The following is a 283298-nucleotide window of genomic DNA, read 5'->3' as shown; positions in this document are numbered from 1 at the left end:
CATGGTCTCTGTGTGTATATAATGTCTTCTGCAGTTTCCACGATATGCTATGCATCCGATGAAGTGAGCTGTAGCTCACGAAAGCTCATGCTCAAATAAACTGGTTAGTCTCTAAGGTGCCACAAGTACTCCTTTTCTTGTCACTAGGTTGCCTCCCTCATTCAGTAAGGGGCCCACACTTTCCTTGACTTTCTTCTTGTTGCTGACATACCTGAAGAAACCCTTCTTGTTACTCTTAACATCTCTTGCTAGCTGCAACTCCAGGTGTGATTTGGCCTTCCTGATTTCACTCCTGCATGCCTGAGCAATATTTTTATATTCTTCCCTGGTCATTTGTCCAATCTTCCACTTCTTGTAAGCTTCTTTTTTGTATTTAAGATCAGCAAGGATTTCACTGTTAAGCCAAGCTGGTCGCCTGCCATATTTACTATTCTTTCTACACATCGGGATGGTTTGTCCCTGTAACCTCAATAAGGATTCTTTAAAATACAGCCAGTTCTCCTGGACTCCTTTCCCCCTCATGTTATTCTCCCAAGGGATCCTGCCCATCAGTTCCCTGAGGGAGTCAAAGTCTGCTTTCTACTGACTGCTATTCCTACCTACATGTCTCCAGCTTTCACCCAGATCACACCATACAATCCATCGTCTACAGCCAAGCTCTACGATACAACCGCATTTGCTCCAACCCCTCAGACAGAGACAAACACCTACAAGATCTCTATCAAGCATTCTTACAACTACAATACCCACCTGCTGTAGTGAAGAAACAAATTGACAGAGCCAGAAGAGTACCCAGAAGTCGCCTACTACAGGACAGGCCCAACAAAGAAAATAACAGAACGCCACTAGCCATCACCTTCAGCCCCCAACTAAAACCTCTCCAACGCATCATCAAGGATCTACAACCTATCCTGAAGGATGACCCATCACTCTCACAAATCTTGGGAGACAGGCCAGTCCTTGCCTACAGACAGCCCCCCAGCCTGAAGCAAATACTCACCAGCAACCACACCCCACACAACAGAACCACTAACCCAGGAACCTATCCTTGCAACAAAGCCCGTTGCCAACTGTGCCCACATATCTATTCAGGGGACACCATCATAGGGCCTAATCACATCAGCCACACTATCAGAGGCTCGTTCACCTGCACATCTACCAATGTGATATATGCCATCATGTGCCAGCAATGCCCCTCTGCCATGTACATTGGTCAAACTGGACAGTCTCTATGTAAAAGAATAAATGGACACAAATCAGATGTCAAGAATTATAACATTCATAAACCAGTTGGAGAACACTTCAATCTCTCTGGTCACTCGATTACAGACCTAAAGGTCGCAATATTACAACAAAAAGGCTTCAAAAACAGACTCCAACGAGAGACTGCTGAATTGGAATTAATTTGCAAACTGGATACAATTAACTTAGGCTTGAATAGAGACTGGGAGTGGATGGGTCATTACACAAAGTAAAACTATTTCCCCATGTTTATTTCCCACCCCCCACCCCCCACTGTTCCTCAGACGTTCCTTTTAACTGCTGGAAATGGCCCACCTTGATTATCACTACAAAAGGTTTTCTTCCCTCCCCCTGCCCCCGCTCTCCTGCTGGTAATAGCTCAGTGTAAGGATCACTCTCCTTACAGTGTGTATGATAACACCCATTTTTTCATGTTCTGTGTGTATATAAATCTCCTCACTGTATTTTCCACTGCATGCATCCGATGAAGTGAGCTGTAGCTCACAAAAGCTTATGCTCAAATAAATTGGTTAGTCTCTAAGGTGCCACTAGTACTCCTTTTCTTTTTGCTAACACAGTTGTGAGGCCCGGGTTTCCAATGCAGTGTGGATGCTCAAGCCGTGTCTGCAGGTGGGGGTCACACTAAGCCAGGCTTACTGTGCCATTTAAACACACCCATATTTATAGGGCTGCTGCTTGGTCCTCTGTGCATAATTTCACTCACCATTACACCATCACAACTGCTTCAAGATCTGATGCACGCTTCCAAAAAGAATCCTGCTGTCACTATTCAAGTAGACTGAGCCCAACCTCCCAGCTGTACTGCTTGCAGGGCTGGATTAACCTTTTGTGGGCCCGTCACCAAATATATTTGTGGGCACCCATGGGGGTAATGGAGCATGGCGCGGGGAGATTGGTCCCTGGAGCGAAGGGCTAGCCAGGGGCATGGTATGGCAGGGGAGGCCCCGCTTCGCCCAGCCCAGTGCAAGGGCACTATTTTTTGCCAGATGCACAATCTCCTGCCCGGCCCTGTGCTGCCAGCATGCCCCTTCCTGTTGGGGGTAGGCCTATGCCGCGCCACACAGCCGCCCAGCTCAACACCCCCCGACTCCCTATGGCCAGAGTCCCCCTGAACTTGCTATGCCCAGCACCCCCCCAAGACCCTCCCACAAATGCACAGCGCCCTGCAGAACACCACCCCTGACCACAGCCCCACCACAATTGCCCAGCACCCCCCACAGAGCCCCCACTCCCGAGTGCCCCAACACACACAGATCTTCCCCGCCCCCTCACAGCCCAGCACCCCCGCCCCCCCCGGGGACTCACTTCCCGACTCCCTGCCTCCTGGCTGCACACACTGGCCCTGCTGGGAGGCAACTGTGTCTGGTGCAATCAGCCAGGCCAGGGCCTGCCTCGGCCGGGCTGCCTCAGGACCCACTTGCCTAGAGGGGCCCAGCCAAGCCCCCCCTCCACTGTCCCCTTCCCCGCTCTGACTGCCAAGACTGGCCAGGCTTCTGCACCAGTCCCAGGCAGCTCAGCTCTGGGGAGACAGACAGGGCATTGGGGGTGCACTGGGGTCCAGCCAGGGGGCAGAGAGGAGTCCTTCGCTCGCCAGCGGGCAGTCCAAGAGGAGCAAGTGATTGCGTGAGGGGGGAGGGTGGGGGAGTCAGCTGGTCTCAGGCCACAGTGCAAGCAGAGTGGGCTGGGGTCCCTTCTGACCATGGGCCTGGCGCCACTGGCGCCATTGTAAACCCGGCTCTGAGTACAGACAGCAGCACTGTCCTTATATTTCCTTGGGAAGAACGCTGAGGAGCACAGGGTGCATGTGCTGCCCCAATGAGTACTACTGCAGAAAATTCTCCAACTCCGGCATGCTGGGTGCATGTACCCCTGACTGGAATACATGTATGCAACCACATCTTGAAGAACAGCTACAATATGCATAAATAACCATTTTTTATCCTGCATCTCATTTGGAAAAGTAATTGAGTAAATGCTGTCACTAAACTGGACCTGACTTAGATCAGTTTTCCTTGTGAATACAAATCCTGAATGGGCAGAAAGAGGCGATAGTAGGTCATTTCTTGTACCCAGATGTCTCTTGGAAATACTGCATGGTGCTACTACAATAGATTTTCAGAGCTGAATGGCATGGGCCTGTCACGAGGAGAGGGACAGATCCGAGGGAGGTGCCTACTCCATTTCACCCCCATTTGAGGAGGGTACGTTGCGAGGGTACACAGAACTGCAAGTCACCTCGTTACCCCCTGCCCCTAGTGTAAGGGAGTCTTGCCTGTGGCAGCTGGATGTAAGCTTCCTAACATGGAACACCACCGGTCTTTCAGCCACTCAAGCACGTCCTCCAGGTTATGCCAGTCCTCTCTTCATTTTGCCGGATTACAAGAGGTACACCTACCCTAGTCCCCAAATCCATAGGTGCAGGAATTAGGGATCCGGGGGGTGCTGCAGCACCCTCAGGTTTTATGTGGGGTCCCAGCTGCTGGCTGCACATGCGGAGTCCTGGCTGCTGACCACGCATGCAGGGTCCCGCATCATGGCTGCTGGCCCCGAGCCTGGGAGTCCCGTCTGCCGGCCCCGCTCCAGGCCGTGCACACAGGGTCCCAGCCGCTGGTGTAATGTAGTAAACTGCTCCATGTAGGAATGTGCTACTGGTAGCAGTTACTAATACATATTAGATTGTAAGAAACTGCTATTGAATAAAACTGCTGCCCGATGCAGCAAATGCCTACAGATAGCAGTTTCTTGCATTATAGAATGTGTGAAATTGCTACATGTAGAAATGTGCTATCTGTAGCAGTTATTGACATAAATAGCTTGCAAGAAACAGCTTTTGTAAAAAAATGCTACTTGATTCTTACATACTTGAAAACTGTTACCATGTTTCAATCTTCCCTCATAGGTCATGTTTCTTAAAAAAAAAATTCTCTCTTCTCTGAACTTTCTCCAATTTGTCCACATCTTTCCTGAAATGTGGCGCCAAGAACTGGACACAATACTCCAGTTGAGGCCTAATCAGTGTGGACTAGAGCAGAAGAATTACTTCTTGTGTCTTGCTCACAACACTCCTGCTAATACATCCCAGAAGGATGTTCTGTTTTTTTGCAGCAGCCTTACACTGTTCACTCATATTTGGCTTGTGGTCCACTATGACCCCTAGATTCCTTTCCATGGTACTCCTTCCAAAGAATTTATTCCCCATTTTATATGTGTGCAGCTGATTGTTTCTTCCTAAATGGAGTACTTTGCATTTCTCCTTTTTGAATTGCATTCTATTTACTTCAGACTATTTTGCCAGTTTGTCCAGATCATTTTGAATGTTCATCCTATCCTCCCAAGCACTTGCAACCCCTCCCAGTTTGTTATCATTCACAAACTTTATAAGAGTACTCTCTATGCCATTATCTCAATCATTGATTAAGATTTTGAATATCCAGAAACATATCCAGAAGTGATCCCTGCAGAACCCCACTCGTTATGCCCTTCCAGCCTGACTGAATCACTGATAACTACTCTGTCGGAACTGTTTCCCAACCAGTTTTGCACCCATCTAATTTTAGCTCCATCTAGGTTGCATTTCCATAGTTTGTTTATGAGAAGGTCATGGGAGACAGTATCAAAAGCCTTACTAAAGGCAAAATAGACCATGTCAATCACTTCCCCCCATCCACAACGCTTGTTACATTGTTAAAGAAAGCTATCAGATTGGTTTTACATGTGAGACTGCTTGAATTAGCTACATCAGATGGGTTTAAGAGTAACAGCCGTGTTAGTCTGATGGCCTTTTTTAGCAAAGTAGGACCTGTCGAGGCTGCAGGTAGTATGATCCTACAGATAGCATTTTCACACACACATATGTGTAAGAAACTGCAATCTGTAGGGGTGTGCTACATGCAACCTGCTATGTATGTGATGAAACTAATTCCTACAGATAGCAGTTTCTCACACCATAGATATGTGAGACTGCTATCTGTAGCAATTTGCAACCTGCAGCGGAGAGATAGTGAATTCTTACCATTAGCAGTTCCTGAGAGCTGTGAAGGGCCATACCTGTGGATGCTCAGGTAAACAGTGTCTCATGGCCAGCTAGCGGCTTTCCCTTATAAGCCACAACAAATAGTTTGAAAACCCCTGGCCTAGCACAGTAAACAAACCTATCCTGCTATTTTCATTAGGAGCAAAAGAAATTAATGCTGAATACTGCAGCTGACAGAATGTGACGTAAACAAGATCACACAGATCTCTCTCTTGTTAGAAGAGCTTTCTGCTAAACTCTGCACATGCCCAGGCCAATCACACTCCCTACCTTCATCTGGCTTCTCTCATTCAGCACAAAACGAAATACACACAAGATGACATTTGGAAAGATGAGTTTCAGTTGATGAACCTGCTAGATAATAGCTGCTGCTGCTGGAAATATAGTGGGGGAATATACCAGAGAGATTAAACTGATCAGGCCTTTTGAGAATTTACCAGGGAAATCCAGAAATTGTATAATTCGGGATTCTGAAGAAAAGTACAGGGAACTGAGAGCCATGATTTCCACTGACTTGCTGTGTAACCTTTGGCAAGTTACATCACTTGTGTGCCTCCAGTTTGTCCTCTCAGCTTTCCCCTGCCCTGTTAACTCAAGAGTAAATCGGCCAGCTACAATTCTGATTTCAGCAGCAGATCTTTTCAGCCCTCTGGATCTATCACCAGGTGTTAGATAGAAGTTGGTGTGCCTCCCACCTCTCTTGTGTGGTGTAGTGGACAAAAGAGATAGAGAAATGATTTTTACAAACAAACATTCCATTCCTACATGGAAACTATTGACATGCTTGGTAAATGGAAAGTGTGTCAACAAATTCTTTAAAAACAACTGTGTGGTAAGCAATATCTTTGAGAAACCATTCTCTGTCTTCATCATCCTCCATAACCATGTCATCAAAATCACCTGGATGACTGCTTGAAATTCCTGACGCTACACACTCCTCCTCTTCCATGTGTGTGACCTCCACTTGGCTGTTGTGAGGCTTGTGAGATACAGTGCCTCCCATTTCTCCTACCTCTGAGGTTTTCACAGTGTCATCCACAGCAGTTTCCTTCTTCCATGTTTCTCTGTGATATGTTTTCTTCACCTAATTTTTAGGCTCTTTAAATACTTTTAGTTGGGAGATACTGTACAATGTTGCTAAACCTTTCCCTAACTTGTTTTCTAATTTAACTCTTTTGCCCTCTACAGTGGCAATTGTGTATGGTCCCATGTAGGTAGGTTGTAGCTGCCCTCCCTTTCTTGTTTTTCTTCTTGCATTCAGTAACATGACAGTGTCTCCAACCTTGAATGTTATTTCCCCATGTTTACGAGTCTTAGTTTTGGCATACTGTATTTGTTGCTTTTCTTGTGCTTTTGAAATATTACTAATAGCTAGTTTAGTTTCAGCATCATGTCTAACTTCAGTTTTCATGATGTACTCTTTGTAGTATTCTTCATTGAATTCTTCAAAATCTGTTGGCTTTGGAAACAAATGGAGAAGGAGTTGTGTTTGTAAAATGAACAATCACAGAATAACATATGCACCTGAAAGCTGAAGGACACTTACTGTGTAGTTGTCTGAGACTCAGTCTGGGAATCTTGCCTCAAAGCCATAAAGTAGTCAATAGGGTGACAATTTGGTTGTCGTGTTTGGTTTTGTTAGCAAAGAAAATACGTCACCAAGAAATTCATCCCAATTAGTCGCACTGTCAGCAACCAACTTGCGCAATGCTCTGTAAAAAATGGTGATGGATTATTTGGGGGAGAAGGGGAAAGGACTATCTTTTCTGAGAGAAATTGTAGGCAAATCGAAAAGGCATAAAGAGGCCATCCTAGTGCTGTGGGATAATAAAAGAGAAGTTGAGTTTCAATGTACTAAAAATTTGAAGCCATTTGTAGCTTCTGTCATAGTGCAGTCTCCTTTTTATTAATACTGTAATTTTCCCTGCCCTAAAATTACCTTTTGATGGATTTTTTTGTGTTTTCAGCTAGTCCATTGGTTTGTGGCTGGTATGGGCTGGTGAAGCTATGTTGTATTCCCAGTTTTTTGCACTTCTCTAGGTTAAGCTGAAAGGAAAAAACGTATGCCATAAACTTTCCTTTGGACAGGTTTGGTGTGTAACCCTAACCCTAACCCTTTCCCCTGATACCTTACAAGGCATGCTTTATATGTAAGATCATGATTATATGAAAATGAGGAATATGGGGTACACTCCCACAAGGTATAGAATGTCACACATTCATTTTCTGATATAGCTGTAAAACTACTCTTAAAAGTTTTCTAAATAAATCACTGTTTAAAAATGTATAGAAATGAAACTTATATCTAACTCTGAGTTGTGAAGAATATGTATTAAGGCTATAACAACCAACAAGAATGCACTTTTATCTAGAAAACCATGATTAAATCGAGTCTTCCTGATTAGTGATTTAAATTATGATTTAAATCAAATCCACCATGGTTTAGGGCCAGTGTCACAACTTTATGTACATGTTTATTACTCAAGAAATCTTAAGTGACACTTCCGCTGTATGACAAGATGCTTAGTCGCCATCATCAAAATACCCATTAGACAAACACTTGATACCAAACACATTATTGAAGTAGAGAGAACCAACCCCACATTCCTATATTTTCAGGACTGTTTAAAAAACATTTTGCAAGTGGAATTTCATGGCTATTGCATGAAAAACCCTTAATGAAAGTCTGAACACTTAAAAATAAATCTTTATTAGTCCCTTTCCACTGCATAGAAGGAATGCACACAAAACATTGAGAGTAGAGAAAAGCATTATAAATAGTATGTGAAATACTTAATTCCTTTGGAAAGCAAGCTCATAGGCAGAAAATCTACCATTGTGCTTTATACAGACTTCCACTTCTGTCACTGTTACACACACATAAGGAGCAAAGACGTATCACCACAAAACTTACACTCAAAACTGTAAAAAGAAAAGGAGTACTTGTGGCACCTTAGAGACTAACCAATTTATTTGAGCATAAGCTTTCGTGAGCTACAGCTCACTTCATCGGATGCATACACACTCAAAACTGTGGTACTCACATATCACTTCATTGCTCTCATTTAATTTTAGAGACATTTTCTTTAGCCTTTGTCTTCACTGTTAAAACTTAACTTGTGTTGTTTTCATTAGTTTTATTAGCAGTGAGAAAAAGTCCTATATCTGCATAATGGGGACACAAGATATATTATACACACCTGGATTATTCTTCAGTGGTTGATAATGTTAGATCCTTCTGGTTCTCAGTATGCTGAGCTGAGCTGAAGTGTCTGTCTTCGCATCATCCAGATTGCTGGGACAATCACTTCTCACTGTTTAGTCTTTGTACCTCACGTGTTTCTGGTTGTTCTTGTAGGCTGTCATTGTCCACTTTTTCTTTCTTCCCCACACTTTCCGGGAGGCTCTTTTGCTGTGACCTGGATTAAACAGCACCCACTGTGTAGAGGTATCTGATCTTAGTTAACTAGTCTCCGTTGTATAGCACTATCATTCAGAGGTTTCTATTGCACACAATTCCTGGGATAATCTTTATGTGTTTGTGCATTCCTTCAATAAGCCACTAACATTGTCTGGCCTCATCCAACAGAGCACATTTAAAATACAGAGACATGGTCAATACTTCTAGCCTCAGATACAAACGTTATATACATACAGATTGGATAAACACAGTCAATAGTCTTAAATTTTGCAATGATACCCCACATCAGCCGTCTTGCATAAAGTATATATTAGCTATGTCATATCGATATCATAAGCATATTTTCATGAAGAATATAGAGTATAATGTCACACCCCACATGTATGTTTGATGATCTGCAAATAGTAAAGGAGCATGTACCTTTGGGTTGAAATGCTCATGACAATAGTGCAGAGCCATGCAAGGTCCATGATTCTGTGTGAGATGGCAGATAGTGAGGAGGGCCAGGCAGGTTTGTGGGTTTAGAAAAAAAGGTGTAAACATTACATATACATTTATGTATGGGATACATATAAAATTAGTGGCTGGTTAACAATGCATTATAGGAAGTTGAATCCCATGGCCACAACCACCCCTGTAGGACCTGTTTGGTACCCAGCATACACTGCCAAACCAAAGCTTCCCAAAATACAGTGGGTGGACAGTGGGATATCTATTCACGGTGCACCTCACTCTGAATCTATACAAGTGCTTCTGGTGAGTATCCTGACTGCTGAAGCAAGGAGTCCAGGAGGCATGCACACAAGTGACATAGTAACCGTAGTGACTCTATGCTGACATAACTTGGGTTAACCCACACTTAAAGTATAGATATGGCCTTAGGTATAGGAAATGTTTGGGAGAGGAAACAGGAACAGTATGAGGGTAGACTAAGATTGTTTCAGGTGTTTAGGCTCAAGGCATTGGAACTGGCCTTACTGCACCCTACAGGCTCAGGAACAGAGAGGCACACAAAAAAAAAAGACATTTATTTATTAAAATCTCTTGACTAAAGGGTGTATAACTCATGATTTTAGAATTCTTGTGGTTGTAAAGGTATCTTGGGGTTGTAGATGTGTGTTCATTATATTTTGAAAGGCAAAACTATGAATGGGTTGAAAAAAGAATTAGATCAGTCTCTCAGGATAAGTACATTGGCTATTAGCCAAGATAATCAGGGATGCAGGCCCATGCTCTGCGTGTCCCTAAACTGTCCTTTGATTGCCAGCTGCTGGGAGTGGACAATGGGATGGTTCATTGAGTCATTGCCTGGTCTGATCATTCCCTTAGAAGCACCTGGCATTGGCCGCTGTCACAAGACAGGATACTAGATTAGGCTGACTATTGGTCTGACCCAAGATGGCAGTTCTAATTTTCTGCAAAAATTACAATAGATTTTTTCCCAGGGAGAAAGACGTTATAGGAGATAGTATACTGCTTTTATTGAATATTTGAGAATCAAGTTGTACCCAATGGCATGCAGAAAAACACTAAGGGCTAGACTGAGAGGCAAAAATAACAGTTGCAAAAGACTCAAAACAAAGTTTTGACACTAGGCCAGAAATTCAGTCAGAGTGGAAGTCAGATGATCCAACAGAATAAACATCTGCTCTAAAAATAAGAAGAAAAAATTAGAATTAAAGATTCAGAGAATTCAGGGAATCCCAGCAGCAGATAAGACAACTTAGGAAACTGGTATGAGACTCTATGTTTCTGAGGATTCTTTGTTTCTGAGGGGATATATGTAAAATGTTTCACTGAATTAAGTCTCAGGGATTATCTACACTGGCAAGTTAAAGCGCTCTAACTTGCTGGCTCAGGGGTGTGAAAAATCACACACACCCCCAGCGCAGCAAGTTTGAGCTCTTTAAAGTGCTAGTGTAGATGGGCTCGGCTCCCAGTGCTTGGAGCTAATCCCCTGATCAAAGTGGATTACCAGAAACACTGGCACCAGTGGCAGCGCTTTGAACTTTGTAGTGTAGACCAGTGGTTCTCAAAGCCAGTCCGCCGCTTGTTCAGGGAAAGCCCCTGGCGGGCCAGACTGGTTTGTTTACCTGCCGCTTCCGCAGGTTCAGCCAATCGCGGCTCCCACTGGCCGCGGTTCTCCGCTCCAGGCCAAAGGGGGCTGCAAGAAGCGGCATGGGCCAAGGGACGTGCTGGCTGCCCTTCCCGCAGCCCCCATTGGCCTGGAGAGGCGAACCACAGCCAGTGGGAGTCACGATCGGCCAAACCTGCAGACACGGCAGGTAAACAAACCGGTCCAGCCCTCCAGGGGCTTTCCCTGAACAAGTGGCAGACTGACTTTGAGAACCACTGGTGTAGACATAGCCTCAGTAGGTTAGATCAGACAAAGAGGAGCTGCATTGACTAGGCATTGGGATGCCTGTGCCTTTAAGAACCCAGCCCTGGGAAACCGACGCTGAGAGGTGCTGTCTGTGAGAAGGGAAATAAAAAAGCCCCTTTTCCCCCGACCATTTCTGCAAACACTGGTGTCTCAGTCCCACTGGGGTAACTGTTACCCCCTGTGCCCCTGCCTGTACCAGGTTTTGCCCTCTGTCACCCTCTGCCAGTGCTTCACCCGAGCTTAACTCCTGTTTCTCCCCGCCGAGCCCTGATTTTGCCCTTTAGCCCCTCTCCTAATGCTGCCTCCAGCTGCTTGACCCCCCTGACCAGTCAATTTCTGCCCGGAGCTGAGTGTGGTGAGCAGCTGGGAAGAGCAAGGGGGACCCTGGGCAGCAGGCCCAGTGCCGGAAGACGCCCCCAGCCAAGATGCCTTGCAGGCCAGACTCTGAGGGGGATCGTAACCCTGATGGGGCAGGGGCGACGCTGGAAGAAGAGTCCTCCACCTAGAGCATGAGAGCGTGTGGCCACCACCAGAGCAAATGTCCGACCCACAGCATCCCTGCAGCACAGCCAGGGCCTGAGAAGGAGGCCTGGGACTTGTGAGGAACAGACTGTGAACATCCTTTACATTCCAGAGATGCTGGTTGTGATGTCCCCGTGCCACAGAGCGGGGTTATGTGTTTTCCTTTAACCTTTCCCACTTTCTCCTTATTTTTTTTAATTGATTGCTGTTTAATAAATGGTATTTGCTTTGAACTGTATGTAATGATCAGTGGGTCAGGGAAGCATCCAGTGCAGAGAGAGCACCCCGAAGTGGAGACACCCTAGCCCCTGCCCTAAGTGACCACAACAAGGCTGGGGGTCGAACCCCCCAGGAATCCTGGGTCCAGCCTTCTTTGTGTTACGAGGACTCCGCCACACAGGAGAGTGGAAGGGGAGCCCTTGAGGTCAGGCAGGCCTCTGTGTAAAGGAAGTGGGAGCGAGGACTCAGATGGGGGGGCGGGGTTGAGCATTGGCCCGCTAAACCCAGGGTTGTGAGTTCAATCCTTGAGGGGGCCATTTAGGGATCTGGGGCAAAAATTGGGGATTGGTCCTGCTTTGAGCAGGGAGTTGGATTATATGACCTCCTGAGGTCCCGTCAAACCCTGATATTCTATGATCCTTTCACTAGCCCACTTCACCAGGGTAGTGTATAAGCCAGGAAAGTTCCCCACAATAGCAGGACCATTCCCCTGCTTACACATAGTTTTCTCAAGAATGGAAATTCCCAGAGTAATTGAAGAGCTATGTAAGGCTTCAGGCATTAAGCAATGTTTCCACATAACTGGGCACCCTGAGTCCTTTGGACAAGTTGAACGAACCAATCGCACACTAAAGGAAGCTTTGAAAAAATAAGTAAAAAGCTCAGGGAGGGATTGGGATGAAAAACTACCAATCATTTTAATGGCTCTAAGAGACTCTAAGATGATACATGGGTACACTCCTTTTGAAGTGGAAGAGTAAACTGAGGCACACCGCCTCGTGGCATTGGTGGCTAAATGCCAAGACACCTACACTTTAACAGATATTGCTATCTGCATTCTGTTAGTAATACTAGACCTCAACATGTTTTCAGGCACCCGGGGACCAGGAATCCCAAACCCTGCTAGAACACTTGTGAATGACATCATAGGCTTTAAAGGTACTGGGAGGATGTGTAACCAGAGAAAACAGGGATTTTACAAGTATTGCCTCTGCCATGGACGGTTTCCAAGTCTCTGGCAGTAAGTTCAGGAGGAGGGTGTGATGTTATTGACATGAACTGTGAACGTATAGATCATTGTTGCAACCAAAGTCCCAAATCTTGTACAAAGGAGGTCAAGTAAGGTGTCTATGGAAAGGTCCTAATTTGCTGGTTATGATTATGCTGTCTGTATGTGTATATCATTTTTGTATTTGAGATACAAGTACATAGCCAATATTCATAACTTCAATGTGTTTGATTCTAAGTTGCATCAGTGAAGCATTTGGTCAGCTTCTTGAGAAAGGACTATTCTGAGTAAGTGTCCACTCAAGAAACACTTAACTGACAATGGACTTTGGGAGATGTCAATCCACATCTGAGCTTTCCTGGGAATGTTCAAAATAACATGTAAACAATGCAAAAAGTGGAATCATGTGACTTGACAAGGTAGCTACAAACTCCATCTTGTTGCTGTGATTTTGTACAGAAGAACAAAGGGTTTTCCACCCACAAGAGAGAGAATATAAAAGGCCCTGGAAATCCCTCCATTTTGTCTTCAGCTGGCTCAAGAGATGGTGTGTCCACCCCAAAGAGATGCCTGAAAGAAACTGGAACAAAGGACTGAGATCTGAGGGATCTGGGACCATTACTCCTTGTTCCTCTCCTCTTTAAAACTGTTTGTTGTTGTTGGCCCAATTCCATTCTGTACAATCTGGGCTCACGGAATCCCTCCAAAATGGCAATGTGCCCATAGAATTTAAACCAAATTGTTGGCATGAGCTGGTCACAATGTGTGCACTTTAATGGAACTACCCAGTCTGTGGGACCTTGCTGAATCAGGTCATGTCCAGCTAAAGTCCAGTTCTACGGTTCTCAGTTCACGAGGAATCATGTGATATTCTTGCTTGCTGGAGTGATCAGAGACAGCTGCAGTTCAACTCTGGGTAATGGAGGTATCTGAGTTCTAATGGCAATGATGACATGGATCATAGAATCATAGAACAAGGTCAGCTCCCAGACTACTGCACTGGGCAGCACAGCATGGGGAGGAGGTGACCAGCCCTCTGTGGAGAAAGAAGTGGTTCGAGACTATTTAGAAAAGCTGGACGAGCACAAGTCCATGGGGCCGGATGCATTGCATCCAAGAGTGCTAAAGGAGTTGACGGATGTGATTGCAGAGCCATTGGCCATTATCTTTGAAAACTCATGGCGATCGGGGGAAGTAACGGACGACTGGAAAAAGGCTAATGTAGTGCCCATCTTTAAAAAAGGAAAGAAGGAGGATCCTGGGAACTACAGGCCAGTCAGCCTCACCTCAGTCCCTGGAAAAATCATGGAGCAGGTCCTTAAGGAATCAATTCTGAAGCACTTAGAGGAGAGGAAAGTGATCATGAACAGTCAGCATGGATTCACCAAGGGCAAGTCATGCCTGACTAATCTAATTGCCTTCTATGATGAGATAACTGGCTCTGTGGATGAGGGGAAAGTGGTGGACATGTTGTTCCTTGACTTTAGCAAAGCTTTTGACACCGTCTCCCACAGTACTCTTGTCAGCAAGTTAAAGAAGTATGGGCTGGATGAACGGACTATAAGGTGGATAGAAAGTTGGCTAGATTGTCAGGCTCAACGGGTAGTGATCAATGGCTCCATGTCTAGTTGGCAGCCGGTATCCAGTGGAGTGCCCCAAGGGTTGGTCCTCAGGCCGGTTTTGTTCAATATCTTCATAAATGATCTGGAGGATGGTGTGGATTGCACCCTCAGCAAGTTTGCAGATGACACTAAACTGGGAGGAGAGGTAGATACCCTAGAGAGTAGGGATAGAATACAGAGGGCCCTAGACAAATTAGAGGATTGGGCCAAAAGAAATCTGATGAGGTTCAACAAGGACAAGTGCAGAGTCCTGCACTTAGGACAGAAGAATCCCATCCACCGCTACAGACTAGGGACCAAATAGCTCGGCAGCGGTTCGGCAGAAAAGGACCTAGGGGTTACAGTGGACGAGAAGCTGAATATGAGTCAACAGTGTGCCGTTGTTGCCAAGAAGGCCAATGGCATTTTGGGATGTATATGCAGGGGCATTGCCAGCAGATCGAGGGACGTGATCGTTCCCCTCTATTTGACATTGGTGAGGCCTCATCTGGAGTATTGTGTCCAGTTTTGGGCCCCACACTACAAGAAGGATGTGGAAAAATTGGAAAGAGTCCAGCGGAGGGCAACAAAAATGATTAGGAGACTGGAACACATGACTTATGAGGAGAGGCTGAGGGATCTGGGATTGTTTAGTCTGCAGAAGAGAAGAATGAGCGGGGATTTGATAGCTGCTTTCAACTACCTTAAAGGTGTCCCAAAGAGGATGGCTCTAGACTGTTCTCAGTGGGAGCAGATGACAGAACAAGGAGTAATGGTCTCAAGTTGCAGTGGGGGAGGTTTAGGTTGGATATTAGGAAAAACTTTTTCACTAGGAGGGTGGTGAAACACTGGAATGCATTACCTAGGGAGGTGGTGGAATCTCCTTCCTTTGAAGTTTTTAAGGTCAGGCTTGACAAAGCCCTGGCTGGGATGATTTATTTGGGGATTGGTCCTGCTTTGAGCAGGGGGTTGGACTAGATGACCTCCTGAGGTCCCTTCCAACCCTGATATTCTATGATTCTATGATTCTATGAAAAGGCAGTGCAAGACACACCTGAACCCTCCGGACAAGGATGACAGGATTAAGGAAACTCCCCTAGCCTCATTTGCATTGAAGATGGGACAGGGAGGCATCCCAGTTAGCATACAGAATGGAGAACAGAGATTCCAAGGCAAGAACCACACTGAACTCTGGGACCAGAAAAGCAGGGAAGCACTGCATGATGGGGAATCTCTGCTCCAGATGTTTATGAACCCATGCCTGCACACACCCAGCTCAGTAGTTATCAGACCAATTCTAGTAATAAATCCTTTATTCGTATCCACAATACTGAAGATGCCTATTTGCATTGTGAGTTCCCTCGAAGGAACACCGCCCACAACCAGGAATGAGCATTTCCTGTTGTCTAGCCTGAACAAAACAACTTTGGTACATTCCCTTGAGTCATCAGTTTACCCATAAACAAATCTAGTGTTCTCCCTTGAATCATTGTTCTTTTCCTACCAAAACCCTTACCCATGCTCAAGTAAGTGTTCTGATGCCTGGATCCAAAATCTGTATCAGTTCCATTCGGACTTCATCTTCTCCTGACTGATCATTCTGGGGGCTCTGCCTGTCTCCAGAATTCCGGACCCTCAGCTTACCACCACCACCTGGGAACCCCGATCGATTCAAGCTTCACACTGAGTGGTGAGAACCCAGCTCTCTCTCTCTCTGTATAGCCTTCTATATTATAACTGTTTTGTTTGTTTGGCTCCCCTTATACAGTTATTTATACAATAACTGTATAAATAACTTTCATTGTTAAGCTGGTTGCTTCTATCTCTCTCTCTCTCTCCCCCTTGTGGGTGTTTTTTGGCTTCCCCATTCTCTCTGCAGCAACGCTCCTACCGAAGCTAAAGATCCCTGTAGCACCCAAAAATCCTGTGGGGTTTGCTCATCAAGTGGGTTACTACCAGAACAATTGTAACGTGAAAGTGGGGATAGGGACATGCTGAACCTTGGACATATGAGGGTGGAAGCTTGGAAGTGCTGTTCGACCCAGCCTGCTGAGACCAGGGGCATATAACAAGTCAGCTTGGGAGTGCTGATTAACCCAGTCCTCTCAGACGCTCGCTGTTAATGTGTGTGTGTGTGTGTGTGTATGTGTGTGTTTGCCTGATTCTGGGGCTGGAAGAACCCAGCCCTAGGGAACCTAGGTCCTGCAGAATAGCTCCATTGGGAGGTACCTTACAGAAGGGAGAAGTAGAGCTCCGTATGAGAACACAAGTGACACAAGCAGCACATTGATAGAATTACAGAACAATCCCCCCACAGAAAAGTAACCCTAATAAATCAGCATACTCCAAAGTAACAGGCAACTCAGGTAACACTATAGTCTAATTATTAGAGCATGGAATTGTTATCCATAGCGATTCCATGGAACAGTTTGGTTCATTTAAGATTTTTACTTCATTTGACTCTATGTTTTCTTTCACTTATAGTGCCACTCCCCCACCAGCACGACCCGTTCTGTCCTGTATATTTATATTTTTTACCCTGTTATTACTGTGTCCTGTTTATTATCCTCATTCCACCAAGTTTATGTGATGCCTATTATATCAATATCCTCATTTAATATAAGGCACTCAAGTTCACCAATCATATTATTTAGACTTCTAGCATTGGTATATAAGCACTTAAAAAATTGTCACTTTTTAGCTGTCTGCCATTATGTGATGTAATTGAATGGGACTCTTTTTTATTTGATTTTTTCTCATCAGATACTTCCCTTCTGATTTTTGAACCTTTAGGGTACACGCAGGTCATATTTTTAAGCTTGAAGGGTAGAAATTGACTCTCTTTAAATGAAACTTGAGATTTAAAATGACAGGGTCTAAATTGGCTGTTACTACTCAAAAAAGAAATCTTGGAATCATTGTGGATAGTACTCTGAAAACATCCACTCAAGGTGCAGCAGCAGTCAACAAACCTAACAATGTTGGGAATCATTTAAGAAAGGTAATGATAATAAGACAGAAAATATCATATGGCCTCTATATAAATCCATGGTATGCCCACATCTTGAAAACATCGTGTGCAGATGTGGTTGCCCCATCTCATAAAAGATACATTGGAATTGAAAAAGGTTCAGAAAAGGGCAAAAAAAAAAAAAAAAGATTAGGGGTATGGAACAGCTTCCGTATGAGGAGAGATTAATAAGACAGGGACTTTTCAGCCTGGAAAAGAGATGACTAAGGGGGGATATGATAGAGGTCTATAAAATCATGACTGGTGTGGAGAAAGTAAATAAGGAAGAGTTATTTACTCCTTCTCACAACACAAGAACTAGGGGTCACCAAATGAAATTAATAGGCAGGAGGTTTAAAACTAATAAAAGGAAGTATTTTTTCACACAGCACACAGTCAGTCTGCAGAACACCTTGTCAGAGGATGTTGTGAAGGCCAAGACTATAACAAGGTTCAGATAAGAACTAGATAAATTCTTGGAGATAGATCCATCAATGACTGTTAGCCCAGGATGGGGAGGGATGGTGTCTCTAGCCTCTGTTTTCCAGAAGCTGGGAATGGGTGACAATGGATGGATCACTTGATGATTACCTGTTCTGTTCATTCCCTCTGGGGCACCTAGCATTGGCCATTGTTGGAAGACAGGATACTGGCCTAGATGAACCTTGGTTTGACCCAGTATGGCTGTTCTTATGTTCTAACTCAATCATAGAATCATAGAATATCAGGGTTGGAAGGGACCTCAGGAGGTCATCTAGTCCAACCCCCTGCTCAAAGCAGGACCAATCCCCAACTAAATCATCCCAGCCAGGGCTTTGTCAAGCCTGACCTTAAAAATATCTAAGGAAGGAGATTCCACCACCTCCCTAGGTAACGCATTCCAGTGTTTCACCACCCTCCTAGTGAAAAATTTTTTCCTAATCATGTGACTCCAGGAGCAGGGGCTCTAAGAAAAACATCAAATATAATGTTACTCCTGATAAAACTGTGAGAGTTAGCAGCACTAGATGATCATCCATGAGACTACCCCTGTGTGACGTTGCACTCCATATGATTTTATGAAAATATGCTAATGAGTGTGAATATAATAAGGAGTACTTGTGGCACCTTAGAGACTAACAAATTTATTTGGGCATAAACTTTCATGGGCTAAAATCCACTTCATCAGATGCATGCAGTGGAAAATACAGTAGGAAGATTATATAGAGAGAGAGAACATGAAAAGATGGGGGTTGCCATACCAACTCTAATGAGACTAATAAATTAAGGTGGCCTATTATCAGCAGGAGAAAAAAAAATTTTGTAGTGATAATCAGGATGGCCCATTTCAAACAGCTGACAAGAAGGTGTGAGTAACAGTAGGGGAAAAATTAGCATGGGGAAATAGTTTTTAGTTTGTGTAATGACCCATCCACTGCCAGTCTTTATTCAAGCCTAAACTGCAGAACTGGAATTAATTTGCAAACTGGACACCATTAAATTAGGCAAAATTTTAAGCAATAATCTGCCACCCCAAAAGGGGTAGAAACATGTTCTTTTTGTCTTTCAGAAAATCGGGAAAAGCTGATACCAGCTGAAGAGCAACCCAGAATACGATGAATCTACTGTCACAATAGAAATTGTGTTTTGTATTCTATGTTTTGCCTTGTGTTGTTTCTCTTGTTGCTAGCACTGTTATGTATTAAATACTGCAGGGAAACATCCTCAGGTAGCAGACACCATTTTAGGAGGAACTGGTTTTGGAGCAGGGATTATAAATACTGTAGACCTGGAGGTAATTAAAAATAAATTAATCTCTCTGTCCCATCTACAGGACAGCCTAATACAGAAACAAATGGAAGTAAAAAAAAAAACCATACTGCTCTAGCTATGGGATGTACTGAAATGCAGATACTTGCTTTGTCCACCTTGGAACACAAAATGTTTTGGGTAATATCACTGTTTGATACTTATCAGTACGAATGGATGCAGTATGTTTCTAGCATAGTAAGGCCAGACCTCTTAATTGGGGAAATTGTTGTTAAAATCACATACCAACAGGCTCTGGAAACAAACATATGAAAAGTTAGCCCACTCCCCATATTGCACATGGGATCCTTCTGGCTACCCCGGACCTCGAGCCAGAGGGCTGGGAAGGGAGGGAAGCTATTGAACACCAGATGTTGTACCTCAGAAGTGGGTGTACTTGTCCTTGCCTGTTGCTCCAGAGCCCTGTAGTAAAGACATTTCACTAGGCTCGTGTATCTGGGATGAATTGAATAATAAGATCAAAGTACGGTATAATAGGCTTTGTGTATGTGTTAATTCTTGGGAAGAAGTGTTTTGGGAGAATAGAAGTGTTAGCAACCCACCAGTAGACAAATGTAAATGTAATGTAAGTACTGTGTTTACCAATAATCACATTTACTATTTGCCACAACCAAAAATGTCTCAGCTTACTGTGAGCACTGTCTGACAGGGTCGGGTCAGATGGCTATAGGAGAGTAATTTTTTTTTTTTGAAGCAGAAAAGAATTTTATTTGTGTAACACTTACAAAGAAATCACCAAAAAGGATCAAGCAAAACTATGCAACAAAACAAAAGCAAATGCAGGGTATAACACAGCAGCCTTCAGGAGGGAGAAGTGTTCAGGCTAGCCTGGGCCCAGAGCCGGGGTTCTTCCTCGACACTTGTGGTCTTCAACCCTCCTGAGTTACCTGGTGGCCTAGAGTGGGCGGGCTTCCTCGACACTCATGGTCTTTCACCCCCTCGAGTTACCTAGTGCCACGCCCAGTGTCACCGAGTATTCCTCTCCTGAGAGTGCCCGACAAGATGGGCACGCCTGCGGGGTGGGCGGTTTGGGGTGGGGGTGGGGATTACACCCACTTGTGATAGGACCCATCCTAGGTGACAGTGATGACGGTATCCACAGCGGCAACGGCTGGGGCTGGTGTCTCTCGCTCTTCCCCTCAATCAAAGGGTCAGATGGAGGGAACCGGATGGGCTCACCGAGCAGTGAACCTCGGACAGCGCCCACTGCTCCTCAAAGGCGTCAAGGGAGTCGGTGGATGCCGCCCAGAGGAACTCTGCCCGGATACGTGAATGTACTGAGGATCGGAAAACGGCCCTACAGTCGCAGGACGCTTCATTGGCCAGCCTCCCCTCTCTGGTTTTATAAATGGCTGTTTTAGCTAGGGCTAGGAGGAGGTTAACCAGGAGATCCCGCGACTTTGTGGGGCCACGGATGGGGAGTGTGTAGATAAAAAGGTGAGGGGAAAAGTGTAGCCAAAAGCGTAATAAAATATTCGTGAGGAGCCGGAAAAGGGGCTGCAGCCTGGCACACTCTAAATATACATGTGCCACGGTTTCCCTCACGTTGCAAACAGGGCAAGTATCCGGAATGGGGGTGAACCGCGTCAAAAACACGCCTGTGCTCACAGCTCCGTGAAGGAGCCGCCAACTAATGTCTCCGACGGGCCTCGGGACCAAGGTGGAATACTGGCTGGCCCACCGGGGCTGCTCACCCTCCAAAGGTGGCAGGAGATCCCGCCACTTTGTATCGGGGTGGGACACCAGGGTGTGGGCGTGAAAGGTGTGAAGCGTGAGTGTATATAGATGTTTCCTTGGCGCGGTTTGGAAGCTGACAGGCTGCAGTTCGTGCAGCCGGCTCGCAGTGAAAGGGTGAGGGGTTTAGAATCATAGAATCATAGAATAACAGAGTTGGAAGGGACCTCTGGAGGCCATCTAGTCCAACCCCCTGCCCAGAGCAGGACCAATCCCAACTAAATCATTCCAGCCAGGGCTTTGTCAAGCCTGACCTTAAAAACTTCTAAGGAAGGGGATTCCACCACCTCCCTAGGTAACGCATTCCAGTGTTTTACCACCCTCCTAGTGAAAAAGTTTTTCCTAATATCCAACCTAAACCTCCCCCACTGCAACTTGAGACCATTACTCCTTGTTCTGTCATCTGCTATCATTGAGAATAGTGTAGATCCATCTCTTTGGATCCACCCTTCAGGTAGTTAAAAGCAGCTATCAAACCCCCCCTCATTCCTCTCTTCCGTAGACTAAACAATCCCAGTTCCCTCAGCCTCTCCTGATAACTCATGTGTTCTAGTCCCCTAATCATTTTTGTTGCCCTTCGCTGGACTCTCTCCAATTTCTCCACATCCTTCTTGTAATGTGGGGCCCAAAACTGGACACAGTACTCCAGATGAGGCCTCACCAATGTCGAATAGAGGGGAACGATCACGTCCCTCGATCTGCTCGCTATGCCCCTACTTATACACCCCAAAATGCCATTGGCCTTCTTGGCAACAAGGGCACACTGTTGACTCATATCCAGCTTCTTGTCCACTGTCACCCCTAGGTCCTTCTCTGCAGAACTGCTGCCTAGCCATTCGGTCCCTAGTTTGTAGCGGTGCATCGGATTCTTCCGTCCTAAGTGCAGGACTCTGCACTTGTCCTTGTTGAACCTCATCAGATTTCTTTTGGACCAATCCTCCAATTTGTCTAGGTCCCTCTGTATCCTATCCCTACCCTCCAGCGTATCTACCACTCCTCCCAGTTTAGTGTCATCCGCAAACTTGCTGAGGGTGCAATCCACACCATCCTCCAGATCATTAATAAAGATATTGAACAAAACCGGCCCCAGGACTGACCCTTGGGGCACTCCGCTAGATACCGGCTGCCAACTAGACATGGAGCCATTGATCACTACCCGTTGAGTCCGACAATCTAGCCAACTTTCTACCCACCTTGTAGTGCATCCATCCAGCCCATACCTCTTTAACTTGCTGACAAGAATACTGTGGGAGACCGTGTCAAAAGCTTTGCTAAAGTTGAGGAATAACACGTCCACTGCTTTCCCTTCATCCACAGAACCAGTTATCTCATCATAGAAGGCAATTAGATTAGTCAGGCATGACTTGCCCTTGGTGAATCCATGCTGACTGTTCCTGATCACTTTCCTCTCCTCTAAGTGCTTCAGAATTGATTCCTTGAGGACCTGCTCCATGATTTTTCCGGGGACTGAGGTGAGGCTGACCGGCCTGTAGTTCCCAGGATCATCCTTCTTCCCTTTTTTAAAGATGGGCACTACATTAGCCTTTTTCCAGTCGTCTGGGACTTCCCCCGATCACCATGAGTTTTCAAAGATAATGGCCAAAGGCTCTGCAGTCACATCCGCCAACTCCTTTAGCACTCTTGGATGGAACACATCCGGCCCCATGGACTTATGCACGTCCAGTTTTTCTAAATAGTCCCGAACCACTTCTTCCTTCACAGAAGGCTGGCCACCTCCTCCCCATGCTGTGCTGCCCAGTGCAGTAGTCTGGGAGCTGACCTTGTTCGTGAAGACAGAGGCAAAAAAAGCATTGAGTACATTCGCTTTTTCCACATCTTCTGTCACTAGGATGCCTCTCTCATTTAGTAAGGGACCCACACTTTCCTTGGCTTTCTTCTTATTGCCAACATACCTGAAGAAACCCTTCTTGTTACTCTTAACATCCCTCGCTAGCTGCAACTCCAGGTGTGATTTAGCCTTCCTGATTCCATTCCTACATGCCCGAGCAATATTTATATACTCATCCCTGGTCATTTGTCCAATCTTCCACTTCTTGTAAGCTTCTTTTTTGTGTTTAAGATCAGCAAGGATTTCACTGTTAAGCCAAGCTGGTCGCCTGCCATATTTACTATTCTTTCTACACATCGGGATGGTTTGTCCCTGTAACCTCAATAAGGATTCTTTAAAATACAGCCAGCTCTCCTGGACTCCTTTCCCCCTCATGTTATTCTCCCAGGGGATCTTGCCCATCAGTTCCCTGAGGGAGTCAAAGTCTGCTTTTCTGAAGTCCAGGGTCCATATTCTGCTGCTTTCCTTTCTTCCTTGTGTCAGGATCCTGAACTCGACCATCTCATGGTCACTGCCTCCCAGGTTCCCATCCACTTTAGCTTTCCCTACTAATGCTTCCCGATTTGTGAGCAGCAGGTCAAGAAGAGCTCTGCCCCTCGTTAGTTCCTCCAGCACTTGCACCAGGAAATTGTCCCCTACATTTTCCAAAAACTTCCTGGATTGTCTGTGCACGGCTGTATTGCTCTCCCAGCAGATATCAGGGTGATTGAAGTCTTCCATGAGAACCAGGGTGTGCGATCTAATAACTTCTGCAAGTTGCCGGAAGAAAGCCTCGTCCACCTCATCCCCCTGGTCCAGTGGTCTATAGTAGACTCTCACCATGACATCACCCTTGTTGCTCACACTTCTAAACTTAATCCAGAGACTCTCAGGTTTTTCTGCAGTTTCATACTGGAGCTCTGAGCAGTCATACTGCTCCCTTACATACAGTGCAACTCCCCCACCTTTTCTGGCCTCCCTGTCCTTCCTGAACAGTTTATACCCATCCATGACCGTACTCCAGTCATGCGAGTTATCCCACCAAGTCTCCGTTTTTCCAATCACATCATACTTCCCTAACTTTGCCACGACCTCCAGTTCTCCCTGCTTGTTGCCCAGGCTTTGTGCATTTGTATATAGGCACTTGAGATAACCTGCTGATCGCCCCTTGTTCTCAGTATGAGGCAGGAGCACTCCCCTCTCACATGCTCCTGCTTGTGCTTCCTCCCGGTATCCCGCTTCCCCACTTACCTCAGGGCTTTGGTCTCCTTCCCCCGGTGAACCTAGTTTAAAGCCCTCCTCACTAGGTTAGCCAGCCTGCTCGCGAAGATGCTTTTCTCTCTCTTCGTTAAGTGGAGCCCGTCTCTGCCTAGCACTCCTCCTTCTTGGAACACCATCCCATGGTCGAAGAATCCAAAGCCTTCTCTCCGACACCACCTGCGTAGCCATTCATTGACTTCCACGATTCGACGATCCCTACCCCGGCCTTTTCCTTCCACAGGGAGGATGGATGAGAACACCACTTGCGCCTCATACTCCTTTATCCTCCTTCCCAGAGCCACGTAGTCTGCAGTGATCCGCTCAAGGTCATTCTTGGCAGTATCATTCGTGCCCACGTGGAAAAGCAGGAAGGGGTAGCGGTCTGAGGGCTTGATGAGTCTCGGCAGTCTCTCCGTCACATCGTGAATCTTAGCCCCTGGCAAGCAGCAGACTTCTCGGTTTTCCCGGTCGGGGCGGCAGATAGATGACTCAGTCCCCCTGAGGAGAGAGTCCCCGACCACCACCACCCGCCTCCTTCTCTTGGGAGTGGTGGTCGTGGAACCCCCAACCTCAGGACAGTGCATCTCATGCCTTTCAACTGGTGGAGTCTCCTTCTGCTCCCTTCCCCCAGACGTAACATCTGGGCCACTCCCCGCAATGGTACCTGCGGAGAGAACATGAAAACGGTTACTTACCTGTATCCGCGTTGCTGGTACATGGACGTTCCCCCTTCTTCTTCTGGAGGTCACATGTTGTCAGATTTCTTCACCGTCCTCCTGTCCCCGATGTGCAGCCTGCTCTGAATCTTCAGAACCTTGTGCCTGTAGAAGCATATCCTGACGTCTGTCCAGGAAATCTTCAGTTTCTCTTATGCAACGCAGGGTCGATACCTGTTGCTCCAGACCTTGAACCTTCTCTTCCAATATGGAGACCAGCTTGCACTTTGTACACACAAAGTCACTTCTGTCCTCTGGAAGAAAGACAAACATCGCTCATCCAGTGCAGGTCACAGCAGTTGAACACTCCCCATCCATATTACCTTCCTACTGTGAGCTTCCTCAGGAGATGCAGTAATTACTCAGAGAAGTCGTTAGGGTGTAAGCTTCAGTGGGCTCACTCCAGGCGAACTCCCAGGCAAACTCCTGCTGTTTGCTGCTCTGCTGTCCCCCGCTGCTCAGCTGGTTCCCCGCCGCTCAGCTGGTTTGCGGAGCGCCAGCTTTTTTAAACAGCCAGGCTCACCTGAAACAAAACACTCCCAACTCCCGCCCGTTTCAGTCAACCAATCAAGCACTCGCTCAATCTTTCAAGCTGCCCTCACTACAAACACTCCGATCCTCTCACCAAACACACACTCAGATACCCAGATACTCACCAACACAGATCCCAGGCAAACTCCTGCTGTTTGCTTCTCTGCTGTACCCTGCTGGTTCAGCTGGTTCCCCGCCGCTCGCTCAGCTGGTTCCCCTGGTTTGTTGGGATCTACGGGGTAGGGGCCCAATTGAAAGATCCGGCGGGCCTGGGGTAGAGGGTGGGCTGGGTGCGCCTCGCACAGGGCTCGGTTGAGATAAGCCCGAGCAGCGGGCGTCAAGGAGGCCTTCACCTCCTGAAGTACGCACTGGGGGGTACGAGGTCTGGAGAGCCCCATGCGCCGAGCGAGCGTCAGGGGATCCAGCCAGTCTCCCCGGTCGTAGTCCAGGAGCTTTCCGACTCTCGTGACTTCCGCCAGGACCAAACTCCGGTGCACCGAGAGGGACTCCGCCTCCTGCAGACGAAGCTGGGGGTTGTGTAACAGAGGCTCCGCGAGGAGATCTGCTCCCACGGTGGCCGCCACGGACCTGGTCGTTGAAAACAGTTTCCAGGTCCGGAGGAGGTCCTGGTAGAAGACCGGCAGCCCGGAGAGGTCTCGCGGAAAACCTCTTGGACAAAGATAAAAGAGCTGCTGGTCGTATCGGAGCCCTTGGAAGCAGCGCAGGAAGGCATGCGCCAGTATGCTCCACGTCGAACTCCCTGCACTATACAGGAGCCTCTGCAGGGCCTGGAGGTGGAAGACACGGACCTGAGTGTGCAGACACTTCAGGCCCTGCCCTCCTTCCTTCAGGGGGAGATGAAGAACCCCAACATCGCTCGTCTGCACAAAAGAGGGAGGACAGTGGCTAGGTCTGGGCCAAGGATGTCCCAGAACGCGCGGTAGAACTCCACGGTCAGCCCGTCCATGCCCGGAGATTTATTGGTGGGCATGCGTCGGAGGGCTTCCGAGAACTCGGTCAGGGTGAGAGGCAGCTCTAGTCGGTCTCAGGCGGGGGCGGGGTGCCAAATGGGTCGGACTGGACAGGGGGAGAAAACAGGAGTTGGGGTCAGGTAGTAGGGACAAACTGTGGGGTGGGCAGTCTGGGGGGGGGAACATGGACCCACGCACGTTTGTCCAAAGAGTCTCGTTTGGTCGGCTGTTGTATCTGGTCTGGATGATGAAATTCAGAGCAAGCAGCTGAATCCAGAGGCAGATGGCAAGTTGCCAGCAGGGATGGACGGCAGGGGGGCCGTGACGGTTGTAGTAGTGTTGGGGGGGCACCGATGGATCGGGGGGCAGCTCCGTGCCACACCCCGTGTGCCCCTACAAACGCAGTTAAGACACAGTCAAACTCCCACCACACGAGAGTACGGTTCAAAAGTTACTCAGTCTTACGGCCCCCTCCACGATGATTTGTAGCTTCCCTGGGCGATTTCTCTATCGGCTGTCTTCTCTCCCGGGCTTTGTGGAGCATTCAAAAAATGCCAAGCAGATAAGAAGAAAAAAATAACTTGTCGGTTAATTACGGGTCCACAAACAAACAGCAAAACGGTTGGGTCTGGGGGGGTCCACTCCCCTCCTCCGGGGAGCGGATCGGCAGTCCTCCCCCCTCCTCCGGGGTTTTCAGCTGAAGCAATAGCGGAGTCCGAGGGCAGGCATGGGGGGGCTGGCAGGAAGCTGGAAGCCGACCAGCACTCGAACAGCAGCAGAAAAACAGCAAAAAAAAGCAAAACGAAGAAAAAGCATCTGGCCCAGTTGCGGGGGGAAATAAAGTGAGGGCAAAAAGTAAGAAAATCCCAGGCTACGGGACTTTAGGAGAGAATTTTTTTTTTTTGAAGCAGAAAAGAATTTTATTTGTGTAACACTTACAAAGAATCACCAAAGAGGATAAAGTAAAACTATGCAACAAAACAAGAGCAAACAGAAGGTATAACACAGTAGCCTTCAGGAGGGAGAAGTGTTCAGGCTAGCCTGGGCCCAGACCTGGGGGGCTTCCTCGACACTTGTGGTCTTCCACCCTCCTGAGCTACCTGGTGGCCTAGAGCGGGGGGACTTCTTCGACACTCGTGGTCTTCCACCCCCTTGAGTTAACTAGTGCCACACCCAGTGTCACCGATTATTCCTCTCCTGAGAGTGCCCGACAAGATGGGCATGGCTGCGGGTGGGCAGTTTGGGGGGGGGGATTACACCCACGTGTTATAGGACCCCTCCTAGGTGACAATGATGATGGTATCCACAGAGACAACGGCTGGGGCTGGGGTCTCTCGTTCTTCCCCTCAATCAAAGGGTCAGACGGAGGGAACCGGATGGGGTCACCGAGCAGAGAACCTCGGACAGTGCCCACTGCTCCTCGAAGGTGTCAAGGGAGTCGGTGGACGCCGCCCAGAGGAACTCTGCCTGGATATGTGAATGTACTGAGGATCGGAAAACGGCCCTAAATCGCAGGACGCTTCATTAGCCAACCTCCCCTCTCTGGTTTTATAAATGGTTGTTTTAGCTAGGGCTAGGAGGAGGTTAACCAGGAGATCTCGCGATTTTGTGGGGCCACGGATGGGGAGTGTGTAGATAAAAAGGTGAGGGGAAAAGTGTAGCCAAAAGCGTAATAAAATATTCATGAGGAGCTGGAAAAGGGGCTGCAATCTGGCACACTCTAAATATACGTGTGCCAGGGTTTCCCTCATGTTGCGAAAAGGGCAAGTATCCGGGATGGGGGTGAACCGTGTAAAAAACACACCCGTGCTCACAGCTCCATGAAGGAGCCGCCAACTAATGTCTCCAATGGGCCTCGGGACCAAGGTGGAATACAGGCTGGCCCACCGAGGTTGCTCACCCTCCAAAGGTGGCAGGAGGTCCCGCCACTTTGTATCGGGGCGGGACACCAGGGTGTGGGCGTGAAGGGTGTGAAGCGTGAGTGTGTATAAATATTTCCATGGCACGATTTGGAAGCTGACCGGCTGCAGTTCATGCAGCCGGCTTGCAGTGAAAGGGTGAGGGGTTTGTTGGGATCTACGGGGTAGGGGCCCAATTGAAAGGTCCGGTGGGCCTCGGGTAGAGGGTGGGCGGGGTGCGCCCTCATGCAGGGCTCGATTGAGATAAGCCCGAGCAGTGGGCGTCAAGGCAGCCTTCACCTCCTGAAGTACGCACCGGGGGGTACGAGGTCTGGAGAGCCCCATGCGCCGCACGAGCGTCAGGGGATCCAGCCAGTCTCCCCGGTCATAGTCCAGGAGGTCTCTGACTCTCGTGACTTCCGCCAGGACCAAACTCTGGCGCATCGAGCGGGACTCCGCCACCTGCACACGGAGCTGGGGGTTGTGCAGCAGGGGCTCCGTGAGGAGATCTGCTCCCACGGTGGCCACCACGGACCTGGTCGTTGAGAACAGTTTCCAGGTCCGGAGGAGGTCCTGGTAGAAGATCGGCAGCCTGGAGAGGTCTCGCGGAAAACCTCTCGGACAGAGATAAAAGAGCTGCCAGTCGTATCGGAGCCCTTGGAAGCGGCGCAGAAAGGCGCGCGCCAATATGCTCCACGTCGAACTACCTGCACTATACAGGAGTCTCTGCAGGGCCTGGAGACGGAAGACACGGACCTGAGTGTGCAGACACTTCAGGCCCTGCCCTCCTTCTTTCAGGAGTAGATGAAGAACCCCAACAGGGGCCCAGTGCATTCCTGACCAAAAGAACTCTAGAATCAATCTCCGGAGGTTGGTCAGGAAACCCGGGGCCGGGGCCAGGGTGTTGAGCCGGTACCAGAGTGTGGACAGGACTAGTTGGTTAAGCACCAGTGCTTTCCCTCGGAGGGAGAGACAGCGGAGTAGTCTCGTCCATTTCCGGAGCCGCTCTATCACCCCGCCCTCTAAATTTTGCCAGTTCTCCGGCAGGGAAGGGCGCGTGGCAGAAAGGTAAACAACTAGGTAGAGCAGTGGACCCGCACTCCACCGGATGGTCTGAAGCGCTGGTGGGAGGGAGCTCACCTGCCGCCAGTCCCCCACCGCCAAGCCAGAGCTCTTGACCCAGTTGACTCGGGCGGAGGAGGCTGCTGAATAGATGGCCTGGCAAGCCTCCACCAGCGCCAAGTCGCCCGGGTCCTGGACCACGAGAAGTACATCATCGGCGTACGCTAACAGGACCAGCCGCAGCTCCAGCTCCCGCAACACCAACCCTGTCAACCTCCTGCGGAGGAGACAGAGGAAAGGCTCGATCGCCGGAGCGTACAGCTGGCCCGAGAGGGGGCACCCCTGCCGCACTCCTCCCCCGAAGCTGACCGGCTCGGTCAAGGTCCAGTTGAGCCTAACCAAACACTCCACGGAGGCGTACAGCACCCGGAGAAAACTCACAAACTGAGGTCCGAATCCAAACGCCTGCAGAGTGCTCAGGAGGTACCCATGGTCTACTCTATCGAACGCCTTCTCCTGATCGAGAGACAGGAAGGCGAACGACAGACCGTCTCTACGCCCAAGTTCCAAAAGGTCTCGGACTAGAAATAGGTTGTCAAAAATGCTGCGACCCGGGACAGCATAGGTCTGGTCTGGGTGGATCACGTCCGCCATCACAGACCCTAGCCGCAGTGAGATTGCTTTCGCTACGATTTTGTAGTCCGTGTTAAGGAGTGAGACGGGACGCCAGTTTCGTAAATCGCGGAGGTCCCCCTTCTTCGGCAACAAGGCGAGCACTGCTCGCCTGCACGAAAGAGGGAGGACCCCGCCCTGTAAAGACTCAGCCCAGACAGTGGCTAGGTCTGGGCCAAGGATGTCCCAGAACGCGTGGTAGAACTCCACGATCAGCCCGTCCATGCCCGGAGATTTATTGGTGGGCATGCGACGGAGGGCTTCCGAGAACTCGGCCAGGGTGAGAGGCAGCTCTAGTCGGTCTCGGTCGCCCACGCTGTCCGTGGGGAGTTCCTCCCAGAGCACCCTGCAAGCGCCAGGATCGGTCGGATCCGGGGAGAAAAGGCTTGTGTAGAAGTCATGGGCCCTCCCACACATCTCCGCCGGATCCGTGAGGGGAGCGCTGTCTTCTGCTAGAAGGCAGGTGACGTGTTTCTTGGCCCCCCTCGTTTTCTCCAGGGCGTAGAAGAAACGGGAGCCGTGATCCATCTCCCGAAGGAGGTGGATGCGGGATCAAACAAAGGCACCTCGGGCCCGATGGTCCTCGAGGGCCCGGAGCTCCTCCCGCTTCTCCCGGCACGCTCCGCAGAGGAACGGGTCCTCAGGGCTGGCAGCCAGACGCCTCTCCATCTCTAAGACCTCCCGTTGCAACTGCTCTATCGCTGCATTTCTCCGTCGGCTGGTGCCCCGAGTGTAGTCACGGCAGAAGAGCTTGGCGCGCACCTTCCCTAGATCCCACCATCGTCGCGCCAAGGGAAAGGCACGCCGCTGCTCTCGCCAGGCCAGCCAAAACTCCCGGAAGGACGTCACGAAGCCCTCATCCTCCAACAGGCTGTTGTTAAAGTGCCAATAGGCTGGCCCCGGGCTCTCTGCACGGAGGGAGGCTGTTATGGTGGCTAGATGATGGTCGGAAAATGGGGCCGGCTGAATGTTGGAGGAGTGGGCTTGTGAAAGATGGAAACGGGATAAATAAATACGGTCCAAACGAGAGTGGTGTGACCGATGGGCTTCCACCCGAACAAAGGTGAACGTGGAAGTGTCATCTGGGCGGTGGTCGCGCCAGACGTCTACTAGGGAGTGATATTCAACTATTGCTCGGAGAATGTTCGCAGCGGCAGGGCTCAGTTCGGCCCCTGAGGAGTCCCGTTCCTCGAGCGTGGTGTTAAAGTCTCCTCCCAGGACTAGGCACTCGTGAGAATCTATGGTGCCGAGGAAGTCGGACACCCGCTGATAGAATTGCGGCCACTTCGGGCTCATTGTTGGGGCATAGATGTTAACAAAGTTGACCACGAGCCCCTCCATACGGACTCGGAGATGCAGCAGGTGGCCCGGCAAGGCCTCAATGACTCCTAGCACCTCGGGCCGTAGGTTGGGGGAGAACAGGGTCGCCACTTCAGCTTGCCACATCGTGAAGTGTCTAAAGTAGACCCCGTCTTCCCACTCCAGCCGCCAGCTGTCCTCGGCGGTCGGATCCATATGGGTCTCCTGCAGGAAAACCACAGAGTACCCCCCTTCCCGAAGGTAAGAGAGCACCTGGGACCTGCGGAGAGCCATCCTGCAGCCCCTGGTGTTCAAAGTTGCGATAATGAGAGGCGTCATGCGGAGGGCTGGGGGGGGTGGAGGTTCTTTGTTGGCGGGGGAGTTTGCGGCCCTCGGCGGGTCACGCAACAATCCGTGACCCATCCCGTAAGTGAGTAAATCATCACAGAAGCCGTGGGCCCTCCCGTAGGCCGCGGCACCGTGCCTTCCTTTCCCTCTACCCTCCTTTATAAGGGCCCTTGTGGCCTGGAGGATTTGATCAAAGTCCCCCCATAGCTGGAGAGCCAGCTGTACCCTGTTGCGGTTGCCACGGATGTCTTCTAAAAACTTCCGCAATGCATTTCGCAGCTCATGGGGGGGTGGGGTTGCGATTTCCGGGTTGTTCTCTGGTGGGGCTCTTGATGCAGCCTCGTGGTCTGCTGAGGCGGGCAGGCAGGGTGCGGACCACTGACGGGGCGTCTGACAGGCTAAAGTTATTAGGTCCATCTCACACCTTGGGGTAGAAGGGGATGGCGGAGGGAAAATTGCAGCTCCTAATGGCTCGTGGCAGGAAAATGCAAAGGCTGCTCCCTGGGGGGAATCCGCAAAAAACGGAAAAGAAATAACTCCAGGGGTGGCAATAGCATTGCAGGAGGAGGTGGATGGGGCAGGGACGGGGTGGGGGCGGGGGCAGAGGCAAGGCTCTGGGCTTCGGGAGGCAAGCAGCTGAAAGGTGGTGCCTCCTGAGCAGATTCGAGGGTTGAGGGGTGCGGGAGGGGGCTCCCAGTGATGCTAGGCGCAGGCTCTGTGGTGGATTTGGCGGCCATGGCATCAGGTGGTGGACCACCTTCTGTAGGGTGTCCACCTGGGAAGGCGGTTAGGGGGAGGGAGCATGGGGAAAGGGGGACTGGGGTGAGGTTGCCCAGATCGAGGCCAGCCGGCAGTAGATCATCCTCTCCCTGGGTGACCGGGGTCAAGCCTAGGGCCTCAATCTCCTCATACATGGAGGAGAGGTCGTCTTCTGCTACCCCGGGGGCCCCTCCTGACGGTCGCTTTGGGGTTCGCGGGGGGTTCGGGTGGTATCCGGGTAGAAGGGGCTTCCTCAGGGGTCTCGGAGGGGAGGGTCTCCCGTGGAGGGGAGATCCTACCTCCCAATGCTATTCTGTCTTCCCCTCCCGACGCCGGCGGATGGATCTGACTCGTGGGCATAGCGGAAGGCTCAGTATCAGTGCCTCCCTTCCTGGTCTTCCGGGGGGCCTCCACATTGGATGGGTGCAGCGGAGCTCGAGCCTTCCGCTTGCCTCGCTTCCCCTGGACTAGGGTCCAGCCCTCCATAGCGCCGTCTGGGGGTTGTTTAGCAGGGGTCGTGTCGGGGGGCAGAGGCGATGGTTCAGGTGTTCGGGGGGGTAACGGTGAGGCAGCATGAGGGGTGGGGGGTTCTCCTTGGGGCGGGCCCTCTCCTATACCCAGTAATAGCTTTGCTGCACCCTCCTCCATAGGCTCTGCTGGATTGTTGATAGCAAGGGTGGGACTCCCTTGCTCGTCTGGGCGTTGTAGGGGAGGTCTCTCTTGGGCCCGGATGGGAGCAGCGGTGGATCGAGCAGGAGGAGAGGTGGTTTCAGGTGATGGGCGGCCAGGGGTGTCGGCAACGACGGAGCCGACGTCCTGCCGGGTCTCGGGGGTCTCGGGTGCCCCTCCCCCCCGGGCCAAAGGGCAGTCTCTTCGGTCATGCCCCGCTGAGCGGCAGAGGTAGCATCGGGCTTCTCCCGTGGAGTAAAAGACCCAATAGCGGGCTCCCTGGTAGGGGACTAGGAAGGACCCCTCGAGCGCCTCTCCGTCACGCGCCGGCGGTGGCGGTAGAAGCTGCACTTGCCGGCGGAACGAGAGGACGTGACGGAGGGTGGGGTCCTTGCAGCCCAACGAGAGAGGGCTGATGACAGAAATAAGTTTCCCCAGAGTGGAGAGAGCGGGTAACAGGGTGGCATTGGGTAGAAAGGGAGGGACGGAGGTGAGGACTAGGCGAACGCCCAGGTCCTCTAGCGGCTTCAGGGGGACAAACACCCCCCCCACCGCCAGGCCCTTCTCCACCGCCTCCTGGGCGGCAGCCTCCGATGCTAAGAAAAAGATGACCTTCCCGTACATTTTGGAGGCCACCACGATAGCTGTGGGTCCTACCACCCTCGCCAACACCTGCACATATGTCTCCACGTGGGGCGAGGCGGCGACCAGGAGGCAACGGACGCCGTGCCTCCTGGTCATGGTGGGAAAGGGGCCCCGGCCGCTATTGATGGTAGTGGAGGCGGTGGGTGGGTGAGATGACGAGGTGGCAGGCGGGGGGAGGCTGCCACCGCCCGGGCATAAGCCCTGGGGGCTGGGGGAGGGACGCTCGCAGAGCTGGTGGAGGGACCAGCGGGGAGGGACGCCAAGGTCGATGACGAGGCCACAGCGGTAGGGGCAGCCCCTGCCATGGAGGGCCTGGTGGTTTTAGCAGGGCCTTTTCCTTTCTTCACACCCTGGCCTTTCCGGCTAACTGGGGGGGGGGGTTCCTAGAATCTGGGGGGGGGGCAGTGGACATTGCAGCGGCAGTAGTCGCCCCGGTGTCTCCTACTGCCGATGCCCCAGTGGGGGCGGTGGTAGGTGTTTTGACAGCAGTGGTGGCGGGGAGGGCTTGGGGGTTGGGTAGGGGGGTAGGTGGGGGAGGGGCAACTGAGGTTGTTAGAGGGACCTCACCCCTCTCATTCCCCGCCATTGTGAGCAGGGAGAGACGGGGAGACACCAGAAGGAGGAGAGGGGAGGGGGATGCAGATTAACCACTCCTCCCTGCTGAGCTGCAGGCGGGGGGGGGGGGTGCCAAATGGGTAGGACTGGACGGGGGAGGAAAACAGGAATTGGGGTCCGGTAATAGGGGCAAACTGTGGGGTAAACAGTCCGGGGCAGGGGGGAGTGGACCCACGCACGTTTGTCCAAAGAGTCTCGTTTGGTCGGCTGTTGTGTCTGGTCCGAAACAGCAAAATTCAAAGCAAACAGCTGAATCCAAAGGCAGATGGCAAGTTGCCAGCAGGGACGGACGGCGGGGGGCCATGACGGTTGTAATTGTGTTGGCGGGGGGACTGATGGATCAGGGGGCAGCTCTGTGCCACATCCCCTGTGCCCCCACAAACGCAATTAAAACACAGTCAAACTCCCCCCACACGAGAGTACAATTCAAAAGTTACTCAGTCTTATGGCCCCCTCCACGATGGTTCGTAGCTTCCCTGGGTGATTTTTTCTGTCGGCTATCTTCTCTTCCGGCTTTGTAATGAGGCTTTCAGCAGGCCAAGAATGTTGCAGAGATAAGAAGAATCTTCCTAGCTCGGTACGGGTTTAGAAACAACAGCAAAACGGCTGGGTCTGGGGGCTTCCACTCCCCTCCTCCGGGTAGCGGGTGGGCAGTCCTCCCCCCCTCCTCCGGGGGTTTCAGCTAGAGCAAAAGCGGCGTCCGAGAGCAGGCGTGGGGGGGGGGGGGGGCTGGCAGCAAGCTGGCAACCGACCAGAACTCGAACGGCAGCAAAAAAACAGCAAAAACAAAACAAAACAAAACAAAAGCATCTGGCCCGGTCGGGGGTGGGGGGAACTGAAGCAGGGTCAAAAAGTAAGAAAAATCCAGGCCAGGGGGCTTTAGGAAAAAATAGAAAGCGAATAGAGTAGCAGCAAGCGAAGGAGGTCCCTTTTCCCTGGGTAAGGGAGCAGGGAAGGTTTTTTTTTTGAAACAGAAAGGAATTTTATTGTGACAGTTACAAGAATTACCAAAGAAATAAACCAAAGTATGCAACAAAACAACGCAAACAGAAGGTATAACACAGCAGCTTTCAGGAGGGAGAAGTGTTCAGGCTAGCCTGGGCCCAGAGCGGGGGGGCTTCCTCGACACTCGTGGTCTTCCACCCTCCTGAGTTACCTGGTGGCCTAGAGCGGGGGGGCTTCCTCGACACTCGTGGTCTTCCACCCCCTCGAGTTACCTAGTGCCGCGCCCAGTGTCACCGATTATCCCCCCCCGAGAGTGCCCGGCAAGATGGGCACGGCTGCGGGGTGGGCGGTTTGAGGGTGGGGGGGGTAGACACCCACGTATTATAGGACCCCTCCTAGATGACAGTGACGATGGTATCCACAGCCGCAACGGCTGGGGCTGGTGTCTCTCGCTCTTCCCCTCAATCAAAGGATTAGACGGAGGAAACCGGATGGCGTCACCGAGCAGAGAATCCCGGACAGCGCCCACCGCTCTTCGAAGGTGTCAAGAGAGTCGGTGGACGCCGCCCAGAGGAACTCCGCCCGGATACGTGAATGTACTGAGGATTGGAAAAAGGCCCTACAATCGCAGGACGTTTCATGGGCCAACCTCCTCTCTCTGGTTTTATAAATTGCTGTTTTTGCCAAAGCTAGGAGGAGGTTATCCAGGAGATCCTGCGATTTTGTGGGGCCATGGATGGGGAGTGAATAGATAAAGAGGTGGGGAGAAAAATGAAGCCAGAAGCGCAATAGAATATTTGTGAGGAGCCGAAAAAGGGGCTGCAATCTGGCACACTCTAAATAGACATGCGCCAGGGTTTCCCTCACATTACAAAAAGGGCAAGTATCCGGGATGGAAGTAAACCGTGTCAAAAACACGCCCGTGCTCACAGCTCCGTGAAGGAGCCGCCAACTGATGTCCCCGACGGGCCTCGGGACCAAGGTGGAGTACAGGCTGGCCCACCGAGGTTGCTCACCCTCCAAAGGTGGCAGGAGGTCCCACCACTTTGTGTCGGGGCGGGACACCAGGGTGTGGGCGTGAAGGGTGTGAAGCGTGAGTGTATACAAATATTTCCGTGATGCAAGTTGAAAACTGACCGGCTGCAGTTCATGCAGCCGGCTCGCAGTGAAGGGAGGAGGAGTTTGTCGGAATCGGCAGGGTAAGGGCCCAATGGAAAGGTCCGGCGGGCCTGGGGTAGAGGATGGGCGGGGTGTGCCCTCGCGCAAGGCTCGGTTGACATAAGCCCGAGCAGCGGGGGTCAAGGCGGCCTTCACCTCCTGAAGTACGCGCCGGGGAGTACGGGGGCTGGAGAGCCCCATGCGCCGAGCGAGCGTCAGGGGGTCCAGCCAGTCTCTCCGGTCGTAGTCCAGGAGGTCTCCGACCCTCGTGACTTCCGCCAGGACCAACCTCTGGCGCACCGAGTGGGACTCCGCCACCTGCACATGGAGTTGGGGGTTGTGTATCAGGGGCTCCGTGAGGAGATCTGTTCCCACGGTGGCTGCCACAGACCTGGTCGTTAGAAACAGTTTCCAGGTCCGGAGGAGGTCCTGGTAGAAGACCGGCAGCCCGGAGAGGTCTCGCGGAAAACCTCTCGGACAAAGGTAAAAGAGCTGCCGGTCGTATCGGAGCCCTTGGAAGCAGTGCAGGAAGGCGTGCGCCAATATGCTCCACATCGAACTACCTGCACTGTAAAGGAGCCTCTGCAGGGCCTGGAGGCGGAAAACGCGGACCTGAGTGTACAGACACTTCAGGCCCTGTCCTCCTTCCTTCAGGGGTAAATGAAGAACTCCAACAGGGACCCAGTGCATTCCTGACCAAAAGAACTCTAGAATCAATCTCCGGAGGTGGGTCAGGAAACCTGGGGCCGGGGCCAGGGTGTTGAGCCGGTACCAGAGCGTGGACAGGACTAGTTGGTTAAGCACCAGTGCTCTCCCTCGGAGGGAGAGACATCGGAGTAGCCTCGTCCATTTCCGGATCCGCTCTATCACCCCGCCCTCTAAATTTTGCCAGTTCTCCGGCGGGGAAGGGTGCGTGGCGGAAAGGTAAACGCCGAGATAGAGCAGAGGACCCGCGCTCCATCGGATGGTCTGAAGCGCGGGTGGGAGGGAGCTTGCCTGCCGCCAGTCCCCCACCGCCTAGCCAGAGCTCTTGACCCAGTTGACTCGGGCGGAGGAGGTTGCCGAATAGATGGCCTGGCACGCCTCCACTCGTGCCAGGTCGCCCGGGTCCTGGACCACGAGAAGTACGTCATCGGCGTACGCCGACAGGACCAGCCGCAGCTCCGGCTCCTGCAGCACCAACCCCGTCAACCTCCTGCGGAGGAGACAGAGGAAAGGCTCGATCGCAAGAGCGTACAGCTGGCCCAAGAGGGGGCACCCCTGTCGCACTCCTCGCCCGAAGCTGACCGGTTCGGTCAGGGTCCAGTTGAGCCTAACCAAACACTCCGCGGAGGCATACAGCACCCGGAGAAAACTCACAAACTGAGGTCCAAATCCAAACGCCTGCAGAGTGCTCAGGAGGTACCCATGGTCTACTCTATCGAACGCCTTCTCCTGATCAAGAGACAGGAGGGCGAACGACAGACCATCTCTCCGCCCGAGTTCCAAAAGGTCTCGGACTAGAAATAGGTTGTCAAAAATGCAGCGACCTGGGACAGTATAGGTCTGGTCTGGGTGGATCACGTCCGCCATCACGGACCCTAGCCGCAGCGAGATTGCTTTCGCCACGATTTTGTAATCCGTGCTAAGGAGTGAGACGGGACGCCAGTTTCGTAAATCGCGGAGGTCCCCCTTCTTCGGCAGCAAGGCGAGCACCGCTCGCCTGCACGACAGAGGGAGGACCCCGCCCTGCAAAGACTCAGCCCAGACAGTGACTAGGTCTGCGCCGAGGATGTCCCAGAACGCGCGGTAAAACTCCACGGTCAGCCCGTCCATGCCCGGAGATTTATTGGTGGGCATGCGGCGGAGGGATTCCGAGAACTCGGCCAGGGTGAGAGGCAGCTCTAGCAGGTCTCGGTCGCCCATGCTGACCGTGGGGAGTTCCTCCCAGAGCACCCCGCAAGCGCCAGGATCGGTCGGATCCGAGGAGAAAAGGCTTGTGTAGAAGTCGCGGGCCCTCCCACACATCTCCTCCGGATCCGTGAGGGGGGTGCCGTCTTCCGCTAGAAGGCAGGTGACGTGTTTCTTGGCCCCCCTCGTTTTCTCCAGGGCATAGAAGAAGCGGGAGCTGCAGTCCATCTCCCGAAGGAGGTGGATGCGGGACCGGACTAAGGCACCTCGGGCCCGGTGGTCCTCGAGGGCCCGAAGCTCCTCCTGCTTCTCCCGGCACGCTCCGCAGAGGGACGGGTCTTCGGGGTTGGCGGCCAGGCGCCTCTCCATCTCTAAGACCTCCGGTTCCAACTGCTCTATCACCGCATTTCTCCGTCGGCTGGTGCCCCGAGTGTAGTCGCGGCAGAAGAGCTTGGCGCGTACCTTCCCTAGATCCCACCATCGCCGCACCGAGGGAAAGGCACGCCACTGCTCTCGCCAGGCCAGCCAAAACTACCGGAAGGACGTCACAAAGCTCTCGTCCTCCAACAGGCTATTGTTAAAGTGCCAATAAGCCGGCCCTGGTCTCTCTGCACGGAGGGAAACCGTTATGGTAACTAAATGATGGTCGGAAAAAGGGGCCGGCCGAATGGTGGAGGAGTGAGCCTGTGAAAGATGGAAACGGGATAAATAAATACGGTCCAAACGAGAGTGGTGTGACCGATGGGCCTCCACTCGGACAAAAGTGAACGTGGAGGTGTCATCTGGGTGATGGTCACGCCAGACGTCCACTAGGGAGTGATATTCAACTATTCCCCGGAGGATGTGCGCTGCGGTTGGGCTCGGCTCGGCCCCTGAGTGGTCCTGTTCCTCGAGGGTGGTGTTAAAGTCCCCTCCCAGGACCAGGCACTCGTGCGAATCTAGGGTGCCGAGAAAGTCGGACACCCGCTGGTAAAATTGTGGCCGCTTTGGGCTCATTTGCGGGGCATAGATATTAACAAGGTTGACCACGAGCCCCTCCATACGGACTCGAAGGTGCAACAGGTGGCCCGGCACGACCTCAGTGACCCCTAGCACCTCGGGCCGTAGGTTGGGGGAGAACAGGGTCACCACTCCAGCTTGCCAAGTCGCGAAGTGGCTAAAGTAGACCCCGTCCCCCCACTCCAGCCGCCAGCTGTCCTCGACGGTCGGGTCCGTATGGGTCTCCTGCAGGAAAACTACAGAATACCCCCCTTCCCGAAGGTAAGAGAGCACCTGGGACCTGCGGAGAGCCATCCTACAGCCCCTGGTATTTAAGGTTGCAATAATGAAAGGCATCATGCGGAGGGCTGGGGGGGTTGGGGTTTCTCACTGGCGGGCGTGTTCGTGGCCCCCGGCAGGTTGCGCAGCAACCCGTGACCCATCCCGTAGATGAGTAGATCTCTTCGGAAACCGCGGGCCCGCTCGTAGGCCGCAGCGCCACGCCTGCCGTGCCCTCTGCCCTCCTTTATAAGGGCCCTTGTGGCCTGAAAAATTTGATCAAAGTCCCCCCAGAGCCGAAGAGCTAGCTGTACCCTATTGCGGGCACCACGGGTGTGTTCTAAGAACTTCCGTAGTGCATGCCGCAGCTCATGGGGGGGTGGGGTTACGGTTCCCGGGGTATTCCCCGGTGGGGCTCTTAATACAGCCTCGTGCTCCGCTAAGGTGGGTAGGCAGGGTGCGGACCACCGACGGGGCGTCTGACAGGCTGGGGTTATTAAATCCATTTCATGCCTTGGGGTGGAAGGGGATGGCGGGGGAAAGATTGCAACTCCTAATGGGTCGCGACTGGGAAGTGCAAAGACTGCTCCCTGGGGGGAATCTGCAAAAGGCGGGAAAAAAACGACCCCAGGGGCAGCAATAGCATTGCAGGAGGGGGGAAACTGGGCGGGGGCAGGGGAGGGGGCAGGGGCAGAGGTAAGGCTCTGGGATTCAGGAGGCAAGCAGCTAAAAGAAGGTGCCTCCTGAGCAGAGTTGAGGGTTAAGGGGTAAGGGAAGGGGCTCCCAGTAATGCTAGGCGCTGGCTCCGTGGTGGTCTTGGCGGCCATGGCATCAGGTGGTGGACCACCTTCTGCAGGGTGCTCGCCCGGGAAGGCAATCAGGGGGAGGGAGCATGGGGAAAAAGGGGCTGGGGTGAGATTGCCCGGCTCGAGGCCAGCCGGGAGTAGATCATCCTCTCCCTGGGTGACCGGGGTCAAATCTAGGGCCTCAATCTCCGCGTACACGGAGGAGAGGCCAACGCCCGCTACCCCGGGGGCCTCTCCTCTAGGGCCCGCCTCAGCGGTCACCTCGGGGTTCGCGGGGGGTTCGGATGGCATCCGGGCAGAAGGGGCATCCTCAGGGGTCTCGGAGGGGAGGGTCTCCCGTGGAGGGGGGGTTCTGCCCTCCAAAGCCAGTCTGTCTTCCCCTCCCGACACCAGCGGATGGATCTCACTCGTGGTCGCAGCGGAGGGCTCGATATCAGTGCCTCCCTTCCTGGTCTTCCGGGGGGCTTCCGCGTCGGATGAATGCAACGGAGCTCGAGCCTTCCGCTTGCCTCGTTTCCCCTGGACTAGGTTCCAGCCCTCCATAGCGTCGTCTGGGGGCTGGTTAGCAGGGGTCGTGTCGGGGGGCGGAGGCAATGGTTCAGGGGTTCGGGGGGGTAGCGGTGAGGCAGCATGAGGAGGGGGGGTTCTCCTTGGGGCGGGCCCTCTCCTATTCCCAATAACATCTTTGTTGCACCCTCCTCCATAGGCTCTGCCGAAGTGGAAATAGCAAGGGTGGGACTCCCTTGCTCACCCGGGCGTTGTAGGGAAGGAGTCTCCTGGGCCCGGACGGGAGCAGCAATGAAGTGAGTAGGAGGAGGATTGGTTTCAGGTGCCGAGCAGCCAGGGGCGTTGGCAACAACGGGGCCGATGTCCTGCCGGGTCTCGGGGGTCTCGGGTGCCCCTCCCCCCCGGGCCAAAGGGCAGTCTCTGCGGACATGCCCCGCTGAGTGGCAGAGGTAGCACCGGGCCTCTCCAGTGGAGTAAAAGACCCGATAGCGGGCTCCCTCGTAGGGGACTAGGAAGGACCCCTCAAGCGCCTCCCCGTCACGCACCCCCGCTGGCAGTAGAAGCTGCATTTGCCGGCGGAACGAAAGGACGTGACGGAGGGTGGGGTCCTTGCAGCCCAACGGGAGAGGGCTGATGACAGAGGTAAGTTTCCCCAGGGTGGAGAGAGCGGGTAACAGGGCAGCATTGGGTAAAAAGGGAGGAACGGAGGTGAGGACGAGGCGAACGTCCAGATCTTCTAGCGGCTCTAGGGGGACGAACACCTCCCCCACCGCCAGGCCCCTCTCCACCGCCTCCTGGGCGGCAGCCTCCATAGCTAAGAAAAAAACGACCTTCCCATACATCTTGGAGGCCGCCACAATAGCCGTGGGTCCTACCACCTTCGCCAACACCTGCACGTATGTCTCCACGTGGGGCGAGGCGGGCACCAGGAGGCAACGGACACCGTGCTTCCTGGTCAAGGTGGGGAAAGGGCCCCGGCTGCTGGTGATGGTAGCGGAGGCAGTGGGTGGGCGAGATGACGAGGCGGCAGGCAAGGGGGAGCCTGCCACCGCCCGGGCATACGTCCTGGGGCCCGGGGGAGGGGCACTCGCAGAGCTGGTGGAGGGAACTGCAGGGAGGGGCGCCGCGGTCGATGACGAGGCCACGGCTGTGGGGGCAGCCCCTGCCATGGAGGGCCCAGATGTTTTAGCGGGGCCCTTTCCTTTCTGCCCACCCTGGCCTTTGCGGCCAGCTGGCGGGGGGTTCTTAGAACCTGAGGGGGCAGTGGGCGCAGCAGCGGCAGTAATCACTCTGGTGCCTCCTGCTGCCGGTGCCCCAGCGGGGGTGGTGGCAAGTATTTTTACAATCGTGGGGGGGGGGGGGCGAGATTGGGGGTTGGGCGGGGGGGGTGGGGGAGAAAACGCTAAATTTGTTAAAGGGGCCTCGCCTCTCTCATTCCCCGCCATTGTGAGCAGGGAGAGACGGGGAGACACCGGAAGGAGAAAGGGGGGAGGGGGAAGCGAATTAACCGCTCCTCCCTACTAGGCTGCAGGCGGGGGGAAGGGGGGGAAATACCAAATGGGGTGGACAAGGAGGAGGGGGGGGAAATCCAATAATAGGGGCAGGCTGTAAAATAAGCAGTCCGGGGGGGGTATGTAAACCCACGCACGTTTGTCCAAAGAGTCTCGTTTGGTTGGCTGTTATGTCTGGTCCGAAAGGCAAAGTCCAAAGCAAACAGCTGGATCTGAAGGCAGATGGCAGATAGCCAGCAGGGACGAAGCGGCGGGGGCCGTGGCAGTTGTAGTAATGGTGGGGGGGGGGTGAGGGGGGCACCGATGGATCAGGGGGCAGCTTGTTGCCACACCCCCTGTGCCGCCACAAACGCAAGTAAAACACAGTCAGACTCCCCCCACGAGAGTAAAATTCGAAAAATTACTCAGTCTTATGGCTCCCTTCACGATGATTTGTAGCTTCTTAAATTATTTCTCCTGTCTTCTGGAGTCCTTCTTCTCCGGCCGTGTTGGCTGTGTTCCAAGGCTTCCGGCATGCGAAGAATGTTGTAGAGATAGTCCGAGCTGCCAGCAAAGCGGCTGGGTCTGGGGGCTTCCACTCCCCCCTCTGGATAGCAGAATCAGCAATCTTCCCCCCCTCCTCCGGGGGTCTCAGCTAAAACAAATAGCTGCGCCCGAAAGCAGGCGAGGGGGGCGAGTGGTGCTGGTTGCAAGATGGCAGCCTGTCAGCACTCAGAAAAGTACAAAAAAAGCAAAACCAACAAAAAAATCAAACCAAATCAAAAAGCGTCCGGCCCGTTCGGGGGGGTAAACTAAGGCAGGGTCCAAAAGTAAGAAAAATCCAGGCCAGGGGGCTTTAGGAAAGAATAGAAAGCAGATAGCTGAGGAGCAAGCTAGGGACGGTCCCGTCCTCCAACAGGGAAGGTTTTTTTTTTGGTTTTTTTTTGTTTTTTTAACAGAAAAAAAAAATTTTATTGTGACAATTACAAGAATTACCAAAGAACCAAATCAAAGTATACAACAAAACAACGCAAACAGAAGGTATAACACAGCAGCTTTCAGGAGGGAGAAGTGTTCAGGCTAGCCTGGGCCCAGAGCGGGGGGGCTTCCTCGACACTCGTGGTCTTCCACCCCCTCGAGTTACCTAGTGCCGCGCCCGGTATCACCGATTATCCCCCCACGAGAGTGCCCGGCAAGATGGGCACGGCTGCGGGGTGGGTGGTTTGGGGGTGGGGGGGGTCACCCACGTATTATAGGACCCCTCCTAGATGACAGTGACGATGGTGTCCACAGCGGCAATGGTTGGGGCTGGTGTCTCTCGCTCTTCCCCTCAATCAAAGGTCAGACGGAGGGAACCGGACGGGGTCACCGAGCAGAGAGCCCCGGACAGCGCCCGCCGCTCTTCGAAGGTGTCAAGGGAGTCAGTGGACGCCGCCCAGAGAAACTCCGCTCGGATACGTGAATGTACTGAGGATCGGAAAAAGGCCCTACAATCGCAGGACGTTTCATGGGCCAACCTCTTCTCTCTGGTTTTGTAAATGGCTGTTTTAGCCAAGGCTAGGAGGAGGTTAACCAGGAGATCCCGCGATTTTGTGGGGCCACGGATGGGGAGAGTATAGATAAAGAGGTGGGGAGAAAAATGAAGCCAGAAGCGCAATAGAAGATTTGTGAGGAGCCGAAAAAGGGGCTGCAATCTGGCACACTCTAAATAGACATGCGCCAGGGTTTCCCTCACATTACAAAAAGGACAAGTATCCGGGATGGAAGTAAACCGTGTCAAAAACACGCCCGTGCTCACAGCTCCGTGAAGGAGCCGCCAACTGATGTCCCCGACGGGCCTCGGGACCAGGGTGGAGTACAGGCTGGCCCACCGAGGTTGCTCACCCTCCAAAGGTAGCAGGAGGTCCCGCCACTTTGTGTCGGGACGGGGCACCAGGGTGTGGGCGTGAAGGGTGTGAAGCGTGAGTGTATACAAATATTTCCGTGATGCAAGTTGAAAACTGACCGGCTGCAGTTCATGCAGCCGGCTCGCTGTGAAAGGGTGAGGGGTTTGTCGGGATCGGCAGGGTAGGGGCCCAATGGAAAGGTCCGGTGGGCCTGGGGTAGAGGATGGGCGGGGTGCGCCCTCGCACAAGGCGCGGTTAACATAAGCCCGAGCAGCGGGGGTCAAGGCAGCCCTCACCTCCTGAAGTACGCGCCGGGAAGTACGGGGGCTGGAGAGCCCCATGCGCCGAGCGAGCGTCAGGGGATCCAGCCAGTCTCTCCGGTCGTAGTCCAGGAGGTCTCCGACCCTCGTGACTTCCGCCAGGACCAGCCTCTGGCGCACCGAGCGGGACTCCGCCACCTGCACACAGAGTTGGGGGTTGTGTAGCAGGGGCTCCGTGAGGAGATCTGCTCCCACGGTGGCCGCCACGGACCTGGTCGTGAGAAACAGTTTCCAGGTCCGGAGGAGGTCCTGGTAGAAGACCGGCAGCTCGGAGAGGTCTCGCGGAAAACCTCTCGGACAAAGATAAAAGAGCTGCCGGTCGTTTCGGAGCCCGTGGAAGCGGCGCAGGAAGGCGTGCGCCAATACGCTCCACGTCAAACTACCTGCACTGTAAAGGAGCCTCTGCAGGGCCTGGAGGCGGAAAACGTGGACCTGAGTGTACAGACATTTCAGGCCCTGCCCTCCTTCCTTCAGGGGTAAATGAAGAACTCCGACAGGGGCCCAGTGCATTCCTGACCAAAAGAACTCTAGAATCAATCTCCGGAGGTGGGACAGGAAACCCGGGGCCGGGGCCAGGGTGTTGAGCCGGTACCAGAGCGTGGACAGGACTAGTTGGTTAAGCACCAGTGCTCTCCCTCGGAGGGAGAGACATCGGAGTAGCCTCGTCCATTTCCGGATCCGCTCTATCAACCCGCCCTCTAAATTTTGCCAGTTCTCCGGCGGGGAAGGGTGCGTGGCGGAAAGGTAAACGCCGAGATAGAGCAGAGGACCCTCGCTCCACCGGATGGTCTGAAGCGCGGGTGGGAGGGAGCTTGCCTGCCGCCAGTCCCCTACTGCCAAGCCAGAGCTCTTGACCCAGTTGACTCGGGCGGAGGAGGCTGCCGAATAGATGGCCTGGCATGCCTCCACTCGCGCCAGGTCGCCCGGGTCCTGGACCACGAGAAGCACGTCATCGGCGTACGCCAACAGGACCAGCCGCAGCTCCGGCTCCCGCAGCACCAACCCCGTCAACATCCTGCGGAGGAGACAGAGGAAAGGCTCGATCGCAAGAGCGTACAGCTGGCCTGAGAGGGGGCACCCCTGTCGCACTCCTCCCCCGAAGCTGACGTGTTCGGTCAGGGTCCAGTTGAGCCTAACCAAACACTCTGCGGAGGCATACAGCACCCGGAGAAAACTCACAAACTGAGGTCCGAATCCAAACGCCTGCAGAGTGCTCAGGAGGTACCCGTGGTCTACTCTATCAAACGCCTTCTCCTGATCAAGAGACAGGAGGGCGAACGACAGACCATCTCTCCGCCCGAGTTCCAAAAGGTCTCGGACTAGAAATAGGTTGTCAAAAATGCAGCGACCTGGGACAGTATAGGTCTGGTCTGGGTGGATCACGTCCGCCATCACGGACCCTAGCCGCAGCGAAACTGCTTTCGCTATGATTTTGTAATCTGTGCTAAGGAGTGAGACGGGACGCCAGTTTCGTAAGTCGCGGAGGTCCCCCTTCTTCGGCAGCAAGGCGAGCACCGCTCGCCTGCACGACAGAGGGAGGACCCCGCCCTGCAAAGACTCAGCCCAGACAGTGACTAGGTCTGCGCCGAGGATGTCCCAGAACGCGCGGTAAAACTCCACGGTCAGCCCGTCCATGCCCGGAGATTTATTGGTGGGCATGCGGCGGAGGGCTTCCGAGAACTCGGCCAGGGTGAGAGGCAGCTCCAGCCGGTCTCGGTCGCCTACGCTGACCGTGGGGAGTTCCTCCCAGAGCACCTCGCAAGCATCAGGATCGGTCGGATCCGGGGAGAAAAGGCTTGTGTAGAAGTCGCGGGCCCTACCACGCATCTCCTCCGGATCCGTGAGGGGGGTGCCGTCTTCCGCTAGAAGGCAGGTGACGTGTTTCTTGGCCCCCCTCGTTTTCTCCAGGGCATAGAAGAAGCGGGAGTCGCGGTCCATCTCCCGAAGGAGGCGGATGCGGGACCGGACGAAGGCACCTCGGGCCCGGTGGTCCTCGAGGGCCCAAAGCTCCTCCTGCTTCTCCCGGCACGCTCCGCAGAGGGACGGATCCTTGGGGTCGGCGGCCAGGCGCCTCTCCAGCTCCAAGACCTCCCGTTCCAACTGCTCTATCGCCGCATTTCTCCGTCGGCTGGTGCCCCGAGTGTAGTCGCGGCAGAAGAGCTTGGCACGTACCTTCCCTAGATCCCACCAGCGCCGCACCGAGGGAAAGGCACGCCACTGCTCTCGCCAGGCCAGCCAAAACTCCCGGAAGGACGTCACAAAGCTCTTGTCCTCCAACAGGCTATTATTAAAGTGCCAATAGGCCGGCCCCGGTCTCTCTGCACAGAGGGAGACCGTTATAGTAACTAAATGATGGTCGGAAAAAGGGGCCGGCCGAATGGTGGAGGAGTGAGCCTGTGAAAGATGGAAACGGGATAAATAAATACGGTCCAAACGAGAGTGGTGTGACCGATGGGCCTCCACCCGGACAAAAGTGAACCTGGAGGTGTCATCTGGGTGATGGTCACGCCAGACATCCACTAGGGAGTGATACTCAACTATTCCCCGGAGGATGTTCGCAGCAGTTGGGCTCGGCTCGGCCCCTGAGCGGTCCTGTTCCTCGAGGGTGGTGTTGAAGTCCCCTCCCAGGACCAGGCACTCGTGCGAATCTAGGGTGCCGAGAAAGTCGGACACCCGCTGGTAAAATTGTGGCCGCTTTGGGCTCATTTGCGGGGCATAGATATTAACAAGGTTGACCACGAGCCCCTCCATACGGACTCGAAGGTGCAACAGGTGGCCTGGCACGACCTCAGTGACCCCTAGCACCTCGGGCCGTAGGGTGGGGGAGAACAGGGTCGCCACTCCAGCTTGCCAAGTCGCGAAGTGGCTAAAGTAGACCCCGTCCCCCCACTCCAGCCGCCACCTGTCCTCAAAGGTCGGGTCCGTATGGGTCTCCTGCAGGAAAACTACAGAATACCCCCCTTCCCGAAGGTAAGAGAGCACCTGGGACCTGCGGAGAGCCATCCTACAGCCCCTGGTATTCAAGGTTGCAATAATAAAGGGCATCATGCGGAGGGCTGGGGGGGTGGGGGTTTCTCAGTGGCGGGGGTGTTCGTGGCCCTCGGCGGGTTGCGCAGCAACCCGTGACCCATCTCGTAGATGAGTAGATCGCTTTGGAAGCTGCGGGCCCGCTCGTAGGCCGCAGCACCGCGCCTGCCGTGCCCTCTGCCCTCCTTTATAAGGGCCCTTGTGGCCTGAAAAACTTGTTCAAAGTCCCCCCAGAGCCGAAGAGCTAGCTGTACTTTATTGCGGGCACCACGGGTGTGTTCTAAGAACTTCCGTAGTGCATGCCGCAGCTCATGGGGGGATGGGGTTATGGTTCCCGGGGTACTCCCCGGTGGGATTCTTAATACAGCCTCGAGGTCCGCTAAGGCGGGTAGGCAGGGTGCAGACCACTGACGGGGCGTCTGACAGGCTGGGGTTATTAAATCCATTTCATGCCTTGGGGTGGAAGGAGATGGCGGGGGAAAAATTGCAACTCCTAATGGGTCGCAACTAAAAAGTGCAGAGACTGCTCCCTGGGGGGAATCTGCGATCCCAGGGGTGGCAGGAGCATCGCAGGAGGGGGTAAACTGGGTGGGGGCAGGGGAGGGGGCAGGGGCAGAGGTAAGGCTCTGAGATTCAGGAGGCAAGCAGCTAAAGGAAGGTGCCTCCTGAGCAGAGTCTAGGGGTAAGGGGTAAGGGAGGGGGCTCCCAATAATGCTAGGCGTTAACTCCACGGTGGTCTTGGCCGCCGTGGCATCAGGTGGTGGACCACCTTCTGCAGGGTGCTCGCCCGGGAAGGCAAGCAGGGGGAGGGAGCATGGGGAAAAAGGGGCTGGGGTGAAATTGCCCATCCCGAGGCCAGCTGGGAGTAGATCATCCTCTCCCTGGGTGACCGGGGTCAAATCTAGGGCCTCAATCTCCGCGTACATGGAGGAGAGGCCAACGCCTGCTACCCCGGGGGCCTCCCCTCTAGGGCCCGCCTCAGCAATCGCCTCGGGGTTCGCGGGGGGTTCGGATGGTATCCGGGCAGAAGGGGCGTCTTCAGGGGTCTCGGAGGGGAAGGTCTCCCGTGGACGGGGAGTGCTACCCTCCAAAGCCGGTCTGTCTTCCCCTCCCGACACCAGCGGATGGACCTCACTAAAGTCGTAGCGGAGGGCTCGATGTCAGTGCCTCCCTTCCTGGTCTTCCGGGGGGCTTCCGCGTCGGATGGATGCAGTGGAGCTCAAGCCTTCCGCTTGCTCCGTTTCCCCTGGACTAGGTTCCAGCCCTCCATAGCGTCGTCTGGGGGCTGGTTAGCAGGGGTCGTGTCGGGGGGCGGAGGCGATGGTTCAGCGGTTCGGGGGGGCAGCGGTGAGGCAGCCTAAGAGGGGGGGGTTCTCCTTGGGGTGGGCCCTCTCCTATGCCCGATAATATCTTTGTTGCACCCTCCTCCATAGGCTCTGCTGAAGTGGTAATAGCAAGGGTGGGACTCCCTTGCTCGCCCGGGTATAGTAGGGAAGAAGTCTCCTGGGCCCAGGCGGGAGCAGCGATGGATTGAGTAGGAGGAGGGTTGGTTTCAGGTGCTGGGCAGCCAGGGGCGTCGGCAACAACGGGGCCGATATCCTGCCGGGTCTCGGGGGTCTCGGGTGCCCCTCCCCCCCGGGCCAAAGGGCAGTCTCTTCGGACATGCCCCGCTGAGCGGCAGAGGTAGCACCGGGCCTCTCCGGTGGAGTAGAAGACCCGATAGCGGGCTCCCTGGTAGGGGACTAGGAAGGACCCTTCAAGCGCCTCCCCGTCACGCGCCCCCGCCGGCGGTAGAAGCTGCACTTGCCGGCGGAAAGAAAGGACGTGACGGAGGGTGGGGTCCTTGCAGCCCAACGGGAGAGGGCTGATGACAGAGGTAAGTTTTCCTGGGGCGGAGAGAGCGGGTAACAGGGCAGCATTGGGTAAAAAGGGAGGAACGGAGGTGAGGACAAGGCGAACGCCCAGGTCTTCTAGAGGCTCTAGGGGGACGAACACCCCCACCACCACCAGGCCCCTCTCCACCGCCTCCTGGGTGGCAGCCTCCATAGCTAAGAAAAAAACGACCTTCCCATACATCTTGGAGGCCGCCACAATAGCGTGGGTCCTACCACCTTCGCCAACGCCTGCACGTATGTCTCCACGTGGGGTGAGGTGGGCACCAGGAGGCAACGGACACCGTGCCTCCTGGTCAAGGCGGAAAAAGGGCCCCGGCTGCTGGTGATGGTAGCGGAGGCAGTGGGTGGGCGAGATGACGAGGCGGCAGGCAAGGGGGAACCTGCCACCGCCCGGGCATATGTCCTGGGGCCCGGGGGAGGGGCACTCGCAGAGCTGGTGGAGGGAACTGCGGGGAGGGGCGTCGCGGTCGATGACGAGGCTACGGCTGTGGGGGCAGCCCCTGCCATGGAGGGCCCAGATGTTTTAGCGGGGCCCTTTCCTTTTGGCCCGCCCTGGTTTTTGCGGCCAGCTGGCAGGGGGTGCTTAAAACCTGAGGGGGCAGGGGGCATAGCAGCAGCAGTAAGCACTCCGGTACTTCCTGCTGCCAGTGCCCCAGCGGGGGCGGTGGCAAGTATTTTGACAATCGTGGTGGTGGGGGGGAGGTTGGGGGTTGGGCGGGGGTGGGTGGGGGAGAAACAACTAAATTTGCTAAAGGGGCCTCGCCCCTCCCATTCCCTGCCATCGTGAGCAGGGAGAGACGGGGAGACACCGGAAGGAGAAGGGGGGAGAGGGGGAGGCGAATTAACCACTCCTCCCTACTAAACTACAGGCGGGGGAAAAGGGGGAAAAATACCAAATGGGGTGGACAAGGGGGGGGGGGGAAATTCAGTAATAGGTGCAGGCTGTAAAATAAGCAGTCCGGGAGGGGGGTGGGGTGTAAACCCACGCACGTTTGTCCAAAGAGTCTCGTTTGGTCAGCTGTTATGTCCGGTCCGAAAGGCAAAGTCCAAAGCAAACAGCTGGATCCGAAGGCAGATGGCAGATTGCCAGCAGGGAAGAAGCAGCGGGGGCCGTGACAGTTGTAGTAGTGGTGGGGAGGGGGGGGGAGAGGGGCACCGATGGATCAGGGGGCAGCTTGTTGCCACACCCCCTGTGCCGCCACAAACGCGATTAAAACACAGTCAAACTCCCCCCCACGAGAGTAGAATTCGAAAAATTAGTCAGTCGTACGGCCCCCTTCACGGTGATTTATAGCTTCGTAAATTATTTCTCCTGTATTCTGAAATCCTTCTTCTCCAGCCATGTTGGCTGTGTTCCAAGGCTTCCGGCATGCGAAGAATGTTGTAGAAATAGTCCGAGCTGCCAGCAAAGCGGCTGGGTCTGGGGGCTTCCACTCTCCGCTCCGGATAGCAAAATCAGCAATTTTCCCCCCCTCCTCCGGGGGTCTCAGCTAAAGCAAATAGCTGCGCCCGAAAGCAGGCGAGGGGGGCGAGTGGTGCCGGCTGTAAGATGGCAGCCTGTCAGCACTCAAACAAGAGCAAGAAGCGGCAGAAAATCAAACCAAAACAAAAGAAAAAAAAAACACAAAAAGCATCCGGCCCGTTCGGGGGGAACTATGCAAGGTCCAAAAGTAGGAAAATCCAGGCCAGGGGACTTTAGGAAAGAATAGAAAGCAAATAGCTAAGGAGCTAGCTAGGGACGGTCCGTCCTCCAACAGGGAAGGTTTTTTTTTTTTTTTTTTTTTGGAAACAGAAAAAAAATTTTATTGTGACAATTACAAGAATCACCAAAGAACCAAATCAAAGTATGCAACAAAACAACGCAAACAGAAGGTATAACACAGCAGCTTTCAGGAGGGAGAAGTGTTCAGGCTAGCCTGGGCCCAGAGCGGGGGGACTTCCTCGACACTCGTGGTCTTCCACCCCCTCGAGTTACCCAGTGCCGCGCCCGGTATCACCGATTATCCCCCCCCGAGAGTGCCCGGCAAGATGGGCACGGCTGCGGGGTGGGTGATTTGGGGGTGGGGGGGGGACACCCACGTATTATAGGACCCCTCCTAGATGACAGTGACGATGGTGTCCACAGCGGCAATGGCTGGGGCTGGTGTCTCTCGCTCTTCCCCTCAATCAAAGGTCAGACGGAGGGAACCGGACGGGGTCACCGAGCAGAGAGCCCCGGACAGCGCCCGCCGCTCTTCGAAGGTGTCAAGGGAGTCAGTGGACGCCGCCCAGAGAAACTCCGCTCGGATACGTGAATGTACTGAGGATCGGAAAAAGGCCCTACAATCGCAGGACGTTTCATGGGCCAACCTCTTCTCTCTGGTTTTGTAAATGGCTGTTTTAGCCAAGGCTAGGAGGAGGTTAACCAGGAGATCCCGCGATTTTGTGGGGCCACGGATGGGGAGAGTATAGATAAAGAGGTGGGGAGAAAAATGAAGCCAGAAGCGCAATAGAAGATTTGTGAGGAGCCGAAAAAGGGGCTGCAATCTGGCACACTCTAAATAGACATGCGCCAGGGTTTCCCTCACATTACAAAAAGGACAAGTATCCGGGATGGAAGTAAACCGTGTCAAAAACACGCCCGTGCTCACAGCTCCGTGAAGGAGCCGCCAACTGATGTCCCCGACGGGCCTCGGGACCAGGGTGGAGTACAGGCTGGCCCACCGAGGTTGCTCACCCTCCAAAGGTAGCAGGAGGTCCCGCCACTTTGTGTCGGGACGGGGCACCAGGGTGTGGGCGTGAAGGGTGTGAAGCGTGAGTGTATACAAATATTTCCGTGATGCAAGTTGAAAACTGACCGGCTGCAGTTCATGCAGCCGGCTCGCTGTGAAAGGGTGAGGGGCTTGTCGGGATCGGCAGGGTAGGGGCCCAATGGAAAGGTCCGGTGGGCCCGGGGTAGAGGATGGGCGGGGTGCGCCCTCGCACAAGGCGCGGTTAACATAAGCCCGAGCAGCGGGGGTCAAGGCAGCCCTCACCTCCTGAAGTACGCGCCGGGGAGTACGGGGGCTGGAGAGCCCCATGCGCCGAGCGAGCATCAGGGGATCCAGCCAGTCTCTCCGGTCGTAGTCCAGGAGGTCTCCGACCCTCGTGACTTCCGCCAGGACCAGCCTCTGGCGCACTGAGCGGGACTCCGCCACCTGCACACAGAGTTGGGGGTTGTGTAGCAGGGGCTCCGTGAGGAGATCTGCTCCCACGGTGGCTGCCACGGACCTGGTCGTGAGAAACAGTTTCCAGGTCCGGAGGAGGTCCTGGTAGAAGACCGGCAGCTCGGAGAGGTCTCGCGGAAAACCTCTCGGACAAAGATAAAAGAGCTGCCGGTCGTATCGGAGCCCGTGGAAGCGGCACAGAAAGGCGCGCGCCAATATGCTCCACGTCGAACTACCTGCACTGTAAAGGAGCCTCTGCAGGGCCTGGAGGCGGAAAACGCGGACCTGAGTGTACAGACATTTCAGGCCCTGCCCTCCTTCCTTCAGGGGTAAATGAAGAACTCCGACAGGGGCCCAGTGCATTCCTGACCAAAAGAACTCTAGAATCAATCTCCGGAGGTGGGACAGGAAACCCGGGGCCGGGGCCAGGGTGTTGAGCCGGTACCAGAGCGTGGACAGGACTAGTTGGTTAAGCACCAGTGCTCTCCCTCGGAGGGAGAGACATCGGAGTAGCCTCGTCCATTTCCGGATCCGCTCTATCACCCCGCCCTCTAAATTTTGCCAGTTCTCCGGCGGGGAAGGGTGCGTGGCGGAAAGGTAAACGCCGAGATAGAGCAGAGGACCCTCGCTCCACCGGATGGTCTGAGGCGCGGGTGGGAGGGAGCTTGCCTGCCGCCAGTCCCCTACCGCCAAGCCAGAGCTCTTGACCCAGTTGACTCGGGCGGAGGAGGCTGCCGAATAGATGGCCTGGCATGCCTCCACTCGCGCCAGGTCGCCCGGGTCCTGGACCACGAGAAGCACGTCATCGGCATACGCCGACAGGACCAGCCGCAGCTCCGGCTCCCGCAGCACCAACCCCGTCAACCTCCTGCGGAGGAGACAGAGGAAAGGCTCGATCGCCAGAGCGTACTCCTGTTCGGTCAGGGTCCAGTTGAGCCTAACCAAACACTCCGCGGAGGCGTACAGCACCCGGAGAAAACTCACAAACTGAGGTCCGAATCCAAACGCCCGCAGGGTGCTCAGGAGGTACCCGTGGTCTACTCTATCAAACGCCTTCTCCTGATCGAGAGACAGGAGGGCGAACGACAGACCGTCTCTCCGCCCGAGTTCTAAAAGGTCTCGGACTAGAAAGAGGTTGTCAAAAATGCTGCGACCCGGGACAGTATAGGTCTGGTCTGGGTGGATCACGTCCGCCATCACGGACCCTAGCCGCAGCGAAATTGCTTTCGCTACGATTTTGTAATCCGTGCTAAGGAGTGAGAGGGGACGCCAGTTTCGTAAATCGCGGAGGTCCCCCTTCTTTGGCAGCAAGGCGAGCACCGCTCGCCTGCACGACAGAGGGAGGACCCCGCCCTGCAAAGACTCAGCCCAGACGGTGACTAGGTCTGGGCCGAGAGTGTCCCAGAACATGCGGTAAAACTCCACGGTCAGCCCGTCCATGCCCGGAGATTTATTGGTGGGCATGCGGCGGAGGGCTTCCGAGAACTCGGCCAGGGTGAGAGGCAGCTCCAGCCGGTCTCGGTCGCCTACGCTGACCGTGGGGAGTTCCTCCCAGAGCACCTCGCAAGCATCAGGATCAGTCGGATCCGGGGAGAAAAGGCTTGTGTAGAAGTCGCGGGCCCTCCCACACATCTCCTCCGGATCCGTGAGGGGGGTGCCGTCTTCCGCTAGAAGGCAGGTGACGTGTTTCTTGGCCCCCCTCGTTTTCTCCAGGGCATAGAAGAAGCGGGAGCCGCGGTCCATCTCCCGAAGGAGGCGGATGCGGGACCGGACGAAGGCACCTCGGGCCCGGTAGTCCTCGAGGGCCCGAAGCTCCTCCCGCTTCTCCCGGCACACTCCGCAGAGGGACGGATCCTTGGGGTCGGCGGCCAGGCGCCTCTCCAGCTCCAAGACCTCCCGTTCCAACTGCTCTATCGCCGCATTTCTCCGCCGGCTGGTGCCCCGAGTGTAGTCGCGGCAGAAGAGCTTGGCGCGTACCTTCCCTAAATCCCACCAGCGCCGCACCGAGGGAAAGGCACGCCACTGCTCTCGCCAGACCAGCCAAAACTCCCGGAAGGACGTCACAAAGTTCTCGTCCTCCAACAGGCTATTATTAAAGTGCCAATAGGCCGGCCCCGGTCTCTCTGCCCGGAGGGAGACCGTTATAGTAACTAAATGATGGTCGGAAAAAGGGGCCGGCCGAATGGTGGAGGAGTGAGCCTGTGAAAGGTGGAAACGGGATAAATAAATACGGTCCAACCAAGAGTGGTGTGACCGATGGGCCTCCACCCGGACAAAAGTGAACCTGGAGGTGTCATCTGGGTGATGGTCACGCCAGACATCCACTAGGGAGTGATACTCAACTATTCCCCGGAGGATGTTCGCAGCAGTTGGGCTCGGCTCGGCCCCTGAGCGGTCCTGTTCCTCGAGGGTGGTGTTAAAGTCCCCTCCCAGGACCAGGCACTCGTGCGAATCTAGGGTGCCGAGAAAGTCGGACACCCGCTGGTAAAATTGTGGCCGCTTTGGGCTCATTTGCGGGGCATAGATATTAACAAGGTTGACCACGAGCCCCTCCATACGGACTCGAAGGTGCAACAGGTGGCCCGGCACGACCTCAGTGACCCCTAGCACCTCGGGCTGTAGGGTGGGGGAGAACAGGGTCACCACTCCAGCTTGCCAAGTCGCGAAGTGGCTAAAGTAGACCCCGTCCACCCACTCCAGCCGCCACCTGTCCTCAAAGGTCGGGTCCGTATGGGTCTCCTGCAGGAAAACTACAGAATACCCCCCTTCCCGAAGGTAAGAGAGCACCTGGGACCTGCGGAGAGCCATCCTACAGCCCCTGGTATTCAAGGTTGCAATAATAAAGGGCATCATGCGGAGGGCTGGGGGGGTGGGGGTTTCTCAGTGGCGGGAGTGTTTGTGGCCCTCGGCGGGTTGCGCAGCAACCCGTGACCCATCTCATAGATGAGTAGATCGCTTTGGAAGCTGCGGGCCCGCTCGTAGGCCGCAGCACCGCGCCTGCCGTGCCCTCTGCCCTCCTTTATAAGGGCCCTTGTGGCCTGAAAAACTTGTTCAAAGTCCCCCCTAGCTGAAGAGCTAGCTGTACTTTATTGCGGGCACCACGGGTGTGTTCTAAGAACTTCCGTAGTGCATGCCGCAGCTCATGGGGGGATGGGGTTACGGTTCCCGGGGTACTCCCCGGTGGGATTCTTAATACAGCCTCGAGGTCCGCTAAGGCGGGTAGGCAAGGTGCGGACCACCGACGGGGCGTCTGACAGGCTGGGGTTGTTAAATCCATTTCATGCCTTGGGGTGGAAGGGGATGGCGGGGGAAAAATTGCAGCTCCTAATGGGTCGCAACTAAAAAGTGCAGAAACTGCTCCCTGGGGGGAATCTGCAACCCCAGGGGTGGCAGGAGCATTGCAGGAGGGGGTAAACTGGGTGGGGGCAGGGGAGGGGGCAGGGGCAGAGGTAAGGCTCTGAGATTCAGGAGGCAAGCAGCTAAAGGAAGGTGCCTCCTGAGCAGAGTCGAGGGTTAAGGGGTAAGGGAGGGGGCTCCCAGTAATGCTAGGCATTGACTCCGTGGTGGTCTTGGCGGCCGTGGCATCAGGTGGTAGACCACCTTCTGCATGGTGCTCGCCCGGGAAGGCAAGCAGGGGGAGGGAGCCTGGGGAAAAAGGGGCTGGGGTGAAATTGCCCATCCCGAGGCCAGCTGGGAGTAGATCATCCTCTCCCTGGGTGACTGGGGTCAAATCTAGGGCCTCAATCTCCGCGTACACGGAGGAGAGGCCAACGCCTGCTACCCCGGGGGCCTCTCCTCTAGGGCCCGCTTCAGCAGTCGCCTCGGGATTCGCGGGGGGTTCGGATGGTATCCGGGCAGAAGGGGCGTCCTCAGGGGCCTCGGAGGGGAGGGTCCCCCGTGGAGGGGGGGTCCTGCCCTCCAAAGCCAGTCTGTCTTCCCCTCCCGACACCAGCGGAGGGATCTCACTCGCGGTCGCAGCGGAGGGCTCGATGTCAGTGCCTCCCTTCCTGGTCTTCCGGGGGGCTTCCGCGTCGGATGGATGCAGCGGAGCTCGAGCCTTCCGCTTGCTCCGTTTCCCCTGGACTAGGTTCCAGCCCTCCATAGCGTCGTCAGGGGGCTGGTTAGCAGGGGTCATGTCGGGGGGCGGAGGCGATAATTCAGGGGTTCGGGGGGGCAACGGTGAGGCAGCCTAAGAGGGGGGGGTTCTCCTTGGGGTGGGCCCTCTCCTGTGCCTGATAATATCTTTGTCGCACCCTCCTCCATAAGTTCTGCTGAAATGGAAATGGCAAGGGTGGGACTCCCTTGCTCGCCCGGGCGTAGTAGGGAAGAAGTCTCCGGGGCCCGGGCGGGAGCAGCGATGGATTGAGTAGGAGGAGGGTTGGTTTCAGGTGCTGGGCAGCCAGGGGTGTCGGCAACAACGGGGCCGATATCCTGCCGGGTCTCGGGGGTCTCGGGTGCCCCTCCCCTCCGGGCCAAAGGGCAGTCTCTGCGGACATGCCCGGCCGAGCGGCAGAGGTAGTACCGGGCCTCTCCGGTGGAGTAAAAGACCCGATAGCGGGCTCCCTGGTAGGGGACTAGGAAGGACCCCTCGAGCGCCTCCCCGTCACGCACCCCCGCTGGCGGTAGAAGCCGCACTTGCCGGCGGAAAGAAAGGACGTGACGGAGGGTGGGGTCCTTGCAGCCCAACGGGAGAGGGCTGATGACAGAGGTAAGTTTCCCCAGGGCGGAGAGAGCGGGTAACAGGGCAGCATTGGGTAAAAAGGGAGGAACGGAGGTGAGGACGAGGCGAACGCCCAGGTCTTCTAGCGGCTCTAGGGAGACGAACACCCCCCCCACCACCAGGCCCCTCTCCACCGCCTCTTGGGCGGCAGCCTCCGTAGCTAAGAAAAAAACGACCTTCCCATACATCTTGGAGGCCGCCACAATAGCCGTTGGTCCCACCACCTTCGCCAACGCCTGCACGTATGTCTCCACATGGGGTGAGGTGGGCACCAGGAGGCAACGGACACCGTGCCTCCTGGTCAAGGCGGAAAAAGGGCCCCGGCTGCTGGTGATGGTAGCGGAGGCAGTGGGTGGGCGAGATGACGAGGCGGCAGGCAAGGGGGAACCTGCCACCGCCCGGGCATATGTCCTGGGGCCCGGGGGAGGGGCACTCGCAGAGCTGGTGGAGGGAACCGCGGGGAGGGGCGTCGCGGTCGATGACGAGGCTACGGCTGTGGGGGCAGCCCCTGCCATGGAGGGCCCAGATGTTTTAGCGGGGCCCTTTCCTTTCGGCCCGCCCTGGTTTTTGCGGCCAGCTGGCAGGGGGTGCTTAGAACCTAAGGGGGCAGGGGGCATAGCAGCAGCAGTAAGCACTCCGGTACTTCCTGCTGCCGGTGCCCCAGCGGGGGCGGTGGCAAGTATTTTGACAATCGTGGTGGTGGGGGGGAGGTTGGGGGTTGGGCAGGGGTGAGGTGGGGGAGAAACAACTAAATTTGCCAAAGGGGCCTCGCCCCTCCCATTCCCTGCCATCGTGAGCAGGGAGAGACGGGGAGACAACCGGAAGGAGAAGTGGGGGGAGGGGGAGGCGAATTAACCACTCCTCCCTACTAGACTACAGGCGGGGGAAAAGGGGAAAAAAAAAAACCAAATGGGGTGGACAAGGAGGGGGGGGGGAAATTCAGTAATAGGGACAGGCTATAGAATAAGCAGTCAGGAAGGGGGGGGGGTGTAAACCCACGCACGTTTGTCCAAAGAGTCTCGTTTGGTCAGCTGTTATGTCCGGTCCGAAAGGCAAAGTCCAAAGCAAACAGCTGGATCCGAAGGCAGATGGCAGATTGCCAGCAGGGAAGAAGCAGCGGGGGCCGTGACAGTTGTAGTAGTGGTGGTGGGGGGTGAGGGGGCACCGATGGATCAGGGGGCAGCTTGTTGCCACACCCCCTGTGCCGCCACAAGCGCGATTAAACACAGTCAAGCTCCCCCCCACGAGAGTAGAATTCGAAAAATTAGTCAGTCGTACGGCCCCCTTCACGGTGATTGATAGCTTCGTAAATTATTTCTCCTGTCTTCTGAAATCCTTCTTCTCCGGCCATGTTGGCTGTGTTCCAAGGCTTCCGGCATGCGAAGAATGTTGTAGAAATAGTCCGAGCTGCCAGCAAAGCGGCTGGGTCTGGGGGCTTCCACTCTCCCCTCCGGATAGCAAAATCAGCAATTTCCCCCCCCTCCTCCGGGGGTCTCAGCTAAAGCAAATAGCTGCGCCCGAAAGCAGGCGAGGGGGGCGAGTGGTGCCGGCTGTAAGATGGCAGCCTGTCAGCACTCAAACAAGAGCAAGAAGCGGCAGAAAATCAAACCAAAACAAAAGAAAAAAAAAACACAAAAAGCATCCGGCCCGTTCGGGGGGAACTATGCAAGGTCCAAAAGTAGGAAAATCCAGGCCAGGGGACTTTAGGAAAGAATAGAAAGCAAATAGCTAAGGAGCTAGCTAGGGACGGTCCGTCCTCCAACAGGGAAGGTTCCAGAACAATCAGGAACCTTCTGGAGACAATTAAGACAGGCTGATTAGAACACCTGCAGCCAATCAAGAAGCTGCTAGAATCAATTAAGGCAGGATAAACAAGGCACCTGGGTTTTAAAAAGGAGCTCATTTCAGTTTGTTTTGTGTGTGTGAGGAGCTGGGAGCAAGAGGCACTAGGAGCTGAGAGTGAGAACGCGTACTGTTGGAGGACTGAGGTGTACAAGCATTATCAGAAACCAGGAGGAAGGTCCTATGGTGAGGATAAAGAAGGTGTTGGGAGGAGGCCATGGGGAAGTAGCCCAGGGAGTTGTAGCTGTTGCACAGCTGTTCCAAGAGGCACTCTAGACAACTGCATTCCACAGGGCCCTGGGCTGGAACCCGGAGTAGAGAGCGGGCCCGGGTTCCCTCCAAATCTTCCCAACTCCTGGTCAGACACAGGAGGAGTCGACCTGGACTGTGAATTCAGAAAAACGGCCAAGCTGAGGGCTGCCGTGAAGCTCCAAGGTGAGCAAATCTGCCAATGAGCACAAGACCCATCAAGGTAGAGCAGGAACTTTGTCACAACTGATTGAGCTGAGTTCTCTATCAATCTTGGCATTGAATGGCAGAAAGTTACCAATCACCTGTTAAAAGGTAAAAAGGTAACACACAAAAAAGGTAGAACAAACAAAAAGGCAATGTGGGAAACCGAACCATTCATGTTATACGTGCAAACGGGGTCATGTTAAAAATTGCCACTGCAGAAAGACAAATAACAGCTTACCATTGGTGTGACATATTTTCTGGATGGTCTCCCATAACTACTGGCATACTATCTATAATGTTACACTCCCTAATTGTTTTGGTTTTAAATTGTATTTGTTTAATTGGGATGTTTGGAATGTGCTGTTGAATAAAATGAATGTATGTAAAGCTAGAGCCACAGGCCCAAATCACCTCCCAGTATTTTCTATTACGCGGACTAAATAAGAAGCGACACGGGTGATTAATAATCTTAGTGTCAAAAGGGGGATAAGTAGGAGCAGGATTTTATATTTGTACTATAAGAATTAATGTACGATTTGCTCATCCTGCCAGCCACCCTTTTTGAATAGCAGAAAGGAATGACCCTCTGGGACATTGGTAGAAAAGCATCTGACAGACTGCCAGTGTCTGTACTGATGTTAAGGCAGGAACAGACCAGAAATCCTTATGACTGATTATGGTCACCCTTTTGTTTTAGGATAAGTTATAATGTCTACTATCTTTTCCTATATGTATTATAAATTAGGCACTCTAGTTAAATATACATTTCTTTGTTTTAAGGTTTAGTAAGTAAGAGACAGGGTCTTGTATTGTGTCTGTGGTAAGGAGATTAGAGGAATGTTGAAGGCCTGGACCACAATGTGAACTGTTTTGGTTACAAGATTTAGTAAGGTTTAATTTACAATGCCTTTCTTCCTCAACATAAAAACTGCTGTATACCTTTGAAGGTCTCTGTAAAAGACTGTTTGTGTGAATGAGGAATGCATGCATCAGGAAAAGATAAGGTGTGAAGGCCATTGTTATAGCCAGATGGTCAAGGAAGAAGGAGTGAAGAGACTTAACGACACCAGCGAACCATCAACGCTCATCCATAATTAAGGAAGGGCAGATTGACGACCCCGAGGTGGAGGCTGCCACCTCTAAAGACAAGACAATTGATTAAATTGACACCAGGACAGGATGACCCTCTTGGAGGTGTTTTGGAATGTTAACATCAAAAGAAAACACCAATTAAGGAGTAACCAGTCACAAACTGACACAGCAAAATCCATAGACTTCATCAGAGGAAAAAGACTATAAGAACAGGGTGCTTGGCCATGGGACTTTGGGTTTATCTTGCCACAACTCCAGGAGTATCGGATTGCGACCAACAGAGCCCGGCTCCCCTCTGCAACCAATCTGGCTGGCCACTAGATTGATCCAGACTCTGGACTGGTAACTATAAATATCAGCTGGCAGGACTGTGTGCATGGTGTGTGTGTGTGTGTGTCTGAAAAGCATATGCTAACTGCTGTATTCTCAATAAATGCGGCATATTGCCTTTTTCCCTGAAAAAGATCCGTGTGTGCTTCTTATAAGCATAACATTGGAGCAGGCTGGCGTGTCTGGCTCAACAAGGCAGGGTTCTGGAGGCCCAAACTGGCAGAGAAAATGGGCTCAGAGGTAGTCTCAGCACATCAGGTGACAGTCCCAAGGGGGTTTCTGTGATCGAACCCGTCACACTCTGCATCTGAACAAAGCCCCAGTGAGGTGAATGGGGCCCAGGTGGATTCAGGGGACCATCCATATGGAATCACTTGGAGGATCAGGTCTTAATCACTCTATGCCTCAGTTCCCTTACTGTAAAATGGGGATAAATAATTTGTCCTTTCTCCTGCTTTTTGTCCTGTCTATTTGGGAATAGATTGTACATTTACAATCTGCCCTGAGGAAGAGGCAGGAGCAGAACAAATAAAAGAGTAAATTGTGACTATGACAGTTATAATTTTCTCCCTGGCTCCCCTCTTACTGCAGGGGTGAAATAATATGCCACTGGTCTATGCAACTATATCCTGTCCTGCTCCTCTGAATAGGAAAGACAGAGTCTTGTGTGATGGCAAGCAGCTTAGTCAGCACACTGGGACTGAACAAGGAAGTTCCAAAACTAAAAGCATGAGCTATTATAGCTAAAGCTGAAGAGCCACAGCTGTGTGGTTGAGGCTGTGACAGACTCATATCCTCTGTGAGTTGGGCACAGAGGAAGACCTGTAACACTCACCAGTAGATTACACTTCTCTTAGGTTGTAAGTTGTTTGGGGGCAGGGACTGTTTCTTACTATATGTTGGTTCAGTGGTTAGCACACTTGGGCCTTGATCCTAGTTGAGGACTCTTCAGGCACTACAATAGCTTATTTATTATGACTTATGAGATTAATTTAGAAAGTCAATCTCAGCAATCTGTATGTTGCTGAGCCCAGGTGCCAGACTGTGGAAGAGTGCCACTAGGACCCAGAGTGTGGAAAATTGTGTCTGCTGCTGGTGCATATGTATTCTCTCTGCTCTAGATGCACAGAGATGGTGGAGTGCTGTGCTGGAGGAACGAGGGCACAAGAGACATAACAGGCAGGCAGGAGAAAAGGTGAGAGGGAATAACAGAAAGCAGCAGGAGCTGCAGGGAGAAAGAGGAGGAGGAGCCTCTTATATATCTCTCTAGTATCCCCAGGAGCCTGGACTGATTAACACCAGCTTCTCAGGGAGCTTCCTGTTTCCTGCTGCTTCCCTTGAGGAGAACAGGCAGTCAACTGAAGCAGTAGGAGCCAGTTAGGCCCTTAAGACGCTGATATCTTCCCTCACTCAGGCCCTGCTACCAGCCTTCTTATTTTTCCCCTTCAATTGAGTGTTGAGAGCCACTATAGCGGGCATAGAACAGCAGTCATGAGTGAAAGAAGAAAACGCCCCTCTGGGGCAGCATTCAGAAAAAGAAAGAAAGCAAAGGAAGCTTTTCTAACTAAGCAAGAAGGAGCTCTCCTGAGATACATAGACACAAATGTTCACGGTGAGCCTTCCGGCCCCACTGAGGATGTGAGTGGTGAGGAGATGCCTGATCTTCCATAGTCAGAGTGCAGGTGACCTAGCAGCTACTGCAGCATCCATATCTCTACCTCAAATGGATGTAACCATGCACATTCCTGAACAAAAGCGTAGATCAGAGAAGAGTGTGGTGGAGGTGCAAGAAACAGCTGCTGTTGAGTTTAGTTCCTTAATTCTAGATGATCCAGGACTGTGGACCCACTTGAGCAGTAGCCTGAGGGACTTCCTTGAACTGCATGGGCCACAGCAAGTTCCCCAAAAACAATGAAAATAGAAGTTTCTATCCAACACATTACTGGTGTGAAATCCCCAATGATGACAAAGTGGAGAGGCCATGGCTTATGTACTCAAAAACCCAGAATGCTGCATACTGTTTTTGTTGCAAATTCTTCCAGTCTAATGTTCCAGCCACATTGGGTTCTACAGGAGAAATCTGTCTAGAAATCTGGCATGCCATGAGAAGGCAGCAAATCACCAGAGAGCATTCCATAGGTGGAAAGAGCTTGAGATGAGACTAAGGTTAAAGGCCACCATAGATGATCAGCATCAAGAGAAGATTGCATCAGAGTCTTTTTACTGGCAAAATGTTCTGAAACAGCTCATTGCCACTGTGAGAATGCTTGCTACCCAAAACCTAGTACTCCGTGGCACTTCAGATCAGCTGTATGTGCCTGTCATAAATATAAAGGGAAGGGTAACCACCTTTCTGTATACAGTGCTATAAAATCCCTCCTGGCCAGAGGCAAAGTCCCTTTACCTGTAAAGTGTTAAGAAGTTCAGGTAACCTGGCTGGCACCTGACCCAAAATGACCAATGAGGGGACAAGATACTTTCAAATCTGGAGGCAGGAAAAAGGCTTTTGTCTATCTGTGTGATACCTTTGCCAGGAACAGATCAAGGATGCAAGCCCTCCAGCTCCTGTAAAGTTAGTAAGTAATCTAGCTAGAAAATGCGTTAGGTTTTCTTTGTTTTGGCTTGTGAAATTCGCTGTGCTGGAGGAAATGTGTATTCCTGGTTTTGTGTCTTTTTGTAACTTAAGGTTTTGCCTAGAGGGATTCTCTATGTTTTGAATCTGACTGCCTGTAAGATTATCTTCCATTCTGATCTTACAGAGTTGTTCTCTTACTGTTTTTTTTTTGTTCTTCTAATAAAGTTCTGTTTTTTAAGAATCTGATTGGGTTTTTTGGGTCTTAAAAATCCAAGGCTGGTTTGTGCTCATCTTGTTTATTCTCAAGCCTCCCCAGGAAAGGGGGTGTAAGGGCTTGGGGGGATATTTTGGGGAAATAGGAACTCCAAGTGGTCCTTTCCCTGATTGTTTGTTAAATCACTTGGTGGTGGCAGCATTTACCTAATCCAAGGGCAAAGACTTTGTGCCTTGGGGAAGTTTTAACCTAAGCTGGTAAAAATAAACTTAGGGGGTCTTTCATGCAGGTCCCCACATCTGTACCCTAGAGTTCAGAGGGAACCCTGACAGTGCCAAACAATGGAAACTTCCTTAAAATTGTGGGGTTGATGGCTGAGTTTGATGCTGTACTCCGGTCACCACCCAAGAAATGTGTACACACCACTACCTTGAAAAATAATTCAAAATGAGATCATACAGTTACTGGCAACAAAAGTCAAACAGAAGATTGTGGCAGATCTGAAGTCAGCAAGATATTACTCTGTTATTCTGGACTGCACACCTGATATCAGCCATACGGAACAAATAACTTTAATGGTGCTTTTTGTAACAACAACAGAACCTAGTGAAAATGTCCCTGCAATGGTGACTCTCTGAGAGCATTTTCTAGAATTTATTGACATTGATGGTACTACAGGAGCTGGTATGACAGATGTGCTTTTTAAAAAGCTGGAAGATACAGGAATTGCGATAGCTGACATGAGAGGTCAGGACTACGATAATGGTGCCAACATGAGAGGGCACAAGAGACAGAGGAGTGCAGACACGGATCCCTGGAGCTTTTTTTGTCCCATGCAATTCTCATTCATTGAACTTGCTGGTCAGTGATGCAGCATCAGCTTCCAGTGAGACTGCTGAATTTTTTAATGTAATTCAAAGTCTGTATCTATTTTTCTCTGCATCAACTCATCGATGGCAAATTTTGAAGCAACATCTAGGAACATCCTCTCTGACACTGAAACCACTGAGTGCCACATGATGGGAAAGTCGAGTGGAGGCGATAAAGCCTATCAAACATCAAATTGGGAAGACAGATGATGCCATAGTTGCCATTATGGAGGATAATGCTATGACAGGAACTGTTCATGGGAGAACAGTGGCAGAGGGAAATGGAATCACCAGAAACATACATAACTGCAAATTTCTGTGTGGCTTAGTGTTGTGGCATGACATACTGTTTGAAATAAATGTTGTAAGCAAGAGACTCCAAGGTGTTGACCCTTGATATATCTGGAGCAATGGAACAACTGTATAAAAGCAAAGTCATACCTACAGTCTTACCAGTCAGATGAGGGATTTCAAAACATTCTGAAGCGTGCACAGAAGTTGGCAGAGGAACTTCACACTGAAGCTATTTTCCCACCCATTCAAGAATATAAGAGTCACTGAAGAAGAAGACATTTTGATTACGAGGCACGGGATAATCCCATAAGAGACCCCAAACAACAACTCTAAATTGAATTCTTTAACCAGATGCTAGATTGTGCAATACAGTCAGTTGAAGAACGTTTCATGCAGCTCAGGGAACACAGCAGTATATTTGGGATGTTGTATGATATTCCAAAACTCCTCACTATACCTGAAGAAGACCTACACCAGCAATGCAGGGCACTAGAGGCAGTGTTGACATATGATAACATGCACGATATTGATGCGAGTGATTTAGGTGATGAACTGAAAGCCCTTCCAAGATACATTTCAGCAGGATCAACTCCAAAGGCTGTTCTGGAATATATGTGCACAAATAAGATGACCACCCTCTTTCCAAATGTTTTTGTTGCTCTGCACATACTTCTAACACTTCCTGTAACAGTTGCCAGTGGAGAACGCAGCTTCTCCAAGCTGAAGTTAATAAAACACATCTACTCTCCACAATGACACAGGAGAGGCTGGTCGGCCTTGCAATCATCTCAATAGTGCATGAGCTGGCCCAGACTGTGGACCTTCAGGAAGCAGTTCAAATCTTTGCAACCAAGGCATGGAAAGCACCACTTTGATTATTCAAACAGATAAAAATGCCAGTGTTTGCTATGCAGACAAGAAAAGTTACATTTGCTGTTCAGGCGTTTGAAAGTTAAGTGTTACTTAAAATTTTTGAACAAGGCCTTTTAAGTTGTTAGTTCTCCTTTATTGGGGTAGGTAGCAGCACAGGACCATGAGAGGAGTAGAATAGGAAGAAGACAGAAATGAGAGCTTTCAAAGTTTTGGCCCAAGTGACGGGGCATGGGGGTGTCATTTGAGCTCCCCGCCTCAGGTGCTAAAATGTTGTGGGCCGGCCCTGGATACTGGGAGGTCAGAAACAGGAGACAAATTGGAGATCAGAACCATGAGTTGAGAACCAGATTCAGGCCAGGTCAGGATACCAGAGGGTCAGAGGAGGAGACAAACTGAAGGTTGGGAACCACAAGTCACATGCCAGGAGTCAAGCCAGGTCAGGATTCCAGGAATTTAAGCCAGGGAAGCAGGAGCAGGTAGTGGGAATGGGTAGCAAGGAGTGGAATCAAGCCCATTGTTAAGACCGCTTCCTGTTCCTGCTTCTGGCTAAAGTAGGGCCAGAGGGCCAATCAGCCGCTCTGGGACTCTGCCAATCAGACCTCAGGGGTGGGCCTCACACTGAGGCTGGGCTTAGTGGGTCCCAGGTAAACTATTGTCAGCAACCTGCCAGGTGGAGGATTAGTGTTTGGCTGCTCCCATAGACCTTGTGGGCCAGGGCTCAAGACCAGTGGGTCATGACATCACCCCCTCCCCTAGGGCTGCCCTCTGGATGACATGACTCCAGGTTTCTTGGGGTGGCTCCGACAAAAGCCTTGAACGAGGGTGGGAGTGTGGACATTGTCAGCTGGCTCCCAAGTGCATCTCTCTAAGGGATCGAGGGAGCTGGAGCTTGAAGATGACCAGGTTGATTTGCTGAATCAGGTACAGGCCAAGGAACTGACAATATAGTTTCCAAGAGGGTCTCTCTGCATAGAGGTGCTCTGTTGAAAGCCATACCTTCTGTCCTATAGAGTTGTCCACATTCATCTGTGTGCCTTTTGTAGTACTCCTTCGCCTTTTCAAGGCATCCCTTCCCATCCTCTTGGATATAATAGATGTGTTGTACTAGGGCGAAGACAGATGGGTTGGAGGAAGATGTGGATAGTAGTGGGTGAAATCACAGGTGGTAACCACAGTTGATAAAGAAGAGGCTGTGGTCTGTGGAGGTGTGATCCACATTATTGTACAAGAACTCTGCATAGGTTAACAGTGAAGACCAGTCATCCTGATGATGGCTGATGTAGCATTACTGTTTGAGAATCTGGTTGATTCTTTCCATTTGAACATTCAATTGTGGATGACAGGCAGAGGTCAGGTGTTAATGAACCCCTAATAATGTAACCCCCTAGTGACTGCTAGGCCGCACTACCCCACTTGCGAGGGACGAGTTATATGAATTCTGACCGTTAGGGCACACTACCCCGACAAAGGGATGATTGCGTGGAGGGAGGCCATTAGGCCGCATTGGGATGTCCACAGAGATGCGAGCATGTGAACTTGGGAGTGGTGAGGTTCCGACACCCCATCCCACCCCTGCCACAAAGGGGCGGGGCAGTGCCAGGCCTGCCACAACTGCTGGAGAATGTGGGCATCAATCAGGGCCTAAAATAAGGACCCAGACACCCAAGATGGAGCTACAGAAGCTCCTGAAATGGCTGCTGGACAATGAACAGCAGCAGGCGGTGCAACAGCAGCAGCAGCAAGCACAGTTGCTCCAACAGCTAGCAGTGCAACAGCAACTGCAGGTGGTGCAGCAGCAAGAGCAGCAGCAGCAGCTGATTCGGGAGCTGACTGCCCAACAACAAGCCAACCAGGAGTGACTATTCCAGCAGATGGCAACGTTGCTAGGACACGCACCAAGTCCTCCCCCAGGCGCGGCCCAGGGCGGGGCCTCAGATGGCCTCGAGGACTACCAGTGCGCCTAACCAAGGTGGGGCCTGGGGACGACCCCCGACGCCTTTCTCGTGACTTTTGAGAGGGTTGCAATCTCCATCCAATGGCTCACCGCACATTGGGCCACTATCTTAGCCCCTTACTTAACTGGCCCAGCTCAATCAGCATATCACAACCTCGATCCACAGGAGGCGCTGGAGTACTCTAAGGTCAAGGCAGCCATCTTGGACCAAATGGGCATCAACCCCGAGACTTATTGCCAGTCACTCTGCCAAAAGCGGAACCTGCCAGGGGCCAGACCACAAGCCATGGTGCAGCGAATCCGCAACCTCTGTTGGAGGTGGATAGAACCAGAACACTGGACGAGTGTTCAAGTAGCCGAGACTGTGGCCCTAGGTCAGTTCCTCCAGACCCTTCCTACTGTGGGGAAGGCGTGGGTGCAGCGACACCGCCCAAAGACCCTCACTGAAGCGACCTCCATAATGGAGGATTACCTGGCAGTGGAGGGAGACGAGAAGGCCAGCTCCAAATTGGGGAACTCGGGTGAACAGAACCCAACCCCGGCACAGGGGGGGCAAAAGGTGGTGGGGGGAGCTCGTGTTTGTATGCCCAGCCATCGGGGACCCCACCAACCCTCAGTGCAAGGGACCCAACAGGGATGAACCTCGTGCAGAGTCAAGATGACCCGTCGGGAAGACAGAGCACCCCCCAAAACACCCCACCCAGAGAAGGAAAGTGAAACCGGTGTTACGAGTGCAGACAGATAGGGCATTTCTGGAGGGAGTGCCCATACATGGATTATAATTATGGGCAGGTTTGGGCTGCCAGTCAACGTGCCCGGAAGTGGGAGCCTGGTAAGATCGTTGTACCAGTTAGAGTGGATAGGACGCCTACCATGCGTTTGGTGGACTCAGGTTGTAGCCAGACAGTCATCCGGGCGGGGCTGGTAGAACCTACCAGCCCCACCGGGGCCCCCATACGCCTGCAGTGTATTCATGGGGATGTGAAGCCCTACTCCACTGTCTGGGTGCAGCTCGAGGCTGCTCAACAAGGAGGGCGGTGCCTATTTGGGTCGCCCCAAAGTTAGCTTACCCAGTGATTCTGGGACATGCTTGGCTGGGCTTTGCTGACCTCCTGTAAGGGTGGGGTACCTGGCCTGTGAGGAAAAGGGGTGTGCGGGCCGAAAGGCCTGGATTACTGGGCCAACCAGCATCAGCCGACCCCCTAGAGGGGCCCTTGGAGAATCCCAAGATAGCCGAAGGAGGCCGAGCCCCTGCTGAGGCCCCGACAAGGGAAGGCCAGGGAGGGCTGGATATCAATGCTGATTTCCTTGAAGAACAAAGGGGGGACACTACCCTCAGCCGGGCCTGGGAGCAGGCAACGGGCTCCCCTGGGGAGGAAGACCCACCCCTATACCGGCAGCAAGGCACCCCCTTTGAGATCCATAACAACTTACTCTATCGGGTGGTCCAGGAACCACAAATGAAAGAAGACCTGCGCCAACTATTGGTCCCGCAACGGTTCCAGTGGAACTTACTCCACTTGGCTCACTCAGTACCTTGGGCCGGGCACCTGGGGAGGGAGAAAACACTGCAACGGGTGACCCAGAGGTTCTTCTGGCCGGGTATCCAACAAGAGCTGCGGGATTACTGCGCCTCTTGCCCTGAGTGCCAGAAGGCCAGCCCGAAAGGGGTACCGAAAGCCCCCCTTGTGCCCTTGCTGGTATTTGGAACGCCCTTCGAGTGGATTGGCCTGGACTTGGTGGGACCCTTGGGAAAGAGCAGCTCGGGCTACAAGTACAACCTTGTTGTGGTCGACTATGCAACGTGGTACCCAGAGGCGGTACCGTTACGGACTGCCACAGCCCCGGTCATCGCCAATGAGCTCCTGCAGATCTTTGCCCATGTTGGTCTGCCACGGGAGATACTGACGGACCAAGGGACTAACGTAACTTCTAGGTTGATGGCGGAGCTATGTCATCTGTCAAATATCTATGCCCTTAAGACCTCAGTCTACCACCCTTAGATGGATGGGTTGGTAGAGAGATTTAACGGCACCCTGAAAGCCATGCTGAGAAAGTTTGTGGAAGACGACCCTCGGCAATGGGATAAGCTGCTCCCAGAGCTCCTCTTCACTATATGAGAGGTGCCACAGGCTTCCACAGGGTTCTCCCCCTTCAAACTCCTCTATGGGAGGAAACCCTGGGGAATTCTGGATCTCCTGAAAGAAACATGGGAAGAACAGGGGACCTGGGTCAGAGGATCCATTCAAAATATCCTCCACCTATGGGAGTGGCTCCGAGAGTTGGGAGCCTTGGCATGAGAGAACTTGGTGAAGGCCCAACATAGTCAAGAGGCTCAGTACAATAAAGGGGCGAAGATGAGAAGTTTTGAGCCTGGGGACCACGTCCTCTTGTTGCTACCTTCCTCCGAATCTAAGCTGTTAGCAAAATGGCAAGGCCCCTTCGAGGTGATCAGGTGAATAGGGCCTGTCGACTATGAAGTTCGGATGTCAGGGTGAAGGAAAGACACTCAGGTCTACCATGTGAACCTCATCAAGGCCTGGAGAGACCGGGCAGGCCTGATGATCGCCCCATACCCTCCAGAACCTGAGTTGGGGCCATTGGCAGGTGAACCGGTGGAACCAGGGGCAGCAGCCATAGGCCAGGAGCTTGACGCAGTACAGCAGGAACAGGTACAATTGATATCAGCCTTCCCCACTGTCTTATCAGCCCAGCCAGGGAAGACCACATTGACCAGCCATAATATCACCACCATCCCTGGCCACAAAGTGAGGGAGGACCACCACCCACTCCCCAAGAGGATGTGGGAGACCGTGCAGAAAGAGCTCGAGATGATGTTGGCCTTGGGAGTGGTCGAAGAGTCAAGAAGCAAATGGCGGAGCCCAACAGTACTAGTCCCCAAGCTGGATGGGACAGTCAGGTTCTGTATTGATTTCAGTAAGGTGAATGTGATCTCTCGTTTTGATTCCTATCCCATGCCCTGGGTGAATGAGCTGCTGGAGTGACTAGGCAAGGCAGAATTCATCTCCACCCTAGACCTGACCAAGAGATATTGGCAGATCCCTTTGGCACCCACCTCCGGAGAAAAGACAGCTTTTCCAACACCATTCAGCCTCTACCAATTCACAATGATGCCTTTTGGGTTACATGGGGCCGAGGCAACCTTCCAGCGGCTCATGAATCAAGTGCTGAGCCCCCACAGTTCGTACGCTGCGGCATACATCGATGGCACTGTAAATGACAGTGTCAACTGGGAGGAACGTCTCCAGCACCTCGCCAATGTGCTAGGAGCTCTGGGCCAGGCAGGCCTTACCACAAACCCAGCCAAATGTCACTTGGTCCAACGAGAAGTGACCTATCTGGCCTATACAGTGGGCCAGGGGAAACTCCGCCCTTTGATAGATAAGGTGGAAGCCTTGAAGAACTACCCTACACCCATGACAAAAAGACAAGTACGGCACTTCTTAGGGCTGGCTGGATGCTATCGACAATTTGTACCTAACTTTGCCATGCTCGCCGCCCCCCTGACAGACCTGATGAGATGCTCCCAGCCACGAAAGGTCCAGTGGTCAGAAGACTGTGAGAAGGCCTTCTGCGCCCTATGGGAATGGTTGACCCAGGAGCCAATACTGATACAGCCCAACTTCACAAAGCCCTTTAACCTCCAGACCAATGCCTCAGAGGTAGGGCTGGGAGCCCTGCTGTCACAAGAGGTCGGGGAAGAAGGGCACGCCGTCTTGTACCTAAGATGCAAGCTGTTCCCCCGAGAAACCTGGTATTCCACCAGAGAGCGGGAGGCCCTTTCGGTTAAATGGGTGGTCGACGCACTGAGGTACTACCTATTAGGGAACGCCTTCTCCTTGGTGACTGACCATGCACCCCTCAGATGGATTAATATCATGAAGGAAATGAATACACGAATCATGCGGTGGTTCCTGCCCTTCAGCCTTATTCCTTCCATGTGTTACACCTGTCGGGGAAGGCCCATGGGAATGCGGACTTCTTTTCCCAAGTCGGGGAAGAGGAAGTGGTCAATGGTCAGCTGGTCCTGGAGGCTATTTTAAGGGGGAAGGTGTGTGACAGGGCTGAGCGGCCCCGCACTGGTACCGCAGGTGTTAACCTTCCTTCCTAGCAGAGGAAGCCATGCCCCTGAGGCTCTGCTGGGCATACTCCAACTGGAGAACAGGTATAAAAGCCTGCAGAGCTACTCAGTTGGGGCTGACCACTGGAGGGGAAGGAGGCACGCCGCCAGCTCCTGAGGAGGGACAGCCTATGCTCCAGGATCCAGAGGCCAGCCAAGCACCCTCCCTGATGCCCAGACGGAGTACGTCACAGGAGGGGAACAGACCAGAGGACCCCCCAAATGGGAGAACCCAGAGGTTATGGTAGGAAGTGACCCAGGGGAACTTTAGAGGAAAATGGTGTTAGAGCCGCACAGAGGCTTGGCGTGTTTCGGGCGGATCCCCGCCGAGCCGGTGGCAAGGGGAACTTGCCACTACCAGGGCCCTGGGTTGGGACCCAGTGGAGAGGGCGAGCCCAGGTCCCCCTACAATCCCTTCACACCACAGGACTCATACGGACTCCAGCCGCTAGGCCGCACTACCCAGCCTGTGAGGGAGGAGTTATATGGACTCTGGGCATTGGGCTGCACTGCTCCAACGCTGGGAGCAATTTATATGGACTCTGGCCGTTAGGGCACACTACCCTGACCAAGGGGTGATTGTGTGGAGGGAGGCTATTAGGCCTCATCAGGCTGCCCACAGAGAGGCAAGCATGTGAACTTGGGAGTGGCGAGATTCCAACATCCCATCCCAGCCCTGCCACAAAGGGGCGGGGCAGTGCCAGGCATGCCACATAGTTCCACCACAAAGTTCAAGGAAATGGCATCCCAGGTGTCCAGAGGTTGGAGAAGACCACAGGGTTTCTGACATGGGATGTTGGTGCAGGCATACACCTGGCAGGAAGCTACAAAAGTCTCTATCATGGGGCACCTTTGGGACCACCAGAAGAAACAGATGGAGTTGTGGCACCGTTGAAGAACCGCCATTCTCCCAGATCCTGGGGGAATATAGATGCTGCCCTTTATGAATGTGATCTCTTCCCAAGTGTTATGCAGTTCTCATTTGAGAATGGCCATCTCATTGGGCAGAATTCCAGAGGCAGAGGAGATGAGTGTGAGCAGATCCTGGCAGTGAGTCGCATTAAAGAAATTTGCAAAAAAGAAAAGGAGTACTTGTGGCACCTTAGAGACTAACCAATTTATTTGAGCATAAGCTTTCGTGAGCTACAGCTAACTTCATCGGATGCATTCAGTGGAGAATACAGTGAGGAGATTTATATACACATAGAACATGAAAACATGGGTGTTTATCATGCACACTGTAAGGAGAGTGATCACTTAAGATGAGCTATTACCAGCAGGAGAGTGGCGGGGGGAGGGAGGGAGAAAACCTTTTGTAGTGATAATCAAGGTGGGCCATTTCCAGCAGTTAACAAGAACGTCTGAGGAACAGTGGGGCGGGGGCGAATAAACAAGGGGAAATAGTTTTACTTTGTGTAATGAATCAACCATTCCCAGTCTCTATTCAAGCCTAAGTTAATTGTATCCAATTTGCAAATTAATTCCAATTCAGCAGTCTCTCGTTGGAGTCTGTTTCTGAAGTCTTTTTGTTGAAGAATAGCCACTTTTAGGTCAGAAATTGAATAACCAGAGAGATTGAAGTGTTCTCCAACTGGTTTATGAATGTTATAATTCTTGACATCTGATTTGTGTCCATTTATTCTTTTACGTAGAGATAAAGAAATTATGGGACTTGAGAATGTGGGCTGGTTCCAGACTGGGGCCTCATGGGTCAGAGCCACATATCTGGGATAATGCATCAGCCTTGCCATTTCTGGTTCCAGGGCAGTAGGTCAAGGTAAAGTTGAACTGGGAGAAGAATATGGCCCACCGGAGCTGTCACCTATTTAGGGCCTTGGCCCTGTGCAGGTACTCCAGGTTCTTATGGTTAGTAAATATTTAGACCAGATAGCGAGCCCCTTCCAAGTACTGTCACCACTCTTTGAAGGTGGTCTTAATTGCCAGGAACTCCTTGTTTGGGATCTCACAGTTTTGTTGAGCAGGAGTAAACTTCTTTGAGTAGTAAGTAGTGGGGTGCAGCATCTGCTCAGGTCCATGCCTTTGGGAGAGGACTGCCCTGATCACCATACTAGAGGCATTGGCTTCTACAACGAAAGCTTATATCGTGTCTGGATGAGCCAGCGCTGGAGCAGTAGTGAAAGCAAGCTTCAACTGCTCAAATGAATGCTAGGCCTCAAGCAATAAATGGAACTGCGTGTTTTTCAGAGTAGAGCAGTGAGGGGCTTGTCTTGTCTTGAAAAATTCAACATGAACCTCCATGAGAAGTTTGCGAAGCCTAAAAAATGTTGTAGGTCACGCACATTGTGTGGTGCTGCCCAGTCATGGACAGCCTGAACCTTGTGCAGATCCATCTTGATTCCTTCTGGGGACAGGATAAAACACAGGAACTCAGTAGAGGTCTGATCGAAAGCGCATTTCCTAAGTTTAGCATAGAGACTGTGTTGTCGTAGTGTCTCCAGGGCTGTGCAGATGTGAGCGGTGTGTGGGTCCAGATCATCTGAGAAGATCAGTGTATACCACTACAAAGTATACCACCACAAACTGGTCCAGTGGTCTTGTAGCATATTGGTAATGAAGTACTGGAATGTCACTGGGGCATCAGTCAGTCCGAACGCATAACTAAATATTCAGTATGGCCACAGCGGATGCAAAAGGCAATCTTCCATTCATCCCCCTCTCAGATGAGATTGTAAGCTCCCAGGAGATCCAGTTTTGTGAATACGTGGGCAGCCCCCATGTGGCCCAACAACTCAGGGATCAGAGGTAGCAGGTGATGGTTCTGGTTTGTTGTATGATTTAGTGCTCGATAACCAACACAGAGGCAGAAGCTGCCATCCATCTTTTTTACTAAAAGGACCAGGATGCCAGCTGGTGAAGTAAACTTGTGGATGAACACTCAGGCCAGGTTCTCTTTGAGATATTGTCACAATGTCACCATTTCAGGCTCTGATGTTGCATATATCTGCCCAAATGGTACCTTCACCCCTGGCTGAAGTTCTACGGGGCAGCTGTAGTCCTGACGTCGGGGGAGGTTTTCTGCATTCTTCTTCTCAAAGACATCATTACAAAAATGATTAGGGGTCTGGAACACATGACTTGTGAGGAGAGGCTGAGGAAACTGGGATTGTTTAGTCTACAGAAGAGAAGAATGAGGGGGGATGATAGCTGCTTTTAACTACCTGAAAGATGGATCCAAAGAGGATGGATCTAGACTATTCTCAGTGATAGCAAATGACAGGACAAGGAGTAATGGTCTCAAGTTGCAGTGGGGGAGATTTAGGTTGGATATTAGGAAAAGCTTTTTCACTAGGAGGGTGGGGAAGCACTGGAATGTGTTACCTAGGGAGGTGGTGGAATCCCCTTCCTTAGAAGTTTTTAAGGTCAGGCTTGAGAAAGCCCTGGCTGGGATGATTTAGTTGGGGATTGGTCCTGCTTTGGGCAGGGGGTTGGACTAGATGACCTCCAGAGGTCCCTTCCAACCCTGATATTCTATAATTCTATGATCAGTGTAGTCATGGTATGTGAGGGAAGGAGTGTTCCATAGTTCCCCCAGTTAATGTTTCAATGCAGGGAACTACATCTACCTGAGCCTTCTTGGAGTTAGGTGCAACTTTTCTTGATCCCTGGCCATGCTGTTGGCAGAATTCTGAGGGGAAAGTGACTTGCTCTTGCCAATGCATGAGGGGTCATGAAGTGTCAGCCAGGAGATGCCAAGGATTAGGGGAAAATGCAGGGAATGGATCATGCTGAATTGCATTATTTCTCCGTGTCCCTGAATAATCAACTCCAGAGGTACAGTCTCCTCCACAACTGGACCTAAAGACAGCTGGAACTATCAGTACCTTCAGTCACGTCAGGCATGGCTTTGCATAGCAGGGATATCTGTAGGACCTGAGCAGTAGCTGCATTTGTGAAATTGTCCACTGCTCCTGAATCGATGAGAATCTGTTGGAGGAGCATGCATTGCATAGCTGGATAGGTACCTGCAAATGAGAAGCCCCTAAATGGGGCTCAGGGTGCAGCTCAGTGAGGACTAGGGAATGGGGATATTCTCTTCTCTCAAGGGCCTGGGCTGGCTTGTTTCCCCAAGCTCTGCGGCATTTGTACTGGGCAGGCCAAGATAGCGTGGCCATGTTCGCCGCAGTAGAGGCACAGGTGACGTTGACAGTACCATTCCTGTTCTTTGGGTGTCAGTTGCTGACGAGCCAAATCAGCTTGCATAGATTCAGCAGGCGATAAAGAAGCTGAGGTCACAGTATGAAAGTAGGGAGGCCGCAAAAAACTTCTTTTCTCCTCCCTTTGTTCTTGTAGCCAATTATCAATGCAGATGGTAAAGCTCTCAATGCTATCTAGGCCCATAGATGTCTCTACATCGGCCAGTTCATCACTGATTGCTTCCCGCAAGCCCCACCAGAACTTGTACACCCGCACTGCTTCATTCTACTCTGTACCCACCGTGAGGTGGCGGAAATGTGCTGCATAGGAGGCCACTGTGCTTTGCCTCGTCCAGAGTTCTCTGGGCACGGCCTCAGCTGTTTGAGCTCAGCGAGGGTCATCGAAGAGGGTGACATGGATTGAAGAAAGGCATCCCAGTTTGACAGCACCAGACTACGGCCTTCCAGCAGTCAGGGCCAGTCTAACACTTCTCCTTTTAGCAGGCTGATTACTGAGGCCACCTTGGCCAAGTCAGAAGCATAGATTTGGGGATGCATCAGAAACAGAAGGCAGCACTGGTTCACAAAACCCTGTCTGTAATCACCAGCAATTCCCATTGACCCATTGGGTCAAGGGTATTGCAGGCCCCTGTTTGGGGCAAAGTGCTACACACTGTGTTCACAGCACAGTATTCTCAGTGCTGAGCTGCCTTGCTTTACAGCTGCTGGTTGTCCACGGTCAGCTGCTCAATTTGGCCTGCAATGCTTGATTATCTTCCTGGAGACGGAGGGCCCATTGGGTCAGTCCAGTGCTTCTGGTGGCTGTGTTGGTGCTGCTAGGTCCATCCTTCTTGCACAGGGTTCAGTCCTGCAGACTTTTTGTGGTCCAAACAAGCTGTCACAGCCAGGTTGTGGGTGGCCAGACCTGGCGGCCAGAGTCTGATGTCTTGACACAGGAGTCAAGAGTAAGCTGGGTCTGGATACTGGGAGATCAGAAGCAGGAGAAAAACTGTCAGAACCATGAGTTGAAAACCAAAGTCAGGTCGGGTCAGGATACCAGGGGGTCAGAGGCGGGAGACAAACTGGAGGTCAGGAACTACAAGTCAGATGCCAGGAGATCAAGCTGAGGGAGGCAAGGGCCACATAGTCCAGAGCAGGGTGTAGCCTAGTTGTTCAAATAGCTTCCTGGTCCTGCTGCTGGCTTAAGTAGGGCCCGTGGGCCAATCAGCCACTCTGGGACTTTGCCAATCAGACCTCAGAGGTGTGCCTCATACCGAGGCTGGGCTTCATGGGTCTCAGGTAAGCTGTTGTTAGTAGGCTGCTAGGTGGAGAGTTGGCACATGGCTGCACCACTGACCCTTATAGATCCAGGGTTGAGACCTGTAGGTCATGACCAGGGGTCCTACAAATCCATTTGCCACAGAAAAATATGCAATTTGCATTTTTACAGAGAATCTTTAGTTTTTACATTTTGTGAAAAAATGAAAACATATTAACTATTAACTAAATTTTACTGAAAGTACCAGTGTCACTTATTCAATGTGTGCAAACTCCCCCTCTTGTGGTGGATTTTTGAATGTGCTTTTAATTTACATAGCTAAACATACTCCAACAAACTGCTTCCGGCATATAGAGGTTATTCAATGGTGTATAGGGGTTCGTGTTTTAATGCATCTCAAATTTCACTTCAGCCCTCAGACGTGAGTAATTAAAGTTAGGAAAAGATGCCAAAAACTTTAAAACTCATCCTAAAGACCATGTCACTGAGTTTGGCAAGGACAAATTTCATGCTGATGGTAATGTGCTATTCTGTACTGTATGCAGCAAGGCTGCAGATTACTTTCCAAGGCAAACAATTGTAAAACACATGAAAAGCACTAAACATAAACTGAATGAAAAGAAATGAAAACAAGAGGCTGAAACAGTAGGGCCATTGAAAACACTAAAGAAACAATGCACTGTTACTGGATCATCCAGTGTTTTTGTGCATTTAAAAAACAATTTTCTGAAATATAGAATATAGACATAGAAGTATTTGGTATTTATAAGAAATACAAATTGCAACTTGTCATAAATATAAAGGGAAGGGTAATCACCTTTCTGTATACAGTGCTATAAAATCCCTTCTGGCCAGAGGCAACATCCTGTTATCTGAAAAGGGTTAAGAAGCTCAACTAACCTGGCTGGCACCTGACCCAAAGAACCAATAAGGGGACAAGATACTTTCAAATCTTCGGGGGGGGAAGGCTTTTTTTTGTGCTCTTTGTTTATGTGGATGTTCTCTCTTGGGACTGAGAGAGGCCAGACAGAAATCCATCTTCTCCAACCCATCCTAATCCAAGTCTCCAGTATTGAAACCAGTATAGGTAAGCCAGGCAAGGCAGATTAGTTTGTCTTTTGTTTTATGTGAATTTTCCCTGAGTTAAGAGGGAGGTTTATTCCTGTTTTCTGTAACTTTAAGGTTTTGCCCAGAGGGGGATCCTCTGTGTTTTGAATCTGAATACCCTGTAAAGTATTTCCCATCCTGATTTTACAGTGATGATTTTTACCTTTCTTTTTTTTTAATAAAATCCTTCTTTTAAGAACCTGACTGATTTTTCCATTGTTCCAAGATCCAGGGGTTTGGGTCTTTGATGATTTTGTAACAAATTGGTTAGGATATTACTCTCAAGCCTCCCCAGGAAAGGGGGTGTGTGGGGCTTGAGGGGATATTTTGGGGGAAGACGTCTCCAAGTGGTCTCTTTGCCTGTTCTTTGTTTAAAATGCTTGGTGGTGGCAGCATACTGTCCAAGGACAAGGCAAAGTTTGTACCTTGGGGAAGTTTTAAACTTAAGCTGGTAAGAATAAGCTTAGGGGTCTTTCATGCAGGTCCCCACATCTGTACCCTAGAGTTCAGAGTGGGGAAGGAACCCTGACACAACTCTATTAATTTTATTTTTTAATGATTGATGGCACTGGTAGGCTTTGAACTTGCTTACAAATTGAAAATATATCAATAAATCATTCTGTTCAACTGATACCTATATATATATCTGGCAAGGGAAACTAAAGCTGGCATATATATCTGGCAAGGGAAACTAAAGTTCAGCATTTCCTTTTAATTGTGCAAAAGTGCAGATTTTTGTTTTTTATCAAAGAATTTGGGGGGTTTTTTATCATGGAAAACTAGGATCCATGGTCATGACACATACTGACCCAGCTCACTACACTCACATCAGCTGGACTCCTTCAGCCCTGTGCCAACACACCTCCTCATTTATGCCCCTGATTCATTTGCTGCCTTCCACACGACTGTACCCTGCTCCTGCAAGCAAGGAACTCATCTCCCTGAAGTCTTCATTCTCTAGTATACAAACATTTTTATTGCTGTTACTTCCCATGACTCACATGCAGTGCCTGGAGGAAAGGACAATTGTGTTACAGTGGAATGGTTTTCCTGGATGTGTTTCAGACGGGTTGGGAGGGTGTGCAGTTTGTGGCAGGGCCAGTGAGAGAAATTACAGACAGAGTTTCTGTTCCAAGACACTGATAATTTTTTGTTTGAGGGACAGATCCACACACACACACACACCAAATACATGTACCTCATCTCTGAGAAATGAACCCTCCAATTTTCTGATTAATGTCCTTCCAACACTTATTAATAGCTTTTGTGAAGTGTTGGGGTGCATTGGCAGAGCTGTGATGTGCAGGACGGTTGGGGTGCAGGGGGGTTGAGGTGCACTGATAGAGGATGAAAGGTGGCTGGAGTGCACTGGCAGAGCTGGGGGGGGTGCAGTGGAGTTGGGATGCAAGAAGGTTGGGGTGCAGAGTGGTTTTGATGAACTGACAACTGGGAGAGCAGGGGGATTGGGGTGCATTGGCAAAGCTGTGATGTGCAGGCAGTTTGGAGTGCAGGGATGTTGGGGTGCAGGGTGGTTGGGGTGCACGGGCAGAGCTGGGAAGTTGGGGTCTGTAATGAGGTGTCCTACCCAGTTAAATCTAATGTAAAGGGACTGTTGGGGATTGGTCCTGCTTTGCACCTGGGGTTGGACTAGATGATCTCCTGAGGGCCCTTCCAACCCTAATATTCTATGATTCTATGTTGTCCCCTTACTAAAACTCAGTGGGCTTTTTCAATTGGCTAGCTCCCAGTATCAAAAGGAAGGGAAAGGGTCAATAGGAAATCAAGACCCTGAGACTGACAGTCCCCAGGAACAATGGGGAGAGGCCAGTGCTCCAGGTCAGCCTGATTGACAGGGCAGGCAGGCTAATCAGGGAGTCAGGAGGCTAGGGGCGTCCTGTCCTCCATGTGAGCTGGAATTGCCTGGGTCAGACAAAGTGGGGCCCAGCTAAGGAGAGAGCAGGAGCTCAAGTTGAGTTGGGGAACAGAGATGCGCCAGCCAAAGGGGCCAGAAAAGCAGCCCAGGAAGCAGGTCAGTGCTGGGAGCAGAGTCATAGGAGTGGCCCAGAGAGCAGATCTGCGCTGGGAGAAGAGCTGCAGCAACCAGAGCCAGAGGGGCCAGAGAAGAAGCCCAGGGAGCTGGAGGCAGAGCAGCAGCAGTGCTGGCGCAGAGTGGAGCTGAAGCAATCTGGAGCCAGGTGTGGTGAGTAGCTTGGGAGAGCCAGGCGGACCCTGGACCAAGGGCCCAGCATAGGGAGACGACCCTGTAACGATGCTGGCTTTGGTGAGACCCAACTGAGAGTGTCAATTCAGGACAAATTGCTCAGAGCAGGGCAGTTAGAGCCCAAGGCTGGGGTTCCTTTGCACACCAAGGCAAACCAAACCAGCCAAACAGAGAGGACTTTGGTTTTACCCCACTGGCTAACCACAAATCACGCAAGCATTTCCCTTAGACACTCCAGTTTCCCAGTATCACCACCAGTGCCACTCGTTATGGGGATGAATGGTTATGAAAACCAATACCCCAATAAAAGAAAAAAGGTTCTCTCGACCAAACCCCAGACCCAGGTCAATATACAAGTTAGATTTTACCCACAAATCATGCCGTTGCCAACCCTTTAGAATCTAAAATCTAAAGGTTTATTCATAAAAGGAAAAAAGATATATATGAGAACAAGAATTGGTTAAATGGAATCAATTACATACAGTCATGGCAAAGTTCTTGGTTCAGGCTTGTAGCAGTGATGGAATAAACTGCAGGTTCAAATCAAGTCTCTGGAGAACATCCACAGCTGGGATGGGTCATTCAGTCCATTGTTCAGAGCTTCAGTTTGTAGTGAAGTCCCTCCAGAGGTATGAAGCAGGATTGAAGACAAGATGGAGGAGCTGCAGCAGCTTTTTATAGTCTCTTGTCATGTGGCCTTTCTTTCTTTGTCCCAAAGACAATCATTCCAGCACATGGCAAGAAAAAAACCGTAGCGTTCTGTCCATAGGCATGTTCCTGCATACCTTGCTGAGTCACAAGGTGTATCTGCCTTCTCTCAATGGGTCAGTTGTATAGCTGATGGTCCTTAATGGGCCATCAAGCAGGCTAGGCAGTGCTGATGCCAAACTATCTGGGGTGTCACCCAGAAGCATAGCACAAGTTTGAAATACAGACAGTATAGTGCCAATACTTAAAACTTTAAATACAAAAATGATACATGCATACAGATAGCATAATCCTAACCAGCAAACCATAACCTTGTCTTAGGTACCTTATTTGACCCCCTTTATACAAAATTTGGAGCCACTACAGGACCTTGGTTGCACCAGTGATCTATATGGTCCCAGTTCATGTCAATAACGGCACAGCCCCTAAGCCATGAGGCCTTGCAGGCCAGACTTGCAGGGGGATTGTAACCCCTATGGGGCGGGGGCGATGCTGGGAAGAAGGGTCCTGCCACCTAGAGCCTGAGGGCATGTGGCCTCCGCCAGAGCAAGTGTCCAACCCGCAGCATCCCTGCAGCACAGCCAGGGCCTGAGAAGGAGGCCTGGGACTTGTGAGGAACAGACTGAACTTCCCTTACATTCCAGAGATGCTGGTTGTGACATCCCTGTGTCACAGGGTGGGGTGAAGGGTTTTCCTTTAACCTTTCCCATTTTTCCTTGTTTTTTTAATTTGATTGCTGTTTAATAAATTGTATTTGCTTTGAACTGTATGTAATGATCAGTGGGTCAGGGAAGCATCCAGTGCAGAGAGAGCACACCGGAGTGGGGACACTCTAGCCCCTGTCCTAAGTGACCACAACAAGGTTGAGGGTCAAGCCCCCCAGGAATCCTGGGTCCAGCCTTGTTGGGGTTATGAGGACTCTGCCATACAGGAGAGTGGAAGGGGAGCCTTTGAGGTGAGGCAGGCCTCTGAGTAAAGGGAGTGGGAGCGAGGACTCAGATCCTTTCACTAGCCCATTCCACCGGGGTAGTGTATAAGCCAGGAAAGTTCCCCACAATAGTGGGACCACTCCCCCGCTTACACTAAGGGGGGCCAGGAGACCCCTTTCCAGCGATGTTACTGTGAGCACAGGATCAGAAACCAGAAGAGAAGAGGTGGTCCTGGGTATTAGCAGTGGGATGGGAAGATCCCAGGACACCGTCAATTTAAGGGCCCACAATCAGGAGCTCTGTAATGTAGGGTGGAGCAGGACTCCCCACTGCCATGTCCAAGTGGGAGAAGCTCTCAGAAGGAGGGTAGTATATCCACTGCCATCTGTCTCAGAACAGGGTATTCATGGATAGAGGAAGAAAGCCAGAAGGCTAGGGTTCTGCAGGAGCAAAGTCTCTGTGGAGGACAGGATCAGGGAGATGGGTATGAACTGCAGTTGTTATGATGGACCACAAGGATGGACCAACCATCCACAGAGGCAGGGCCTTGCAGAAACACCTCTGGCTACAAGGGGGCACCTGGTGAATGGCAACTCCGCTATAGGATGCACTAGCAGAGCTGGGGCTACAGGGTGGTTGGGGTGCAGGGGGAGTGGGGTGCACTGGCAGAGCTGGGGGGATGCAGTTCTTCACCTCTCCTTCCATCCACCTACAGTTATCCCCCTACACCTGCTCTCTCCCTCCTAATGCCCCTCCTCATAGAATCATAGAATATCAGGGTTGGAAGGGACCTCAGGAGATCATCTAGTCCAACCGCTCAAAGCGGGACCAATCCCTAATTTTTGCCCTGGATCCCTAAATGGCCCCCTCAAGGATTGAACTTACAACCCTGGGTTTAGCAGGCCAATGCTCAAACCACTGAGCTATTCCTCCACCCCCAGGAACCTTCCCTCCAAAGCAAAATTGGCACCCATGACTCACAAATTGCAGCACCTCTAGCCACTCAGTTCAAAACTCCTTTTGTGTTAGGTTGGGGTTGTGATTAACTTATCCTTAGGCCTGGGCTACACTAGGGGAGGGTTCGAACTAAGATACGCTATTTGCATAGCTGAAGTCGAAGTATCTTAGTTCGAGTTACCTGGCCGTCCTCATGGCGGCGAGTCGACCACGGCAGCTCCCCCGTCGACTCCACTTACTCCTCCTGCCGAGGTGGAGTACAGGCATCGATTCGGGGATCGATTTCTCTTCTAGACGAGATGAGATAAATCGATCCCCGACAGATCCCCAGAGTTCCTCAGGGATCGGTTTTGGGACCAATCTTATTTAATCTTTTTATTACTGACCTGGGCACAAAAAGTGGGAGTGTGCTAATAAAGTTTGCAGATGATACAAAGCTGGGAGGTATTGCTAATTTAGAGAAGGATAGGGATACCCTACAGGAGGCTCTGGATGACCTTGTAAACTGGAGTAATAGGAATAGGATGAAATTTAATAGTGAGAAGTGTAAGGTCATGCATTTAGGGATTAATAACAAGAATTTTAGTTATAAGCTAGGGACGCATCAACTAGAAGTAACGGAGGAGGAAAAGGACCTTGGAGTATTGGTTGATCATAGGATGACTATGAGCTGCCAATGTGATATGGCTGTGAAAAAAGCTAATGTCGTCTTGGGATGCATCAGGAGAGGTATTTCCAGTAGGGATAAGGAGGTCTTAGTACCGTTATATAAGGCACTGGTGAGACCTCACCTGGAGTACTGTGTGCAGTTCTGGTCTCCCATGTTTAAGAAGGATGAATTCAAACTGGAACAGGTACAGAGAAGGGCTACTAGGATGATCCGAGGAATGGAAAACTTGTCTTATGAAAGGAGACTCAGGGAGCTTGGCTTGTTTAGCCTAACTAAAAGAAGGTTGAGGGGAGATATGATTGCTCTCTATAAATATATCAGAGGGATAAATACCAGAGAGGGAGAGGAATTATTTAAACTCAGTACCAATGTGGACACAAGAACAAATGGATATAAACTGGCCACTAGGAAATTTAGATTAGAAATTAGACGAAGGTTTCTAACCATCAGAGGAGTGAAGTTTTGGAATAGCCTTCCGAGGGAAGTAGTGGGGGCAAAAGATCTATCTTGCTTTAAGATTAAACTCGATAAGTTTATGGAGGAGATGGTATGATGGGATAACATGGCTTTGGTAATTAAATATTCATGGTAAATAGGCCCAATGGCCTGTGATGGGTTTTAGATGGGGTAAGATCCAAGTTACCCGGGAAAGAATTTTCTGTAGTATCTGGCTGATGAATCTTGCCCATATGCTCAGGGTTTAGCTGATCGCCATATTTGGGGTCGGGAAGGAATTTTCCTCCAGGGCAGATTGGAAGGCCCTGGAGGTTTTTCGCCTTCCTCTGTAGCATGGGGCACGGATCACTTGCTGGAGGATTCTCTGCTCCTTGAGGTCTTTAAACTACAATTTGAGGACTTCAATAGCACAGATATAGGTGTGAGGTTTTTTTGTGGGAGTGGTGGGTGAAATTCTGTGGCCTGCGTTGTGCAGGAGGTCAGACTAGATGATCATAATGGTCCCTTCTGACCTAAATATCTATGAATCTATGAATCTATGAATCTACAGATCCCCAAGATGGCGGGTAGTGAAGACGTACCCTGAGTTATGTAAATTGAAGGGTGAGTTCACAGTCATCAAAAGGTCTGTGATTCATCCAGTCATTAGTACCTCTCAGTAGAAGGCAACAGAAAGAAACTGTTTTTCTGGGAGGCCTGTAATAACTAAGGAACCCCATGGTCAAATGACCCCCAAATTTTATCCCTATAAGGCACACTATATTTCAAAGCAACCCGACTAACTGGATTTTAGTGCACTTACGATTATTGAGTGAGTGTAAAGTATATAAAATGGTGGAAATCGTAACCCTCTTGTTCGGTGGCTTTCAACCCATGGTCTAAGATTGACAAAGGGGTCTGCACCTCTGTGACAAGTTGTCACCCCTGGGGTGCAAGTCTGGGAGCTGTAGGAATCGCTGGGGCCCTCTAACCACTCAGCTGGGTTGGCCCTGTTCACACTGTTTGGGGACACAACCAGCCTAACCCAGGCTCTGTTATCACCCAACATGACAGTAGGTGGCGCCAACACACCCAAACTGAGCTACCTGAGAGAGCTGCTTCACCCAAGCCAAATACATACAGCAGACAGCAACCAATTTCCCAGCTTTCCAGACTCTCACCCCACCTGGAGTATACACCCAAAATTATACCACCTTGTACTGCACAGGGAACTGCTCCGCATAAGCTCATAAAATTTGCCCCCTCCCTCAACGTGAAGAGGAATATACAACAGCCTTTCCCCTGAGTTATGATTCCCATACACTTCACTCCAACTCACTGGTTTAGATAAAGCAAAAACAAGTCTATTAACTAGAAAAGATAGATTTTTTTAAGTGATTATAAGGGATCGCAAACAGATCAAAGCAGGTTACCTAGCAAATAAACAAAAAACGCAAACTAAGCTTAATATACACTAAATAAATAGGGTGAGAATCTGCTATTCATATCCAAAGAGATGATACAAGCAGGTGGAAGTTTCTTAAGGGGCTTAGAATCCCCAGGCATTTCATTCACAGGCTAGAAATCCCTTTAGCCTGGGGTCCAGCACTTCCCCCACTTCAGTCTTTGTTTCTCAGGTCTTTTCAGGATCCTTCTTGTGTGGGGAGTGAAGAACCCCAGATGATGTCACTCTCTGCCTTAATAGCTTTTGCATATGGCAGGAACCCTTTGTTTCAAAGCTTGGTTCCCAGACCAGTCTGTGGAAAGATACTGACATCCAAAGATGGAGTTCAGCATCATGTGTAGGGCCCTACCAAATTCATGGTCCATTTTGGTCAATTTCACGGTCATAGGATTTTTAAAATAGTAAATTTCATGATATCAGCTATTTAAATCTGAAATTTCATGGTGTTGTAATTGTAGGGGTCCTTGTTAGGCGTGCTAGTGCCGATGTAGGATTCAGGCATGTACTTTCTCCTGAGATAGTATTTTGAGTTTGATTTTTTTGATACACATACATTCTTACTAATATGTGTAAACAAAGGACAAAAACACTGTGTATGTAGCCTCTGCCTAGTCAGATGGGTTTGTTAGTATAATGGGAACAGATAAGAAGAATTAAAGTGTTACTGGGCATGGTGGGAGTATAATATATGAGCACACACTTGAAGACTGCCTCTACTCCTATCTCAAGGCAAGGTCAAGCAACCAGTCGGAAGGGACAAGAGGAGATTGGGATGAAGGTAAAACACTATAAGGCCAGAGAAATGCCTACCCCGACCATAGCACAACCTCACTCCTTACCCCTCCCATGAGGTACAAAAGAGATGGGACAAAGACCCCAGACCCACAACCCCCCAAAACAGAACACGTTCATAAGTTGTAAGAGGTGGGACTGTGGATGTGCATTGCAGGTATAATTATGCCTGCTGAAGAGGGTGAGGCGGAACACTGGAAAACAAGGCTCTGCAGTGTCACAGTTATGGTATACATGCTTGCTGGAAACTAATACCAATAAACATTGCATTGCCTGCACTTTGGATTTCTGGTCTTCTGCTTTCTGTCTGCATGACAAAAACCATGGGAGAGGGTAAAGGGAAAGCCCTCTGTCAAGGCTGATTCCCCACTCTGGCACTTTGAGTGCAGAAGGTGGGGACCCGCAAGGATTCTAAAAATTAATACTGGCCACTCCAGGCTTGTATTAAACTCCCAAGGTTACAGCTTTTCTCTGACCTGGATGGGTAGATGCTGCCACCACCCAAGTGCAAAAACCCCTTTGAGAACTCAGGAAGGTGCGCTTGGGAATTCCTTCCTGTGGAGTACCCTCAAGCCCCTTCACAAAGGGAAATCAGCTGTTGCCATCAGCTAATTGAACAACATATGCATAAACCTGTTAGGGACACAAAAATCCAATCCTGTTCTTTAAAAAGGTAAATTTTATTAAAAACAAAAAGAAAGAAAATACATCTGGAACTTAGGCTTTTTGCTAGGTTTTAAAAAAAACCCCAACAATTACAAGGATTAAGCATCAAGATAGCTTCTTGAGGTCCAGCTTAAAGGTTACAAGCAAAACAAAAGCACCTGGGGTTAGCACAGAGGAGTTCACAAACCATAAAGAAATAAAAGAGATAAACCTAATGGCGTCTTCCTAGACATTTCCTGATCTATTTACAAATCTGAGGTTTCAAATGGGTAGTTTCTAGGTATGATCTGGTGATTTTTCATACCTGACCCAAAGATTTTTACAGCATAGTTCCAGCCCTGTCTCTGCTCACTGGGAGAACGACACAGACAGACAAAGGGGAAGTTTTTTTCCCAATTTTAAAAAGTTCTAGCCTTCCCATTGGCCCTTTTGGTCAGGTACCCACTCCCTTCCTTTTACCTATGCAAGAAGACTTTTTAACCCTTTACAGGTAAAGCAAGTAGAGAACAACTACCAAGAGGGATTTATAGCTAACTGGATGGCTGGGTGTCCATAAATGGGAGCTACCCCCACCCTTTCATTTATAACACCCTCTAACAGTCCTGATCCAAAAAGGAGTTGTGTGTGTGTGTGTGGGGGGGGGGGGGTTGCAAGGTTATTGTAGGGGGCGTTGTGGTACTGCTACCCTTACTTCTGCGCTGCTGCTGGCAGCAGCACTAGGCTGCTGGAGAGCGGCGGCTGCTGCTGGGACCCCAGCTCCAAAGACAGAGCTGCCACTAGCAGCAGCGCAGAAGTAAGGATGGCATTGTATGGTGTATTGCCACCCTTACTTCTGCGCTGCTGTCTGCAGAGCTGGGGCCTCAGTCAGCAGCCACTACTCTCTGGCCAGTCATCTATCTGCTGCCCCGACCGGGAAAACCGAGAAGTCTGCTGCTTGTCAGGACCTAGGATTCACGATGTGACAGAGAGACTGCTGAGACTCATCAAGCCCTCAGATCGCTACCCATTCCTACTTCTCCACGTGGGCACCAATGATACTGCCAAGAATGACCATGAGTGGATCACTGCAGACTACGTGGCTCTGGGAAGAAGGATAAAGGAGTTTCAGGCACAAGTGCTGTTCTTGTCCGTCCTCCCTGTGGAAGGAAAAGGACTGGGTAGAGACCATCGAATCGTGGAAGTCAACGAAAGGCTACACAGGTGGTGTCGGAGAGAAGGCTTTGGATTCTTTGACCACGGGTGGTGTTCCAAGAAGGAGGAGTGCTAGGCAGAGATGGGCTCCACCTAACGAAGAGAGGGAAGAGCATCTTCGCAAGCAGGCTGGCTAACCTAGTGAGGACGGCTTTAAATTAGGTTCACCGGGGGAAGGAGACCAAAGCCCTGAGGTAAGTGGGGAAGTGGGATACCGGGAGGAAGCACGAGCAGGAGAGCGCAAGAGGGGAGGGCTCCTGCCTCATACTGAGAACGAGGGACGATCAGCGAGTTATCTCAAGTCCCTATACACAAATACAAGAAGCCTGGGAAACAAGCAGGGAGAACTGGAAGTCCTGGCACAGTCAAAGAATTATGATGTAATTGGAAGAACAGACTTGGTGGGATAACTCACATGACTGGAGTACTGTCATGGATGGATATAAACTGTTCAGGAAGGACAGGCAGGGCAGAAAAGGTGGGGGAGTTGCATTGTATGTAAGAGAGCAGTATGACTGCTCAGAGCTCCGGTATGAAACTGCAGAAAATCCTGAGAGTCTCTGGATTAAGTTTAGAAGTGTGAGCAACAAGGGTGATGTCTTGCTGGGAGTCTGCTAGAGACCACCAGGCCAGGGGGATGAGGTGGACGAGGCCTTCTTCTGGCAACTAACGGAAGTTACTAGATGGCAGGCCCTGGTTCTCATGGGAGACTTCAATCACCCTGATATCTGCTGGGAGAGCAATACAGTGGTGCACAGACAATCCAAGAAGTTTTGGAAAGTGTAGGGGACAATTTCCTGGTGCAAGTGCTGGAAGAATCAATGAGGGACAGAGCTCTTCTTGACCTGCTGCTCACAAACCAGGAAGAATTAGTAGGGGAAGCAAAAGTGGATGGGAACCTGGGAGGCAGATACAGGTAAGTAACTGTTTTCATGTTCTCTCCACAGGTAATAATGCAGAGAGTGGACCAGATGATACGTCTGAGGGAAGGGAGCAGAAGGAGACTCTGCCGATTGGAAGGCATGAGAAGCACTGTCCTAGGGTTGGGGGTTCCATGACCACTGCTCCCAAGAGAAGGAGGCGGGTGGTGGTGGTTGGGGACTCTCTCCTCAGGGGGACTTAGTCATCTGCCTGCCACCCCGACCGGGAAAACCAAGAAGTCTGCTGCTTGCCAGGAGCTAAGATTCAAGATGTGACGGAGAGACTGCCAAGACTCATCAAGCCCTCGGATCGCTACCCCTTCCTGCTTCTCCACGTGGGCACCAATGATACTGCCAAGAATGACCTTGAGCAGACCACTGCAGATTACGTGGCTCTGGGAAGAAGGATAAAGGAGTTTGAGGCGCAAGTGGTGTTCTTGTCCATCCTCCCCATGGAAGGAAAAGGCCTGGGTAGAAACCGTCGAATCGTGGAAGTCAACGAATGTCTATGCAGGTGGTGTTGGAGAGAAGGCTTTGGATTCTTTGACCATGGGATGGTGTTCCAAGAAGGAGGAGTGCTAGGCAGAGACGGGCTCCACCTAACGAAGAGAGGGAAGAGCATCTTCGCAAGCAGGCTGGCTAACCTAGTGAGGAGGGCTTTAAACTAGGTTCACCAGGGGAAGGAGACCAAAACCCTGAGGTAAGTGGGGAAGTGGGATACCGGGAGGAAGCACGAGCAAGAGCGCGTGAGAGGGGAGGGCTCCTGCCTTATACTGAGAAAGAGGGACGATCAGCAGGTTATCTCAAGTGCCTATACACAAATGCACGAAGCCTGGGAAACAAGCAGGGAGAACTGGAAGTCCTGGCACAGTCAAGGAATTTTAATGTGATTGGAATAACAGAGACTTGGTGGGATAACTCACATGACTGGAGTACTGTCATGGATGGATATAAGCTGTTCAGGAAGGACAGGCAGGGCAGAAAAGGTGGGGGAGTTGCACTGTATGTAAGAGATCAGTATGACTGCTCAGAGTTCAAGTATGAAACTGCAGAAAAACCTGAGATTCTCTGGATTAAGTTTAGAAGTGTGAGCAACAAGGGTGATGTCATGGTGGGAGTCTACTATAGACCACCGGATGAGGGGGATGAGGTGGACGAGGCTTTCTTCCGGCAACTTGCAGAAGTTACTAGATCGCACACCCTGGTTCTCATGGGAGACTTCAATCACCCTGATATCTGCTGGGAGAGCAATACAGCAGTGCACAGACAATCCAGGAAGTTTTTGGAAAATGTAGGGGACAATTTCCTGGTGCAAGTGCTGGAGGAACCAACGAGGGGCAGAGCTCTTCTTGACCTGCTGCTCACAAACTGGGAAGAATTAGTAGGGGAAGCAAAAGTGGATGGGAACCTGGGAGGCAGTGACCATGAGATGGTCAAGTTCAGGATCCTGACACAAGGAAGAAAGGAAAGCAGCAGAATACGGACCCTGGACTTCAGAAAAGCAAACTTTGACTCCCTCAGGGAACTGATGGGCAAGATCCCCTGGGAGAATAACATGAGGGGGAAAGGAGTCCAGGAGAGCTGACTGTATTTTAAAGAATCCTTATTGAGGTTACAGGGACAAACCATCCCGATGTGTAGAAAGAATAGTAAATATGGCAGGCGACCAGCTTGGCTTAACAGTGAAATCCTTGCTGATCTTAAATACAAAAAAGAAGCTTACAAGAAGTGGAAGATTGGACAAATGACCAGGGAGGAGTATAAAAATATTACTCGGGCATGCAGGAGTGATATCAGGAAGGCCAAATCACACCTGGAGTTGCAGCTAGCAAGAGATGTTAAGAGTAACAAGAAGGGTTTCTTCAGGTATGTTAGCAACAAGAAGAAAGTCAAGGAAAGTGTGGGCCCCTTACTGAATGAGGGAGGCAACCTAGTGACAGAGGATGTGGAAAAAGCTAATGTACTCAATGCTTTTTTTGCCTCTGTCTTCACGAACAAGGTCAACTCCCAGACTACTGCACTGGGCAGCACAGCATGGGGAGGAAGTGACCAGCCCTCTGTGGAGAAAGAAGTGGTTCTGGACTATTTAGAAAAGCTGGATGAGCACAAGTCCATGGGGCCGGATACGTTGCATCCGAGAGTGCTAAAGGAGTTGGCGGATGTGATTGCAGAGCCATTGGCCATTATCTTTGAAAACTCATGGCGATCGGGGGAAGTAACGGACGACTGGAAAAAGGCTAATGTAGTGCCCATCTTTAAAAAAGGAAAGAAGGAGGATCCTGGGAACTACAGGCCGGTCAGCCTCACCTCAGTGCCTGGAAAAATCATGGAGCAGGTCCTCAAGGAATCAATTCTGAAGCACTTAGAGGAGAGGAAAGTGATCAGGAACAGTCAGCATGGATTCACCAAGGGCAAGTCATGCCTGACTAATCTAATTGCCTTCTATGATGAGATAACTGGTTCTGTGGATGAAGGGAAAGCAGTGGACGTGTTGTTCCTTAACTTTAGCAAAGCTTTTGACACGGTCTCCCACAGTATTCTTGCCAGCAAGTTAAAGAAGTATGGGCTGGATGAATGGACTATAAGTTGGATAGAAAGCTGGCTAGATCATCGGGCTCAACGGGTGCTAGATCATCAATGGCTCCATGTCTAGTTGGCAGCTGGTATCAAGCAGAGTGCCCCAAGGGTCAGTCCTGGGGCCGGTTTTGTTCAATATCTTCATTAATGATCTGGAGGATGGCATGGACTGCACTCTCAGCAAGTTTGCAGATGACACTAAACTGGGAGGAGTAGTAGATACGCTGGAGGGTAGGGATAGGACACAGAGGGCCCTAGACAAATTAGAGGATTGGGCCAAAAGAAATCTGAGGAGGTTCAATAAGGACAAGTGCAGAGTCCTGCACTTAGGATGGAAGAATCCCATGCACTCCTACAGACTAGGGACCGAATGGCTCTGCAGCAGTTCTTCAGAAAAGGACCTAGGGGTTACAGTGGACGAGAAGCTGGATATGAGTCAACAGTGTGCCCTTGTTGCCGAGAAGGCTAACAGCATTTTGGGGTGTATAAGTAGGGGCATTGCCAGCAGATCGAGGAACGTGATCGTTCCCCTCTATTCGACATTGGTAAGGCCTCATCTGGAGTACTGTGTTCAGTTTTGGGCCCCACACTTCAAGAAGGATGTGGAAAAATTGGAAAGCATCCAGTGGAGGGCAACAAAAATGATTAGGGGGCTGGAGCACATGACTTATGAGGAGAGGCTGAGGGAACTGGGATTATTTAGTCTGCAGAAGAGAAGAATGAGGGGGGATTTGATAGCTGCTTTCAACTACCTGAAAGAGGGTTCCAAAGAGGATGGATCTAGACTGTTCTCAGTGGTGGCAGGTGACAGAACAAGAAGTAATGATCTCAAGTTGCAGTGGGGGAGGTTTAGGTTGTATATTAGGAAAAACTTTTTCACTAGAAGGGTGGTGAAGCACTGGAATGCGTTACCTAGGTAGGTGGTAGAATCTCCTTCCTTTGAGGTTTTTAAGGTCAGGCTTGACAAAGCCTGGCTGGGATGATTTAGCTGGGGATTGGTCCTGCTTTGGGCAGGGGGTTGGACTAGATGACCTCCTGAGGTCCCTTCCATCCCTGATATTCTGTGATTCACCCAGCTCTGAAGGCAGCAGTGCAGAAGTAAGGGTGGCATGGTATGGTATTGCCACCATTACTTCTGTGCTGCTGTTGGGAGGGGTGCTGCCTTTAGAGCAGGGCTCCTGGCCAAAAGCTGCCACTCTCCAGCCACCGAGCTGTGAAGGCAGCGCAGAAGTAAGGGTGGCAATACCATGACCCCCCCCCTAAAATAACCTTTTGGCGCTACTGCACCTCCCTTTTGGGTCAGGACCACCAATTTGAGAAACGCTGGTCTTCCCCTGTGAAATCTGGTCTTTTGTGTGCTTTTACCCTGTACTATACATATTTCTCATGGGAAGACCAGATTTCATGGTCTGTGACACTTTTTTCATGGACATGAATTTGGTAGGGCCCTAATCATGTGGTCTGATCATGCATCCCTGTAGAATCAGCAGCCATTACTCGGAGGCTGTCTGTAACCTTCTCAGGAAGGCTCTGCAGGTGGGAGATAAGCTCCTATGGCCTATTGTTTTTTCCTAATGGCCCATTGCCCTGTATAGGTCCTTTCCCACCAACTATCTAGACTGAAAGCATCTTGTTTAGTGAGCTTTACCCAGGGGTAACTACATTTGAAATACAGATACATTGTCAATATTCATATCTTCAGATACAAAAATGATACATGCATACTGTGACATTCTATACCTTGGGGGAGCACCTTATACCCCCCTTATTCCTCATTTATATATAATTGTGATATTGCATATAAAGCAGGCCAGGTGAGGTATCAGAGGAAGGGTTATGATCTGCTGAAAGTCATTTTTCTATCTAAATATGTATATCATTAATGCATATGAAATTATGAGAATGTGTTGTATCAGTGGTGGGCAACATGCAGCCCGTCAGGGTAATCCATTGGTGGGCCATCAGTTTGTTTACATTTGCACAGCTATCCGCAGCTCCCTGTGGTCACAGTTCACCGTTCCCGGCCAAAGGGAGCCGCAGGAAGCGGCAGCAGCTCCCTCCCACATTCACTCCTCAGAACCTCTGGCCCGCCGGCGGGCCCCATGAATCAGTGCCTCCCGCCCACTGAGAACAGCTGTTTTCCAGCGTACAGGAGACTGGAAGGGGGGGGGAGGAGCGAGGATGCAGCATGCTCGGGGGAGGGGGCAGAACTGGGTGTGAAGAGGTGGGCCGGGGGTGGAGCAGGGAGCAGGAAGAGGCGGGGGTGGGACCTTGGGGGAAGGAGTGGCGTGGGAGCGGGACCTGGGACAGAGCCGGGGGTCGAACACCCCCTGGCGCTTTGGAAAGTTGGCACCTGTGACAAGGGAGGTCACCAACACCCGGGTGGGTTCTGCAGAACAGAAATCACCAGCCATTGTTCAACAAGGGAGTTATAATGCGATGACTCATCTGCATAAGGCCACACCAGGGGAATTGCTCAGCGTTGCCTGGGGAATCAGCAATGCCCACCAGACATGCCTGGACTTGTGTTCTCCAAGCACATGGGACTGAGGGTATAAAACAGAACACAGGGGCCATGCTTGGCCTTTCTCCTGCCCCACTTCCCTATGCTGCAAGCAACAAAGACACTCAGAAGACTGAAGACTCCAACAGAGGAGACTGGCCCAGGTTTTAGGGACAAACCTGTATATTAAAGACTATAATATCCAGGGGTGAGAGAAATTGCTTAATCTAGATGTTGCCCAGTCTAATAGGGTGGAGGGATTAGACTGCGTGTTTTTATTTTATTTTGGTAACTAACTCTCACTTTTTGCCTATCACTTATAATCACTTAAAATCTATCTTTTGTAGTCAGTAAACTTCTTTTACTGTTTATCTTTACCTGTGAGTTTTCCTGAAGTGTTTGGTAAGGGTGTGCTTGCTCAGGTTTACAAAGGCTGGTGTATATCCACTTTCCGTTGATGAAGTGGTGAACCAATTAATAAATTTGCACTGCTTTGGGCACTGCAAGACAGTATATTCCTGACGTACAAGGTGAGGAGCTGGGGGGACTTGGCTGATGCCTATCTCTGTGTGACTCATGAGTTGCTCTGGGAGCACTCATGCAATCTAGTTAGGTGTGGGGGTCCACATGCTGTTGTGCTGAGTGATTACAGGGCCTAGAGAGGTTTGCTGCTTGTCACTAGCAAAGCATTGTGAGAGACAGCCCAGGCTGGAGAGTTAAGGGGGCTTGGCAGTCCCACAGTCCCAGGCTGCACCTCAGGGATCCTGTCACACATACAAATGGGATAATCATAGTCAGCAAATCATAGCTTTTCCAATGACACCTTGCATGACTTATCTTGCATAAAATACATTATAATTATGTCAGAATCATATGAGAATATCACTGCAAAGAGTATTGGGTGCAGTGTCACAGTTGGGAATGGAAACCCTCTAGTTCAGTGGTTTTCGACCTGTGGTCTAAGATTTCTAAGGGTCTGCATCTCGATTTGAAATTTTTTAGGGGGCCACAAATGGAAAAGGTTGAAAACCACTGATGTTGCTGTTTTTTTGGAATAGGCGCATCCATAGTGTAAAAAAAAAAAAGATACATGTTCTTCTTGTTCTCAGTTTGGGTCTGTGACGCATGACCGGAAAGGGTTAAATATCCTGCAGGATGAATGACTCAAATTCAACCCTTAAAGACATATGGGGAGGTAATGTTTGTGGTTTTGTGTATTTACATATATATGGGTAGTGGTCAACAATGTAATCAACAGTGCCTGTCTATGCTGTATTACGATAATTCAGAGATCAAAAGAACATTTTGATTTAAATGAATTGTAAACACGGGATATCACTGTATTCATCTCTCTTTGAAATGTACAGCAAACCATCTGTGAAAGATGGAGGAACAGGCAATTGCCTTATGATAATTCGTATAGCTAAGTACCGGTGATGGACATCCTTCAAAGTCGCCCTAATTACCTATTGTAAGTCAAGCGATTCTGACCTGTCAAAGAAGGCGTGAATTGTATAAAAGATGTTTGGGTCCCAATCCTTTTTATCTCCGATCTGCTTGAGGTTTCATGCTGGGGAAGCCTAAGCCATCAGGACTGAGATCCCAGTTCCGACTGGACCACCCTGAAGAGAAACATTGGATGATAACCTATGGACTATTTCTGAAAGAACTCTTTGCAGCTACAAAGCTCACCATCTCTGCTATGAATCTGAATCTCAAGACTGACTCATGTCTGTATGCATATTGATCTTCTAACCATACTCTCTCTTTTCTTTTTTAATAAATTTTAGTTTAGTTAATAAGAATGGGGTGTAAGCGTGTATTTGGGTAAGATCTGGAATATTCATTAACCTGGGAGGTCATGTGTCTGATCCTTTGGGATTGGGAGAACCTTTTCTTTTATAAGATGAAATAAGATTTTCAGAAATCATCATATTTGACGTGGGTACCTGGATGGAGGCCTGAGACTGGGTTACTTTAAGGGAACTGTGTTGTTGGCTTCTGGGCTACCAGTGAGGTAATAAAGAAGTTGATTTGTGCTGCCTGGGTAAATCTAAGTATTGGAATATCCACCAGCTTTGGGGATTGTCTGTTTGCAGTTCACCCTAATTGAGTGACCTCAGCTGGCCCCCACTGGATCCCAGTCACAGGGTCCCTCAAAGATTAAGCAGATGCCATGAACTACCTGTGATAAAGCTCAACAGATTGAGACCATTGTGCATCACGTCAATAACTTGATCTCCAACTCTGCCAAAAAAAAAAAAAAAAGCCCAAAAAACCTAGAACCTTTTTTTTTTAAATGGCTCTCTTTCCGTGCCCTTCTATCTCTGGAACCCCTGGCCAAAATGACTCCACATTTGGATTACTAATCCTACTCTTCACCCTCCCGAGGCACACCAAATTTAAAAGAAAATGAACTGAACATGTCAATTTTAGAGGACTTAAAAAGGTCCACTTTAAACAAATGTCATGGCACAACCTTACCTACAGGGGTGCTCCTACACCACTGTAATACTGATGTGCACATCAGTTTCCATCATCTTTATTATTTATGAGATAAATCTACATATGGATAATTGCCCATGAGAGATTTTAAGCACTGGGGTGTTTTTTAAAGAGAGATACAAACACCACGCATCTGAAAAATCAACATAATATTAATTAAGCATGAGGGATGACATAAATTTGTATACAATAACCTTTTCAACTTTTCAAAAAACTTGGCTATTTGTGAGTTAAGTCTACATAGATCTAGCTACCCATGAGGTGTTTTAAAACCACTACATCTGCAAAATGGTGAGGGGTTAAAAAAAGAATCACAAATTTGCAAAAGTCTGTCTGCCTGCTCATATATGGAAAACTCTTCTGGGCGTCATTATATCCTGTCTCACTTATTGCAACCTTCTCCTGCTAGATTCCTTGAAACACAGATCACTATCCTTTAGTCCACACAAAACGCAGATACTACAATCATCTCCCTGACTCATCATGCTGACCACATTACCTTGCCTCTTACACTGTTTCAAGACCAAGATTCTTGTCCTTGCCTTCAAGGGCCCGCACACCTTTGTCCCTCCCAATTTACTCACTATTGTCTCTTATTGCATGGCCCCTTGCCCTCCAGTCCCCAGTGATGCCATTGTCTGCCTGTTTATCCACTTCCTGCAGAAGGTCCCTTCCTTCTGCCATGCTGCCCCAGGTATGTGGAACATCCTCTGTAAACTGACCTACAAGGTCATTGCTCCTTCCTTCTCCAGACTCACCCCAGACGCAGCACAAACCGGCTGACTGAGAGACAACATAACAAAAGAAAAAATATTTGAACAGGAAACTCGGCTCCAAGAAATTTGCTGTGACCCTGATCTCCCTGGGGGACCATTTTGTATTGTGTCTTACAATGTGAGTCTATTTACATACAGAGCCATCAGCTAAATAAAATTTGCAAAATCTACAAGAAAGAAGCCTACAGGAAAAAAACACCAGTTTGCGGGGAAGGAATCCTGTTTAAGAGTACAGACAATGGATTGTTGAAATATAGCTGGGTGTATAGGGGTGTACCTGGTAGCCTTCACCTAGGAGACAAGCTGCCTGTGTGCTTGTCTTGTGAATGGAGGATCACAGCTGATCTGGCTGTTAAACACTGGGAGAAAGTCTTTGGGTGAACTCTAAACTTCATTAGACCAGGAAAGTTTCTTGTTAGTTAAGTCTAGACTCTAGAAGGCGTATTATGATTTTGTTTTGGATGTACCCAATTGTTTCTGGTATTTCTACCTATTTGCTGTTATTTCAATCTCTGTTCTTCATTAAATAAATTTTTCTTATTTTCATTATAAACAAATTAAGTGCTGTTAGTTGAGCAGAGCAGTGATCCTGAGGTGAAACTGGTAAGCTGGGGTGTACAGTTCCTTTGGGAGCAGCGGATCTGTGAATTCTGTGAGTGTCCAGTGGATCAAGGGCTGGGCACTCCAGGGGGACACTCAGAGGGCTCAAGAATTGGAGCGTTCCAATTGGTTACCTGCAGAAGGACAGCAGAGCCTGTGCAGGCTAAGGGAGGAGTGCTTGTGTTGCCCATAGTTGGTGGAGGCAGAGAGATGACCCCTAGCAGACATGGATTAGGCTTCCTCAGACTAAAAGCAGGTGGTAGCAAGGTGCCTCACACCCCTGGGAATCCCCAGGAAGCATCACAGCCCTGGGAGACTCACACCCTCCCCCGGATGGACCCATCCCACGTAGGGAACTGTGTAATTACAGTGCTGGGGCCCCTCTCTTTTCCCACAAACCCTCATTACCACTGTATGTCTAATTTTGTCTGCCATCCCTTGGGGGCAGGGATCGTCTCTTTCCTATCTGCTCTGGGAGCCACCGCGCACAGAAAATATATATGAACAATGATGATGATGACAGTGATGAAGGTGCACCATACGAGTTACATACATGGGAAAAAATGCACGTTTAGCTATGCATGAGGAAATCATGTTACAAATGTGCAGACATATAATTTGCATAAAATGAATTATGCATGAGAATATTTACATGATATTAATTACGTGCAAGGTCTCTTTCATACAGTTAATTATATGTAAGTGGGGGAATGGTCCACCTATTGTGGGGAACTTTCCTGGCTTATACACTACCCCGGTGAAGTGCAGGTTAACTCACTCGAGTTTGAAAGTCATCTGATTTTTTCAGATCCTTGGAGACATGGCTAGCAAAAGGATCTAAGTCCTTGCTCCCACTTCCTTTACCCTGTGTGGCGGAGTCCTCGTAACCCCAACAAGGCTGGTTCCAGGATTCCTTTGGGGGCTCGACCCCCAACCTTGTTGTAGTCACTTAGGGGCCAAGATGTCCCCACTCCACGGTGCTCTCTCTGCACTGGACACTTCCCTGACCCCCTGATCATTACATACAGTTCAAAGCAAATACAATTTATTAAACAGCAATCAATTTAAAAAAATAAGGAAAAAATGGGAAAGTATAAAGGAAAACACACAACCCTGCACTGTGACACGGGGACATCACAACCAGTGTCTCTGGAATGTAAGGGAAGTTCACAGTCTGTTCCTCACAAATCCCAGGCCTCCTTCTCAGGCCCTGGCTGTGCTGCAGGGATGCTGCCGGTCGGACACTTGCTCTGGCAGTGGCCACACGCTCTCAGGCTCTAAGTGGCAGGACCTTTTTTCCCAGCGTCACCCTGCCCCGTTGAGGTTACGATCCCCCTCCAAGTCTGGCCTGCATGGTGTCTTGGCTGGGGGCAACTCCCTGCGCTGGGCCCGCTGCCCTGTGTCCCCCTCGCTCTCCCCAGCTGCTCACTGCACCTGGCTCCGGACTGCTCCAGCCCCCCCAGCTCCAGCTCTCTGTCTCAGCTCCACTCTGCCTCCAGCTCCCTGGGCTGCTTCTCTGGCCCCGCTGGCGCTGGTTGCTGCAGCGCTTCTCCCAGCGCAGGTCTGCTCTCTGGGCTGCTTCTATAACTCTGCTCCCAGCACTGACCTATTTCCTGGGCTGCTTTTCTGATCCCTCTGGATCTGACACAGCTCTGCTCCCCAGCTCAGTTTGAGCTCCTGCTCTCTCCTTAGCTCAGCTCTACTCTGTCTGACCCAGGCAGTTCCAGCTCACATAGAGGAGAGAACCCTCTGCCCCCCCCCCCCCCCCGACTCCCTGATTAGCCTGTGAATCCTGTCAATCGGGCTGACCTGGAGCACTGGCCTCTCCCCATTGTTCCGGGGCCTGTCAGTCTCAGGGTCCTGATTTCCCATCGACCCTTTAACATCCCCACAACAGTCGCCTTATATCTGCATAAGAGAAAGACACAACTGCAGCGATGCAGTTCAGAGCACAGCAGAGGCAAGTCATCTCTGAACACAATATTTGCATATTCAAAAGTAATATTAGCATAAGATGAATTATTAATTGAGGATATAAAAACAGAAGAGCCGAATATTGCATATTTAAATTAATTTGCATATAACTCATTACTTGTGGCGTGGTGACAATAGGACACGCTCCAAAAATGCAGGTGAAAGGCTAAATGAGGCGGACTGTGCGCTAGGTTTATTAGCATATGATAAATATGCAAAAGATTCGACCACGCCCACGCTAACGTTATTTTAAGTTTGGAGGTGCGGCCGTTATAACCCTCTTCCACCGTCCGTCTAGTGCCCGATAGTAACCTCCGCCCCACACCCTCGACTGGCTCTCTCCTGTCCCCGCTATGACCAATAGGGAGCCGGATCCCAACCCGTGCTCAGGGCCCCGCCCCATCTTGCCCAATCAGAGGCTGACTCCCGGAAGAGGCTCATCCAATCGTTGGTTGACAAGGACGTTCGTCGCTCCTCCCTCAGGTGCGGTAACCTTTGCCTCAGTTAGCTCTCCGTCCTGCCCCGCTGCTGCACATTGGCCAATTGGAGGCGGTGTGGAGAGCGTAGCGGGATCGGCGCAGCCAATGGCTATCGAGTGGGTGTGTCCTAGGTGAGGGGGCCGCGCCGGCGGCTGCTGCAGCTGCTGGGTTCGGGGAGCGGCAGTGGGTCAGGCCGGGCGGCCCGGGGAGAACATGGCGGTGGCGGGGTCCGGTCTGGGCCTGGCCCAGGCAGCGGAGGCGCTGGGCTCCTCCGAGCAAGCGCTGCGCCTCATCGTCTCCATCTTCCTGGGTAAGGGCGGGGGTCGGGTGGGGGTCGGGCGCAGGGCAGCCGGTAACCGACTGACGGGGGTGAAAGGTCTCCCTCGCGCCCGGCGCGTGGGCGTGGAGGCGGCTGCGCTGCCCATCCCCTGTGTGCGCCCCGGCTGCAGCGTGGGACCCCAGCCTGAGCTGCCGGCCAGACCCCAGCGTGTCTCGTGTGGCCGCGTGTGCGTGGACGCTGCCTTCTGCACTGGGGACAGTGTAGAGTCCTGGGTGCACAGACAGTTAAGGTCATGGGCACATCCTCTAGGGTGGCTAAGCAGACACATCATAGGCTGGGCAGAAAGGACACATCATAGGCTGGGCAGAAATGCCACGTGCATGTTCAGTGTCAGAGAGAAGCCCCCAAGGAAACATAGACATCCAAGGGGGCTGAGGTGGTCGCGAATCCCACTGGTGTTTTATGCTGGGATAGAGCAACAAGAAAGAGTCCTTCCTCGTGTGGTTCTCAGACAATCCCACCGGAGACATTGCTTTGACCTGGACCCTTAGTCCTGGAAAGATAGTGACAAACTGGAGGGTGCTCCAAGTGATGCTCTGAGGTGCTAGAAGAGTCCCACTCTGGTTCAAAGAGTTTGGTTTACCTGGGTTGTCAAAGCTGTGATAAGAGTTTGGTGTAATAAGCTTACAAATAGTTGAAGGGCCTAAACCTCTAGTAAGCAAAGACATTTTTTTCTATGATAAATGGGGATGTAACTGAAAGGAATGAAATCAAGGTAATGAAAATTAGTGTTGGGTGTCCTCACTCTGTGGTGTAAGAGGCTGTGGACCTGGGAATACCATTCCGAAATTGGAAAGCCAATGTGTACATACAAAGATAAGACAGCATTGCTTGCTTGACTGAGCAGAGGATGTAAAACTCAGGACTCGTGTTCCATTCTCTGCCCTGTCCCTGTGTTGTGTAACCTTGAGCAGGTCCCTTACCCACTGTGCTGCAGTTTTCCCAGCTGTCAAACAAGGATAAATACATCTACACTTTGAGGGATTTTGAAGCTTAAGTACCTTGGTACTCTGTGTAAGTGATAAATATCACATGCACCTCTGATTCCATATGGAACTGTCTTACATCTGGACAGGCACATGACGCACACATGAATCTATGCCAGACATCTCTACAGAGAAGCATTCCTACCCAACTGGCTGTTTAGGTAGCTCCCTGCTAAGGTGTAGGCACCCTGTTAGCAGGACTTCATTTTAAATGGCATATCGCTCCAGTAACTACCAGGCGGGTGAGGGAACACTGCATGTTTATTGGTTAACAGCTAGGGCACTGCACCCATGCCTCACCTGGGATAGAAACTATGTGGCAGAATTACATCATAACTAAGATCAATGTACACCTCAGAGAATATACCCAGTGGTTCTCAACCTGTTTATCATTGTGGTCCACAACCTGGGCCGAAGGTTGAGAACCACAGCGTCCCCACCCCAAACACTCCCCACAGACCCCTATGGCCAGTGCCTCTACCCCAAAGAACCCTCTACAGAGTGGGGCCAGGAACAGAGCCTGGGGTGGGTGGTAGGGACCCTGGACCTTGCTGTGTGGGGCTGGACAGCAGCCCCGACCTGCTGAATCCCACTGCGGGGAGCCAGATGGCAGGGCAGCTGGGTGGCAGCCGGGTGGCAGCCCAGACACCAACCCCGCAGGGCTGGCTGGCAGCCCCAGATCACAGACCCTGCAGGACCAGGTGGCAGCCCCAGACTCCCGCAGTGTGGGGCCAGGTAGCAGCCCAAGCCCCGAGCCTGGATCCCACCACACCAGGCAGCCGGGAACCTGGACCCTGCCGCGTGACCCAGCGGCCTTTAGCACACAGCTAATTGGGCTGCAGATTGAGAACCACTGGAATAGCCTCTGTCAAAATATAGTATATTAAAAAGGTCTTTTTATGTAATCTGGTCTAGGACACTACATATACGGTGATTTAGGCTCCCAAGCGGTTGTATGGAGCCAAGAAGTGTTTTCACAGAGAAAAGACATTAACTTGAAGTTTCTCTGCAAACATAAGTTTCATGAATCTCCGTTGTAGGTGTCCTGAGAGCTCTGATTTTGTGAACTTGGAACTGTTGAGTAGTAGGGTCTGTTTAAGCAGTGTGTCCCTTCACCATCTCTTCCAACCTGAGTGGCTACCACTGCTAAACAAAGTTGCACTGGCTTAACTAAAGATGTGATTTTTCGGTTGATTTAGTTAAGCAAGTGCAAAAGGCTTTGTGGATACTATTCTTTTGGTTTAGTTCAGTGGTTCTCAAACTTTTGTACTGGTGACCCCTTTCACATAGTTAGCCTTTGAGTGCGACCCCCCCCCTTATAAATTAAAAACACTTTTTAATATATTTAACACCATTATAAATACTGGAGGCAAAGCGGGGTTTGGGGTGGAGAACAGCTCGCGACCCCCCCATGTAATAACCTCATGACCCTGTGAGGAGTCCTGACCCCCAGTTTGAGAACCCCTGGTTTAGTTTGTCTATTAGGAATCAATTTAAGCTAAACTGAAACAAGCCACACTTAAGCCGAAGGAAGAATTCGCAGAGGGAGAGTATCCATATGGGGACGATATATCTATATTGGTTTAACCAAAGGTATTGTTTTAATCCAGTATAACCTTCTCATGTAGAGTTCCTTGAAACTGCTGAAGTTAGCAAGCAGGAAACCAACAGGCTAGAAATCTAGTGGCCTTTGTTGCCTTGTTGATCTTTTCCACGTGTGAAAATTAGTGTTTACTGCATATAGTTTTTTATTCATGGTTAGAAGTGGTATGTTAGTGGAAGAACTGTAGCCAATTTTGATCTGGAGGCCTGGCCTACGCTACAAAGTTAGGTCGACGTAAACTGCCTTGCGTCGACTTAATTATGCATGTGTCTACACTTAAATTTGTCTCCTACTGACATAAGCACCCTGTTATGCTGACAAAGTAACACTGACTTCCTGAGTGGTATCGAGCCAAGGTCAATATAGCACAAGCATAGATGCTTCATGACTGATGTCAACCCTAACAGTCCTTTAGCAGCTATCCCACAACGTCTGACATTACTTCACTGCCCAGGTGTCACATAGAGCAGAAGGTCCCGCAAATTTGTGTTTTCCTGATTGTCTGGCTTGATGAGCACACCTCTCCATTGTTGTGTGCAGCTGCCCAGCTGACCATGTTGGCTGCACACTCCAGATATGCTCTGGCTTGGCATAGACAGGAGATATTAGATGACCTGGGCCTACGGGGAGAAGAGGCTGTACAAGCACAGCTATGGACTAGCTGTAGAAATGTTAACATCGATGAGGGGATTGTTCAGGGGATGATGTAGAAGATGGGGACCAGCAGCAGTGCCATGTGAAAACGAAGGAGCTGTGGCAGGTGTATCAGAAGGCCAGGGTGGCCAACAGTCAGTACAGTGTGAAGCTGCAGACCTGCTACTTATACAAAGAGCTACATGGGATACTTGGCAAAGGCACCACTACTCCACACGCTAACATCGATACTTCCAAGGAGCCTGACCCAGAGGACGTGGGCCTGAACAGCGAGGAGAAGGGAGAAGAGGAGGACGGAGGAACTGCAACTGGGGAGTCCAACTGTGCCATGAACCGGGACCTGTTTGAGACTCCACTGCAGTCCACTCAGTCCTGGCAGCCAAGCACAGACGAGTCCAGTGCAGGGGAAGGAACTTCAGGTAAGTGTGTCAATTTATTTCTCATTACAGTGATGGCACCCTCAACTTAACAGGATGCAGCTATCAACTATGCATTAATTTATCCAAACTAGAAGAGGTACTGGTACAACAAAGAGAGAGAGTGTTGTGATCTGCCTTTCATTGCTCTGTAGAGTTAGGCAAGGGGGGCCATGTGAGGCAGTTTATGTACACTGGGAAGTCCCTTGAATCCTTCTGAGAGATCTGGATGAATCTTTCACTGAGGTACTCTGCAATCTTCTCCCAAAGGTTTTTAGGGATGGCAGCCTTATTTCTTCCTCTGAGGTAGGAAACTTTCTCCACACCACTCAGCGATAACTTTGGCAGGCACTATTGCAGTACACCTACTAGTACGGGCCTGGGTTGCTTTGGAATGCCAGGAGCAACTGGGCTCTCTGTCTGCCTTTGTTACCTTCAGGAGTGAGATATCAGTGAAAATCACCACTGCTTGTGGAAAATGGTGCCAGTATTCCATACCATTTCCCTGTATTTATGGTTTCATGCAACCAAGCAATTCTCTTATTTCCCTCATGCATGGTGCTCATACTCACCATGGCTGGTGCTGTGAATGGCACCAGTGATCAAGAACTCAAAAACATAAGTGTCCATAAGCTTGTCTTGTTTAACACTTTAGAGGTGCAAAGGAAGAGGAGAATCTGAATCTAATTTTCACTTTCTGCTGTAACTATGTTGACTGTGACAATACTGTCTACAGTACTCCTCTGTGTTTTCTCTGCAGCCCTTGCAGCCTTGAAGTTTCCCCCACCACACCCGGGGAACACCTGAGCCAGATAAGAGAAAGAAGAGGACTCAGGATGACATGTTCAGTGAGATCTTGCATGCCAGTGCTGCATCAGACCATGAGCACATGGCTTGGAGGGTCAACATTGCAGACAGCCAGGAGAAGGAAAGAGTGGAAAGGACAGGGGCCTGGGAATTCCAGCAGTAAAAGGAGAGTGAAATGCACCAGGACATAATGGGGCTTCTCAGGCAGCAATCACAGATACTGCAACTCTGATGGACTTACAGGTTCAACAGTCCCGGGCTCACTTTCCTCTGCAACCCACTGAGAACTCTATTATGGGACCTCTCTGCCTTGCCCCCAACAGTCCTTATGACATCAGGGGCTGCTGCATTACCCGTTACCACTCCACCCTGGGGTACGTTAAAGACAATCACAGCTTCACATACGCTGACCTGTAAAAGCCACAGTTGGTCTGTGTAGCTGAAATTGACATGAATGTTCTTTTCCCTTCATAAGTTCAGTTCTTGTTAATTTATTTTGTTTTATTAAGTTTTTAATGCATTTATTCTAAAATTGCACTTTTTGCGGGGGGGGGAGGTTGTACTGATTTGGTAACAGAATAAAATTCTATTATTTAGAACATAAATTATCTGTATCAGTTCACAACATAGGTTGCTGAGTGCCTAGCACTTCTGAAAGCAACCAATTATATGTTACTGTACAGTGTCACACAACTCTTAGGATCGGTCACAGACAAAATTAATAGGTGCATTGATAGTATTAGAATTATACATGTACACCAAGCACCACACAGTCCTTAATGGGCCACAAAACAGCAGAGCCTGGTAAAACACAGTACACCACAGTGTATCACTGTTGATCACTCTTGAAGTGGTCTTTCAAAGCCTCCCTGAGCTGTGTAGCTCCATGTGGTGCTCTTTTAATAGCCCTTGTCTGGCTGTTTAAACTCACTAGGTAACTGCTTCACCTCCGCCCTTTTACCCTAGTGGAAATTTTTCTCCCTTTACTGCACAGACATGCAGGACACAGCAGGCAACTATAACTAAGGTTAAGATTTTGTCACTGTTATTTTTAGTAAAAGGGACAAGTCACAGACAATAACAAAAATTCACAGAAGCTTGTGACCTGTCCCTGACTTTTACTAAAAATAACTGACAAAATGGGGAGGAAGGAGGGTCCAGCACCCACTGCTGCTGGGCTCTAGGGCCCCCACCACCACCTGTGGCAGCAGGGGGCTATGCGGGGGGGGGGAGGGGGGACCTCCAGCTCTGCTACCCCAGGGCTGAAGTGGAAAATGTCACAGGGGGTCGGTCTCTGGAAGTCACAGTTTCCATAACCTCATGACAACAACTAGTGACCAAGGGCTGCCAACACCCTCTGCAGGAAGCCAGCTGGCTGTGACCAGCTGGAGAACAAAGAGTTAAGGGTGGGTAGCCAAGTGACCTATTTTCCCCCAGGAAACAGAACAAAGGACAGAGGAGGGGCCAGGTGTTGGTAGTATGGACTGTTGGAAGGAGGACTCTGGATTCTGGACTGGGACTCGATAGGTCAGAGAGAGCTCTGGACAGAGTCAGATGGACTTTGCTGTAACTTTTCTGTTCTCTGTGCTAACCAAAAACTTTCTATGCTGTGTTCCAGACATCTAATAAGCCCTTCTGTTTTTACAGCATTGGCTGAGAGTCATTCCAGTCTAAGGAAGTTGGGGGTGCATTGCTCCCTTTGGGTGTGCAAGCCTTCCCCTGGGTGTCCAAATCAAGTGGCCTCTCTGAGGGTAGCTCACGGAGTAAGCAGCGGTGCTGAAGGCTCCAGGGTTCAATCCCATGAGGCAGTGAAGCTAATGGGCTTACCCCAATGAGAGTGAGAGACCCTAAGGTGGTGAACACTCTGAAGGGGTCCTCCCAGGGACTGTTCCAGAGCACCAGACCTGTGGATCCATGACAGCCAGTGTACAGCTTCATGATGAGCCAGGGCAGCAAGGGGTAGGCTGGGATTCCCAGGATTACTATTGGCATTTCAACATTCCCAATGGCAATCTGCTGGTCAAGAAAGAAACTCCCTTCTTGTAGCTTTCTGAAAAGTCTTGTGTTTTTTAAAGATACAAGCGTCATGCACCTTCCCTGACCAGCCCACACTAATGTCAGTGAAGCGTCTCCAGTGATCCATGAACACTTGCATAAACAAAAAAGAGCAGCCCTTTCTGTTGATGTATTCTGTGGCCATGTGGTCTGGTGCAAAAATAGGGATGTGTCCCACTGCACTTTGGGAACCCCATTGCAGCAGATTGATCCACTATGTCCTGCATGTTGCCAAGAGTCACAATCCTACTTAGGAGATGATTAATGGCCCTGCACGTTTGCATGATAATGGCCTCTGCGGTGGATTTTCCCACTTCTGATTGATACTCAGCTGACTGGTTGTAATCTGCCGTTGCAAGTTTCCACAGTGTGATCGCTACTCGTTTCTCCAGTGTCAGTGCAGCTCTCATTTTGGTGTCTCTGTGCTACAGGGCTGGGCGAACTTGGTGCACAAATCCATGAATGTGGCCTTGCGCATCCAAAAGTTCTGCAGCTGCTGCTTGTCATCCGAAGCCTGCATTACGATGCGATCCCACCAGTCAGTGCTCATTTCTCAGGCCCAGAAGTGGCACTCCACGATCTGCAGCTGCTCTGTGAACACCACCACCAACCTTTAATTGTTTTTCTACACATCCCGCAGCATTCTGTCCTCTAAGAATTCATCATGTTCCCCATTGATTCAGTTCTTCTTGCAGCTCTGCAAATACTAAAGGATCATGTGTGCTGTGCTTGCAACACTCATGACAGTAGTACAGAGCTGTGCAGGATCCATGTTTCTGTCTCAGATGGTGAATAGCGAGGAGAGCTGCATGGATTTGTGTGATTTTGAAAAATAGCCATGAAGATTGTGGGATAAAGATAACATTGTGGGATGTAGACAGTTAAACACTTGAAAGTTCATAGAATATCAGGGTTGGAAGGGACCTCAGGAGGTCGTCCAGTCCAACCCCCTGCTCAAAGCAGGACCAATCCCCACTAAATCAAAGGTTGACACTCCTGTGCATCTCATTTCTGCCATACTGTGCGTTGCCAAAACTTCCCAAAGGACTGTGCACTGGCTGGTGGTGGGTTGCACAGTGGGATACCTACCCATAGTGCACCCAACTGTGTGTTGTTACACGCGTTCCTGGTGCGTATGCGTACTGCTGACGCTAGCCAAGTATACACGCACACAGGTTTGTGTCAACCAATGTTTGTAGTGTAGGCATGGCCTGAATCTCCCAAGGCTCCACTGAGTCACTTGGGTACCATTACAAGCACTGCCTTGGCAGGTGAAGCAAAGTCTATTGGCTTCAAGCTGAGCTTATGAGTTGGCCTAATGCCTATTGCTGACTAATGTGCACGATACCTATTCTGCTTTGAAGGGGGAGCAGGTAGAGTCATAGATTTATTTTTTTTTAACATTAGATTGGACCACTGTGATCCTCTAGTCTGACCTGCATAACTCAGGCCATATGGCATCATCCAGTAATTCTTGCACCTAATTTGTGGTGGAACTAGAGCAAATCTTTTAGAAACACACTTAATCTTGATTTACTGATGTCAAGTGATGGAGAATCCACCACGTTCCTGTTAATGTGTTCTGCTTAATTATGTGCACTGTCCAAAAAAAAAGGCACTATTTTGATTTAATTTGTCTAGTTTCAGCTTCTAGCCATTGGATCTGACTATACCTTTGTGTGCTAGTTTGAGAGTCTTTTAGTATCTGATACCTTCTGCTTGTGAACAAGATCAGGTTGCCTTTTTAAGCTTCTTTTTGATAAGCTAAAGAGACAGAGTTCCTAAGCCTCTTACTATAAGGCATGTGCTTCAGACCACACATCATTCTAGTGGCTCTTCTCTGAAGCCTCTCAAACTTTTTCATTGCCTTTCTTGAAATGTGGACACCAGAACTGATGCAGTATTCCAGTAGTGGTTTCACCACTGCCCTATACAGAGGTAATACCATTTCCCTCCTCCTCTTTGATATTCCTCTGTTCATACATCCATGAATTACATTATCCCTTTTAGCCACACTGTTACACTAGGAACTCTTGTTTAGTTGTTTATCTGTTGTGAGCTGAAGTCCTTTTCAGATTCACATCTCTTCCTGGTTACAGTCTCCCCCCAGCCTACATTCTGATGATCTGGATGCATGATCTTGAATCTTGATGCATCTGACCTTATTAAAACACATGTTTAAATGTGCTCAGTTTACCAAGCAATTCAGATTGTTCTGTGCTGTTCACATTATTTACCACTGCATCAAGTCTTTGTCATCTTCAAACTTATCAGCAATGATTGTTGATAAAAATATTGAATAGCTTAGACCCAGTCCCTGCAGAACCCTCTAAGAAATGCTTGTATTCAGTGATGATTTCCCATATTTTGAGATCTAGTATGTACCATAACTCTATACAAAGTCAATAACTTCTAATATTGTCCCATTTTTCTGTATTCCCATCTGTCTGTCCTCCTGTTGTCTTTTTGTCTTATACTTGGATTGTAAACTCTTTGGGTAGGAACTGTGTTTTTGACAGCCCCCAGCACAGTGGGGTCCTGCTCCATAACTAGGGCTTCTAAAGGTGCTACAATACTACAAATAATACTTAATATGTCAGTTATTACATGCTTAGCTGATAAAGTTCTTACCAAAAATAATTTGATTGAAAAGACCTGTGTTCCCTTAAACCATGTTGATTGGCATTATTTATATTTCTATCCGTGTAATTCTTTGAGTCTTCTTTTCACCATTCCATTGTTTTCCTAGTCACTGTTCGACTAACCAGCCTACAGTTAACCTGGTCACCTTGTGGTACGTTTATAAATATTTGCACAACATTAGCTTTCTTCCAGTCCTCTGAAACTTCCCCAATACTCCAGGTTTTATTAAAAACTGATATCAGTGGGCCAGAGAGCTCTTCAACTCTTATTTCTTCTATTTTATTAATTCTTGACTGATGTTCCATGTGTTAGTTGTTCACCAACCACACCTGTGAACCCTGGAGGGCTGCCTTATGCTGTATTGAGGCAATTCTCAGGGGATGTCATGCTCTGGCACTAAAGTGCCTGGAGAGGTTCCTCTGAGTTCTCAGGCTTGCACTGGTGAGTCAAGATCTGGTAGCCTCGCTCTCTGGGCCTGGGGATATCAGGATTTAGCTACCGTGTTCCAAGTTTTTGGGACAGGTGCTATTAAACTGCCCTTCTGGAGCTCTTCATCTTCATGGTCCTGTCCTCTGAAACCTGTGGGCAAAAAGACTTGCTCCTACATTGAGTGCTATCTCAGGTGATGTCTACACTACGAAATTAGGTCGAATTTATAGAAGTCGATTTTTTAGAAATCGATTTTATACAGTCGATTGTGTATGTCCCCACTTAAGACCATTAAGTCGGCGAAGTGCGTCCACAGTACCGAGCCTAGCATCAACTTCCGGAGCGTTGCACTGTGGGTAGCTATCCCACAGTTGCCACAGTCTCCGCTGCCCATTGGAATTCTGGGTTGAGATCCCAATGCCTGATGGGGCAAAAAATATTGTTGTGGATGGTTCTGGGTACATGTCGTCAGGTCTCCTTTCCCTCCGTGAAAGCAACAGCAGACAATCATTTTGCGCCTTTTTTCCTGGGTTACCCGTGCAGATGCCATACCACGGCAAGCATGGAGGCCGCTCAACTCACCGTCACCATACGTCTCCTGGGTGCTGGCAGACGCGGGACTGCATTGCTACACAGCAGCAGCTCATTGCCTTGTGGAAGCAGATGGTGCATTATGACTGGTAGCCGCCCTTGTCGTCTCCTGGGTGCTCTTGGCCAGCCTCGGTGAGGTCTGTCGGGGCGCCTGGGCAGACATGGGTGCTCCTGGCAGACCTCGGTGAGTTCTGTCAGAGGCGCCTGGACATAAATGGGGGTGACTCAGGTCATTCTCTTCTTTAAATTTTGTCTAATGGAGATTCAGTCCTGCCTGGAATATTGGCAGAGGGATAGCTCAGTGGTCTGAGCATTGGCCTGCTTAAACCGAGGGTTGTGAGTTCAGTCCTTGAGGGGGCCATTCTGCCTCAGGCTGCTCTCCCAGCCAGCAGCACTGCGAACACCCAGGAGATGACGGTGAGCAGTCGTACTGCACTATCTGCTGCCAGCCTACCCCTTGCTTCCCTCTACCTCTGTGAAAGCAATGGCCGACAATCGTTTCGGGCATTTTTCTGTGCAGGCGCCATATTGCTGTCAGCATCGTCATCCACCCATCGCTTCCGCTGCCACTCTGCTCTCCTGCAAACGCCATACCACAGCAAGCATGGAGCCCGCTCAGATAACCGCGGCAGTTATGACTGTTCTAAACACCATGCGCATTATCCAGCAGTATATGCAGAACCAGAACCTGCAAAAGCAGGCAAGTAGACGATGGCAGCGTGGTGAGGAGAGTGATGAGGACATGGACACAGACTTCTCTTAAAGTACGTGCCCTGGCAATGTGGACATCATGGTGGTAATGGGGCAGGTTCATGTCATGGAACGCCGATTCTGGGCTCAGGAAACAAGCACAGACTGGTGGGACCGCATAGTGTTGCAGGTCTGGTACGATTCCCAATGGCTACAAAACTTTCGTATGCGTAAGGGCACTTTCATGGAACTTTGTGACTTGTTTTCCCCTGCCAGAATATCAAGATGAGAGCAGCCCTCACAATTCACAAGCGAGTGGTGATAGCCCTGTGGAAGCTTGCAATGCCAGACAGCTACTGGTCAGTCGGGAATCAATTTGGAGTGGGCAAATCTACTGTGGGGGCTGCTGTGATCCAAGTAGCCAACGCAATCACTGAGCTGCTGCTACCAAGGGTGTGACTCTGGGAAATGTGCAGGTCATAGGGAATCCCACTGCAGCAAAGCCATCCACTAACTGTGGTGGGGCAATAGACAGAACACTTATCTCTATCTTGGCACTGGAGCACCAAGGCAGCGAGTACATAAACCAAAAGGGGTACTTTTCAGTGGTGCTGCAAGCACTGGTGGATCACAAGGGACGTTTCACCAACATTAATGTGGGATGGCCAGGAAAGGTACACGATGCTCACATCTTCAGGAACTCTGGTCTGTATGAACAGCTGCAGTAAGGGACTTACTTTCCAGACCAGAAAATAACCGTTGGGGATGTTGAAATGCCTATAGTTATCCTTGGGGACCCAGCCTACCCTTAATGCCATGGCTCATGAAGCCATCACAGGCAGCCTGGACAGTAGTCAGGAGCTGTTCAACTATAGGCTGAGCAAGTGCAGAATGGTGGTAGAATGTGCATTTAGACGTTTAAAAGCGCGCTGGCAGAGTTTACTGGCTCAGTTGGACCTCAGCGAAACCAATATTCCCATTGTTATTACTGCTTGCTGTGCGCTCCACAGTATCTGTGAGAGTAAGGGGGAGACGTTTATGGTGGGGTGGGAGGTTGAGGCAAATTGCCTGGCCGCTGATTACGTGCAGCCAGACACCAGGGTGGTTAGAAGAGTACAGGAGGGTGCGGTACACATCAGAGAAGCTTTGAAAACCAGTTTCATGACTGGCCAGGCTACAGTGTGAAAGTTCTGTTTGTTTCTCCTTGATGAAAACCCCCGCCCCTTGGTTCACTCTACTTCCCTGTAAGCTAAGCACCCTCCCCTCCCCCCTTTGATCACCGCTTGCAGAGGCAATAAAGTCATTGTTGCTTCAAATTCATGCATTCTTTATTAATTCATCACACAAATAGGGGGATAACTGGCAAGGAGTGGGGGAGGAGGGAAGGACAAGGCCACACTGCACTTTAAAACTTATTGAATGCCAGCTTTCTGTTGCTTGGGCAGGCCTCTGGGGTGGAGTGGTTGGGTGCCCGGAGGCTCCCCCACCGCGTTCTTGGCCGTCTGGGTGAAGAGGCTGTGGAACTTGGGGAGGAGGGCGGTTGGTTACACAGGGGCTGTAGCGGCCTTTCCTGCACCTCAACCATATGCCGGAGCATATCAGTTTGATTGTCCAGTAGCTTCAGCACTGACTCCTGCCTTCTGTCAGCAAGCTGACGCCACCTATCATCTTCAACCTGCCACTTATTATCTTCAAGCCGCCACCTGTCTTCGCATTCATATTGTGCTTTCCTGGACTCTAACATTGTCTGCCTCCATGCATTCTGCTGGGCTCTTTCAGTGTGGGAGGACTGCATGAGCTCAGAGAACATTTCATCGCGAGTGCGGTTTTTTTCTCCTTCTAATCTTCGCTAGCCTCTGGGAAGGAGATGATAGTGTGAGCGTTGAAACATTTGCAGCTGCGGGAGGAAAAAAAGAGAGTAGTAGTTAAGACACATTTTAGAGAACAATGGGTAGACTCTTTCAGGATGAACCTTGCTGTTAACATTACATAGCACATGTGCATTTGGTACAAGGTCGCATTTTGCCTCTTATATTGAGGGTCTGCTGGTTTGGTGTGAGAGATCACACATGCAGGGCCGGCGGGCAACAGAATTCGGCTTGCAGGCAGCCGTGGTAAGCCACAGTCTTTTGGCTTCTTTAACCTTCATAACGTGGGAATGGTTTCAAACAGCAGCGCCCTCATTTCCCATACCAAACAGCCGTTGGGTTGGCCATTTAAAATGGGTTGGCAATTTAAAAGGAGGGGCTGCGGTGTTCGGGTTAACATGCAGCACAAATCCAACTAACCCCCCACCCCCCAATTCTCTGGGATGATCGCTTCACCCCTCGCCCCACCGCGTGGCTAACAGCGGAGAAGATTTCTGTTCAGCCACAGGCAAACAGCCCAGCAGGAACAGCAACCTCTGAATGTCCCCTTAATAAAATTCCCCTATTTCAACCAGGTGACCATGAATGATATCACTCTCCTGAGGATAACACAGAGAGATCAAGAATGGATGTTGTTTGAATGCCAGCAAACACCAGGACCACACGCTGCCATGCTTTCTTATGAAATGATTCCAGACTACGTGCTACTGGCCTGCCGTGGTAAAGTGTCCTACCATGGAGGACGCAATAAGGCTGCCCTACCCAGAAACCTTTTGCAAAGGCTTTGGGCGTACCTCCAGGCCAGCTTCATTGAGATGTCCCTGGAGGATTTCTGCTCCATCCCCAGACACGTTAACAGACTTTTCCAGTAGCTGTACTGGCCGCGAATGCTTCCCAAGTCTTCAGAGCAAATTAATCATTAAACATGCTTGCTTTTAAACCGTGTATTATATTTACAAAGGTACACTCACCAGAGGTGCCTTCTCCACCTTCAACGTCTGGGAGCTCAGGTTGGGAGGGTACTATCTCCAGGGTGATAAACAGTTCCTGGCTGTCGGGGAGAACGGTTTCTCTGTTTGCCTGGTGTGCGCTATCTTCAACCTCCCCCTTCTCATCATCTTCCTCGTCCCCAAAATCCTCATCCCTGTTGCGTGAGACTCCCTTGCAGGAGTCCACGTACAGATGTGGGGTAGTTGTAGGGGCACCCCCTAGAATTGCATGCAGCTCATCATAGAAGTGGCATGTCTGGGGCTCTGACCCCGAGCGGGCGTTTGCCTCTTGGGTTTTTTGGTAGGCTTGCCTGAGCTCCTTAAGTTTCACGTGGTACTGCTGCGGGTCCCTGTTATAGCCTCTGTCCTTCATGAGCTTGGAGATTTTTTCAAATATTTTGGCATTTCGTCTTTTGGAACAGAATTCTGATAGCACGGATTCGTCTCCCCATACAGCGATCAGTTCCAGTACCTCCCGTTTGGTCCATGCTGGAGCTCTTTTGCAGTTCTGGGACTCCGTGGTCACCTCTGCTGATGAGATCTGCACGATCACCTGTGCTGATCAGTTTGCCACGCTGGCCAAACAGGAAATGAAATTCAAAAGTTCGCGGGGCTTTTCCTGTCTGTCTGACCAGTGCATCCGAGTTGAGAGTGCTGTCCAGAGTGGTCACAATGGAGCACTGTGGGATAGCTCCCGGAGGCTAATACCATCGAATTGCATCCACATTAACCCAAATTCGACCCGGCGATGTTGATTTCAGCGCTAAGTCCCTCGTCGGACAGGAGTACAGAAATTGATTTTAAGAGCCCATTAAGTCGACAAAAACGGCTTTGTTTTGTGGATGGGTGCAGGGTTAAATCAATCTAACGGTGCTAAATTCGACCTAAACTCGTAGTGTAGACCAGGGCTGAGAGACGGCCTCAGTGACAGTCTTCTCCCTCAGTATCAAGGAAAAATAAGGTGAGCCATGATGCTCCTGACTCTTCGCACCACTATCACCATGGGTTTGTCCTGATTCCAGGGCTCCAGGTGTTGAGATGGACAACATCTAATGTCCTCCACTTGGATGTCTTAATGTTGATGGCCTCCAGATCTTATGGTACCAGGGTTCTAGTGTTCCTATTATCTGATGTGCTGGAAACTTAATGCCATATGTATATATCTGGACTGTTCCCACAGTGTTGGGTGGCCAGATGTCTGGGCCTCAGTAGGCCAGATCATGGTGTTGGCATCCCCAAAAGTCTCTTTTTTTTTTTTCTGACACTGGCATCAGCCATGAGTTGAAATGCCTCAATATCGAATTTGTCTGTGCATTCTTTTACGGTATGTCTACACTTAAAATGCTACAGCAGAACAGCTGTGCCACTGTAGAGCTTTAGTGTAGACACTACCTATGCCATTGGGAGAGGTTCTACAGTCAGTGTAGGTAATTAATCTCCTCAAGAGGCAGAGAAGAATTCTTCTATCAACCTAGCACTATCTCTACATGGGGACTTAGGTTGGCTTTTCTGTGCCGCACAGGGTGTATGGATTTTTCACACTCCTGACTGATGTAGTTAAACCAACCTAATTTTCTAGACCAGGCCTTTATCTGGCATTTTCCACTTCTTCCTTGGCACCATCTAGAGAAGCTTCCCCTGCTGCTTCTTTCAGTATTTTCTCTGGTTTTGGTAGAGGTGATTTTGGGAACAGATTACTCCTTTGCCTAAGACAGAGGTGTCAAGTGATCAACCTTCTTGATGTAATTTTGGAGCTGGTATGATATGTTCAGATTCTGCAGAAACTAAACTTTGCTTGCTGAAAGGGAGCAAGCTTCTAGCCATTGTGACTTAGGGAAAAAAACCTTTCCATGAATATAAATGGAGAGTGTTTCAGGCTGTCAGTCATTTCAGGAAGACAATAAATGTCTCCTATCCCTTCAAGCCTGATGATGATGATTCATTTTAACTGCTGATCATTTTAGTGGATAGAGTGGGGTGTAGGAATTGTAAGATGCTGTAGGGAAGAAAGAGACTTCGGGCTTTTCTATGTGGAAAGTGGAATTGAAATAGTTATCAGTTATTTCATTATGAATCGGTGAGTGGGTAGTCTTATTTTGGAATGAGTTTCTGCGCAGACTTATACCAAAATAACCAAAAAGTATGAATTGCAACAGATTTAATTATTTCAGTTCCAATCTCAGTGTACACAAGCCCAAAGATGAGGGAGAGAAGTAGAGAAAGAAGAATGGGGAAGGAAGAACAACAAAGGACAGAAATAGCAGTCGTCATAAAGGGGAGCATAGTTTCCCTGTGAGAGGTGCAGAATACAACAATAAGATACTGAATATATTGTAGAGTCACTGGTCACAGCTTTGTAACTGTGGTTGTGTTGTGTTTTGCACTTGCACCAAGAATTCAGCCTCTTATGTATGAAGGACACGTATAACTTCCCCCAAAATTATGAGATTTACAACTGGAATACAGAATGAATTTTCTGAGCATTTAGATCCTAATTACAACATTTATTTATAAGTTTTAATCAAAATAAGAAAGTTAGCGCTCATTTTAGAAGCTGGCGCCCCACTTCTTTTATCCTGAATAATCTTAATAATGGAACAACAGATTCTTCAACCTCCCCATATAGTTAAAGCTCATGCATAGACTGTTGGAGAAATTGGGTTGTATTAGGTTGTAAGGTATTGACAATTTTATATTATTATTATTATGATAGCCTATAGACAGGGCCAAGTCAACAGCTTAAGTCATTCTCAACTCGGGCCAATATGACATTGGAAGTAATTTGACTCCTAAGTAGAGAGAAGATGAGACTGTAGTAAGCAGCAGCATTAGGGTAATGTAATCATGCATACGGATGTTCCTTGCCCACTTCCTGACCAATAGAACTGAGTGTCTTCGGAGAGAAGCAAGTAGCTGTGACTCTTATCAGTGTCAGCATGATCAAATACGTTGCTGAGCCTCAGGAAATGCATTCATACTGGAGAGCCCTATTTCAAGTAGTTGTTTGCCCCTGGACCTTGCTGGTGGTTCCTCATGATGGTTCCTCATTTTCTGTGTTGGACTCTGGCAAGGATGTTTATTCTTCTGGCTACCACGAATTTGTAAACTTGTCAGCCCAATAATTATAGGTGAAGCGAATTGTGATAGCAATTATTAGGGTTGCCTGACACTTCCCAATATAAGATTTTGTTTTCAATTGGTTATAACTTTGTCTGAAATTTCCCATTGGGTGTCTTCCTAAGGCTGAATTTTTTGGGGGAAAGTTTCCACCAAAATGGTTCAGCCGTTTCTGAGAGTGATTTGTTGTTTTTTTTTGGTTTGGGGTTTTTTTTTCAATCCTTGAGACATTTTCCTTGAACAGCTCTAGTGCCCCTATGCTTTGGAGCAGGGGTTGAAATTTGTGTCCAGAGGCAGAGAGATGCCTTTTGCTGTTCCTGGGGAAATCTGCCCAAATTTGGCCAACTTTATAAGCCTTCGAAAAACCAGTTTTAATATGTTCAGTAGAGCCCTGCAGAGCTTAACAGCTAAAACCTCCAAAGATTCCATCCCCTCACAGCTCCTCTGTACATTTTGTATGGGACCCTGAGAACAAATCAGGGTTGCGTAGTCAAGGTGGCTGTTGTCTATAGGACCCCTGTCTCGTTTGGTGCAGAAGTTGGAAGGTGAATAAAGTTGGGGATTGCAGGAAGAGAAAGGATGGTCTCATAATTAACACAGTTGAATGCTGCCCTGGACAATTGGATTCATTCCTGTCTCTACCATAGAATTCCTGTGTGATACTGGGGAAATCAGTTAAACCAAACTTTTCACAGATGGTCACTAATTGTGTATTCCTCACTTTCTGAGGTCTGATTTACAGAGGTGTTGAGCACTCACAGCTGCAGCTGAAGTCAGTGGGAGCTGCACTTGAATACATAAAGTGCTATATAATGCTAGTTACTCTGAGAAAAGTTCCGTGCATCTCACATTGAGCACCTAAAATTAGAGGGAACTTCTTGCCATTAATCTCTGCCCCTCAGTTTCCCTTTTGTACAATGAGGATAATATCATATTGCCTCCCAGGGTGTTGTGAAGATAAATTAACATTTGTGAAGCACTTGTATGCTGTAGTGATGCGTGCTGCAGAAAAGTCTATGCGGAAATGAATAATTTTGTCTTCAGAACAGGGTTTGAATAGTGTGTAGTAAATAAGTCTTAGAACCACACATTGTTTTCTCCTCATTGAACAAAGTATTGAATAACTGCCTATTCAGTGAGCACCATTAATCCTCTGCACTAAATGAGGTAGGGATCCTGTGGAAATAATAGAAAAGGAGTACTTCTGGCACCTTAGAGACTAACAAATTTATTTGAGTATAAGCTTTCGTGAGCTACAGCTCATGCTCAAATAAATTTGTTAGTCTCTAAGGTGCCACAAGTCCTCCTTTTCTTTTCGCGGTTACAGATTAACATGGCTGCTACTCTGAAACCTGTGGAAATAATAGTGATTATGTAATTAAAGATTGTATCATAATGCATGTACACAAGGGGGCTGAATTAAGATTGCACAGGCAACCTTAATTCTTGGGCCACCGGGTAGGGGGAATACAGAGCCCAGGAGCGCACACACCCACTAATGGGCCCTAGAGGTTTATGGCTTGGACTTGTATAAACCTGTCTTCTTGTCTGCACTCAGTTATATTCCTGTCTCTTTCCTCACCCAGGATACCCTTTTGCCTTGTTCCAGCGCTATTTCCTCTTCCAGAAGGAGGTCTACCTCATTCACCTGTATAACACCCTAACAGGGCTCTCAATTGCCTACTTCAACTTCGGTAAGAGGGATATGGGGAGAAATGGGCTGCTTGGCTCAGAGCTTGCTGCGGTTTGAGAACCTGTGGTTAGGAGCTGCTGTGTAGTTCAATTCCCAGTCCATCTCTCTCTACAGGGACGCAGTTCACTCACTCCCTGCTGTGTGTCCTGATCCAGTTCCTCATACTGAGGCTTATGGGCCGCACGATAACTGCTGTCTTGACCACCTTCTGCTTTCAAATAGTAAGTGCCTCCTTCTTCTCTGTGTTCACCTAGAGTGGGGAGCCTGCTGCTGCTACCCAATTCTTTACTTCCCAGTAGTGAGCATGAGAGGGGATAGAACAAGTTTTGCTGCAGTAGTCAGCCTGAGTAATCCATACTATGGTCTCTTTCAGACATACCTTATGGCTGGTTATTACTTCACCGCCACAGAGCATTATGACATTAAGTGGACCATGCCACACTGTGTCTTGACTCTCAAGCTGATTGGTGAGTGATGCCACCTATTCCCTTCCCTTACGCACACTGTGTATATGCTTTCCACCACTCCTGCCCCAAAGATGAGGAGGTGTTTAAATCCTTAGGGGTTCAACCCTATCCTTCCAAAGATGGTCTCAGCGTAATTCTGTTCTCTCTCTATCTCTAGGCTTGGCCATCGATTATTACGATGGAGGGAAGGATTTGGTGAGTGAAGCCCCATCTCTCTCTTCCACTTCTGGAGGCCAGAAGAGTCAAGTTCTGGGGAGAGAGTCAAAGAGCTAAATCCCCAGCTCAGCAAAGCCATGGCTGGGAGGGTGCATCTGCATGTGTATAAGGGACATGAACTCCAGAGTGGAAAGGGATTGTCTGGGATAATAGTAATCACAGCTGGGGCTAGCCATTTCAGCTCTGGGATCCATGACAGGATCTTATTCTCTCCGAAATCTCATAAAATCCATTCCTCAGGGCTTCTAGTTCCCCATGTCCTGAACAATGGGGCCCTTCCTTTGTGGAAATACTCCCCAGTCTTACAGACATCTCAACACTGGGTCATACTTCCTGTGCTCCTTTCCCTTGGTTCAGTCTCATCCCTGTTCTCCCCTCTTCAGTCCCACAGGGTGCCTACCCATGTAGATGACCTGCCCATCCCCCTTATTCCTTGCTTAGGGTGTTGTGACAGGACCCTAGCAACTAGGGAGCAGTCACCCTACCCAAAGTAGGGTGTGAGAAAGCCTGCTTCCTTATGGAGGAAGAGAGACTAGAATCTCTGCTGTTGTCTCCTAATCCCCATTCTAACATATCCCTTGCATGTCTACTGTTTGGGGCTTTGCCCTGTCCCCACCACCCAGACAAATCACCACTGATAATAAGAGAGCATGGTTCAGTTGAGACTTCCAAGGTGAAGTTCAAGCAACAAAACTATTGAGTAGTGTAATGGGCTTGTGCCCCAGGAATGTATCCTTCTGCTGGGAAGTGTGGATCCCAGCACTGGAGCTTTGTATGAGTTGGGGTGTGTGCATGCCACTGCAAACTAGAGGAGACTAGGAATGCAGCTCCTAGTGCACTTGGCATGCTGGAGGGGGTGGGTGCAGTTCCCCCTGTTGAGGGATCAGCTGGGAGCGTGGGTCCCCATGATTGGGCCTTCAATGTAGATACTGTTGCTGTTGTGGGGTAGCAGGCTTGTATCCACAGGAATCAATGAACTGGTGAGTCCTTTGAGCAAAGCAGTTGATAACTCAAACCAGAGGGAAGATGGATTGCGGGAGTTAAATCCACAATTAGTCTAGGGCAATATTAATGTCGCTCCCTTTGATACAGGAGTCCCTGAACCCTGAGCAGAAGCGGTTTGCAGTCCATGGAGTTCCTACCTTACTGGAGGTCTCGGGTTTCTCCTATTTCTATGGTGCCTTCATGGTGGGGCCCCAGTTCTCCATGACAGACTATCAGAAACTGGCAAGGGGCGAGATGACTGATGTTCCAGGCCAAAGACCCAACAGGTAACCAGAGCCACGCTGGCCCCCTCCCTCATGAGAGCCCCAAGCACCCTTTACCAAGATATTCACGCCAGTCCCTGCATTACATTGCCATCTAGCACCACACTGGAGCTCAGGGGTCAATACTGACTCTCAGGGGGAAGCAGCCTACAAACTTGCCACATCACAGCACCCTCCTTAGTACTGCTCTTGGGTATTGTTGTTTTGTTCTGACTCTGGAAAACTCAATGCAGACCCAGCCCAAGTCTTGTGGGGGTCTTGATCCCAGTTCCCAGTGGGGGTGGCCACTGCAGTGGATCCTCCTTCAGCCCCATCTGAGCCCTTATCTCCACTTCTATTTTGTTCAATTCGGGAGTCTTGAGTTTCTTTCCAACATTTGACCTCTGATCTCCACTTTCTTTCCCCCCTCCCAGCCTTGTGCCTGCTGTCAAGCGCCTTACCCTAGGCCTCTTCTTTCTGGTAACCTATACCCTAGTGAGCCAATACATCTCTGATGAAGACCTCATCTCTGATGCATACCTGGTAAGTACTAGTCTTAGTAGTAAGAGTTGAGCTTTAGAAGCTAATCTATTCCCGTAGGTGGCACCAGCTACTCAAGACAGGAATTGTAAAACTAAATGAAAGGACTTTTAAGGATTACGTAGTTAAATATCATAGAAGGTTAGTCACTGCAAATGTTAAGCACCCCCACTAATTCAGTAGCATTGCATGCCTGAGGGGTTGCATTTAATGATGAACACGACTACTGAATTATAAATTGAACAAAAAACTTAGTGCAATCCAGTTACCGTTGCTGTTGGAACCATTTATATTTCCTGATCATGTAATGATTAGCCTTTAATCATTACCATAACAAAGTTCCTTGCATATAGTTTCCTAGGATTTTTTATACTTAAAAAAGGTAAAGAAGAAATCATGAATCATTTATTTTCAAGACTTCACAAACTAAGCATTCCCTAATGCCAGCACAACAATGAAGGATCCACTCAGGGTCCTGCTTGTTTGTCAATGTTGTTGCTTAAAAAAATAAAGTAGTGACTTTACTCAGCAGGTCCAGTTCACTCTTCAGGTTAACTCACTTGAGTTTGAAACTGATCTGATTTTTTAAGATCCTTGGAGACATGGCTGATTTCTCCCTAAAGTTCATCAGTTTTTCTACATAACCATGAACAAACAAGGACTTTAAAATTTAGAAATAAAAATATTAACTAGGGCTGTCGATTAATCACAATTAACTCATGTGATTAACTCAATTAATTGCAATTTTAATTGCACTGTTAAACAGAATACCAATTGAAATTTATTAAATATTTTGGATGTTTTTCTACATTTTCATATATATTTTATTTTGTGTTGTAATTAAAATCAACGTGTATATTTATTATAAATATATGCACTGTAAAAACTATAAACAAAAGAAATAGTATTTTTTCAGTTCCTCATACAAGTACTGTAGTGCAACCTCTTTGTCGTGAAAGTGCAACTTACAAATGTAAAATTTTTTTTGGTACATAACTGCACTCAAAAATCAATGTAAAACTTCAGGGCCTACAAGTCCACTCAGACCTACTTCTTGTTCAGCCAATTGCTAAGACAAACAAGTTTGTGTACATTTACAGGAGATAATGCTGCCCTCTTCTTATTTACAATGTCACCAGAAAGTGAGATCAGACATTTGCATGGCACTTTTGTAGCTGGCATTGTAAGGTATTTACGTGTCAGATATGCTAAACATTCGTATGCCCCTTCATGCTTCGGCCACCATTCCAGAGGACATGCTTCCATGCTAGTGATGCTCGTTAAAAAATGTGTTAATTACATTTGTGATTGAACTCCTTGGGGGAGAATTGTATGTCCCCTGCTCTGTTTTACCAGCATTCTGACACATATTTCATGTCATAGTAGTCTCGGATGATGACTCAGCACGTTTTTCATTTAAAGAACATTTTCAGTGCAGATTTGACAAAACACAAAGAAGATACCAATGTGAGGTTTCTAAAGATAGCTACAGCACTCGACCCAAGGTTTAAGAATCAGAAGAACCTTCCAAAATCTGAGAGGCATGAGAGGTGTGGAGCATGCTCTCAGAAGTCTTAAAAGAGCAACACTCTGATGCGGAAACTACAGAACCCAAACCACCAAAAAAGAAAGCTGCTTTGGATTGTTATTGAGCAGAACCTGTCATCAACATGGACACATGTCCCCTGGAATGGCGGTTGAAGAATGAAGGGACATATGAATCTTTAGCGCATTACAACAGTGCCATGAGAACTCCTTGTTCTCACTTTCAGGTGACACTGTAAACAAGAAGCGGGCAGCGTTATCTCCTCCAAAGTTAAAAAACTTGTTTGTCTGAGCTATTGGCTGAACAAGAAGCAGGATTGAGTGGACTTGCAGGCTCTAAAATTTTACATTGTTTTATTTTAGAATGCAGTTATTTTTTTGTACATAATTCTACATTTGTAAGTTCAACTTTCATGATAAAGAGATTGCACTACAGTACTTGTATTAGGTGAATTGAAAAACACTTTATATTTATTTTTATTACAAATATTTGCATGGTAAAAAAAGAAAGTGAGCACGGTACACTTTATATTCTGTGCTATAATTGAAATCAATATATTTTAAAATGTAGAAAACATCCCAAAATATTTAAATAAATGGTATTCTGTTATTGTTTAACAATGCGATTAATTTTTTTCATCGCTTGACAGCCCTAATATTAACCCTAAAATGCTTCTGAAATGGCTATTATGTTACTGCTCCAGCTGGTATTTGGCTGTAAAATAGTTAGATTATAGGAGGTTAACTATTGGTAGCCATATAAAATAGAGTATCTCTCCTTTAAACACTACATCAGACTAGAGAGATGAGACCTCACGTGCTCAGATCTCGTAATGCTGTCTGTGTCTCAGTACTGCTGGCTAGCTTGGTGTTTAGGGTACCTGAGCTCTTGGGTTCTCTGAAGTCATGAATGTGAATCCTTCCACTGGACTGCTTCAGTAGGGGCTTTCCTCCATGATCCAGGAGATGTTGTGCCAGAGCTAATATAACACCTGGACAGTTTTCACCACCATTTCTGTTTTCCTCCTGGGTTCTCTTTGTATCTCTGCAGGAACAGCCTTTCTGGTTCCGCTGCTTTTACATATTGATCTGGGGCAAAGTGACACTCTACAAATATGTCACCTGCTGGCTTGTCACGGTGAGTCCAGAAGGGGGATATGCCCTGAAAAAACCTCCCCTTTTAACTTGAGTAGGACAGATGCATCAGAGCAAGGAACCTTATAGCTGCTCTGCTCAGCCCTCCTTCACAGGGGTTGCTGTGACAAAGAGCTGGTTGGGAATGTTTTGACAAAATAAATTAATCAGAAAATGCTGATTTGGTGAACCCAAAACTCTTTGTGGAATGGGGAAAACTTTGAAATTTCATATTTTTGTAGGATGGGAAAAATCCATCCATCTCCCTGTCTCTCCCCCGCCCCGGCTTCAGTTGCTGGAAGCAAGACATAATAGCCAGACCAGGGAGTTGAAGTATCCTGCTGCTACCCAGTTCTGCCCTTCCTAGCCAGTAGGGAGGCAACTTGTAGCAGCTCATCTCTGCCATTCCCAACAGTAGGCACTGTGCCGTTGTGGGGGAGGAGCCTATAACTGCCCAACTCTGACTTCTCCAGTAGGAGGTGCTGCTTTTCCCTGATATATGTAGCTTCTCACAGGAAGGCGTCTGCATCCTCGTTGGCCTTGGGTACAATGGCCAGGATGAGAATGGGAAACCACGGTGGGACGCTTGTGCCAACATGAAGGTTTGGTTATTCGAGACAACACCCTTCTTCACGGGGACCATTGCTTCCTTCAACATCAACACCAATGCCTGGGTGGCTCGGTGAGCAGGGGGCCTTTCGCAATCAGAGCACCAGTCTCAATCTAGGCCTAGGCCAGAAGTTGGAGGGCTTGCTGGGGCAGAGATGTTGGGAATGGAGTATGAAGCCCTTTGTCTCTAGGGCACTGGTTCCAATGTGGCCCCAAAGCAGTTGTGATTGAAAGTTTTTTCCCATCTCATGACCATTCAGTGGTCCCTTTGAAATGACGTGACTCAGCTCTTGGTTGGACAAGTGCTTAGTCATGCGAAGTATTCACCTACCCCAACACTTGAGTGCTCTCAGCAGGTTGGCCTCTCCCCATTAGCCAGGATCTCTCCAGGGCAGGGCTGAGGCATGTTGACCAGGCAGCAGGAACAGCCCTGCTGCTTATCCCACTGAAGGGACACAGAGGCCTTCAGTCTCTCAGAACACATGTCCCCAGTGTGCAGAGGCAAAGGAGCTAATCAATCAGAACTGCATTGAGTTTCTCTTCTTGGCTCCAGCTACATCTTCAAACGGCTGAAGTTCTTGGGTAACAAGCTGCTGTCACAGGCATTGGCCCTGTTCTTCCTGGCTGTGTGGCATGGGCTGCACTCTGGCTACCTTGTGTGCTTCCAAATGGAGTTCCTTATAGTCATCGTTGAAAGACAGGTACGCTGTGTCTGGTATATTAGCAGGGGGGATGGCTTGTGATAGCCAAGGCCCCATGGGCTCTAAGGATCCAGGAGTCTGTGGCAACTTTGGGAAACTTTCACGCTGGAAGCTTTACCTCAATTAAAATATAAAACTGACCTGTCCCTTACGTATCTGCATTTTACACCATATTGTTTGCTCTTAAGTGGATTGCTGGCACCTGTGTGGACAATCCATAATTCCATCACAGAAGATGTCAGGGAGGAAGCCAGTTTGGCATATGGGTAGGGGGCAACTGATGCTCTGGGCACTTGGGAAACTTGCAAGCACATGATCTGGTTGCATCTGCTAAAACTAAACTATTTCACTGTTGATAGTAGGGCCGTCAAGTGATTAAAAAATAAATTGATCAGTTTTAATTGCAGTTAAACATTAGAATACCATTTATTTAAATTTGGAGGGGGGCTAAATAGAGGGTCAGGGCTGGGGATTCTGGGCTTCAGCCCCCCTTCCCAGAAGCAGCTGCAGGCTGCTCCAGTGCAGCACCCCGTCCAGCACAGTGTTGATGCCTTCCACCCTACCCATAGGTATGTCATTAATGCATTAAAAAAATGTGTTAACTGTGATTTATTATGACAACCCTGGTTTATAGCTAATCTCTTTAGGGTTCACATTAAAACTCTGAACTTTTTTTTAGAGTCATTGTTTGACTGTCTGCAGTCTGACAACACTACATCTTTCAGAGCACAGAGACCAATTTTGTCTGATTACTGAATGCACAGGGCCCTGAATGTAATGCATACAGATGTCAAATTACAGTAGGAATATCATACTGACCACTCTTTCCCTTTTTGTCAGGCTATCAACCTAGTGCGGGACTCTCCTGTTCTGAGTGCTTGGGCCTCTATCACCATCCTGCAGCCTCTCTACTATGTGCTGCAGCAAACCATCCACTGGATGTTCATGGGTTACTCACTGGTGCCATTCTGCCTTTTTGCCTGGGACAAGTGGATCAAGGTACATAAAAGCCTTAAAGGCAGCAAGATTTTGAGGGATGGGAGAGACCAGCATGCAAGCTAATAATTAATCCCCTCTCTCCCCCCACAGGTGTATAGCTCTATTTATTTCTTAGGCCACATGATATTCCTCACCTTACTGCTCGTGTTGCCTTACATCCGCAGAGCACTTGTGCCACGGAAAGAAGCGCTAGAGAAAGCAGAGTAACAGCCAAAAGGTGAGACTTAGGTACAGCTGCAGAGTGGGGCAGGGAAAGATGAGGCCTAGAACAGCAAAGGGGGCAAAGGTGCAGGTCAGGATTGAGGGATAACAGATGTCAATGGAGGCTGTTTTATTCCTAACTTTGCCTGTTGTCTCCTTTCAGTTTGTACCATGCGTGAACTGTCACAGGTGATGGGACTCATCCCCTGCTAAAGCACCACCTTTCAAGTTTTCTGTGTTCAAGTTCAACTGTTCTGTCAATGTGATGAGGGGAAAAGAGAGTACGGGGTCAGAGACCCCCTGGTGAGGAGCACAGAGGGCAATGCCCCTCCACTTTCCACACCCTCTACATGTTGCCTTATCTCTCTGCTGCCCTCTGGTGGACACTCCTTTCTGCTGAATTCAAATGATTGTAAAGCACTAAACACCACCACTATGTGGGGATGGAACCACCTCTGAATTTTCTACTTCTCAGTCATCCCAGATAAAAATTGTTTCCTGTTTTTTTTTCCCCTCCCCACTCCTGCTTCAGCTGCCTTTTCTGGTGAGTGGGAGGGGCGGAACCTCCTCCCCAGGGAACAGTAGGTCCAAGGAATGTTAAATATCTGCTGTGGGAGACCTCTCTGGCTCAGGTTATGGTTGAGTGACAGTTACTCTTGACTGTACGGTCAGCTGCTGCTGAGGAATAGGTTTATGTCAGCAAAGGTCATAATACAGGCATAGACCCTCCAGCATCTCTCCTCACCTGCAGTTAGAAAATTCACAGCACAAAAATGCATCTTTATCAAAAGTAATTTTAATATAAGGAGAAAGAACAGCCCCAGAGGGGTGCCTACTGGCCTCTCACCGTGGGAGCAGCCTGTATGGAAGGAAAGCTCAGCACGGTATGCCTTGAAGTCTACTACCAAGCCTTCAGCCAATGTTGACTCTCAGTGCTCCTTACACACACGAGTAGAAAAATAGCTGCCAATTCTAGAAAGATCAGAGTCCTACTCCACAGGGCCAATTATGGAGGGCTCACACCACCCCCCATGCCTCCTCAAAGGCTGTGGTGATCTTGGCACAGGTCAGGGCAGCAGAGAGGGGATAGTTGCTGATGGAGATCATCTTCTCTGTATAGTTAACATTCAGCTGGGGAGAGAGAAGAATGAGGGGGAAGTAGGAAATCCATGTTACTATCCAGTCAGTTAACACCCCCAACCACTGCACTTCAGTATTTTTCACACTATGTACTGCAATCCACCCAAAACTGATAAGCACCCACCCTTGAAGCAGGGCAGGACAGCTACTAACTCATAACATTTTGCATCCAGAAGAAGTGGGTTAGCATGGCTGTGGCATAAAATCATAAGATTTTAGTGCAATTCTGGGAGAGGAATTGAAAGGGAATACCCCCTTAAGATAAGCAATCATGCAGGTGAGCACAGGCCTTGCATCAACAGCATCCTCTCTGTAGTGCAGGAACACCATGATGTATACTGAAAGGGAAAGAGTCCCCTACTTCCCATGACAGGTTGTCTGCTCCACCAGGCAATTAATGATTGGAGAAGAGGTGTGTCAGCTACCACTACCCTTACCGAGCCATGGGCAAAAGCTCCCACAACAATTGCAACAGGCTCTGCAGTGGGAACCAGTTCACGCACATCCGTCACGTTTGGAACTGAGAAAGAGGTGCCTATCTTCATGCAGCCCACAGGGAGATGATCAGTCACTGGATTCTTGATGACCTGCATGGGCAAACACATTTAGCTTGAGGTTTAAAGGTGAGATCTTGGGATTCCAAACAATTTTTCTGTACAGCAGCAGAGGCTCACTTCTTACCGCATTCTCAGCCCTTACGGAGCACCACAGAGTCATTAAGTTCCCCCTCAACAGTTAGGAATAGAAACTTTTACCTTCAACAGTTTCTGGGGCCCATCAGCTGCACGGACACTGAGTTTATGTAGCAGCTGAACTGGTCGGAGAAAAAGAGAACAAGGAAATTTTCATGTGCCAACTTTAGAGTACCTATTCTTCAGCAAGCTGAGTTGGGAAAAGCCTCAAGTTGTGTGTCTGAACCTCCTAATTTCCAATGCCTTTAACAATGTAGAACCTTCCCTTGGGGCAGCACCCCTCAGGCTCAGACCTGGACTCCTTTCTCTCATCCCATTCTCCCAAACAATCTATGGCTGCAGTTTACATCCCCAGACTTGCAGAAGGTTAATTTGCTTCACCACAGCAAACAGAGCCAGGGTTGGTTGGTTCGTTTGTTTTTTATTGCCTTCCTCTGCAGCAGGGTCAACTCACAGTTTTAACTTAGTGTAAATGGTGGATTTTCTGTAACAAACTCTTTAAATCATGATTTGAGGACATCAGTAACTCAGCCAGAGGTTATGGGTCTATCACAGGAATGGGTGGGTGAGGTTCTGTGGCCTGCAACGCACAGGTGGTCAGACTAAATGAGCATGGTCTCTTTTGGCCTTAAAGTCTGAGTCTATATGGCTCTTTGAATCTTTCCTCAAAATTTTCAGCCCTGAATATTTATGGCTTCCTTCTATCCTGTGTGGTGACAGGTTTCAGAGTGGTAGCCGTGTTAGTCTGTGTCAGCAAAAAGAATGAGGAATACTTGTGACACCTTAGAGACTAAAATTTGAGCATAAGCTTCCATGGACTAAAACCCACTTCACTGAATGCATGCAGTGGAAAATACAGTAGGAAGATATAGCTATCTATCTACACATACACACACAGAGAACATGAAAAAATGGGTGTTGCCATACCCACTATAACAAGAGTGATCAGTTAAGGTGAGCTATCATCAGCGGGGGGTGGGGGGGGAAACCCTTTTGTAGTGATAATCAGGATGGCCCATTTCCAACAACTGACAAAAAGGTGTGAGTAACAATGGGGGGAAAAATAAGCATGGGGAAATAGTTTTACTTAGTGTAATGACCCATCCACTCCCAGTCTTTATTCAAGCCTAATTTAATGGGGTCCAGTTTGCAAATTGATTCCAATTCAGCAGTTTCTCATGGGAGTCTGTTTTTGAAGTTTTTTTTGTTGCAGTATTGCCACTTTTAGGTCTGAGAGTGACCAGGGAGATTAAAGTGTTCTCAGACTGGTTTTTGAATGTTATAATTCTTGATGTCTGATTTGTGTTCATTTATTCTTTTACGTAGAGACTGTCCGGTCTGGCCAATGTACATGGCAGAGGGGCATTGCTGGCACATATCACATTAGTAGATGTGCAAGTGAACGAGCCTCTGATAGTGTGGCTGATGTGATTAGGTCCTATGATGGTGTCCCCTGAATAGATGTGTGGACAGAGTTGGCAACCTGCTTTGTTGCAAGGATAGGTTCTTGGGTTAGTGTTTTTGGTCTGTGGTTGCTGCTGAGTATTTGCTTCAGGTTGCGGGGGCTGTCTGTAAGCAAGGACTGGCCTGTCTCCCAAGATCTGAGAGAGTGAGGGATCATCCTTCAGGATAGGTTGTAGATCCTTGATGATGTGCATCCTGATTATCACTACCAAAAGGTTTTTTTCCCCCCTCCTGCTAATAGCTCACCTGAACTGATCACTCGTTATAGTGGGTATGGCAACACCCATTTTTTCATGTTGCGTGTGTGTGTGTGTACATATATATTCCTACTTTATTTTCCACTGCATGCATCCGACGAAGTGGGTTTTAGCCCACGAAAGCATATGCTCAAATAAATTTGTTAGTCTCTAAAGTGCCACAAGTACTCGTTCTTTTTTCTATCCTGTGCTCGCTCATATCTGAAGGCCCCTCCCCCAGCTTAAGGGGAGAAGCTACTGAACCCAGGGCTCAAGCAAGTGGAGGAGGGGGAAGGAAATAAAGAAACAGACAGGCTAGCAGGTCAAAGTGTCATAAGCAGGGAGCCAGAAGGGGATGAAGCAGTTTGAACCTCTTACCCATTAGACCGCAGAATCGATCAAAGGTTCTGGGAATCCTGGTCTGGGGATTGACTTCAATGAGAACATTCTTCTGGGTGTGGATGTAAACCTGCAGCAGGCCAGCCCGGTTCAGGGGACTGTCCATGAGCATCAGGAGGCTCTTAAGTAAGAAAGCACACAATGGGGGAAGTACATGACGCCACAGAATTTGATGCTAAAAAGAAGGCTCAACTCTCAGACATCAGGGTCTGGGCACAGTGAGCAGGAAGAGACTATTCTGCTGAAGAAGTGGTAAGAAAAGATTCAAAAAGGTGCACTAGCTCTGCTGCAGCAGAATTTTAAAAGATGGCTGTTTACGTGGGTAATGTGATTAATAAACTTAAAAAAATATTTGGAAGGGCCAATCCTGCTTTAAAGAACAAGCTGACTTCTCGTTATGGGGAGACCAGAGAAAACGTTCCCTTTTGGGTGGCTTTTGCATAAGCGCCTCTTGCAGGGGCTAGTGCCTGGCATAGCGACCTGGCCCTTCCTAGGACCTGCACAACGGGGGTCGTACCTGGTGTGTGATGTCGGGCCTCACTTCCCCTGGGTCCCGGCCGCTTCGCAGCAGCAGCGATTTGTGCTTGTCGCAGTTCAGCAGCTCGTACGTCTTCCCAACCTGCAGCCAAAGGGGCGAGAAGAGAGTGAGGACAAGGTGGGTCACGGCGAGTCCCGCTGGACCCAGCCCAGTCGCGTTCCCCGGCACCTTCACGGTCTCCAGACTCGCTCCCTCGAGAAGTACTAGAAGCCGCCGCCGCTGCCCCCAGGCCTGCTTCGCCTCCCGGGCCGGGTCAGTCTCTGCTGCCGCGTCCCCTACTGGTCTTCGGAGCTGCCGCTTGGGCACCGCCATCTTAGAACCAGAAGCGACGTCACACCTGCAGCTCGTGCTCTTCTAAGCTGGGACCTCGCACTTCCCCCAGCTGCGGCGCAGACGGAGCCTAGAAATTGGCCCATATTCCCAGCACTTCCGGTGTGCGACAGGCTGCTTCCGGTAAGAGAACCGAAACATGGACGTCACGTGCCCTGTGTCCGGATATTTACCCTCACTGTATCTCGCTTCCCGGCAGGCTGGCCCGTTACTGGGATGTGGCCATTATCCAAAGTGGTGCCCGATGATCGAAATTATGAAGCCGTGGTGTAAAGTAACTTCTTCCCCGCAGCGAGGCTGGTTTCCGTCTGCCATTTTTGAAGCGGGCACGGCATCTGCCCGGTTGGTGTTTTTTAAGCTCAGGGCGCCATGTTGGAAAAGGGGTGAGCCTCTTCCGGTTACCGGTTCCTGCCGGAGGGGTTAGAACAGAACACTTCCGGTGCCCTTTCTCCCTCCTCCTGTAGCGGCAACGTGGGGGCAGGTGAGGACTGGTTTCGGGGGCGCGGGCTGAGCTCCCAGCCGTAGGGGAGTCCGCGTCGGGGCCCACAGAAGGGAAGGGACGGGGCGGGGCGGGGGAGCGAGACTGACTGACTGACTTACTTACTTACGCGGCTGCCTATTTGTCTGTCCGTCCCACAGCGCCCGACCGGACTCCCCATGGCCCAGAACCTGAAGGACTTAGCGGGGCGCCTCCCCGCCGGGCCGCGCGGGATGGGCACCGCCCTCAAGCTGCTGCTGGGAGCCGGCGCCGTCGCCTACGGGGTGCGCGAGTCGGTCTTCACCGGTGAGTCCGACTGGACCCGTGCTCCACCCCCCCGCCCCCTCCGGCCCAACCCGTGCTCCACCCCGCACCCGCTCGGCCTGGCCTGACCCGCGCTCCACTCTCTTCTCCCCGCTCTACTCCCCCTCCCGGCCCTGCCTGACTGCTGTCTGCTCTCCCCGCAGTGGAAGGAGGCCAGAGGGCAATATTCTTCAACCGCATTGGTGGGATCCAGCCAGACACGATCCTGGCCGAGGGGTTGCACTTCAGGTAAGGGTCAGAGGTGCTTGAGGGGTGCTCCTGGGGTTTCATCCACATCCCTAGATTACCTTTGAACCAACTTCCTCTTGATTGTGATCACCTGCAGGTATCACACCAAGACTTTAACTGCTACCCCCAGTAAATTCCTTTTTGAAAAAGTAGCCTTAATCTCAGGAGCATAAACATTTCTGTAGTTCCTAAATCTTAACTTAAAATCTGCTAACTATTCTAAAGATCTTGCTGTACCTCTGAAAGGACCTGTGCTGCCGACAGAGCTTTGCTGGGTACCATCTTCAGCCACATGGCAGCAGCAAAGTTGGGAACTTGTAGCAATGAGGTGGCAACATCACAGCTAAATTGAGATCCTCTAAATAACTGTATCAAGTGTGACACACCCACTTTCTGGATTTAATAAATAGGGAGAGACTACAAAAAATCCACTTGTTAGAAATTTAATGTCATCATCAAAACAGGAAAAAGTTAAAGTTTTTAGCAGGAAACAGCTGAGGTAATAGCTTAACTGCTCCATTAGTACTGATCTACCTGTGGTACTTCTGGGGGTGTAGTCCCCATTACTGTAGAACTTAAGCTCCTCATATCACCATCTTAGATGTATTTGTCCTCACCATGCCCCTGTGAGGCAGGGTGATGCTACTATCCCTGCTTTATAGTCTGGGAACTGAGGCAAGGCCAAAGTCATGCAGGAAGGCTGTGGTAGAGAAGGGGTTTGTGGTCTTCCAGGTCCTAAGCTAGTGCCCTAAATATGGTTTCATCCTTCTCCAGTATTATTAAGTCCTTGGATTCACTGTTTCCCCTCCCTCCCATTGCACACACATACACTCTCCATCCCAATCTCCTTTCCCTCCTTTGTGACACCTCTGTTGTTTGTATAACATGATTTTTCTCCTTGGCTTTTCAGAATCCCCTGGTTTCAGTATCCAATAATTTATGATATTCGAGCTCGACCCCGAAAAATTTCCTCCCCAACGGGCTCCAAAGGTGAGACCATCTACTTGACCAGGACAGAGGAAGGGACACAGTTCTTTGTCCATGGTTTCTGTATTAGCCCAGTGCTAGAATACTAGGGGGCATGTGGAGCCTAAGCAGAGGAGTTGAATAGTGGAGTTGGAGCTGCAAGCCAGGAGTAAGACTTTAGCAGAAAGAGGGGAGCCTAGGACTGGAGTAGTGGTGTAGGGCCTGCAGATTTAGGGGTATTGGCGAAGCTGGTGGGAGCCAGGCTAGGCTTTGGGGATGTAGTCAATCTGATTCCGTCTCTTAGATCTGCAGATGGTGAACATCTCTCTGCGTGTCCTTTCACGCCCCAATGCTGCAGAGCTGCCCAAAATGTACCAGCGTCTGGGTCTGGACTATGAGGAGCGGGTCCTTCCTTCCATCGTCAACGAGGTGCTCAAAAGTGTTGTGGCCAAGTTCAATGCTTCACAACTCATCACTCAACGAGCTCAGGTCTGTTTATTATCAGAGGTGCCTGTCTGAGTGATCTCTTCTCTTCTCCTCCCCCCCCCCCCCCCAACCCAGATGCACAGAATGGACAAGGGACAGAGGCTAGTGTGGAAGGATTAGCCTTCTGACACCAGGGTCAGAGTCACTTTCCTGCCAGGTTCAATGATGGCAGATACCACGAGACACCTCAACTGGCTTCTGGTTAGCGAGGAGAAGCCTGTGGTCCTGGTACATGTTGGGACCAGACACACAGGAAAATGTAGGAAAGGGATTCTGGAGGTCAAGTGTAGACTCCTAAGGAAGGAACCGTAAGGTCAATCTATACAAGTCAGACAGACTGGACTGAAGAGATGGCAGAGCACTGCTGTATCTACAAGATTCTATAGAATCCAGCGAGATAAAAATTCTCATTGGCCAGGATCACACCATTGAATCTCCAGGGGTACAAATCCCAAGATGTAAGAATGTGTTACCGGCCTCCAGATCAAAAAGAGAAAATTGAGTGCACAATGTGGAGAGACATCAGAGGCAGGAAAACTTAATGAAGATAATGGGGGATTTCAACTGCCCACACACAGCCTGGTCCAACAGCACAACCAAGTTTAGAGAAGCAATTGATTGACATTTTAAGAGAGAGCTGTTCCAAGAAGCAAGTTCTAGACAGCACAAGAGAAAAAAGAACACTTTCCTTTTAGTCTTAAGAAACTGATAGTTAAGTCAAGAAGTGACAGTAGCAGAGCCACTAAGGAATAGTGACTACAGTATAATAAGGCTCAACATCCATGGGGCAGTTAGGGTATCAAAAAATTCGACTAAACTTTAGAAAGGGAGATTTCAGTAAAATGAGTAGGTTAGTCAAAAGGCCCTTTTAGAAGTTAAACGATAAAAGTAAGAGGTAAAATCCAAAGATGTAGAATTGATGCTACTTATAAAAACAATAATTGAAGCAACATGGGTGCGTTGAACTAAAAGGGATCCAGAGAGCCAAGGAGTGAACCAATATAACTGAATAAGATTCAGTATGTTATTCAAGCCAAACAGCAATCTTTCAAAAGGTGGGACTTATGAAGCCAATAAACAGGAGCATAAATTATAGGAGACAATGTATAGGAGGGAAATTAGAAGGGCCAAAATAGAGTTTGAAGGGCAAATAGCGAAAGAAATAAAACAAATGAGATTCTTTCAACATATGAGAAGCAAGAAGCCTGAGAGAATTGGCGAGTCCCCTGCCTTATCAGAGGTACAGTTAAGGATTTGGTTGAGAAGTTGCATGTTTTCTTTGCATCAGTCTTCAGCACTAAGAATGTTGGAGGGATTCCTACCATAATCTGTTCTTTTCTGGTAGTGAATATGAGGTCTGTTCCAAATTGATAATTTAAAAGGCAAAATCACCAGGCCCAGCTGGTTACAGAAGGAATTTCAGGATGAAGTGGCGCAGCTGCTAACAAAATAGTTACACTCTCATTACCAGCCTCTGCTCCAGAGAATTGAAGGATAGAAAATGGTGTACTTATATTTTAAAAAGGCTCTAGGAGTGATCTGAGGGATTACTATGAAGTTAATCGTATATCTGTTCCTGGCACACAGGTTGAAATGATTATAAACAACAAAACACCTAGAATTTCATGATCTGATAATGTCTAACCTGCGCAGATTCTGCAAAGGAAAATCATGTCTCATACATCTCAGAATTACTTGCACATGTAAGAGAAATAGTGGATAAAGAAGAAAGGGTTGCCATTTCTTTAGACTTCCAAAAAGCCTTTGACTAGGTCCTACACAAGAGCTTACTAAAGAAGCTCAGTCATTGTGGGGGTGAGAGACAACATATAGCTGTAGATCAAAAATTGGTTACAAGACAGAAAGTAAAGAGTAGGAATAAATGGTTAGTTTGCATCCTGATTAGAGGTTAACAGCTGGGAATTCAAGGGACTGTACTAGATCCCATGCTGTTTAATATGTGTTCATGATCTGTAAGGGACCTGGGTGAGCAGTGAGGAAACAAAATCTGCAGATAAGAGTTATTTGGGTTAGTCTGGACCAGAGGCGACTGGGAGGAACTTCAGAGATACCCAAACATGCTAAGGGAATGGGTCACATGATGACAAATGAAATCCAGTGTCAATGAATGCAAAGTAATGCATGAGGGAGGGAAAAAGCTGAACCTCTGTGCTATACAGGATTCAAAATTAACTGTATCAGCTCAGGAGAGAGACCTGGGCAACACAGACAGCTCAGTGACAGTCTCTGTGGTTAAAAAAGGAAAACAAAATATGAGGAGGCGTATGGAATGGGATTGTGAATAATACAGGGAATATTATAATGCCTTTATATAAATTACTGGTGCAGCCTTCTGTGGATACTGTGTGCAGTATTGGTCACTCCATCTCCAGTGGATATTGCGGGACTGGAGTGGGTTCAGAGAAGAGTGATGAGAATGATCAAGGGCCTGGAAAAACGAAGAGACTAGACAGATTGGAATTGTTTCATTAGAAAGGAGACATAAGAGGGGACATAAGTCTACACAATAATGACCCCTGTAGAGAAGGGAGATCAGGAACTTCTTTTCTCCCTGTCTCAGAACACAAGAACACGAGGACTCTGAATGACATTGAAAGTGACTAACTGAGGAAATCATTGCCACAGAATGTCACTGAGGCCAAGAACTTAGCAGGATTGAAAGAGAGTGGATATTCATATAGGTATCAGGACTATCCAGAGTTAGTTAATGCTTCAGAGTTTAAGCCAATCTCTGACTATTAGAGACCAGGCTGAAACCTAATATGGTCACATTTTCCCACATCTGCTGGCTGCAGGGTTTCTTGTACTTTTCCCTGAAGCAGCTGGCCCTGGCCACTGTCAGAGACAGGGTACTGGACTAGATGGATCGTGGGTCTTGGTCTGGCAATTCTTAGGTTCCTATGCAAGGGTCCTGTTCTGCTCAAGAATCCTCTTCTTATCGCTCAGGATACTGGGAACTAGGGGCCCTAGGAAGTGGATTGAAGGGGAGGGGGGCAATGATGCTCTGGAGGGAATGGTAACTGGGAAGAGATCTGTGGGTTACTGTCCTTCTGCCCCTCCTACCCACTCTTTCATTTCAGGTCTCTCTGCTAATCCGACGGGAACTGACAGAGCGAGCCAAGGATTTCAGCCTCATCTTGGATGATGTGGCCATCACAGAGCTAAGTTTCAGCCGCGAGTACACAGCGGCTGTTGAGGCTAAGCAAGTGGGTGAGTTGGTTCTGTTCTCAAGCCTCAGCACAGTGTTAGGGGATGAGTGCTGCAGGAGCGGCCCTTCTGTTTTGGAATCCTCAGCCCATCTGCCTCTGTGACAGGTGAACTCTGGAATCCTACTGGGACAGTTAGCCACAGGCAGTTCCATTCCTTTCCTTTTTGTATAAGGAAATTCAGTGCCGAAAGTTTTGTCTAAAATGGCACTAATGTCACATGGATATAATCACAGTCAGGTCTTGCAAAAGTCTGGCTCCTTTGGCCAGCATCCAGAACCTGTGTATTTGACGGGCAGCATTTGAAAGTGCTTGGTCATGGAAGCTGGACTAGAAGATTCTCCATTCCTGCAGCAGGCTTTAGTTCCTATTGCTTCAGGGAGATACGCTCAGTTCCTGACTATTAGTGTTTGTAGCTGTATTGTGGTTGTGCCTAAGGGCCCCAGCCTCCCTGTGCTAGGTACTGCCAACACATAAATTGTGTCAAAAAATGGACAATCTAAGTAAATGACTAGCTGGGCAAGGGCAGTTATGGTGATACCATAACTGCAGGCTGTGAGAAGTACGAGCCCCAGGGAATAGACTGTAGGAAGGATCCTGCCATGGGATTTGGAAGGACGGAACCTGGTTCTAATGTCTCTGGTTTTGGCCTTTTCCCCTCCCTAGCCCAGCAAGAGGCCCAGCGAGCCCAGTTCCTGGTGGAGAAGGCCAAGCAGGAACAGAAGCAGAAGATTGTCCAGGCAGAGGGGGAAGCCACGGCTGCCAAGATGATATCCTTTTCATGCCATGTGGGTGTGATTGGGGAGGCGTGCTGGAGCACAGGGATTCTGGGAGTCTGTCTCAGCCCACAATACACATACTGGAAGCCATGTGATGGATTGAAGGCAGATGTGACTTGCCTTCTATCATTTGTCCCCCTTCCCTGGGCAGAGCATGGGGGCTGTCTGCATTGGCCTGTGATCTTGGTGATAGGCTGGAGCCTCCATTCCCAACTGACCCTTACTTAATCTACATCAAACTTCCAGCTACGGCCCCTCAGTCCCATTGCCTTTGGCTTGGGGAGGCTTGTGGTGTCCCATGAGGTCAAAGGTCAAGGTGATTCAGTGAGCATTGTTTCAGAGAATCTGGTGACACTCAGGAGGGGAAAGTTGGGTGGGGGTCTGTTAGCAGATTCCCCCCTTAACTTACTGTCATCCTCACATTGGTGAAGCCTTGAGCAAGAACCCAGGCTATATCAAGCTGCGCAAGATCCGAGCTGCCCAAAACATCTCCAAGACAGTGAGTTGGGGGCCTAGGGTTGTCTCATGCCCCTTCACTAACTTGTTTGCACTCCCCCCACCCATCCCAGAGGCCATGTGATGAGTCTAAGGCGAATGTGACCTGCTTCCTCCTGACCTTGCCCCTTTGCACCCCCACCATTCTGGTCAGGGTGGGGGTTGTCTGTACTGATCTGTGATCTTGGTGTGGGGGGAAGCTCCTACCCCCCAACCGTAAAGGCAGATCTATATCAAACTTCAGCACCCCATACCCAACCACAGCCACCCAGAGGCCCCAGTACCCTGTGGTTTGGGAAAGGGGGCACATGCCTGCTTGGGGGTCAAAGGTCAATGTGATGGGAAGTTGAAATGAGCACTAGTTCTCAAAATCTGATGGCACTGGATGTGGGACATGGCTTTGTTCTTATTCATACTTGTACTACTTGAACAAGATATGCTATTATACCAATATAGAACTCCATGTAGACACTCGTAATTTGGTTGTAAGCCTGGCTTATATTGGTTCACTGAACCCAGTTCTGTGTTGATTTATGGTAAATCAACATAAATCAGACTAAGAAATGTCCACACATGACTTTGCACCAGTTTTAACTAAATCTGTGTTTAAACTGAGTTTAAAGTTTAACTGGTGCTGCCTCAATTAGCAGGTGTAGAAATGTAGGGCTGGAAGGGACCTCGAGAGGTCATCTAGTTCAGACCCCTGTACTCAGGCAGGGCCAAGTAAACCTAGAGCATCCCTGATAGGTGTTTCCTAACCTGATGGGGATTCCCCAGCCTCTCTTGGAAGCCCCTTAACACAGTGGTTCTCAAACTTTTGAACTGGTGACCCCTTTTACATAGCAAACCTCTGTGTGCGACCCCCGCCCCCCTTTTAAATTAAAAACACTTCTTTACATATTTAACACCATTATAAATGTCAGAGGCAAAGTGGGGTTTGGGTTGGAGGCTGACTGCTCGCAACTCACCCATGTAATAACCCGAGACCCCTTCCAAGGACTTAGGCTACACTCAAAAGCACAGAGTCTGTCCCACCCAAAAATGTGTGTGCAAGGGGGCAGTTGAGTGGAGGGGTCTCATTCACTCCACCCCTTTGTGAACTCGCTCCCACGCCAGCCACCCTGCCCTCACTTGGTCTCTCTTCCAGATTGCGGCGTCGCAGAACCGTGTGTATCTCACAGCTGATAACTTACAGTTGAACCTACAGGATGAAGGCTTCACCAGGTAAAGGGGGGGAGGGAGGGGAGTGTCACAGAGGCTCCAAATAGCTCCAGAAGATGGATTCCTCCCTCAAACTCACTCCCTCTCTATGTGAATGTTAAAGGTGTTCTGAGCCCCAGAGTTACCCCTCTGGAGCTCTGTCCCTCTGAATCACATTTCTCTTGAGTGGGGTGAGTCCACGGATAGCATGGGAGGGCCTTGCTTATATTTCTAAAGCTCGGGATTCAAATCAAGTTAAATCTAATAGTTTTTCTCTTTTCTCTTTTGTGGCTGCCTCTCCTGATATGCAGAGGAAGGTAAGGCACAGGTCACTTTGTGTGAGCCCTTTTCCATCACATGGGAGGCAGGGCTGCTGGGTATCCCAGAGTTTCAGGCAGCCAGGGAGGTGTGCCATATGGAAGAGGATGGTCCAGTGGTTTGAGCACTAGCCTGAGACTTGGGTTCAATTCTCTGCCCTGCCACAGACTTCCTGTGTGCCCTAGGGCAAGTCAGTGGGAGTTTGGTGCTTAAAGGCCTATGAGGATGTAGGTCTTGGTTTCTGTCTGCTCCCCAGCTGTAAAATGGGGCTTATAGCACTGCCGTAGCTCTCAGGAGTGTGGTGAGGACAAATGCATCACACTGTGAGGTGCTCCAATACTGGGATAATGGGAATGAGATAATGCCATGGATGGATGAGAGAGGTTGGAGGCCAGATGGGTGGTGAATCAGTATTTTTAGCAGCATGGTCAGTGCAGGCCAAGATGGGATCAGGGTGGGTTCCTGAAAGTGGAGGAGACACACGTGGTGTGGAGATCCCAGACTGAGGAGGGGTGGGATCATGGAAGGAGGCAGTTGGTATGGGAATTGCATGCTGTGGGTGTGTTTGGCTGCTATGGTTTTTGGTGGGGGAGGAGAGGAGGAGTGTATTTCTCTGTACAGGATCCCTTTCTCCATAGGCTTTCTCCAAGCAGGTTGGAACTCCCTCCATGCTCTCAAAGACTTATGGTGTTTAGGGTGATCTCCTGTCCCTGGGCCCAGAGTCTGTTCCCCAGCTGAATCCCACGTGTGACACAGGGGAAGGCCAGCCAGGCTTCGGTAGCTAAGTTAATGGGTTAAAGCAGGTGGCCTGGTAGTCAGGACTCCTGGGTTCTGTTTCAGCTGTGACCTTGAGTCATTTCTTCCCTCTGCCTTTATTTCTGCCACTGCAAAATGGGTTGAATTTTTACCTCTCCCAGGGGGCTCATCGAGCTTTGAGAGACATGCTAGTGAAGCCAGGGCTGGAGGCCAACTCTTCTCCAAATGTCAGGCTGGATCAACTGTTAAACTCTAGCCCCTGCATGTGTGCCTCCCAGACTGTAATGTCTCATTCCTCTATCCCCACAGTGACAGCCTCCTGACCAAACCAGGGAAGAAATGAAACTGTTAGAACCATTCACACCAACTGACAGAGCAAGATGTGTGAGTGACCTTGACGATCTTCCCTCACCCAAGATTCCCGCTCTGCCTGGGCCCTCTGCTGGTGCCTGTTAATTTTCACTGATTGTTCTCTCTCACTTACTTTGAAATTCCTAATGCAGTGGCCAAGCTGGTACCCAATCCCCAGTGTTGGGAGCCATCTATGCCATTGGGCTTCACCAGTTGGCTAGTTTAATTCCTGCTTCATTTGGGTGCTATTAAATCCCATTTGGTGGTTTTAAACTCAGGCAGGGGTGGGCAGTATGAGCCCTTGGGGACCTGTTATTCACACCCAGCCTCTACTAGTGCTTGGATTTTAATAGGACTAGAATCGTAACTGCTGTGTCTGCCAAGCCTGTGAGGCCTTTGTTTTGGTACCAGCACCTAGCTTTCACTTCAATGAATCTCTTGTTAATTTCTCTTCCAGCCCTCCCTTCCCCATGGGAAAACTCCTGAATGAAGGTTTCATGGGGCTCCTGCCATTTTTGGCTCTCAGATCACATAATTTTATCTGCTCAGTGATTCTTTCAAAAGTTTGTAAAAGTAAAAAAAAGAACAAAAACTTTTGTCCCAGGTGTGTTTAGTAGTGGAGAATGAGTTCTGTGTTTGTTTTGGTTTAGAAGAGGGGCTTGGGTATGGCAGTGACCAGAACCAAGATGGTAGGGGGACAGGGTGTGAAACCCTCATTGAGTTTGGGGGGAGTGTTGGAGCTGATGCATGAAGCCCTCCTGCCAGCACACTTGGGCAGGGTCACTCTTGTATCCCAGCCTGATACACTCTGGAGCTGAGCTCACAGCAAGACCTACATGGTTCGTCATCTCCCTTCCTCAGCACCCTCTTATCTCAATTTCACACCTGCTTCATCTCTACATGTGTTCTCCATTATTTGACTTGTACAGAGCCAGTTCCACTTCCTTTTTGTTATGCATGAGCCAAGAGGATGAAAAAAGCCCCACAAGAGCAAGACCGCTGCTTTGAGCACTTCCTGCAGAGCATGCTGCTTGGGAGGCTGTATAAACAGCTGTATTTAATTCAGCTGTCTCCCGGCCTTTCTTGCTCAGCTACAAACTGGATTTAGGATGGTGAGAGCCCCCTTGGTCCCTCTGCTCCTCTCAAACCGCAGGGGCTCCAGTTGTGATCCCCACATGGGGCTCAAAGCTTGGGCTATCAGCAACAGGGGAGAGGACTCCAGCTGTGAACACCCCTTCACCCCCATGGGCGGACAGCCAGAGCAGGAACTGAAATGTGAAATAACAGCAGCCATGAAATTGTCAAGAATATTGATTTTGCTGCTGGTAGATTCCCTACTGTGAAACAGCCCTGCAGGGGCTCACAGCTGTGAACTCAGCCCCCAGCTGACAGCTCAAGCTGTTGGGGAGTGTGTGTGGGGGGGGCCCAGCTGTGAGCCAGCACCTACCTAACAGCTGGGCAGGGGCCAGATATGAGCCCCCTGCCTACAGCAGAGGCTGTCAGTCCCAGGGCTGCCAGGCTCTAGCTGTCCCACAAGGTCCCCCCTTCAGTGCTCCTGGTGAGGACGCATACTGCCAGGAGAAGAGGCAAGCATGGACATGGAGCACTGCTTTATTCATATCAGCTTAACTTTAGTTGACTTAATGTTGTAGTGTAGACCCTGAGACAGGTGGGTTTAGGACAAAGTGCTGAGAGAGACAGGGAGGAGAAACAGACACAGCCTTTTGAGTTTTGCTTTCCCTTTTTCCCCATTCTGTTCATTTTCATACACTGTGCTCCTCAGTGAAGGTCTAAGCACCTGACACTGTCATTCACTTTTGTCAGCCAGCCCCTTCTGTGCCTTGGCAGGGCCAGGTTAACAGACCCACTCATTTGGTTTTTTAAATAGCTTTTCATCTAGTTCACAAATGAAAACACACTTGGGAAGCCTGGCACTGCATCCTGCACTGATCAGCAGAGACCATACAACAAGGACCTAACCTTGTGTTATTGAGCAGACCCTGCTCTTTTCCCCCAAGAGTTGGGCTGTGAATCAGGGCCCAAAGCACATTCCAGCTCTGGTCATTCCATTCTCTCATCCCAAACATTTTGCTTGCAGCTATAATTCTTTGAACAATCATTTAGGACAAGAAGTGACAGTGTTGCTGTGCAGCCGCTGAACAGCTACTGTCTCTGAACCAAGAGGTGGCTGCATTTCAGTGCTGGGCAAACCAACCCTATACAAGCCCTACCCAACCACCAGTGTGAATACCAGGCTTAATTAGCTAATTTCAGAAACTCAGATGAAAAAAGAAGTTATTCTGAATGAATAACAGCATGTTTTTCAGCAGTTAGGACCTCAGCCACTGACTACATAGGGTAAAATCCACAGTTATTGACCATATCTCAACTCACAGAACTGTCTGCTTCAGACAGAGACAGGGAATGGGATAGAGAGCCTTTTACCTCTAGGGCACCGGATCTTAGGTGGGCCAGCTAAGAGGCACTGGCTGGCTCAGGGTGGGTTTGGAATATCATATGGGCGCCTTTCACCGCTCAAGCATTGGTTCCAATCCATTCCCAGGTCAATGGACTACCTGGTGTGACAGGGTACTGGCACACTGGCAATTCTCCCTAAGGCAATGACACTTGGGCATATGAAAAGAACCTGCTAACAGGTTCATGCACTAGACCCAAGCAGAAGCAAGGAAACCAACTGTTCCACTCCCTGCGCTAAGTCTGCGGCTCAAAAACAAATAAAAATAGTATTTTAAAAAACAAAACCCAATTTTTGGTGAAAACTTTGAAAACACGAGAGAATAAAAGAATAACACAAAAATCCTGGTTTAATTACAAAGGAAAGCAAAACCAACATGTCAAATCCATGAATATTTACAGCACCACAAGGAGGCGAGTGGACCCGCAAGGCTGAGGAGATGGTGGCACAGGCGGTGGGCATGGAGATAATTTTTCCTTGGATCAAGGGAGAGTTGAAAGGGCCAGCATCAAACAACAGCTGACTTAGCAGGAGCAGCTAGTCTTATGCTGGTATTGAGGTTAACCCCTGTGGGGGCCTGTCTCCCATAAGAGGAGCTTGCGAAGGACAAACAGAGCTGGAGATAGCCTGAACCGTTAGGGGCCAGAGAAAATTAAAGAGGATATTATTTATCTGACAGTTAAAAAGTATCTTAAAGCAGCAGGCTGGAAAGCAGAACAGATCGGACGTGCCTACTGGACTGAGTGTTCAGGGACAGCAAGGTGATCCCAGTCACTTTGACCTAGGACAAGGTGTCTTCTGTAGCTGAGGGGAGCTGGAAAGAGAGAGAAAACAGCAGATGAAAAGTACTGCCAGAGCGCAGGTCTACACTACAAAGTTGTTGGCATATCTATGTTGGTCCGGGGGTGTGGCAAAACCCCCACCTAGATGTGAGATGCTGACAAAAGAGGGCTTCTGTTGACACAGCAAATGTCCTTCAGTGGGATGGTGCTACTCCCTGACAGAAACACTCCTTCTACGCTGTGTCAATTAGGGGGCTCTGCCAGTACAGCTATCCTGGCAAAACACGCGCATAAAGAAGGCCATAGAGTCAGATGGGTCTGCACATGAAGATCTTATTGGGGCACCCAGAGAAAAGACCCCCACTCGCCAGGAATATGATCCCAGCCCAGACCCCAGTCGCACCTGTAGTGGGAGATTATTTTTTCTTAAGCGAGCCCTTCAGTTTCTCCTTCTCAGACGAGCGCTGCTTCCGCACTCTCTCCTCTTTCTTTCCTCTGGTGTTCTCTAAGTTTTCATAGACTGTTGGTTCCTCCTTCTGCCTGTGACAGTGAGAATGTTGGAGAGGTGAGCAGGGCATGGAGAGCCAGGAGGGCAACGACAGAATGGTGGGGAGGCCGGGTGATGGTGGGGGCAGTAGGGAAGGGCACAGCTAATGCCCAGGAGGGTGGGGACTCCTGATTTGCCACAGCTCTTACTTAGAGGACTTTCGGGAGGCCTTGGCATGTTGGTTCTTCAGCGCAGGTGGGTACGCAATGTTCCCATATTCAGACTCTTTGGATCTCCCCTTCTGAGACTGCATGAGAAAACGAGACAAGAGAGGACTGGAGAATGGGACAGAGCACAGCACTGGGGTGTGGGGTAATGGGGCACGGCAGGGGACAAAGGACAGCTGCCTCATGGCCCTTTATGCCAAGCTAGGACATGAGGAAATGGGGCATGATCAGGCTGTTACAGACAGCACCTCCGGCAGCACAGCATCTCCTGGGACTGAGTGCATGGCATCCCCACTCTCACCTGCATAACATCCAGCTTCTTCTTGGTGGTCTCTATGAACTGGCAGATGGCCATGTAGATGAATTTATACTGGGCCTCAGTCTGCACCATTCCTGAGCGCTGAGCCCTTACCATCTGGATGGTCTTCTGGATGTCTATGTCGCAATCCAGCCCTGGAGATGGTGCATTGGGGGACAGGGTGCAAAGAGGCAGTTATGGGCTGGAGGCTGCTGCAATGAGTTCCTCACCATACACCTATCCCCAGCCTGCGAGGTCACCAGACAAAATCCTAGAGGAACCTAGTCCCAGCAGGTTCCCCCTCCCCAGGGTGGAAGGAGACACTGGTACCTTCAGCCCTCAGTTCTCTCGAGCTACTCCCCCTCCCTTGCCTGCCTGCCTCTAAGTCTACCAAGTGGGAGTGCCAATCCCTGGGCAACACTAGTGCTCCACTGACTGGGCAGTTATATCCACAAATGAGAGCACCAGAGATCCAACTACTATCCGGGGACAGACAGACAGCAGGCATTGCCAGACTTCCACCAATGGGTCAGTTACAATCCCCAGTGACAGCCCTCTGCACCCCTGTCCCAAGGGTGGGATCTGTGTCAAAGGGGTGTACTCACCTTCCCCTGCCATTAAGGCCCTGGGATATTCAGGGAACCACTTTCTCACACTCACATGCCTGATATTTCCTAGCTAGTGAAGTGGCCTTTAGGACCCAGCTGGCAGAGAAGACTGGCCATGGGGCAGAGCCCTGCAGGTAAAGCATGGGCATGGGAATAGCTTACCCTTGGTGGAGATTGTCTCCACTATCATATCGATGACGATGATAGTTCCGGTGCGGCCAATCCCAGCACTGCACAGAAGGGCACAAGCTGAAGTCAGGAGATGGCATTACCATACGTACACATTCCTCCAGCAACTTACAGCCACTGGCAGCAACTCCAAGGGTTTCCCAGGCTGTCCTGCACCCACTGCTACAATACAGCCACCTCTGGGGTGTGGCGTGGCATTGTTTAGCAGCAGCACACAAACACTGCTCAAGAGATTAGGACAGGAAAGGAGAATGGGATCTCCAGCCTGATATTGGGGTGGATTTGAGCAGATCACTGCTGACTACGTGGCTCTGGGAAGAAGGATAAAGGAGTTTGAGGCACAAGTGGTGTTCTCATCCATCCTCCCTGTGGATGGAAAAGGCCCGAGTAGAGACCATCAAATCGTGGAAGTCAACAAATGGCTATGCAGGTGGTGTCGGAGAGAAGGCTTTGGATTCTTTGACCATGGGATCGTGTTCCAAGAAGGAGGAGTGCTAGGCAGAGACAGGCTCCAACTAACAAAGAGAGGGAAGAGCATCTTCGCAAGCAGGCTGGCTAACCTAGTGAGGAGGGTTTTAAATTAGGTTCACCGGGGGAAGGAGACCAAAGCCCTGAGCTAAGTGGAGAAGTGGGATACCGGGAGGAAGCACGAGCAGGAGAGCGCAAGAGTGGAGGGCTCCTGCCTCATACTGAGAAAGCAGGAAGATCAGCAAGTTACCTTAAGTGCCTATACACAAATGCAAGAAGCCTGGGAAACAAGCAGGGAGAACTGGAAGTCCTGGCACAGTCAAGGAATTATGATGTGATTGGAATAATAGAGACTTGGTGGGATAACTCACATGACTGGAGTACTGTCATGGATGGATATAAACTGTTCAGGAAGGAGAGGCAGGGCAGAAAAGGTGGGAGAGTTGCATTGTATGTAAGGGAGCAGTATGACTGCTCAGAGCTCCGGTATGAAACTGCAGAAAAACCTGAGTGTCTCTGGATTAAGTTTAGAAGTGTGAGCAACAAGGGTGATGTTGTGGTGGGAGTCTGCTATAGACCACCGGACCAGGGGGATGAGGTGGACGAGGCTTTCGTCCGACAACTAACAGAAGTTACTAGATCACAGGCCCTGGTTCTCATGGGGGACTTCAATCACCCTGATATCTGCTGGGAGAGCAATACAGCAGTGCACAGACAATCCAGGAAGTTTTTGGAAAGTGTAGGGGACAATTTCCTGGTGCAAGAGCTGGAGGAACCAACTGGGGACAGAGCTCTTCTTGACCTGCTGCACACAAACAGGGAAGAATCAGTAGGGGAAGCGAAAGTGGATGGGAACCTGGGAGGCAGTGACCATGAGATGATTGAGTTCAGGATCCTGACACAAGGAAGAAAGGAGAGCAGCAGAATACAAACCCTGGACTTCAGAAAAGCAGATGTTGACTCCCTCAGGAACTGATGGGCAGGATCTCCTGGGAGAATAACAGGGGGAAAGGAGAGTTGGCTGCATTTTAAAGAATCCTTATTGAGGTTGCAGGAACAAAACATCCCGATGTGTAGAAAGAATAGTAAATATGGCAGGCGACCAGCTTGGCTTAACAGTTACTGATCTTAAAAACAAAGAAGAAGCTTACAAGAAGTGGAAGATTGAACAAATGACCAGGGAGGAGTATAAAAATATTGCTCAGGCATGCAGGAGTGAAATCAGGAAGGCCAAATCACACTTGGAGTTGCAGCTAGCAAGGGATGTTCAGAGTAACAAGAAGGGTTTCTACAGGTATGTTAGCAACACGAAGGCGGTGAAGGAAAGTGTGGGCCCCCTACTGAATGGGGCGGTAACCTAGTGATAGGCATGTGGAAAAAGCTAATGTACTCAATGCATTTTTTGCCTCTGTCTTCCCAAACAAGGCCAGCTCCCAGACTACTGCACTAGGCAACACAGCATGGGGAGGAGGTGACCAACCCTCTGTGGAGAAAGAAGTGGTTCAGGATTATTTAGAAAAGCTGGACGAGCACAAGTCCATGGGGCCGGATGTGCTGCATCCAAGAGTACTAAAAGAGTTGGCGGATGTGATTGCAGAGCCATTGGCCATTATCTTTGAAAACTCATGGCGATCGGGGAAGGTCCCGAATGACTGGAAAAAGGCTAATGTAGTGCCCATCTTTAAAAAAGAGAAGAAGGAGGATCCTGGGAACTACAGGCCAGTCAGCCTCACCTCAGTCCCTGGAAAAATCATGGAGCAGGTCCTCAAGAAATCAATTCTGATGCACTTAGAGGAGAGGAAAGTGATCAGCAACAGTCAGCATGGATTCATCAACGGCAAGTCATGCCTGACTAACCTAATTGCCTTCTATGATGAGATAACTGGCTCTGTGGATGAGGGGAAAGCAATGGACGTTTTATTCCTTAACTTTAGCAAAGCTTTTGATACGGCCAGCAAGTTAAAGAAGTATGGGCTGGATGAATGGACTCTAAGGTAGATAGAAAGCTGGCTAGATTGTCGGGCTCAACAGGTACTGATCAATGGCTCCATGTCTAGTTGGCAGCCAGTATCAAGCGGAGTGCCCCAAGGGTCGGTCCTGGGGCCGGTTTTGTTCAGTATCTTCATTAATGATCTGGAGGATGGCAATGATTGCACCCTCAGCAAGTTTGCAGGTGACACTAAACTGGGAGGAGTGGCAGATACGCTGGAGGGTAAGGATGGGATACAGAGGGACCTAGACAAATTAGAGGATTGGGCCAAAAGAAATCCGATGAGGTTCAACAAGGACAAGTGCAGAGTCCTGCATTTAGGAAGGAAGAATCCCATGCACTGCTACAGACTAGGGACCGAGCGGCTAGGCAGCAGTTCTGCAGATAAGGACCTAGGGGTTACAGTGGACGAGAAGCTGGATATGAGTCAACAGTGTGCCCTTGTTGCCAGGAAGGCTAATGGCATTTTGAGCTATATAAGTAGGAGCATTGCCAGCAGATTGAGGGACGTGATCATTCCCCTCTATTCGGCATTGGTGAGGCCTCATCTGGAGTACTGTGTCCAGTTTTGGGCCCCACACTACAAGAAGGATGTGGAAAAATTGGAAAGGGTCCAGCGGAGGGCAACAAAAATGATTAGGGGGCTGGAGCACATTACTTATGAGGAGAAGCTGAGGGAACTGGGGTTGTTTAGTCTGCAGAAGAGAAGAATGAGGGGGGATTTGATAGCTGCTTTCAACTACCTGAAGGAGGGTTCCAAAGAGGGTGGATCTAGACTGTTCTCAGTGGTGGCAGATGACAGAACAAGGAGTAATGGTCTCAAGTTGCAGTGGGGGAGGTTTAGGTTGGATATTAGGAAAAACTTTTTAACTAGGAGGGTGGTGAAGCACTGGAATGCGTTACCTAGGGAGATGGCGGAATCTCCTTCCTTAGAGGTTTTTAAGGTCAGGCTTGAGAAAGCCCTGGCTGGGATGATTTAGTTGGGGATTGGTCCTGCTTTGAGCAGGGGGTTGGACTAGATGACCTCCTGAGGTCCCTTCCAACCCTGATATTCTATGATTCTAGGGAGGTGGAATGGAAGAGCCAGCACTGGGATTTGCCAGAACAAAGGGATTCACTCGAGAGTCACAGGGAGCAGACACGATCTTTCATGACTGTGAGCAATCAGTGTGTTCGATTTACAGAGGCCACCTCCAGCAGCACCGTGACCCCTGCAGAGTGTGGCGTTTGGGGAGACTGCCCCCTGTAGAGTCACCCAACCCACTCCCTGTAGCACAGCAGCAGGAACATTGAAACAAGCAGGCACTGCCCCACACCCACCTGCAATGCACCACTATGGGCCCAGCCTCAGGGATGCTCTCTTGTTTCTGGTTGATTTGGTCCAGGAAGCTGAGCACCCCTCCAGGCTCACTGGGGACTCCGTGGTCTGGCCAGCTCAGGTACTGGTACTGCCATATCTCTCGCACAGCCTTACACTAGGGGGCAACAAAACGCATACATGGTAGGTTGTGCCCAGTTCCACCCCATCCTCCCCATGTCCCTCAATCCCTTAGGTTCCCATCCTGCATGACAAAGGGACTGAGGGTCTCTGCCCACTAACCTCCAGACTGAGAACAGGCCAACTTAGTTCCCAAACAACAAATGAGAGAGAGAGGGAAACAGTATTTGGTCAATGAAGCCCTCCAGCTGGACTGGAGGGCTGGACTGGAACAGGACCTAGAGGTGAAGGCGCCCATGCTCCACTCCCTGATCCTCGAGCCTGCCAGTCTCCCACATCTCCCAAATCAGGGACCAGACTGGAACCAGGAAGGTAGAAGTTACAGGTCCCATTTCCCTTTGCCTAATGTTACCTGAAATGCCACAGTTACAGATTCCCAACCTTGAAGGCTTAGCCACAGTTAAAGTCCCAGGAACAATTAATGCTCAGAAGCGTGGTACTCACGTTGTCAACTGGTGAGAGAGAGAGCTGTCGGAGTTTGTATTCTAGGGCATCATGTTCTCCAATATTCTCCACAATATAGGGACCATACTCTTTCGTGCTGCCCTCCTCTGGCCAGTAGGGGACGCACTTGTTCTGTGAGGAAACAAGAAGAAAAGGTGAAGAGTAAAACAAGGAGGCTAACAGAGAAGAAAAAACCCTAGGGAGAAAGAAAAAGGTAAAGTGGTGAGTGGCGGGGGGGAGGGAGAGGGAAGGGGGACGGAGAGGTGTGAGACATGGCAGCAGGCCCTCTGAGACACGTACCCTCCCTTTCTCCACCTCCCGGGTGGTCATCACAATGATGCGTGATTTTTCCTGCCACACCATCTGCCAGAAGTCGTTGACAGTGGCATCCAAGCAGCCCTGGCTTGCGATGTATGTCTTGGTGAATTCATCTGGGCTGATCAGCTGGTTCTACAGAGGGGCAAATGGACAAAGGAAGGGCAGGGGTTACAGGAACCAGGAGTCCAGTGCCCCTTTCCCTGCGCCCCCTCCCCAAGACATGGCAGCATTTCTGGAGGCTCACCTTGATGTAGTTGGCATTGATATAATCCGCTCCGGGGATATTTGGGTCCCTGCCTTGTAGGATGACTCGAGAATGATCAACTAGGGAGGCAAGGAAGGGGTTAACACAACAGTGAGGTATTCAGACATTGGTCCCACATGTAGCCCACTCTCTATACTCCAGATCAATCCAATGGGCCCATCAAAGCCTGTTTCCCGACCATCCCTCATACTAGATCAGACCAAGAAGCCCATATAACCCAGTGCCCCCCACTTACCCTCTGAGCCGGATCAACCCAATGAGCCCGTCTATCCAGATGTGCGCGCACACACCCCCACAAGGTCATGCAGAGGAGGCAATGTCTCTCACTAAATCTTTTATGGCCTTAAATACCCAGTCAGGGGCCCCTTGTAGCTCATCCCCACGGGAGGGCAAATAAACCCCAGCCAGGTTGAGGCTTCCTCCGGGGTAACTTTAGGCAGGGCTCTGTGTGGCAAGCCTTCCCGCTCAGGCAAGAACATGCAGCCCCTTGATCTTTTCCTGATGGGAGGGCAGGACTCACAGGGCAAGATGTTCTTATACCGGTTCTTTCCCTTGTTCTCAGGTCTCTGCCCCTCATGCCGATCATACAGGTGCTTGGCCTCCTGTTTCTGCAGGCTCTGAAAGGGGAAGGGTAATCGTTACGGCAGAGCAACCTGCTGTGATTGTGGGGGGAGCACTGAGGGGAATGGGAGCACACAGAGTAAAGATGGTCCATTAGCTAGGGCAGTAGCCTAGGAGACTTGTGAGAGCTGGGTTCACTTCCCTGCTCTGCACAGCCTTCCTGAGTCTCAGTTCCCCAGCCGCAAAATGGGGCTAATACCCTGCCCTAGCTCACAGGGGTATTGGGATGATAAATTAATTGAAGAGTGTGAGACGCTCAGATTCTGTGGTAATAGGGGCCAGGTACAGAGATGACATTACATAGAGATTAATCCATTAATGGAGAATGAGATTGGGAGCAGGGTTTCCCAGAAGGACATGGAGACAGTTACAACACAATCACTTACATCAAACTCCTCCCAGAATCCAGCCTTGGCTGTTTCCTCAGCCAGGCTCTGCTTGTTTAGTTCATGCACTCTGTTCTCAATGTCAGCTGCGTTCACTCTGGTGGCATAATAGGGCTGGGTAAGGAAGAAGGGAAAGGTTTGGTGAGCAAGAGGGATAGAATGGAGCTGGACACATGCTGTAGACAGGGACAGAGGGTGAAGCCCCCAAAACTACTCCTGACACAAGGACCCCGTTTACCTGTTTCAGGTACACATAGGATCCGGACACCTCCTCAATTCCAGTCTTCTTGAAATGCTCCACTAGGTCTGCCAAGCTGTCAAACATCTCAGCACCTCCGACTGTGTATCTCCCATTCTGGAGAGAGTAAAGCTGTGTTATTCACATCCCCTAATGGACCCACTGCTTCCCATGGTGTATCTTACAACCAGTGCCACAGGAGATTGTTACACTGGGACATGAAGCCCTGGGTAGGTCTTGCCCTGTTGAGTTTGAAGCACTGCATCTCATGTGGTATGTGTCACACCCTCCTGGCATGATGGACAACTGAGAGCTTGTTCTGATGACATCAAACTTGTATGTTGGTGAGCTGACCCTAGGTGTCCTGCTGCATGGAAACCCAGAGAAGTCAGCTCTTGTTTAACCCCCCAGCTCTTGTTTAAGGTCAGTTGTTTTGTTTCCCCATAATTCACCTGCATACACTCTCCACTGTCCCAAACCCACCCATGTTAGAATCACAGAAGATTAGGGTTGGAAGAGACCTCAGAAAGTCACCTAGTCCAACCCCCTGCTCAAAGCATCCTCAAAGCAGGATCATGGTATGGAGTCAGAGAAGACCTAGTAAATTTGTGGGTTGATCAGGCTAGGCTTAGGGACCTCAACAAGGTCTCCTCTCCTGCTTGTAGCTCCTCAGCTTCTCATCACAGCTCAGTAGTTTATTTCTGGAACTCCCTATGAAGTTTGAAGAACCCCATAGAGCCAAGGAGACCAGAAACAACTGACCTTTCTTCTCTCCGCTGTCTTCCTCTTTGGCCTCCATGTCACACTTTGTTCCCTGTCCCAGGTGCATAACTGCCTGGTTCAGTCTCCAGATTCTCCTCTCCTTCAATCTCACAGGCCAGCACCTTACGCTGGCCTTTGAGGCTCTGCACATCTCTGCTCCCTCCAATGTAGGAGCTCCCATTGCTACCAAGCTCCCTTCCGGTCTTCCTGCCACTTGTGTCTGCACTAGACTCCTCCCTCATCCTGGATGCAGCAAAATCAACAATCCCCCACAGCCACTGGTCAGACCAGGCAAGGACTAAGGAACCCGACAGTAGGCAGCCCAGCCCTTAGCATGGATTTCATATACATTATTGGATACAAAAACATTCCAGCAGTGTACATATCTTCCTGTTGATAGAATAGATCAAACAGCTGCCACAGATAAATGTTTCCTTTCCTCACTTTGCTTGCTCCCTTCCCTGCACCCTGCCCCATCCCTCTCACCTCACACATGATCTTGACATGGGTGACCTTAAGCCGTGCCCCAGGGGTGCCAGCAGCCCCAGTTGGTGGGGCCTCAGGCCCAGCTTTGAGTTGGTCAGTCAGGACAGACAGGACAAAGTCACCAGGTTTGCTGAGGCTCTCGCGCACCAGGAAAGTCCAAGGGGTGGCCTTGGACTGGAGAAGAGACTCAGCTGCTGGGCCAGATAGATGCCCATGGTACCACCTGGGAGAAAATGGGACAGGGTCAGACAAGAGCAGGGGGCTGCAGGGCCAGAGGGAAGCCAAGTGAGGGACAGGACCTGGGGCACATGGCGATGGGGGAAAGAAGTGGAGGGAACAAGAGTTAGAGGGGAGATGAGTGGAAGGTGCCTGTGGCTGAGCGAAGCCAGGAGGGACAGTACCTGAGGAGCGCCAAGGTGGATGGGGCCTGGGACAGAAGGGACAGGTGAGCCAGGGGCAGGGAGCCCGAGGAAAGCTAAGTGGAAGACAGGTTTAATAACTGTGAGACGCTGTAGGGGGAGAGATGTTAAGAGCTGTATGTTCTGGCCCAGTCCCCTCACAGGGTGAGGCTAACAAAGCAGAGGTCACTACCCAGTGACTAACTGCAGGGCACAGCCGGGGTCAGTATCCAGTGATGTAAGTAGCTACAGTTACAATTCCCCCTTTATTTGGAAAATCAAATGAAACATAATACAAATACCCAACCAGTACAGCCAGTTTAATATCACACACACACAGATGGGATGTCTAAATTGCCTGATCTGGGTAAATAACCTGCACCCCCTGACAAAGGAGAAGGTTATTCTGACTCTGATTGGACATGCGTCATCTCTGAAGCTTGATGGCTTTCAGATCACACAGCCACTTCCTGTTCCCAGAACAGGTCCTTTGGCAGGGATCTCTTTGGCCATTGAGGTAGGTCTGTCTTGTGTTCACTACTCTTGTCATTGTCAGTCACGTGTGTTACTTCTCCCATTGCACAAGCCTTCTCAGTAGCATTCTACGTGTCCACTAGATACAGAGCGCCAATGGAAACTCCTTGGGTTTATCTACATGTCTTCTGTTCCTCCTGTAAGACTGACCCTCAGGAGAGGCTATGACACAACCTCTCGGTGAGTGGTGCAGCTGTTGACAAGGTTTCCAGCCCCTTCCTGTTTGGAATTAACATTCTCTCCCACTTGCAATGGGGTGACTCCAGCATTCTTGTCAATTTTCTTCTATTGCAGTTTCTTGCTCTTTGGTAAGCACTCCAGAGTCACTGGTCTCTGGCTGAAGAAGTCTATTAGCTGGTGGCATTAAGGTTTGTGTCCTGCTGCCCATGGGTCTCTGAACCGGGGACTCTAAGAAAGCCTGTGAGGTGAATTGTGATAAACTCATAAAGCTAAATAGGGATTCCGTGAATCTGCCACGACCCTTTTTAATTTTGATTCTCGAGTTCTTTGCTATTTGTACCAACACTTCTGCTAAATGACTGCATTTGAGTGCACATAAGGGCGTGGCATGCGGTGCGGAACTGATACATTAATGCGGAGAGCAGAAATGAGCCACTCGTGAATTGTGGGCCATTCTCTGCTACTAACACATCTGGAATCCCCTGGTGAGCTCAGTGCTTCATAATGGTTATTCCCTTCTACTCAGCATGGTCTGCAACAGCTCAATCTTCTAAGAAGCTGAGTACTTGCTCACTAATAAGAGGTTCTTATTAGTTCGAAGTAGAGCTAGATCTACCCTAGACCCAGGGTGATCATGTATCTCGTGATGTCAGCCGTCCCTTTGTATTTGGCTTCCTCTATTCACAGAGGTATCTTATTTAAATTTTATTACCTTTGTGGCAGCATTCTTGTGTGGCTGGACAAGGCAACCTCCAACTCTCTTTTGCATTCTTAGTACCCAGCTGGAGGCCATGGATTATGATCAGTATTTCTCACTTCATGCTGTGTTGTATTACGACACAACATCCTCTGTACAGGGTCCCATCATCAGCAATTTCCTCTTGATGCTCCCAGTCAGATTGGAGGTCCCTGGACTGCTCCTCTTGACCATCCAGCTAGAAGGACTTCCTCAGCTGTTGTGAGCTGGGGTTGTTTGTGTTTTCTTATTTAAATTTGTCAAATTTTCTTTCAGAAGCAGTTGGTTTTACTTCAAATCCTCTTCCTGAGGCCACTGTTCCCAGGCATGTTTGACATGACAATAAGCTCCTCATCTCCTCTTTCACATTTAATCAGTGCTGTGGCAATTTCATGCTCCTGTTCTGAAGTCCAGGCTGTGCTTCAGTGGTTGCTGTAATGTGGCTTCCAACTCTTCACAGTCTGTTTCTACCTTGAACAGATTCATGAAACTACTCACAAACCAAAACGATTCCCAACATTTCTTCTTTGTCTGAGCATCGGGCTGTGGTGACTTAGTAAAAGCACACGCTACCGGCTGATCATTTTGCATGTCAGCTTAGGGGCAGAGGGAGCTGTTTGGAGAGCAAGAAATGGCTATGTGATTAGCAAGCCATCGAGGTTCAGTTTGTGATTTACACACCCCCTAGCACTGAAGTAAATGGCTGTGGACCTTGGCTGTCACATAACAGTGATATAAACCCTCTTTCACCCTGACCTTGATCACGTGAATGGGGCCAGGCAATGAAGAAAGCCTCATTATGCCTTACAAGAGCTGGCCTGTCTTCAGATACCTAGGGCAGGCTCCTCCCAGCCTGGGGTTCTGGGGAGGGGGCTGGAGGCAGGCAGCCCTTCCTGCCGGGGCAAGGGGCTCTTTTTGCCCTGTCTCACTGCAGGGCTGGGCCTCTGTTCTCCCCCTCTACAGAGAGGAAATAGTTAACCCCCCTGTGGCCCAGCTCAGGGAAGACACGTGATGGAAAATCTCTCAGGGAGAGAGTGAGAAAAGGAGCTTTCGTAAGAGCTGGGGGGAGAGAAGTTTCCAACCGCAATAGTAAGGGAGGAAGCTGCAGAGCCCCAGCCCAAGCCAACGGCCCTGACTGGAGCAGAGAAAACGCTGAGGGACACACGTGCTGCACCCCACACAAGACCGCAACCCTGCCTCAGGGCGAGGGGCACTGCTGTGGAACAGCTACCCACCGCCAGGGGGCTGAGAGCACAACACAGTGCAAACCACCTGATTTGATTTAGGAACACAGTGCCAAAGACACATGCAAATAGGGGAGGGGAGGGAGACCAAGTGGGGACTGGAATAGCATGGACTGAGAGGTCCATCAGCAGGATGCCCAGCACTGGAATAGCAGTGGGGGTTGCAGGGCAGAACTGAGGGGCAGTGTCAGAGCTGTGTGGGGAGCCCAGCTTGGAATAGCAGGAGGCTGCAGGGCAAGACTGAGGGGCATTGGCAGAGCTGTGTGGGGAGCCCAGGACTGGAATAGCAGGGGGGCTGCAGGGCAAGACTGAGGGGCATTGGGTCATACACTGGACTGAGGCTTCTTCTTGTAACTAGCATCACAATTTTCACTTTTAGCAACAAGATTTAAATAGCAAAACCGATGAGACGCGGAAGTCAAAGTTGCCAAATATAAGCAGGGCCCACATTGAAATTTCACAGACTTGCGTGCAAAGGAGCGGAGAGGTGGGCATTTTATAGTTAGTTAGTTAGTTCTGGAGTTGGGGCTGGGCTATGCTTTCAGTCCCAGACAGTCTGGTACCAAAACTGTGTTTAGGGGGGTGAAGAGGGGCATACCACGGGATTAGCCCCTCAGTCTCCAGGTGTGCAGGGCGAGGCTGTGGAGTTGGGCATTAGCCCCTCAGTAAAAGATTCATAGTTGCTCTGCTTACTCCGTACCTCTCTGTAGTGGGATCGGAGCAATTCAGTGGATACCTCAGGTCTATTACAGTCCCATCTTTATCCTGTAGTGAACCCTGCTGCTGTGTGTAGTACTCCACCAGTTCAGACAGCGTGGCAAACTTCTCCCCTCCATAGAGATCATAATAATCCCCGGTGTTCTGGATACGAATGTGGGTCACCTGATCACCTACCCTGAGGGAAGAGGCAGAGAGGAGTCTGGTGAAGTACAGGATAGGGTCAGGAAAAGGGAAAGGGAAAGTAAAGTCCCTCCCAGGACGGGTTGCAGGGGCAATGGGGCCAGGAAGTAGGGATGGAGGGTGGGTCAGACAATGATGCCCCTCGGGTATCTTTTGGGCAGAGGGCAGGATGAAGGGAGGGAGCGATGGGGCTGGAAAACACAGCCTCTTATATATCCTGGGGATGGTATTGGTAAACAGGGGAAGAGGCAGAGAGCAAAGCATTCACATATCCCTGGGATGGCGACAATGTGGCAGGATGGCGTCTGACTTACCCACCTGACAGAGAGGGAGAAATCTCCCTGATTCTTTCGACTGGGTCTAGCCAAGAAGCTTCCATGAACTCCTCGTCCCTTGAGTAAGGCCTCAGCTTGCAGTCCACTCAGGTCCCGGTGGAACCACCTAGGGGAGAGCAGAAAAGAGTGAATGGTGTCAGACAGAGGGTATACAGCCATATCTCTATGAGGGGTTCATACAGTGAGCAGAGTGGTCCCCCGAAAAGGATCCCAACCCTTGAGGGGGTCATAGAACAGATGGCCTGGGAAGGTCCTCTGTCACACACCCCTGGGATATGATCCCAGCCCATCCCCAGAAAAGGACTGTACTGGGGGGGGGGGGGGGGGGGGGGGGGGGGGGGGGGAGGGGGCAGAGCAAGTGAGATGATTCCCCAACGCCTGTCCCACCCCCACCACCTTCTCAGCTCCGCTCTTACCTCACCATCGTCGAGGGAGAGCAGCCAAGGGGCTGGGTAGCTACAACCAAAGGAACTTGAAAAACGTAAAGAAAGGCGCTTTTAACGCTGGCAAGAAAAGGGAAGTAAGCGTCTGTTGTCTCTGCTCGACTCCCTAATGCTGAGTTCCCGATGCGTTACTCTGGCCATCTACCTCTCCAGTGTCCCCCTCTCTCAGTCCATCTTCCTCTCTCTGACTCTGCCTCCCCTTCTCACTCACTCTCTCCCTGTGGCAGAGCACAAACAGAAGCAAGGCAAGTGCGTGGCTCAGATAGCGCACAACTCAGGGAACAGGAAGCGTCGCTGAGCCATCAGCTCCTCAGCCCTGAGCTGCTTTGCACAAACTTCTGCTTCTCCTTTTGGCTTTTTTCCCCCCTCCCTTTTTCTTCTCAGTTATTCTTGGTGTGTTCCCTGCCTACCCACAGTGGGGTTACTTTGGTGACCTCGTCTGTGGCCCTGTCTACACTCACGCATTTGGGCTTTGTAACTCCCTTCCCCACCAACATGTCAGTAACAGACTTACACCAAATACACAAAGCTTCTTGCAATGGTGCAGAGCAGATCATAGCAACTTGTACGGGGTCACTGCACAGCTGCCACGGCCAATGCAGACCGCAAATGCTGGCCCAGCAGCTGCAGTGGTGCAATTAGTCCCAACCCACAATGTCTGTTGGCACCAGGTAAGCCACTCCATGGAGGTCGGAAAGCAGCTGAGACTATACTCAGCTATTCTGAACTATCTAGCTGAGCTTGAAAGAAAGTACCCTCCCAACACTCTTGCAAGGTAGGGAAGTATTATTCCCATTTTACAGATGGGGAACTGAGGCACAGGGTAGATGAAGTGACTTGCCCAAAGAGACTGAGGCAGAGCCAGGCAATTGACCCCAGGTCTCCCAAATTTCAGTCCAGTGCTCTAACCACAAGACCATCCTTCCTTGTTCTCTCTGCCCTTGACCGTCCTTTTGGGATGTGCCTCAGAGATGAAGAGCATAGGTGGATTAGCCAGGGTTGGGGATACCCAGGTTACTGTTCAGCATGCAGCACATATACCTACACAACCAAATTGCATATGCTTCACTTGGTGCAAGCAACATGGGGCCTGCAGAGTCCACATACAGCATATTAAGGCCAAAGTAGCTGAACTGGAGATGCAGAGAGAAATATTAATAGCTATGGCATATAGGGATGTAACAGAGCAGTCCCACTTCAGAACTGACTTTCCCAAGACTCCATTTGAGGGGCAGAAGTGGAGAACTAGGGGGTCAAAGAGATGGGATCCATCTTCCAACAGAGATAGAGGAGGCTGGTCCTTCCTCCTGACCACAAGAAGGGTGCTCCAGGAGATGGGGATACAGATGTGAGATATACACAGGCTGAGTGTTTTGTGGAGATTTGATCATTAGACTATTGATAACTGGTGACTATAAGAACTGTTCAGCTACAAAGGTGGCAGATCCTACACATCTAGACAGACTACTAGTGGTGGCTAAGGAGGAGCCTGTGGTACACTCTGAAACTGATGACACGGGGAAGTGTAGGAGAGAAGTCCTGGAAGCTAAATTTAGATTGCTAGAAAGAATGCTTAGTTCCAGGGGCTTTGCAGCTCTGAAACGCTTCCAGTTCCATACAAAAGACCAGTTAGGTCAGGGGAACTTCAGAATCTCAACATATGGCTACAAAACTAATGTTAAGAAGACGGATTTACATTTAACAGGCACAGGAATTTGATGGGGGGCCCGGGGAGGGAGAGAATTTATACAAAGAATGGTCAGCAACTTAGTCAAGGTAGAACTAGATTACCGGCACAGAAAAATAATAAAGTTTAGGGAACTGTTTCAACTAGGACTGGGTAGCAGCCAATAGGTGCTAAGGAGCACTCAGGTTAGACAAAGACATCTTGTTAGAGATGTCAATGATTCAAAAGCATCACTGTCCAGTAAAGAGTAGGCAGAAATTACAGCTCCACTGTAGCAGGGGCAGGTTTAGATCACAGAGATAAATTCTGATTGTCACAAGGGTATCAGAATAAGGAGTTAAACAGCAATAGGCACTTGGGCAAAAATAAAACTCACCAGATGAGCTGCTAACAAGAATATGCACTCTCATTAAAATCAGCAACTATACTGGAGGATAGCAAATGTACCAATCCTTGAAAAAAGGCACTAAGAGTGACCATGGGAATTATAGACTAGAGAGTCTTACTTATGTACCAGGAAAATTGGCTGAAATGATGATTAAAAGTAGCATTATAAACCAACCCTCTGTGTGAACATAACAAACAGGGACAAGCATCACAGCTTCTGCAAAGGAACATCTATTATAATTCCTTGAATTTATCAATAAAATAGTGGATTAAGGAAAACTGGCTGACGTAGCTTTCAAAAAACCTTTATTAAAGGCCCTCACAAGAGGCTGCTAAGAAAAGCAAGTAGCATGGGGTGAGAGGTGAAATTCTGTCATCCTACATCTTATTGGATTCTAAATTAACTGGAACCTGGGTGTCCTTGTGGAGGTTCAATGAAACGTTTGCTTAACGGGCAGTAGCCATCAAAGAATCCAACAAGGCTTTAAGATGCAGAGCAGTGGCATGGAGAAGAATTACTGGAGCTCTCCCAATGTTGTTGCACCAATCAGTGGGATGTCCTCACCTGGAACACTGTGCTCATCTCTTGTTACCCTCTCTCAGGTCTGGAAAGACTGGGACTGGGACAAGAAAGTTATACAGGACAGTAGCGGTAGGGCAGCAACTGGAGACTGTCTGCATTGTGCTAGGCAACGCATTCATATTAGACACAGAGATAGCCTCTGCCTCAAAGAGCCTACAGTCTAAATAGACAAAACAAAGGCTGCAGTTGTCACTTCCTACAGTGACAGAAGGATTTTTTTTTGTCAATGTAGTAAATTCATCTGTCTTAAAATGCTGCAGTGGTGCAGCTGAGCCACTGTAGCGCTTCAGCGAAGACACTACCTATGCCGACAGGAGGTAGCTCTCCTGTCAGCGTACGTACTCCACCTCCCAGAGAGGCAGTAGCTAGGTTGACGGGAGAATTCTCTGGGGGACCTAGCACTGTCTACACTGGAGATTAGGTTGGTTTAACTGTATCGCTTAAGCGGGTGGATATTTTACACCCCTGAGCAACATAGTTATACCTACACTTGGAAATTAGGTTGACCAGGCCTAAGAGCAGTAAATAGGTGAACAGAAGAATCCTTCCCTCAACCTAGCCATGTCTATTCTGGGGCTTACAACCTAACTACGGTGCCCAGGGTGAAAAAATGTTCACACCCCTGCCTGAGCAACATAGCTAGGTTGAGCTAATTTTTAAGGGTAAACCAGGCCAAAGAGTGAGAGGTGAAGAGGCACAGAGAGGAAAGTGACTTGCTCATGGAAACTTAGCAAGTCAGTGACAGAGCCTGGAACAGAAACCAGGTCTCCTGACTCCACCTGACTATGCTGTCTGTCTAATAATAATACCGACTTGGATAGTGAAGGTGAATCAGGCACTCCTATGCACTGTTTCTCATAACATATGAGCAAGGGGACTGTCAGTGACATTGAAAGGCAGCTAATGTAATGTAATGTAAAAATGTATCAACAAGGAATTTGTTTTTTTAAATACGTGTTATTAGTCTGTGGAATTCAGCGCTGCAAACTGCCATACCAAGGGCTTGTATGCAGTGTAGTTGTAGCCATGTCAGTCCCAGGATATTAGAGCGACAAGGCAGGTGAAGTAGTTATCTTTTATTGGACCAACTTCTGTTGGTGAGGCCCTGAAGAAGCACTCTGTGTGGCTCAAAAGCTTGCCTCCCTCAGCAACAGAAGTTGGTCCAATAAAAGATATTACCTTGCCCACCTTGTCTCTCTGATATCATGGGCTTAGCAGGATTCATAAAAAGATTGGACATTTAGATGGATAACAAGAACATCCACATTTACATTAGATAAGAAAAAACAGAAGGATAGTATGTCTCCTGCTTCCGAACATAACCCAACCACTAACTAAGGAAGGAACTTCTCCTGGAAACAGGTTATTGCACAATAAACCAATGGCTTTTCTTCACATTCATCTGAAGTAATTGGCTGTGGCCACTGTCAGAGACAGGAGACTGGACTAGACAGACCAGATCTGGAAGTTGCTATGTTAATGCTCTGCCTGGTCCATCCTCCAGAGGAGAAAAGAGAGCGTGGAAGACAGACAGGAAGAATAAGCATTGGAGCTATGCCCCTGTGTTCTTGTACCATGGGCATGGGGGCAGGGATGGAAAGGAGAGACCTCATTAAAGGTCCTCATTCCATTCTCACTGACAATTCTACAGTGCTAAGGACTTCAATTCCTTGGGTACTGACCATGGCTTAGATGTCAGTCAGGGACAAGTGGCTCAAGCCACGGTGGAGAAGGGGCCCCCAGTATGCTGGGCTCCATGACTCTTGTGACACTGTGGAATCCAGACCCTTCTGCAGAATTCAGAATTTCAGTGGCCATTTCAAAACAATTCAGCTGCCAGCCCTTTTGGCGGTATAGGAAGCTTTCTGAAGGTGCCGTCCTGCAGTGCTGTCTGCTGGAATCTGCATAACAAACACTTCTGGTGAGTGTCAGAACTCCTGGGTTCAATTCCCAGCTCCAGAAGGGGAGCAGGGCTAGTGGTTTAGAGTGGGGAGAGGCCTGGCCTCAGGGGTTCTATTCATGGCTCGGCCTTTGACTTGCCATGGGACATGGGCCAGTCCCTTCCCCATCTGTGCTTGAGTGCAAATAAGCCTTTACTTTTGCTAGTGTGAGCAGTACTGACCCCCCAATACAGCCCTGCTGAATCCCATCACTCCTGCTCCCTTATAGCCTCCTTGCCCACTCCCTCTAGGGTCTTCACTTTCCCCATGTCTGCCTCTCACTTATCTATTTCTCCCACCACAGGCTCCTTTGATCAGACCCTAAAGCCAAGAAACCCCCTGGAGAAATAAACTCACCCACAGGATGGCATCAGGTCCCCAGCCACAGGGATCCCCACTGAGAAGGAAGGAATAAGAGAGGCTCAAGGGGATGGAGTACTGCAGCTCTCAGCCAGGGATCCTAGTGAAAAGGAGATAAACAATACTGAAGATACCAAGGAGACAGGAAGAATTTCCTGGGAAGGGGGTGCAGGACTGAAGACTGTTACAGACCCATGGAGTGGGGGTAGCACCCAGAGGGAAAGCATGGCTAATTTTATGGCGCCTGGGACAAGATGGTTAACAGACCTGACATTCCTAGATCAGGGCTGGTAAGAGTCCCCTGACTCGTGCGTCTAATCCAGTCATTAAGGCTCTGAATGCCACTTACCTCTCTCTCCAGCTCTAATATTTCCCCCCCAACATGGGGCAGAGGGAGAAGGAAGAAGCCTGAGATCAGGCAACCGGGCCCAGGACAAAGGGCTTCTGTCTCACCACTTGCAAATCTCTCCCTGAGCCGAAGTTAATAAATAGATAGGCTGGTGGGGGAGGGGACACCCAACCCGAGGGGGTGGGCAGGTGAGCAAGGGAGGAACTGCCTATTCTCCCTGCCTCCGCCCCACTAAGTCTACGCCCTCACTGGAGGACTGGTAATAGAATCACAGAGAACGCAAAAGCAAATAAAACTTGGTCACCTGGAAGCTGCCACCTGAGCCACAGCTCCCAGCCCTTCCAGTCCTGGGCTCCCCACACAGCTCTGTCAATGCCCCTCAGTCTTGTCCTGCAGCTCATCTCCTATTCCAGTCCTGGGGTTCCCACACAGCTCTGCCATTAGCCTTCATTCCTGCCCTGCAGTCACATCAGTCAAATGCCCCTCATTCAAATCCCAGAGTACCTACATTCTCCACAAATGTGGTGTTCCCTCACTTTTATTGTTGAAAATTAATGACATCAGAAATGCAGAATCATGAGGCTGAGGCTATGTCTACACTTTAAATGCTACAGGTCTATCTATGTCTCCCACCACAGGTCCCTTTTATCAGCCTCTAAATCCAAGAAAGCACCTGGAGGTCTACACTTAAAATGTCACTGTACTGCTTCAGTGTGGACCCTTACTACAGCCATGGGAGGGGTTCTCCCATTACTGCAGTAAATCCATCTCCCCGACAGGTGGTACCTAGTGTAACGGAAGAATTCTTCCATCAATCTAGTGCTGCCTACACAGGGACTTGGGTTAGCTTAACTACATCAGTCAGGGGTTTCACATCCCTGAGCAATGTAGCTGGGTCAATCTAATTTTCTACTGTTGACCAACCCTGAGTTATAGAGGCCTTTACACTCAAGAATTGTGCAGCTTCTTAAATTTCCTGCATCAATAATATATTGTGCCCCTCATTTTGGGTCTTTGTCACACATTGGCCCTGTCTAGACTAGGAGAATAAATTGTGTTTAAGAATACTTTAGCCAACATCTTTTAACTTATACATTGTTAAACACTATCTTTTAAGAAGACAGAGTTTAACACCTTTAAAAAAACATGTTACCTTATGGTGGTCAACCCCAGGATCCTGCTAACAGTGTTAAACACACCTAAACTAGTGTGTAAACACGTGTTAGTTAAATCATCTCTGCTACCACATTTTTAAACACAACCTATTTTCCTAAACTAGACAGAACCATTGCATCCGATGCTTGGGTCTTGGCAGGTTGAGAGATATACGTGTAGCCCCACACCTACATGCCTGCTGTTCCAGTTCTGAACCCCCTTCACTCTGCTGCCTCTCAGTGCCGGCCTACAGCACTCCCTGCTGGGCCTATAAGATTGGATGTTTAGAAATGTTAACTGGTTTCAAGCCTTCTACTTCCAGACCTAAGATGTGTGGTATGGGGGATCATGATTTTCTCAAATTTATCTCATGCAAGGTGGTCTCCTCAAGGCAGAGCCACAAGGATTACAGGATTACCAGTAGGGGAGGAGATAACCAGAACTCTCTCCTGCCTTACATTCAGTGCGGAGTGCCCTCTTTCCCAGGAAGCAGCACTAGGATCCAGACTGGACAAAGACTCACTCAGAAACACAGGGGGACATTTTCAAAGCAGCTTTTATTCACAAGCACAAAAACCAAAGATGCACAAAGAAGCCAGTTGCTGCAGAGCTTCCAGGAAGCAGGTGGCTCTTCTGACCAGTTGCAGCACACTGATGATAATGGTGGAGAGCAGTCCTGGAATACAGCTAGCCGAAAACTCTCACACACTGAGTGTCATGCAACCTCGACCAGGAAGGCCAGCAGAGGATTCCAGTTTCAGGAGGCAGCCACACCCCCTGTCCCAGCCCCATGTGGGGGCAGTGTCATTGGAGGCAGGAACATGGCTTTTAGCTTCCCGGACATGTTTGCAATCTCTGGATCCTGGGACTCATAAGATTTTATCAGTCTGGCAAATTTCAGGACCCCTAAGAGAGAGAAGGGGAAGAAAGAAAACAACTCAGAACAAATCTAACTGGTGACAAGATTCCACAGATGGTAGGTTTACCAAGGATACCATCCTGTGGCCAGACAAAGGAGCTGCAGCTGTAGGTGGAGAATCCTGTGCATGGAACCAACAGCTAAACTGAGATTTTGCTTGCATTGCCCATTCCCCTAGACCCACGTGGCTGTGTGCTCCCTGCCCCAGGAGGGACCCTCAAACACAAAGGGAGGAAAGGGAAACCTGCCACAGCCCAGCTCTGCCCTGCCCTCCCAACCAGGGCAAACCTACCTTCTCCATCATTACTGAAGCCATAGGCTTTGATCACATCCTGCTGGATCTGGGTGGCCACGGGCAGCAGGAACTGCAGCATCTTGCCCATGTCATTGTAGGCGTTATCCCGGGCCTCCTCCATGCGCTGGGCATTCTCCGGGGAGCCGAAGGCCTTGATGACCTCGGCGAGAACCACTAGGGACAGACAGGCACAGCAGTGAAAGCCCGCCGCGGCGCCCAAGCCCCCCTCCCCAGGGGCCATGGGAGTGGGTTAGGGATGGGGGGGGGGGGGAGGGAGGGGGTGCTCCCGCTCCGCCGGCCATGGCGGGCGCTTCCCCTCTGTGCAATGGGAGAGACGCTGGGTATCGCGTAGCACGCGGCTCCGCGCTGCTGCCGCGTTTCGCTGGGGGCCGAGAGAAGTTTCGGAGGGGGGGCAGGGGGACGCCGCTATCCGCCGGCCCCCCCCGCGCCCTCACCTTTGACCTGCTCAGCGCCCAGCGAGCCCGGCGGGGGCTGGGCCGGAGTAGCCATGGGGCGCTGCAGGCTGGGCAGGGGCGCTCATATCACCGCGCCCTGGCGGCGCAGCAGGCCCCAGCCAGGCCCATGGGCTCGGCCAGGCGGGGGAAGTTGCCTCAGCGGGAGAGCGAGCCTGCCCGCGTCCTGACGTCTAGCGGCTGGGAGGAATCACGGCTGCGGGGGCGGGACCGCGAGGAGACGCCGCCGGAGACTGGGGGGCGGAAATTGGTCCCCGCTGCACCTCGCCTACGCCCCCGCGGAGAGGCCGTCTCTGCACAGCGGCCCACACCTACTCCCGCCGCCACCCAATGCCAAACGCCCCGCAATCCCCACTCCCGCAGCAGCCCCCACTATTGGCCGTGTACGGCGCCCCACCTGACCCCGCGCGCGGGCGCGCACCCCGCCGAGCCCGGGCTGCTCAGTCCCACCCTCGTAGCCAGGGACCGCCCGACCCAAAGCCCCCGCACGGAAGATCGTGCAATACTCCACGCCAAGTGCTACAGAGCACAGCTGGTCTCACCCCCACTCTCACATTCACCAACTACAGAGGCTTCCTGGCGGAACAGGAAACCTGCTAGACAAATACTAAAAGAGCTGAAATCACTACAGGAGCCCCTCCGAGCGCGGGTCCCCACCCCGGCCGCAGAGCGCTGTTGCTGAGGGTGACTTGCAAGCCAGGAACGCAACCCTCTTGGCGGCTCTGGACAACGCCCACACAGATGTCGGGGCCCGCAACGCCACGCGGTTCCTATTTTGAGCCCCGCAAAATAGGGCTTTTGAAGAAATGAGCTATATGTAGATGATGTCGTTTCCTATTGGTGTAAACGAAAAGTCACGCCCCCGGCAGCAATAGCGTGCAGAGAAGGGGAAGAAAGGCGGAAACGTAGAGGAAAGGGGAGGGAGGAAGTAGTTGTCTGGCGCAGCCGCAGGCACCCGACGCTGGTTTTCAGACTAGAAGGGAGACTGGGAGAAGTGATAGAGACCTGGTATGTGCACAGGAGTGCGCTGCCTTTAGCGAATTTATTGCTGCACCAGTAGTGTAAGTCGGGTGGTGCTCTCCGAGTAGGCAGTACAGGCAAGAGATTTTTAGGGGCTATGGGGTACCTGAAAGAGTTGGGGCTAGCCCCACCCCTAAGGGGCGGGGCTGCGCTGCGCTCCCTAAAGGAGGCGAACACAGCTAGGGAGGGCAGTCATTTTTAAAATGGCTTTAACAGCACAATGCATCTGCTAACACATTTAGACAAAGACTTTAAGTTTGTTAGCATATGTATTGTGCTATTAAATTGGTCAGGAGTCCTCAAGATGGTGGGGTCCAGGACGGAAGGTGTTTAAACAGTGTTTTTGATTCTGTTTCTCCCCATTCGTCTGAATTATCCATGCCATTCATACTGCATTACATCAAGTCCAAATCATTAGAGGTATGCCTCTGCTTGCACTGATCAGAGGATGTTCGGGTTCTGATGTCAGCCCAGTTCTGCAGCCTGACAGGAGTAGGTGTTGTCCCCAGTGTACATAGAATTCTTCTTTGCAGCCAAACTAATCTAACATGCATTTTGCTGAATGGAACTGGAGCAGCAAAATAAAGAAAACAAATGCCTCCTTTTCCAGCTTTGTGGGTGAGAGAACTATAAGTGAAGATTATAATGCCGGAAACTGATGACCTTAAACCAGCTACCTCAGGAATCTGCCAAGAATTTTGCTGAAAATATGTCCTTCATCTTAGCAACGGGGTTAAGACTGATCACACATCTGCCCACCTTTATTTGAATGACGCGCCTTCCAATCTGACAGCTCAGGCATTGTCAGTTTCATCTAGAACAGTTTACAAATTTGGAACCTAATTCTGTAAACCCTTAATCATTTGATCAATCCCATTGAAGACAATGGGACTATTTGCATGTCTATGGACCACTTTTGTGATAAGAGTTTCAGGAGTCTGTTCTGTTCCTATAAAGGAAGTTGAATCTCCCATTGAAATGCAATGTTTAGGTACAATATCATATGCAGTTTAGGATACAGTTCTACTTTAAAATTGTCTTTTAATAAGTCATACATACGCTGAAATGGCTCCTCACCCAAATCCCATATTCTATGTAAACAGACTAAAATACTCCATATTTTTGGGGAAAGTGAGTAGTTAAGCATGTTGATGTTTGTATATACAAACACCCATTTCATCACTGTACTGGAAAATATAGCTGAACTTAATTTTCTATGGAATTTGAGGAAAGTTTAACAGCCCCAATTGTTTTCTGTGTTAATCAGTGTGAACCTGAAAAAATTACATGCCTTCTAAGAGAAAAGAATCAGTCCATACTTACTGAAAAAAAAATCCTTCCAACTGGTCTTCAGAAGAGTGCTACAAGACACATACATAACCTCATGAGCAGAAGGTGGGGAGGATACCCTCCCCCCATTATGACCAGCAAAATAATAATAATAATAATAAATAATTAATAATAATAAAATCTCAAAGAGGCAGAGGTTCACAGATTTGCAAACCTAAAAATCTGTGTTATGCTTTAAATCACCTCAGCACATACCAGGTCTATGAACATTAAAAAGTAAACTGCAAAGGAACACTGAAGCCCATTAACCTGAATGTGTGCCAGCCAGTATGCCCTCACTGACTAAAGGTGCAGTCACACCTGAATAGCTAAAAATTAACCTTGCCCTTTTAGCTAAAGAGAGTCATGTCACTGGCTCCATCTCTGTTGTTACATAACAGATAACAAAACTCCAGTGGGGCATGGCACTGGAAGATATGGTCTCAGGTACGTGGTGTGATTTTTCAGAATCTCTTTTGGGAATAGTCATGTAGGTGAATTCATCTTGGTATCTGAAGTTATGAATATTAGCTATGTTTACTACATGTTTGCTCCTGTGGTAATGCTCACAAGATATTTAGCCAGCACATGAAGGGACAAGTCAAGTTGAATGGCCCATTAAGGAACACTTAGCTCACAATGGACCCTGGAAAACACCTGTCTACACTTAATGGACTTTTTGTGAATGTTCTAACTAGAATATGGGTGGGGGTGATGGACATGTAACCTGCCCATGTGACTCCAAACACCATCTTTCACAGTAAGAACAGATTTCCCTTTACTTGGCACTTGGCAGAAGCTAAAAGGCCCTGCCCTGAAAACATATTCACTTTGCCTTTTTCCTGCTCCAGTCTCTTTCCTGCTCCAGCCTCTGGACTATGAAAATATACTCATGGGAGCATTCTGACCAAGGGACTGAGGACTTTAAGGTAATCTGGAGCCTTCATATTTCCTTGATCCTTTGCAGATGGATTTATGCATTGGATATAGTATAGAGACTGTTTTAGCCTCATTGATTGCTGATTTCTCCCTTGCAATGAACAAAGATCAGATGTCTGCTTTCTCACATGATCCAGCAGCCTTTGATACCTGTGGTATAAGCAATGTAGGCTTTGCTTGAGTGGTTTTGTTCTTTCCTTTCCAAATGTCAAATCCTGTTCCCATTGAACTCCATAGCAAAACTCCTTTTGATCTCAATGGGAACAGGATTTGGCCCCAAGAGATCAGTGAATGTGATTTTAATCAATTGCTTATTTGTCCAGAGGCAGTTCACATGCATGTTCTGCCAGGCTGATTTTGATTGCCTCTCCTGTATGTCATGCTGAGGAAAATAATAAAACAATTTGGGCTGGAGTTCTATCAAGATGTACATGGCACACACACAGTTCTATGCTTCTTTTCCATCAAACCCAGATGCTTTCCTAATGCCTGGTGGAGAGCAATACTTAGAGAAAGGTAACCGGGCAGAAGCTTAGTTTGGGGGAAGCTTACTTTGGACATAAGGGAGGCACTGATAGTATGTTAAGGGAAAGTAGGGGTGATTGTCCTTCCTATCCTTCTTTCATTTAAGAAGTTTTAAGAAGTTTTCAATTTGGGGTGCTCCTGGATCCTCAATGACATCTGGAAGTACAGGTGGCACCAGGGGCCCAAAGCATCATTTTACAACTGCATCTGTTGTAAAATTTTAGACAAGTAAGGGGGCTGTCGAAGTGGATGGGAAGAGCATGGGGGCCCCGGGCTGCGGCCAGGGCGGAGTCACGTGGAGGGTCAAGTGGGGAGGTCACGTGCCCTCTCTTATGTCCCTCCCATGAGTGCAAGAAATGATTTCTATTTGCACCACTGCTCTGCAAACTCACAGCAATGTCTAGCATTGAGGTGTGGAGGTACTGCCTCTCAGCTCCTGGACATGCCCATCTCCTCCATAACCCAGGTTGGCATTAGGGGGTGCTGGGTTGCAGAAAGTACAGTAGAATCTCAGAATTACAACTGACCGGTCAATCACACACCTCATTTGGAACCGGAAATGTGCAATCAAGCAGCAGCAGAGTCAGAGACGCCCCCTTCCCCCACCCCAAAAAAAGCAAGTACAGTACTGTGTTAAAAATACACTACTAAAAATAAAGGGAAAGTTAAAAAAAAAAAAGCTTTGACAAGGAAGGAAACTGTTTCTGTGCTTATTTCATTTATACTAAGATAGTTAAAAGCAGCATTTTTCTTCTTCATGGTAAAGTTTCAAAGCTGCATTTAGACAATGCTGAGTTGTAAATTTTTGAAAGAACAACCATAGTGTTTTGTTCATAGCAAACAACCTCCATTCCTGAGGTGTTCGCAAGTCTGAGGTTCTACTGTACTGCTCATACCCCAGACACACTGCATCTGCCAGTACCCCAACCTCATGTTAGGGAGCACTTTCTCCCCACCCCCAATTTGGTGTTATGGGCTACTGTGCTCCAGGAGGTGCGACTCTTCATATATTGCCCCATCTCCTAGCAAGCAGGTTGGCGTAAAGGGGGTTTTCTGCTGTTAGGGGCAGTGTTGTTCATCATGCCCTGGCCCTGCCTCTTCTCCCCCACACTCTGTTTTGCCACTGGGAGGTGCTGTGCTACTTAAGGTATTGCCCTTCATATTCTGGCTATGCCTCAGATTTCTACACTTCTCTAATATTGGGGGTACTTCATAGAATCATAGAATCATAGAATATCAGGGTTGGAAGGGACCCCAGAAGGTCATCTAGTCCAACCCCCTGCTCAAAGCAGGACCAAGTCCCAAGCCACAACTTGACTGATGTTGTGTTGCCTTTTGTTCCCTGGCCATCTCCTTCTCCTCCACACCACAACCTGGCACTAGGTGCTGCTAAAAGTGTCACCTTTTTTTTCATATCATGCACCTTATCTCAACACCTCAGGCTGGCAGTCATGAGTGCTGTGTTCTCAGAGAAGCTGCCCTTCATATCTTGCACGTCAAATCTTTCTATACCCCCAACTTGCTCCCTCCATTGGGGGCCCTATCTCAGAGGTGTCACCCTTCATGACATGGCCACATCCCATCTCCCTACACTCCATCTTGGAGCTAGGGCCACTGTGCATCTGGGGGACCATGCTCCATTTTCACACACTGCAGTGCAGTGTGCTGTTTTTCACATCCCCTTACTCCCAGCTCCTTTGAAATGAACACAAGAAAGTCAGTTTCTGGAAGGGTTTTTTGTTTGGTTGCTTTTCTTTTTTAAGAGCTTCATATATATATTTATATATATAAATTATTAGAATGCATGTTGGGGGCTGGGAATGTGGGGGACTTTGGGTATTTTTCCATAGCTTTTTTTAATGTTTTAAGTAAATATATATATGGGGACAGATCGAGATATACAACTGTGAGATCAGACACACATACACACACGGATTGGAGAGTCACAAATCGCAAAACTTCCACGTCTAATGGGATGTGCATGAGTTAAAATACATCAATTGGAATGGGTGAAGGGAAAGGGGCAGCCACCATCTTTAAAACAGTCCCAGGATATCCTGTGTCTCTTGACCACATCAACCCTCCCAAGTGGGCTGGGAGGGAGAGGGGCAATTACCATCTCAAAAACAGTCCCATGGTGCTTTGCACCTTCTGGCAATGTTTGTTCCCTCAAGGTGAGAGAAAATACAGCCACCTTCTTGAAAACAGTCCCGTGGTGCTTTGCACCTCATGACCAGGCCCAGTCCCTCAAGAGTTGTGTGGGAAAGTCACACTGTCCATTCTAAAGAGTTCCAATGGTGCTTGCATCTCTTTGCCACATTCACTCCTGAAAGGGTTTGGAGTGTGGGAAGCAGCACTGCCCATTTTTTGAAAAGTCCCATGATGCCTTGCACTTCTAAGCCATATCTTACATCAAACAGGGTGGGATGGGGCCAGTTGGAAAAGCAATTCCATCAGGGTTTGAGTGGTTGCCTCTTGACCATGTTTGCTCACTCAAAAAAGCAGAAGGGGCTGCCACCCTGTGGAGAAAAGTTTCAAGATGCTTTCCACCATTTTTTTTTTAAATTGAACACAATCACTTTTAAAAGAGAAGATGGAGCAGCAGCCATTTTGAATCCCCATGATTCTTTGTACCACCAGCTCTTTGCAACACCAACTTTGTCTCTTTCAGTGCCTCTTTCAAAGTCCAGCCAGTGCTCCAAGCTTTTTGTTGGTGTTTTACTCCCTACCCTGCTTCTCTCCCCTCCCACACTTTGCTCCCAGGGTGGCTATCTTGTTTTCTCCACCCCTTCTTGTCTTGCACGGTGCTGAGTAGGATCAGGATATATCACTCTACAGCTTCCCTTCCCCCAGGATTTTGTTGGTTGGTTGCTCCCCTGGAAAGGGAGACATGATGATGTCATTGTGAGGGTTGTGGTCCGTTTAAAGGGGTTTGTCACTTTCTTTCTTCAGGTGACTGGGTGAGGCAAGGCAATAGCAGAATGAAGGGAAAAGATGGAGAAAGAGAAAGAGGATTTAATATTGTGAATTGTATTTATTCATTTATTCAAGTCAATTTAGTCCCTGATAAAATTGCTGGCTCAGTAACTGAATCCTTAGTAAACCCCCAGAGCAATACAACCCAGTCACTTCTGAACACACACATACTGCTCCCCTGCAATGTGCTCTCCCTGTCCCGGAGACAGCCCCTCACAGAGGAGAGGGGGAATCCAGCTCTGTGGCCCTTTCAGTCCTCTGACAACAAGGAGATCAGTTAGTAGTGCCAATTGTGCTGCCAGCTTTTGTGAAGCAGGCATTTGCTCCTCCTAAGAACAGGGCTGAGACCTCACATACTCATTTAGCATGAGGGCCATGGAAAGCCAACAGATATGAATGACTTTCAATCGCTACCAACCTAGGACCATAGTGGAACTGTTGCACCCTAGAAGTGAAAGACTCCATATTCCAGTCCCCCCAAACCTGGGATCCGATTGGAATTGGTACATTGAGGTAGGGGACCTCCTATCCCATTCCCTTATCCCATTAGTTTCCCCATCCTGGGGCCAGATTTGAACCAGTGCCCCACAGGCAACAGGTTTTATATCCCACTCCCCCGAGCAGTGGGTTCTACACACCTGTAATAATCCTCCTGTGTAGGAAGTGGCACTCCATGCAGAGGGTGATGGGCGTGAAGCCATTGCTGCTGCTCCAGAGCCAGACGCTGCAGCTCTGCTGACTGTGCATGCATGGCCTGGAGCTGATGAGCTGCGGACATGGGAGCAGAGAGAGATCCTGGCAGGTCCCTGTAGGGGGCAGCTACAAACAAAGAAAAGCAAGAAAAAGAACACATCATGTCATATTATCAGTCCCATTATCATCCACTCCTCCCTGACTCAATCATGCCCCACTAGTAGAGCCCCACCAATGCTGCTCAATCCAGACCTATTGCACCCCCCAGTCCAATAGTCCAACCCTGGGTTCTCCTCTCACAGCTCTGCCAGTGCCTTTCAATCCTGACCTGTCAGCACCCTGATTTTCCAGTCCTGATGTGACAGCATCACACAGCTATTAATGCACCTCAGTCTCTCACTGTTATCCCAGTTCTGTTCCTTCTAGCTGTGTTGATGCCCTTCAGTCCTGCCCCACAGCTCCCTCCAGTGTTCTTACCGAAAAGTTGGTGGCGCAGCACCTCATTCTCATGTAGAGGGTGAGGAAGGAGTGGGTTGGGGATGGTACCAGCTGGGTATGGGATCCGAGTGAGATGCGACCCCGAGGCCAATGGGTCAATAAGGGGGTGAACAGAGGCTGAGGCTGGGGAGAGAAGATATCCATAGGTATTCTGGGCTACGGAAGTAGTGGAAGAAAGTGAGAAACAAAGGGGGAAGGAGAGAGAGACACACAGCCAGGCTGTTCTGTACTAGGAATAGAACCAGGTCAAGGTCACCTGATACAGCTAATCACTTTTAGTCCCATTTGTTTCTGTATTTGTTCCCTGTATCCACACTAACTCACAGAAAACTGTTCTGCAAGGCCACATGCAACACCCTCCTCTGCAACCATCACTGGAGTTTGGCATTTGGGCACTTCCAGTACCCTCCAGTTCCAGGCACAGCCCTCTGGAGCAGATATGCAGCATAGGTGTGAGGCCACATATTGCATGCACAACATAAAGCCCAAACGCTGCATTTAAAAAATGTCCATTCATTTTGGGTGCCTCTGTTTTTGGATGCCCAACATGCAGGCACTCCAGCTTGCAAGTACTTTGTACTCATCAGCATGTTACTATTTAGTATGGTAGCTGCCTCTTCTGGATGCACATATCATTATATGGTGTTAGATGCTGGAATGCTGGTCGGAGGTGCAGAAGTAAAAGGGGAATAATGGACATTGATTTGCTCCTGTTATCATTTTGATTGGTTCTAACTGCTTTGAATGGGGCCGTCTGTGGATCTGTGCTGGGGCACAGATCTACACAAACCATCCAGATGCCAAAGCATATGGTCACCAGGTTCCCAACAGATTGGTATGGCTGGCACTGCTGCTTTTGAGTGCTCAAGAGGATATGGCACTTCCTCTCTTTGGTACAATTATTTTCTAGTATTGGGTAGGTGGGGTTTGTTTTCTTGAGCTTGTCATTGCTGAACTTCTCCTTTTCCTTTTCTCCTTTAGGATGCTGAGATATAAATGCCCAGGACCCAACTTGGATGGGAGGACATTCCTCTAGGTCTCTCTGTGTAGCCCAGCCATCAAACTTCCCCTGCAAAGTCATCTCCCAACTTAGGCAGTAGGAGACATCAGGAGGTGAGCAGAGAACTGGGATTTCTTTGGGCATATGGGTGTGTCTGTGTCTATAGTTACTAGTGCCCTTGGTTTCACTTTTTCAGGTCAAGGAGTCTGGGAACTGCAGCCAAGACACTGCCCAAATCAGCACCCAGTAAGATAAGAGCAGCCACGTGGTGCTGTGTGTGCCCACTAGCCTCTCTCTGTTGTGCTTGCATTTTCAGGGGCTGAAACACATTGGTCCAAAAGGATAAAGACTTAAAACTTTTAAAAAAATTGTACAGAGCGTTCTACACTATTAAACAGCAACATTTTAAAAAATTAAATAAAATTGCATTTGGAATAGGTCTCTGTGCCTCTAATAAGATAGAGTTAGGGGGGCTGCGCTGAGCCAAGACTAGCCAAGGCTGCTTAGGCCTATCCTGAATGAGGTGGAGGAGCTAAGCAGAGCTGGGACTACTTGAGTACATGAGTCTAGTGGATGGAGAGCTTCCCATCTGATCCCACCAGTGTTCAGGGCTGTCACTGAGCTGGGCATAAGCATTGAGGGACGGCACTGAGAGGGCCAAGAGAGCCCGTTAAGTGGCGCTGCCTGCGCCTTCCTTCTACACTAGCGCTGAGCCTGTGCAGGCTGAGCCGATTCTAAGACTTGCTCAAAAGCTAAAACCAGAGCTGGAAGCACCTACATTTTCTGGCGTACACAAGAGAACCAGTAGGAAAATGAGCCAGTGAGACAATCTACAGGGGGAAAGAGAGCACTGGAAGCTGGGGATCCCACCCTGAGCCCTTGCACTCCCCTCACCTGCATGAATGGCGTCCTGCTGGTGCAGATGGAGATGGGAGTGGATGTGCGAGTGCTGGTGATGATGGGGCGTCACATTGAGCATCTGCAGTCGGGCCAGGGGGTCATTGCTCAGGGCAGCTACCCGCTCTGCATGTTGCCGCTCAGCCGCCAGTCGCTCGGCATATGACATATCAGGACGCAGGGCTGGGCCGGTGGCGAGTGCCAGCCGCTCCCGCTCCAGGTGGCCCAGCCCTGGGTGGAAGGGGAAAGCAGGGTGCAGGCCAGGGGCTGCTTGCAGAGCCAGCCCCCCATGGCGCGGGAAAGGATCCATGGCAGCAGCAGGCACAGCATGGAGCTGTTCCAACTCAGCTGGCTTGACTTCAAAACCAGGCTTGAGACGCTCCCGCAGGTCCCGGTCCCTCAGGTCTCGTTCCCGGGCCTCCCGTTCCCTCAGCTCCCGTTCCCGTGTGGCTGGATCACTGCTGTAGATGGCTGGCACATTATAGCCCAGCAGGCTGGGGTCAACAGCACCCAGTGGCACATAGAAGGGGTGATTGCGGTTGCTGGGGGACATGACATGGGGCCGGGCATACTCGCTGAGCGTGCGCAGAGCTGGAGTGTCGGGGCCTAGGTACGGCGGGACGGTAGCCACGGCACTGCCTTGCTCAAAGGATGGGCGGTGAGCGACAGGGCCGAGAGATGAGCACTCCACTGGCCGGCCCTCTTGAGCCAACTTCTGCAAGAGAGCAGAGAAGCTTGTCAGTGTTGGAGGCTAACAAGAGCCTCCCCCAGCAGGGGGCACTGTGATTCCCTAAACATCACCCTTTGCTCAGCCCCTCCCCAGTGGGGTCACTGCAACACCTACCACACTTCTCTCCAACTCTCTCTCCTTTTCTCTCTCTCTCTCCTTCTCCCTCTCCCGCTCCCTCTCTCGCTCCTTCTCCTCCCGGGCCTTCTGTTCAGCCTCCCTGCGGACCTTCTCTACTAGATCCGCCCGTTTCTTGGCCAGTTTGGAGCCATCCAGGGGCACAAAGTAAAGGTCTGTACGGGAGCAGGAGTTGAAGCCACGATCTAGATGTTTGTTGAACCTGTGGAGAAGAACAGAGGCATAAGTGTCAGAGTGTGAGAGAGATGGAGGACTGGGGGAATAGTGGGGACTGGCACAGCCTGGAAATGTATCGAGGAAGGTGGCGGGTGTGCAGGGATCTTGGAGCCAGTGAGGGCTGTGGAGAGTAGCTGTGCCCCACACACCTGATACACCCCTTGCCTTGGGGTGTCCCCCCCACCCCCCCCCCCCCCCCCGCAGTCCCCTCTGTGCAGGGTGACTACCCATCCCTTATTTTAAGGGACCATCCCTAGACTTCCTTATTTCATTAATTTGTAGTATGAGTAAGGACAGGCTGAATCAACCTTAGCAGAGCAGCTTCAAAGTAACTGTTGATTAGACCCTGTTTTGAATGTAGAATTCAGCCTGAAGAAACCTAATCTTTTAAGTAGGGCTGTTGATTAATCGCAGTTAACTCACACTATTATCTCAAACAAATTAATTGTGATTAAAAAAATTAATGCGATTAATCACAGTTTTAATTGCACTGTTAAACAATAGAATACCAATTGAAATTTATTAAATATTTTGGATGTTTTTCTACATTTTCATATATATTGTATTCTGTGTTGTAATTGAAATCAAAGTGTACATTATTTTTTATTACAAATATTTGCACTGTAAAAATGATAAAAGAAACAGTATTTTTCAATTCACCTCATACAAGTACTATAGTACAATCTCTTTATTGTGAAAGTGCAACTTACAAATGTAGATTTTTTTGGTTACATCACTGCACTCTTTTGAGTACAAAACAGTGTAAAACTTCACAGCCTCCAAGTCCACTCATTGCTACTTCTTGTTCAGCCAACTGCTAAGACAAACAAGTGTGTTTACATTTACAGGAGATAATGCTGCCCTCTTCTTATTTACGTCACCAGAAAGTGAGAACAGGCATTCGCATGACACGTTTGTAGCTGGCATTGCAAGATATTTACATGCTAGACATCTGTATGCCCCTTCATGCTTCAGCCACCATTCCAGAGGACATGCTTCCATGCTGGTGACGCTTGTTAAAAAAATAATGCGTTAATTAAATTTGTGACTGAACTCCTTGGGGGAGAATTGTATGTCACCTGCTCTGTTTTACCCACATTCTGACATATATTTCATGTGATAGTAGTCTCGGACGATGACCCTGCACATGTTCATTTTAAGAACACTTTCACTGCAGATTTCACAAAACACAAAGAAGGCACCAATGTGAGATGTCTAAAGATAGCTACAGCACTCGACCCAAGGTTTAAGAATCTGAAGTGCCTTCCAAAATCTGAGAGGGATGAGCATGCTATCAGAAGTCTTAAAAGAGCAACACGCCAATGCAGAAACTACAGAACCCAAACCACCAAAAAGAAAATCAACCTTCTGCTGGTGGCATCTGACTCAGATAATGAAAATGAACATGCGTCGGTCCGCACTGCTTTGGATTGTTATCAAGTAGAACCCGTCATCAGCATGGAAGCATTTCTTCTGGAATGGTGGTTGAAGCATGAAGGGACATATGAATCTTTAGCACATCTGGCACGTAAATATCTTGCACCACTGGCTACAACAGTGCCATGAGAACGCCTGTTCTCACTTTCAGGTGACATTGTAAACAAGAAGCGGGCAGCATTATCTCCTCCAAAGGTAAACAAACTTGTTTGGCTGAGGTATTGGCTGAACAAGAAGCAGGAGTGAGTGGACTTGCAGGCTCTAAAATTTTACATTGTTTTATTTTTGAATGCAGGGTTTTTTTTGTACATAATTCTACATTTGCAAGTTCAGCTTTCATGATAAAGAGATTGCACTACAGTACTTGTATTAGGTGAATTGAAAAACACTATTTCTTTTGTTTTTTACCATACAAATATTTGTAATAAAAATAAATATAAAGTGAGCATTGTACACTTTGTATTCTGTGTTGTAATTGAAATAAATATATTGAAAATGTAGAAAACATCCAAAAATATTTAAATAAATGGTGTTCTATTGTTGTTTAACAGTGCGATTAATCGCATGATTAATCACGATTAATTTCTTTAATTGCTTGACAGCCCTACTTTTAAAATAAACTAACCACAAAGCTCAAAAAAATTTCTTTTTTGGTATTGTCTTAAGACTGCACTGAATTGCGCACCTGAAATCAAAAATCTTGGATGTGGCTTCATGTTTGAGACTGTTGTTAAAACATACTAAACATTCAGAAGTTTCTCAACCCCAGACCTGTTTTTGTACTTGTAACACAGGTAAGGAAATGCGAGGAAGAATTTAGAAAACTTCTGGAAAGGGAAAGGTTCATTAATGACTAAGTAAATAGCAAATGCTTGCCACATATGGGCACTAGTATGTTATAGCAAAGAGGGTTCAGTGAATACTGTGTGCAGGGGAAAGGGTGGGACTTCGAAACACGGTAGCCAGCTCCTTCTTCCAGTTTCTAAAACTTATGGAATTTATTATGTCCATTTCTACCTCAAATGCAGCAGCGGAAAGAATATTTTTCTTGTGTAAAAAGACTTGCTAAATATTGATTCTGTTAAGGCTGAGCTTCAAATTAAAGTTTATTTCAATTGTACATGTAAAGAGTTTTATGAATTGATTTCAGAACAAAGATGTATTGAAATGTATGAAAACAGATAAGAAGCACCATTTTAAACAGCACACTGAAGCTTATGATATTTGTATTGTATACATGAGGACAGTAGAAACATACACTTGAGAGACAAATACATGATATGCTAAGGGAAATGGTGTTTCCTAAAATGTCCCTTAAAATAAAGTGTTGTCCCTTATTTTTCATATGGTTTTCACTTACTTGCATCCAGCACCCTACCTCTGTGGCTCAATCTCCTTTCCCAAACACACAGGGTGAGATTCTCATCCCCTCTCCCACCACTGTATGCCACTGTGGCAGCTTACAGGTACCATAAACCAAAAAGCCAGGGGAAAATTCCCGGGTATAGGCACTGTGTAGGGCTGCAACTATCCCTCCCAACCCCCATGCAAACTGCGTTGCTCTAATTTATGCTGGGGGCTGCAGCGACCCAGCCCTTCCTGGATGCCCAGCAAAAAGGCCCACCCTCCGGATAGGTCACTCTCTTTGACTCCAGTGGGGCTTACTTGTTGCTGCAGGCCCTGGAAAACTGCCCTCCCTTCCCTTCTTTCTCTGTCTCCATGTTCCTCCTTCTGTCTTATTTTTCCCTCTCTGTCTCGCTCTTCCCTGCTCACCTGGCTGACTGGCTGGCATGACTTGGTACGTCCACCACTTTGGGGGCTGGTGAGGGACTCCGTGCCGGCGGCATTGGGCTCTCTGGGGGCTCGTACTCCTCTGACGGCTCTTGCTTGATCTGTGCAGCACTCAGTGGTAGCGGTGGTAGGGGGGGAGCAGGGGCTCCCATACCGCCAGGCAATGGGGGGGCAGTGGGAGCAGGTGAGGGGGCCTTGTAGCTGCCAGCTGCTGGGGAAGAGGTCATCCTGTACCCGGGGGGCGTGGCTGCACGGAATGATGAAGCAGAGGAAGAAGGTGGTGAGCCCGGCTTGTAGGGAGCTGGGGGCTGGAATGTGGGGGCAGGTGAGCCTGCCCGCTTCCCGTAGGGGGCCACAGTGGAGGGAGGAGCAGGGGGTGACACCGTCTTGTAGGGGGCTGAGGAAGAGGCCATGGTGGCTATGACGGTGGAAAGAGTGACAGAGGCAGAGGTGACTGGCGGGCCAGCTCCATGCGCAGGTGAGGGTGGAGGTGGTGGAGGGAAGGCATAGGCAGCGGGACTCTGCCCTTGGGGGTGAGCACAGACACCTGGGTATGTCCCCTGGGAAGAGGAGGAGGAGGAGGAAGAGGAGGCTGAAGGAGCCTGGCTGTATGTGGCCTGGCTGTGGGGTGGGTAGAGACGTAGCCCATAGGCAACATGCGAAGGGTGATGAGTGCCTGACTCCAAGGGGTGGGAGTAACCTCCAGGTGGCTGGGGAGGAGCTGCTGTGGCTGGGGAGACCCCCCCTCCAGTGCCATGGCCATGATGGTGCTGCTGTGGTGGCTGTTGGGAGGGCTGGCCAGGGAAGGAGGCAGTGGGGTGGGAGCTAGTGTTGCCCAGGGGGCGGCCATAGGGTGGTGGTCCCTGGCTCCACACGGGCTGGGAGGGCAGGGAGGGCTGGGTGTACTTGGGGGGCTGGCTGGAGACGGAGAGGCCACTAGGTGGGGGGAAGGCGTGGGCATACGAGGCACTGTAGCTGGGCAGGGCCTGGGCAGGGGGAGGTGGAGGGTACTGAGCAGAGGAACTGGGTGGAGGGGGGGCATAGGGGTAACGTGAGGGGGGTGGGGCAGGTGCCTTGTCCTGCCCCATCCCGTGGGGCGATGGGAGGTGCCCACTCAATGTCTGCCCCACCATCCCAGGCGAGTTGGAGTTGGTGGACACATTATTCAGTGGGCGCAGGGCTGGTGGGGGAGGCAGGTTGGCTGTGACATGGGGGAAGGAGGGGGCAGAAGCTGGGGGTGCTGCCAGGGAGTTGCCTGGGGGAGTCTTCTGAGGGGGTAGACCCCCTGCCACAGAGGCCAGGGAGATGGGTGTAGTGGGTGGTGGGTTGTGCTTGGCACCAAGAGTCTGTTCACGTCCTCCCGGCACTGGGAGCCCCCCCCCGCCAGTAGTGGCTTTGGGCCCCCCCTGGACCACATTGGCAGAGGGATAGAGAGGAGCATGTGCAGCAGAGGAAGAGGAAGAGGAGGCAGGTGCTGGTGGTGCCTGGGCCTGGAAAATCCTTGAAGCCTGAGTCTCAAGTTGAGAGTGGTAGCCACTTGCAGGGGCCTGAGGGTGGACCTCGCCTGCTAGGTTGAAAGCTGACTCCGGTGGACGGGCTAGGCTGTCAATGGGAGGGACGGGTGGGGGACTCTGGGGAAACAGTGAGGGATGACGGTAGGAGTGGGAAGGCCCTTGGGACAGCACAGAGGATGAGTCTGAGTCATTCTCCACGCTGCCTGGGCTGTAGACACTGGGCGAGGTGCTCCGGTTATCCTGGTCAATGTCCCGTGGGTCACTGCTCATCTCATCATTGAAGCTGTGGCCATCAAGGCTGTCAACATCCGAGGGAGACTGGGGACATGGTAGCTCCTGAGATAGAGAGAGGAGGAGATATCAGACAGACCCCAGAGCATGAGCAAAAAAGTTAACCCTTTCTGAGCCCCAGAGATTCTCCTTTCTGAAGTTCTCAGCCCCTCGCTATAGGAGCTGAGAAGGAAGGTCACCCTTTTCTGACACCCCTCACATATAGTCCCCAGTGACTCTCCTCTCTGGAGCTCTCTGAGGGCACCAAAGGAGGCTCTGAGATGTTCCTCCTATGTGCCTACGTGGTTCCTTCATATTACGTTTGTTGTGTAAAGAGCAAGAGACCCAACAGGGACTGAGGAGTTTCCTCCTCTGAGTCCTCATCTCAGGCTCTCTGCAGACCCAGGCAGACAACACTGCATAGTTACACTCGGGTCACGTTTAACAGGTCATCTCTGTAAGCAGAAGGGCAAGAAACTTACTTCTCCAAAAAATGAAAGCAGAGATTCTGGAAAATGTGAATATGTTCTGCAGGCCACACTAATATATCATGCAGGCCAGATGTCTGATATCTCTGTTACACAGGAAGCATGGTCTTGTAGTTAAGGTATTAGACTGGGACTTGGGAGATCTGGAATAAATCCCTTGCTCTGCCACAGACTCCCTGTGTGACACTGGTCCAGTCACTTCACCTCTCTGCGGCTCGGTTTCCTATCTGTAAAATGGTATTAGTATTCTGTGGATTGCAGTTGTGTGTAGAGACCCCATTATGGATCAGGACCCGCAATGTGCTAGGTGCTCTACTCACATATAACAAGAAGGTTCTGCTCCAAAGAGCTTAAAAATCCTGCACCTGTCTTGTCTATTTAGAGGTAAGCTCTTTGGAGCACAGCTTTTTCTTACTGCGTGTTTGTACAGTGCCTACAGCAATGGGCCCGATCTTGGTTGGGGCTTCTAGATGCCACTGAAATGCAAACAATAATAAGGAGAGGGAAAGGACTTGGCAAAGATCATACAGTGAGTCGGGGAAAGAGCTGAGAATAGAAAGCAGGAGTCTTGATTCCCAGTCCCCTCTACTCTAAACTGTTAGGCCCTAGAGCCCTCCCAGAGCCAGGAAGAGAATTCATGAGTGTTAATGCCAGTCCCCTCATATAACCACTTAACTAGAATCACTGTAGGGCAGTTCCAGACAGTCCAGACACACAATCAGTATCCCTGAATTGACAAAGCAGCAAGCTAGCTCATCACATCCAGGGCTGCGTGGAGGTCCTAGACTAGCTGGCTGAGGCAGACCTAAATCCAGCAAGTGATGATTTGTGGCCAGCACGGTCTCAACCCCCGAGGACGAGCTGGATGGAAGGCATGCTAGACCTGACAGGGATATCCAACCACCTCCTGCCCCAGAAAGGGAAGTGCTCGGACTGGGCCAAGCCCCTGAAATGTGGGAGGAAGCCTATTCATGGGTGAGGACTGTCTCCTCTTGCTTGGTAAAGCCTGTCAGCCCACAACCAACCAGGACTGGCCTTACCATGAGGCGAACTGAGGAGGCTGCCTCAGGTGCCAGACTGGAGGGGGAGAGTGGTGTGGGACTGCACCACTTGGACCCTGAGTGTAGAAAATTGTGTCTGCTGCTGGTGCATATGTATTCTCTCTGCTCTAGATGCACAGAGATGGTGGAGTGCTGTGCTGGAGGAACGAGGGCACAAGAGACATAACAGGCAGGCAGGAGAAAAGGTGAGAGGGAATAACAGAAAGCAGCAGGAGCTGCAGGGAGGGAGAGGAGAAGGAGCCTCTTATGTGCCTCTTTAGCACCCCCAGGAGCATGGACTGATTAACACCAGCTTCTCAGGGAGCTTCCTGTTTCCTGCTGCTTCCCTGAACCCACTTGAGGAGAACAGGCTGTCAACTGAAGTAGTAGGAGCCAGTTAGGCCCTTAAGATGCTGATATCTTCCCTCACTCAGGCCCTGCTACCAGCCTGCTTATTTGTCCCCTTCAGCTGAATGTTGAGAGCCACTATAGCTGGCACAGAACAGCTGTCATGAGTGAAAGAAGAAAACGCCCCTCTGGGGCAGCATTCAGAAGAAGAAAGCAAGCAAAGGGAAGCTTTTCTAGCTAAGCAGGAAGGAGCTCTCCTGAGATACATAGACACAAATGCCTGATCTTCCAGTTAGAGTGCAGGTGACCTGGCAGCTACTGCAGCATCCATATCTCCATCTCTCAAATGGATGTAACCATGCACATTCCTGAAGAAAAGTGTAGATCAGAGAAGAGTGTGGTGGAGGCACAAGAAACAGCTGCTGCTGAGTTTACTTCCTTAAGTCTAGATGATCCAGGACTGTGGACCCACTTGAGCAGTCGCCTGAGGGACTTCCTTGTACTGCATGAGCCACAGTAGGTAAAAAAATTCACGTTCCACAAAGACAATGAAAATAGAAGTTTCCATCCAACACATTACTGGCGTGAAATCCCCAATGGCGACAAAGTGGAGAGGCCATGGCTTATGTACTCAATGCTGCATACTGTTTTTGTTGCAAACTCTTCCAGTCTAATGTTCCAGCCACATTGGGTTCTACAGGAACAAAGGGCTGGAAAAATCTGGCTAGAAATCTGGCATGCCATGAGAAGGCAGCAAGTCACCAGAAAGCATTCCATAGGTGGAAAGAGCTTGAGATGAGACTAAGGTTAAAGGCCACTGTCATAAATATAAAGGGAAGGGTAACCACCTTTCTGTATACAGTGCTATAAAATCCCTCCTGGCCAGAGGCAAAACCTTTCACCTGTAAAGGGTTAAGAAGCTAAGATAACCTCGCTGGCACCTGACCCAAAATGACCAATGAGGGGACAAGATACTTTCAAATCTGGAAGGGGGGGAACAAAGGGTTTGTCTGTCTGTGTGATGCTTTTGCCGGGAACAGATCAGGAATGCAGCCTTACAACTCCTGTTAAGTTAGTAAGTAATCTCGCTAGAACATGTGTTAGATTTCCTTTTGTTTAATAGCTGGTAAAATACCCAAAACCTAGCACTCCATGGCACTTCAGATCAGCTGTATGTGCCAAACAATGGAAACTTCCTTAAAATTGTGGTGCTGATGGCTGAGTTTGATGCTGTACTCCAGGAGCATCTAAGAAGCGTCACCACCCAAGAAATGTACACACACCACTGCCTTGGAAAAACAATTCAAAATGAGATCATACAGTGACCGGCAACAAAAGTAAAACAGAAGATTGTGGCAGATCTGAAGTCAGCAAGATATTACTCTGTTATTCTGGACTGCACACCTGACATCAGCCATACAGAACAAATGACTTTAAAGGTGCGTTTTGTAACAACAATAGAACCTAGTGAAAATGTCCCTGCAATGATGACTCCCGAGAGCATTTTCTAGAATTTATTGACATTGATGGTACTACAGGAGCTGGTATGACAAATGTGCTTCTTAAAAAGCTGGAAGATATGAGAATTGCGATAGCTGACATGAGAGGTCAGGACTACGATAATGGTACGAACATGAGAGGAAAGAACAGAGGAGTGCAGACACGGATCAGAGAGTTAAACCCTGGAGCTTTTTTTGTCCCATGCAATTCTCATTCATTGAACTTGCTGGTCAGTGATGCAGCATCAGCTTCTAGTGAGGCTGCTGAATTTTTTAATGTAATTCAAAGCATCTATGTATTTTTCTCTGCATCAGCTCATAGATGGCAAATTTTGAAGCAACATCTGGGAACATCCTCTCTGACACTGAAACCACTGAGTAATGGGAAAGTCAAGTGGGGGCGATAAACCCTATGAAACACCAAATTGGGAAGATAGGTGATGCCATAGTTGCCATTATGGAGGATAATGCTATGACAGGAACTGTTCGTGGGAGAACAGTAGCAGAGGGAAATGGAATCACCAGAAACATACATAACTGCAATTTTCTGTGTGGCTTAGTGTTATGGCATGACATACTGTTTGAAATAAATATTGTAAGCAAGAGTCTCCAAGGTGTTGACCTTGATATATCTGGAGCAATGGAACAACTGGGCAAAGCAAAGCAAAGTCAGACCTACAGTCTTACCGGTCAGATGAGGGATTTCAAAACGTTCTGAAGAGTACACAGAAGTTGGCAGAGGAACTTCACACTGAAGCTATTTTCCCACCCATTCAAGAATACAAGAGTCACCGAAGAAAAAGACATTTTGATTACGAGGCACGGGATAATCCCATAAGAGACGCCAAACAACAACTCTAAGTTGAATTCTTTAACAAGGTCTAGATTGTGCAATACAGTCAGTTGAAGAACGTTTCATGCAGCTCAGGGAACACAGCAGTATATTTGGGATGTTGTATGATATTCCAAAACTCCTCACTATACCTGAAGAGGACTTACAGCAGCAATACAGGGCACTAGAGACAGTGTTGACACATGATGAGATGAGCGATATTGATGCCAGTGATTTAGGTGATGAACTGAAAGCCCTTTCAAGATACATTTCAGCAGGATCAACTCCAAAGGCTGTTCTGGAATATATGTGCACAAATAAGATGACCACCCTCTTTCCAAATGTTTTTGTTGCTCTGCGCATACTTCTAGCACTTCCTTTAACAGTTGCCAGTGGAGAACGCAGCTTCTCCAAGCAGAAGTTAATAAAACACATCTACTCTCCACAATGACACAGGAGAGGCTGGTCGGCCTTGCAACCATCTCAATAGTGCATGAGCTGGCCCAGACTGTGGACCTTCAGGAAGCAGTTCAAATCTTTGCAACCAAGGCATGGAAAGCACCACTTTGATTATTCAAACAGATAAAAATGCCAGTGTTTACTATCCAGACAAGAAAAGTTACATTTGCTGTTCAGGCGTTTGAAAGTGTTACTTAAAATTTTTGAACAAGGCATTTTAAGTTGTTAGTTCTCCTTTATTGGGGTAGGTAGCAGAGTAGCACCATGAGAGGAGTAGAACAGGAAGAAGGCAGAATTGATACCTTTCAAAATTTTGGTCCAAGCAAGGAGGCCAAAATGTTGTGGGCCGGCCTTGCAATCAACACACTGGTGTGATCCAGTGCAGCCAGGGCAGCGGGCTAGACAGGTCCGCGGGCCTGATCCAGCACAAGAGGGAGGGAGGGGAACTCCCAGAGCCTTTTTTCCTGCACCAGACCATGGAGGTGTTTGTGGGGTGCGAAGGAAAACTCACCTCAGTTTTGGTTTTCTTGGGGGCATTGCTGTCCTCCCCTTCACTCTCTGAAATCTCCTCCATCCGGCCCTGCTTGCTACCCTTTGGGGTGCAGGACTCCTCCACCCGTCCTTTCTGCAAGGGAGAGAAGGGAGGGGTCATACATGGAGCTCCTTCCACAAACTCCCACAGTGCATGAGAGAGAGCTGACATACAAGTGATTTGTACACAAAATGACAGATTGGACAGATTGACACAGGACCCTGGAGATTTACGAGTCATGGTTTCTCTAGCACGTCACAACCTGGCAAACACAAACACTGAAAAGGGTTGGTGGGGGAATAACCTCTTGGTAAAATGGTGGGGGGATAAGCAGGTTCCTGAAGGCAGGGTGGAAGAACCAATCCCTGCCAGGTTCTTGGTGGACCTCACGGTACCACTCAATATCACACTCATGTTTCCTACCTTAGTGGTTTGCCGGGATTTCTCAGTTTTGCCATCACTGCTAGAGGTGCTGATGCCACCTGGGGAGGCTCGGCCCCGTGACCTGAGCTCCTCTCGGGGTCCCGGAGTCTCCTTCTTCCGTCCACTCCGCATTGACATCTAAAATGAGAGAAAACACACTGAGAGTGCCCAGGGCCATCCTTACCCATATGCAAAGTACGCAGCTAGTTAGGGCAACAGGAAATTTGGGGCACCAAATTTCCTGGTGCCCTGCGCAGCTGCATGCTGCTCCAGCCACTGCTCCGCCCCTTCCCACTGCTGCTCTGCCCCAGCACCGCCCCACTCCACCCCTTTCCCAAAGCCCCCACCCCACTCTGCCCCACCCCCATCCCACCCCTGCTCCAGCTCCCACTCTTCCACCCCGCTCCGCCCCAGCCCCGCCCCCACTCTCCTGAGGAGTACAGCAGGGCCGGGCCTGCACTCACTGGCGGCGGGAAGTGCAGCGGCCTGGCCCAAGCCATGCCGCCAATGAGTGCTGGGGGGTGGTTCCCCCCGTTCCCCTAAGCCAGCCCTGCCCCCCCACCACGAGGGGGCTACGTAGGGCCCCAGAATAGCTAGGGACGGCCCTGAGAGTACCCTGCAGCTCCCCCTGCTATGCAATCCCTGCCCCACCTTCCAGCTCTGCTGAAGCCCTCAGTGCTGACCCACGGCATCCCACTGCTCCAGTCCTACATTCACCACATAGCTTTGCTGATGCACCTCAGTCCTGACTCACAGCTCTCCTTCTTTTCCAGTCCTTGGTTCCCCACCACCTCCTCCCCTTTCACATACCGAGTCTTTATTCTGTCGAGTCTTCATTCTTTTGGGTGTGGGACCCCCATTCTCCTTGGCCCAGTTGGATGAAAACATAAATTTATGTCACTTTCCCCCCCTTCCGCTGTTCCCCGGGAGACTGAGATGATGGCCTCAGGGATTCGGGCAAGGTCAGCTCCTCCGGAAGGGGGCCTCACTCCAGAGATACTACAGGTTCTTAGTGGACCCTGAAAGACAGAGACCGAGACAAAGACAGAAAAATGGAAAAAGAGAGTGAGTTGTGTGTATGAGGCCATTTCACACCAAAATCTCAGCTTGTGATATAAATGCCAAAAAATTACTACTATTGCCATATCTTTTATATATAAGCCTAGGGATCTTCACTAATAAGAGATAATACTCTTAACGCTTGCTCACTGAAAGGCCACAGAAAATTATTTAAGATTATTATCTCTTACTCCCATTGTAGTGGAGTGGTACCCATGTGATGGAAGGAAATCGGTCCCCTCAAACTATTTGGGGTGTTGAATTTTTACATTATCTCAAATTGTTTTTTACATTTTATTTCACTGGTTACTTTTTTATTTAAAGGGGGGATTAAAAAAAAAGAAACTGCTTAAAAACGTTAGCATTTAAGTTCACAATCATGATTCTTCTGACTTTATAAGCAGCTCTTTGCAGCTGGTTTCAGTGCAGTCCTGACCTTACAATACTCTTGCCCAGTTACGTTAACAGTCATAGCTCACCCAGAGAAATGGTCTCCAAGTGGTCTTTGCTGCAGGTTACATTATGGAAACTCAGCCCCCACAACACACACACCCATGAATGCAACACATCTGCAACACACATCTGCAACAAGTTTATTATACAGAGATGCTGACAAGTCCTGTTCACGTTGTACATCTGCAGGGGTGCCCAATATACACAAGCATATGCACTTTAACTTGACTTTGCAAGCCACAAACGAAATCTGGCCCATTTAACTTTGAATCTTTCCTCAGACCCCTCTGATCCCTGAAGTGTTTTCTGTGGCTGTTCTCTGAGCTCTCCCAGCTTGTCACTGTCTTTCTGGGATTGAGGGGTCAATGGCTGAATGCACGATTCCAGGTGGGGTTTCTCCTGAGCCACACGGAGAGAGACTATCCCATCTCTGCTCTGGGACATGCGCCCCCTCACAGACTTTATCCCAAGGGTGGATAGTTCCCAGAGAGAAAAGTAGACCTAGTGGATAAGGCATTAGGGGCAAGAAGTCAAAGCCTCCATTGCATCTGAGATGACTAACTGACAGCTTTGGGAATGAGCTGGGGTTTAATGGGTTAGCACAGGGACATTGGGAATCAGGATTCCTATAGTCTCTTCCAGCTGTGGGTGGGGAGTGGGTCCTAGAGGATTGTAGCAAGGGAAGTGAGGATACTCTAGATTCTATTCCCTGCTCTAGCAAGGGAGTTTGGGTCTAGTGGGTTAAAGCAAAGGAACTCGGAGTGAGGATTCCTGGATCCCATTCGCAGCCTTGCCGTTGACTTGCTCTTTTACCTTGGGAACTTTTCCTTCCTGTATCTCAATTTCCCCATCTGTAAAATGGGGATAATGATACTGACCTACTTCTCAGTGAGAGGAGTATGAGATCTATTTAATTAATACTTTTAGATTGCTTGGAGATCATAAGGTGAAAGGCATTTGTGACTTTAATTTCATTCATATTTTATCTGCCCCTCATGCTGCAGGTCATCTGGGGCCCATATAACTATAATTTCCATACAAATTAATTTAGCCCTAGTCTTGGGCTGATTGCACTGATTTAAGTAAAACTAATTTAAAATTGATCTACTTAAACCATGCAAGCCCCTCATATAGACACACTTGAATCAGTTTCAATATTGCTTATATTGTTTTAGCATAATTTGGTCATTTGTGTCTAAATCAATCTAGTTAAACTGATGAGATTTATAGTATAGACAAGGCTTTAGAATTAATGTTTGTCAAGTGAATTCCCTCATAATGCAAGTACTAAAAAGCAAGGAAATTCTAAGCTAAAGACAACGTTCACATGCAGTTTCCAAGCATTAGACATAAATGACACCAACACTCTCTAACACACTCACTTTAAATTCAACATACTATCATCCTCAAGTCACACATCAAATAATTGAAAATCACACTGTAATGCACAATTTTAACTTCAACCTTCCAACACTATGTTATTTAATAGCTTAATAATGACAACTAGTCTTATCTCCACATACCAGATTCATGTCAGAGAAAGAATACAAAGCTGAATACACTCCAAATTTCTTTCTTATCAGAAATGTTTCCTGGAATACCTACAATATGTAGATCAAATGTACAACACACAGTTTCAAACAGGCACAAATATTATGCACATTTTTAAGTGAGAGTAATTACCCACTGGAACAGATTACTGAAGGCTGTCATAACATCTCCATCACCTGGAATCACTACATCTTTCTAAAATATATGATGTAATTTAATCACAAATTATTGGCCTCAATACAGGAATTACTATGTGAAATTCTATGGCCTATTATATAAGGGGTCAGACTGGATGATCACAGTGGTGCTTTCTGACCTTTATTTTTATGAAATAGAAACATGGTCAGCCTTTCATAAAGGCTATGAAAATCTATATTCATAAAGACATGGAGAATGGCAGGGACCCCTACTCAAGATAGTTAAGTCCCAGGCAGACTGTGAAGAACTATAAAAGGATCTCTCAAAACTGAGTGACTGTGCAACAAAATGGCAGATAAAATTCCATGTTGATAAATGCAAAGTAATGCACATTAGAAAACATAATCCCAATTACAGATACAAAATGATGGGATCTAAATTAACTGTTACCATTTAAGAAAGAGATCTTGGAGTCATTGTGGATAGCTCTCTGAAAACATCTGCTTAATGTGCAGCAGCAGTCAAAAAAGGTAACAGAAAAAACGGTTACTCACCTTCTCGTAACTTTTGTTCTTCTAGATGTGTTCCTCATATCCATTCCAATTAGGTGTGTGCACACCGCGTGCACAGTCGTCTGAAAGTTTTTCCCCTAGCAGCACCCGTTGGGTCAGCTGTGGAGCCCCCTGGAGTGGCGCCTTCATGGCGCTCAATATATGACCCTGCCGACCTGGCACCTCCTCAGTTCCTTTTTGCTGGTTACTCCAACACAGGGGAAGGCAGGTGGGTTTGGAATGGATATGAGCAACACATCTCGAAGAACAACAGTTACGAGAAGGTAACTGTTTTTTCTTCTTCGAGTGATTGCTCACATCGATTCCAGGTCGGTGACTCTCAAGCCTAATTATGGAATCGCTGATTGGAGCACCGTTGTGCCAAAAGCCGCATCCTCTCTGGCATGCTGGACGATGGCGTAATGAGAGGTGAACGTATGTACTGAGGGCCAAGTTGTTGCCCTGCAGATTTCTTGTATCGGGACCTGGGCCAGGAACGCCGCTGATGAGGCCTGAGCCTTTGTGGAGTGTGCTGTAAGAGCCGGGGCTGGTATTTTGGCCAGCTCGTAGCACGTGCGGATGCATGACATGATCCAGGAAGATATTCTTTGAGATGAGACTGGGAGCCCTTTCATCCGGTCTGCGACAGCTATGAACAACTGGTTCAACTTCCTGAATGACTTAGTGCACTTGATGTAAAAAACTAGTGCTCGCCGAACATCCAGGGAGTGCAGCCTCTGCTCACTGCTACTGGCATGAGGCGTAGTATAAAAAACAGGCAGGAAAATGTCCTGACTAGTATGGAAGCGTGACACAACCTTAGGAAGAAAGGCTGAGTGAGGTCTGAGTTGTACCTTATCCCTATGGAAAACCATATAAGGTGGGTCTGAGGTAAGGGCCTTTAACTCAGACACCCTCCTTGCAGATGTAATGGCAACCAGAAGGCTACCTTCCACGACAGATAGAGAAGGGAGCAAGTCACCAGCGGTTCAAATGGGGGCCCCATTAGCCTGGAGAGGACCAAGTTAAGGTCCCATGTAGGGACAGGCTGCCTAATCTGGGGATGTAGCCATTCCAGACCCTTGAGGAACCGACCAACCATAGAGTTGGCAAAGACGGAGCGTCCAGATGCTCCCGGGTGGAAGGCCGAGATAGCAGTGAGGTGTACCTTTATGGAGGACGCTGCCAGGCCTTGCTGTTTCAGGCACAGAAGGTACTCTAAGATGAGAGGTACAGATGCCTGGAGAGGGGGTATATAACGCTGGTCACACCAACAAGTACATCTTTTCCACTTTGCCAGATATGTGGCTCTAGTGCAGGGCTTCCTGCTGCCGAGTAGGACCTCCTTGCCTGTTTTGAGCACAGAAGCTCCATGAAGCTTCCAAGCTGTGAGGTGGAGGGACTGCAGGTCGGTGTGATTAAGGCAACCGTGGTCCTGAGTGATCAGGTCTGGGAGGAGAGGCAACGTCACCTGGGCGTCCACTGACAGTTCTAGGAGTGTGGTGTACCAATGTTGTTGAGGCCACGATGGCGCTACCAGAATTATCTCTACCCCGTCCCTGTGGACCTGGAGTAGGACCTTGTGCATGAGAGGGCATGGGGGAAATGCGGAGAGCAGGCAACCTCCCAAAGGTAGCAGGAATGCATCCATGATTGAGCCTGGGCTGTGTCTCTAGAAGGAGCAGAACACTGGGCACTTTCTGTTGCTCTGGGTGGCGAACAGATCGACCTGGGGAAACCACTCATGATTGCGGAAGGACCTGCTGAGGTGGTCTGCCACTGTGTTCTGAACTTCTGGTAGATAGGATGCTTCCAGCTGAACAGAGCGGGTTATGCGGAAGTCCCACAGCTGGAGTGCTTCCCACCATAGGGGAGAGGACTGGGTTCCACCCTGCTTGTTGATGTAAAAAATGGCAGTGGTGTTGTCCATCAGAACTGCTATGCATTGACCTTGTAGTCAGGCCTGAAATGTCTGGCATGCTAGTCGCACTGCCCTCAGCTCCTTGATGTTGATATGGAGGGAAAGCTTGTCCTGCGACCAAAGGCCCTGCATTTGGAGGTCTCCCAAGTGCGCTCCCCATCCCAGAGCTGACGTGTCCGTTACTAGGGACAAGGAGGGCTATGGGCTGTTGAAGGGGACTCCTTTGCCCACTGTCCAAGAATTGAGCCACCATTGAAAGGACTCAAGCACCTGCCCCGGCACCGTGACCACCGAATTCAAGCTGTTGTGTCCTGAGCGATAGGCCGAAGCGAGCCATGCCTGTAGAGGCCTGAACTTCAGTCTGGCATGCCAAGTCACGTAAGTGCAGGCTGCCGTGTGGCCGAGGAGACTCAGGCATTCCCTTGCTGTAGTGGTTGGTTATTGCCTCAGCCCTTGAATGATGTCCATCATGGCTTGGAATCGGGACTCTGGCAAAAGTGCTCTTGCCTGAACCGAGTCCAACACTGTCCCGATGAATTTTATTCGTTGGGTCGGTGCCAAGGTTGACTTGCTCAAGTTGAGGAGGAGACCCATTCTCTCGAATGTGGATCTGACCAATCAGACTTGAGACTCCACCTGTCCCCTGGTGCAGCCCCTGAGCAGCCAGTCATTGAGGTAGGGGTATACCTGCACCTGCCTCCAATGGAGGAAAGCGGCCACGACTGACATGCACTTGGTGAACACTCGGGGGCTGTTGAGAGGCTGAATGGTTGGACTGTGAATTAATAATGCTTGGGGTTGACCACAAAGCGTAGGAATCACCTGTGTGCAGGCCGAATAGCTATATGGAAGTATGCGTCTTTCATGTCGAGGGCGGCATACAAGTCTCCTGGATCCAGGGAGGGAATAATGGTGCCCAGGGAGACCATGTGGAACTTCAACTTTACCATGAACTTGTTGAGTCCTCGCAGATCTAGAATGGGTCTGAGACCCCCCTTGGCCTTGGGGATTAGGAAGTATCGGGAATAGAATCCCTTGCCCATGATCTCCTGAGGAACCTCCTCCACCACTCCCATGGCGAGGAGTGCCCGCACCTCCTGGATAAGGAGTTCCTCATGAGAAGGGTCCCTGAAGAGGGACCCTGAAGAGGGATGGGGAAGGGGGGTGGGAGGGAGGGTAGGAGCAGAATTGGAGGTAGGAGGGATGAAGGCCAGGGTCTGCCAAATGGTCTTAGCATTGTCTTGTACAGTCTTGATGAGGGGCAGAGCCACCCTCCGATTGTCCTCTGACTCCACCACCTCCTCGGCCTGCAAGCCCATATTTCGTGCCACCCTGCAAAGGAGGTTCTGGTGGGCATGGCTGTCTATGGGGGGGCGGTCCACAGACGGAGGTGCCTGCAACCACCTCGTCCGGGGAGGATGACGAGGAGGCTACTGGGTGAACAGGGTCCTCCTGATCCTTTGGTCTCCAGGGGCCTCCTGTCCTACCTCTCTTTCAGGGCCAACCACACCTTGACCAGGCTCAGGAACTGGGGTTAGTTCCAGGGGAGGTCGAGCTACCAGTACCTCCTCAGCACTCCTAGGGGTGGGGGACTGGCTGATGCCTCCGGCACCTACAGTTAAGAAGTTAACGAACGGGAACCTTTGGATTGGGTGCTCTGGGCCTGGTGGTATGCCCACAGGGTCCAAAATGGTCCCTGCCACTGAGAAGGCCATGGCCCTGTCCCCACCTCAGGCCTTCCACGGCCCAACCGGTGCCGGCCCCGCTGTGAGTATCTAGACCCTGTCTCTGAGTGTGAAGATGGGGACCAGCACTGCGATGGCCAGGGCGGTGCCGAGTGGAGCTGGACTAGTAAGTGGCGCCGTGAGGCTGGGGAGCGGTACTGAGATCAGGATCTGTGTGGGGACATTGACTGGTGCCGGGATGACTGATGCCGGGAGTGGGACCTGCTGCGCAACGGGGCTCGGCGTGAGGATTGGCGTCACGATCAGGAGCTCTGGCGTGACCTGGAACGGTGCTGCGAGTCCAACCAGTGCTGCGACTGCGAGCAGCTCCAGGACTCTGAGCGGCACCGTGATACCACCAGTGGTGCTGAGGGATGGAGCATCACCAGTTTCCCTCAAGACGGTGCCACACGTTGCGGTACCGGAGACTTGGCTCGAAGGACCGGGGACCATGGTGCCGTCATAGCAATGAGGTCCCTCGCGGCCTCAAAGATGTCTGGGGTGGATGGCAATTCCACCTCCTCAGTGACCTGGCTCGGGGAGCCCAACGGCACCAAACTCAACGGTCCCCCTTGCGGGGCCAAAGTCGACGGTGCTGGCTCCAAAGACTTTGCCATGGGTGCTCCTCTCTGGGATGCACCCCATTGCCTGTCTCCAAAGGGGTGGGTCTCTGAGTCGGAGATCCATTCCTTCCCTGCTTCTGGTGCCACTTCTGTGTCAGGGAATCGGACCGGTGCCAGATTGATCCCGCCGGTTTCGGCACCGGGGAGCAGTGGTGCAGCGGGTCTCTCCCAGAGTCCTGCTATGGTGCCGCTTCTACCATTGCTGCACACCGATGAGCTCGGTGCCTGATCTTGCCGCGCTGATGTAGGTTGCAGTCTGAGTGCCGCCTCCATTAGGAGTTGCTTGAGGCAAAAGTCTTGTTTCTTTTTGTTCTGGGGCGAAACCCTTTACAAATCCTGCACTTGTCCGCTTGGTGTGCTTCCCCCAGACACTTTAAGCAAGCGCCGTGGGGGTCGCCCATTGGCATGGGCAGGACTTGCAGGGACTTGCAGGGCTTGAACTCCTGGGACTTAGGCATGTAAGTCCCCCAAGGAGAACACAGTCAGGATGAAGGGTAAACCCTGCAACCAAACAGCTAACTAACTAAACAGAGTAACTAAGAACTAACTAAGAACTAAACAACTACAAAATACAAACAGTCCAAATAGAAGCTAGGGAAATGTGGAGAGCTTGCAAAGCAAGACACCACAGTTCCAAAAACCATCACTGGCGGTAAGAAGGAACTGAGGAAGTGCCGGGTCAGCAGGGTCATATATTGAGCACCATGAAGGCGCCACTTCAGGGGGCTCCACAGCCAACCCGACGGGTGCTGTTAGGGGGAAAACGTTCCAACAACTGTGCATGCGGCGCGCGCATACCTAATTGGAATCGATGTGAGCAATCACTCAAAGAAGAATGTTAGGAACCATTAGAAAATGGATAGATAATAAGACAGAAAATATCATATTGCCTCTATATAAATCCATGGTACGCCCACATCTTGAATAGTGCATGCAGATGGGGTCGCTCCCTCTCAAAAAAGATATATTGGAATTGGAAAATGTTCAGAAAAGGGCAACAAAAATTATTAGGAATATGGAACAGCTTCCGTATGAGCAGTGATTAATAAGACTGGGACTTTTCAGCTTGGAAAAGAGACGACTAAGGGGGGATATGATTGAAGTCTATAAAATCATGACTGGTGTGGAGAAAGTCAATAAGGAAGTGTTATTTACTCCTCATAACACAAGAACTATGGGGTCACCAAATGAAATTAATAGGCAGCAGATTTAAAACAAACAAAAGGAAGTATTTTTTCCACAATGCACAGTCAGTCTGTGGAACTCTTTGCCAGAGGATGTGGTGAAGGCCAAGACTATAACAGGGTTCAAAAAAGAACTAGGTAAGTTCATAGAGGATAGGTCCAGCAATGGCTATTAGCCAGGATTGGCAGGGATGGTGTCCCTAGTCTCTGTTTGCCAGAAGCTGGGAATGGGCGACAGGGGATGGATCACTTGATGATTTTCTATTCATTCCCTCTGGAGCACCGGGCATTGGCCACTGTTGGAAGTCAGGATACTGGGCTAGATGGACCTTTGGTCTGACTCAGTATGGCTGTTCTTATGTTCATATGGGTGGGCACCTTACACTTCCCATTATCAAAAATTCTTGGTGACTGTTCATGAAGACGTCTATCCTCCCCTACGTGGTTTTACAGCAGGAATGGGGAGCTGACTTTTGCTGGCCTCATGAAAATCTTTCCAAATTTGGTTGAGTTGAAAGACACTGAAAATTGCCATTGCATGTCTAAAAAGAAAAGGAGTACTTGTGGCACCTTAGAGACTAACCAGTTTATTTGAGCATGAGCTTTCGTGAGCTACAGCTCACTTCATCGGATGCATAGCATATCGTGGAAACTGCAGAAGACATTATATACACACAGAGACCATGAAACAAAACTTCCTCCCACCCCACTCTCCTGCTGGTAACAGCTTATCTAAAGTGATCATCAAGTAGAGCCATTTCCAGCACAAATCCAGGTTTTCTCACCCTTTCCCCCCCTCCCCCCCCACACACACATACAAACTCACTCTCCTGCTGGTAATAGCCCATCCCTCTTTGAAACCTCTCTTTATAATGCGCATGATAATCAAGGTGGGTCATTTCCAGCACTAATCCAGGTTTTCTCACCCCCCCCCCCACACACACCCCTCCAAATACCACACACACAAACTCCTCTACACCAACATTCCAACAAAGATGGACTACAAGCCATCAAGAACACTATCCCCGATAATGTCACGGCTAACCTGGTGGCTGAACTTTGTGACTTTGTCCTTACCCATAACTATTTTACATTTGGGGACAATGTATACCTTCAGATCAGCGGCACTGCTATGGGTACCCGCATGGCCCCACAGTATGCCAACATTTTTATGGCTGATTTAGAACAACGCTTCCTCAGCTCTCGTCCCCTAACGCCCCTACTTTACTTGCGCTATATTGATGACATCTTCATCATCTGGACCCATGGAAAAGAAGCCCTTGAGGAATTCCACCATGATTTCAACAATTTCCATCCCACCATCAACCTCAGCCTGGTCCAGTCCACACAAGAGATCCACTTCCTGGACACTACAGTGCTAATAAACGATGGTCACATCAACACCACCCTATACCGGAAACCTACTGACCGCTATTCCTACCTACATGCCTCCAGCTTTCACCCTGACCACACCACACGATCCATCGTCTACAGCCAAGCTCTGCGATACAACCGCATTTGCTCCAACCCCTCAGACAGAGACAAACACCTACAAGATCTCTATCAAGCATTCTTACAACTACAATACCCACCTGCGGAAGTGAAGAAACAGATTGATAGAGCCAGAAGAGTTCCCAGAAGTCACCTACTACAGGACAGGCCTAACAAAGAAAATAACAGAACGCCACTAGCCGTCACCTTCAGCCCCCAACTAAAACCCCTCCAACGCATTATTAGGGATCTACAACCTATCCTGAAGGATGACCCAACACTCTCACAAATCTTGGGAGAAAGGCCAGTCCTTGCCTACAGACAGCCCCCCAACCTGAAGCGAATACTCACCAACAACCACATACCACACAACAGAACCACTAACCCAGGAACCTATCCTTGCAACAAAGCCCGTTGCCAACTGTGCCCACATATCTATTCAGGGGACACCATCACAGGGCCTAACAACATCAGCCACACTATCAGAGGCTCGTTCACCTGCACATCCACCAATGTGATATATGCCATCATGTGCCAGCAATGCCCCTCTGCCATGTACATTGGTCAAACTGGACAGTCTCTACGTAAAAGAATAAATGGACACAAATCAGATGTCAAGAATTATAACATTCATAAACCAGTCGGAGAACACTTCAATCTCTCTGGTCACGCAATCATAGACATGAGGGTCGCTATCTTAAAGCAAAAAAACTTCAAATCCAGACTCCAGCGAGAAACTGCTGAATTGGAATTCATTTGCAAATTGGATACTATTAATTTGGGCTTGAATAGAGACTGGGAGTGGCTAAGTCATTATGCAAGGTAGCCTATCTCCCCTTGTTTTTTTCCTACAAACCCCCCCCAAGACGTTCTGGTTAAACTTGGATTATTGCTGTGCACATTGTAAGATGAGCTATTGCCAGCAGGAGAGTGAGTTTGTGTGTGTGGTATTTGGAGGGGGGTGTGGTGGTGAGAAAACCTGGATTAGTGCTGGAAATGACCCACCTTGATTATCATGCGCATTATAAAGAGAGGTTTCAAAGAGGGATGGGCTATTACCAGCAGGAGAGTGAGTTTGTATGTGTGTGTGTGGGGGGGGGGGGGGGGGAAGGGTGAGAAAACCTGGATTTGTGCTGGAAATGGCTCTACTTGATGATCACTTTAGATAAGCTGTTACCAGCAGGAGAGTGGGGTGGGAGGAAGTTTTGTTTCATGGTCTCTGTGTGTATATAATGTCTTCTGCAGTTTCCACGATATGCTATGCATCCGATGAAGTGAGCTGTAGCTCACGAAAGCTCATGCTCAAATAAACTGGTTAGTCTCTAAGGTGCCACAAGTACTCCTTTTCTTTTTACGAATACAGACTAACACGGCTGTTACTCTGAAACCTGTCATTGCATGTCTGTGTCTCACACTGCATAGCTTGTTTCTGTCTTGCTGCCAAAACCATTCAAGATTCCATTTATGCTGGGCATGCACCGACCCAGTGTCTCACTTCAGCAGTCCACACTCAGTGACCCTCCAGGCAGGATGAAGACAAAATAAATCCTGCTCCTTTCCCAAATCTACAAAGCCTTTTGCTTAGGGGCAGATGCATTCCACTGGGAACCAGAAGACCACGAGTTCTAGTCTCACTTCTGCTAATACTAATAAGTGTGTACTCTTTACTCTTATCACTGAGCAAGGCCTCACAGGTTACACAAGCTGGGCATAGACTTTGTCACCTAATACAGCAGGGTCAAGTCTCATCTACTTAGCTACACTATTTCCCAGAAAGAGTTTGCCAAATAGTGGTAGTTGGTTCAGCTGCCTGTAAAATGGGGCTACTCCTGCTTGCGTAACCAGGGCGTAGATTCTTACAGAGTATTTCCCAGACATTCCCCCCACTTCCCTCCCCCCAACATGTTGTAAAAACTCCAGGGCAGGTTTGAAAGTATTTACCAGATCTCCTCTCCGGACAGTTCCGGCTGAATTTAAGTCCCATATGTAAACCATTGGTTTCAGTGTGTAGCCAGTTTGGGGGACTTGAAAACACAGTTCCCACAGACTGCAGCACAGAGGCTGGGGAAATTGGACATGACCTGTCTAGTCTGTGCCTGAGACACAAACAACCTGTGAGCTCAAGTGACAAGCAGGGCAAACAGCTTCAGGCCCATCACAAGACTGTTCGTGTGGTGAAAGCTGGCTGCGGGGAAGCGACGTTACACAGCAGCTGAGGAGCAGCAGCCCCAGGCCTGGTTTACACTAGAAAATTAGGCCTGCATAAATACATCACTCAAGGGTATGAAAATCCATAGGCAGCACTAGGTCAATGGAAGATACTCCCCCAAATGACAAAAGTTTTACCAACTAAAAGCGCCGGTGTGAACAGCGCTTTGTTGGCAGGAGCTTTCTTGCCGACAAACCTGCTGCCACTCGTTGGGGGTGGAAGATTTTTGTTGGTGGGAGGAGCTCTCTCCTGCTGACAAATAGCAGCTACACTGCGCACCTTTTAGTGGTACAGCTGTAGCGGCACAGCTGTGTCGCTAAACGGTGGGTAGTGTAGATAAACCTCAGCCAAAGGGCCTGAGACCAAAAAGGGCAGATGGAGCCTCCACAGCACCTGAGATGACTATCAGCGGGCCCCAGCAGACCTCCCCGGCTAGGGTGACCAGATGTCCTGGCAAAATTGGGACTGTCCCGATATTTAGCTGTTTGTCCCACGTCCCGACCGATGTACCGTCGGGATACCATTTGACCCGATATTTGGTGCAGGGCTGGACTGGTCATCCTAGCTGGCAGGCTCCCTACCTGGCTCTGCGTAGCTCCTGGGAAGTGGCCAGCAGGACCCTGCGACCCCTAGGCAGAGCGGAGGCCAGAGGGGTCTCCATGAGCTGCGCCCGCCACGAGCACCAGCTCCGCAGCTCCCATTGGCCGGGAACAGCAGCCAATGAGAGCTGCAGGGGTCGGGCTTGCAGACGTGAGCATCACGCAGAGCCCCTTGGCCGACCATAACCCTAGGAGCCTGAGGGACTTGCCAAGCACTTCCCAGGAGCCACCCTGCCCAGATCCTGTCCCCGCCAGGTGCCTCTGCCTCCTAGGGTCAGGAGTGGCCAGGGGACTCTGTGCGCTGCTCGCGGCCAGAGGCCCCACCCCTGCAGCACCCATTGGCCATGATTCCAGCTCCCCCCAGACCCACTATGCCCAGCGCCCTCCCTCATGTGTCCTGATATTTTACTCTTGCTATCTGGTCACCCTATACCCAGCACTGGAGCCGGGCAGGACCTGAGGCATCCACCCCAGACCCACTCCACCCAAACAGGACATCTGGCATCCCCAGCTGGGGATACCACTTGCTTCCCATTCAGATCCAACTCAACCTAAAGCTGCAGGGAGACTAGTGGAAATTTTTGTTATATTTTCTTAGTATGTGAGCATTTAGGGCCTGATCCAGTTTGCACTGAAGTTAATGGGAGTCTCACTTATTGCTGTGTGATTGGTTAGTTATTCAGTTAGTATCCCCAGTTCCCTACCTTTCCCCCTTCTTTTATTTTACCCTGTGACATTCTGTACCTCAGGGGAACACCCTACACCCCCCATGTTCATTCTTATAATATGATTGTTTGGTATCCAATGCAAAGTTTATCATGTCGGGTATCTTCGTAAGGCTCATGATACACAGAGCATTGTTGCTATAGTAATGTTATAGGTTGCAATTTCATGTATATAGTTATGAGGCTGAATATGTGTCCTCGTGGCTTAAAACAAACCCAGGCAAAACTCTCCAGGAACAGAGGGGCAGTTCACATCTCAGCAGGGCATGTATGGGACAAACCCAGTCCAGGCTCACAGGAACAAAAGACACTGGCCTAGGCAGCAACAAAGGATCTGTTGGACTCTCAAGTGAGTCACCGCCTTCTCTTGGTCAGTCAGGGACTATGACAATTTCCTGGTGCAAGTGCTGGAGGAACCAACTAGGGGTAGAGCTCTTCTTGACCTGCTGCTCACAAACAGGAAAGAATTAGTAGGGGAAGCAAAAGTGGATGGGAACCTGGGAGGCAGTGACCATGAGATGGTCGAGTTCAGGATCCTGACACAAGGAAGAAAGGAGAGCAGCAGAATATGGACCCTGGACTTCAGAAAAGCAGACTTTGACTCCCTCAGGAAACTGATGGGTAGGATCGCCTGGGAGAATAACATGAAGGGGAAAGGAGTCCAGGAGAGCTGGCTGTATTTTAAAGAATCCTTATTGAGGTTGCAAGAACAAACCATCCCGATGTGTAGAAAGAATAATAAATATGGCAGGCGACCAACTTGGCTTAACAGTGAAATCCTTGCTGACCTTAAACACAAAAAAGAAGCTTACAACAAGTGGAAGATTGGACAAATAACCAGGGAGAAGTATAAAAATATTGCTCAGGCATGCAGGAGAGAAATCAGGAAGGCCAAATGACACTTGGAGTTGCAGCTAGCAACGGATGTTAAGAGTAACAAGAAGGGTTTCTTCAGGTATGTTAGCAACAAGAAGAAGGTCAAGGAAAGTGTGGGCCCCTTACTGAAGGAGGGAGGTAACCAAGTGACAGAGGACGTAAAAAAGCTAATGTACTCAGTACTTTTTTTACCTCTGTCTTCATGAACAAGGTCAGCTCCCAGACTACTGTACTGGGCAGCACAGTATGGGGAGGAGGTGACCAGCCTTCTGTGGAGAAAGAAGTGGTTCAGGACTATTTAGACAAGCACAAGCCCGAAGGTGCTAAAGGAGTTGGCTGATGTGACTGCAGAGCCATTGGCCATTATCTTTGAAAACTCATGGTGATCGGGGGAAGTCCCGGACGACTGGAAAAAGGCTAATGTAGTGCCCATCATTAAAAAAGGGAGGAAGGAGGATCCTGGGAACTACAGGCCAGTCAGCCTCACCTCAGTCCCTGGAAAAATCATGGAGTAGCTCCTCAAGGAATCAATTCTGAAGCACTTAGAGGAGAGGAAAGTGATCAGGAACAGTCAGCATGGATTCACCAAGGGCAAGTCATGCCTGACTAGCCTAATTGCCTTCTATGATGAGATAACTGGCTCTGTGGATGAGGGAAAAGCAGTGGCCGTGTTATTCCTTGACTTTAGCAAAGCTTTTGATACATCCAGCAAGTTAAAGAAGTATGGACTGGATGAATGGACTATAAAGTGAATAGAAAGCTGGCTAGATTGTCGGGCTCAACGGGTAGTGATCAATGGCTCCACGACTAGTTGGCAGCCAGTATCAAGCGGAGTGCCCCAAGGGTCGGTCCTGGGGCCAGTTTTATTCAATATCTTCATAAATGATCTGGAGGATGGTGTGGATTGCACCTTCAGCAAGTTTGCAGGTGACACTAAACTGGGAGGAGTAGCAGATACACTGGAGGGTAGGGATGGGATACAGAGGGACCTAGACAAATTAGAGGACTGAGCCAAAAGAAATCTGATGAGGTTCAACAAGGACAAGTGCAGAGTCCTGCATTTAGGACGGAAGAATCCCATGCACTGCTACAGACTAGGGACCGAGTGGCTAGGCAGCAGTTCTGCAGAAAAGGACCTGGGGTTACAGTGGACAAGAAGCTGGATATGAGTCAACAGTGTGCCCTTGTTGCCAAGAAGGCTAACAGCATTTTAGGCTGTATAAGTATGAGCATTGCCAGGAGATTGAGGGACATGATCATTCCCCTCTATTCGGCATTGGTGAGGCTTCATCTGGAGTACTGTGTCCAGTTTTGGGCCCCATACTACAAGAAGGAAAAATTGGAAAGCATCCAGCGGAGGGCAACAAAAATGATTAGGGGGCTGGAGCACATGACTTATGAGGAGAGGCTGAGGGAACTGGGATTATTTAGTCTGCAGAAGAGAAGAATGAGGGGGGGATTTGATAGCTGCTTTCAACTACCTGAAAGTGGGTTCCAAAGAGGATGGATCTAGACTGTTCTCAGTGGTAGCAGATGCCAGAATGAGGAGTAATGGTCTCAAGTTGCGGTGGGGGAGGTTTAGGTTGGATATTAGGAAAAACTTTTTCACTAGGAGCGTGGTGAAGCACTGGAATGGGTTACCTAGGGAGGTGGTGGAATCTCCTTCTGTCAAGGTTCCTTCCCCACTCTGAACTCTCAGGTACAGATGTGAGGACCTGCATGAAAGACCCCCTAAACTTATTCTTACCATCTTCGGTTAAAAACTTCCTCAAGGTACAAACTTTGCCTTGTCCTTGAACCCTATGCTGCCACCACCAAGCGTGTTAAACAAAGAAAAGGGAAAGAGCCCATTTGGAGTCGTCTTCCCCCCAAAATATCACTCCAAGCCCTACACCCCCTTTCCTGGGGAAGGCTTGATAAAAATCCTCACCAATCTGCATAGGTGAACACAGACCCAAACCCTTGGATCTTAAGAACAATGAAAAAGCAATCAGGTTCTTAAAAGAATAATTTGAATTAAAGAAAAAGTAAAAGAATCACCTCTGTAAAATCAGGATGGTAAATACCTTACAGGGTAATCAGATTCAAAACATAGAGAATCCCTCTAAGCAAAACCTTAAGTTACAAAAAGACACAAAAACAGGAATATACATTCCATTCAGCACAGCTTTCTTACCAGCCATTAAACAAAAGGAAATCGAACGCATTTCTAGCTAGATTACTTACTAACTTAAGGAGTTATGAAGAGCATTCCTGATCTGTTCCCAGCAAAAGCATCACACAGACAGACAGACCCTTTGTTTTCCCCCTGCTCCAGCTTTGAAAGTATCTTGTCTCCTCATTGGTCATTTTGGTCAGGTGCCAGAGAGGTTATTTTAGCTTCTTAACCCTTTACAGGTGAAAGGGTTTTGCCTCTGGCCAGGAGGGATTTTATAGTTCTGTGTACAGAAAGGTGGTTACCCTTTCCTTTATATTCCTTAGAGGTTTTTAAGGTCCGGCTTGACAAAGCCCTGGCTGGGATGATTTAATTGGGGATTGGTCCTGCTTTGAGCAGGGGGTTGGACTAGATGACCTCCTGAGGTCCCTTTCAACCCTGATATTCTATGATTCTATGATGAGGTAATGCTCACCTGACCCTGAAGGGGGTGGGGGCAAAGCCAAGAGGGAAGAAAGAACATGATAAAAGGGAGAGACATTTGCCATGCTCTCCCTCTCACTTCCACCTCCATATACAGATATCACCACCAAGCAACTGAAGCACTGGTCAAAGGGGAGAGCCTGGCTGAAGGGCAACTGGCCAGACTATGGTGAGAAGTATCTAAGTTTGTAAGGGCACTGAAAGTGTTAAGATCAGCTTAGACTGCATTTTGCTTTTATTTCATTTGACCAAATCCGACTTGTTGTGCTTTGACTTATAATCACTTAAAATCTATCTTTGTAGTTAATAAATTTGTTTGTTAATTCAACCTGAAGCAGTACGTTTGGTTTGAAGTGTGTCAGAGACTCCCCTTGGGATAACAAGCGTGGTGCATATTAATTCTTTGTTAAATTGACAAACTCATATAAGCTTGCAGCATCCAGCAGACATAACTGGACACTGCAAGATGGAGGTTCCTAGGGTTGTGTCTGGGACTGGAGATATTGGCTAGCGTCATTAGGTTGCACAATCCAAGCAGTTTACATGCCAGAGGCTGTGTGTGAACAACCCAGAAGTGGGGGTTCTCACAGCACAAGCAGGGTAAGGCTGGCTCCCAGAGTCAAGGACTGGAGTGACCTAGCAGATCACCAGTCCAGATAACACCAGGGGAACGTCACATACCCCTATCTATCTAAGGAATACGTTTGCCTTATAATCTGTCTGTCCTTGATTCTCTGTAACTATAATCTGTAATGTCCTAGAAGTCACAGGGACTGTCTATTAAGTTATGCACCTAGATGGAGGTAGCAGATGCAAAGAACCCACAGCCAACTAGTCCTTAGGTGGGTCACATAGCCCCAGAAGAGGGAGGAACAAGAGGCTCTCTGTACCAGCCTGTAAGAGCCGGTCCATAGAGGAAAACAGCCTTTTCCTGTTAAGAGCTAGTGAAGTTAGTCCTTTAGTTCAAGTGGTAGAGGTCTGTGCTGCAGTATTGAAGGTTCAGAGTTCAAACCCTGCTGCCGATGCAGGCAGGGGCTGTAACAGGTGCATACAACAGAAATAGGTTTTGCCTTTTTTCTTTATTAAAAATGTGAGAAACCCCTAAAAAAAAAACCCCGATGCTAACAAAGCTACATGAGTTGCAAAGATCAAGTGCTCAAAAGTTGGGAAACTATGGGTTGAGTTAAAACCTCCTTCGAATTGATGTGTGAATGAGTCCCCCGTTTAATATAGTTATAAGAGACAGGGGGCAACACCTAAAACAAAGTCTAAAAAAGTCCATCCAGAAACTAACACCCGGTGGCTAAAGGGTTCAAACAAGTATTGTGAGTGGGGGTGTGGGAGGAGGAGAACACACATTAAACTGGAAAAGACTGAGGCCCTGTCTACAGTAGGAATTTACTTCAGTAAGGTGGAGTACCTACAGTGACAGGAAAACCTCTCCCATCAGCGTAGTTGGTGTCTACATTGAAGCACTACAGCAGTGCAGCGTTTCAAGAGTAGACATACCCTGAGAGGCACAGAGCCTAAAAGACCAGCTGAAACATGGTGGCTGACTCTGGAAGAAACCTGGGAGGAGGTTTGTGGGTCAGGGGTGCAAACTGAAAAGAATGTTCTTGGTGCTGTAAGCAAAAGAAGCCATTTCCTGCTCTTTGAATCCTTCTGCACTGAAAGACACACGACTTTCTATGTTCTTGGTAAATAAACAAAACTACATCAAGGAAATACCTGACTGTCACCTATTTCTACTCCCAACACCCACAGGGCCCCAAACTTTGACTAGTCACTCAGGTTGAAAAGCGGCAACAATACAGTCTTTAAATTATACAGTCACATTTTCCCCCTCCACAGAACCCCTCCCTCCTTCAGTGCACAGGATGGACCTGCTCTGGGAATCAATCAGGGCTGTGTAGGGAATGATGTGTAGGATTCTTGTCTCACTTGTTGCAGAAGTTGCAAGGTGTGAGTGAATGAGGCAAGGAACTGCAGGAGGAGAAAGGGTGATCTTTTGGTGAAGGCAGGTGAATGCCACCCAGATGTAGTACCTGGGGCACTTAAGACACCTAAGGCCTAATTTGCAGAAGTGCTGAGTGCTCACAATGCAACTGAAGTCAATGAGAGCTGTGCATGCTCAGCACTTTGAGCAGGAGTACAGCATGATCTGAAGGTATGACCACAGGGCTGGGAATCAGGCAATAAGCAATTCTAATCCTGTGTCTGGCTCTGAGCAAGTCACTTTGCTTTTCTCTCTGTGTCTCCATTTACAAAATGGGCATAACAATACCAAAAGGTGTTAATAGAGTTAACATCTATACAGTGCTTTGAACATATAAAGTGCTGTATAAGGGCACTCTTAATTCTGGCATTTCCTAATTTATGAGAACTAGACTTTGCAACCTTAATAATATTAACAGAGGATGGGAGGTGTGTGCACATGCATGCAAACACGCACGATGTAATGTTATATACCAAATTAATGGGTCAGAGCTCAGGTTGTGTGTTGCAGAATGATTGTCCGTTCTTTAATGTATGCACTGAGGGCAACATTGTTAAAATGAAAGAGAATTGTTGCCCTTGAAAATAACACATCAAATGTATATATACATAAAGTGTATGTGCTTATATTTACCAGTAGAAAATGGTATGGGACAAAGAAGAGGGTATAGCTGGGAAGGGGGTGGGGGAAGGACAGCAGTGGGGGGAGCATAATGGGTTCGTGGAAGCACTGGTTGGAGAGCAGTTGGCAAGGGGATTTCCCAAGTTCTGCAGAATGGCCAGGTGAGGAGCTCCTCTCCTGCAGATCTTCAGAAGTCCAAAGCACAGGAACTCTCTTCTCCCTCTTAGAGACTTCTCAAGGTCCAGGAAACAAGCTCAGAGCATAAGTCTTTATTTGCAGCTCAGCTATCGAAGTGCTGAATTGCCCAACTAGCTGAGCTATGGATGAAGAATGTGTTTGCTGTTGGCTTTTCACAGATCACTTAACCTGCAGTAATACACTATCACCCACTGTCAATTGAAAATAATTGATACAAAAACAAAATCAATAATCGACCACAATATTCATTATAAGATACAACTTGACAAAGAAATGTTACAGGATCACCATTGCAGTGTAAACAGAAACAGTTACAACTATTCATAAATCCAAAAGTAATATGTTGTTAAACTTTGTAGCTTATGTAGGCCGACTACATTGCACACTCCAGGGGCTCTTTGCATCCCTCCATTCCCCACCACCAGCTCCATGTGTGCCTCCCTCCCATACCCCTCTATTTCAAGGACTCCCTGCAACTTTCCAGCCAGCCAAGGGCTCTAAGAGTCTTGACCTGTTCCTCTCAGGGTCCTGCATACTCCCCTTGATGCCAGGGGCTCTGCATGCACCACCTTTTCACTTCCCCATGTGTCCTCCATACTAGATACCACCAATCTCTCCCCACACCAAGGGTACTGTGGGCTCCCCACATCTTCCTTCCCCTATATCAGGTACTCCTGTGGGCATTCTGTGCCAAAAAATTTAAAATTCTGCGCCAAAAAATTATGTGCACAATATTTTAAAATTCTGCAAGTTTTATTTGTTAATAAATAAATGCAAAGGCCACTAGCTGCACAAAAGTGGGAGATCACCCTACAGCCTCCCCACCACCCACCCCGGGGACACGGACTCAGTGGGGAGGCTGCACCCGACCCTAACACAGCATAAGGCCTGGGCCTGCCCCAGAAACATCCTGGGGCCCTGGCCCTCAGCACGAGGTGCACCAGGTGTGAGGCTGGCAGGTTCAAGCAGGCAGGATCCAAGTGTGGCGGGGCTCAGTGGGTGGGAGATCCAGGTGTGGAACGAGAGGATTCTGTGTGGGACAATCTGGGTGCAGGCAGCTCAGTGGGGGTCTAGGTGGGGGCAGGATCTGGATGCACAGAGGCTCGTTGTGGGGTTCTAAGTGCAGGGGCAATGGGACTTTGCAGGGGCAGGGCTTCCAGGCAAAAGTGGTTGGGGCTCAGCAGAGGGATCTGGGTGTGAGGGTCTCAACAATGGGGAGGGATAGCTCAGTGGTTTGAGCATTGGCCTGCTAAACCCAGGGTTGTGAGTTCAACCCTTGAGGGGGCCATTTAGGGATTGGGGCAAAAATTGGGGATTGGTCCTGCTTTGAGCAGGGGGTTGGACTAGATGATCTCCTGAGGTCCCTTCCAACCCTGATATTCTAGATATCCAGATGCAGGTGTTGAGGTTCAGTGGGGTGGGGTTTGGGTATGGAGGGCTAGGGGAGTTCTGGGCATATGGGGTGAGGCTTGGCAGGGGTGTCTGGGTATGGGAGGTCTGGATGCACGGGGGTTGGGCAGATGGGGGAGCAGCTCCCTGTACAGTGACCCCTTTTCCTGCAGGTGAGGAGTAATAGAAGCAGTAAACAGGGGAGGATGCTGATCTTCTTGCAGCTGGGGGAGGTTTCTTGGGGTGGGTCTGACACAGCCCCAGTCACTCCTTGCACGGGGAGAGGAAGTCCCATCCTCTCCTGCCTCCAGCACAGCCAGGACTAGCAGCTGATCCTGGCTCAGGGTAGGAGCCACTGGCTGGGGTGTCCCCAGCCCTGCAGTGATTTCTCTCTCCACAGGCTGTTCCGGGTGCCTGAAACGATGTACCTACGCATCTAGGGAGTGGTGCATGACTGCTCTTGCAGCTTACCTTGGCTTCCCTGTCAGAAAGTCATTTTTCTGTGGGGAAGCAAAGAAATCTGCAGGGAACATGAATTCTGCGCAAACGCAGGGTGCAGAATTCCCCCAGGAGTAATCAGGGTTCTCTGTTCTCCCCCATGGCAGGGGCTCAATGGGTGCCCCCATTTCTCTCTTTCCCCCAATCTCCCCCCCATCAGGGGTTCTGAGTGCCCCCATTCCCCTATCGCAGGGTTCCCCATTTCTCCCCATTGCCAGGAGTGTTGCATGCCCCCCATCCCCATAGCAGGCTCCCCCATTTACCCCACACACCTGGGGTTCTGTGTTCCCCATTTATCCCTCCCCCTCATACCAGTCCTCCATTCTCCTCCCATTACCAGGGCCTTTAAGCAGATCCTCTCCCCTCCGTTGTTATTTGTCTGGGAGATAAATCATTCAGGGTTTCAATATATTAAATTCTATTGGGAAGAAGGAAAGAGATGAGACAGCGATTAACACCTTCCAGTAATCCCCTGTCAACCAGTTGTTTGATCTGTCGACAATTGCGGAGGTGCTAGAAGCTATGCTAAGCAGATGGTAGAGTTCCATGTGCCCCTTCCCACCCCCTCCTTCCCCCTTTGGGTTTTCAGATTTTCCCCAAAATCAACAGGGTTCTGGTCATTGATGCCTTGAACAGTCCCAAAAATTTTGGAAGTGACTGGATGTGGTTCAGAAGTTACTGCATTACAAAAATACTGAAAGAGATAAAGACAAAGATTATTTCTACACTTAAACCGCTACAGTGCCATAGCTGCAGCTGCACTGCTGTAACACTTCAGCATAGATACCACCTACTCTGGCAGGAGGAGTTCTTCCGTTGGCATAGGTAATCCACCTCCGAGGCAGTAGTTAGGATGCAGGAAGAATTCTTCTGTCAACCTAGCACTGTCTACACCGGGGTTAGGTCAGCATAGCTACGTCTCTCAGTGGTGTGGATTTTTTACAACCCTGAGAGACGTAGCTGTGCCAATATAAATTCCCAGTGTAGACCAGCCGAAATATATAAATGCCATCAATTTGTGTGTACAGGTATGTTTACACTAGACACAGAGACTATACTGCCACAGCTCTGATGGCACAATCTCATTTTGTAGACACAGCCTATGCCAGCAGAAGATGTTTTTCTGTCCATGTAGGAACACCACCTTCCCAAATGAAGACAGCTTTCTTCCATTGACATAACTCCTAATGTAGATGGAGCTGTGTCAGCAGAGCTACACCGGTTGAGCTGTGGTTTTTTCATATCCCTGACAGATGTAGTTATGCCGATATAACTTTTCAGTGTAGACCAAGCCCAAGGCCTTTGCAAGATCCGACAAGTTATAAAATAACCCATATTTTAGATTCTGGAATACTCTATACATACATACATACATAAATAGTCTGCTCTCAGTCTACAGGAACTTCTTTGCTAGACGAATCCAAACAAAGTTGGGCCACCAAAAAAACCTGTCATTTTTAGAATGGAGTCATTTTAAAATGCTTTTAGCTCAAACTAATTAACAAATTTACTTGTATATGTTCATAAAACTCATTCTGTACTCACAGAGTAAATTATATACATTTGGGGAGAATATGCTATATTATTTATATATAACTAAGGCCTGGTCTACACTAGAAAATTAGGTTGGCATAACTATGTTGCTCAGGATGTGAACAATCCACACCACTGAGCAGTGTAGTTAAGCCAACCTAAGTCCCCATGTAGATAGCGTTAGGTCAACGAAAGAATTCTTCCATCCACCTACCTACCACCTCTCAGGGAGGTGGATTAGCCATGCCAATGGGAGAAGCCCTCCTGTTGAGGTAGGTAGTGTATATAATGAAGCACTGGTGTGGCACAGCTGTGCTGCTGTAGCATTTTAACTGTAGACAAGCTCTGCTTTACATGCAACTTTCAAAAAAAACCATTTTTATCATCAAATCCACTCATCACGTTATCTGGATGTTTCTACTTAAATAACCATCTGTAAAATAATTAACAATATTTCTCTTTAAATGGTCATCATCAGGTTTCAAAGTTAATAACAGCTCTGAGATGAATGTGGGTAATCTGACCACTAAGAGCCCATGTTTCAGGCTGCCTGCAGACTCAGGCAGATAAGACCGCATTAATTACACTCAAGTTATGGTTTTTGTTCTTTTAAGATTTTCTTCACACTCAGGACTAGAAACTTAATTTTTTAAATGAAAGCTATAATTCAATGAGAATCATATCTGAGAACAAAATATTTGCTAATGATTACTGGCAAGTTAAAGCAAGTTAAAGAAGTATAGGCTGGATGAATGGACTATAAGGTGGATAGAAAGCTGGCTAGATCATCGGGTAGTGATCAATGGCTCCATGTCTAGTTGGCAGCTGGTATCAACCGGAGTGCCCCAAGGGTCGGTCCTGGGGCCAGTTTTGTTCAATATCTTCATAAATGATCTGGAGGATGGTGTGGATTGCACCCTTAGCAAGTTTGCAGATGACACTAAACTGGGAAGAGTGATACATACACTGGAGGGTAGGGATAGAATACAGAGGGCCCTAGACAAATTAGAGGATTGGGCCAGAGGAAATCTGATGAGGTTCAAAAAGGACAAGTGCGGAATCCTCCACTTAGGATGGAAGAATCCTGCTACAGACTAGGGACTGAGTGGCTAGGCAGCAGTTCTGCAGAAAGGGACCTAGGGGTTACAGTGGACGAGAAGCTGGATATGAGTCAACAGTGTGCCCTTGTTGCCAAGAAGGCTAACAGCATTTTGGGCTGTATAAGTAGAAGTATTGCCAGGAGATTGAGGGACATGATCGTTCCCCTCTATTCGGCATTGGTGAGGCCTCATCTGGAGTACTGTGTCCAGTTTTGGGCCCCATACTACAAGAAGGATGTGGAAAAATTGGAAAGAATCCAGCAGAGGGCAACAAAAATTATTAGGGGGCTAAAGCACATGACTTAGGAGGAGAGGCTGAAAGAACTAGGATTATTTAGTCTGCAGAAGAGAAGAATGAGGGGGGATTTGATAGCTGTTTTCAACTACCTGAAAGGGGGTTCCAAAGAGGATGGATCTAGACTGTTCTCAGTGGTAGCAGATGACAGAACAAGGAGTAATGGTCTCAAGTTGCAGTGGGGGAGGTTTAGGTTGGATATTAGGAAAAACTTTTTCACTAGGAGGGTGGTGAAACACTGGAATGGGTTACCTAGGGAGGTGGTGGAATCTCCTTCCTTAGAGGTTTTTAAGATCAGGCTTGACAAAGCCCTGCCTGGGATGATTTAGTGGGGGATTGGACCTGCTTTGCGCAGGGGGTTGGACTCGATGACCTCCTGAGGTCCCTTCCAACCCTGATATTCTATGACACTGTGAAGTAGAAAAAATTAGGCCTAATTGTGTTGTTAAATACAAAACTCACCTTATTAATAAACTTTAACCGTAACCTATGCCTTAGATTTAGTTACAATGTGGAAGTAGAAATTAATTTGCTGTAGGGAACCAAAAGAAGGTTGGATTCACCATAAAATAATTCCTAAGGACACATTTTATAATGGTTATAACTAACTAATGGAATTATTTGAAAATATCAGAAGATTCATTTTGTGCTCACAGAGCAAGGCCTCGTCCGGGGACAGACCACAATGGAAGTCCATATGGATGCAACAATCCACCAATCCTGTTCTCAGTACAGGATCAGGGCCTAAATCAGGGGTGGGCAAACTACACTCCGTGGAACACAACCGACCCGCAAGCCGTTTTAAGCCGGCCTGTGAGCCACACCAAGCAGCTTGGCTCCGCTCCAGCCGGGGCACTGGGTCTGGGGCCGCACCACACGGCTCAGCCCCTCCGGTGCTCCAACCGGGACGCTGGGTCGGCGGTCGGGCCTGCACCACTCAGCCTGGTCCCACTCCACCGCTCCGGCCGGGGTTGCACCACACGGCTCGGCCCTGCTCCGGCCCGGGTGCAGGGTCGGGGCTGCACCACATGGCTCAGCCCCGCTCCAGGGGGCACTGGGTCAGGGGCCACACCCCTGAGCCTTTCCCCACCCCCAACCCCCTGCCCTAGCCCTGATCCCCGTCCCGCTCTCTAAACCCCTCAATCCCAGCCCGGAGCACCCTCCTGCACCCCAAACCTCTTATCCCCAGCCCCATCCCAGAGCCCACACCCCCAGCCAGAATCTGAACCCCTTCCCGCACCACTGCCCCAGCCCTGATCCCCCTCCCACCCTCCGAACACTTGGTCCCAGCCCGGAGCACCCTCCTGCACCCCAAACCTCTCATCTCCAGCCCCACCCCAGAGCCTACACCCCCAGCCCGAACCCAAACCCCTTCCCGCACCCCTGCCCCAGCCCTGATCCCCCTCCCGCCCTCCAAACCCCTCGGTCCCAGCCTAGAGCACCCTGCTACATCCCAAACTCCTTATCCCCAGCCCCACCCCAGAGCCCACACCCCCTCCCGCACCCCAACCCCAATTTTGTGAGCATTCATGGCTCTCCATACAATTTCTATTCCCCGATGAGGCCCTCGGGCCAAAAAGTTTGCTCACCCCTGGCCTAAATGCTCCACTGAGGATACTGTAATTGCAACACTCAACCGAACCTTACCTAAAGAGCTGCAGTGATGCCATATTATTATAATTACTAACGCTGTGCTCTTTTGTAGGCCCTTTTATCCACTCTTTTTTCAATTATAGACCACTGTTTAAAATTTACTTATTTAGGAAGGTCAGTGAGTGTCTTGTAGAAGTCATGGACCAGATCCAATCAGGCATCTGATGGCTGGCTCTGTGGGAGTGATCTGGATGCTGACCCACCCTTAGCTGTTCTTCCATCCTGATTATGGACTTGTGATGCATCTCTTTATTGGTGTTGACCATAGGGATGTTGTTTTCATGGTCTGTTACTGGTAAATCCACAGCTACATGTTATAGGTGGAATACAGGAACCCAAAACCCAATCATGGGCCAAAGTAAGTCAACATGCAGGGAAGTCACAATGCTACATCCTTCCCCTCCACATTAACATGATCAGCATTCAGTATGGTCATTCCCTTTTGACCTTCAAAAAAACAACAACAACAAAAAACAACACTGAAGGCTACTTATGGATTCATAGATTCCAAGGCCAGAAAGGACCATGGTGATCATTTAGTCTGTCCCCCGTATAACACAGGCCTTTGAACTTTCCCCAAAATAATTCCTAGAGCATACCTTTTAGAAGAACATCCAATCTTGATTTAAAAACTCTCAATGATCGAGAATCCACCATGACCCTTGGAAAATTGTACTCTCACTGTTAAAAACGGACGTCTTATTTGCATTCTGAATTTGTCTAGCTTCAACTTCCAGCTACTGGATTGTGTAATACCTTTCTCTGTTAGATGGATTAAATATTTGTTCCTTGTGTAGGGACTCAGACTGTAATCAAGTCACCCCATAACCGTTTCTTTGCCAAGCTAAACAGATCGAGCTCCTGGAATCTATCACTATAACACACATTTTCTAATCTTTTGATCATTCTTGTGGCTCTTCTCTGGACCCTCTCCAATTTATCAACATCCTTCTTGAATGTGGCCACCAAACCTGGACACAGTATTCCAGCAGTGATCACACCAGTGCCAAATACAAAGGTAAAATAACTTCTCTGCACCTAGTCAAGATTCCCATTTATGCATCCAAGCACTGCATTAGCCCTTTTGGCAACAGCATCACACTGGGAGCTCATGTTCAGCTGATTATCAACCATGACCCCCAAATCTTGTTCCAAGCCATTGCTTCCCAGGACAGAGTCCCGCATCATATAAGTATGGCTTGCATTCTTTGTTCCTAGATGTATACATCTAGCCATATTAAAATGCATATTGTTTGCTTGAGCCAACCTTACCAAGCTATCCAGATCGCTCTGTATCAGTTCCCCCATTTTGTGCGTCATCTGCAAACTTTATCAGTGATGATTTTATGATTTCTTCCAGGTCATTAATAAAATGTTAAATAGTGTAGGACCAAGAACCAAACCCTGTGTGGCCCCACCAGAAATGCACCTGTTCAATGATGCTTCCGCATTTACAATTACATGTTGAGACCTACCAGTTAGCCAGTTTTTAATCTATTTAATGTGTGTCATGTTAATTTTATATAATTTGAGGTTTTTTAAAAACAAATGTCATGTGGTACCACATCAATGCCTCACAGAAGTCTAAGTATATTACATCAACACTATTACCTTTATCAAACTTGTAATCTCATCAAAAAAGATATCAAGTTAGTTTGACAGATCTATTTTCCACAAATCCATGTTGATGGGTATTATAATTAATGCCATCCTTTAATTCTTTATTAACTGAGTCCTGTGTCAGCCACTCCATTATCTTGCCTTGGATTGATGTCAGATTGACAGGCCTATAATTACCTGGGTCATCCTGTTTACCCTTTTTAAATATTGGCACAACATTAGCTGTCTTCCAGTCTTCTAACTTCCCGAATATTCCAAGTCTTACTAAAAAATCAACATTAATGTCGCAGCAAGCCCCTCCACCAACTCTTTTAAAACTCTTGGATGCAAGTTATCCAGACCTGCCAATTTAAAAATGTCTGACTTTAATACCTTCTGTTTAACATCTTCCAGAGACACAAGTGGAATGGAAAGAGTCTTATCATATATCACTACATCATCTTTCCCCCCCAAATACAGAACATAAATATGTATTGAACACTTTTGCTTTTTCTGCATATACTTAATTCTGTGGGTACTATGGGGAGACCCGACTTGGGACACTGTACTCAGTTCTGGCCTCCTCAGTCCCAGAAAGATAGTGACAAACTAGAGGGAGCTCAGAGAAGAAGTACAGAGAAGCTCATGGGGCTAGAGGGGTTAAGAACTGGGGATTGATTCAAACAGTAAAATCCACTGGCATCACTGAAGCCATGACCGAGCAGGGACTTAAGAACTCTCTGCAAGTGCCTAAGGGGCAAAAACCCCAATGGGAGAGGAATTTGCAGGGGGATAAGTGGGGAGAACTAGAAGGAAAGGGGTAAGATAAGCCAAGGAAAAGCAGCACAGAAACTGTCCTATAGCACTGAGGCATCTGAAGGCTGGGAGAGTCATCTCCACATCAGAATAGACTATAGCCCCATTGCTTGGAATATTGAGAAGCAGGAACCCTACGAAATGGAACTTGGAGAATAGTCCTGCCCTGGTCCCTTGACTTTGGGTTGGGGGAAACCTGATGGAGTGTTCCTATACTAAGTTCTGTGATTCTAAGTTTTCATGGCCTCCCTAGTCAAAGTACAGTCAATGTTTGAAGTTCCCACCAATTCTCCACAACTCCAACAGAGATTCTGCCAGGTGTCCCAGAGTCCCCACCCTACTGCACCTCCACCTCTAAACAACAAGATCCAGCTTTGCAAGCAGCAAAAGTTGGCCTCATCCTGCCTAAATGGGTACCTGAGCCTGGGAGATGAGTACCAAAGCAAAGATCAACTTTGAGTTGTTGGGTATCCCCAAAATCTCTGCCACCTCAGAACTGACAGCAATCAGCCAGGACTCAATGACCAGAAACATGAAGCCTGTCAGCCCTCGTTAACCAGGGACTTGTCATTGCCCGACCAGCACCTGAAGCTGGAGAGGGACAGATGCCCTACACAATACCATACATTAACTGGAATTATCTCACTAGTGATATTACAAAGAAGGCGCAGGTACCTCTCACTTGTATGGCACATGGCACATCCAAGATTGTACCTGCCTGTTACCTGGTTGTCAACACCAGGAGACTAAAAAAAACAACAACAAAAACACACTTTTCCCTCTGAGCTCCTGAGAGCCCAAATCCCACTCATTAAGTGCCACCAGAGGAAAAGCCAGAGACTCAATATATGAATGTCCCTCACTCAGCAGTGCCCATACAGTGAATGGCTGCAATCAAGGTTAGGCCATAGTAGCCTCTCAGGACGTGCCTGTAAAGGTGATGGTTCTGGTTACAGTTATGCCACAGATGTTTGTCAACAGATGTCTTCTCTGGAGAACACAGTCATGATCGTCCACCATCAGGAAGCATCGCACTACATAACAGAGCAATCCTGGTCTAAGTCTTGATTGCCCATCAGGAAATATCCCCTGGTAATGAATTAACCTGGTCAGGTCACAGTTGTCCATCATGCAGTTACCCATTGGGTAAGGGGTGTCACTCAGCATTAGATCACAGCTGCCCATCAGGCAGAAGGAAGCTCTATGTAAGATAGTGTGCAAAGTGCACAAATTATTGGGCAACGTTTTTGAGCAACCATGTCCTAACCCTGAATGAAACCATCAGCCATAAAGAGACCACATGGGAGACAATCCTGTTCTAAACCTGGGAGTAACTATCACCTTTAGACAGGTCGCCTAATGAAAAACTATGATTTATCTCTGGATCCCAAAATCCCTCGAAGCACTTGGGATAGCAGTAGCCTATGCAAGTGAACCAGTAGCCTACAGAAGCACTTCCAGACTGGCAATTGTGATATAACCTTGAATAACTATCATCCACATGAAGCACTCTTTGACAATTTGTGGGCAAAACCACTGCACATAACAAAAGTGCTCAAGGCACAAACACGGCCTGCCCCTGAACCCAGTGAAAACACTAACACATGAACCCAGTGTCATAAGAACAACTAGGATGTTTCCCTAGTGAGTATGTGGGGAATCAAACAGTCTATTAAAAGCTTATATAAGGCACAACTGTGGTCTATCTCAGGATGAAACTATTACTGAAGGAGGCACTGTCTGATGGAAAATCCTGGATAAATTTGCAGATGATACAAAGATTGGTGGAATAATAAATAATGGTAAGGACAGATAAATCTGATACAAAGCAATCTGGATTACTTGGTAAAATGGGTTCATGCATTTTAATACAGCCAAATGAAAGGTCATACATCAAGGAACAAACACTCACAGGAAGGGAGGCTATATCCTGGGAAGCACTGACTCTCAAAAGGGCTTGTGGGTCATGGTGAATAACAAACTGAACATGAGCTCCCAGTCAGTGCTATGGCTAAGACAGCTGGTGAAATCCATGGACGTACGAACAGAAGAATATTGAGTAGCAGTAGGGAGACGTTTCTGTATACAGCACTGGTAAGATCACTAGTGGAATACTGTGTTCAGTTCTCATGCCTACACTTCAAAGGGGATGTTGAGACACTGGAAAGGATTCAGAAAAGAATTATAAGAAAGATTTTAGGTCTGGAAAACCTGCCTTATAAAGAGAGACTTAAGAAGCTCAATCTATTTAGTTTATCAAAAGAAGGTTAAAAAGTGACTTGATCACAGTCTGTAAGTACCTACATGGCAAGAAGATTTTTGAAAGTAAAGGGCCCTTTAATCTACCACACCAGATCCAACTGCTGAAAGCTGAAGCTTCAAACAGGAAATAAGGTGCACATATTTAACAGTCAAGGTAATTAACCACTGAAACAGTTTACTAAGTAGTGTGGTGGATTCTTCATCACTTGAAATCTTTAAATGAAGACAGAATGTCTCCCTAAAAGATATGCTCTAGGTCCACCAGAAGTTATGATCTTCATGAAGGAATCACTGCGTGAGTTCTATGCCCTTTTCTCGGCAACAGAGGGGTCATATTATATGGTCAAAATGGTCCATTCAAGCTTTAAAATGTATTAATTTAACACCAAGATAGCCATCAATCACTAAGATGCTAGCAGATGACCGTGGGCTAGTCCTGAGTGAAATCAGTTTGTAGGGACATGGTCTGATGGACAACCCTGGACTAACCCTCACCATCACCCACACACGAAAAGCCTAATGAACAATCATGACCTAACTGTGGATAAAACTATCATTCATAGAAGTTGGACAACCACAGAATAACTCTGTTAAAAAACCATTTCAAGTATCAAGCCTGCCTGCAGGAAGAACCATAGCCAGAAAGACCCTGGATGCCCAATATGGATAATTACTCACTCACTAATCCTACACTTCCACAACACAGAGAGAAGGGGAAAAAATCAAGGGGCATCCTTGAATTAAATCCCAATTCTCAACGGCAGCTTGTAAAACAAAGAATCGTTGTTGCCTGAAATCTCTCAGCTAGACTGATCCCTGACAAATGACATCACCTGGGCAGTGAATGTGGGGAAGAATGGCAACACTTGCCTGCCCTCCCTCCACAAAACCCAACTGGGATATTACTGGCTAAAATTGCCCAAAGACGACACAGTACTTACCCTTGTGTTTGCAGGGAGAAAATATGGTCCCATCCCAATCCATTAAAAAATGTTATCTCATGGGAGACAGTAACAAACAGTTGCACACACAAGACCCTACAATAACAAATTATTGTAGTCAGAGGAAACCCGTTACAAACGACCTGTGAGGGCATGTCTTCACTGTGGAGTTAACACAGGCTCTTATTCAGGTGTTGCCTCTAAGCCCCCTCCTGCCCAAAAACAAACCCCTCCTCACCCAAGATTAGTGGTGCTTTCAACCTGAGCTATTTGGCCCGGCTCGGGGTACAGGCTAATACCCAAGTGAGACTTTCACCTGAGCTGGTAACCCATCCACTTTGCCATGACTCAGGATGCAGGCTAAATCACTTGAGTGCTTACAGTCCTCCAGTGCCTTCCCACAATTCCTCCTGTATCCAGAAGGGAAGATGAGTTCTCCCACGATTTACTGGGAAAGAATCATAGAGCAGTTCAACTTACTGCAGCACAAAAAATCCTAGGATGTGCCCCCAGAAGTCCTAGCAACACATATGGGTGAATGCAGTTCCAGTGAGCACACTGTAACAAAGATACGGCTTGGCAATGTGGCTGCTCAGACCCAGGCTAGGACGACCCTGGGAAGATCACTTGCGTTAACTCTGCAGTGAAGACAACCTGAAAGTGGCCCAGGAGATTTTTAAGAATTCTTCTTTTTCATAGGCACTTTCTATTTTAATCATACTCAGAGTATTTGACTTTCCTCTCAGGCTATTAGCCTTTAAGAATTTTATAAAGGGTTGATATTTTGTACTTATTTTTTGGCTGTTGTAAAGGTAAAACAAAGTTACTGTTTCACTGGTAAAATTCCACCTTAAGAAATTGCAGCAAAGATGAAGCGATAAATACATGAAAAATACTTTGCACATCTAGGGCACCTTGTAGCTGAGGATCTGATGATACTAAACTGAAAGGGGTTGCAAAACCCACAGAGGACAATAAAGTAGTTCACATGACCAAGAGAGATTAGAGACATGGGCAGGAAATAACAAAACCTGGACAAATCCAGCTAACATATTGAGGGGAAATAATCTGAAACCCAGATTCTCAATGAACAGGAGATGCCTGGAGAGCAGGAGCAACAAAAAGACACCAGAGAAGAAGAGGAATCACACAGAAATTTACTATGGGACAAAGCTGAAAAAGTGATCAGTGCAATACTGGGGACTGCGTATTATACCGTTATAGTTATGCTGGTATAACTCCACATGTGGACACTCATATTCCAGAATAAAAGTGTCTACATAGGGAGTTATTCCTGTATAACTATGCCACTAAATTTCCAATGTAATTCTATGCAGACAAGCCTGAAGGTGAGGACATAAGAACCATCTACCAGTATCTGAGGGGAGGGGGATTACTACAGTAGAAGAGGATCAGCAAGTTTTATCATTAGGATTCATGACATTTAATTTGCAAATGTTTGAGTGAGTTTTATTGCTTTGGGTGACAGCCTTAGCATTGGATGTTCCTTCACAGCCATATTGAAGAGCTCAGTCAAGAATTCAAACAATCCCCAGAGATCACAAATGGAAAAGGGGTCCTTCTGCTGAGAAAGACCAGATCATCCAGTCAGGGAACAGAGCAAGCAAGTCACTAGCAACCAACGGCTGACATTTATTCACACAGACAAGTCATTATACAATCACAAGTAACATGAAAATAATTACTTGGGCAAGGAATAGTCACGGGGAGAGAAGAAATGAAATTCGTCAAATAAATTAATCTCAATTAATAATTTGACCACCTCCATCCACAACCCAACTGTGATAATGAGTAAGAATTTTGCAGCATGGCTTCACCCACTTGCTTAAATACAGGTACTTCTTCCAGGCATAATGAAGAAGTATCTGGATAAGGATAAAATGTTGCATAACCAGAACAGGACAGAAGTGCCTTTATTAGTCCTGAAGCAATGAACAATCTCATAGTAATAGTATGGGCAACTCAACAGTCAGCACATAGACCAAGCCAGTCACAACACAAAGAGAAACATAACATTAAAAAATTGGCCAACAAAATAGCAACTCATTGGCCATCATAAAAGACAATCCAAATGCAACTCAATAGTATGCAATGATAATGCATAGGGTTATGCAATGGTGACCAAATTCTCGGAACTACAGCAACCCGCTGGGCAACAATGGCCAGCACAACCACAAACAAATGGTGCACAGAACAAAACAAACATCGTGGCTGGCCTGCAGATAAAAACACTGAGGACACCATGGGAAACATATTAATCAATTCCAGGACCAACAGCAACTGAATAGCCAGCATAACAAGCAAGAAGACCCTGGCCAAGTGGAATGGACCACAAAGGCCAGCCTGATGACAATCCACTTGCAGGCCAGTTATCTGCACTCTGGTGCCCTGGCAGCAACCTAGTGGTTTTTCTTGGAAGAATTTCCATGTAGTGGCCGGTAGTGGGTCCCCACCATGGTGGAGTGGGAAGCTGGGGATTGAGTAAACCTTCTTCCTGCGGCTATTCCCCTGAAGAGATCATGTGGGAATCACCAGGACTCCGAAGACAACCAAAAAATATTTCTGCCTCTCCCCAAACTGCACCTGGAAAGGAACCAACAGCTCAATTTTGGGAAAGGAATTTGCCAAGATGAGCCGGGGATGATCTGAGGAGGGCAGGAGAAGAGGAGGAGACATCCCAGTAATACAACACGTTTGCCTGGTGCTTTTCCAGCGTTGTTCTTGCACGGGCCTCGGGTTGCACATTCAGAACCCTCCCACCCCACTGCAGCCGACACCCAGACCCACGTACCCATCCCTCCAGTGCCCAGCTGCCCCGCATCCCTGCGCGCCCAACCCCCGGCTCCCCCAAACGCAGCTCGGACCCCCCAGCCCAACTTTCCCCGGGCGGCGGGGGGGAGGGGTCTGCTCCAGCGAGGCACCCGGAGGGTGACGTCACGCCGTGCTAGCTCTGGCCCCCCGCGGCGTGGGAGGGGACTGGACAGACCCCCGGACCCGATGCAAGCGCAGCCCCCCGTGTCCATCACCCCCTGCCGGGGACGGGGGGGGGGGCGCTCAGGGAGCACAACCTCGGCCGGGCAAGACAGCAGGGATCCTCCCAGCAGGGACCGCCGAGCTCTGCCACAGCCCTCCCGGGGCTGCAGGACCCAGCCTCCCGCGCCACCCACCCCCTGCATCCCCGTCGGAGCAGGCAGCGCTGCGGGCGGGCACAGCCTGGGCTGGCACCGGCGGGGTTAAGCAGCGGTCCTGCCTCTCCCCCCCACCCCTCCGCAGCTTTGCCTCTGCCCCCCCCCGGGGCCGACACGCGTGGGGGGGGGGGGGTGAGAGAGACAATGACAGGCGGGGGGCAGGCGCAGCCCGAGCAGGCGCGGGACTCACCGCAGGCTCCCGGGAGGAGGTCGACTGGAGGCGCGGGGTGGGGGGAAGGGCACTAAATACGCCCCCTTCCTCCGTCCGCCTCCTGGCTCCGTGGCTCCGGGCTGGTGAGGAGGCGGCCGCTGGAGCAGCGATGGCCGCGGGGCCGTGGAGCAGCGCAGCACCCCGCTTTCAAACACCGCCCAGCCCGCCCCGCCGCTCGCCCATCGCTCCGGCCGCGGCCGCCCTTAGCCGCCTCCCATTTCCGAAGCGCCCCCCGCCGCGCTGTCACCCCCCGGCGGCTGCCGCCCCCGCCCCGGCAGTCACCTCCTGCTAGACAAAATGTTTGTCTTCGGAGCCCGGCGCGAGCGCAGGGGCCGGGAGCGGGCGGGGGAAGCGCGTGAGAGCCGCGCCGGGGACGGGGGGAGGGAGGGCAAAGCCAGAGGAGTGGGTGGGGGGAGGAGAGAAAGAGGGGAGAGGGATAAGGCTGGAAAGAGGGAGCTCGGGGGGAGCTGGAGCGGGGGCGAGCCTCAGCAGGGCGCTTGCTCTATGGGCTGCACAAGGCCCTGGCCACGCGATCTCTTGCTCGAAACTGCTCCGAGTCCCTCTCCAAACTCCCCCCAAAACAGACACCCAGGAGGGACAATGGGGAACGACCTAATAATGGGCCCCCTTCAGTCAACGGGCTGGGGGAAGTGTACTAGATGGAGAGGGGGACTCAGTCAGAGGCTCAAAATAAAGTGTGGGGGGCAGAGATAATATCAGGAATCATCTGAACATCTTTGTCTCTCTGAGCCACAGACCCTCTCCCCTGAGAGCCTGCATCTGAAATCAGGTGAAATGAATGGTGTCACACTCCTTTCCTGCCTCCCTCTTCTCCCCAAATCTGTCTCGCTCCACTCTCCTTTCTTTCCCCAGTTTCCTGCAATTTCTCCTCCCTTCCCACTCCCCAGTACAAAGGAATGGGAGAAGCCTGGAGTTTTTTGGCAAGACAGACCCAGGAGCAACCGAATCCGAGAGAAAAGTGAGGGAAGAAACGGATTGGATCTCTCAGGAACTGGAGTGCTGAGCGATCAGGTGTTCCAGAAGCAGGAGAGGGAGAGAGTGAGGCCTCCATGTAGCTCCAGGACAAGAGATGGTGCAGACAGAGTCGGGCTTGAGAGCAAAGACCCCCATGTATCTTTGAGAGGGGGCTGGTCTAGAGGCAAGTGAAGCAAGCCAGAGAGGTATTAATGGGACTTCAGTTCCTAAGGGTTTTATTCAAAACTTACTAATAATGTATCTCCCATTCCTTAAGCACCAAAGAAATCCTAAGAATTCAGGGGCCACCAAAGTGCAGCCACTTCTGGGGCAGTGGCTATTTAACACTAAAAGATAAGGAGACTCATATATAATAGAAACTGCAGAGGGAACGTAAAGAGGCAGAAACAACCTCCTACACTGAGATTTGGCCAGGACCATGGGGATAACAAGCCAATGATTAAGAAAAGTGACAGGGGATCTTTAGGACCCCAAGAGCCAAGGTTAGGGCTTCAGTTTTATACCTTTTTTTAAACACCACTCACTGCATTCCAGCCTGTATCCTAGTACAAGGCAATGGCCCAGGAGTCATTACTGAGGGCACAGTGCCCCATGTTGAATCAACCACATTGCTCCCTGTAGCATACCACCTCCTGTGTACTGGTAAGCCATTTCTGTCCTTCCTGAGGCAAAGGAAAGCAACCCCCTACTGATTCACGGACACCACCCCCTTCAGCATAGCATCATCCAGCAGCATGCTGGTGTATTGGTAGGGCCCTACTGAATTCAGGGTCCATTTTGGTCAATTTCACGGTCATAGGATTTAAAAAATCATAAATTTCATGATTTCAGCTATTTAAATCTGAAATTTCACAGTGTTGTAATTGTATGGGGTCCTGACCCAAAAAGGAGTTGTGGGGGGGTCGCAAGGTCATTGTAGAAGGGGTTGCAGTACTGCTACCCTTACTTCTGCGCTGCTGCTGGCGGCAGTGCTGCCTTCAGATCTGAGCAGCTGGAGAGCAGTGGCTGCTGGCTAGAAGCCCAGCTCTGACGGCAGAGCCATTTTCAGCAGTAGCACAGAAGCAAGGGTGGCATAATATGATATTGCTACCCTTAATTCTGTGCCGGTGGTGGTAGTGGGGCACTGCCTTCAGAGCTGGGTGCCCAGTCAACAGCCGCCACTCTCTGGCCTCCCAGCTCTGAAGTCAGTGCAGAAGTAAGGGTGGCAATACTGCGAGCCCCCTAAAATAATCTGGTGACCCCCCCTGCAACTCCCTTTTGGGTCAGGATCCCCAATTTGAGAAATGCTGGTCTCCCCCCATGAAATCTGTATAGTACAGGGTAAAAGCACACAAAAGACCAGATTTCTTGGGGGGAGACCAGATTTCATGGTCCATGATGCATTTTTCATGGCCGTGAATTTGGTAGGGCCCTATGTATTGGGATCAGTACTGATTCGGGGGGGAGGGTGTCCCCTATTGAGCCTCTCATACCACTCCCTGAAACATCCATAGTGCACCTTGGGTAGGGATCCTTTCCAAATACCTTAGTCCTGTGTCTGTGCGAGCTGGCCGAGGCTCCATGCCTGGCCTTTGCTTTCACCAGCCTGGATCTAATCAGCATGCAGAGGCTGCCTGAAGGATTACACAAGCTGCACACACTTCAATTGCTCACACAACTCCCTCCCCGCCCCCTCCCCGCAACCCATCTTTCCCTCCTGTAGCCTGTCCCATCCCCCTTTCCCAGTTACCAAGCAACGGCACAAAGGGAGAGTCTAGCGTGGAGGCCAAGAGAGGGCCCTGAGCCCTGCAAGAATGGATGAGAGTGTAACCCAATCGCAGTCTTTCCACCTGAGAATGAGGGGGAGTAAGAGGGATGGAGAGCAAGAGAGACAGATAGACACACATAGAATGTAATAATAATGCCGAACAGGCAACAGGGGCAAATAGCTGAATGCCCTAGAAAATGTGAGATACTAACCCAAAATTATAAACCCACAAAGTGAACAGGCATGAAAACACATTTGTGACATCCATAATAAACCTATTATAGGCCTTATTTAAGCCTCTGTATAATCTTATCATTTTGGCTTGAAGCATTTCATAGGCCTCAAACAATGCCAAATTTATTCTGATTGCAAAGAAAAAGAAGTTTCTGTAAAGTTTGAACAAAAGATTTTTAAATTACAGGTAATTAAAAAATTGTCCTGAATTTTAAAAAACTGGAATTTTCTCTAATGTTTCTTTGTGCCTTCTAGCTCAAAAATGGCAGCTTTCTGCCCCTTCAAACTATCCACAGAGTTCAGTGCCATTGAAAATACATGCACAAGCTACATTTAGAGATCAAAAGTTGTGATTAATGAAGTAGCTAATTAATTTTGGTTTGACATATAGAGGTTTAATTCTGCTCACACTGGTGCCACTTGGTGATTTCAGTCCTTATCTACACTGGAAACAGGACAAGGTATTGTGTGTGTGTGCATGCATGTATGTGTAAGAGAAAGTGTGCAAGTGATCAAGAGACTACAATGCCCTCAGTTGGTTGATTTAAGTTTTGAAGTTAAGGGTGCTCCTATATTCAGCACCTAACAGCTGCTTTAGCTCACCTGTAGGAGCCTTTATTTCTGGAGCTGCATCGTAAGAATTCTAGTCCTGTTACTAGTATTTTATTACATTTAAAAAAATGTGTTAAAAGAACATTAAGGTTGCAAAGCCAAGAGCTCAACAGTTAAGAAATGCTAGAATTAAATTTGCCTGTAGCCTTAATTCAGCCCCTTGTGTGTATAAATTATGATACAGTCTTTAATTACATGATCACAAACTATTTTTTCCACAGGATCCATGGTGCACACTGAATGGGTAACAAGTCAATATTTCTTTTTATCTGCATCATTCAAAGTGTGGCCCCAGGCCGCATTTACTGCCCAACACCAAACCCTGCACTGAATACAGAATTATTAATTTTGTCATGGGCATTTCTATGGTGCTCGTCACCATAATATCTGAGTGCTTCACAAACAATAATGAACTTATCCTCACAACACATGAAGAACTCAGGATCAGAGAGAGTAAGGCCAAAAGTACACTGATGCATTTTCATGCCTGAACTCTAATTTTGGGTGACCAACTTGAAACAAAAAAGGTCCTGATTTTTCAGAGTACTTAGCATTTTATACCACTTCCTATATACAGCACACAGCTCCCATTGCATTCCAACTTCTGCCACAAATGAGGCATGGAGCCTATAGACAACTGCTTCATTCACTATAAACCCCTGATTCATTCCCTGAACACCATCCATTCCATGCACTGAATGAGACAGGGGTCCTGTGGAAAACAGCATGTGATTTTGTAATTAAAGACTGCATGATAGAGTATACACACAAGGGGATTGAATGCAACCTTAATTCTGGCATATCCTAACTTCTGAGTGCTTGACTTTGAAATCCTAACTTTCTGTTAAGTAGTATTTTTAAAAAGTAATGTATTATTTGTATTGTGGTAGCGCCTAGAGGTCTCAATCATGGATCAAAGTCCCATTTCACTAGGGATTATACAAACAAATAAAACAAAGTCTATGTCCCAGATAGCTCACAATCTGTGTTTATGACAAGACACAATAGGTGGTTAAGCACACAAATGGTAGTGGGATTCATTGGTGACAAGATAACTATACAGATGCATTCGCATAAGAGATTAGCCCTCACTTTGCAATTTTGTGTGGCTTATCATGGAGAAGTGGTAGTTTCTCCAAGTTAGGCTGATTTTTTGGCCAGAGGAGAGGAGACTGCTATGTGGAGGCATGGCAAGGAGCTGAAGGGTTGTGGGGCTAGAGAGGGCCTTTCCAGGGGTGTAGTTTTGGGAGGGGGAATCCATTGGCAGCATGACTGGAGGGGACATGATGGAGAACAAAGAGGGAATTCTCAGCTCACAAACTAAGGAGGTTCGCTGGCTAAGGATGCTGGCTAAGGGTGCAGCCACCCTACTTGAATTGGTGTTAGACAGTCCTACTGTGGATGCAAGTGGCTTGTGTGGGTGTCAAGCAACCAACTAAAGCACAAATGGCTGAGTGCTGTAGTGCAGACAAGGCCACAGTTGGACTTACTGTAAAGTGGGAGTAATGACACTAACTCATCATTGTGAAGAGCTTTGAAATCTACTGGTATGTGAAAAGCATTATTAGCTACATTTTTTTTCAAGGTGGGTAAATAACCCACAGAGATGCTGAATGACTCAGCCAGAGGTGGTATTGAGGAGCAGGCACTGGTTATAGAACCAAAAGCTGTGTTCTAGTCACGGGGCTGATATTTAACATGCTATCATTTTCTAGCACTTGTCTGCACATGATTTTCTAGAACTCCAAGGGAAGGTATCCCGTGTTGTACACATAGATTGAGTGTGTGCCTTTTTCACCAGGTATGGATTGAATAAAGCAGGGATCACACTTTACTTGGATGTATGCGAAAATACTTTCCAGGGGTAGCAGCTTAGCCAATATGTTCCAGATCTGGGAATATTTAGTTTCTCTCCCTTTTCCTAGAGAAACTAGAAAAAATAAACATAAAAATAACATATGCTAAGAGGATGCTAAACTTGTCCAGAAAAGCACTGAAAAATCAGGAAATGTGAGAGTTCCTGGGCACCCCCTTATATAACTCCATTTACAATGCTGTCTTTAATTATATGATCACAGACAACTTCTGAAATAATAATGTTGGCTCTTGGGCTGAGTGGAAGGCTGAAATTCAAGGCCTTGTGGGGTGGCGACATTCGGATGAGATATCTAGGAGATGGTAATCCTTGGTGAATCTGTTTATTTACAGAAACATACACAAAGTCCTGTTTGCCTGAGGAGCAGTAGCAACATAGAGCACACAGGGAGTTTCCTTCCTGGAAAATCCCCCAGAGAGCCGCCAGCCTTCTCGGTGCCCAACAGGAGAGGCTGCCTCTCTGTCTCTGCTTCCTCAGGTTCACACAAACCCATTTCTCCTGCTTTACTCCAGCTCTGTTTACAACCAACCCTTAGTCACTGTATTTGTAATCTCTACGGCAACCCTGTAGCTCCACACAACCGTAGAGTCTGCATGCTTTGACCAGGGGGCTTGGGCCATTTGGCTCATAAATTTAATACCCCTTTAACGAATTATCTCCTCTATCCCCCATTTCAATACCTTGACAACTCTTAATGGTGGCCCATTACAATATCATATAGTTGATTTTTTATAGTCTTTGGCCTTCAACACCAAACCACAAGCTCCTATACCTGATGGTATCCAGTATCTCATAGAAGTTGCTCAGCCCGTAACAGTTGGGGCCTTGTCAGTACCTCTCCTGTGTATATCCCAAAGACTGTAGGAGGATTAGGAGAAGAGCTTCTCCTCTTCTTTGGTCATGTTGTTCTACAGGAGATCAGTTCCATTGCTGCCCAACCCTTAAGGTGTGAGAAAAAAATATCAATAAAAAAATAAAAATAATAAATAGTATGATATTATAAGGAGGCAGTAGCTCTCCATCATTAAGGCTGCCCTATGATAAGGTTGATTTTGAGACAACTCCCCCATCCACACTCTCACACCGACAGATATACACACTTATGAGTGAGAAAAACAACATTCTTCATGCTTCCAGTTTTCAGATTAAATTTTGTTCTGAAAATGTCAGCTAAACAGAGCGAATACATTTTCAGATTAAGCAATTTACAAATGCTTCCTTTTTTAAAATGTTATGAAGTGTCTACTATCTCTTTATATGCTTCAGTATGGAACTAAAATAACATTACACCACAATATTCTGATAGAAACATTTGATATTGCTTGTGCAACAGGCAATTTTCAAGGGCAGAAATAATAAATTATTTATGATATTACTATTAAATGTAAACTAGAAATGAATCTGTATAATTGAGGCTGATAGCAAAAAGAAAAAAACAGATGGAGAATATAGTCTTGGATACCCTTCCCAGTGAGGAATTATTTCAATGACTAAAGCAAAGATATTGAGGCAATGTATTCTTGAACATACTGTGCGCTCACTGACAAATCCTTTCATTTACAAAATCAGAGATACTGATGTGATATATTGCTTGTGTGTAGTGTGTTCCCATTGACAAGTGTTTTCCAGAACCTTCATTGGGGTGATGTATTGCTTGTTGACCATGAAACTTCACTAACAAATTCTTTCCACAATAATTTCAGTGACTGCTGTTATTACCTTGACCAGCATAGCCCACTCCGCTAATTCAGTAATTTGGTGATATCTCCCATAGTATGGATTTAGTTTTTTTCTCAAACATATCTTCATTTACCTACACAAAAGAAAAAAATGAAAACAAATGACAGGAGAAGAAAACAAAACAAAACAAAACCTAGGAAATTCCAAAACTAAGAAAGTGTGTAAAAAAACAGTTAAGGTTGCTAAGCAACATCACATCATTTACAAAGCCTAAGCACTTAAAAGCAAGGAAATGAACAGTGGAGTGCCCACATAATAAATATAACATGTTATTCATATCTGATGCAAAGAAATGCATATTTAATCACAAAACAACATTAACTATGATTCTAAATAATTACCATTTTCGTTGGTTATCTAAAAGTATAAACACAATACAAAAGTCTTCTGAAAAAGACACAAATTATATGCATTTGCATTACCGATATACTGATCTGCCTCACCCAAGTTTTCATGCAAACATCATTTGACTACATATCAAAATGTTATATGTTTGCTATATTAAACTACACATAAAACATCATTATCAAGACACAGCACACACACCTGTGCCAAATATACTCCCGTCTAGCAGTCTTCTGATATTCCAGTCCTTCCCAACTCATTTTCAGATGCACCTCAGTCCAGACCTACAGCCCCCTCAAGTCCAGTCCCTCACACACACACTCCAGCTCAGCTGATACCCCTCATTTCTGACCAGTAAGACCTCCCCCTTAAGCACACTTCAGTAACCTTGCTCATCCTGCCAAACTCACTGACAGATAGACTAAATAAGGCAATTTAGCAATTCTGCCATTCTCCTGTTTGAGCTCTGTCCTTGGACACTACTGCCCTCTCATGGGAGATCCACAGTCAAACATCCTCCTCTTCAACCTCCTCTCCCCTACCTGCTGAAGAGAGATGCATTTTGAGTAAAGGAGAGGAGAGGGAGACAGGAAAATGGAGCATTTACCAAGGTGATTTCTGAACTACAGTTCCCAGAATGCTTGTTATTCCCAAAGGTGGCCTCACAAATGGTGTCAGATTGCACATTCCCATATCAGTAGGTGGTGCTCAACCCTCTGAGGCAGTGGGGGTACTGTACTGTAGATGGCTCAGACTACATCTACACTGCAAGCATTACAATGACACAGCTGCAACACTGCTGTCAGGAGCCTGCTATTTAACCCAGACCACGAGTTACCTAGATAGCATCCCTAGCCTTCCTGCCATAGCAGCATGCTTAACTATGGCTTCTGACCAACAGCCTTAGTGCTAAAGGCCTACAGCCCCACAGGAATCGTGCCCCAGGGTCCTGCGTGGCTGGACAGTCAGTATTCTCATTGGGTACCTGGCCTATATAAAGAACCTAACCGGAACAGGAAGCTGTGACTGTCTGAGCAACAGGCTGTTGCCTGATGGTTGCTGCCTAGACCAGCGGTTCCCAAACTGTGGGTTGTGCCCCCAACGGGGGCTGTGCCATCAGCAGATGGGGTCGCAATGATTCCCAGTGTGCAGAGGATGCTATTTTGCACCATATAGCATGACCTCGCATGTACGGTGCGTTGCGGTCATGATGCATGGAGGACACCATTTTGCTCTATCGTCCTTTTCACATTGTGACCTTGCATGCATCATACGTACGAGGTGACACTGTGTGGAGGATAACAAGGAGTCTGGTGGCACCTTAAAGACTAACAGATTTATTTGGGCATAAGCTTTCATGGGTAAAACACCACTTCTTCAGATGCATGGAGTGAAAATTACAGATGCAGGCATTATATAATGACACATGAAAGGAAGGGAGTTACCTCACAAGTGGAGAACCAGTGTTGACAGGGCCAATGCGATCAGGGTGGATGTAAAAAGAAAAGGAGTACTTGTGGCACCTTAGAGACTAACCAATTTATTTGAGCATAAGCTTTTGTGAGCTACAGCTCACTTCATCGGATGCATACTGTGGAAAGTATAGAAGATCTTTTTATACACACAAAGCATGAAAAAATGGGTGTTTACCACTACAAAAGGTTTTCTCTCCCTTCACCCCACTCTCCTGCTGGTAATAGCTTATCTAAAGTGATCACTCTCCTTACAATGTGTATGATAATCAAGTTGGGCCATTTCCAGCACAAATCCGGGGTTTAACAAGAACGTCTGGGGGGGGAGGGGTAGGAAAAAACAAGGGGAAATAGGTTACCTTGCATAATGACTTAGCCACTCCCAGTCTCTGTTCAAGCCTAAGTTAATTGTATCCAATTTGCAAATGAATTCCAATTCAACAGTCTCTCGCTGGAGTCTGGTTTTGAAGTTTTTTTGTTGTAATATCTCAACTATCATGTCTGTAATCGCGTGACCAGAGAGATTGAAGTGTTCTCCGACTGATTTATGAATGTTATAATTCTTGACATCTGATTTGTGTCCATTTATTCTTTTACGTAGAGACTGTCCAGTTTGACCAATGTACATGGCGGAGGGGCATTGCTGGCACATGATGGCATATATCACATTGGTGGATGTAGTCCACTCCCAATAATAGATGAGGAGGTGTCAATTCCAGGAGGGGCAAAGCTACTTTTGTAATGAGCCAACCACTCCCAGTCCCTATTCAAGCCCAAATTAATGGTGTTAAATTTGCAAATGAATTTTAGTTAGAGTTAGAGTTCTTTGAGGGGGTCAACAAACATGTGGACAAGGGGGATCCAGTGAACATAGTGTACTTAGATTTCCAGAAAGCCTTTGACAAGGTCCCACACCAAAGGCTCTTATGTAAATTAAGTTGTCATGGGATAATAGAGAAGATCCTTTCATGGATTGAGAACTGGTTAAAAGACAGGGAACAAAGGATAGGATTAAATGGTAAATTTTCAGAATGGAGAGGGGTAACTAGTGGTGTTCCCCAAGGGTCAGTCCTAGGACCAATCCTATTCAATTTATTCATAAATGATCTGGAGAAAGGGGTAAACCATGAGGTGGCAAAGTTTGCAAACTGCTCAAGATAGTTAAGACCAAAGCAGACTGTGAAGAACTTCAAAAAGATCTCACAAAACTAAGTGATTGGGCAACAAAATGGCAAATGAAATTTAATGTGGATAAATGTAAAGTAATGCACATTGGAAAAAATAACCCCAACTATACGTACAATATGATGGGGGCTAATTTAGCTACAACTAAGCAGGAAAAAGATCTTGAAGTCATTGTGAATAGTTCTCTGAAGATGTCCATACAGTGTGCAGCAGCAGTCAAAAAAGCAAACAGGATGTTAGGAATCATTTAAAAAGGGATAGACAATAAGACGGAGAATATCTTATTGCCCTTATGTAAATCCATGGTACACCCACATCTTGAATACTGCATACAGATGTGGTCCCCTCATCTCAAAAAAGATATACTGGCATTAGAAAAGGTTCAGAGAAGGGCAACTAAAATTATTAGGGGTTTGGAACAGGTCCCATATGAGGAGAGATTAAAGAGGCTAGGACTTTTGAGCTTGGAAAAGAGGAGACTAAGGGGGGATATGATAGAGATATATAAAATCATGAGTGGTGTGGAGAAAGTGAATAAGGAAAAGTTATTTACTTGTTCCCATAATATAAGAACTAGGGGCCACCAAATGAAATTAATAGGTAGCAGGTTTAAAACAAATAAAAGGAAGTTCTTCACTCAGCGCAGTGGAACCTGTGGAACTCCTTGCCTGTCAACCTGTGGAACCTGTCAACTCCTTGCCTGTCAACCTGTGGAACTCCTTGCCTGAGGAGGTTGTGAAGGCTAGGACTATAACAGGGTTTAAAAGAGAACTGGATAAATTCATGGAGGTTAAGTCCATTAATGGCTATTAGCCAGGATGGGTAAGGAATGGTGTCCCTAGCCTCTGTTTGTCAGAGGGTGGAGATGGATGGCAGGAGAGAGATCACTTGATCATTACCTGTTAGGTTCACTCCCTCTGGGGCACCTGCATTGGCCAATGTCGGTAGACAGGATACTGGGCCGGATGGACCTTTGGTCTGACCCAGTATGGCCATTCTTATGTTCTTATGCTGTTTCTCTTTGAAGTCTGTTTCTGAAGTTTTTTTGTTCAAGTATAGCTACGTTTAAATCTGTTATAGACGGTCCAGGAAGATTGAAGTGTTCTCCTACTGGCTTTTGTATGTTACCATTCCTGATGTCCGATTTCCATTTATTCTTTTACGTAGGGACTGTCCGGTTTGGCCAATGTACATGGCAGAAGGGCATTCCTGGCACATGATGGCACATATAACATTAGCAGACGTGCAGGTGAATGGGCCTCTGATAGCGTGGCTGATGTGGTTGGGTCCTCTGATGGTGTTGCTAGAGTAGATATGGGGACAGAGTAGGCAGTGAAGTTTGCTACAGGGATTGGTTCCTGGGTTAGTGTTTCTGTGGTGTGGAGTGTGGTTGCTGGTGAGTATTTGCTTCAGGTTGGGGGGCTGTCTGTAAGCGAGGACTGGCCTGCCTCCCAAGGTGTGTGAGAGGATGACATTGTGTGGAGGATGACATTTTGTAGAGCAACATGGCATCCTCCATGCATTATGACTTCACATGTACAGTGTGTGAAAGGTCATGGTCTACAGAGGATACCGTTTTGCTCTTTGAAATAGCGTCCTCCATGCTATCTCAGGTCCCGGGAGGAAATAGTTAATTAAAATGGAATCATGCCAGCAAAAAGTTTGGGAATCCCTGGTCTAGACCTTGTTGCTTCTCCTGACCTTGCCTTGCAGGCTTACCCACTTCACCTCCCTATCTCACTGACCTTGCCCCCCTTAAGAACTCCAACCACTGCCTTGGACTGCCTCTAATACCAATTGATCTGTCTACCTGACCACCTGTGTGCACATGACCACTGCTCCAGACTGCCCCTTGGCCATAAGGCCTCACAGTTTGCTCAGACCGCTTCTGTCATCTCCTAGGTTCATCCTACCCCAAAAGGGTATGGAACCAACTGACTCAGTATTGTAGGTGCCCCAGGGTGCACTGAGACACTAGGAGCAGATTGCCCACCTGCAGGTGGAAAACTAAATCTTACAGGCCACAATGGACCAGCTTTGGGCAGAAAACTAGGAACAGATCACTGCAAGTGGGTACAGCTTCCCTGGCCGCACAACCCATGCCACCTTCTGGACCCAAAACCACAATAACTTTACCTAAGCCCTATGACAGGACCTGAAGCAAATTTGGAGGTTTTGCAAACCAGTACAGGCTCTGTTTCCTGCTAAAGCCCAACACCTGCCAGATGGACCAGGCAAAGGTGGGACTGCTTGTCAGCTTTAATAGGCAAAGCCCTGGACTGGCTATTCCCTCTGCTAGAGCAGGATCATGCCATACTGGCCAGCTGGGACATCTTCCTTTCAATTTTCCATGATCCTCACTGGGCTCATACCATGAAGATGGCCCTATAGAAACTTCACTAGATCTTGGGGCCAGCTGCAACATATGTGGCCCACTTCCGATGCCTGGCAGCAGATACAGTTTGGAATGAGCTGAGCCAGCTACACTGATTCCATCTTGGTCTTGGCAAGGAAATAAAAGATGAACTTGCCTCTATGGAACCTCCCACAGATCTAGGCATGTTTATTGAGCTTTGCATCCAAATCGCCACCTGACGTAGTGAAAGGCAACTTGAGAGAAAAGGGATTTCACTCTGTGTCCAGGCATCACCCGCAATCTCTGCAAAGGCCCCCACATCTAAGCCCAAGCAGGTAGACTTGGCATGGACCCAACTGGACTTTTCTGAATGAGAAAACTGATGGTGAGAGAACTTGTGTTTTTACCACTGGGGCACCAGCCACGTCGTGTCTGTCCTGGCAAGCCCCTGCACCATGTGGCTTTGAGAAATGACTGCCCAACCTTGATAAGGCAGGTTGAGCCTGGACAACACCAGGAAAACCCCATGCAGCCCCCCTCCAGCAACCATTCTGGGTACCTGGCCTGACACTTTGAAAATGTCCCTGCACCTAGAACTCCAGCTGCAATTTCAAATTTGGGATTCTGGACAGGTACTTCCCCCCATCTCCAAGAAAGCCCTGATTGACTCTGGGGCAGGAAATAATTTCATGGACTCTCCTGAGGCTCAAATACTTTGTCTATCCATACAACCTAAGGCTATCCCTGATTTAGTTGAGACAGTTCAAGGATCACTGCTCTCCTCTGGCCCCATCAGTCAAGAAACTACTGATGTGTGTGGATTACCATGCCCTAAATAAAATCACTGTGCAGAATTGATACCCAGTACTGCTAATCCCAAACCTCTTGGATCAGGTAAGAATAGCCCAGATATTCACTAAATTAGACCTCAGAGTGGCATACAACCTAATCAAAATCCGATGAATGGAAAACTGAGTTTTGAACTCAATATGGCCACTTTGAATATCTAGTGATTCCTGTAGGACTTACTAATGTGCCCACGACCTTTCAGCATCTAATTAAAGATGTCTTACGGGGTATGCTGTACCACCATGGGACCGCCTACTTAGATGACATTCTAATTTACTTCAAAGACCGACCCATGCAAGATCAGCCTGTGCACAACGTCCTAGAAAGATTCTGCCAACACGGACTATATGCTTGATTGGAGAAATGCATCTTTGATCAGCCCACCATGGAATTCTTAGGTTGCATTCTGGCCACCGAAGGAGTCTGCATGGGTCCCTGGAAGGTGGAAACAGTTTGTGATTGGGCAACGCTGCAAAGCTTTCAAGAAATTTAATGCTTCATTGGGTTTGCAAATTTATATAGAAGCTTTATATGTGACTACTCCCAAATCCTGACCCCTGTAACTTCTCTGCTATGAAAACCACCAAGTTTGCTTGGACACCAGAAGCCCAAGAAGCCTTCAAATATCTGAAGATGACATTCACCTCTATGCCCATCGTCACATGTCCTGACCCAAATCAGCCATTCATTCTGAAAACCGACACCGTCACCTGGAGGGGAGGCTGTCCCAAACACAGGGCCTCAACCAAGAATTTCATCCCTGTGAGTTTCAGAGTAACAGCCGTGTTAGTCTGTATTCGCAAAAAGAAAAGGAGTACTTGTGGCACCTTAGAGACTAACCAATTTATTTGAGCATAAGCTTTCGTGAGCTACAGCTCACTTCATCCTGTGAGTATTATTCCCACAATCTCTCTCTTGCTAAGCACAATTATGACATTTCAAACAAAGAGCTACTTGCCATCAAAGTGGCTTTTGAGACCTGGAGGCATTAACTAGAAAGAGCCAGACACCCTGTTTGGGTATTCACTGACCACGATAATTTAGAATACCTGTGCTCTGCTAAAGCCCTAACCCAACCACAGCTAAGCTGGGCTGTCTTCTTTTCAAGGTTTGATTTTACTATCACCTACCTCCCTGGATCCTGTAACAGGAAGGCAGATGTTCTGTTCCACAAAGGGGAATATGCCACTGATCCTAAGGTACCCAATGAAGAGCCTCCCTGCATCTGGAAACTACTTCCTCAGGGGATCACTATATCTGAAATATTTGTGACCATACATTCTTCCCTACCAGATGACCCCTTTGCCCAGACACTCCTAGCTTCCAGCGCTGAACCTCAGGGCAACTTCATACACAAGGATCGACTCCTCCTCATTTATAGGCGTACCTAGTCCCTGAGGGACACCCCCACTTGGAGCCCCTACATATTTGTCATGATGTCCCCTGGGCCAGACACTTCAGCTAGGCAAAGACCACTCTCTGGCATGTTGATTGTTCTGGTTGCCAAAACTGTGATCCAATATTCAGGCCTATGCCAGGTCTTATGATACCTGTGGCTGTAACAAAGTGCCCTGGGCTGAACCAAACCCTTTGGGATGTTAATACCCACCAAGACCCCCTTATGTCCTTGGTCCAATATTACGACAGACTTCACTGTCGAGTTACCAAAATCTGAGGGATGACATACTGACAATAAAGGGTTCACTGATGAAGATGGTGCACTTTGTTCCCTACTTATATCTTCCCACCACTGAGGACGCTGTTCACCTCCTCATCACCCATGCGTTCCGCCTCCTGGACCACATCACCTTAGTCTGGGGATCCTAGTTTGTACCTCGGTTTTTGCGGGAGGTGTTCTGCCTATTAGCAGTGTATCCCCAAGCTGATGGCCAATCAGAAAGATTGAACTGCTAGTAGAACAACATGTCGATGCTTCACAAACTACCACCAGAATGACTGGGCCTTATTGATTCCTCACGTGGAATTCACATACAACAATGCAAACCAGGTCTCTACCAAGATGAGTCTGTTTTTTGCTAATTATGGTTTCCACTCCTGTTTCTGTCTTGCACTGCCCACAGCCACCTCAGTTCCTGCAGCCTCAGACCTGATTAATCAAATCCGAGGAACACAAGAAGAGTTGGAACAAACCCTAGAGATAGCCAAGGCAGCATACAGACATCATGCTAACCAGCACCTTCAGGTGCAGTAGGACAGAAGGTATGGCTAACAGCCGGACACCTCAAGATGGGCAGACTGTCCCCTTTGAACTAGGACACAAATAAAACATCTCCCCACACAGAGGCTTTTGATTCCTGTTTTCAGTTGTTGCCTTTTCATCTGTCCCAAATAGCTGCAGTTCCAACCTATCACCAATAGGTGTCACCTGGCTAACCAGTTTGAGGCCCGCTCATGGCTTCCACCCATGTTAACTTGACAGGGAGAATGATTGAAATTCCTTGCACAACTTCTCCTTCTGGGAGTTATTTTGGATGGCACAGGGTATGGGGTGGGACATGACACCCCAGCACTGACTTTTACCTCAGATATCCTTCAGACTCCCTCTCTAGAATTTGGTGGCTAGGAGAGCATTCTGGGTATATAAACACATGCATAGCCAGTGAGCTACTGCCTGCAGTGAACTTCCTCTGACAGTGCCATGAGGAAAGTCTATTGGATAGGAGTAGCATGTGTAAGTGTATGTTGGGGGGTGAGCCACTTCTCCCCACCACACCATTTCCTTCTTAACCTTTGCTTGCTGCTCATTTTATTGTTCTTTCCTCCACTTTCTAGAGCCCCATGCAGTATAGAATCATAGAAATGTAGGACTGGAAGGGATCTTGATAGGCCATCTAGTCCAGTCCCCTGCACTGAGGTAGGACCAAATTTTATCTAGACCAGTGTTTCCCAAACTTGGGACGCCGCTTGCTCAGGGAAAGCCCCTGGCAGGCCAGGCCCGTTTGTTTACCTGCCACGTCCGCAGATCGGCCTGCAGCGACGAACCGCAGCCAGTGGGAGCCGCGATCGGATGAACCTGCGGATGTGGCAGGTAAACAAACCGGCCCGGCCCGCCAGGGGCTTTCCCTGAACAAGTGGCGTCCCAACTTTGGGAAACACTAATCTAGATCATCCCTGACAGGTGTTTGTCTAACCTGTTCTTAAAAACTTCTAATGACAGAGATTATACAACCTCCCTAGGTAATTTGTTCCAGCGTTTAACTACCCTTACAGTTAGGAAGTTTTTCCTAAAGTCTAACCTAAATCTTCCTTGCTGCAATTTAAGTTCATTGCTTCTTGTCCTGTCTCCAGTGGAAAATAATAGTTTATCACCCTCCTCTTTAGAACAACCTTTCACATACTTGAAGACTGTTATCGTGTCCCCTGTATGTTCCTGTCTCCCAGGAAGTAACACACAGAGAGAAATTTCAGGCTCAGCCAGGGGACTCAGGTTTGAAATAGATTTTAATTGAGTTTAGAGTTCTGTTTTGTCCCTTTTCCTCAGTTGAGGGTGGATTGTCCAGAGGACAAAGCAGATATGATGGATAGGAACAGGGGGTGAAGGAGAGAGAGAGCTACAGACAGGGAGACAGTGAGAATGAGATCCAGGGAAGCAGCCAAGGATATATATATGTGTGTGTGTGTGTGCGTGTGTGCTTTTCCACACCCACATACCACAATGCACTGACCCACATACCACAACAACACTTCACGGAACAAATGACCCAGAGAGTCATAACATGCACACACAAACCAAGTGACACACAGCAGTGAAACTCAATGGTAAGTGCAGACAAACACAGCTCAACACAAAACTCAAAGTCAACCACACAGATTCCAGCACACTTCAGCACAGACACACCTGGGGCAAAAGGACATTTGGAGATCAGCAGAGATACACACAACACACTGACACAAACACCCACCCACCCACCCAGCAAACAGCCATTGACAACACACAGAGTCAAACACAACTACACATGCAGATTCACACTGACCAGCACAGCACACAAAGGGAAATGCACCACACAAACTCAGACACACATCTGCTCACCACACACACAACAAAAACACCAGCAAATATGCTCGTGCAATCTAATACCCGAACAGAATGACTGGAACAGACCCACACACTGAAAGAAAATACCTCCGGCGCATAATCAGACACGCTCACAATACCCATCAGCAGGAGACAAAAGGAAAGTCTCATTCTTATCTTTCCCTTGGTTAATTCCAGCTAGGGAGACCTGCACTCAGGGATTTGAGGAGAGAGGAGACCAGCTGGTGGAGTGGAAAAAGGCGAGAGAGGCGGGGGGCATGGTGCAGGAAAGGTGGCTTCAGAGTCTGTGCATTGGGAATTGGCTGGGGAGTTGCAGTGCGCCATGGGCAGTGTTCAAAGGACACTTGGGTTACGAAAGTTGTGTCCAGCGAAGCGAGCTTCATCCCCAAGCTCTTCCTCAATCCTACCAGAGAAAGAAAGAGAGGTAGTGCAACTCAGAGCCTCAACACGAGGGACTGTCCTGGGCATGGAGAGCAAGTACAACACAGCGAGTCATACAGGAGCTTGGAATGGGGCAGAGCAGGAAAACAGGCCACTGTAAGTGCGGTGACTGCACTGACAGAGGCATCATGTCTTGGAGTAGGGAGAGACAAGTCAGCTCTGGGGTGACCGCACCTAGGGTACTGCACTCAGGTCTGGGATCCTTCTTGGTACCAGGGAGACATGCCCATGCTGGCATCCTTAGTCCTGGAGACTCCCTCTCTCCCTGCACTGTCAGTTCCTCCCTCCCCAGAGAGTCTGTCCCCTAGTGGAGCCAGAGGGACATTCCCGCCTTTGCAATCTCAGCCCCAGACCACTCACCTCATGAGCTGGTTGTATTTGGCCAGTCGCTCAGACCTGCAGGGGGCTCCTGTCTTTATCTGTAAAATATTCACCACAAAGAACAGTGTGAGACACTCCCCCTCCCCCCATACACCAGCCATCCCGCATGGGACCCTGAGTGTGCTCTGAGAGGTAGGAGGGGGATTCATGCTCTATGCTAATTCAGTGCCAGTCTTCACCTCCCCTCTTCCTCCCTGAAGCTCTCCAGGGCCTGGATTTTAGCTTAGCTGATACGTACCTGCCCAGTACACAGGCCCACAACCAGGTCAGCAATGAAGGTGTCTTCAGTCTCCCCAGATCGGTGACTCACCATCACTCCCCAGCCATTCTCCTGGGCCAACTTACAGCTGCAGAGAGAAATTAAGTAAATGAATCATCCTTCTTGGGCCTCCACCTGCTGGGGATGGGACCCTGACACCCACACTCCCAGTAACGGTCCTGGGGGCTTTTACCCCTGGTGATGGGGACCAAGGCTTTGTCTAAACACAAAAACTGCACCGATTTCACTAATTGGTGTAGAAAGTGCTGTAGTTAGATTGGTGCTGGGAGCAGGTGGTGGGTTGGACTCACGCTTGAATGGCTTCAGTAACTGATCCAATCTGGTTGACTTTGAGCAGGAGGCAGTTGCAGGCTTTTTCCTCAACAGCTCGCTCGATGCGCTTGGGGTTGGTCACTGTCAGGTCATCCCCCACAATCTGAATCCCCACATTGGCTGTGAACTTGGACCAGGCCTCCCAGTCATCCTGATCAAAGGGATCCTCAATGGAGACCACTGCAGAGACAGGGGAAGATGGGTGAGTTAAAGCTGCCCTACTTCCCAATCCACAAAGCACACCAGCTCACCTGGGTAATCGCGAACAAAGCTTTGGTAGAGGTCACCCAGCTCATCGGCAGAAATGTAGCGGCTGGGGTCATCAGGGGATTTGAAGTCCAAGTCGTATTTGCCATCGCGGTAGAACTCAGATGCTGCCACGTCCATGCCAATGACAATCTTCTCAGTGTAGCCGGCTTTGTCGATGGCTTCCTTGAGAAGTTCCAGAGCTGGGATGGGGAGAGAGACAGAATGAGATTCAGCCACTGCTAGTCTGTTTTGGAAAAACTCCTTCCAAACCCCAGATATTCAACTGCCTGAGGGGCAGGACAACTAAGAGTGGTCAGGAAGGAATGGTCCCTCTCTTGTAAGACCCTGCCTGGGGAGATGGGGACAGCAGACTATCCAGGAGCTTGCAGTGGGACAGAACACAGGGTGGGTACATAAGTTGGGGCTGAATATCCCAAGGTCTCATGTTCCAGAGCAGAAAGGGGATAGTCCCTCTCTGTGTGGCTCTGGGGAGACCCCATCTGGCATGCTGAGCCCAGCTCTGGGCTCCTTACTCCCAGAACAAGAGTAACAAGCTGAGGGAACTGGAGGGGTGAAGTTCTGGGAACTGATTCAAAGAGCAAAGCCCAGCTGAGCAATGCCACGACCGAGGGGGAAGGACATGAGAATTGTCTGCTAGTGTGTGAGGGGTGTAAGGCCCAGAGGGAAGGTGTTGTTTAGGGGGACTGGAAATGGGGAGAGACTAAGCCAAAGGAAAGGAGCTGTCTTCCGAGGCTGAGGGATCTGTGAGCCAGTGGAGCTGCTGCACCAAGGACAGGGCGGGGACCCAGCACCTGGGGAACTAGGAATCATGTGTCCTGGGGAATTGATGGGGTGGGGGATTGTGAGCCTGCCCTGAGCCTCAGCATGGGGGCTTTGCTCCCTTCTCTTGGTGTCTCTCACCTTCACTATTCTCCAGGATGTTGGGGGCGAAGCCGCCCTCATCACCCACATTGGTGGCATCCTTCCCATACTTTTCCTTGATGACGCTCTTGAGGTTATGGTAGACCTCGGCTCCAATGCGCATGGCATCCCGGAAGCTTTCAGCCCCCACAGGCAGGATCATGAACTCCTGCATGGCCAGCTTGTTCCCTGCGTGGGAGCCTCCATTGATCACATTGAAGGCCTGGAAAAGTCCAGAAAGAAGCAGGGGGTGAAACTGTCAATATCCCAGCCCAGTACCAGAGGGGCCCTCTGCTGAGTGGGTGCTTGAAGTCCCCATGTTCCCACAGTCCTGGCCTCCCCTCTCGCCTCCCCAGTCAAGTTCTCTAAGTCTGTTTGCAAGTGGACTTTGAAGCTAGGGATGGAAGGTTCTTACGGGCACTGGCAGGATGAGGTCGGCGTTCCCAGCCAGGTCAGCGATATGTCGATATAGGGGCACATCCTTCTCTGCAGCACCTGCCTTGCACACAGCCAGAGAGACCCCCAGGATGGCATTGGCTCCAAATTTAGCTGTGGACATTCCAAAATCAGGGAGGAATGAATTCTCCAAACATCCTCAGGCCTGTCATGCAGCCCCCTGCTATTCCAGTGCTGGGCTCCCCACCCAGCTCTGCCAATGCCCCTCAGTCCTGTCCTACAGCCCCCTGCTATTCCAGCCCTGGGCTTCCCACACAGCCCTGCCAGTGTCATAGAATCATAGAATATCAGGGTTGGAAGGGACCTCAGGAGGTCATCTAGTCCAACCCCCTGCTCAAAGCAGGACCAATCCCCAACTAAATCATCCCAGCCAGGGCTTTGTCAAGCCTGACCTTAAAAACCTCAAAGGAAGGAGATTCCACCACCTCCCTAGGTAACGCACTCCAGTGCTTCACCACCCTCCTAGTGAAAAAGTTTTTCCTAATATCCAACCTAAACCTCCCCCAGTCCCCTGGGACTCTGCAGCCCCCTGGTATTCCAGTGCTGGGCTCCCCACACAACTCTGCCAGTGCCCCTCAGTCCTGCCCTGCAGTATCACCTCACGCTCCTCTACATTTCTATTTCCCATGCCAAAGGAGAGTGGAATTACATTTATTTTCTGTCCCGTCCATCTCTAGCATGAGGTTGTCTATCTTCTCTTGATCCACCACAGAGAAGCCCTGCAAGAAGACACATCTGCTAAGAAGGGAAGGTGTGGAAAAAAGCTCAGCTCAGGGAGGGCTGTGTGTGTAACTGTATAGCACTTCTGTAGCATACAGATTCAGTATACGTCACAATCACACCTCTGCTCTGGTTGTGAGGAACTGGCTCTGTGGCTGAGCCATTAGATTTGCCACCTCTAAGGTACAAAAAAAAAGGGATATCCGGGGAGATCCTGAGCCCATAAAACTGGCCAGTTGGCAGTGTGTATTGAGCCTCCTTACAGATTTCCCAGGCCAGCTACCTCAAAAAAGGGATGATCCTGAGTAAACCCAGACAGTGGCTGCCCTACGGCCATAAAGTACTGTCACTACCTGATGAGGCCATGGAACACGTCGTGGGAAATTCCAGCTTCTGCTCAAACAAAATCCACAGGCCAAAGCATTGTGAATGCCAGGCTGGCTGGGGGAGGATGAGACAAATGGGAATAGGAATGGAGGATTTGGATGAGGAATGAGCAGTGCTCCAAGAGGCGCATGTGCGAAAGAGGGAGAGAGTCTTACAATGAGGGGCAGCTGGAGAGGTGCCAGATCAGATGGTAACTGGGGTACGGGGGAGGGCCGTATGGAATAAAACCCCATCCACCCAGTGGAGCAGAGACCTGTCGCTTGCACACGCACACACACACACATGCCCACACACACAAGGGCCTGTGAGGGTGTGTGCCTGGAGTCACAGGGAACAGCAATCTGCCAACCCAGTTGGTGAAATGAAGAGAGAGACAGAGGCAGAAAGAGATTAGAAAGCAAGAGAATAAAATAAACCTCCCAGAAAGGAGATTAAAGGGAAATCCTTACAGAGCCGAGGAGAGCTGGGGTGATAGTGCTGTTGATATGATCCACGGCCTGTAGGACCCCTAGAGAAGGGAAGAGACAGAGACAGCGAGTGAGACAAAGAAAGAGACAGAGACAGACAGAGATTCAAGGCCTAATTCTCCACTCAGTCACATCAGCTTTATATTCTTGTTAATTCCACTGACCTCAGTGGAGTCATACCAGCACAAAACAGGGAGTGCTGAGTGCAGAATCAGGCCCTGAGAGGACACACATGCACGTACACAGCACTGGGGCTACAAAGTTGCCTGAGACTGTTCAGCGAGGGTGAGCAGGAGCTGAACTGTCCCCACCTTTTCCGAGGAATCGGAACTTGTCATTGTCTCGCAGCTCCAGAGCTTCGTAGATGCCAGTGGAAGCGCCGCTGGGAACTGCAGCACGGAACATGCCTGAGAGAAAGCAAAACACACATGTGAAAAGAGAGGAAAGAAGAAAGAAAAAGGGAAGCTTCTAAGCCCCTGCTCACTTCTTTTTTGCCTATCCTTCTCAATGTAACTTACAGCCCATGAGCTGTTTGGGTAGTGGCATTACCCCACAATATAGGTGGGGAAGCTGTGTCACAAGGAGGGGAAAGGACTCTCCCAAGGTCACACAGTGAGACAGTTGCAGAGCAACATAGAGAACCCAGGTGTCCTGACTCCCAGCTCCTCCCTGGGGTACACCCACTATATCCTACTCCATCTCAGAACTAGAGCTAGAACCCAGGGGGCCTGTTCCTCTGTCTCATACTCAAACACCTTAGTCTCCACCCCTTCTAGGGGAGTCTGAGTTTGAAGGGTAGTTGATGGGTAATATCTCCTTTTTTGATATTTCATTGAATAAAGAAGTGAATGAAACATTCAGCTCTAGAAGCGGACAGTAACCTGACACAAACATACATACACATGGATATGTGCACAGATATGAACCCACACGAGTACTTGCACATGCATGCATATAAATCTACATTATCAATCTATAAACATGCAAGGCCCATGACTATGCACGTGCCTGAAGATACAGCTAGACTCTATAAATACCTACTAGACAGAGAAACACAACTCTGTGACATTGTACAGACATGGAGGCACACATGCGTGCATTAACATACTCACAGACAGATAGCTGTTACTGTATACACAGATGCACAAAGCATCACGTACAAACAGAAATCAGCAGTTTTATTTCAGTTTCCAGTGAGTATCTCACTCTGGTGCTCATGTACTAGCTCAATACTGTTTGGACTGTAAACCTGCTGGAGGCTAATGAATATTTATGCTGCAGAGCATGCACACATTCACTAGAGAAATCACACACACACCCCTACCTAGAGATCCAGCCACAAATTCTGATCCTTCAGCTCCAAAACCACAGGCCTCTCCTGCCTCAGCTAACAGAAGATCTCTCAGAGGACATGAATTTATGGGAGGTGCCTTTTCCTCTCTGGGAGCGCAGTGACAGACACACATGTGCACTCACTACACACTCATCAGCACAAACTCATCCATGCATTCACTCATTTGATAAGGTTACAAGTTTGGGACCCAACTTCTCTTAGTTGTAAATTCATCAGCAGGAATTAAGTGGTCAAGGTCCCGGGTGTTGCAAGAAGGTGCCTGGCTGCTGAAGAAACAAAGCTTATCCAGATTGTGGGTGCTATTTCCTACCTGGCTGCCACAGGACTGAACTAATTCCACTGCCTCCCAGTGCTGGACAGTCCAGAAATGCGCAGTCTCCTCCCACCTTGTCACACATACCTTTTTCTGTGTACAAATCCACCTCAACGGTGGGATTCCCACGGGAATCCAGGATCTCCCGGGCATGGATCTTTTCAATGGACATGGTGATCCTGGTCTTTCCTGCAAAAGAGTTGGAGATGGGCAGTGGGGGGAGGAGAAGCAAGGAAAGAGGCTTAATTCTGGGTTTCTCTATCGCAGAGGCCTCACATCCTATCTGGGATTCAGAGCTCAGCTCTGGGCCCTTCATTCCCAGAAAGACAGTGACAGGCAGGAGGGGACTCAGGCTATGTCTGAGTTCCCTTGGAGCTCCGGGTGCGATTCCCAGTTCACAGAGACATGCTCAGGCTTGTGCATTACAAATAGTGGTGTAGCAAGGGCAGTGGCGAGCAGCAGCACAGGCTAGCCGACCTAAGTTTGCAGGTTTGTTCTTGGCCTGGCTAGTCCAGGCCATCACTCGCGACTGCTCACGCTACCATGGCCACACTGCTATTTTTAGCACATTAGCTCGAGCAGAGCTGGCACGTGTGTATCTACCCGAGCTGGGAATCTGCCCCAAGTGTAGATGCAACATTGGAGACAAGCCAGAGAAACGCTTCTGGGGCCACAGGGGTTGGGTTCTGGGGACAGGTGGGCTAAACCCACCTGGCTCCGGGAAGCCATGGCTAAGGGAAGGACATGTGAACTGCTGGCAAATGCCCAAAGGTGTGATTCCTCAGGGGAGGGGGTTGTTTAGGGCAAGACTGTCCAACCTTTTCAGCCTGAAGTCTGAACACATTGCAGAATGGTCAGGGGGCCACAACCAATCTCTGCCACGTTCTGCTCCTTTCATGCTCAGACAGCACAAGGGAGCTGCCCTGCCCTAGCGGGTGTAGAGTTGACATAGCTGGTGCCTACATCCAAAGGCGAAAGTAAGCCGGTACGCCCCGGTACGGCATACCAGCAAGAGCCAGTGCACTGTACTGGGGCAGCCCGGCTTCCCCAGAGGGCAATTTAAAGGGCCTAGGGCTCCCAGCAGTGGCTGGAGCCCCAGGCCCTTTATATTGCTTCCAGAGCCCTGCTGCTGGAGCCCTGGGGTAGTGGCTGTGGGGCTCCAGCAGCTATTTAAAGGGCCCAGGGCTCCTCTGCTTCTACCGCCCCAGCCCTTTAAATAGCTGCCAGAGCCCCACCGCCGCTACTCCTAGGCTTGGGGGGCTATTTAAAGGACTGGGGCGGTAGAAGCAGGGGAGCTGCGGGCCCCTTAAATAGCCCACAGAGCCCCAGGCTGCTGCAGCTGCTGCTACCCTTGTGGGGGAGGGGAGGAGAAGGGGGGTCACTTACCTTACGGGGTGGGCTTAGGCTGGCTCTGACCCCCCTCAGCCCCGCCCCTTCCGCCCTAGCCCCCGCCCCCTTCCTGGGTCCAGAGCTGGCCCCAGCATACGGGTAAATCAGTCGACTTACTTTCACCCCTGCCTACATCTCCCTCCACAGAGGCCCTGGCACCAGGGGAGGCATGCCAGGATGCGGGGGAGGGGCATGGCTGGAGCATGCTGGAGTTATCTCCAGCTGATATATAGTCTCTTGGGAGCTAGCCAGCCCCCAGGCTGCTCTAACCAAGACTGGGACAGAGAATCAAGTCACTGTAATTGGTCAGTAGTTCTCAGCTTCTCCTTTTCCCCACTCCTGGGCTGCCTAGGCTGGCTGTGAGGGAGGGAGCCACCTATCACTCTCCTGCTGTCCCCGTGGCTCGCACTGCCTGGTAGGCAATGGAGCAACCAGAACTCCCCTCCTCCATCCGCTGCAAGGCAGTAGGCAAGCAGCCAGGGAAAGCCTAACGGCTGCTGTGTGCTCCCAGCTCAGAGTAGAATTGCTAATGGGGCTGCAGGTGAAGCAGTGGGAGGCAGCTCTCTCTTCCTTCTGGATCCTGGTTTCTAGTGGTGGGGCTGATCCAAACACTGCAGTTTTAAATCGCAGGGCACAGCTCAGGGAGCACCTTTGCCATTACAATTCCAATATGCTGTTCTATCCCACGGTCACCCTTGAGTATCACATTTCAAAGCCTCAAAGTCCACAGGTTGCACACCTTTGCTTTGGGGGGGAGGGGGAGGAAAGGGTGAGACCGAGACAAGGCAAAGGGACACAGGAATCAGGGCCCTAGCATGGAGGGGTCTGTGATCCCAGGGAGCCGTCTCCCCAAGGGAAGGGCCTGGACCCCCAGCATTAGGGAAAGTGGGTGCTAAGGAGCCCCAGGAATGGACTAAGGGGAACGCTCTTGTCTTGCAGCCTGGGGGGAGGGAAGAGGGGTATGGGGCTGGTCCCAGCTTTTAAATCTTTAGTTCTGTATATAAGTCATGCTAATGAGTGTGGTGGGAGGGGGAGGATGGAGGTCTCTTGTATTGCGAGGGTTGGGAGATGAGCTGGTTTGAAGATTCAGTCATAGCTAACCAAGTTCCGGAGCAGAGCAGCTTTGAAGGCCACTCGCCCGCTGTATCATGCTCTTTGGGTGTTCAGAGAAGCCCTTCCCCCTTCCCAGCTCCCCTTCCCAACAATCTGAGGCCCATGTGTCTTCTCACCCAACTGCCACCCATCTATTGGCTGCCAGAGAAGGTGCCTAGCAATAACTCTAGGGAGTGGTACCCTACGGCAGGGGATAGGGGAATTCAATACACCATTCCCCCCCCACACCCCCACAAGCCATAGCCCCTTGAATCACCCCAGCTCCTATTGCTTCCCTTCTCTGCTCCTCCTTATTGCTTCCTCTCTCCTCCCTCTTTCCTTCATCACCCCTCCCCTCCTCTCTTGTTCACATAGGTTCAGTCCCCCTCCCCCATTCCCCAGGGGTAACCAGTTCTGAGTGGGGATATTAAACCCAATCCGAAGCTGAGACCAGGGAAAACTCAATTCTCAGTTGGTGAGCCCTGCAAAGCCTTCGCGCAGGGGACAAATGCCCAGTACAAGGCACAGTGGGGTAGGGGTGGGCAGAGATTTACACCTCACCAGTGTCTGTGTGCAGTGCCTGTGGTAGAGGGAGCAGAGGGGAGCCCAGGCGCAGCCCGTACTGGGGGCAGGAGCTGGTCTCAAGCCCATTCTCCTGGTGTCTGGAAATCACAATGTTATTACAGAAAACTTCTCCAATGCTGGGAAATCTCAGCCAGTGAAGCTGAGAGTCTCTAGAGCCATGCAGGGCTGTTCTCCCCCTTACAACTCCCTTCACAGCCACCCTCTGGGCTGGCATCCTCATCAGCTGCCCTAGCAGCTGCTCTGCAAGCAGAATTTTTCACGCAGTCTGTCAGACCCCACAGGCGCTTCCCCCATGGTAATGCCCTGCGTGTGTGGGTTTCCCTCATGGCAGTGCCCTGGCAGTAGCCTAGCAGGCAGCATAAAGGAGGGAGGGGGCAAGGAGGGACAGACCGCCCAAGTGTGAGTTTCCCCACAGTGGAGCCCTGATGATGACACATGAACTGGACTAAGCATTTCCCAATCCCTCAGCAGCAACATTGCCAGCTTCATTCCAGACTGTCCATTTTCCTCTTCTAGACAGTCCTGCCAAAGGCCACACAGCACCTGCTCAAGGACAGGAAAGGAACTAGACCTCAGCCATGCTGCATCCCCATGGCCTCATCACTCTCTCTGTTCCTCTTTCCTCCCCTCTGTACCCTTCCTTCCTTGCTTCTCTCTGTCTCTCACTGTCCAGTTCTCCACCTCCAAGGCCCCAGATGGAGGAAGAGCCGCACTGGAACTCACTGGCTGCAGCAGTGCTGTCCTGAAAGGAGGTCAGGGACGGATAAGCTGGAATAACAGATTGGAACAGAGCCACAGCCTGGAACTCATATGCAGCTGAAGAAGAAGGGGGCAGCCATCAGGCTGAAGGGTGCACAGGCCCTTGGGAGAGGCAGGCTGAATAGCTTCCACAAGGAGCCATCACACAATGCTGGGATAGGGACTGGTGGCCGATGGAATGGGCAACGCTGGCAGGAGGTTTGCACTGCTGTAGTTCCCCCAGGTTGGCACTGCTTCAGGGAAGTTCACACTGCCAGGGCATGGTGTTGTAGAAGGTAACCTGGCTGCATCCCCCCCCCCTCACCAGTCCTCAACCTACTGCAGTCCTCCACAACAAAGCACTGGTAGGGCACTGCTGTAAGGCAGCTGGCACTGCTGCAATTCTCCCAGGCTCAGCACTGCTCCTAGGAAGCTCACACTGCTGCAGTGCTGTGGCTGCTGCAGTTAGTACTTGCTTGGCTGCCATCTCTTCCCATCATTGCCCCCCAGCGGGGTGTGGGGCTGTGAACTACATGATGTCGAACAAGGCAATTCTTCTCCCTCCCCCTGGGAGGCAGCTCTGTGATGCTGCCAACGCCCTGCTAGACTAGGAAACTAGCGTGATCCCAGAGTTCAGCAAAGCTGGTCCCTCCTCCATGAATGATGCTCACCAACATCTCAGATTAGTCCCCCTCCTAGCATCAAGCTCTTTCAAAGACATCAGAAATCAGCTGCCCCCAAGTAAGCCTCTAAGCCACAGCATCTCCCTTGGGTGCCCTTGGGAACAGAACCTACCTCTGGTGGTTGAGCCCTCCCCAGATAAATACCCCATGGAGAGGCACAGCTGTGTTGTCCTGCAGCTTTGTGATGTAGCACAGGTAAGGGCAGGACAGGGGGGATTGCATGACATTAAAATAAGAAGGAAAGGAGAGAAGCAGAGGAGGGAGAATGCAGGGGGAGGGGAGAGCAGGAGGAGGAAGTGAGGGGAGTCTAGCTAGTTTATTTGCCTCTCTGCCTGGTCCCTTTCTCCAAGGACCCAAATGCTGGGGGTGCTGGGGGCCCCCCAGGATGGGGAGTGTAGAGATGCACAAGGGGGATGTTGGATGTGAGGGGGGCACTTACCTTTCTAAGGCAGGTGTGAGCAAGAGACTGAGAAAGTGCTGCTGGAAGGAGGAGGAGGAGGATGGAGCTGAGGAAAGATGCAGGAGCAGGACCTCAAGGGGAGATGATGTGTCCTCTAAGCCAACAGCGGCAGCAGCAGCAGGATGGAGACGCCCCTGATAGGGCCGAGACAGCAGCATGTGACCCAGAGCTGCAATGAGTCAGGATTTAGAAGAAGCTTTGCAAACAGCACGTAGGGGATGGAGAGAGTGAGCCAGAGACACAGAAGGAGAGGAGAGGAGCAGAGCGGAGCGGAGAGGGGCCCAGGATAATTCACAGCTTCGCTCACTCCAGATTCATTAATTTTTTTTATTCAAAGCAGAAAATATTACAGGAGCTTCAGGCTCCACAATTCAAACTGCACAAACCTTAACTGTCCCTCCTTCTCCTTGGGCCTGCGAGGAGCAGAGCCTGTGCTGCACTGACTCCAGTAGAGCTGCATTCTTTTGGACAGCATAGGGTGGTGTCTGACACCAACCTCTCCCAGGAGAGACAGGGAGTGTGGGCAAAGGAAAGGTCTCTAAGGGCCAAATACATGGAGACGTAGAACACTGGTCCTGCTCCCTGGCCAACCTACTCCTGCTGTGGCCCCCACAGAGTTCTTAGGGACTCTACGGGCAGCTGGAGGGTCACTCAGTTACTTCTCCTTGGGCAGATTCCTCCATTTCCTGAGGGAAAAGAAGAAAAGTGAGAGGTTAACAAGGATGGTTCCAGATGTTTCTTTCTTCCCCCCTTGTGGGGTAGGTGGCTCTATAATTGTTCTAACTGGTTTCTCAATGCTGACCCTTTTATTACCGAAAGGGTCACATGCCTCCGGCCATTTTTTTATGGCCGATGTGAGGCAGCATGTTTCAGAGGGTGTTTCACACACTGTACTCTCTCCTGGGACTCTACTTCAGGCTTTCTTTTCCCCCTTAATCTGAAGAAAAGACACTCAGACTGAAAATTGCTAGTCTTTCTCCTTTCCGAGGCTCTTCCCACCTCCTTACCCTCACTTCCTCTGCTCTAACCTGTTCCTCATCCCGGCGTCGCTGCCGTGTCTCCTCGGCCTCTGCCCGCTCATCTTCCTCAAAGAAATCCTTGTCGAGACGCTCAAGACGGGGAAGCAGCACCAGAGCCTCCATCCGGTATTCACCTTCATCAGAACAGGGATTGTCCATCAGCACCAGTGCCCGCAGCATGGGCAGAACCTGCAGCTTTGCCATCTCCTGAAGGTTCAAAATCCCATTCCCGCTGCAGAGGGGTGGGGGAGAAAAACAGGGAGAGAGAATAACTCTATTTATTGAGATCCCCCAGTGAAAATAACAATAAAGTGACCGAACAGACATGACCCACTGAAAGGGACTCATCAGCAAAAAGCCCTGAGCACCTGGAGCTCCCCAAGCTGAGAGAGACAAAAAGAAAGACCTTCCCCTCTCTGGGTTTCGTTAGGTGTCTCCTCTGTGTACGGACAGCCCTGTGGATCAGCCAGTGTCATCGCCTCCCCTGTACAGCAAATACCTAGGAGAAAAGGGTATTTGCAGTCACCAACAGGAGGGAGGGCAGAGAGACCAAAGAGGATTTTAGCAAAGGGTACAAGGTGCAGCAGGGGAGATCTGAGATGGATGTGGAGGGGCCAATCTCTCTGAAGGAACACAGAGGCAAAAAGTGGTATCCCAAAGTGGTTGAGGAATCAGGGCGCTGGGGCCCATCAAGGTGGCTTGGGCCTGGCCCTTAGAGACCAGTGGGCTGGGAAGACCAACCCAGCCCCACCTGCTGGTGAAGACTGGTGTCTCCAAAGCAGCTAACTTGACATGCTTTGGGGATAGCAGTCCCATTGCCCACAGGGGGTTCCCAGCACTCCAGAGGGTCTCCAGGGCCAAAGTTGATCAGGGGAGGACCCACCGCAGATTGAGGTACTGCAGGCACTTCATGCTCTGAGAGAAGCCATCCAGGGTCTCAAGCTTGTTGTCACGCAGATGCAGGGTCGTAAGCTGTACCAGTTCCTCCAGGCCTTCAAGGTGGGTAATGAAGTTTTGGGCCTGAGCACCAGGAAGGGAGAGGAGAGATTGGCGTGAAGGAAGGAAAGAAAGTTGGAGAAAGGGAGAAGGGAATCAGAATAATGTTATAGTATTAAAATCCCTTTCACTTTCCGCATACTCATCACCCCCAGTGCACTCTTCTAAAGTGCACCCTTCTCTGGGGTGGGGCCACAACAACTGTTTAACAATCCAACAACAGTGCTGTGCAATAACTTAGGATAGAAGGTTCAGTGGAATACTGTTTCCAATAGAAGGTGCAGGAAAAAATTTAGGGATGATGAGTCCCTCAGGGCTGGGGCACATGACTTGTGAGGAGAGGCTGAGGGAACTGGGCTTGTTTAGTCTGCAGAAGAGAAGAGTGAGTGGGGATTTGATAGCAGCCTTCAACTACCTTAAGGGGGGTTCTGAAGAGGATGGAGCTTGGCTGTTCTCAGTGGTGGCAGATGACAGAACAGGGACAAATGGTCTCAAGTTGCAGTGGAGAAGGTCTAGGTTGGATATTAGGAAACACTATTTCACTAGGATAGTGGTAAATCACCGGAATGGGGTACCTAAGGAGGTGGTGGAATCGCCATCCTTAGAGGTTTTTAATGCCCGGCTTGACAAAGCCCTGGCTGGGATGATTTAGTTGGGGTTGGTCCTACTTTGAACAGGGGGTTGAACTAGATGACCTCCTGAGGTCTCTTCCAACCCTAATCTTCTATGATTCTATGTTGGAGACTAAAATAATCTGAGTTGGGATTTGAGTATGAGGGTTAACACCCTGACTTGGGCAAAGGGATAGGGGATCTTTGACACCTACAAGGACTCAAGAAAAATGTTTTGTGAAAGACTTAACGCTCCAGCAGCATCATGTCCCCTACTGAGTAACCCACACCACTCCCTGCAGCATAGTGGCCCCTAGAATTACACTGGGGCATTGAGATCATTATTGATTAGAGAACAGAGTGAGCCCTATGGCTCACCCACAGCACAACCAGCACAGTGGCCCTTCCACAATCTGTGGCCTTGGGTTCTAAATTGTGGCCCTAAGTGTTTGATTATGAATTGAAAATGTGTTTACAGAGTCACAGAGCTTGCCAGACTGGATCAGCCCAGTGGGCCATCTAGTCTGCCATCCTTGCCTCTGACAGTGGCCAGAAACAGACACTTCAGAGGCAGGGGTAAGAAACACTGCAGGAAGCAAATATCAGATAATCTGCATCCAGGGATGTTTTAAGACCTGAAACAGGGAAGTGTTATGTTCCTTCCAATTTTTTGTAGGCTTTGCTGTTATAACTGGATATTTTTGTTATCCATATAAATGTCCAGTCCCTCTTTGAATCTTGCTAAGTGCTTGGCTTCAACAACTACCTCTGTCAATAAATTTCATGGTCTAATCACATGTTGTGTGAAAAAATATTTCCTTGTATTAGTTTTTAATTTGCCACCTTTCAATGTCATTGAATGTCTCATTGTTCTTGTGTTAGGTGACAGGGAGAACAGAAGTTTCTGATTTATCTTGTCTAGGCCAGTCATTATTACAGTTATAGGAGAGGCTGGGACAGTTTGGAGAAGAGGGGGAAGAATAGGGTGAAGCTTGTGGGGAAATGGGCAGAAGAGTCTGTGCCCACTAGAGAACACTCCCTTCCAGAGCCTGGAATGGAACCCAAGATCCCTCACCATTTGTCAGCTGTCAACAAACATCTGTGAAACCCACTGGCAAATGTAAGAACATAAGAATGGCCATATTAGGTCAGACCAATGGTCTATCTAGCCCAGTATCCTGTCTTTCAACAGTGGCCAATGCCAGGTGCCCCAGAGCAAATGAACAGAACAGGCAATCATTGCGTGATCCATCCCCTGTCGTCCACTCCCAGCTTCTGGCAGTCAGAGGCCTGAGCATGGGGCTGCATCCCTGACCATTTGGGCCAATAGCCATTGATGGACCTATCTTCCATGAACTTAACTAATTATTTTTTTAACCCCATTATAGTTTTGGCCTTCACAACATCCCTTGGCAATGAGTTCCACAGGTTAACTCTCCATTGTGTGAAGAAGTACTTCCTTTTTTTTTTGTTTTAAACCTGCTGCCTATTAATTTCATTGGGTGACCCCTTGTTCTTATGTTATTTAAGGAGTAAATTATACTTCCTTATTCAGCTAGCGAGCAGGAGCAGCTAACAGGGGAGTGTCGTGAGGGAGTTCTCCAGGTGAAGGAGGAGCGATTACATGACCTTTGGAGTAAGTTTGTTGTCTGTAGTGTGTGTGTTTGTGGTGTGCTTGCTGCTTAACTGAAATATACCGTGTGGTCTGTTTGGAGGACCATGTGCTGACCATGTGTGTGCTGAGCCTAGCAGCCTGCTAGGCAAGGCTGAAAGCTTCTTAACAAGGCTTTGATCCCTAAGCCCTTTAGCACCCATCAACCCTTAACCAGGGGACGGGACTGTGACGGGTTGGGTCACAGAGACCCCCTTGGGACTGCCACCTGATGTGCTGAGACTACCTCTGAGCCTCTTTTCCCTGGCAGCTTGGGACTTCAGTGCCATGTCTTGTTGAGCCAGAGACACTAGGCTGCTGCAAACACAGACCCAGGTCTGAACCATGTCCCCCACAAGCTGCAGGCTTAACTGAAAACAGCTTAAGAAATGCTCCAGTCTCCAGCACCCAGATACCCAGTATCCAATGTGGTCCAAACCCCAAATAAATCCGTTTTACTCTGTATAAAGCTCATACAGGGTAAACTTATAAATTGTTCGCCCTCTAGAACACTGATAGAGAGAGATGCACAGCTGTTTGCTCTCCCAGGTATTAATACTTGCTCTGGGTTAATTAATAAGCAAAAAGTGATTTTATTAAATATAAAAAGTAGGATTTAAGTGGTTCCAAATAATAACAGACAGAACAAAGTAAATTACCAAGCAAAATAAAACAAAAACGCGCAAGTCTAAGCCTAATACAGTAGGAAACTAAATGCAGGTAAATCTCACCCTCAGAAATGTTCCAATAAGCTTCTTTCACAGACTAGGCTCCTTCCTTATTAGCATATTTTCATAAAATCATAGAATCATAGAATATCAGGGTTGGAAGGGACCTCAGGAAGTCATCTAGTCCAACCCCCTGCTCAAAGCAGGACCAACACCAACTAAATCATCCCAGCCAAGGCTTTGTTAAGCCGGGCCTTAAAAACCTCTAAGGATGGAGATTCCACCACCTCCCTAGCTAACCCATTCCAGTGCTTCGCCACCCTCCTAGTGAAATAGTGTTTCCTAATATCCAACCTAGACCTTCCCCACTGCAACTTGAGACTATTGCTTCTTGTTCTGTCATCTGCCACCACTGAGAATAGCCTAGCTCAGAGGTGGGCAAACTATGGCCCGCGGGCCACATCCGGCCCATGAGACCCTCCTGCCTGGCCCTTAAGCTCCTGGCCGGGGAGGCTAGCCCCTGGCCCCTCTCCTGCTGTCCCCCCTCCCGTGCAGCCACATCGCTGTGCGTGCAGTGCAGCTGACTCTGGCCAGGCGGCGGGGCTGCAAGCTCCTGGTGCTCTCAGCAGCATGGTAAGTGGGTGGGGCGGTGGAGGGGGTGGTTGGATGGGGCAGAGATTCTGGGTGGGGGGCGGTCAGGGGACAGGGAGCAGGGGCCGTTGGATAGGCGTGGGAATCCCGGGGGGCCTGTCAGGGGGTGGGGGTGTGGATAGGGAACGGGGCAGTCAGGGAATGGGGAACGGGTGGGTTGGATGGGGGTGGGGTCCAGGGGTGCCTGTCAGGGGGCGGGGGTGTGGATAGGGGTCAGGGGGGCAGTCGGGACAGGGAGCAGGGGCGGTTGAATGGGGGTGGGGTCTTGGGGAGGCAGTTGGGGCATGGGGTCCCGGGGGGGGGCGGTCAGGGGATAAGGAACAGGGGGAGTTGGACGGGTCATGGGTTTTGAAGGGGGCAGTGAGGGGGAGGAAGTGGGCGGAGGCAGATAGGGTGCAGGGGCCAGGCTGTTTGGGGAGGCACAGTCTTCCCTACCCGGCCCTCCATACAGTTTCGCACCCCGATGTGGCCCTCGGGCCAAAAAGTTTGCCCACCCCTGGCCTAGCTCCATCCTCTGTAGAACCCCCCTTCAGGTTATTGAAGGCTGCTATTAAATCTCCCCTCACTCTTCTATTCTGCAGATTAAATAACCCCAGTTCCCTCAGCCTCTCCTCGTAAGTCATGTGCCCCAGCCCCCTAATCATTTTCGTTGCCCTCCACTGGACTCTCTCCAATTTGTCCACATCCCTTCTGTAGTGGGGGGACCAAAAATGGACGCAGTACTCCAGGTGTGGCCTCACCAGTGCCGAATAGAGGGGAATAATCATTTCCCTCAATCTGCTTGCAATGCTCCTACTAATACAGCCCAATATGCAATTGGCCTTCTTGGCAACAAGGGCACACTGCTGACTCATATCCAGCTTCTCATCCACTGTAATCCCCAGGTTCTTTTCTGCAGAACTGCCGCTTAGCCAGTCGGTCCCCAGCCTGTAGCAGTGCATGGGATTCTTCCGTCCTAAGTGCAGGACTCTACACTTGTCCTTGTTGAATCTCATCAGATTTCTTTTGGCCCAATCCTCCAATTTGTCTAGGTCACTTTGGACCCTGTCCCTAACCTCCAGTATATCTACCTCTCCCCCCAGCTTAGTTCATCTGCAAACTTGCTGAGGGTGTGCAACGTCATATGGAGCTGTGCAACATCACAGGGACTACTCAGGAGGACCAGGGCTTTAAAAAGCCCGCTTCTCAGCGACCAGAGGAGCTAGTGAACAGGAGCAGCTAACGGGAGTTTTGCAAGGAAGTGTGAGCCAGGGGGCTAGATACACTTAACATTCTGTAAACTTAAAGCCAGACACCCCCTGATAAAAACAAAACAACAACAAAGGAAAGAACTTCAGGAGTAAAAAGATAATGCAGACAGAAGTCCAGCAACAGAGAGGGAGCTATCTAGTTTATTGCACCCAATGCAGCATGTATGATTATCTGCCCTATGGGCAGGTGCTGTATGTATGCATTTGGTGCAAGGAGCTCCTGGCCCTCAGAGACCGTGTACGGGCTTTGGAAACCAGAGTGGCTGAGCTGGAGGAGCTAAGGGAGACAGAGAGGTACACAGATGAGACTTTCCGGGACACAGTCTGACAGCCTCTGTGCTGTTGAGGAGGATGAAAGTCTCAGGGAAGTAGAGCATCCAACTGGAGCAGAGGGAAATGATCCCATAGTTGGCACCCTCCTTCCAGATTATGTTGTGTTATCCTTTCGCACTGAGGATACCTCTCTGGGGGAGGGAATTCCAGTTATCAGGAAGAGACAGGTAATAGTTATAGGGGATTCGAGCATTAGAAACATAGACAGCTAAGTTTGCGAAGACTGGGAGAACCGCTTGGTGACTTGCCTGCCTGGTGCGAAGGTTGCGGATCTCTCAAGACATCTAGATAGACTTATGTATAGTGCTGGGGAGGAGCTGGTGGTCGTGGCACATGTTGGTACCACTGACATAGGGAAGGATAGGAGAGAGGTCCTGGAGGCCAAATTTAGGCTGCTAGGTACGAGATTGAAGTCCAGGATCTGCATGGTAGCATTCTTTGAAATGCTTCCAGTTCCATGCGTAGGGCCAGTTAGACAGGCAGAACTGTAGGGTCTCAATGTGTGGCTGAGACGATGGTGTAGGGAGGAGGGGTTTAGATATATTAGGAAGTGGGAAAACTTTTGGGAAAGAGGGAGCCTATAAAGGAAGGATGGGCTCCACCTAAACCAAAATGGAACCAGATTGCTGGCACTTAAAAAGGTCATAGAACAGTTTTTATACTAAGGGCTGGGGGGAAAGCCGTCAGGTGCGGAGGAGCATGTGGTTTGGACAGAGACATCCCTTAGAGGAAGATCTATTAATGGAGATTCTCTATGTCCTAGTAAGGAGGAGAGGATGGAAGATGATAAAATACAGGTAGGATCTGATGAGAAACAGTCAAATGAAAACGAGTCTCATTCAATTACATCACATAATGGCAGACAGCTAAAAAGTGACAAGTTTTTAAAGTGCTTATATACCAATGCCAGAAGTCTAAATAATAAGACGGGTGAACTAGAGTGCCTCGTTTTAAATGAGGATATTGATATAATAGGCATCACAGAAACTTGGTGGAGTGAGGATAATCAATGGGACAAAATATATCAGAAGGACAGAACAGGTCATGCTGGGAGGGGAGTGGCACTATATGTGAAAGAAAGCATAGAAGCAAATGAAGTAAAAATCTTAAAAGAACCAAACTGTACCATAGAATCTCTATGGATAATAAGTAATTCAATGCTCTAATAACAAGAATATAGGAGTAGGGATATATTACCGCCCACCTGACCAGGATGGTGATAGTGACTGTGAAATGCTCAGGGAGATTAGAGAGGCTATTAAAATAAAAATCTCAATAATAATGGAGGATTTCAGCTATCCCCATATTGACTGGGTACATGTCACCTCAGGACAGGATGCAGAGATAAAGTTTCTTGACACCTTAAATTATTGCTTCTTGGAGCAGCTAGTCCAGGAACCCACAAGAGGAGAGGCAATTCTTGATTTAGTCCTAAATGGAGCACAGGATCTACACCATAGCTGGACAGCTTGGTAATAGTGACCATAATATAATTAAATTTAACATCCCTGTGGCAGGGAAAACACCACAGCAGCCCAACACTGTAGTATTTAATTTCAGAAAGGAGAACTAAACAAAAGTGAGGAGGTTAATTAAAAGAGAAATTAAAACGCACAGCGCCAAAAGTGAAATCCCTGCAAGCTGCATGGAAACTTTTTAAAGACACCTTAATAGAGGCTCAACTTAAACGTATACCCCAAATTAAAAAACATAGTAAGAGAACCAAAAAGTGCCACTGCGGCTAAACAACAAAGTAAAAGAAGCAGTGAGAGATAAAAAGGCATCCTTTAAAGAGTGGAAGTTAAATCCTAGTGAGGAAAATAGAAAGGTGCATAAACTCTGACAAATGAAATGTAAAAATATAATTAGGAAGGCCAAAAAAGAATTTGAAGAACAGCTAGGCAAAGACTCAAAAAGTAATAGCAAAAAACTTTTTAAGTGCATCAGAAGTAGGAAGCCTGCTAAACAACCAGTGAGGCCACCGGACGATTGAGAGGCTAAAGTAGCATTCAAGGCCATTGTGGAGAAACTAAATTAATTCTTTGCATCGGTCTTCATGGCTGAGGATGTGAGGGAGATTCCCAAACCTGAGCCATTCTTTTTAGGTGACAAATCTGAGGAACTGTCCCAGATTGAGATGTCATTAGAGGAGGTTTTGGAACAAATTGATAAACTAAACAGTAATAAATCACCATGACCAGATGGTATTCACCCAAGAGTTCCAAAAGAACTCAAATGTGAAATTGCAGAACTACTAACTGTAGTCTGTAACCTATCATTTAAATCAGCTTTTGTACCAAATGACTGGAGGATAGCTAATATGACACCAATATTTAAAAAAGCAATTACAGGCCGGTAAGCCTGACTTCTGTACTGGGCAAACTGGTTTAAACTATAGAAAAGAACAAAATTGTCAGACGCATAGAGGAACATAATTTGTTGGGGAAGAGTCTACATGTAAAGGGAAATCATGCCTCACCAATCTACTAGAATGTGGACAAGGGGGATCTTGTGGATATAGTATACTTAGATTTTCAGAAAGCCTTTGACAACGTCTCTTACTAAAGGCTCTTAAGCAAAGTAAGCTGTCATGGGATAAGAGGGAAGGTCCTCTCATGGATTGGTAACTGGTTAAAAGATAGGAAACAAAGGGTAGGAATGAATGGTCAGTTTTCAGAATGGAGAGAGGTAAATAATGGTGTCCTCCAGAGGTTTGCACTGGGCCCAGTCCAATTCAATATATTAATAAATGATCTGGAAAAAGGGGTAAACAGTTATGTGGCAAAATTTGCAGATGATACAAAATTGCTCAAGATAGTTAAGTCCCAAGCAGGCTGCGAAGAGCTACAAAAGAATCTCTCAAAACTGGGTGACTGGGCAACAAAATGGCAGATGAAATTCAATGTTGATAAATGCAAAGTAATGCACATTGGAAAACATAATCCCAACTATACATATAAAATGATGGGGCCTAAATTGGCTGTTACCACTCAAGAAAGAGATCTTAAAGTCATTGTGGATAGTTCTCTGAAAACATCCACTCAATGTGCAGCGGCAGTCAAAAAGTGAACAGAATGTTGGGAATCACTAAGAAAGGGATAGATAATAAGACAGAAAATATCATATTGCCTCTATATAAATCCATGGTATACCCACAAGTTGAATACTGCGTGCAGATGTGGTCCCCCATTTCAAAAAAGATATACTGGAATTGGAAAAGGTTCAGAAAAGGGCAACAAAAATGATTAGGAATATGGAATGGCTTCCGTAAGAGCAGTGATTAATAAGACTGGGACTTTTCAGCTTAGAAAAGAGAAGACTATGGGAGGTATGACTGAGGTCTATAAAATCATGACTGATGTGGAGAAAGTGTTATTTACTCCTTCTCATAACACAAAAGCCAGGGGTCATCAAATTAAATGAATAGGCAGCAGGTTTAAAACAAACAAAAGGAAGTATTTTTTCACACAATGCACAGTCAACTTGTGGAACTCCTTGCCATAGGATGTTGTGAAGGCCAAGACTATAACTGGGTTCACAAAAGAACTATATAAATTCATGGAGGATAGGTCCATCAATGGCTATTAGCCAGGATGGACAGGGATGGTGTCAGAAGCTGGGAATGGGCAACAGGGGATGGATCACTTGATGATTACCTCTTCTGTTCATTCCCTCTGGGGCATCTGGCATTGGCCACGGTTGGAAGACAGGATACTGGGCTAGACGGACCTTTGGTCTGACCCAGTATGGCCATTCTTATGTTCTTATTCACTTTTTCCACATCATTCATGATTTTAGACCTCTATCAGATCTCTCCTTAGTCATCTCTTTTCCAAGCTGAACAGTCCCAGTCTTTTTAATCTCTCCTTATAGAGAAACTGTTCCATACCCTTAATAATTTTTGTTGCCCTTCTCTGTACCTTTTCCAATTCTAGTATATCTTTTTTGAGATGCGGCAACCAGAACTGCACACACTACTCAAGGCGTACCATGGATTTACATAGTGGCATTATGATCTTTTCTGTCTTATTATCTATCTGTTTTCTAATGGTTCCTAACATTCTGTTATCTTTTTTGCCTGCCGCTGCATATTGAGCGGATGTTTTCAGAGAACTAGCCACAATGACTCCAAGATCTCTTTCTTGAGTGGGAACACCCAATTTAGGCCCCATCATTTTGTATGTATAATTGGGATTATGTTTTCCAATGTGCATTACTTTGCATTTATCAACATTGAATTTCATCTGCCCATTGTGTTGCCCAGTCACCGGTTTTGTAAGATCCCTTTGTGACTCTTCGCAGTCTGCTTTGGACTTAACTCTCTTGAATAATTTTGTATCGTCTACAAATTTTGCAACCTCACTGTTTACCCCTTTTTCCAGATCATTTATAAACATGTTGAACAGCAGTGATCCCAAATCTGCTCCCTTGGGGACACCACTATTTACTTCTCTCCATTCTGAAAACTGACCCATTTATTCCTACCCTTTGTTTCCTGTCTTTTAACTAGTTACTGATCCATGAGAGGATCTTCCCACTTATCCCAGCTTACTTTGCTTAAGAGCCTTTGGTGAGAGACCTTGTCAAAGGCTTTCTGAAAGTCCAAGTACACTATGTGCACTGGACCCCCTTGTCTACAGGTTTGTTGACCCCCCCCCCACCTCAAAAAATTGTAATAGATTGGTGAGGCATGATTTCTCTTTATAAAAGCCACGTTGACCCTTCCACAATCATTCTCTTCTTTACAATAGTTTCAGCCAATCTGTGAAACCCTTCTAGTGCTGGTCCACTTAGAGCAGGAGTGGGCAAACTACTGTCCAGAGGCCGCATCTGGCCCTCCAGACATTTTAATCCAGCTCTTGAGCTCCCAGCAGGGAGCAGGGTCCGGGGCTTGCCCCACTCTGGAGCTCCATCCAGGGGGTGGGGTTGTGGGCTTGCCCCACTCTGCACAGATCCTGGAAACAGTGGCATGTCCCCTCTCCAGCTCCTATGCGTAGGAGCAGCAAAGAGGGTCTGCATGCTACCCGCCCCCAAGCACTGCCCCCGCAGCTCCCATTGGCTGGGAACTGAGGCCTGGCTGTGCCTCCACTTAGGAGCCAGAGGGGGGACATGCTGCTGCTTCTGGGAGCTGCTTGAGATAAGCACCACCCAGAGCCTGCACCCCTGACCCCCTCCCACGCCCCAGCTCACTGCCTCAGCCCTGATTCCCCTCCCGCCCTCCGAACTCCTCGGTCCCAGCCCAGAGCACCTTACTGCACTCCCAACCCCTCATCCCCAGCCCCACCCCCACCCCAGAGCCCGCATCCCCAGCTGGAGCCCTCACCCCCTCCCACACCCCAAACCCCAATTTCATGAGCAGTCATGGCCCGCCATACAATTGCCATACCCAGATGTGGCCCTCAGGCCAAAAAGGTTTCCCACCCCTGACACAGAGGATGGCAACTTATACGGCTATCAGTTACTCTGTTAACTGAAGTGGCAGAGGTCTGTGCAATGAATCCAAAGGTTCCAACTTTTCTGATGACACCCCACATTAAAAGAACATTATTAAGGTTGCATTCAAAAGTTAAGAAATGCCAGAATTAAAACTGCCTGTGCAAACTGAATTTGGCCCCCTTATGCATATGCATTATGTTACAATCTTCAATGACATGATCACATACTATTTTTTCCACAGAACCACTGCTTCATTCAGTGCACAGGATGGATGGTGCTCAGGGAGTAAATCAGAGCTGTGTAGGAAAGGAGGCTGTTTTCTGTAGGACCCCCTACCTTGTTTGTTGCAGAAATTGGAAGGCATGTACTGAAGGAAGCAGGGGGTTTCAGGAACAGAAAGGAGGGTCTCATGGTTAAGGCTGCACTGGAGAATTGGATTTTATCCCTGACCCTGCCACAGAGTTCCTGTGGGATGCTGGGCAAATCAATTCAACCAGACTTTTCACAGGTGGTCACTAATTTTATGTTCCTCATTTTGAAGGGGTCTTATTTGAGAGCTGGAGGCTGATCTTCAGAAGTGCTGAGTGCTCATATCTGCAACTGAAGTCAATGTGAGTTCCACTTTGAGATTAGTGAGACATGATTTTCATTTGCAGAATCCATGTTGGTTGGACCCTATCAACTCATGATCTTCCAGATGTTTTATTAGAATCATAGAATCATAGAATATCAGGGTTGGAAGGGACCTCAGGAGGTCATCTAGTCCAACCCCCTGCTCAAAAGCAGGACCAATCCCCAGCTAAATAATCCCAGCCAGGGCTTTGTCAAGCCTGTCCTTAAAAATATCTAAGGAAGGAGATTCCACCACCTCCCTAGGTAACGCATTCCAGTGTTTCACCACCCTTCTAGTGAAAAAGTTTTTCCTAATATCCAACCTAAACCTCCCCCACTGCAACTTGAGACCATTACTCCTTGTTCTGTCATCTGCTACTACTGAGAACAGTCTAGATCCATCCTCTTTGGAACCCCCTTTCAGGTAGTTGAAAGCAGCTATCAAATCCCCCCTCATTCTTTTCTTCCGCAGACTAAACAATCCCAGTTCCCTCAGCCTCTCCTCATAAGTCATGTGTTCCAGTCCCCTAATCATTTTTGTTGCCCTTCGCTGGACTCTTTCCAATTTTTCCACATCCTTCTTATAGTGTGGGGCCCAGAACTGCACACAGTACTCCAGATGAGGCCTCACCAATGTCGAATAGAGGGGAACGATCAAGTCCCTCGATCTGCTGGCAATGCCCCTACATATACATCCCAAAATGCCATTGGCCTTCTTGGCAACAAAAGTACACTGTTGACTCATATCCAGCTTCTCGTCCACTGTAACTCCAGGTCCTTTTCTGCAGAACTGCTGCCGAGCCATTCGGTCCCTAGTCTGTAGTGGTGCATGGGATTCTTCCATCCTAAGTGCAGGACTCTGCACTTGTCCTTGTTGAACCTCCTCAGATTTCTTTTGGCCCAATCCTCTAATTTGACTAGGGCCCTCTGTATCCTATCCCTACCCTCCAGCGTATCTACCTCTCCTCCCAGTTTAGTCTCATCTGCAAACTTGCTGAGGGTGCAATCCACACCATCCTCCAGATCATTTATGAAGATATTGAACAAAACCGGCCCCAGGAATGACCCTTGGGGCACTCCACTTGATACCGGCTGCCAACTAGATATGGAGCCATTGATCACTACCCGTTGAGCCCGACAATCTAGCCAACTTTCTGTCCACCTTATAGTCTAATCATCCATCCCATACTTCTTTAACTTGCTGGCAAGAATACTGTGGGAGACCGTGTCAAAAGCTTTGCTAAAGTCAAAGAACAACACATCCACCGCTTTCCCCTCATCCACAGAGCCAGTTATCTCATCATAGAAGGCAATTAGATTAGTCAGGCATGACTTGCCCTTGGTGAATCCATGCTGACTGTTCCTGAACACTTTCCTCTCCTCTAAGTGCTTCAGAATTGATTCCTTGAGGACCTGCTCCATGATTTTTCCAGGCACTGAGGTGAGGCTGACTGGCCTGTAGTTCCCCGGATCCTCCATCTTCTCTTTTTTAAAGATGGGCACTACATTAGCCTTTTTCCAGTTGTCCGGGACTTCCCCCAATCGCCATGAGTTTTCAAAGATAATGGCCAATGGCTCTGCAATCACATCCGCCAACTCCTTTAGCACTCTTGGATGCAGTGCATCCGGCCCCATGGACTTGTGCTCGTCCAGCTTTTCTAAATAGTCCCGAACCATTTCTTTCTCCACACAGGGCTGGTCACCTCCTCCCCATGCTGTGCTGCCCAGTGCAGTAGTCTGGGAGCTGACCTTGTTCGTGAAGACAGAGGCAAAAAAAGCATTGAGTACATTAGCTTTTTCCACATCCTCTGTCACTAGGTTGCCCCCCTCATTCAGTAAGGGGCCCACACTTTCCTTGACTTTCTTCTTGTTGCTAACATACCTGAAGAAACCCTTCTTGTTACTCTTAACATCTCTTGCTAGCTGCAACTCCAGGTGTGATTTGGCCTTCCTGATTTCACTCCTGCATGGCCGAGCAATATTTTTATATTCTTCCCTGGTCATTTGTCCAATCTTCCACTTCTTGTAAGCTTCTTTTTTGAGTTTAAGATCAGCAAGGATTTCACTGTTAAGCCAAGCTGGTCGCCTGCCATATTTACTATTCTTTCTTCACATCGGGATGGTTTGTCCCTGTAACCTCAATAAGGATTCATTAAAATACAGCCAGCTCTCCTGGGCTCCTTTCCCCCTCATGTTATTCTCCCAGGGGATCCTGCCCATCAGTTCCCTGAGGGAGTCCAAGTCTGCTTTTCTGAAGTCCAGGGTCCATATTCTGCTGCTCTCCTTTCTTCCCTGTGTCAGGATCCTGAACTTGACCATCTCATGGTCACTGCCTCCCAGGTTCCCATCCACCTTAGCTTCCCCTACCAATTCTTCCTGGTTTGTGAGCAGCAGGTCAAGAAGAGCTCTGCCCCTCATTGGTTCCTCCAGCACTTGCACCAGGAAATTGTCCCCTACACTTTCCAAAAACTTCCTGGATTGTCTGTGCACCGCTGTATTGCTCTCCCAGCAGATATCAGGGTGATTGAAGTCTCCCATGAGAACCAGTGCGTGCAATCTAGTAACTTCTGTGAGTTGCTGGAAGAAAGCCTCGTCTACCTCATCCCCCTGGTCCGGTGGTCTATAGCAGACTCCCACCACGACATTACCCTTGTTGCTTACACTTCTAAACTTAATCCAGAGACACTCAAGTTTTTCTGCAGTTTCATACTTATTATTCTCCATTTAATTATAATTTCAACCAATTTGCCAGGCACAGAGATAAAGCTCACTGGGATGTAATTCCCCGGATCACCCCTTGAATATTTTAGGTACAACATTTGCTATCTTCCAATCCTCTGGAAAACTATTTGATTTTAATTAGAAATTGTATATTATTGCTAGTAATTCAACCACTTCATTTTTGAGCTCCTTCAGCACTCTTGGGTGTAACCATCTGGGCCTGGGGACTTATTACTCTGTAATTTATCAGTTTATTCCAAAACCTCCTCTTCTGACACCTCAATCTGGGACTATTCCTCAGATTTATCTCCTAAAAAGAATGGCTGAGGTGTGGGGCTCTCCCCCACATCCCCTACAGTGAAATCCAATGCAAAGAATTCATTTAGCTTCTTTGCAACAGGCTTGTCTCCCTTGAGTGCTCCTTTAGCACCTTGATTGCCTAGTGACCCCTCTGATTGTTTGGCAAACTTCCTACTTCTGATGTACTTAAAAAAAATTGCTGTTAGTTTTTCTGTCTTTAACTATTTGCTCTTCACATTATTTCTTGGGCTGCCTTATTACACTTTTATTCTTGATTTGCCAGAGGCTGTGCTCCTTTCTATTTTCCTCAGTAGGATTTTATTTCCAGTTTTTAAAGAATGCCTTTTTGCCTCTAACCACCTCTTCTACTCTGCTGTTTAGTCATGGTGGCATTTTTTTTTGTTCTCTTACTGTTTTTTTTTATTTGGGGTATACATTTAGTTTGAGCCTCTATTATGGTGTTTTTAAATAGCTTCTATGCAGTTCTCAGCCATTTCATGCTTGTGGCTGTACCTTTTAATATCTGTTTAACTAGCTTCTGCATTTTTGTGTAGTCCCCCTTTCTGAAATTAAATGCTGCTGTGGTAGCTTTCTTTGGCATTTTCACCCTACAACGATGTGAAATTTAATTACATTATGGTCACTGTTATGAAGTGATTCAGCTATATTCACCTCTTGGACCAGATCCTGTGCTCCACTTTGGACTAAATCAAGAATTGCCTTTCCCTTTGTCGGTTCCAGGACTAGCTGCTCCCAAGAAGCAGACACTAATGGTGTCTAGAAATTTTATCTCTGCATCCCATCCTGAGGTGACGTGTACCCAGTCAATATCGGGATAGTTGAAAATCCCCATGATTATTATGTTTTCTGCCTTTGTAACCTCTCTAATGTCTCTGGGCATTTCACAATCACCATCATCATCCTGGTCAGGTGGTTGGTAGTATATTCGTACTACTATACTTTTATTGTTCAAGCATGGAATTTCTATCCACAGAGATTTTATAGTACAGTTTGATTCATCTAAGATTTTTACTTTATTTAACTCTATGCTTTCCTTCACATATAGTGCCACTCCCCTACCAGCACAATCTACTCTGTCGTTCCTATGTGTTTTGTACCCTGATATTACTGTGTCCCATTGATCGAGCAGATCGAGGGACGTGATCGTTCCCCTCTATTCGACACTGGTGAGGCCTCATCTGGAGTACTGTGTCCAGTTTTGGGCCCCATACTACAAGAAGGATGTGGATAAATTGGAGAGAGTCCAGCGAAGGGCAACAAAAATGATTAGGGGTCTAGAGCACATGACTTATGAGGAGAGGCTGAGGGAGCTGGGATTGTTTAGTCTGCAGAAGAGAAGAATGAGGGGGGATTTGATAGCTGCTTTCAACTACCTGAAAGGGGGTTCCAAAGAGGATGGCTCTAGACTGTTCTCAATGGTAGCAGATGACAGAACGAGGAGTAATGGTCTCAAGTTGCAATGGGGGAGGTTTAGATTGGATATTAGGAAAAACTTTTTCACTAAGAGGGTGGTGAAACACTGGAATGCGTTACCTAGGGAGGTGGTAGAATCTCCTTCCTTAGAGGTTTTTAAGGTCAGGCTTGACAAAGCCCTGGCTGGGATGATTTAAATGGGACTTGGTCCTGCTTCGAGCAGGGGGTTGGACTAGATGACCTTCTGGGGTCCCTTCCAACCCTGATATTCTATGATTCTATGATTATCTTCATTCCACCATGTTTCTGTGATACCTATTATATCAATCTCCTCATTTAAAACAAGGCACTCTAGTTCACCCATTTTAGTATTTAGACTTCTAGCATCTGTGTATAAGTGTAACACGTGCTAATAGGGAGGTATCTAGTTAGGAGACTCAATGAGGGGAGGTAGGAGTGAGCTGTGTTTGGGTCATTGTTGCTAGGCAGATTAAGCACTCCACATCCAGAAGCTTCTGGAATTGGGTGTAGTAGTTTTGGGTCTGCTTCAATAGGTTCCCTGTTGCTGTAGTCAGACTCCATGAGGGTAAGCAGTCAGGATAGCTGCTTTACAAAGGGCCATATGCCCTGTGTGAGTTGGGAGAAGCTGAGTCCAGGAGCAGGAGGCCGGCTGTTGTCCCTAATTCTGAAGCATTTTGCAGCAGGTTAGTGATATTGTTAACCCTCCAACAGGGAAGCAAAGCAATGCTAATTATAGCAAGAGGAAATTGGGAGGGAAAAATAACTGTTTTAATTGTATGCTTTGAAGGTTGTTTTGATTTTAGCCAAACTGTTCTAGTAAAATTGTCTCAGCTAGTCTGAGTCACCATTTCTTTAAATGTAGTAATGGGGACAGAGTCATTTCTATTCTGCTATTCTCAGTTTTGTATTTTCTTGTAACAGGGTTTTCTTTAAATCTATCCACTTAACTGAGTGGTTGGTTAATCAGTCAGCTGACTGGCTAGCAGTGATTTCAGCAGAGGAAGTGTCAGCTTCTAAGGACTTTACTTTTACTTTTAACTTAGGGTCTTTTTGACTAATCTTACTTTACTGAAATCTCCCTTTATAAAGCTTAAGGTCACTCACTCTATCACTTTTTGTTACCCTACCTGCCTAGGATGTTTAACATAATTATATCGTAGTCACTATTACTTAGTGGTTAGCTCCTGTCACTGAATATTACTTAGTACTAAGTTAAGAATAGCTTCTCCTCCTGGCTGCTCTAGCTCTAGCTGTTCCAAGATGCAATCCTTTCAGGTGCTGACAAGTTCTTTCTCTGACCTATCAGTCTTCATTCTCAAAGAAAACCTGCACAACACTTTCAAAACTGGGGTTGGAATCCGCCCTGTCAGAGAGGAGGAAGACAGCACCATCTCCCTACCTGCCTCACACCTCATATCCTGCACCTATTGAAGATCAGGGGGATGCCCACATATAAAGCCCCCCCCCAGCTTAAGGGGAGGAGCTACTGGACCCAAAAATCAAATGATTCCGGACACAACAGAGGCGGGGGGGAAGGATGGGAGTGCAGGTATCCAGAGTGGGCTATATACCTTGCTCCTGTTGAGAATCTAGGAGCAAATGGGCACAAGCCCACCCACATCTAAAGGTCCCTCCCTTCCCCAAACCTAAGGGGAGGAGCTGCCAGACCCAGATCTCAAGTAATTCCGGGGGTACAACTAATGAAAAACAGGGACGGGAGTGTGGGTCACAGGGGAGCTAAAGGGAGTCACATCCCCTGCAGCCGCAGGAGCAGATCTAGCTGGGAGGTCTCTGAGCACCTGCAGTGCTTTATCTGCTGCAGTTGCTCAGCAGCTTCCCTGCAGGCTGCCTGCTGCATCACAGAAGTGAGTAGCTCTGGTTGTTCCATTGCCGGCTGTGGGAGCCCCAGAGTGTGCAGGATAGGAGCTTGACTTGCTCCACCTGAGCCTAGGAGAGCACCTGACACAGCATGCTATTCTCCCCTACACCACTACCCAGGGTAGCAGAGAGGATAGGTTAAAAAGGAGAAGCTGAGAGCCAACAGGTTACAGCTCCCCAGTTCTCTGCAGGGAACTTGCAGGTGGTTTCTGCTCCCTTTGCACTGACTGAGCATGACAGGAACACAATAGGTCATAGAATCTGCCCCAAAGAATTAATTGTGACCCTCTGACTTTTTGAAACATGTTAATCTCTCAGGCTGACAAGGCTGCACAGTGTTGGCCTACCACCACACTGGCGCATGGACACCCTAATGGAGTCTCTACGCCACTCTCTGTGGTATAGTGCCCCTGCGGAGAGGTGCTCTTACCAGGTAAAGGTTCTTGAGCTTGGGCAGGTGCAGCCCTGCGGTGGTTTCTAGCTTGTTTCCTCGCAGCTCTACCGTGTGCAGGTTTGTCAGCTTCCCTGGATCCAGACCCGATATCACCTGGATTTCATTTCCTGAGTGACAGAGAAGGAAGCAGCAAAAGTGTTATTTCCCTTCCCAGCACACAGCAAGGAGCACTTCTTTGTGGTGAGGCCTGGTACACACCTACCTTTAAGGTTGAGGCTGCCCAGGCGTGGGTGGGTAATGCCCTCTGTGTCCTTGATGCGGTTGTGGGCGAAGCTGGCAATCTGCAGGTAGGGCAGCTCTGTGAGACGGGTGCTGGTCAGCCGATTCCCATCCACCTTCAGCCACAGAAGGTGGGTGAGGCTGCCCAGAGGAGACAGATCTCGCAGTTGGTTCTCTGACAAGTCCACATAACGCAAGTGAATGTAGTTCTGGAGAAGGCTGATATCTGTCAGGTCCCTAGCACAGGATGAGGATATGAAACAAACATCCAGCTTTCTTCCTCCCCTCCCTCTCCTCCACTCTGCCCCTCCCCACTGTTGGGGAGTCAGTCTCCTCCTCTGCAGTTCACCTACATTTCATGTCCAGAGAAGCTTCTCCAGACCAGAAGGAGGGAAAAGGCAGATCGTGGAGTGAGCAGAGGGGTTGGAAACAGAGCCCCTGTGGGACCCCTAGATGGAGCCCCCTCCCAGGAATGCAGAAGGAGCTGTCAGTTGGCAGAAACTGAGGGGAGGAAACAAGAGAGGCTGTGAAGAGATAAGTCCATCAGATAGTGGTCCTCGCATTGAGGGCTGGGTGGGGGAAAAAGGGAGATGGGGAAGGACCAGGCTGCAGGGCCAAGAGGCTGGAATGCATAGTTAATGACAAGGGCTGGTTCTAGGGGCAGGCGAGCAGGGCAGTTGCCCTGTGTACCAACTTCCAGGGGCCCCCAACCTCTCCTGATTGTCTGGCCTTTTCTTTTTTTTTTTTTTTTTGGCAGGGCCACTCAGGCGTAGGGTGCAGAAAACATTTTCCACCCTGGCCAGCAAAACAGAAAGGGCTGCTCCTGATTAATGAAAGACAGGAAGGTCTCTCTAGTACCTGGTGGACATGGCCAGGATGGGACTCAGTTCACAGGGATGCAAGTTCCAAAGTCTCCCAAGAATGTCCTCCCCAGGACACTTATGGGTCCATGGATTACAACTGGTGGGTGAGGAAGAGGATGATTCAGGTGGCTGCTGAGTTTGGGGTGGTGACAGTCACTTGAACAGCCCCAGGAATTAGTGCAAAGGGCATAGCTCCAGGGATGTCATCTAAGCCTCTCCACTATTCACAAGAGGAGAGCTGCTGAGAGCATTTCCTGGAGCATCCATCTATCTATCCATCTGTCATATCTACCCAGTCGTATCTATCTGGACGTTGATATTGGTGTTCTCAGCAATGTATTTGGGCATCTACCTGACCTTACTGATCAGAGTGATCTGGAATGGGGTATCTCAGAGGTAACTTAGGGCTGGCTAACTGTGGTGAGGTCTCCACCAGGACATGATGTCTGGCCGGCTGCAACCTGGGAGTCCAACCGGAGAGACAGAGCCGTAGAAATGCTTTGCTGGCCCAACGAGCTGAACTCCAGTTGGCCAGTCATCTCCTGGTGCCAGCTTTGACTTGGGAGAAGCAGACACAGGGAGGGAGGAGGGCCACGAACAAAGTGACAAAGGAGCAGCAAACAGCAGAGAGGCTAACAGAGGGAGTTTGCCTGGGATCTGCCTGAGAGGAGGTACGCTAAGGGCTGCATTAAGGAGGCTGTGTTGGTGAGTATCTGAGTGTCTGTTGTGCGGACAGTTTGACCATGTGCTTGACTGGTTGTTTGAAAAGTGTGAATTGGGAGTGCTTTGTTCCAGGTGAGCCTTGAGTGGGCCTGACTGTTATAAAAAGCCAGTCAGCTGCGAACCAGCTGAGCAGCAAACAGCAGAGAGGCTAACAGAGGGAGTTTGCCTGGGACTATAAGGTGGGTAGAAAGTTGGCTAGATTGTCGGGCTCAACGGGTAGTGATCAATGGCTCCATGTCTAGTTGGCAGCCGGTGTCAAGTGGAGTGCCCCAGGGGTCGGTCCTGGGGCCGGTTTTGTTCAATATCTTCATAAATGATCTGGAGGATGGTGTGGATTGCACTCTCAGCAAATTTGCGGATGATACTAAACTGGGAGGAGTGGTAGATACGCTGGAGGGTAGGGATAGGATACAGAGGGACCTAGACAAATTGGAGGATTGGGCCAAAAGAAACCTGATGAGGTTCAATAAGGATAAGTGCAGGGTCCTGCACTTAGGACGGAAGAACCCAATGCACAGCTACAGACTAGGGACCGAATGGCTAGGCAGCAGTTCTGCGGAAAAGGACCTAGGGGTTACAGTGGACGAGAAGCTGGATATGAGTCAGCAGTGTGCCCTTGTTGCCAAGGCCAATGGCATTTTGGGATGTATAAGTAGGGGCATAGCGAGCAGATCGAGGGACATGATCGTTCCCCTCTATTCGACATTGGTGAGGCCTCATCTGGAGTACTGTGTGCAGTTTTGGGCCCCACACTACAAGAAGGACATGGATAAATTGGAGAGAGTCCAGCGAAGGGCAACAAAAATGATTAGGGGTCTGGAACACATGACTTATGAGGAGAGGCTGAGGGAACTGGGATTGTTTAGTCTGCAGAAGAGAAGAATGAGGGGGGATTTGATAGCTGCTTTCAACTACCTGAGAGGTGGTTCCAGAGAGGATGGTTCTAGACTATTCTCAGTGGTAGAAGAGGACAGGACAAGGAGTAATGGTCTCAAGTTGCAGTGGGGGAGGTTTAGGTTGGATATTAGGAAAAACTTTTTCACTAGGAGGGTGGTGAAACACTGGAATGCGTTACCTAGGGAGGTGGTGGAATCTCCTTCCTTAGATATTTTTAAGGACAGGCTTGACAAAGCCCTGGCTGGGATGATTTGATTGGGGATTGGTCCTGCTTTGAGCAGGGGGTTGGACTAGATGACCTCCTGAGGTCCCTTCCAACCCTGATATTCTATGATTCTATGATTCTGTGATTCTATGACTTCGCCTGGGGAGAGCCCACTGAGGCTTACATCTTGCCGGCTTCTCTGAGTAGTTACTACAACTCCTGAGGAAGCTCGTAGAAGGAAGGTAATATGGATGGGGAGTGTTCAGCTGTTGTGACCTGCACTGGATGTGCCATGTTTGTCTTTCTTCCACAGGGCAGAAGCAACTTTGTCTGTACAAAGTGCAAGCTGGTCTCCATATTGGAAGAGAATGTTCAAGGTCTGGAGCAACAGGTGTCAACCCTGCGTTGCATAAGAGAAACTGAAGATTTCCTGGACAGACGTCAGGATATGCTTCTACGGACACAACGTTCTGAAGATTCAGAGCAGGCTGCGCAGTGGGGACAGGAGGATGGTGAAGAAATTTGGCAGCATGTGACCTCCAGAAGAAGAAAGGGGAGCATCCATGTACCAGCAACGCAGATACAGGTAAGTAACTATTTTCATGTTCTCTCCACAGGTACTAATGCCGAGAGTGGACTAGATGATACATCTGAGGGAAGGGAACAGAAGGAGACTCCGCCGATTGGAAGGCATGAGATGCACTGTCCTAGGGTTGGGGGTTCCACGACCACCGCTCCCAAGAGAAGGAGGCGGGTGGTGGTGGTCGGGGACTCTCTCCTCAGGGGGACTGAGTCATCTATCTGCCGCCCCGACCGGGAAAACCGAGAAGTCTGCTGCTTGCCAGGAGCTAGGATTCGCGATGTGACGGGGAGACTTCCGAGACTCATCAAGCCCTCGGATCACTACCCCTTCCTGCTTCTCCACGTGGGCACCAGTGATACTGCCAAGAATGACCTTGAGCAGATCACTACAGACTACGTGGCTCTGGGAAGAAGGATAAAGGAGTTTGAGGTGCAAGTGGTGTTCTCGTCCATCCTCCCCGTGGAAGGAAAAGGCCTGGGTAGAGACTGTTGAATTGTGGAAGTCAACGAATGGCTACGCAGGTGGTGTCGGAGAGAAGGCTTTGGATTCTTTGACCATGGGATGGTGTTCCAAGAAAGAGGAGTGCTAGGCAGAGACGGGCTCCACCTAACAAAGAGAGGGAAGAGCATCTTCGCAAGCAGGCTGGCTAACCTAGTGAGGAGGGCTTTAAACTAGGTTCACCGGGGGAAGGAGACCAAAGCCCTGAGGTAAGTGGGGAAGTGGGATACCGGGAGGAAGCATGAGCAGGAGCGCGCAAGAGGGGAGGGCTCCTGCCTCATACTGAGAAAGAGGGATGATCAGCAAGTTATCTCAAGTGCCTATACACAAATGGAAGAAGCCTGGGAAACAAGCAGGGAGAACTGGAAGTCCTGGCACAGTCAAGGAATTATGATGCGATTGGAATAACAGAGACTTGGTGGGATAACTCACATAACTGGAGTACTGTCATGGATGGATATAAACTGTTCAGGGAGGACAGGCAGGGCAGAAAAGGTGGGGGAGTTGCATTGTATGTAAGGGAGCAGTATGACTGCTCAGAGCTCCGTTATGAAACTGCAGAAAAACCTGAGAGCCTCTGGATTAAGTTTAGAAGTGTGAGCAACAAGGGTGATATCGTGGTGGGAGTCTGCTATAGACCACCGGACCAAGGGGATGAGGTGGATGAAGCTTTCTTCCGGCAACTCACAGAAGTTACTAGATCGCACGCACTGGTTCTCATGGGAGACTTCAATCACCCTGATATCTGCTGGGAGAGCAATACAGCGGTGCACAGACAATCCAGGAAGTTTTTGGAAAGTGTAGGGGACAATTTCCTGGTGCAAGTGCTGGAGGAACCAACGAGGGGCAGAGCTCTTCTTGACCTGCTGCTCACAAACCAGGAAGAATTAGTAGGGGAAGCTAAAGTGGATGGGAACCTGGGAGGCAGTGACCATGAGATGGTCAAGTTCAGGATCCTGACACAGGGAAGAAAGGAGAGCAGCAGAATACGGACCCTGGACTTCAGAAAAGCAGACTTTGACTCCCTCAGGGAACTGATGGGCAGGATCCCCTGGGAGAATAACATGAGGGGGAAAGGAGCCCAGGAGAGCTGGCTGTATTTTAATGAATCCTTATTGAGGTTACAGGGACAAACCATCCCGATGTGAAGAAAGAAAAGCCAAGCTGGTCGCCTGCCATATTTACTAAACAGTGAAATCCTTGCTGATCTTAAACTCAAAAAAGAAGCTTACAAGAAGTGGAAGATTGGACAAATGACCAGGGAAGAATATAAAAATATTGCTCGGCCATGCAGGAGTGAAATCAGGAAGGCCAAATCACACCTGGAGTTGCAGCTAGCAAGAGATGTTAAGAGTAACAAGAAGGGTTTCTTCAGGTATGTTAGCAACAAGAAGAAAGTCAAGGAAAGTGTGGGCCCCTTACTGAATGAGGGAGGCAACCTAGTGACAGAGGATGTGGAAAATGCTAATGTACTCAATGCTTTTTTTGCCTCTGTCTTCACGAACAAGGTCAGCTCCCAGACTACTGCACTGGGCAGCACAGCATGGGGAGGAGGTGACCAGCCCTGTGTGGAGAAAGAAATGGTTCGGGACTATTTAGAAAAGCTGGACGAGCGCAAGTCCATGGGGCCGGATGCACTGCATCCGAGAGTGCTAAAGGAGTTGGCGGATGTGATTGCAGAGCCATTGGCCATTATCTTTGAAAACTCATGGCGATTGGGGGAAGTCCCGGACAACTGGAAAAAGGCTAATGTAGTGCCCATCTTTAAAAGAGAGAAGAAGGAGGATCCTGGGAACTACAGACCAGTCAGCCCCACCTCAGTGCCTGGAAAAATCATGGAGCAGGTCCTCAAGGAATCAATTCTGAAGCACTTAGAGGAGAGGAAAGTGTTCAGGAACAGTCAGCATGGATTCACCAAGGGCAAGTCATGCCTGACTAATCTAATTGCCTTCTATGACGAGATAACTGGCTCTGTGGATGAGGGGAAAGCGGTGGACGTGTTGTTCTTTGACTTTAGCAAGGCTTTTGACACGGTTTCCCACAGTATTCTTGCCAGCAAGTTAAAGAAGTATGGGCTGGATGAATAGACTATAAGGTGGATAGAAAGTTGGCTAGATTGTCGGGCTCAACGGGTAGTGATCAATGGCTCCATGTCTAGTTAGCAGCCGGTATCAAGTGGAGTGCCCCAAGGGTCGGTCCAGGGGCCGGTTTTGTTCAATATCCTCATAAATGATCTGGAGGATGGTGTGGATTGCACCCTCAGCAAGTTTGCAGATGAGACTAAACTGGGAGGAGAGGTAGATACGCTGGAGGGTAGGGATAGGATACAGAGGGCCCTAGTCAAATTAGAGGATTGGGCCAAAAGAAATCTGAGGAGGTTCAACAAGGACAAGTGCAGAGTCCTGCACTTAGGATGGAAGAATCCCATGCACCACTACAGACTAGGGACCGAATGGCTCGGCAGCAGTTCTGCAGAAAAGGACCTGGAGTTACAGTGGACGAGAAGCTGGATATGAGTCAACAGTGTGCCGTTGTTGCCAAGAAGGCCAATGGCGTTTTGGGATGTATAAGTAGGGGCATTGCCAGCAGATCGAGGGACGTGATCGTTCCCCTCTATTCGGCATTGGTGAGGCCTCATCTGGAGTACTGTGTGCAGTTTTGGGCCCCACACTATAAGAAGGATGTGGAAAAATTGGAAAGCATCCAGCGGAGGGCAACAAAAATGATTAGGGGACTGGAACACATGACTGATGAGGAGAGGCTGAGGGAACTGGGATTGTTTAGTCTGCAGAAGAGAAGATTGAGGGAGGATTTGATAGCTGCTTTCAACTACCTGAAAGGGGGTTCCAAAGAGGATGGATCTAGACTGTTCTCAGTGGTAGAAGATGACAGAACAAGGAGTAATGGTCTCAAGTTGCAGTGGGGGAGATTTAGGTTGGATATTAGGAAAAACTTTTTCACTAGGAGGGTGGTGAAACACTGGAATGCGTTACCTAGAGAGGTGGTGGAATCTCCTTCCTTAGATATTTTTAAGGTCAGGCTTGACAAAGCCCTGGCTGGGATGACTTAGTTGGGAATTAGTCCTGCTTTGAGCAGGGGGTTGGACTAGATGACCTTCTGAGGTCCCTTCCAACCCTGATATTCTATGATTCTATGACAGCCCCAAAGCCCATATACCTTCCCATCATCCCAGGGTACAGTCAGAGGTAACTCAGAGTGTGATCTATCCAGGATATTGAGTGGGATGCCCCACCAACCTTGACAGCCCATACAGAAAGAAGCCCACACTACTGAGTACTGCAATCCATTCCCCATTAATCATCGTTCCAGAATTTCTCCCCCAACCTACTCCCATCCACCTAGAAAGGGTCCTGCAGGAAGGGTGTTGACTTCTGCCCTGCTGCCAGTGGGTTGGGTGGAAGGAGGATTTGACTGTGCATGTTATCACACTCACTTTTGCTTTGCCTCTAGTTTCACATAGGCATGAGCCAAGCCATTGCCAGTTTTACACAAGAGGGAGAGGCCTTCCTTCAAGATCTCCTCTGTAAGAAGGCGGGGAGACAAGCTCTGAAGGGGGGAGGTGGGGAATGGAGAGAGACAGAAACAAACAGTCAGAGAAAGAGAGACTTAGAGATAACATCACACAAAATAAGGCAGGGTCAGTCTCCCAGCTCACCCCTAACCCCAGCCATGTCCCCTACAAATTCCCTCCCCTCATGCTCCTTCTCTCCATGTCAGGCTTCCTTACCTCCTCCTCCTCCTCCTCCTCTGTTGGCTCCTTCTCTTCCTCCCCCTCCTCTCCCTCCTTTTCTCGTTCATTGGCACTGTAGTCCTCCTCAAACTCCTCATCTGACATCTTCAGAGACTAGAAAAAGCCCCATTAGAAGAGAATTTAATTCCGGCCAGAGAGCCCTGACCAGCAGCCCCTGAGGGCCTGTGTGTAACCCTGGCTGCCAGCAGTGAGGAGAGCTTTGCCCTACCTACACCCGTGCTCCTGGCTGCTGTGCCTTGGCCTGCGCTGGGGGCCCCCTTTGAGGGGAGAGAGGAGTTCAGTCTGTGCAGAGGCTCCCAGTCACACTGATGCAGACCCAGTCCTGCTGAGAACCCACCACCTTGCTGCACACAAAGGGCCCTAAGAAATCTCCACCAGGTGGGGATGGGGCGTCAGCTGGGGCCAGTAAGGGCCTGCTGACCAGAGGGGAGAAGCCCTGTATCCCAGCACCAGCTGGTGCCCTAGACCTAGGTCCAGACTGGCACCAGGGCAACAAACCTGCTCCCCTGACCCCAGCTCTGAGCTGCTCCAGGAGCCTGGGACCTGCAGGGAGGGGGAGGGTTTGTTTATTGCTGCTATGGAAACCCAGGAGATGGGTGGGAACTGTTGCCAGGATCTGCTGCCATGGCAACAGTTGGTGATTGACAAGTCCCCGTGGGCCAGAATTCCTAGGAAGTTGGCAGGAGTCAGACAGGAGAGACTCAGAAGTTGATTGGCTGCCGCTTGATAGGAAGAGGCGGTGTGTGATTTGCATGATGGGGTGAGAACGAGCAGGGGGGAGAAGGCAGGAGCGAGCGGGCTAGGAACTGGGGCGGGGCCAGGGGGCGGCTGTGATGTGGTCATAGTGCTGTAAAGGGGGAGGTCTGGGGGTGCAGAGCTTTGGAGGGAAGGACTCGCTGTTCTCCCCAGGGGGCTGCCACCTAGCATGGCTGAAGGAGCACCAGCAATCATAGGAGCTGGAACTAGGGGCGCTGCTGCATCCACTGGCTTGAAGTGTTCCCATCATGTACAGGGTTTACAGTTTGGTTCAATGGCTCTCAGCACCCCCATTAAAAAAGCTGTTCCAGAACCCCTGCCAGAAATGGCTCGCTCTGCAGAGCCCAGCAGCTCCAAATGAGAGGCGCTAGCCAGGCCAGGCCGTGCTGGTGCTGTGGCTGCCCTGTACTGGGGTTGTGGCAGTGCTGTGCGAGTGTTGACCCAGGTAGGCCATGCTGTGGCTGCACTGTGCTGGCTGAACAGCATCTGTGGATCCAGCATTGACATTTTTGATCTCTTGTCAGTTAAGCTTTGGAATCATTTTGAACCGTAGGTACTTTAACTAGGGATGCAGTGGGTGCTGCTACACCCCTGACTTGAAGTGGTTTCCATTATGTACAGGGTTTACAATTTGATTCAATGGCTCTCAGCACCCTCACTCCACAAATTGTTCCAGCACCCCTGTTTTGAACCCACAATGTTTACAAGCATCAGCTGGGAAACATTCAGGTAGAACCCATCTCTGCTCGGTGTCAGTGACTGTCCAGCCACCACCAGAGTGCAGCTAATACCAGTGTCCAAGGTGCTATTTCCATGATCTCTAATGTACACTGTTTCACAGCCCTAATGTTCCTGTTACACAAGCTGTGACTCTTGCGTTCTGCTGTTCAGGGGACTGGACTGATTCAGTCTGTTCTGGTCACTGTTCAATGTGCCTCTTAAGCCCCAGCCCCCATAGTCCATCTGTCACCTAGGAATCTTGCCACACACCCAGTTTGCTCCTGCAACCTCTCTGCGCAGGATCACTTGACTGTGCTGATCAACAAGATCTGCCAAATTCTACTTCCTCTTCCCCCA

The 283298-nt window shown here is 49.2% G+C and overlaps 8 protein-coding genes and 1 non-coding gene across 34 annotated transcripts; 2 read left to right on the top strand and 7 right to left on the bottom strand.

The window, feature by feature from the left end:
• Nucleotides 1-100763: 100763 nt before the first annotated feature.
• Nucleotides 100764-127967, top strand: LPCAT3 (lysophosphatidylcholine acyltransferase 3). 6 transcript variants are annotated; one of them, XM_043541692.1, is made up of 14 exons: nucleotides 101083-101221; nucleotides 104381-104913; nucleotides 119686-119793; nucleotides 119907-120013; nucleotides 120166-120259; nucleotides 120417-120454; nucleotides 121568-121746; nucleotides 122157-122265; nucleotides 124859-124945; nucleotides 125457-125623; nucleotides 126104-126251; nucleotides 127092-127250; nucleotides 127341-127467; nucleotides 127615-127967. In XM_043541692.1, the coding sequence occupies exons 2-13, from the start codon at nucleotides 104823-104825 to the stop codon at nucleotides 127455-127457; spliced, it is 1404 nt and encodes a 467-aa protein (XP_043397627.1). In that variant the 5' UTR covers nucleotides 101083-101221; nucleotides 104381-104822; the 3' UTR covers nucleotides 127458-127467; nucleotides 127615-127967. The 6 variants fall into 6 exon arrangements, with proteins under 6 accessions (XP_037766987.1, XP_037767018.1, XP_037766996.1 ...); XM_037911076.2 differs by having other exon boundaries at nucleotides 101090-101221; nucleotides 104733-104913; XM_037911059.2 differs by lacking the exons at nucleotides 101083-101221; nucleotides 104381-104913 and adding an exon at nucleotides 100764-100915.
• Nucleotides 127968-128231: 264 nt separating this feature from the next.
• EMG1 (EMG1 N1-specific pseudouridine methyltransferase) lies at nucleotides 128232-132624 on the bottom strand. Of its 2 annotated transcripts, XM_007069643.4 has the most exons (6): nucleotides 132089-132624; nucleotides 131900-132001; nucleotides 131362-131503; nucleotides 129347-129405; nucleotides 129029-129178; nucleotides 128232-128582 (listed from the first exon to the last, which is right to left on the bottom strand). In XM_007069643.4, the coding sequence occupies exons 1-6, from the start codon at nucleotides 132230-132232 to the stop codon at nucleotides 128469-128471; spliced, it is 711 nt and encodes a 236-aa protein (XP_007069705.1). In that variant the 5' UTR covers nucleotides 132233-132624; the 3' UTR covers nucleotides 128232-128468. The 2 variants fall into 2 exon arrangements, with proteins under 2 accessions (XP_007069705.1, XP_037767041.1); XM_037911113.2 differs by having other exon boundaries at nucleotides 128232-129178; nucleotides 132089-132392.
• A 14-nt stretch (nucleotides 132625-132638) lies between these two features.
• On the top strand, nucleotides 132639-142450 carry PHB2 (prohibitin 2). Of its 3 annotated transcripts, XM_027831789.3 has the most exons (12): nucleotides 132639-132731; nucleotides 132890-133034; nucleotides 133196-133280; nucleotides 134191-134270; nucleotides 134551-134735; nucleotides 137834-137963; nucleotides 138626-138729; nucleotides 139160-139237; nucleotides 140381-140457; nucleotides 140745-140750; nucleotides 141817-141891; nucleotides 142316-142450. In XM_027831789.3, the coding sequence occupies exons 2-11, from the start codon at nucleotides 132908-132910 to the stop codon at nucleotides 141848-141850; spliced, it is 906 nt and encodes a 301-aa protein (XP_027687590.1). In that variant the 5' UTR covers nucleotides 132639-132731; nucleotides 132890-132907; the 3' UTR covers nucleotides 141851-141891; nucleotides 142316-142450. The 3 variants fall into 3 exon arrangements, with proteins under 3 accessions (XP_027687590.1, XP_027687591.1, XP_007069704.1); XM_027831790.3 differs by having other exon boundaries at nucleotides 134605-134735; nucleotides 141817-142450; XM_007069642.4 differs by having other exon boundaries at nucleotides 141817-142450.
• Nucleotides 142451-144665: 2215 nt separating this feature from the next.
• PTPN6 (protein tyrosine phosphatase non-receptor type 6) lies at nucleotides 144666-164610 on the bottom strand. Of its 6 annotated transcripts, none has more exons than XM_043541464.1 (17): nucleotides 164478-164608; nucleotides 164126-164228; nucleotides 158712-158834; nucleotides 158194-158383; nucleotides 154402-154624; nucleotides 153154-153270; nucleotides 152916-153029; nucleotides 152429-152525; nucleotides 151888-151967; nucleotides 151626-151775; nucleotides 151326-151457; nucleotides 150704-150858; nucleotides 146899-146966; nucleotides 146132-146283; nucleotides 145813-145910; nucleotides 145520-145656; nucleotides 144666-145148 (listed from the first exon to the last, which is right to left on the bottom strand). In XM_043541464.1, the coding sequence occupies exons 3-16, from the start codon at nucleotides 158770-158772 to the stop codon at nucleotides 145533-145535; spliced, it is 1761 nt and encodes a 586-aa protein (XP_043397399.1). In that variant the 5' UTR covers nucleotides 158773-158834; nucleotides 164126-164228; nucleotides 164478-164608; the 3' UTR covers nucleotides 144666-145148; nucleotides 145520-145532. The 6 variants fall into 6 exon arrangements, with proteins under 6 accessions (XP_043397399.1, XP_027687583.1, XP_027687587.1 ...); XM_027831782.3 differs by having other exon boundaries at nucleotides 158194-158388; nucleotides 164478-164607; XM_027831786.3 differs by lacking the exon at nucleotides 158194-158383 and having other exon boundaries at nucleotides 164478-164610.
• A 1560-nt stretch (nucleotides 164611-166170) lies between these two features.
• Nucleotides 166171-168131, bottom strand: C1H12orf57 (chromosome 1 C12orf57 homolog). Of its 5 annotated transcripts, none has more exons than XM_037911137.1 (3): nucleotides 167977-168131; nucleotides 166844-167020; nucleotides 166171-166538 (listed from the first exon to the last, which is right to left on the bottom strand). In XM_037911137.1, the coding sequence occupies exons 2-3, from the start codon at nucleotides 166965-166967 to the stop codon at nucleotides 166390-166392; spliced, it is 273 nt and encodes a 90-aa protein (XP_037767065.1). In that variant the 5' UTR covers nucleotides 166968-167020; nucleotides 167977-168131; the 3' UTR covers nucleotides 166171-166389. The 5 variants fall into 5 exon arrangements, with proteins under 5 accessions (XP_037767065.1, XP_037767082.1, XP_043398050.1 ...); XM_037911154.2 differs by having other exon boundaries at nucleotides 167862-168111; XM_043542115.1 differs by having other exon boundaries at nucleotides 167880-168099.
• LOC114021777 lies at nucleotides 167887-167947 on the bottom strand. The gene has a single exon (XR_003566198.1). It is a non-coding gene; the product is annotated as a U7 small nuclear RNA (small nuclear RNA).
• A 4722-nt stretch (nucleotides 168132-172853) lies between the features above and the next one.
• On the bottom strand, nucleotides 172854-233014 carry ATN1 (atrophin 1). Of its 7 annotated transcripts, none has more exons than XM_037910990.2 (12): nucleotides 232725-233014; nucleotides 232158-232251; nucleotides 231274-231378; nucleotides 189721-189929; nucleotides 188911-189048; nucleotides 188467-188580; nucleotides 181488-183355; nucleotides 178041-178263; nucleotides 177194-177911; nucleotides 175279-175422; nucleotides 174747-174927; nucleotides 172854-174088 (listed from the first exon to the last, which is right to left on the bottom strand). In XM_037910990.2, exons 4-12 carry the CDS (start codon nucleotides 189796-189798, stop codon nucleotides 174055-174057), a joined length of 3498 nt encoding a protein of 1165 aa, XP_037766918.1. In that variant the 5' UTR covers nucleotides 189799-189929; nucleotides 231274-231378; nucleotides 232158-232251; nucleotides 232725-233014; the 3' UTR covers nucleotides 172854-174054. The 7 variants fall into 7 exon arrangements, with proteins under 7 accessions (XP_037766918.1, XP_037766927.1, XP_037766944.1 ...); XM_037910999.2 differs by having other exon boundaries at nucleotides 231211-231378; nucleotides 232725-233013; XM_037911016.2 differs by lacking the exon at nucleotides 231274-231378.
• Nucleotides 233015-241829: 8815 nt separating this feature from the next.
• ENO2 (enolase 2) lies at nucleotides 241830-253786 on the bottom strand. 2 transcript variants are annotated; one of them, XM_037910965.2, is made up of 12 exons: nucleotides 253650-253786; nucleotides 248811-248912; nucleotides 247368-247463; nucleotides 247039-247097; nucleotides 246132-246201; nucleotides 245442-245575; nucleotides 245027-245249; nucleotides 244108-244305; nucleotides 243835-244036; nucleotides 243503-243611; nucleotides 243244-243302; nucleotides 241830-242845 (listed from the first exon to the last, which is right to left on the bottom strand). In XM_037910965.2, the coding sequence occupies exons 2-12, from the start codon at nucleotides 248893-248895 to the stop codon at nucleotides 242776-242778; spliced, it is 1305 nt and encodes a 434-aa protein (XP_037766893.1). In that variant the 5' UTR covers nucleotides 248896-248912; nucleotides 253650-253786; the 3' UTR covers nucleotides 241830-242775. The 2 variants fall into 2 exon arrangements, with proteins under 2 accessions (XP_037766893.1, XP_043396777.1); XM_043540842.1 differs by lacking the exon at nucleotides 253650-253786 and adding an exon at nucleotides 250230-250699.
• A 192-nt stretch (nucleotides 253787-253978) lies between these two features.
• On the bottom strand, nucleotides 253979-282016 carry LRRC23 (leucine rich repeat containing 23). 2 transcript variants are annotated; one of them, XM_007069636.3, is made up of 8 exons: nucleotides 281674-282016; nucleotides 281442-281558; nucleotides 281148-281260; nucleotides 273908-274161; nucleotides 273682-273812; nucleotides 255573-255709; nucleotides 254699-254921; nucleotides 253979-254356 (listed from the first exon to the last, which is right to left on the bottom strand). In XM_007069636.3, exons 2-8 carry the CDS (start codon nucleotides 281547-281549, stop codon nucleotides 254318-254320), a joined length of 1005 nt encoding a protein of 334 aa, XP_007069698.2. In that variant the 5' UTR covers nucleotides 281550-281558; nucleotides 281674-282016; the 3' UTR covers nucleotides 253979-254317. The 2 variants fall into 2 exon arrangements, with proteins under 2 accessions (XP_007069698.2, XP_037766903.1); XM_037910975.2 differs by having other exon boundaries at nucleotides 253990-254356; nucleotides 273908-274065.
• Between the last annotated feature and the right edge of the window lie 1282 nt (nucleotides 282017-283298).

Source organism: Chelonia mydas, chromosome 1, assembly GCF_015237465.2.
Source record: "Chelonia mydas isolate rCheMyd1 chromosome 1, rCheMyd1.pri.v2, whole genome shotgun sequence".
Lineage (NCBI taxonomy): Eukaryota > Metazoa > Chordata > Testudines > Cheloniidae > Chelonia > Chelonia mydas.
This window is presented reverse-complemented; position numbering and strand designations above follow the sequence as displayed.

Coding starts and splice junctions, on each gene's coding strand:
- LPCAT3 (XM_037911059.2), top strand. CDS start 100,786: ATGACCAATAGGGAGCCGGATCCCAACCCGTGCTCAGGGCCCCGCCCC. Junction 125,624..126,103: donor ACCAATGCCTGGGTGGCTCG/GTGAGCAGGGGG, acceptor TCTTGGCTCCAG/CTACATCTTCAAACGGCTGA. Junction 126,252..127,091: donor TAGTCATCGTTGAAAGACAG/GTACGCTGTGTC, acceptor CCTTTTTGTCAG/GCTATCAACCTAGTGCGGGA.
- EMG1 (XM_037911113.2), bottom strand. CDS start 132,232: ATGGCGGTGCCCAAGCGGCAGCTCCGAAGACCAGTAGGGGACGCGGCA. Junction 131,504..131,899: donor GGCCCGACATCACACACCAG/GTACGACCCCCG, acceptor TTCTTACTTAAG/AGCCTCCTGATGCTCATGGA. Junction 129,406..131,361: donor TCGATTCTGCGGTCTAATGG/GTAAGAGGTTCA, acceptor TTCTCCGACCAG/TTCAGCTGCTACATAAACTC.
- PHB2 (XM_027831789.3), top strand. CDS start 132,908: ATGGCCCAGAACCTGAAGGACTTAGCGGGGCGCCTCCCCGCCGGGCCG. Junction 133,035..133,195: donor GCGCGAGTCGGTCTTCACCG/GTGAGTCCGACT, acceptor CTCTCCCCGCAG/TGGAAGGAGGCCAGAGGGCA. Junction 138,730..139,159: donor AAGCCACGGCTGCCAAGATG/ATATCCTTTTCA, acceptor TGTCATCCTCAC/ATTGGTGAAGCCTTGAGCAA.
- PTPN6 (XM_027831782.3), bottom strand. Junction 158,389..158,711: donor GATTTCTCCCTCTCTGTCAG/GTGGGTAAGTCA, acceptor CTCTTCCCTCAG/GGTAGGTGATCAGGTGACCC. Junction 151,458..151,625: donor GGGAGGTGGAGAAAGGGAGG/GTACGTGTCTCA, acceptor GTTTCCTCACAG/AACAAGTGCGTCCCCTACTG.
- C1H12orf57 (XM_037911129.1), bottom strand. CDS start 167,356: ATGGCTACTCCGGCCCAGCCCCCGCCGGGCTCGCTGGGCGCTGAGCAG. Junction 167,021..167,301: donor GGGCGCTGAGCAGGTCAAAG/GTGAGGGCGCGG, acceptor GTCTGTCCCTAG/TGGTTCTCGCCGAGGTCATC. Junction 166,539..166,843: donor CTTCAGTAATGATGGAGAAG/GTAGGTTTGCCC, acceptor TCTCTCTCTTAG/GGGTCCTGAAATTTGCCAGA.
- ATN1 (XM_037910990.2), bottom strand. CDS start 189,798: ATGTTTTCATCCAACTGGGCCAAGGAGAATGGGGGTCCCACACCCAAA. Junction 177,912..178,040: donor GAGAGTTGGAGAGAAGTGTG/GTAGGTGTTGCA, acceptor GCTCTCTTGCAG/AAGTTGGCTCAAGAGGGCCG. Junction 175,423..177,193: donor GCAGGACGCCATTCATGCAG/GTGAGGGGAGTG, acceptor TTCTCTCCCCAG/CCTCAGCCTCTGTTCACCCC.
- ENO2 (XM_043540842.1), bottom strand. CDS start 250,317: ATGCTCCAGCCATGCCCCTCCCCCGCATCCTGGCATGCCTCCCCTGGT. Junction 245,576..246,131: donor GGACGGGACAGAAAATAAAT/GTAATTCCACTC, acceptor GAATGTCCACAG/CTAAATTTGGAGCCAATGCC. Junction 243,303..243,502: donor TGGGCCTGTGTACTGGGCAG/GTACGTATCAGC, acceptor AATATTTTACAG/ATAAAGACAGGAGCCCCCTG.
- LRRC23 (XM_007069636.3), bottom strand. CDS start 281,549: ATGTCAGATGAGGAGTTTGAGGAGGACTACAGTGCCAATGAACGAGAA. Junction 274,162..281,147: donor AAACTAGAGGCAAAGCAAAA/GTGAGTGTGATA, acceptor ATCCTGTGCTAG/GGACCTGACAGATATCAGCC. Junction 254,357..254,698: donor GACGCCGGGATGAGGAACAG/GTTAGAGCAGAG, acceptor CTTTTCCCTCAG/GAAATGGAGGAATCTGCCCA.